Source organism: Pogona vitticeps, chromosome 4 (genome assembly GCF_051106095.1).
Source record: "Pogona vitticeps strain Pit_001003342236 chromosome 4, PviZW2.1, whole genome shotgun sequence".
NCBI classification, from domain to species: domain Eukaryota; kingdom Metazoa; phylum Chordata; class Lepidosauria; order Squamata; family Agamidae; genus Pogona; species Pogona vitticeps.
The window spans coordinates 209,124,169-209,412,526 of NC_135786.1; the positions used below are offsets into that span (position 1 = coordinate 209,124,169).

Here is a 288,358-nt window from a genome sequence, read left to right on the forward strand (position 1 = left end):
TTCTCAGCCTTGGGTAATCTAGGTTTTCTTGGACTACAGTTCCAAGAAGCCTTCACTACCAGCTGTATGGGCCAGGATTTCTGGGAGTTACAGTCCAAGAACACCTGATTATCCAAGGTTGGGGAGCACTATTGTAGTTGAAACATATCATGCTGATAGAACCATTACAAAAAAGAATATTTTCCAACGTCTTCTGTTCCTTCTTGTGATCTTGTCTCATCAATCCCAGAACAAGGTGGGGGGTGGGAGGTTGGGGGAAGGATCTCTTTATCAATTTATAGTTGCAGTATTACATGTTAAAGAGGACGCTAGACTATTTTGCGATGAACATTAACATTCTACTACTGATAACATATTGACTGCTTCTATTTGTCTTGGCAGGCCAGTTTGAATGATACTTTAAGCAATCCAACCTGTCCCATTTCTGCCTCTGCTCTCCTCATTCATCATCATAGAGATAACCATCTGAAATGACCTATGTCTAAAGTCCTATGTTGTAGAAGCAACCCCAATTCCATGTATGATTTTCAAATTTTATCTTGAAATTTCATGTATAGTTTCTGTCACTTTATCTTGGAATCTTATGCCTATAGGATTTTGCTCACATAGGCTATATATATATGGATGCATCTGGGAAGAGTGCAGATTCTGCATGGTAGACTGGATCTGCTTTTGAAATCAGTAATAGCTGTTTTGTGTTTCAGTAAGCTTGAGAATAATTATCATTGACAACTTTCTGAGAAGGAAATAGAAATCTCCAGCAGAATTCTCAGCGCCTTCCAACCTACAATTCTCAAGACTTTTGCAGATATGCAACTGGTAGAAACTTAGGTTGAATCCACATTTTGGTTCATTCTATATGACTGGATCATGCACATTACGTTTTGCTTCCTATGGCAGCCATTCCAACTCCATCTGAAATGTGACAGGGTTGGGGCGGAGTGTAGCGTAGGGAGAAGGTATCCCTGAAAACTGAGCAGAACTGACCCTTATTAAGTTAAGTCTTTCTATCTACTGAAGGAATGAGTTTGAATACCTAGCTTGTGCAAGTCTTGAACACAGAATAGTGAGGATCCAGAGATTTCCATTCAGAGCAGCCCATGTTCTCATAGGTTGCCTCCAGATCAGCAAGCAGTTCCACCCACATGTTCCTTTCCATGCACATGTACTGATTCCTTCCATTTCAATAAATGAAAAAGTCATTGTTCACTGGCAACAACAACAACAAAACAGCTTTTATAAAGCAACTTCAGCCCCTAATCTTTCTGGTGGCTCATTTGTGCATTAAAATAAAAATAAAAATCAATTATCTCAATTTTGGGATGGGGCGACTAGAATTGTCTACAGTTTTCTGAACATAACTGTGCTATAAATCTATATGGCTTCGTATACATTATAAAAGGATTATACTGGCAAATTTCTATCATTTTTCCAAAAAAATCATAACAGAGGCATTGCTTGTTATCATTCTCATTCTTCCTTGCGGCCATACAGTACTCATTAAGAGATTTTAAACCATCCATCACAACCCCGAGATGTCTCCCTTAATGACTTTGGATCCAATCAGTCATATGTATCTCATTACCAGGTGGATGTGCAACCCCCAAACTTGGGCTGAGCCTCCACCCCAATGCATGAGTTCCCCCCTCACAATCAATATATATGATGATTACTTGGGGTGTTGCTGTTATTTTCCTGGCATGCCTCGCATTATGCAGTATATTTTCTTTTTGTGATTTACTATTTTATTCTCATTTACTTAGCTTGGACAGAACTAGGGTAAGAATATAAGCTCCACCATCCACTGAGCATTTACCTCACGAAATAATTCACTATCACTGGCAAAATTTGAATTTTTCACTAATTCCAAGATAACTCACAAACGTTCAATAGCACTTGTCAGGTAAGATGCTGATACTTGCTCCATTATGGAAACAACTTTTAAAAAACAAACTGTAACTCCTTGTATCTTATTTTGAAGCCATTGCTGATCCAAGAGAAAGTCAGTTCACTTATTCCAAGGTTTCTCACATTGCTCAGAAGTCTTCCTTGCAAACTTGTAAGCTTGCTCGAGAGTATTCCTTGTCAATTGGTTCTAAGAAGTTCAAATGTAGAGTATTAATCAGCACACGCTTATCTATATACTGTTGACACTCCTCCAAACTGATGAAGAACTTCTCTTTGTAGGTTCTAATTTTCCCTTACAGGACATATCTTCCAAATGTTAAACAACAATTTTAGCATTTGTACTATTTTCCATCAATCCATCTTTATATGATTATAATACTTTGTGGAGTTTCTAATGTTTGTGTCAAAAGCATAGGAAAAGAAAAGAACAGACATTAACAAGAAATGCTTTTGGGAACTTGTTAATAACAACTGACATCCAAGGCTAGTGAATGTTATATTGGTTCAGGCTGTGATTAACGAAATAAATGTTTTGGAAATCCATCTAAGTTACCATTTCACAAACAGTAATCAAGTCATGTTGAACCTGATCGACTCATACAAATGGAAGTATTTGTCCCATCAACTCCTCTTTCATTCTTTCCAATCCTTGTATCTGTAGAGGTGATTAATCTGCCTCACTATTTGGTTGTCTTTTACATACAATAACTGTTCAGTTATACTGCCCATTGAGCAAACAGACTAAAACAATTCAGTTAATGGAACATCATGACCTACTGTTAAATAAGAAGATTAATGTTCCAAGAGGCATGGTGGATAGTCGGTATCCAATTAGGTTCTTTGCAATTCTGGCTCTGACCAATATTTGCTGTTGTTGTTTAGTCGTTAAGTTGTGTCTGACTTTTCATGACTCCATGGACCAGAGCACGCCAGGTCCTCCTGTCTTCCACTGCCTCCTGGAGTTGGGTCAAATTCATGTTGGTAGCTTCATTGACACTGTTCAACCATCTCGTCCTCTGTCGTCCCCTTCTCCTCTTGCCTTCACTCTTTCCCAACATCAGGGTCTTTTCCAGGGAGTCTTCTCTTCTCATCAGATGGCCAAAGTAATGGAGCCTCAGCTTCAGGATCTGTCCTTCCAGTGAGCACTCAGGGTTAATTTCATTCAGAATGGATAGATTTGATCTCCTTGCAGTCCCAGAGACTCTCAAGAGTCTCTCCAGCACCACAATTCAAAAGCATCAATTCTTTGGTGGTCAGCCTTCTTTATGGTCCAGCTCTCACTTCCATATATCGCTACTGGAAAAATCATAGCTTTGACTATGCAGACCTTTGTTGGTAAGGTGATGTCTCTGCTTTTAAAGATGCTATCTGGGTTTGTCATCGCTTTCCTCCCAAGCAGCAGACTTTTTTAACTTCGTGGCTGCTGTCACCATTTGCAGTGATCGTAGAGCCCAAGGAAGTAAAATCTGTCACTACCTCCATATCTTCCCCTTCTATTTGCCAGGAGGTCATGGGGCCAGTGGCCATGAACTTTTTAAATGCTGAGCTTCAGACCATTTTTTGCACTCTCCTCTTTCACCCGCATTAAGAGGTTTTTTAATTCTCCTCACTTTTTGCCATCAGAGTGGTATAATCTGCATATCTGAGGTTGTTGATATTTCTTTCGGCAATCTTAATTCCAGTTTGGGATTCATCCAGTCCTCCCTGTTGCATGATATATTCTGCATATAAGTTGAATAAGCAGGGAGACAATATACAGCCTTGTTGAACTCCTTTCCCACTTTTGAACCAATCAGTTGTTCCATATCCAGTTCTAACTGTTGCTTCCTGTCCCACGTATAGATTTCTCAGGCGATAGATAAGGTGGTGAGGCACTCCCATTTCTTTAAGAACTTGCCATAGTTTGCTGTGGTCCACACAGTCAAAGGCCTTTGCATAGTCAATGAAGCAGAAGTAGATTTTTTCTGGAACTCTCTGGCTTTCTCTATAATCCAGTGCATGTTAGCAATTTGGTCTCTAGTTCCTCTGCCTCTTCGGAATCCAGCTTGTACTTCTGGGAGATCTTGGTCCACATACTGCTGAAGCCTACCTTGTAGGATTTTGAGCATAACCTTGCTAGCAAGTGAAGCTGAAACTTTAACACTTTAACACTGATTTCTTAGTATCATTTAATTTATTCTTTATGGGCTTGTGTTGCAGTTTAAGTTGATTTCTTCAATTCCCACCTCCTGACTTTGTTTCTTATACAGTATTGTAAAACTATTTGTAGCATCTGAATTCTAAGAGTTTTAGAATTTGTGAACTAGTCTCCTGTACATGTAATGTACAGAAAGCTGTAGCTCACATGTTAATCTTTGAAGAAATAGAAAAGATACATTTGGAAAATAGAAAATATACATTTGAAAACACACCCATAGCATCTTCTTATGTCATATATGTGACCATCATAAGGAGAGTCCTTTCTCTAAGTACCACTGAATCACAGGTGCATTTGATGGGGACATGGGAGAGGGCCTTCTCTGTTGCTCCCCTTCGACTTTGGAACTCCCTCCCACAGGAGGACAAGCTGGCCTCATCTTCATTGTCCTTCCACAAGCACACCAAGATGTTTATCTTCAGGAAAGATTTCCCTCAGTGACTGACTGCTTGAGAGGTGTAAAGGGACTGTTACACCTTACTGCTCTGAATGTATTTGTGTTGCTTTTGTTTACCATTTTTTCATATGGTATTTGTCTGATTCTTTTTAGTTTTTGTATACCTTGCTTTTTAAAATTTTAAATATTGTCTTTTAATAATGCAAGTTGCTTTGGGTCCTTTTTAAGGAGAAAGGTGGGGTAAAAATATTTTAAATAAAAGTAAATAAACAAAGAAATCCATAAAAGCATAGACCATAATCAATGCCAACACAATGTTAACATGTGTCTAATATGATGTAAGTTTTTTCCTGCTTTTGCAGAAAAGAATCATGTGGTTGTCTTGATGTTATAGGCCTAGTTATGTTTAAGGAACTGAATCAATGCCAACTAAGACATCCATGGAGGAAAGGAAATGTGTTGACTTCATTGACAGCTAGGTCTGTTCTCATCATCTATACATGTTGCTTTTTTTCCCCACCACAGATTTTTTTTTTTTTTTGAATCTTCTGAATGCTTTGTTGTATCCCAGCAAGGTTTACTCTCTTGCTGACTGAAAACATACATATCTTTCTTGAATCTTCTGTATTAGGGAGGCCTGTAAAGGCCATACTTGTTCCTTGACTTTTGATTTTCCTGGCTGATGTTTGATGGCATCTTTTTATTTTTGCAGTGCCTTTCTTGATTCTTATTTGGCTTGATTACAGATTTCTGTGGTACAGTATTTGATTAAATGACTGTTTTAATGTTCTGATTTGTAAGCTGCCTTGGAGAATTTAGAGTAAGAAGGTGTGGGATATGGTTATTTTAAATAAAATCAATATGTTCCAAATGGGATTTAAATGGATCCATATATCTCTGAATTTTGCTGGGGTGGCTCCAGTTGAAAGCTCTGCGCTGAGCCAGTATTGACGTGATTATTGCTGAACTCATTTTGAGTGGCTTTTTCAGTGATGCAGAAAATTTCATTGGATGAGGAAATGGGGTACCTTTTGAAAAAGACATATAAACCCATCAGCATGCAAGGATGGTTAGATGGATCCTTTAGATGCTGTGCAGATTCACTCAATCCTGTTCACAGCATGCCACATGAGTTGTGCAAATTTGATTTCAGTTTAGAGGGGAAAAATCAATCCAGTCTTACACTAGTAGCTGTTCACTAGTATTCCCCCTACCCACAAAAAAAACACGACTGTGTCATCATCAGCCCTCCACATGATCTCATATCATGCTTCAGACAATGTCAAAAGTTCTTAAAGGGAGTTCCACATGCAGATTGTTAGATAATAATGTATTAATGCAGCATAACTTAATAATGCACGGCACCAACCAAAACAACCCCCCAAGATTCCCATGCCGCTAAGCTGTAGACTTTTAACTTCACAGACTAGATCTCACCTTTCCAGGCAGAAATATGGGGCTAATATTTCCAATAGGTTGTCTCATTTTGTGGAAATATTAAAAGCAGCAAAGCTTTAAAACTCATAAAGGAATAAAACTCTTTTAGTATATTGCAAATGAATGGTGGTAGGAATCAATCATGCATTCTACATAGAGCTTGTTTTTGATGTTCTGCAGACTCTTTAAATAATGAGCTCCCTAAAAAGTTGAGTGAGGAGAGCAGATGTACAAACTCTCAAACTGCATTATGAGCTTCCACTTTCAACTGGTTTTTAATACATACGTAGCAGTCAAAAGTTTTATTAAAACAAAATGGACAAATTTGAAGCCCCTTTGAACAATTTGTGCACACAATAAGGCTGAGTAATAGGCAGGGATACATTGACAGTAATGAACCGAATGCATGGGGCAGTTGTCTTTTCTTTTTATTGCATAATGCATTATCTGAAACAGCAGCACTGGAGAGATAAGGTGGCCTTTTCTCTGGTCAGAGCTGCTTGAATATCTTTCCCTCCTTTAAAAACAAGCTCACGCTGTGGAATTTCTCCAAAATATCCTGTCCTCAACAATCTTGCTCAGTTCCTGTAAACTCAAGGCTATGGTTTCCTTTAGGGAGTCAATCCATCTTGTATTTGGTCTTCCTCTTCTCCTGCTGCCTGCAACCTTTGAAGTGTGATTGACTTTTCCAGAGAATCTTGCCTTCTAATGATGTGCCCAAAGTAGGATAATCTCAGGTTCCTCATTTTTGCATCCAGAACAAGTTTAGGCTTAATTTGTTATAAAGGTAAAGGTTCCCCTTGACATTTAGTCCAGTCATGTCCAACTCTAGGGTGTGGTGCTCATCCCCGTTTCCAAGCCATAGAGCCAGTGTTTGTCTGAAGACAGTTTCCGTGGTCACGTGGCCATCGCGACTAGACACGGAACGCTGTTACCTTCCCGCCGAGGTGGTGCCTATTTATCTACTTGCATTTACATGCTTTCAAACTGCTAGGTTGGCAGGAGCTGGGACAAGCGATGGGAGCTCACTCTGTCACGTGGATTTGAGCTTATGACTGCTGGTCTTCTGACCCTGCAGCACAGAGGCTTCTGTGGTTTAACCCACAGCCCCACCACGTCCCCTAATATAGGAACCACTTATTTGTCTTTCTGGCAGTCCACAGTATCCACAAAGCAATCCTTCAGCAGGATATTTTAAACAAATCAGTTTTCTTCCTTTCAGTTTTCTTTAATCTCCAGTTTTCACACCTGTAAATAATAATTGGGAATATAAGAGTGCGGATGATCTTGGTCTTGATCTTAAGTGGCAAATCCTTACACTTTATGATCTTTTCTAATTTCTTCATTGTTACCCTTCAGAGTCTCAATCTTCTTCTGATTTTTTCAGCTACAGTCTCCATTTGGATTGATGATTGACATCCTATGTAAGAGCCATGTTTGTTACTCATCTCCTGTATGGAGAATTAGTGCAGGAAAATTGCCCCAGAGGGAGACCACCGCTGCGATACAAGGATATCTGCAAGCAGGATCTGAAGGCTTTAGGAATGGACATCAACAGATGGGAAACTTTGACATCTGAGCGTTCAGCCTGGAGGCAGGCGGTGCGGCATGGCCTCTCCCATTTTGAAGATACTCTTGTCCAGCAGGCTGAGGCAAAGAGTCAGTCCTGGAAGCAGCCAAATCAGGGAGCTAGACAGGGGACAAATTGTATTTGTCTTCAGTGTAGAAGGGATTGTCACTCTCGAATTGGCCTTCTCAGCCATACTAGATGCTGTTCCAAGTCCTCCACACAGAGCTCGCTACCATAGTCTCTCGAGACTGAAGGATTCCTAATCTGAATATTTGTTACTCTTACACATAGCACCAATCTTGCATGTTGGTTGTAGCTATGTTTTTCACTCTATGTAGATTGATTTGCAATCATGGAATGTAAGTGCTTTATAAAAGCTCATAGGATAACCAATAATCAATAAATCTTGTTATTATCATAGCCTTCACTTTGTAAGAGTGTTTTCATTGCACTTGTGGAACTGCTTAGCTTAGATTCTTTGACATACCAGACAGGTTAGAAAAGATTCCAGAAAATAAAATAAAATATCTGCCTCTGATGGAGGTAGAGGCCCTGCTTTCTGACCTTCAGACTGAGGAACATCTACAAATATGCTGCTGATACTGGTCGATAGATTGTTTATAGTTTTTTTTTAATTTCGCTTGTTATGTATCATCAAGTCAGAGTTGACTTATAATGACCCCAATAGGTAAGTAAGATACGTAAGTCATTTTGTCAGTTCCACTCCACTTCTCCCATGAGTTTCCATGGTCAAGTGAGTATCTGAAATCCATTCTCCTGAGTCCCAGTCTGTCACTCCATGCTCGCTATCCCTACGGTGTGTAGAATCACTTTATTCAGAATGAGTAACATAGATATATCTGAACATTTGGCTTCTGTTTGAAACTTTAGAGGACTTAATGCATTTTATAAAAGGTCACTCCATTTTTCGATTGGTCAAAAAAGGCTACTGATGATCATGCCGTTCCATAGTCAACATAATTCTCACGTCTGTAGCACAATTACAGCTTCTGTTCACCATTTATAAAGCTTTCAGGAATGAGACCCGACCATGAACTTCACCCATTGTTTTCCTGCATCACTCAAATTTTGATTATCTAGCTATATGCTGTGCATTTAAAAGAGATGGATGTTGGAAAACAAACCTATGCTTCTACAGGAATTGGTAAAGAGGCTACGTTTGAGCTGGAGACCTTGTATGCCATTAATCTGAATATTTTCAGTGGCATTGATTTATGCTGTTAAGTGTTTTAACAGCATTTGGTCTGAATGAGTTCTTTCACATAGGAGCAACAGCAAGCTGTTTCAAAAACATGGCCGTACTGTTGTACACCTGTAACCTTGCAGGCAATTATGTTCTCCCCTGTCCCATAGGAGAGATGTGTAAAAATGCCCCTTGATTTCTGTGAAAGTAAAATGGACACAGTGGTATACACAGCTTGGGTGCGACACTGGGATGAAACACATGTGTTTTTTTTTAAATAATCAGCCAATTTAATGGAGCATTCTGGCATGAAATGATGTGTTACAGACAGCCAATCATCAGCTGCTGAAATCCATCCGTTCACAACATATGTAATTCAGGTACACCTTCTTGTCTGAACAATCTTGCAAACAAAGTGTGTGCTCACTTCTTAGTGACCAGTCACAAAATGAAAGAAGGGAATTTGCAAAGTATGGGAAGTATGGCAAGTTCTTATTTTGGTGTTCTTCAATTAAGAAATCCCCTCTTCTAATGACCCGTTACCTGTAATGTTTAGTTTGGCCCTGTCTGTGGCTAGCCAAGATGTTAGGTAGGGGTCTTCCCTACTCTATAACTGAGATCTTCTTCCCTCGCATCCTCCTTCTATGTGATGGCAAGTGCTCTGCCAGCTATTAGGCTTGGGTATCTGTATAGGGATGGAGCAACTTAAGTACATCACATTATATTTTCTGGCACATATAAGTGAATGGCAGAAGTGGTTACTTGTAGATTCAAGAGTTAAGAGTGCATTAGCAGCTGCAGCATAGTTATGATGCTGACAGGTGCCCCTATTTCTCTGACTCTGGCACTATGTAACAAGAATAGTAAGCAAAGGGCAGAAGTGGCAAATCTTTGGAGGGGGGTTGTGTTGGAATAAAGGCAACCTTGTATGTTGCTTTTATTAGTTGCAGATGGGAGGGACCTTTCTGAGCTGGAATGACTGTCAATATGTCCATCACTACCCAATCCTTCCTTTCCTGTCTCTGAATTCAAAGAGAACCCCGCCTCTCTGCTCTGCAGCTTCTTCCCCTCTCTTTTGTCTGTTGAATGCAGTTAGTATGAGGTCTTTTGCTGAAAGCAGCATGTTTCTACCTTGCTGTTATCTGGTCACTGTAGGTAAGTGAAAGTGTTTATTCATTCAAGTATTTATGCCTCAGAGTGAGTTATTGCCAGTTAATGAGAAAAAGAGTGGATTCATCTGAGGATCTTGAAAATATTCTCCTCTGTGACTCTATGCCTTCTGCTGCACAGCTAAAGGAATTTAACAAAATTGCAAAACTCTGCAGTAGGTTGGACTAGAGCAGCCATTCTCAATGTGGGGCCACATGACCCTTTTGGGGCTCCTGGCACATTTGAATGACTGGAAACAATTCCCCACATACCACTTTATAAGGTTCATTATACGAATTCTACAATACTAATCTGGTCTATATTTCTTTCATACTGTGTTTATGGCCATGGCCAAATAAATAAATAAATTTAACATTAAAATTAAAAAAGTTGAGAAAGGGTGGACTAGAGCTCCCGTAATCCCACAGCCTGAACAGTTAGTGGCCATACTGGCCTGGGTTCTGAGAGCTGTAATAAAAACAAACAAACAAACAAACAAACAAACAACCGTATCCCATCTCTGGCAAAGGCTACGTAAACACCAGGCTTCCAGTGACAAAAGCTCCTTCAGACATTGGTTTGGAGAGAACTTGGATTAATGTTCATAATTAGAGATGGGGATATTCTTATCCAAATACGAATATTCCCGCACAGCTGGACTTAATGAGGGTCTGGCCCCTGGGACCAGACCATCCACACAGATGTCCTGCTGCAGCAGTGGCCTCACTCATCCTTCCAATCACTTGCAAAATGAGACTCTCTTCCCACTCAGCTGGGCAAGTCCAGGCAGGTGGAGGGAGGCCGAGTCTCCCTGCAAGGCTACTGAGTGGCCAGCCAAACGAGCGGGAAGACAGCGGCGCTCTGAGAGCGATTGGAAGGATGAGAGAGGCCGCCGCTGCAGCAGGATGTGAGAGTGGATGGTCCGGCCCCAGGGGCTGGACCCTCGTTAAGTCCAGCTGCATGGTGATATTTGTATTCATATATGAATATGAATAACCCCATCTTTATTCATAATACCTGCACAGCTAGACATTTTTAATAGGCAGGATACTACAAGCGTACCATGAATTTTACAGTCACTTCATCCCTGCCTTTCAAAGGTAACTGAACGTGTACAACTATCCTGAACACCCCATGGTTGGAGAAGATGGCCTGCAAAACAATAACAGCATGGCATGTATCCTTGTACAACAATTGACTGGAAGCATCACACTGCCCTATTTTGTACAGAGAAGGAAAGCTGAATAACATCTGATCCTCCTAGATAAAACGATTTTCTTCTGGAATACATTTTTCTCAACAATCCTCCAGGCATCAAGCTGCTTCTGTTACAAAGTGAGTTTCATCAATGTACAGGAAAAGATTTATTTAGTATATAAAATATATCAGCAAAGCCTGTGAAAGCTGGAAATATGTCTTTGCCTTCTGGTGCAAGCTAGACTTGGCAGAAGCTCTAAGTGCTACATCATTGCTTTTGCTGCTTGTGATTAAAAATCTTGATTTAAAAAAAAATAAACTCATTAATCAGGAACATTACCAAATTCCTGATTAAGCAGTTCACAAACAAAATCAAGTCTTATCATATAAGAGGGAAGCTGTGCATGCATAGTATTTAACACAATATTTTTCAAAGCTGCAAAAAGATGCGCATAAACCATTTCTTTCTCATAAAATCCTGAAGAATCTGTTTTGAGTTGCAGATGATCCTACACCTTTTTAGATGTATAATTTATAACACAAGACTCCGCCGTCTGATCTGTTTTGTGCTGAAGAGTTAGAATGCGACAGACATGTTGCCGTTTAATCCTTTAGGATTATTTGGTCTTTACCCTCGCTGAGCAAAGCGGCTTTGTTCTGAGTGTGTGACAATTGAAGAGGAATAAGTGCAATGGAAAATTGATATTATTAAGCAAAAGAGAAAATGTACTGCTTATTGTTAAAGAAATTCATTCATGGACAGTGCAGGAGGAAAATAAAATTGCTGCATTTATTTAAAGAAACCTCTAACACTGGCTTTCATGCTTGTAAGTCTGATCAGACAGCCATCATGCAGAACCCATGTGTTGGTGTCTGTCTCTAACAAGTTGAAGAAAAAGCAGGAAGTGATCTTAGAGGAAAAAAGAAAAGGAAGCAAGGCTAAGAATATCAATCTGCATGCAGGCTTCATAATTACATAGTGGTAAATACTCAGTTAATTATCCATTGTATTCTCCTACTGGTTGAGGTTACTTGCTATACACTCTGGCATTCAGTTGCTAATACAGGTATGATTTTAGAAAGGGATTTCTTTTGCTTGCCAAAAACAGTCTATCAGCAATGGTTTAGAAGGAAACCACTGACTAAATATGGATGCACATTATAAAAGGTAGCCCAGTCCTCAAAGAGCTAAACAGGATTTTTTAAAAAGTACATGCAATTTTTTTAGCAGTTCCAATCTCCGGTACTGTAAGCGATAATGAGCACAAACTGATTACTGCATCCTAAAAATTGCTGCAAATACTGCTGCAAATATGGAACCCTGCATGTCACTGTGTACCTTAAAGTTATGCAGGCATAATTTTCCCATGAGTTACATCCTTTCACACTTGTTGAAAAACAGCCATGACAATTGTTTTGTGTTTGGGTGAGAAATGATGTGTTGCAAAAAGAAGTCAGTTTCTGAGATTTTTCCTTTCTTGGTATCACTTTGTGAATGGCAGTGAGCACAAGTGGGTATCCTGTGGACCATCTTGACTCCTGCCATTGGTGATATCTTTCCTGCTGGCAATGCAGATACGATATTGCTCAGCAAGACTGGGCCATTTCCTGGTTTTTTGAATCACGGATACAGAAGCACAAAAATCCACATTTTTGTTTTTTGAATTGAATTATAAACTAAGTCGTAATCTCTGTTGCATCCCCCAGCCCAGATTTTTTTAAATGCTTGGATCAGTAGAGGTGTTGCCTGAGATATCTAGATCTTTGAGCATTGAAATCATTATTGATACCTTCTCCTAAAACTGGAGTCAGATGGATTCTGCCTGCAGTTATGCTGGAACATATTGCACATTGCCTTTAACAGCAGTTATTAACAATTGCTTCATTCATTTCCCCAATAACCACCTTTCATTATTATTGTAGTTTAATGAGGGATGACTCTTTTTTTGTTGTGGTGTACCAATAATTTCTGAGGTACTTCAATAGTTGCCGGGTGCAGCTTCACTAAAGGAGAGAGAAGGAATACCACTTGTTCAAATGCTGTTTTAGTGCTATGCATCATGCTTTGTTGTGGGTACTGAGGCAAGTGTGAGTTGGACTGGTAAGAGTATGTTTTGTACTACAGGCTAGTAATTTGCAGCATTCAGATTATTTCAAAAAGTAACTAAAAGGGAACCCTTCAGTTACTTTTAAGAAATGGGAAAGTGGAGAGTTACTTATAGTATATTGCAAATACTACAACCAACAACTGCTCTGGGGGCATAGAATTATAACTATACCAATTTACTTTTAAAACAACTTTATAAGCTTGAGAAACGCTTTAAGAAGTCCTTGCTGTTGTGTCTAGTGATGCCTTAGACTGAGAAAGCCCACATTACCAACTAGTGAAGTGATGAGACATATAAGAATGTTTTATTTGCCATTTCCATTTAGTATTCTTTTTGAATTTTACAATTTACAGGTCTGTTTCTAGTTCTGTAATAACAGCATTGTTCTACAAGCAATATTGGATTGGAAAAACATGGAATGAATGATAGAAAGCAAAGCTGTTTTATTTTTCAATAAAGAAACTCATTGTGCTGTGATATTTTCTCACCTGAACTCATTATCTGTTGCTTTTTGACTATACCATTTTGATTGCACATTGCATGAAGATGAATCATGTCGCTGTAGGCAAGTAAATAGTGAAGCAGGAAAAAGGTAGAAGTAGGAAAAAAAACCCACAACTTTTTTATTTACATTGCCTTCAAAATAATTTAAAAGAACTAGAAATAATAGAGAAAAAATAACTTTGGATAACAATGAGAATAATATTTAAAACTGGAAGAGATATTACTTTATTATCATGTTCCAGAGCCTTACACAATGGGATTTTACTTCTTGTGGCTTATGTACTGCATGCAATGAAAGATAGGCTTGCTGAATCTTGGGTGACCATTTAACAGGAAATCTCTTGAAACATAGCATAGAATTGAGTTCTTTCAAAAATTTTTGTCTAATCTCCAACGCTATTCTTTTCTAGCTTTCAACTTTCTGCTCCTCCCCTCTTCTGAGATCCCTTACAAAAGGTGTTAGGGATGATAACACTTCAGAAGTACAGCTTGGCAGCCATTAAAAATGGACCACCAGTGCTTTCAAAAGCCAGTAGTCTTGGATGCTTGCTGTTGAGATGAGAAGGTTGCCAAGCCCCTGCCAGGTTAGTGGGATGTGACACAGTTCAATGGTAGCACCAAGAGACCCAGCTGAACATCCACTGGGATGAGGAAGTTAGTTCTGTAGAAACCCCTTATTTCTTGCCAATCAAGGCTCAACCTGACCACCAGAAAACATATCAAAAACAACAGCGACAGCAACAACAAGCCCACAGAAAATATGAATTGGGGGACAATGGATTAGTTTTCATCTTCTGTTATCTTGAATTTTTTTTACTGATTTGTTCAAAAGTGGGAAAGGAGTTCGACACGGCTGTATATTGTCTCCCTGCTTATTCAACTTGTATGCAGAATACATCCTGCGAAAGGCTGGACTGGAGGAATCCCAAGCTGGAATCAAGATTGCCGGAACAAATATCAACAACCTCTGATACGCAGATGATACCACTCTGATGGCAGAAAGTGAGGAGGAATTAAGGAACCTTGTAATGAGGGTGAAAGAGGAGAGTGCAAAAAAAAGGTCTGAAACTCAACATCAAAAAAAACTAAGATCATGGCCACTGGTCCCATCACCTCCTGGCAAATAGAAGGGGAAGATATGGAGGCAGTGACAGATTTTACTTTCTTGGGCTCCATGATCACTGCAGATGGAGACAGCAGCCCTGAAATTAAAAGACACCTGCTTCTTGGGAGGAAAGTGATGACGAACCTAGACAGCATCTTAAAAAGCAGAGACATCAACTTGCCAACAAAAGTCTGCATAGTCAAAACTATGGTTTTTCCTGTAGTGATGTATGGAAGTGAGAGCTGGACCATAAAGAAAGCTGACCGCCAAAGAATTGATGCTTTTGAATTGTGGTGTTGGAAGAGGCTCTTGAGAGTCCCCTGGGCTGCAAGGAGAACAAACCTATCAATTCTAAAGGAAATCAATCCTGAGTGCTCCCTGGAAGGACAGATCCTGAAGATGAGGATCCAATACTTTGGCCATCTCATGAGAAGAGGAAACTCCTTGGAAAAGACCCTGATGTTAGGAAAGTGTGAAGGCAAGAGGAGAAGAGGGCGACAGAGGATGAGATGAATGGACAGTGTCATCGAAGCTACCAGAATGAATTTGAAACAACTCCAGGAGGCAGTGGAAGATAGGAGAGCCTGGCGTGCTCTGGTCCATACGGTCACGAAGAGTTGGGCACAACTAAACAACTAAATGAACGAACGATGAAATGTGATCCTGAGAATGTACATTGTGAATAGCAGTTTATTAAAAGTCATTGCAAAACAATCAGCCAGCTCTCCAGACAAATCTGGAAGCAAGGTCACTTCAATAACTGCTTTGCAAAAGAATCTCTTTAATGCCTGACATTTGTACATGTTTACGAATAATAAAAAGCCCAAACAAATGAAAGAATTGAAAGGATGCTGTAATTGGTTTGTATTATATAAACTGTTGCAATGTGTTAACATGACTAGCAGATGGTGTTTGCAGATCCTGTAACTTGCTCTACCCCTATTTTTCCCCTTCTAGTAATGTAGTCCTTGAGCAACCTGCTAACTTAGCAAATGTTATGTAGTTAAAATAATGACACTTAGTGTCATTGTTGCCGCTTGCCAAATTCTGATTTACAGAAGTTGTATTTTGCAATCTCAGTAAAAGCAAAAGAAATTTCATTATACCTCTTTTGACTGTGTAACTTACCGGCATAGTAAAATTCAGTTGTTTACAGTTGAAAGGAAATGCAAACATCTGAGACAAAGATAAATATAGGAAGGGAAAAGACACATACTGTACATGCAACTCCACATACAGTGCCACACACACTGGCTTCCGACATTACTGAAACTGGTCAGCGTCAGGCATCATGCAATGGCAACAGATAAGGACAACATGGATTTTCCTCTGTAGATTCAAGCTGGTTTGGCTGAGTGACTGTTTTGATTAATTTTCTCTCTGTGTTCTTATTATATGCTTAAAGGCTAAGGAAATTATTTTCTTTAATATATTCTTACTTTTAAGAATGTTGACATTTACGAGAGTATTCTCTGCCTCTCTGCATTTTAATTGTGCCTTTTAAGGGTATAAGCTCCTGCATTTTTAGAATGTAATTAAAACATTCATGTTGATATTGCACCTTTTATGCTCCTGTATCTTGGATTGAATTCTGACATAAGTATTTACCTGCAACTTGTTTAGTTTCCATATATTTTTAGGTATTTGTACTTACAGTTTTCCAGAGCTGTTTGGATGTTTTCATCAACTTTGAAATATTTTTATGTATATGGAAGAACATATGTAGATAAATAAAACTTGTAGAATTAGGCAAGCTGATATCGCCTAGAATCATTGCAACAATGACAAGACTTATGCCTTGATACCTGGATGAATTTTGATATGATTGGAAATTGTTGTCTGATTTCATTATTAAATTAACCTTTTTTCTAAGATAAATGTCAACTCTGAAGAACAAAGGTTTCTGATTCCCCCCCACCCCCAGAGGTCTATAAGCCTTTTAAGAAGTTGTTAAGGTATCAGACTTTCTGATCTGGCCTGCTACCCACAGACAGAACTTGTGCGATTTATAAATTCAATCTTTCTGGTGGATGGTTTGCGACATTTTGAATTACTCTGCTATTTTAATTATTATTAAATGAAATTAACACAAAGGATAGTGTTATGAAGGCTATTATGAAGGCTGTCTAGGAAAGTAATATATTTGGATTTTGTTTACATTGGATTGTTGCGTGTATGATGTTCTGTAATCTATTGGATAAGGAGGATTTTAGGAATACTGCACTGCACTACACTACATTATTATAGAAAAATATATAGGGTCTTATATGAACCTGGATAATCCTGCAAGCTTTGCTGATAAGCAGTCACACAAGTAGGGTGAATGGTACATTGCTTTCTTTGTTGATAAGGGAAAGCTAACTCTCCATGTAGTAGCCACTGGCTGTGAGTATTAATATTTCATATACCTACAGCTTCTTGTCATTATCCCAGTGAACTCTCAGAGCTTTCCAATTTCCTGGCTAGTCTGGCACTGTGCTGCTGTATGAGTATCAGTGCTTCCTGGTCCCATCAACTTCTCAGAAGTCAGTTTGACATAGACAGGTCAAGCTTAGCTAGTTTTGCACACAATAGATGTCTCTGCACCAGTGATTATCAACAGTGTTTGAGTCTAGCAGAGCCTGACATATCTGTACCTCAGTGAGTTTGAAAAGGATCCCTTTCTAGTTTTCCTCCTCTGGTGATGCTTTAGGAGGTGTATGCTTGAGCAAATGAAAATTAAGCCTGCAATCCTAAGCATATAAAAATCAATTAGGCTTAATTCTGAACAAACCAACATGCTTAAGGAGTAGTCTCCAAAAACTTGAAAAAACTTTGTGCTTGGGCAGCCACTTTGGCAAGCGCGGTTCACAATCCCTAATGTGTAGATTGCCAGAACAATTGCTCACATGCTCATTTAACTATTCTCTACAGAAAGCTGAGCTCTGAAATAGGTTGCAGGTTTGTTTTCTCAAGTTTAGGGAGATCTTTAGATAGCCATGACATTTGCAGAACTTGGAAAGCTACTTTTAGAAAATAATTATTACAGTTCTAAGGGACAAAATTGGCTAACGAAAGGTACTTCTCATTATAGTTATATTTTAAAAAATAACTCCTCATTGTTAAAAGTAACTAAAAGGCATCACCTGCTTTTGCATGTTTACATGCTGTTGATTCAGATCATTAGACTGTTGCAAGCTGCTGGTCTTTGTTACAAAACATACCTAAGATAAGGAACTCAGTCCTACCCCATAATACTAAAGGTAACTGCAACAGTTACAATTATATATATAAAAATGTAATTGCTACTTATTAAATTTCAATTGTAACAGCATGATGCCTTAGTTCTCTTCCGTAGCTTAGGCAAAACTATGACAGCTCTCTCATGGATTATTCTAAGACTCTCACCAAACTACAGGTGATGCTTCTCTCAGGACTTAGAGAATGCTGAAGATGTTTTCCTGTCGTGTTAAACTGAAATCTGGTCAATTATGAGGCTTTTGCCACATCCTATTACCTGTTGATGATTTTAAGAGAGGTTTGATTGTCTTATAATTGTTAAATGAATGCTGGAAGAGACAAATCTTGATCTGATTCTGTTATTACAATCTTGCAGTCAGTCAAGTGGTCTTCAGTAGACTCTTTAAGCAAGAGGTACAGGAGCACTCCTGAATCTTTGTTTCTGTTCAGGAGAGAACCTTCTGGTCAATGGGGCAGAGCCACGTAAAGCAGTGGTCCCCAACCTTGGGCCTCCAGATGTTCTTTGACTACAACTCCCAGAAGCCTTCACCGCCACCTCTGCTGGCCAGGATTTCTGAGAGTTGAAGTCCAAGAACATCTGGAGGCCCAAGGTTGGAGACCACTGACGTAAAGGATAGCAATTCAGAGTGTTAATATTTAAGGAAAGTCTTTGTGTCATCAAAGCTATAGCCAGTCTACACCATTCGCATTCTTCATATACGTATGCAAGTGTCATCTTTGTTAGAGATATTTATTTAATGTGTAGGTATTGGCAGCAGACTTTAATTGTCTTGAAAGGACTGAAAATTGTTAGCTCTGTATTTTCATATTTGATTTTTTTACTGCCAGGCAGGAGAGGAGCTGCTTATGGGATTTTTTGCCTCTGTTGCCAAAATAATTTGGCTGGCTTTCAACACTATTCATGAAGCTTCCTTACTTGAATGGATGGGGGAAGTGAGTGCCATTTACTGCTTCACCTCAGGGCGCAAAATGGCAGTCTCTGTCAGAATGCTTCTTTTTAAAAGCTGGCATGGCCTCAGAACTCAGGGTGGGTGGGTGCAAGCACTAGTTTCTCCTTTTCAACCTGGTGATAGCTGTTGTTTACAATTGCACACTTTAAATTTTATGGTGTTAAATTAGATAGGAACCTCTGTGTGAGATTTAGAACCCTTGAGAAAACTGTCAGAAGAAACATGGTATTAAAATATGCAGGTCGCTGACTTACTTGGATATGGATGTCACTATGATATACCCCTTTCTCTGCATCTATTTACTAGGGATCAAATGCACTGCATTTACGTAGAGTGGGATGATAGCACTCATCTGCCAAAACCTTCATTCAAAAAGATTCACATTTATATTCAAATAGTAGTTTCCTAGTAGGAAGAAAAATGTTCCAGCCCTTCATACAGGAAGTTTGCTATTTTGAAATGCAGATTTTTTCCTTCATTCTACTTTCACATGAATCATAGCTCTGAGTTAACCACTGCTTCCATCTCAGTCCTCTCTGTATTTATGGAAATGGGTGTGTTATTATTTTTAAAAACCTCCTAGAAGCTGTGCAGATGTCCTTAGCATTGGTAGAGAACAATAAAGAAGGCACATATACTGTAGCAGAATTTTGAATTTACAGTAAAATTCTTTTTGCTCTGCATTAGAAGTACAGAGATCCACACAGTAGAATAGTTACAAGTTCCCCAGATAGCCCACCCCCTTCTCATTAACTGACACTTAAAGTCTCAATAATTCATTTAAAACAAAATTTTAAAGCCTCTATACCCACAGTTGTTGAAATTACAGGCTTGTGTGTGCTGCTTTCTTTAATGCGCTCATACTGAAAACCAATCAAACAAATCAACAGCAAACAAACAATTGCCACCAATAAAATAAAGTGAGGGAAAAGAAAAACACTCAGCAGAGAGTGTTGCAGTTGTGGCCAGGTATATATTGGAACCACAAAACACAGCATCCACAACAGAATCAAAGAACATGAGAGACACCGCAGACTAAAACAACCGGAAATATCGGCAGTAGCTGAACATGCCCTAAAACAAGCTGGACATAAAATTCTATTTAAAAACACAGAAGTACTGGACAACACCAGCAATCATTATGTTAGACTGCACAGGGAAGCCATTGAAATCCACAAACACCAGCAGAGCTTCAACAAAAAAAGAAGAAAGTCTAAAACTCAACAAAGCCTGGCTCCTAGCACTGAAAAATACAGCCTGCAAAAGGTCAGTGAACTCTACCTGGCCACAAGGACCGGTGATCACTGCACACAAAAGACCAGCTAACGTCACCCATCAATCACAGTGACAGATCATCTCTCCCCCTTATTACAACAATATACCCACAACAAAAAACACGCTGATCACCATAATCACCAAATCTCCTGAAAAGGACAAAAGCTGAGCCCACAGCTATAAATACTCAATTATCCCACAAACTGCACCAGAGCACAGAGTTTTGACTCCTGTCCTCTGAAGATTTGCCGGCCACAGAGACTGGCAAATGTTAGGAAGAAAAGCCTTAAGAACACAGCCAAACAGCCTGAAAAACCTACAACAACCATCGGATCCCGGCTGTGAAAGCCTTCGAGAATACACTCAGCAGAGAGACGGCGTTCTCTTTGAATTCAAGGGCTGGAAAGAATGATTGAATAGTTCTGGATACACAGTCACTCCAGCGGAAAAAGTCCTTCTCAGTCACACAACAGATAGCATGCAAGATCGCCAACCCCCCCCCCAATGTTTACATTATTTTCTTTCATTAGTAAAGCAATTTTCATTCTCTATGTGCTTGTTGGACGTATATCTCATTGACTGGAATTCAGATGGTGTAACTTACACTGCATAAACTGGATGACATCACCACCCAGCAAGCGAGATATTTAATTTAAATCAATTAAAAACTTCCCCCCTTCGCATTTCAAGTTCTAAGGGTCCCTGGGGCTCCTTTTTGCATTGGGGAAGTCTTTGGGAGCTTCAGGATGGGGGAGAACCCCTTGGCAGTAAAATGATTTTACCACTGGAAATATTATGTTAAGAAACTTTATAAAATTGGTATGTTATTTAGTTTATTAAGTCATTAATCATAAATTTAAAATAATTTACAATTATTAAAAATGGCCAGTTATTGCCTAAAGCAAGGAACAATAACTGTGGTTAAAAAATATTTTTGCTGGAACTTAACTGTTACAATGATGTTGTTCTGTGTGCCCAAGTAATTTTTGACTGATTGCAACTCTATGAATTAATGACTTCTAGCCTTTGTCAGGTCTTGCAAGCCAAGGTCTATTCTTTTCTTTATTGAATCAGCCACCTCATGTTAGGCATTCCTCTTCTCCTACCGCCTTCTACTTTTTCTACCACTGAGAACTGAGGCTAGCCTTGACCTCATGATATGGCCAGAGTTTAATAGCCTTTGTTGTTTTAGCTTTTCAGGTCTGCAGTATTAACATTACTGCTGAATGTTTTTTAGGCAAGCTTCAGTCTCGAGAGACTATGATAATGTGCTCTGTATGGAGGACTTGGAACAGCGTCTAGTGTGGCTGAGAAGGCCAATTCGAGAGTGATAATCCCTTCCACACTGAAGACAAATACAATCTGTCCCCTGTCCAGCTCCCTGATTTGGCTGCTTCCAGGACTGACTCTTTGCCTCAGCCTGCTGGACAAGAGTATCTTCAAATTGGGAGAGGCCGTGATGCACCGCCTGTCTCCAGGCTGAACGCTCAGATGTCAGGGTTTCCCATCTGTTGAGGTCCATTTCTAAGGCCTTCAGATCCCACTTGCAGATATCCTTGTATTGCAGCTGTAGTCTCCCTCTGGGGCGCTTTCCCTGCACTAATTATCCAGGAGATCTTTTGAAATCCAACCATCAGCCATTCTCATGACGTGCCCAAGCCAACGTAGACATTGCTGTTTCAGTAATGTATACATGCTAAAAATTCCAGCTCATTCTAGGACTACCCTGTTTGGAACGTTGTCCTGCCAGATGATACCAAAAATGCATCAGAGACAACGCATATGGAAGGTGTTCAGCTTCCTCTCGTGCCGTGCACAAAGGGTCCAGGACTCACTGCAGTACAGGAGTGTACTCACTGCTGTATGTAGGTGCACACAAACAAAAATGTCTTGTGTTTGGGGGTTTCTTGGAGTTCTTCTCTGTGTCTTTGTGTGGGGTGTCACACATCCCTAGTAAGTACAGTAATTACATATCATAGTTATATCATCAACGAAGGAAGGAACTGAAGTATTGTTTTAAATTCTTTTAAGTGAAGGCTATGCCAGGGATGCTTGCTTTGGTTCAGAGACCAGTTTAATGTTTTGGGATGGGTCACAATTTAAATTAATTAATCTGTGACCTTAATCTGAATTGATGTGTAAATTTGAATTGCCAACCTCCCATTGAACTTCAGTGGAAAATGCTTATTACGCCTCCAATTTTGAACTGATGTACATGCAGTCAGTATTTCCTCCAAGATAGATCATAAAAGCAGCAACAAGCCTGCTGCATTTCAGACAGATAGCTGCAGGATTTTGTTTACTATGTACAGTATTTTTACATTTTGCATTTTTCCAGAAAGCAGAATACCATTCTTTAAAAACACATACACATGTACATACACACAAGCAAAGATGTTTTATGTTTAGGGTTGTTTTTTCCTTGCTCAGAATGTTTCTTTGAGCCCTCAAAAGGTTATGAGAATTTTTTTTGTCGAACCTCCCGTGCCCCAGGGCAACCTTATACCCACCCCTTATTTTAAGCTTCTTTTTGTTTTGGTCCACTAAAGGCCAAAAGGGGGCTTTTTCAGTTAACAATTTTTAAAAGCTAAACCCATTTACTCATTGTACTGCCCTTTGAAAATAATAAAACATGCAATTTAACCTCTTTGTTTATGCTTCTCTTTCTTGGAAGCGCAGCCTTTGGGCTGCTGAAAAAGTCCTTTGAGCTCCCTAGGTTGACAATTCCTGCTGTGTAGGAAGCAGTTCACAAAGACCTAATTCCCCCAACATCCATTCCTGATATCTGGAAGTTGAATCATGGCAACTAGGCTTCTTTCTTATTAGGTTGAAATGTTCTGCTACTCATCGAAGTAGCTTCTTCAGTCTTGGATAAGTAGCAAAATGTTTCAACCTAATAAGAAAGAAGTCCAGTTGCCTTGACTCAGCTTCCGCATAACCTCACCTGGATGTCTGAGAATCTTCACAGATTGGTTCTTGATATTTCATCCTTCTGGATGAAGCTTTTGGGGACCATCTGTGGACCAAGCGTCCATATCTGTTATTCAGCTTTATATAAGAAACTGGAGCAGACCGGCCTAAGAGGCCTTCTAAGGAGTAACAGTCTCTCTCTCGGGATTTCCATATGTATTACCAGGTCCCACCTTTTATTTTGACAATCTGTAAATAACTAGAATATAAGCCTAGGTAGGGAGCGAGGCATACACATCAAGTGTGTAACCAGGCATACAAAACAAATTACTTTAAAGACTCTCCTTGTTTTGTAGAACAGATTCATTATTACAGCCCCATGTAAATCTGAGGTTGTTTTCTCATTTCATTAGTACACCATTTCTTTCCCTTCCTGAAGCACCTTCACTTCTTTTCAGGTCACAATAGTTACAGAAGCTAAGCAAGATATAATCTTAAAGCAATTAAAGTCAACTTTTTTAGATCTGAACCACTGAAAGTCTACTCTCATTTATTTCAGAATAGGTTGTAGAAGAAAATTTATAAAACTCTCAGTAGCACCAACTGTTCGTGCTGTGGTCCTTTATTACCTACATTCTGTTCTTCCTTCAGATTTTTCCGTCTATCTCACATCTGTATACTGACTGGGCTGAGACAGCTTAATAATGTTACAACATCATGGACCTTGAGAGTCTTGAGATTAAGTTTGCTAATTACTTCCTATAGCAGTGCTTCCCAGCCTTGGGGCCCCAGATGTTCTTGGACTAAAACTCCCCAAAGTCTTCACCACCAGCTATGTTGGCCAGGATTTCTGGGAGATGTAGTCCAAGAACATCTGGGGACCCAAGATTGGGGGGCACTATCCTATAGGGAATATTCTGGAAAATGCAGAAGGTATTCTAGTGATGTAATTCATATTCCAGTTCTTCATTGGTGGGACTGTAGCATTAATGGTGAAAGGAAAGGTTGCTTTGAACCGGGGCTTGTGCAAAACTAGCTATATTTGGGGTATTTATAGGATTGCCACAGTGAGCATCCTCTTTGCAGTTGTACTTTATGCCCCACTCCTCTTTTCATTTCTGTCACTCACTCTTTGTCATTGCTCAGTACCACTGCATCAGTGATTTGAAAGACAAATGGACATTCTGCACATAGTGAGTCAATCCTAGGCATTTCCTGGAGGAATTGCTTAACTGAATTTACCCAGTTAAAGAATCAAGCACTCTGACTTTCCTTCAGTTTCTGATGTTCCCTTCCTCAACCAGTGCAAACAAACACATCCATGTATAGACGGCCTTTGAGACTTTGTTCTGCCGTTGCTAGGCAACTTCTGAAATGCCTAGACCTAGTACTGGAGAGTGGCTCAGGGCATCTGTTCCTATTTTATCCCCACCCCCACCCCAACTGGGTGAATGTGAAAGATACCAAATGAGATATGGGCTGAAAGGAGGGAAGAAGGCACCAATGCTGCTCAAGAAGCCCAAATAATTTGGGAAAGCTTCCTATAATAAGAAGATACAATTTGGTATCCTCTTCAAAATGGCTGCTGTGAAATATTTTGCTCTTATAAGGCCTTTCTGGCCTTATCCCCTTTCCTTAATGGGCGCCTTCTTCATCCTGTCTATATTTTGTTTTCCAGCTGATCTCAATCTTTGGATTTATCTTCTCCTTCTCTCTCTCCCCCTCTTTCCTGAGTTCTCCTCAGGTGCCATCATCCTTCCTTCACTAAGAATTCCTTGAGCTTTCCTCCCATGTACTGTTAGTTATCAATTTTTCTCTTTTTTCTCATATCAAGGTTTTGTGCCTCCATCTTTATGCCACAACTTTTTTCTTTGGTTTCTTCTCTTCCTTGTTTCCCTCTCTATTAATATTACACTTGTTCTCTAATCTCCATCTTTTTCTTTCCTTTCATTCTCTGGGCCAGGAAGGTGCAGCTAAGTGCATCCTTTTTCGAAGGCTGGGAAAGTGGGAGGTGAGCCAAAGAAGAACAGGTGGTTGCCTTGCCTTGTAATTTCAGGAAGCCTCCAAATGGAGAGGAATAGTAGCAAGCTACCTTCAACCCATCCACTCTACCAAAATGTTGTAATAGTAGAGGGAGATGATAGGGTTTTAACTGGAAGTGCTCTGTTTCAGGAAAATGCAGGCTGTGAAAGATGCTACATCGTTTTAGATGTATTTTTAAACTGCCTTGAGTCCTACAAGGGGAAAGGTGGGATAAAAATGAAATAAATAAATGGTACTAAAATGCCACACTTCCTCTTAGATTCTCTCCCCCTGTGTGCTGCAGCCAAATGAGGCAGGAGATTTTTGTGTGTATCATAAAAGGGCAGCATGCTGTTAATTATTCAACTTGCCATTGTTGTTCTAGAATTTTTTTTCAGTGACAGAAAAGAGGAAAGGATGAATGATACCTTTTTTAGACCACTAAAAATACTGCAAACACAAACTAGCTTTCCACAAGTCTTCATCAGGCAGAGTATTACAGAGCTGGTGACAGTGCACAGAACCATAGAATCAAAGAATAACGGAATTGGAAAGGGCCTATAAGGCCATCAAGTCCAACCCCCTGCTCAAGGCAGGAATGCACATCAAAGCAGATCTGACAGATGCTTGTCCAATTATATCCTGAATGCCTCCAGCATTGGAGTGCTCACCACTTCCCAGGGTAATTGGTTCAAAGGAAACTGGCAAAAAAGAAATCTAAGTTGCAAAATCCATGGCCCGATGTGTGGGCTAGGTTCCCTTGTTTAAAAGAAATTCCAGCATGGGAGTTGCAGAAGCAGCTCAGAGATGGTAGGTTTCGAATATCATCTTGGTGGTGTAGATTAGAATGTCCCTCCCACTATTGTTAGACAAAAGAGAGATTGGCTTTCAGTACTATGCTGCAGGAAAAAAGTGGGAAAAGTGCTGGAAGGGTGAAGATATCTAGATATCATCATCATCATCATCATCATCATCATCATCATCATCATCATCATCATCATCATCATCATCATCATCAAACTGCAGAGCTGGAAGGGACCCTCTGGAAGGAGCCACAATAGGAAACTGAACTCCCAAACTCTGGCTCTGCCGTCAGATACTTAAATCACTGAGCTATCTATCCAGCAGGATATATTTTGGACTGAGTATTCCCCATTAAACAGAAGCCTTCTTCTAAGGAAATAAACATCTGCTTATTTTGTTCTTGCAAATGAGAATGGGAAATTTCAAATCTTTTCTCCCTGTTGGGTGAGATTTGTTGTTTTGTTGATAGTTTGTATTTTTGCAAAAACAAACAAACGAAAAACCCTCATGAAGTGTTATTTGTGCAAAATCCTTGCATTTTGAGCAAAGTTACCTTTTTTTTTTGCTCATTTGTTGTGAATGCTGCTAACTGGCAAAAACTAAATGCTGCTCTTTCCACTCTTGTGCAGGAATGGGAATCTTTCAGCTGTTGGCCGTATTTTAATGGGGTTATTTCAAAAGTGTTGAGACTGAGAAAATGTGTGAGTCTTCATTTGGTCTTTGCTTTTTTCATTACTTTTTCAACTCAGCTTGGTTATGAGAGTCAGGTATACATGCTATGAGCCGGAGCTGCCCTGCCATTAATTTTTAGTTTATGCCACGTACCTTGGGTTCTGTAGGGCAGTGATCCCCAACCTTGGGCCTCCAGATGTTCTTGGGCTACAACTCCCAGGAGCCTTCACCACCACCTCTGCTGGCCAGGATTTCTGGGAGTTGAAGTCCAAGAACATCTGGAGGCCCAAGGTTGGGGACCAATGCTGTAGGGGATAAAGAAAGATCATCAGTTCAAAACGCATCAGCACATCAAATGATACATTTCATTCCTCCTGAAAAAGTTGCAGTTCTGCCCTTTTATTTTCTCTCTCTCTCTTTTTAAATCTTGTTTTTATCTGCTGTGCTGCTGCTACAGTTTCCCTTTGTAGCAATTTAGGTATGTACTACACATTTTGATTTGCAAGGGGGCTCTATGTGCTGCTTTGCTGCAAGAAGCAAAATGCATTGGGTCTTACACATGAGAAAGAATCCAAAGCTAGAAGGCACAGTGCATTTGCCCTCACAATCTCTGGCTCGCAATTATACAAGCCAGAGATTGCCCCATTGAAAACAAAAAAGGATTGCCACTGGTACGAGCAGTTGCTGGATTTTCCCTTTGCATAAGCGGCAAAGAAAGAGTAACCACAGGCAGAATGAACTGTGCTACACATAGTGCAGAAGCAACCGGAGGCTTCAATAAATAGATGAAATAAATCTGTTTGTCTGTAAGGTGTCGTGATCCTCTTGTTCTGATTTTTGTTTAGCTTTCATTGTACAAAAGCCTTACTCTTTGCAATCAGGTCCCCAATCAGCAGGTTCTGAGGACTTCGCCTATAAATGCTGCTTTTATGCTGATAGCTTAATGTTGGCAGCAAAGAATTTTTGAGTGCAAGTTGAGAAACACCCAATCATTTCCAGAACCATGAGAGGTGGAAGTTGCAGCTAGATGAAGAGAGGCTGCACTTGGAGGCATTTAATCATAAGTGAGTGTCCTCTGGCACCCAAGTCCTTGCCCTCACAAGGAGTTATTGCACCATTGTCATTGAAAAGGCTACAGACAGAGGACACTGCACAATTTGGGTACACACATGAATGAAGAAGTAAATACAGAGAAATACAGGAATAATGTCATTTTTGATCCAGTCCTTTGAAACTTGGAATGATTCCTGAGCACACTTCACCCTTTGTAAAGGGATCACATCCACACTTCTTTCTTAAAAAAAAAGCTTGTGCTTATGACGGAAATACATTTGTGACAGAAATATGAGACAGGTCTCAGTTTTAGCTAGCTATGTTGGAGATGCTCAGGAACAATGGCTGCCTCTTTCATCTGTTAAGAATAAATGCAAGATATCTCCTCTTTGGAGGGGCAAGAGAGAGATCTGAGAAGGAAGGAAGTGACACCAGAAACCTCAATAATAGCAATTAAAGATTGAAAGGAGGTCAGCACAGGTTAGAACAAATGAAGGGTAGTCTAGGAAACCTGTGGAAGTCTTCCCCATGACATGCCTCTTCTTGAGTGCAAGCAAAGAGAATTGTTTCAAGAAAGTTCGATGTGAGAGGCTTTTATCACATCATCACCCTACCCCATTTGCCAGTTTTTAGGCAGTCAGTGGATATCATCCTTTTTCCATTGCATCTCTCCCTTGTTTTCTACTGCATCCTCCATCTTGTTCTTTCCTGAGGAAAATTCTTTTGAGAGAGAGAGAGAGAGAGAGAGAGAGAGAGAGAGAGAGAGAGAGAGAGAGAAGTCAGAGCGATGGCCTAGTGCTTTCTACTTGCGAGTATGAGGAATCTTCTCTTTGCAAACATGTCAGTCTCTATGCACTGTATAAATTTGAATGTAATTCACCAAAGTCAGCATTCTTATCAGTTTTGGGATGCACTTTTGGATTCATCTCCAAGCGCACATTCCATTGAAAGTTGTTGTTTAGTCGTTTAGTCATGTCTGACTCTTCATGACCCCATGGACCAGAGCACGCCAGGCCCTGCTGTGAAAGTTAAGCAACTGCAGATTGAAAGCACCCACACTTGGATGTATTTGGAAACAGTGCAACAGATAATTCATCAAATGGATATCCTTAGATGGATCAGATGAAGACATAAGGATAAAGCTACACAGAAAGGGAGAACCATTTATAATCCTCTCTAATGACCTTCCATAGGCAAACAAAGACATTTCCATGTGTACAAGTCCTTGTAGCAATGTTATTTTCTATTTCCCTTTCCTCATTTTTCCTTATGTTTCATCTTTTCTTTTAAAAAGGTCGGGAGCTGTTACTGGAATTATCTTCTTTGCATCCTCATCAAATGAACCTATGAAGATAGAGGGAGCAAGAGAAGAGCCTTCCCAGAAGATCTTAAAAGTTGTGGAGGTTTGTGTGGGGTGTTACAAACCCCATATACTATCATTAAAATTAGCATAGGCTCAAACCACATAGAATTTACAAAAGGAAGAGGGAGAGTTCAATTTTCTCAATCATTCCAATAATATTTGGGAGTGTTATGCCTGAACTGATTTTTGGTAAAGTGTAACTTCATGATCCTTACGATCTACTTCTATTTTAAATCTGTCTTGCATATATATATATGCATGCCCCAATCTTGCCAGAATCCTACTGGTTTAAGTGTAATATTTCCATAATTTTCATCTAAATACAGCTAACTGACAAATACCAGGGCCTGTCTTAGCACATGGTCACATATCCTACTGCACAACTGAGATGCCATCCAGAAGTTCATCAGTTAGCTGAGGCAAATTATCTAAACCTAACACAAACACTGACACGATTCCAGCCACTGTGTCTAAACAGTTATCCTTTAGTATCATGCTTACTGTAGATTTGGGCTCCCTCCTTTAAACAAAAGATTAATGTGAGTAGTTGTACTCTGATGGAAATCTAAGATAGTTCCAAGTCACACTGAGAAGCAAACAGTTAAAATTGCCACAGAGCATATATTAGAGAAAGAAAACAAAATGAATGTGAACCTTGAGGTAGAGAATGTAGTTCTTTCTTCAGTGACATTACTAATTAACTTTAACCCCTCAGCAGGAGGAAGTGTGGCAGATGCTGGGTGCTATGCATGAGAAAGATCTGAGAGGATTTAATGTTCCCTGTCTCTAAATGTTCTCCAAAGTTTGCAGGGAGGCAAGGATGTGTTTTCAGGAAAATGTATGCAAACTAGAGCAATGATGATATTTATGAGCCTAGCAAGTAATTAGTTATGCACAATTCTCCGGAAGAGGTAGGGCAGCAATCTCAGCGGCTTTTTTTATCAGAGACATGGGGTGAAGGATTATGTGGCAATTATTTTCCATGAATATTGACTTTGGAATCTTCTCAGCAGCAACAGGAGATTGTTCACAGGCAAAAAAAAAATGATCTGAGAGAAAACTGGAATAGATTTGAGGGGATTGCTGCCATGTACAAGGTTATCTAGATCATCTGGCCAACCAATAGGTAAAATGTTCCCCTCATTGTTTGACAGCACAGTACAAAGGACCAGCTTCCCAGCTGGCTACTCCACCTTTTGGGAAACATGCACAGTATTGGTTAGACTGATGATCAGGATGAAGCATGAGGAGGACAGGATAGAACAATACGAGGTAGAGCTGGGTCAGCTCCCTGGTTCAACAGGAAGCAGAGAGCAATGAAACAGAAGTAGTGAAGGCTAGAGTATCACTGGAGGACAACTTGGGAGGAATAAGATTGTAAACTTACTGAGATCCATCTGATTCATTCCAAGATTGCCAAGAAGGCTGGTATCTCTGCTACTATTGCATCCGCATGTAGGAGAGCAGCTATGCATTTCCAGACTGTGCAAGGGCCTCTTTCACCAAGTTTATGTGGAGGAAATGCAAGAACAGTCAATTGCTTGCTGTGCGCAGGTTGCTATGTGTTTTGCAGATGAAATTCATCTGATTCACCTTGATGTAGGCTCTGATATTAGTTGAGGTCATCTTGAAATTACTTTGGCAACCACTTGTCCTTTCAGCTTGTAGATCTCAGAAATGCAGATAGAGTGGTAAGGGCCACCACCTGCTCACTCAATCCTTGCTAACTAATCCCGGCTAATTAAATCTGCCAGGGTGGGACTGATGCCATGGTTAAGGGATGGATAAATGCTTCCTGAATGGAAGTGTCCATTCCTTCTTGTCCAACGGAAGCTGTTATAATTTAAAAAAATAAATAAAAAACTACACTTGCCCCAAATGTTTTGATTAACTACAGACCAGTCCCACATCTACAATTTTTGGTTAAGGTGGTTGAGAAGATGGTGGTTCTACAATTCTGGGCACCCTTGGATAATATTGATCATCTAGACCTACAGAATTTCAATTGTGCATTGGCTGGGATATGGGACTGAGACTGCTTTGGTCACTTTGATAGGTGACCTACGTCAGAGACTGGATAAGGAGAGCACTGCCTTATTACTTCTGCTGAATCTTCCGGTGGCATTTGATCTCATTGAGGGATTGCCTGACTAGGTTGTGTATCAAGGGCATGGTGTTGCGGTAGTTCCAGTTCTTCTGTTCTTTAGAATTATCATACAACTTATTGTTTATTTCTTCTTCCCAGTTCACTCCTGTTGTTATGTAAAATTTGTGCAATATAAAACTTCTGATGGCCTCAGTTGTAATCTGTCAAGGTACTGCAGAATACTGCCTGAGATCAGAAAACAGATCCATCATAAATTGTTTGTCATGTGACAAATCTTAAGACCCCTTCCTTCCTATCCACATCCTACATTATGGCATTTTCACAAGCAAACTTTTATTCAGGGTGTAAGAGTCACCTCAGGGAAAGCCCCTTTACCTGTGACAAAAGACTGAATTGGCTCTCTCTGTCTTTTTTTGGGGGGGGGGAAGTAAACTTAGAAATCGTTTTCTATTAGAAGCAGCAGCATGGGTTGACATGAACTGGGTCTTTCCTCTATCAATGCCAAACATTTTAGAGGATTTTCTTTCACACTCCATAATTCCACAGTAGGCTCATCATTAAAACTTCAAGACTGTTTGTGACAAAATGTTGAAAAGACCAGATTCTTGAATTCATATCAGAGCTAAACCTGTTGAAATGAACCAAGCTGATCTACTAATTAAAGGGCAGTCTCCAGTAATTTAAAAAATGTGCCTGAGAGAGATAGAAAAGACAAATCATTTGTATTTTTGCAGTAATGTAACAAAATTACTGATAGGAAACCAAAGATAGCTACTGTATATGCAAGTCCCATTGGCTTGTCCTGTATTTCTGAAAAACGTGGTTTTCCAAGATAATGGTACAATGTCCTGCACACAGGAGGAAATTCTCTTTGTACTGTCAGAAGCATTCTATTGTTTTCTTCTTTAAAAATAAACATGAAAGACTCCTTTCTTTGGATGAAGAAGCCACAGATCCAATGTACATCAATTTTTCAAAAGCAAAACAATTCTTCAGAATGTGTCTACACTTCGCATCTGCCCATATAATTCCTAGAATTAAGGAGGGTTTTACATTTGCATGGTCAGAAATGGGTGGCTTTTTCAATTTTTCTTCCTCTCCTGGATATCTTTGGTATTTCACTCTGGATTCTTTGCAACTTGATATGCAGTATTCCCCTTTTGGAAGACCTCCTAAAAGTGCCTATGGACAGATTCTTGAAAAGGGAGCAGTAGTAATAAACTAATGTTTTCTATCATGATCAATTACTTGTTTAGAATGATATGCATGTTAGCAGAATGAGCATAGAACCATAGACTAACTGAGCTGGAAGGGGCATATGAGGCCTTCGATTCCAACCTCCTGCTAAGAGCAGGAATCCAAATCAACATAGAACTGACAGATGGCTGCCCAATTTTCTCTTGAATGTCTGCAGTGTTGAAGCACTCACGAGCTCCTTGGGTAATCATCTTTTATACCTATTAGTAGACTCACCTTTCAGATTATTTGTATATCTGGAGGACTGCATTTCTACCTTTGGAAAACAAACATACTCACATGTTTCACTTCAGAAGACAAGAAAACTTCTACTATTTATTCTAGAAAGTACGCTGTACTAGGAGATATAAAAGGAATCTTAGTTGTATTGATGAATAGTGAAGATGCTGTAGGTCATGCTGGTCCCCAGCCTCTAAGAACAAAGCCAAGACACCTTATCTCCTAGAGATAAATTTGAAAGTCTTGAAGAGGAGGAGGAAATAAAGACAGCAGCTCTGGTGAAAGACTTGAGCTGAATAGAATAGGTCAGCATAGGCAAAGGAAACGTGGGAATCAAACTATCCTTTATAGGTGGCCTGTCACCTGAAGCACCCACCATGGTGTTCCAGAGAAATGATTCTTGCAGACTTTTGTCAATGAGCAATCGTTCATGCAACAGAACCCCCTTTTGCCTCTAAAGAGAGGTAAAGCAAGCTAGTCTGCAAAAACTGCAGGTGGGGTAGTTGCGCTGTGAGAATCAAACATCTTTCAGCATGGAAGGAATTATTTTTTTCTAATGACATGGTAACTGTAACATACAGTTTGATATTAGGAAGCATAGCAAGGTCTCTATCTAACTCCTACCACTCCCCAGGCAAACACATGGCTCTTCACTACAAGCCTCACCCATTGCAAGTGGCACCCTTGACACCCAACACGATGAAACAATGAGAGGCAATTATATGAGAAATGTATCATGTTGAAAGGAGAAGTTGGTGTTTGAAAGACTTACTCCCTTCAAGGAAGCATATATTATACCAAGGAAAATTATCTCAACCTAGGCTGTGTCTAGGTCTTACAATGCCCCCCTCCCATGTCTAGGTAGGTACCTCAGTATAGTTGGCTAGCTCTTGAGACAATTCATCCATCTGTCATGGAACAGTGTCTTAGCTCAAACAATTGGCAGGAATAAATCTTACTTTGTACTGTTACCTATTAGGTGAAAAGGAAAATTGGCTGATTCTGCAGAGAGATTAGTGCTACACCAGCTCCATATAGGTTTCAGCTAATGAAACGAGAAATTTGGAAGTTTTATGAGAATAATGTGATTTTATCATCTGCATTACAATGAATATTTATAGCCTTTGAAATCCTTTGACCATTTTCTAAACTACTCTGCTTGTCACTGTTACTGGGTCATTTCAAATGGTGTTATAATATCAATCATTGTATATGCCCAAGATGAAACAGAAAGAAGCCCAGTATATAATGATGGTGCATGAATCTCATCTATCTTGTCACATAACTGAGGCATGGCATATGATTTTATAATAGCTTCAGGTTGAGCAGGTATTCCTAGACGCCAATACAAATAGTGGAGGAACTGCCTGTTTTGTGTTCAGAACAAAGGACAAGCATTTTGCCTACCAAAATCTTTCAGCAAAATATAAATAGTGAATTATCACCAACCACAACTCTATCTTCAGGGAAATTTCCTTGCTAGTTCTAAACAAGTTGCTACATATAATGATCCATGTGGTAGAATTCTAAAAGTGAAGATTAAACAAATATAAACCCTTGCAGTTACAGCAGTAGCTCCCAAAGTTGAGCTCCCAGATGTTGTTGTTCACCTTCCAGAAGACCCAGACAGTGTAGCCAATGGTCAGGAATCCTGGGAGTTGTAGTTCAGGTATAGCTAGGTGTAGTGTTCAACCCTTGTTATGCAAAACAAGTCATGCATTATTCATGTACTAGGCAAATGTGATGGAGGGGCGGAGCTGAGAGAGAGGTTAAAAGGTGGAGCCTGAGAGGAGGAGTCAGTCAGTCAAGAGTCAGACAGGAGTGAGTTAGTCAGAGAGTCAGAGAGTCAGAGAGAGAAGGGACAGATATTAATAGAGCTAAGCTGGTTAAGATAAATAGAGAATGTGGTAATTAATTATATGGCAAGAAGAAAGTATATATAGAGAGACCTGTGAATGATTCGCTTGTGTACAATGAACATCTAAAGAACACCTGTGATTATTATTAACTTTGCTACACTTCAATAAATAAGTTCTGTTTGCATTTACCAGACAAGTATTTGGACAAACGTCTTTTATATTGTGGATAGAGGTAATCCACTGGTGGCAGTGAGGGAAACAAAGATTGGAAGCTTTGTGAGGGCACAAAAAGTAGGTGCTTCATAGAGGTGAATGTCACACTAGGTACCCTGGATCAGGAACCCCATGTATTACAAATACAGGAAAGACTTCTGCTACTGAGAATCTTTTCTGTACAAGTTTCCCACTCAGAAAAAAATATTGGTGGGCTAAGACCAGAGAGGATGAATCTCTTGTGGTACTCTGGTTTGACACACCACTTGAAAATTATTGTGTTCTCCATTGCCAAAATCCTTCTCTTCATTTCAGCTATGGGAGAAAAATGGAATAACACAAAATTATACTGTTTTGTTGGAAAGTAGACATTAACAGATCCCTGTGGGAATTGCACCCCTTCACGGATTGCTGCCTTGTTGTGGCGAAGGGGCTTGAGTAATTCAGAGAAGCTATGGGCTATGCCGTGCAGGGACACCCAAGAGGGACAGGTCATAGTGGAGAGTTCTGACTAAACGTGATCCACCTGGAGCAGGAACTGGCAAGCCACTCCAGTATCTTTGCCAAGAAAACCCCATGAACAGAAACAAACTTATCTGTTCTGAAGGAAATCAATCCTGAGTGCTCCCTGGAAGGACAGATCCTGAAGATGAGGCTCCAATTCTTTCCCATTTCATGAGAAGAGAAGACTCCCTGGAAAAATTTCTGATTTTAGGAGTGTGAAGGCAAGAGGAGAAGGAGGTGACAGAAGATGAGATTTTTGGACAGTGTCACCAAAGTTACCAACATTAATTTGACCAAACTCCAGTAGGCAGTGGACGACAGGAGGGTCTGGCGTGCTCTGGTCACAAAGAGTCAAACACAACTTAATGACTAAACAAGATGTGAATTGTAAGAATTTTGCAAAATATATTCCTTCAACTAAGTTTAAGAAGAAACATCTTTCAAAAAACAGTGCCAAATGTCCACAGATAAAGCAAAGTTTACTTGAAGAAAGAAAAAAGGGAGATGAAGTGGAAGAAAAAAAATGCAACAATCACACACATAGATTTCTACAACTTAATGATACCAGTCAAAGGTGCATAGTTATGGATTGCCTACTTAAACCAACTTCGGTTTTAGAGCATAGATCAGTGAGATCAATAACAATCGGTCCTTTAATGGGGGCTGTTGTCTTGCCCAGTAATGCAGTAATTTTTTTTCCTGAAATATCAGTGGTCTAGTTTGCAGATCAGAAGATGACTTAGTGGCTGAACCCATCTTCCTTAGCATTTCTACACTGGCATTTCAGAAGAGCCAGCCAGTTTGAACGACACATCCCACTGTTCAAACAAGGTTAAGTTTTGGATGCACTCCGAAGATAAAAGGTGATATAAACCTGCTCAAGCAGTTCAGCATCATGCCAATTTACCAATTCATTTAATGGGATTCTAGATTCCTTTCTGTGCTGCACGATCCTGTGACACACCTACAGATACGTCTAAGATTTCTTGACATTTTAGCATCACTTCACTGAAACACCTTTTCCATTTTCACTATCTGAATGTATACAATCATCGGATGAAATGGAATGTGATCCACAAAAGCCTATATTTCAATAAATGTGTTAATAAATGTGCTTGAGGTACCATAAGGTGATTGCATTTGGGGAAACTGAACTGATCTTCAAACCTGATAAAAATGAAAAGCATTAATTTCTCTATTGAAAGGACAAGTTATGGTGACAGCAAACAATGGTCTTCTAAACTTCAAATGGCTGTTCTGTTTTTTTTCTTTTTTGTGACTTCATCAGAATTTATTTCAGCATTCTTAGAATGTTAGCTTGCATTCTACTGGGTCTTCTCCTACACCTTCTTCAGAGGAAAAAACAGTTATTGCCGGTTTCCATGGCTAAAGGATCAAAAGGAATGCTAACTGGTGAGTGTGCACTGCTTCTTACAGTTTTTGTTAGCTAATCCTGAGATTTGGCTATATGTGTAGAAACATGTCAAATATTATGATTTAAGCTCTGTCTTCTTGTACTTTTCACCTTCTGAAAGTCAGACCATCCAAACGGAGACCATTTGGAGCAAAGTAACCCAACTCTGCGAGGCAGTTGAAGACAGGGGGGCCTGTCGTGCTCTGGTCCATGGGGTCACGAAGAGTCGGACACAACAACAACAACAAAGAATCACAGCCAAACTTGGAGTGCTGGTAGTCAGAGATGGGAAATACCCTGGGAGAAAAGGCCAACATAGTTTTCCCCCTTAGGTAAAGGTAAAGGTTCCCCTTGACATTTAGTCCAATCGTGTCTGACTCTAGGGAGCGATGCTGATCCCCGTCTCCAAGCAGTAGAGCCAGTGTTTGTCCATAGACAGTTTCCGTGGTCACATGGCCAGCGTGAGTAGATATGGAATACCGTGGTGGTACCTATTTATCTACTCGCATTTACATGCTTTTGAACTGCTAGGTTGGCAGGAGCTGGGACAAGCTCACTCTGTCGCATGGCTTCTGACCTTGCAGCACAGAGACTTCTGGGGTTTAACCCGCACCGACACCACATCCCCCCATTTTCCCCTTAGGAAGAACTAAATAAAGAAAAACAAGTCTTTAAACTGCTAGTGTATACCTGCACAAGTAGTGGCCACCATCATGAATGCAACCAGAGCTGAATTCAGATTTTTCTCTGCCTCAAGACAGGGTGGCAAAAACGCTACATGTTCAAAAACTAACTGGACTAGCTATTAAATACTGCTTCTACCCTGGCCACTTTCATTTCTCCTGAGGGCAGTGGGCTAAACTATAAGGTACAAGGCAGGCTGGGTATCACATACAGCCCTGCCATTCAACAACTTAATGCCTTTCCCTGTTTCTCACCACCATCTGAGCCAGACACCCTACTCCCTAAGAAGCCTCTTCACCTAAGCAGTCTTCCCCTGCAGCTGAATGCTTTTCCTAAGAGCTTCAAATTGGCGAAGGCTTTCACGGCCAGGATCTAATGGTCGTTGTGGGTTTTTCAGGCTCTTTGGCTGTGTTCTGAAGGTTGTTTCACCAGTCTCTGTGGTTGGCATCTTCAGAGGACAGCACTCTGTGCTCTGGTGTAGTTGGCTTGGGAGTGCAGTATTTATGGCTGTGAGATGGGCTTTTGTCTTTTTTTGTAGATGGGTGATGAGTGATCACTACACACAAAAGACCAGCTAATGACACCCATCAACCACAGTGATAGATAATCTCTCCTTCTTATCACAATACACCCACAACAAGACACACTAATCACCCATCTACAGAAAAAGACAAAAGCCCATCTCACAGCCATAAATACTCCACTCCCAAGCCAACTACACCAGAGCACAGAGTGCTGTCCTCTGAAGATGCCGGCCACAGAGACTGGCGAAATGTTAGGAAGAACAACCCTCAGAACATGGCCAAAGAGCCTGAAAAACCCACAACAACCAGCTTCTAATTGGGTCTGTTTCTTCATTATTCAAAATTGTCATGGGCTCAGAAGGGTTCTCCTGTGATAGTTGTAGAGAGCTATCTTCATGTGAGAGATCAGACTCTGGGATATCTATGGGGGCCTGTATTCCTTACCCATGTCAGGTTTGGAAGGTTCCAGCACAGTGTTGCTGGAAGACTTCTACAGTGAACCTATGAAAATAGTTTTTTAAGAAACAGATTCATATTCATTAACTCAAATGTGAGCAGAGATCAGAAAAGTTACTTTTTAAATTACAGCCATATCCCGCCCCCAACTAGAATGGCCGCTATCTAGAAAACATACAGATCTGAGACTGCTGGAGATGAACATATGGTGCTAAAAATTCTGCAGTTTCCATTCAGTCTTTTGTGTTGAGATTATTCTTTCTGTTTGGAAACCATCCATTTGCTCACAAGTTGGCCTTCGTGGAGAAACACAGAGTGCAAGGATAATTTATGTGCCCTATGGACCACTCAGGATTTAGCTCTAATGGTGTCTGTTGGCAAACATCATGAGGACTAATATTGCTTTTGTAATCTTAAGTAGACCCAGTAGGCTCAGAAAAGGACCAAAATTTTGTGAAGAGTGAGTTGAACAGTTATCAAATACATTCACGTTCAAATGCCCTATGAAAACATTAACAACCAAGCTCAGATGATGATCACTTTCCATCTGTCACATAGAGCTGCTGAAAAGGATTAGAAAATAAAACTAATTTACTGGAATTAATATGAATTGAATTTGTGTCGTGCAATTAATTGAGAATGTGATCAGGAAACATTGCTTCACAGTCCGTAGGGCTGAGATTACAGATAGGGAAGAAAAAAGAATCTTTAAAGTGCAGGTATGGGGGAAGAAGGAGGTTCACCCCCTTCTTCCCTTCACTAAAACATTCAGTCCATTTGCCATTTGAATGACAGACTTCTCTGACAATCCTTTCTGTGTCCTTTATGGTGTCACTTTCAATGGCAATTTGGAGGAACCAAAACATGTTGCAAAAATCCAAAAGCTATGCTTGTGTCGCTTCATTAGAGGCATGCCACATGCCCAGAGCACCTGAGGCAATTACGTATCTGCGCCAAATTATTCTTCCGTGCGTTTCAAAACTTTTCTTTCAGCATGTTGCATTTCCCTCACCTCCCTGTTCTAGTCTCTGAAGCACTCTGTCATCAGCCCTCAAGTCCCACAGTATAGGATAATGTTGTTCTGTTCACAGTGTGAAAATTTCCAAATAGATCTTTGCAAATTGAGTGTAACACTGAAGGACAGTGTTTCCAAAATACTTTTGTTTTGTTTTGTTCATCCATGTGCAAAGCCTTTGTTTGTAAACAGAACATTTTATCAGCAGTGGAAACATCCATGGCTCATAATTTCAGAGCTCCTAGAATGTGCATGCACATCCTAAGAGGAAAATATTCCAAACACAATCCACGTGTTTCTTAATGCATTGTAATATCACACTGTTGTTGTCATTATGCACTTCAAGTTGTTTTCATGGCTGCCCACTCAAAGGCAGTGCTGTGGGCTTCCCTGCCCCACCACCTCATTGAAGTGGGCAGCTGTCAGAAGAGGCAGAGGAAGGAAATGTGCATTGCAATAGGTGAATGGGCAGTCGCATTGAGGAAGCAGGGAAGGGAAGTGTGTTTTGGCTGAGGAATGGGTGAACATACAAAGGTGGAAGAGGGGAATGTGTGATGCCTGCTGAACACCTGTATGGGTGCTGTGCTGAACTGGGCTGAACTGCTAAAGTGGCAAACTGTGGTTCTTACCCATTTCCACAGCCAATATATTTCAGGGGCCAATATTTCGTGCTGATACCCATTGATACACTATCCTAAATTCAACTAGAGTAGATCAGTGAATCAATCAAGTTTAGATAAGGTTTGTATTTGGAAGACTCCATTCATTTAATGGGTCTAATGCATTCAAGATTAACAGTTGAATTTAGGCCCATATCTATTACATAAAGGTGAATAATTGAAAATTAGCTGTGATAGCTGTGTTAGTGTGTTATAGCAAAAACAACAGAGAAACTGGTCAATCTATAATGGCTAACAAGTTTTATTTGGCATAAGCTTGTATCTATTATGTCACTTGCTTTTAAGAAAATGGGCTGGAGTCCATGAAAGCTTTGGTTTTAAAACTCCACCAGATTTTGTGTGTGTTTTTTAATTGAAAATTACTTTTTCCTAGAAGAAATAATTATATTTAGTATATTTCTACAGCATAGAGCCTCCACATACATTGTCTCAGTGATCCTCATAATAAGTAGGATAAGTCAGTAATGTTAGATTTATATTATAGATTGCAAGAAGGCAGAGGGAGGATGATTTATGTGAGCCATTTAGGAAGTTTGCAGCAACTGTGAGATTTGAAACATGGATTTCCAGTTCACATCTTAACCGACGCAGCTATGGTATAGCAGCTGCAATGAGCCACATAAAATTGATGTCTGACTTTAGCACGTGAAAAATCACAAGTGCAAACTTCAAACGTTGTAGTTAGTCCATTTGTATGGATGCTTTTCATTAGTCTATCTTTATGAATGTTGCCTGCTTAAATAGCATGACCTGCTTGATCCGAAATTCAGAGTACATGAATGATGAAGTAAGCAGTACCTATAAAAGTTACTTTGGGGGCTATAGCTCCCAGAATTCTTCATTCAGAGGACTGGAGATACAGCATGTCCCATGAAGTATATGGCATAGAATGACACCCAAAAGATTCTGAGGCTTTCAAGAAACTGGCAGATGGACCTCTACAAAACAAGATGAAAATAATAGCTGAAATCTTGTTGTTTAGTGCAGTGAGTTGCAATACAGTAGGGTAATTGAATTAGTGGGGGTTTGGTGATTCAATTTCTTTGTAAGTTTCATTCATTCAAATGGGCCAACTCTAACTATGGCTTAGTATACTACAATAAACTGCAGTTAAAGTAGGCCCATTGGAAGGAAGGGAATTTAGGGAGAAGTTGATGCACCAAATCCCTACTGATTCAATTAACCTGCTCTAGTGCTATGCGAAGCAACAGAATTTTAGCCAGTGACTGGTCCTTTTACAGGACATATGTAAATATGGCTGGCTGAGACATAATCAGGTGTATCATGATGATGTAATTTACCAGAGAAAGGTGTGGCATACTAATCTGAACATCTTACAGTAGGACCTGACCATTTCCAGGGCTACTAGACCAGCACAAGTGCACTATTATAAACTCTGGACTCCTCTTGTCCCTTACGATATTAGGAAATCTGCGTCCTTATTAGGCATTCAAAAAAGACAGATATACATTCTTTTTTTTTTTTTTAAAGAAAAGTATTTGGCCAATCTATTTTAGTCTCCACCAAATAATTTGCAATTTGATCATGTTGTCATTACGTTTCTTTTACTTAATTTGTTTGTGACTGTATTTTGTTGCAAGTAATCGGAAATATTTATATATATTTAAAGCCCACATAAGCATTCCCCCTGCTTTTGCCCTGACTCTGCAGGTTTTCGGAATATAAACTACAACCAGTTGGATGCATTGCTGAACATCAATGGTCTTCAAAGCAGGTTAGTTTTGCAGACTAGTTTTATGCGGTGGGAAATAAGAGAAGCCTCGTGATAAGTCTATTCTGGTAGAAAAATGTTCATGTAAAAATCAGTCAACTTTTTTGGAGAAATATTTCTTTAGAATGTTCAACTAGACATGAATTTCTGTATCTTCCCAGCTGAATTATGAGAAACACAGAGAGAGATTTGGTTGCAGCTAGAAATGGATTTTGGGATCTTCTGGACTTCAAATACCATAATTCTTCATTATGGCAGTTCTTAGCTAGGCCAAGCTTCCTTCTCAGAAAGAAGACTGTCAGCTAGCAATAGGGCAGGAACAGGAAGCGTGGCCTAGCCAAGCCTCAAAGTTTTGGAACTTAGACCTTTCTGCCAGGGGCATCATATTGTTCATAAGGTTCCTGCAAAGTAGGCAGAACTGCCATAATAGAGAAGTGTGGTATCTGAAAATCCAAAAAATCCAATCCCTAGTTACAGCAGACTTTCCCAACCTGATGCTCTCCAGAGGTTTTGCTCTTCAACTCCTTTCTGTGCCAAGCCCCATGCAGCATGATCAATGGTCAGGAATACTGGGAGTTGTAGTCCAAAAACTCTGGAATAATCAGGTTGGGGAAACAGCTTGAAACATATACAGTGTACAATCCAGCAAATGAACACTGTAACGGCCTCCCTCTACCTCACAAAGGGGGGTCACTACGTCACTCCAAATCACTCTTCTTTTCCACTGCCACCAACCATTCCCTCAAATAAGTAGCTTCAAGCCTAAATATGATTCAAAATAAAACTCAGGTTTATTGGGTATAAATAAAAAGAATGGTAAATCACTTATAATAAATAATAATTCAATCACTGTAATAAAGACACTAGCACACACAGACTCTCACACTATAACACAGATCTCCTAACTCCTATCCAAGCCGTCAGTCCCTATCAGTCCCTATCCAAGCTCTATCTAAACTCTCTCACACACATTCACTCACATTTATACCACAGCTCCACCCCTTATGTCCCACCCTCCGTCAGCCCATTGGTAGATGACTCACAGCTTTAGCAGTGACGGACAGGTGAGGTCATAGCTGTATGTAACAAACACTGCCTAGAAACTTCATATTTGTGATTTGCCAGCTGCTAGATAGTGACCTTTCTATACATACAAAGTCTTGAGCAGGAGGAAATAAAAACCTATAGACCTCTAGGTAGCCACACATGTGACTCACAGGTGGTATTTACCTGTATTACAGATTTTCAATGAAATTGCCATCTCTGGATGAGTTGTCCAGGTTTTATCCCAGGGGCTTAATAGAAAATACTGTACTCCATATTTGGATCTCCTTTCACTGTAGATTTTAGCAGACAGATGCCACAGGGGAAGAACTCACTCACATAACAGGGTGGAAGAAGTTTTCTTAATACCATTCCATTCAAATGCTATCATAATGAAACTCACAATTGAAACTGCTATTTGACTCACTAAAGGACATTGTTTGACTCATCATTTGTACAGCATGTAAAAAGGGCACATTGAGTGAAACATGAGCCATGTAAGTAGAATTTAAAAACAGAGGGGATTAAAAACAGATTTTAAAGGGGATTCCTTGTGATTAACGTGTTTTGTCTCTCACTATAGGATTTCCTGAGTGAAATGTGCCTCAGTATTTAACTTGCAAATTAAGCTTGTGTTTACTTTTTACTGACCAATCATAAAACAAAACACATGAAATTCAAGAAATGTGGATGAAGAAGAAGCACATACTATGACAAACTGACGTATTTCCCCACTGGAGGGAGCACCTATTCTAAAAGTGTGCTAACCATGTTGTCTGGCTTAACCCTCGGTTTTACCAGCATCAGAATCCACATAAAGACTAGCTCAAGTGTTTGGGACTGATCAAAGGCTGACAAGTGACACAATTCAGTTGAAATGGCTTGAAAGAAGAAGAAAAATGTTTCAATAAGCTGCTTTAAGCAATAAGCAATCTCTAAGACAGAAACTAGGGTTTTAAAGCACTTTATGATTAGTTGTCTGAATAGATCATGGAAGAATACAGCCAGGTGTAGGAAGGCTTGAATATTTTCAGGCAGATCAATCAAGACGGGCAGAACAAGACTGAAATCATGTATCTCTTTTAAAAAGACACAGCCTGTTGCTTTGTTCTAACATGAGTTTTCCCTCAGGCTGCAAGCAAGAGCTTGACAGTTCCCTTGAAATCCTTAAAGCTCAAAACACTAGTTCTTCCTGAATGCTTTAGCAGGAGGGATGCAGATAAATAACAACAAGGGATTCTGATTAACAGAAGTCTTCATCCTGTTCATGTTTTCATGCCAAAGAGGCTTGTTTTTGAATTGATTATCACATTTTATGAATAATGTTCCTATCTCTATATAGATGAATAGAAACTTTTGGGGGTAGCTGTTAATGCATCATTTTTGGCCAGGTTGCATAGATGATACAGTTGTATATTTCTGCATATGAAAAATAAGAAACCATTCCCCCCCTCGTCTGCAAGAGGGGGAACGTATTTTCTGTTATATTTCACTTTTTTGAGGGTAATTTCTGGGCAAACTGCACAGATGATCTAGTTAAACTACAAGAAGTTGCTTTGTTGTATGGACAACAGGCATCAGACATATTGCTGGTGTGCTTTTGATCGGCCAGTTCTTCCATGCTAGCTGCGTGCATATGCTTTGCCTTCGAAAGGGCATAGAGACCAGTTTTGTTACAGAGGCATTTTGAATGATTTTTGTGGAAACTCTGAAGGAAAAGGACTTATTTCTTTATCACACCGGAGACAAGAAATCTAACAGGGGCTAACAAACTTAACTAAATATGTCAAAACAGCCTGTGTCTTTGAACAAACAATTCAGAAAAATTAGCACTCATCCCTAGTAAACAATAGCCGAAATCTTCTTGGCAGTGGCATGATTTGGTTTCGAGGGGGGGGGGTTGTTAACTTTTCTTTTACATTCTGAAGGCTAAGAGACAGACAACGTCTCTCTGTGAATGTGAATATATGTATTTATGTGTATTGTGTTTCCTGTATCCACAATTCAAAAGGCCAGGCAACGGCCTGATATTGCTGCTCAATATTGCACCACATTGCCAGCAGGAAAAAGGATGCCAGTCTTTATATAGCAAAGGGCAGCCTGAATGTTGACGACATCAATGGGAGCAGTCTAGAGCAGAGATTCCCAAGCTTGGGTATTTGAGATGTTCTTGGACTGCAAATCCCATAGAGGCTTGTATCTGCATGCCTTAATTAAGTTAGCCTTGTTCAGTTATTAAGGAAGTGTGTGGATTCCACACATCTTCAAGATATCTTCCCCAGTCATTGTGTTGTACATGGATGCACTTGAAGAGAGGGAGGCTGCTGTACCAGCATAGCCCCTCCATGTTAGCCAACCCCACCATAAATTGTGGTTCATGCAGAAGTTATACGGCTACAGCAGCTTCTCCTTCTACAGAGGGTCACATTTCCAACAGTGGATGGGTGAGACTAGAACACATCCCTTAACATGCATGGCATCCACATGCTTCCTCAATGACTGAATAGGGTAACACAGGTTTTCACATGTTGATTTGAAGGCCTAAAATGGCTTTATGTTGTTGTTGTTTAGTCGTTTAGTCATGTCCGACTCTTTGTGACCCCATGGACCAGAACACACCAGGCCCTCCTGTCTTCCACTGCCTCCCAGAGTTGGGTCAAATTCATGTTGGTCGCTTCAGTGACACTGTCCAAAAATGGCTTTATAACCATGTCCAATTGCATGCAGATAGAGCTCATATGACTCAATCATCGTTCCTGGTCATGGTTGATCGATCGGTCGGTCGGTCGGTCGGTCGGTCGGTCGGTCGGTCGGTCGGTCGGTCGGTCGGTCGGTCGGTCGGTCTGTCTGTCTGTCTGTCTGTCTGTCTGTCTGTCTGTCTGTCTGTCTATCTATCTATCACAAAGCTGAACAGCTTTAAATTCCCCAGATTAGTCCACTCCTTTCCCCCACTGAGTAGCACTTACAGTCTCCATATCTAACTCAGAGACATTAGTAGGAGAAAGAATAAAAACCATTTTTTCCTTACAGTAGTGAAGAGAACAAACAACAAACTGACAAATAGAACTCCTTTCAGCAAATAGAGTTCAAAAGACTCATTGTTCCTAATAGACTAAAGAGAAGAAAAGAGCACTGAGCAGAGAGGCGGGTCTCCCTTTGTATACAGAGGTAGGGAAGGAATTATTTGTTAGGGCTGGATAGATGGACAGCCACCTAAGCCCAGAAACATCCCTCCCTGCTAAAGGCAGCATGCAAGGTTGCAAAAACTCCAACAAGGCATGCGTGAAGATCAGTTCTGACTGTGGTGTTTGTACAAAGATGTCTCCACAGAACTCAGTCCTGCTATCTGCCTCGAATTGGCCCTTTAATGAATAATTGTCTCAACTGAGCTATAGAGAGTTACCAGTTGAGTACACGTCTGTCCAAGCATCCATGGAATTTTGAGAGGAAAAAGTTTTAAAAGCCACAGTGATGAAGGAGAAATAAAACTTTGAGCTGAAGGATGTGAGTCTGAATAATTTATTGGTGGCATAACCTTTAAATTCAGGACATTTCAAAAATGCATTTCTGCATAATTAAGGGCAATTTTCTTCAAGATAGCACATAATTAAAAAGGAAAATTCAGTTGGGGTATATTTAGATGGTGATGAAATTAGTTAAATGCATATCAGACTGCACCTGCTGCCTTTTCTAATATGAAAAGTAGGGATTTACATTCCTTTCAGGCCCTGAAAAAAAATTAAAATATTAACTGTGATGGAAGATATGGCCATGCCTAATGAACCCAAGAACTTGTACAAATCAAAGAAGTGAACAAAAGAAAGACCTCTTGCTTTAATTCATAGCATCTGGCATATTTCTGAAGCTATTGAATTTGGACATGTACGTAATAAAGTCAAAATTTCCTTCTGTTTTGTACATTAGCAGCCATGAAAGCCACAATTCCCTATGTGCCCTTCAACTAGCTATTTTCCTTTCCCATTTAGCATCTTTCCTCCATATCCGTTCACACCCTTTCACTCCATCAGAGTTTCTCTTTAGAAATGTTTCACCACAGTAAACACACAAAATCACTAAAATACGCTCCTAATTGGTAATGGATTCTAATTAACATCCTGTACATGGGCAGGTATTTAAAGATGGTCTCCAACTTGGGATCTCTTCTGACACTACAATTCTGTTTATTTGTGAAGATTCTCAGTCGCCAAGTGAGGTTATCTGGAAGATGAGTCACAGCGACTGGACTTCTTTCTTACTAGGTTAAAACGTTAATTGAAGAAGGTACTTGGATGAGTAGCATTTCAACCTAATAAGAAAGAAGTCCAGTTGCCATGACTCAACTTCCAGATAAAATTTGCCCTTGTTGCCCCCTCCAACTTCCAGGAGGAATTTTCCCGTTTGGCATTTTTTAAAAAAGCGATACAGTGCATATGTGCTGTCCTAATACACTTTTTAAAAACAAAAATCACTTCCTCAGCTTTTCCAAGGAGCCAAGGAAAACCTCTTCTAACTACAGATATTCCCTTCTCCTGGCAGAATTGCTTTTCTTCTGATAGAATCCCTACATGCCTACATAATTTCAGAGACATGCCTACATATCAGGGAGTGGTAGTCCAAAAAAGTAACTTTTCCATGCTCTCTGTTTTGACACGTATGTTCTAGCTGAAGTAGAAGTCTGTGACAAGTAATAATGTTTCCTAGAACATCATTATTGTATGTCTTTATCTCTCTTTTTCCTCCTCCAGAGATAATCCATACACCACTGAAGAAGCGCATCAACAGTTTATGGCAATTTATCACACTATATTCATTAAAGAAAAAGCAATCTTCTCAGGTATTCCTGAAAAAAGAACAAACGGGTAATTCATACTTTCATTTTCATTTTGTATGCAAGCTTCCAGGAAGGATAAGCAGACAATGATAACTGAAGGTTGTTCATTGGCACCACATGCCATTGAACGGTTCCAAAGAACATCTTGGAACACAAAGGTTGGTAGCTAGTGGCAAATCCATTTTCTGCTTGAGCAAAATATCTGTTTGTTGTTTCAAAGAGGTGTGCCCAAAATGTATTTTCCCCCTCATTCCTGGTTAGAACTGAATCCAAATGTACTGAAGGTCTCATAGTCTTTCACTGGATGCGGCTAAAATTAATCAATTCTATGTAACTAGCTTTCAGATTAGGGCAAACGAAGATCCAAGCAGCAAAATGAGAATGCAGTGCAACACCTGAGAGCTATCTGCAGCTTATCAAGACTGTCCTTCCATTAACAGGTTATGGAATGCTCTCCGTTAGGAAGACAGGTTGGCCCACTCCCTTTAACCCTTCCACTTACAGCTGAAGACCCACCTTTTCAGGCAGACTTTTAAGAATCATGGCTGAGTCCCTGAATGCCATTTTTTTTGGTTAATATAGTTTTTAATGTTTTATCTGTTTTAATTATTCAACGTATTTTAATGAGTTTCATAGTTTAATAGTTTTTTAAAGTATAGCTCACTATTTTTTTAATTCTTTTTTTCTTAATACAATGAGCCACCTTGAGTCTCCTGATCAGGAAAACAAACATACAAACAAACAAACAAATTAATTAATTAATAAGAAAGCCACAGCCATATAAGACAGAAAATTAACAATATGTTCATAAATGAAGAAGATCTGGAACAATTACATACCAAGTAAAGTATTAGCTGGCTAGACAGCTCAATGAGTTAGGTACCTGGTTGTGGATGTTGGGAGTTTGATTCCCCACTGTATCTCCCAGGAGACAAGCCAACCCGACTAGCCGTGGGCAAGATACACAGTCCTAGAAGTGCCCTTAGAAGAAGGGAATGGCAAACTACTTTTGACTACTCCACATCTAGTAAACCCTGATAAGGGCTGCCCTAAGTTGGAATTGACTTGATGGCGCACAATTGCTAAACCATTGTTAACAAAACATCAAGATAATGACAAATATCAACAACGTAATATATAAATAGAATGAATATTAGTGCAACAGAACAGTTAATAAATAATTTCCATCTTTAAAAAAATAGAAATAAGACACAGCTATTAGCTTTGCAACTGAACAGCAGCAGCAGCAGCACCAGCAAAAGAGTATAGAGGAGAAAGTAGAAAAGTTTTAGAGAAACCAGTAGCCAATTCTAAATGTTGCTAGGAAGAAAATATCCTCTGGTTCAGGTGAAAAGGATCAGAGTTTGTTCCTTTTGTGATGGTGGGCAAAGCAGCAGTACAACAAGCTGTTTTGAGGCAGGGCTTATCCCAGGTGTTGCTACAAATAGGCGATGATGATCAGAATAGAAGATGCTCAAACCATCCAGAAATCATTATCTACAACCTTTTATGTGGTTTAGACAGTGCTTCCCAACCTTGGGTCCCCAGATGTTCTGCGACTGAATCTGTAAGAATTCCAGAAGCTGGAGATGAAGGATTCTAGGAGTTTTAGTCCAAGAACATCTGGGGACCCAAGGTTACGAATTGTTGGTTTAACTTTAGAACATAGCACCAGACTATTCCAGACTATTGGAGCAAGGGTGCTTCCTTCTGTGTTGCACTCTCCAGCGTCCATCTTTAGGAAGCGCTGCACAGTGAAGCTATAGGGCAGCACCAGAAAAGACATGGGGACAAATTTAAAAATGAATTTGGATATTCGTTAAATATCCCTGATCCATCAGATATTTGTTGCTTTATATGCTTGGGTTCCAGAGACCCCAACGAATATGAAGCAATGAATATAACCCTTTTATATTCATCCTGTCATTCCCTATTTGCTTACACCCCCGCGGATCACCTGTTCCTCGGGGGCATAAGCAGAGAGGGTTTTTCCCTTCAGGTGGCTTGAGAAAGCCTGCCTGAAGGGAATCCCACCACCGGGGCTGGGGGATGGCTTGGTTTCCCTTTCCTCCTCTTCCTATCCCCACATGGCATAAGAAGAAGATAGAAGGAATCAAAGAGGGATCAAAGGGATCCCCCAACCACTGCAGGATTGCTTTGATCCCTGCATTCCCTCCTCTTGCTATGCCCCAGGGCATAGCAAGGGGAGGGAAAGGGGGAAAAAAAGACCCCACGAATGACAAATTGATTTGTTGTTCATTGGGTTACTGGGGGGCAATTTGTGGGTCATGAACCATCTCTACATCAGAACCAAATACTAATGTTGGGATAGCATTGGTGTGAAATGCATTGGGATCAATACACAATTTTTTCCCCTCAAAATTCCTGAAATAGAAGTGGGAGGTTGGGGAGGATGAGAATTTGTAGATCTCAGACGTTTGGAAAAGGAATTGTTTTACCTTCCAGCTTGGTTTTCCACCTGCTTTTGTCACAAAATATGGTAATAAGTCCAGGAAAACTGCTCCTTATGTATACAATATATAGATAGATTATAACAGAGAAAACATGCTGAGTCCCTGAAAAGTATCTTTCCTTCAGGTGACCTCAGTTGTCCAGCACTATAGGAAGGGTGTGTATGAAGTATCTGTTGAGGAATTTCTGCTCTCTTCACCCACCCACCCCATACTGTCTATGGAGCACAGACTGACACTTATATTTTTATTCATTTATCTATCTATTCAAACATGACATTTTCCAGGGAATCAGCTCAAGTTCTTCTGCAGCTGAGTCCTGACAGCAGGATGTGAACAAGATCAGAAGTAGAACAGCCACGTTCATTAGTGAGGCCTTTCATGTGTAGGATTAAATAAATCCTTTGTTTTGCTTGCCTGAGAAAATAGTTCAATTTTTCTGTTATCCCAGCACCCTTTTAAATATGTGTCCTCTTGATTTTGTACCATTTCTGATTCCTTTTACTTATAGCTGCCACTGACATTTCTGAGGAATTTTGAGAGTCCCCAAGTGATTCAATAACACATTTTTTTTCTTGAGGCTGTCACCAAAAAGTGAGCAGTAGAAGAAAGCTGAGAGGCTTCTCTTCAAGTTAAAAAACCTGATCCGTCTCGCAAAGCAAAATTGTTTCTGTAAGCCTACCTGGTATTTCTCACAAGAATATCATCCATCCTTTCCCACCAGATGTTGCAGCTCAAAATAAACCATGAGGAAATGTGGACCACTGATAGGTTTACTTCTCTTTGCTTTGGGGAATTAAGATTATCCTCATACTCCATAACTGCATGAATAGTTATGCGATATTTAAGTGATATTTAAGCATATGATGCTAATTTTAATAATGGTGAGCATGCTGCCCTCCAGATGTTACTGGTTAACAAATTTTATAAGCACCAGTTGGTATAGCCAGTGGTAAGGGAGGACAGGAGTTATAATCAAGCAACATCTTAAGGGCCATGCACACAGCAGCCAGGAATTATGCAAACAGATATTGTAGTTAAACTTTCCTAATTATGACAGGCTGGAAATTACCCGGCACTGAAATAGTGTAGTTAAAATTCACCTTTCCTCCATTTTCCTTCTGCCACTTCAATGTATTCTTCCCCACTTTTCACTCATACAGTTCCCTATATAATCCAGTAATGCCTATTGAAAGAACAATAACAAATAATTATTTTGCAAAAAGAAATTTATCTCAAATATTCTGTAACCCCAGTAGTTCCATTTTATTGTGAAGGCATACACTCAGTTTCCTGTATTCTTAAATTTATATTCCGAACTGGTCTTGTGACAGAATGTTCTTCATTACTACCATATTATAAAAACAGCCCATATCAGCACTCAGCAAGAACAAGATGTCTGACTTTACATGTTAAATGGCCTTTGCCAGGAAAAAACAAGAGGCTTAAAGTTGGCTTCTCATCTGCACATTACCCTTTGGTTCTGCTACCACAAAAAGATTCCCACTGTGGTGTGGTGGATAAAGTGATGGACTCTGGAGAACAAGGTTTGAATCTCCACTTGGCCATGGAAACTCACTGAAGGACAGAATTGGCAAAACCATCTCTTAAATATCTCTCTTACTCTGAAAGCGCTATTAGGGACACTCTAAGTCAGTTCTGACTTGACAGCACAGAACACAGACATGCCACAAAAAGTGTAGAAACCTGACTGGGGTAGAGGGGAGGGGAGGTGCCCACTCATGTCCTGCACGATTTTAATGTGACAAGACTTGGCACAACAGAAATTGAAAAGAAGAGCGATAAAGTTGCCCATCCTCAGGATACTGGTTGAAGTGTTGGGAAATTGCTCGATTTTCCCGAGTCTGCAGACAAGGAGACAAATCTCATCGTGAGCAGCATTGGAATAAGTGAAAGTCCGATTTTTGTGACTGAGGTATGTAAAGATGAGGCTTTCCCACTGATTCCCAGCTGAAGCCAAAGACTGTGGGCTCAGTACAAAGTTTGTACGTGTGTCAGGCTCCCTCTACTTTTCCTTGGCCCATTTCTAATATCGTAAGAACCCATTTTGTGACATCAGAAGAATCAATCCATATCTTTTCATGTCACAAAGACCCAACTTCAGAGACTGGCTGAAATCCTTTTGCCTAACCTAGTAAGCTGCAACTAGAGTAGGCCCCATTTGAATCAGTGGAACGTAGGAAAGAGTTGATTCTCCAAATCCCCACTGATTCAATAAGGCTATTCTACTTGCTACTCTAAGCAACAGGATTTCAGCCAATGAGATGCTGCTCACTTGGCAAGCCTCTAGAAGGGAGAGCTGGAAAAAGGATGTGAGAGCTGTACTTTGCATATCTGTTTAGTTGAAAGTGCTGGACGCAGACTGCAAACCTCCATTTAATCATTAAACCGCAATAAATGAGGACTGCTGACTGCCTTCTTTTCTTGATTACTTGGCAACTGCTGGGCTGATCTGGCAGAAGAACTTTCACAAACCAAGGTGCCGATCTTAAGAAAATATCACTGAAGACTCAGAATCCAACTGTGATGGGGTTTTGATAATTATTTAAATTATTATTTGAAAAAGGGAACGTGTTGCAAAAACAACCCTGTATTTATCAACCATTGCCTACATGTCTCGTATTCTTTGCGAATGAAATCCTCTGCATCGGGGAATTTTATAGGCTTCTGCCTTATCGCACATGATGAAAAGGACCCCGAGGATAGTAAATGACTGGTACCAACAACAACAACAACAAAAAAAGAATTCAGGTGCAGCATTGGTGAGGCTGTAGCTCAGATCTAATAGTAGGGCTGATAGATTGGACAACTGCATTGTAGATTGTTTTCCTTTTCAGGTTCTTGGGAGAAAACGTACACATTTGTGACCATTCACATCAGTCAGTATTATCTGGCAAACAGAAATATCTTGAAAGAAGATGAGTGTGACCTTTCTTTCTTGGGAATTTATCATTTAAACTTTAATCAAGCTCCATGTTTACAGAAACAGGACGTCTAGGGTATTGTAGACAGAAAGTCAATCTTTTTGCTTTTAGGAAGGAATCCAGTAAATTGCAGCACTTCAGGTTCCTTCCTCCCCCCCCTTCTTCTTTTGAATAGAAAAGTAAGTTTTACAGATCAGCAAATGGGAGAAATATTTTAGTAGCTTAGGCTTTCTTCCTTGCTGATGCACCAAAAATCCCTCATTTTAATAGATATTTTGAATTACTTTTAAGTGCCACTATGCACTCAAGAGTAATTTTGCTTACAAGTGAAGTGAGGATCAATGCAATTAGCTAATAAGATTATGCACATGAACTGCTAAAGCAATATGGTGTATGGGAACAAGAGAGAGACATACCGGGTTGAATTTATTGTCTGATTCAACATCTCAGTTATGTTGTGGGGAGGTTTATTTGTTGTTTGTTGCAGTTCTACTTTTCCTTCCTGTCCCTCGCAAAGATTAGATGCTTCTGATGAAACGAGTACGGGATTATTTATCCAAAATGAGTGTGTTTAATAAAACAAAACTTTACTCTTCTATCATCAGAGCCACAACTCAACACAGCTTTATGGAGAAAAACATAAATTTACTGGGCTTCTACCCTGGGGGACCTGGGGTGCCCCCAATGCATTTTCCAGCCATGTCAGAATTCTTTTGGCCTCCCTGAAGTTCTTTAGATGGTTTGTTCAAGAGTGTACACAACTCCTTGAAAAGTCTTTTCTGCCTCTTAACAAAATTCATTGGGCTTACCACAGAATTCCTCAGGTGCATTTCCTCAGGATGAACTCCCAATTTGCTTCAAATTATAAGTGAAGTGTCTGTGGCCAGCCTAGCTTCCTCAAAATACTCATTAATGAAATTATATCTTAGTTCCTGAAAGTTGTAAGATTAGTTTCCTCTAAGGGTAGCATTCTGTTTCTCTCCCTGGTCTATAGGGTACATGCCTGTGATTTCAGCAATGACATCATGACCAGTGAAGATTCTCACAACATAGGATTCTACTTGAATCGGATGAAAACCCCTCGTAAATTGCATTTTGGCTCTCCAGAATTCATAGGAAAGTTGCAAGGGCTTATAAAGACACTCACAAAAATGTAAGTATTAAATACAATAATAGCCTTCTGCCCTTTCCTCTTCTGTATGCACACTTTCAAAATACAACATGAACTAGTACAAGAGGCTAGTAGATATATTGTGACGGATCCATGCTCCATATTGCTTTGGGTTACTTTCCATGTCATCTCTCCCTGATTGCTAGTCCTTCAATTTCCATTTGTAATTTGAAACAGGAATATTGAGTTAATCTCAATTAATGAAGTTAATAAATGTGCTGCCATTTCATTATAAATAACTGAATTTTGACGTTTGGATTGAATATTTTACACTTGTGTGTAATCCTATGGCATAATGTGAACTTACACCTGGAGAGGTTTGCAGAAAGTTACACCTATGTAGTCCAAATGTCTAATTGGGTAACTGCTTTGGACGTACAATAGGACCCCCCCCCAACCACTGGATGAACATCTACTGATTCACTTATCCAAAGTCTGAGAGTATTAAAAATATACAAGAGCAATCCTAGAAATATGTACTTCTAAAGACAGGGCTACCAGAGCTGACTCCTAGAGGGAGCCAGAGACCCATGTTATGTATAACATTCACTATTAAAATAGTGTTTGCTATAATCCATGGTTTTCAGAATCTGCAGTAGGGTTTGGAACCAATCCCCCGTGGTTATGGGGATCGTACTGTACACATATTTCCATGGTGTATTTACCAGAACTAGCCACTAGGACAATTCTATATGAAGCGTTTGCAACCTCCATGTTTTTCAGCTTCTGTGGTGGGGCTTGGCACCGATCTCCTGTGGATACCATGGCCCTACTGTATTATGTCCATACACTTTTATTTTGATTTGTTATTTTTTCTTTTTATTATTTCCAGAGACAATTCCGTCACACTCTGCTATTATCTCTCTCTCCCTTCCCCCCGCCCCAAAGCTGTCTCTCTGTTTGTTTGAGGCAAATGTGACCATGGGACCTATATGGCTGCTATCACCACTTTAAAAAGAAGTATTATGTCCAGGGAAGGTTCTGATCAAGGTTGCAATAGTGGGCTGTGTCCTTAGCCATTTGTCAATAAAGCAGGTACTTGCATATTTTTCTCCTGACATGCAAATAGTGGTTGCATCGGAGTAGCTTATATTAGGAAAATAAAATGGTCGTACGTTGCCATCTTTGTAGCTGTCGTTTTAACCTTTCAGCGCTAAAAAACAGCAGGAGATCCCATTCCAGGTTTCATGCAGATAACCTGCAGTTTTTCCCTCACAGGAACAATTTTAAGTCTGAAAAACCTTGATGAGGTTGCACAGTTATTGGTACAAAGTTTCTGTGTGATCTTTTGCTCAGGCTTTTGGGGAATTGATTGCATATTTTAATGAAACCATTTTCATGGTACTAATTGCGTGTTTTAGTTGACTAGTTTGGGCAGGTTGCTTGTGTTTTATTGTCTTACCTAAACCACCTTGTGCATATTTCTGGGTCACAAATGGAGAAGACAGTAAATAAATCAGTAATTAAGTATGACTGTGCATCAGAGATTCAACAATATATCACACAGCCTTGCTCATCAAGGAACAATTTAGCACTGAAAGTTGTGATGTCAGAGATATAACAGTGCCATAATTATTCTACTGCTCTGTTCACCTCCTGCAGGTCACTCTTCTAACACCTGCATTGCACTGCAGGTTATTTAGCAACCTGTAATTTTTGCACAGTTCTCTCTCCTTTTTCTCCCTTGCTTTAACTGACAGAATGATCCCTATTTTTATGCATGCTAGTTATGTTGCACGGTTTAATTTCCAAATGTTAATTAACCTGCCCTCCAGTAATGTCAGCGGCTTTTGCTTCCACCACTGCTCTAGCCAGCATGCCTGTGTGCTCCAGTGCCAATGGAGGGGGATGTGCCATCATCAGCCTGTCAGCACTTGGGCACATATGTTGCATCCATGCTGTGAATCAGTTTTATATGGCAGAAAAAGGTGTTTGTTAGGAGTGATTAGGTCTGAGTTTGAGATTGAGGCTTGGGAGGGTGGATTTTCATGCATGGTAACTGTGGCTACAGGCACAAAGCAAGCCAGGTTATGTAGAGACTCTGATTCATTTCAGAATTGCACTGCAGCTGTCAAAACCCAAACCAATCTGGGATTACAATGACGTAATCAAGTGTGTGGAGATATTGGTGGCAATTTACCCATTCTGCTATATTTGCCAGAAGTAAAAAAATATCATATTCTTGATGAGACAAGATCTGTTTTAGAACGATGAATAATTGCTTCCTCATCTCTTTCCTTCCTTTGCATGCTTCACACCCTCCTCCGTCAAAATATGCATTTCAAAAAGAACATCAGCTAATCACGTTCTGAAGTGATCAGAGGTACAGAATGCCCAGAACTTAAACATTGTTTTTATTTTTTATTTTTATTTATTTACGTATTTATTTATTTTGGAAAATAATCAGAATAATCTAGCAGTTGTGGGCAACTGTACCATGTTTTCCCGAAAATAAGACAGGGTCTTATATTCATTTCTGCTGAAAAAAACAAGCATTAGGGCTTATTTTCAGGGGATGTTTTATTTTTATGTACAACAATCTACATTTATTCAAATACAGTCATGTCATCTTCTTCTGGTTGTTGCACAATGGTGGAGGGCGGGGTTTCACTTAACTAGGGCTTACTTTTGGGGTAGGGCTTATATTACAAGCATCCTGAAAAATCATACTAGGACTTACTTTCAGGTTAGGTCTTATTTTGGGGAAAATTGATCCATAGCTGATTTTTGGTTTTCATTACGCAGTAGCCTGATCCTACATCACCATTGATGATAGATTATGGGAGTGGCATACCAGAAACATCAAGAGGGCTGATGAAGTTTGAAATTTTGTATAAAAGTTGAAAAGATGGTGGAGGCAGTTCAAATGAATTGTAACCTGCACTATGTGAGATGCAATTAGAGATGGGCACAAATCACTGAATGGGCAATTTTTACTGGTTCGTCCTTCAGCCGAACAAGTGTTCAGTGCAAGGAAGCAGCGAACACATCTTTGGCCAAAGGACGAATGGCACTAACTGCCAGTTCAGTGGTCCATGCCCATCATAAAATGGAGGTTTGAACAACAGTAAATTGCCTGTCAGAGGTTACTTCAGGGCAAACATCTATTCTTGCCATATGTAGAAAAGTGATTGGCTCTGCAAAGCTTGGAAAACACATTGGAATTCAATAGGGTTTGCAACTTTAATGGATCACATAGAAAATTAATATAGCTTTTCTACTATAGTGTTGTTGTTGTTGTTGTTGTTGTTGTTGTTGTTGTTGTTGTTGTTGTTGTTGTTGTTGTTGTTGTGTGCCATCAAATCACCCTTGACTTATACTGACCTAATGAATGAGCAATCTCCAAAATGTCCTGTCCCCAACTGCCCTGCTCAGCTCTTGTAAACTCAAGCCGGTGGCTTCTTTTAGGGAATCAACCCATCTTGTATTTGGCATTTTCCCCCTGTTGCCTCCAATCTTGCCCAGTATTTTTGTCTTTTCCAGAGAATCCTATCACTTCATGGTGCGCTCAAAGTAGGACAACCTCAATTTCCACCTCAGAAGTTACTAGAGTGAGGCCTCTAGAAGAACCACTGTTTCTCCACTTTAATAGCAAAACCAGACTTCATGTTCTCAAAACAAACTTATCGACATTTTATTTCGCAACACTAGCCAGCTCCATTGGAATTTCCATGTTTTCCTCACAAGTAGCCAATAAATGAGTTGGTATCTGTATTTGTTTACCTAAGTAAGTCAAAATATTCAGATTGTTGAAAGTACACATGTAGGATTGCCCTAAGCCAAGAAGAACAAAGCAGGCAGGAAACACGGCAGAAGCTGGAAACACAAGAGACAAGAGAATTACAGATTTTCCTCCTTAGAGTCAAACTAGCAAATGGCAATGGTTTGGATGAGAAAACCTCATACAGGTGCAGTCATTTAAAACTGGATTTATTGCTTGTCTTCTGTGTGGCAGTTTTTTCATATTAGTTGCTTTGGAATATATTCATTGTTTGGAGATGGATGTGCTATATTGTTTCTTTATACAATATTGTATTGTTAGTATTCTACATTGTTGTGGAATCTGTCAAGATACAGAGTGGGTTAAAACACTGAAACAAACAAACAATAGTGACGCATAATGTGTCACCATGACATGGATTAAACAAGGTCATGTACCTCACTGTGTGCTTGTTAAAATTAGGTGCTTGTTTTATCAAGATTTTTTTTTTAAAGTAAGCATAGAAGGTTTTCTTTTTATTTTTTCCAAAGTATTTTAGAATGATATCAAAATGTTGTATCCCAGGCACAATGTACATTGTGTATCATATAAATAGGAAAAGGAGGTTTGGCTGCGTAAGAATTTCCTGAAACAATTTCAGATTTTCTCCCCCACATTTCTAAATAGAGATGGACTCATAGCTAGCTGCATTCACACGTGCGTGCGTGCGCGCGCACACACACACACAAACACATGGACAGCCTGAGCTTCTGGCACATCATGTGCTATGAATTCCCTTGCCTCATGAATCTGCCAGAAAGTTTCAGGCCCTCAGAGAATGATGCCTGCAACATGATTCCCTTCCTGCTTCCTCTTACCAATTACAACTTTGCCTCTGAGACTGTGGTGGAACTGAAGATTATTAGGCTTCTACTGAATGAAGATGCAAAGCCTTTTCACCAAAATGACTTTCAAGAGTTACTCCTCAGAAGGGCATTGTTTAAATATGAGCCTATAGTTTATCCTCGGTCTTAGGATCAAAAGAACAAAGACGTCAACTGAAGAATCTCATCTTCCTATATGACTGCTTTTGAATATCAGGAATTCTGAAATAACAGCCACATGAATTGTATTTCATGAGCTCATTTGCAGGCCTAGTAAACAGTAAATGTGGAGAGCCATGTTGTGTGAGATTTTAATTAATTAATTAATATGCCGCCCACACTACCCAAAGGTCTCTGGGAAAATTTTAGGATAGCATCCCATTGTCTGAGATTTTAGGACAAAGGCCTGAGACCTAGGTGCCAGGTTTTGTGATGTTGTGGGAGCAGGCCTTTTTTTTTTAATGGCATGAGGCAGGCCCATGAGCAACCATTACATAAAGTTTTTCTGACACACACACGGTAGAGATGGTACGATGAATGTGAAGGCTAACTTTTCTAGTCCAGCCTTAGCATGCAAAATGACAAAAAAAGGTACTGCTGAGCTGGTCTCAATGACGTTCTGAAATTACACAAATGGACCCAAAAATGTCAATTGCCAACTTGGCAGCATCCCGATCCCTAGTAACTGGAGAGGGAGCTGGGAACGTACACTGTAGCCCTGCTCTCTCCACTCATTATTTCCCTTGAGAAGTTGCTTGGGAGGGTCTGAAGAGGCTTTCCAATTGTGCTCAGTTTAATACAATTACCCAGCTCCATGCAGTTGAGAGCCTTGCCTTACAAGGGCTTCCACAGTAGTGATTTTCATCTTGTGATGCTGACTATTGCCATTGCCCAGGAAAAGCCCAAATACATTCATATTCTTCAAGGGGGCTCATTCCATATCCCTCAGCAAGCTAATATGGAGAGCTTAAAGCTATGGATCTGTATAATAGCATCCTTCCTCTCTTAATCTTCAGCAACTGATATTCAAAGCTTTCTGATACTGGTGGCACTATATAGCTACTAGGACTGGAACAGAAGTAACATATTTTTATGCATGCATAATTTGATATGGAAAGCTATCATGGTATCACCATAGCTTTCCAAATTGCCCTTTACTCATCAAAACAGAAGAGACCAAAGAACATTGTCACCACCAGGCAACAGGCTTTTGTGGTGCCGCAGGGCTATAGTCGGTGCTGGATTTTGACTCAGGCAACAGTAGACGAAGGAAACACTGGAGGCTGGTTACTCAGATTTCACAGAAGCAGCAAATCCACTCTGGGTTTTAGTCTGAATTTTACAGGAACTTCTCATGGTGCTGAATCATATCACAAAATAAGTTCACAATTTTGGATAGTTCTTTTAAAGTTTGTTCAGAAATCCAAAACAGATTAATCATGCCCATAAACTTAAGAGTAATCAGCCTCCACTGGGAGGAAATGCTCTCTCCTTCTCCCCACAGCATCCCTTAGCACTCAACAAGAATGGCTTCAGAATATGGGGAAGGAGTTGCTAAGCTATCTCAGCCATTAACACTTCTAAGAGTGCCGGCACCTACCTGTTGTGGGTGGTGCTTATGACTGTCCTAGTGTTCTGCTACCTGAGGTGAGCATTTAACTCTGCGTACAAGAAGGCCTTATGTGTTCTTCATCTTGTAATCCTAGAACTCACATTTCATTCCCATAGTTAAAATGAAAGTGGTCCTTGCACGAAGAACGCAAACCATTCTTTTTATTTCGTGACATTCCAATGATATTTGTTGTAGTCTCTGTATGAAAAGAATTCATTTCTAAGGGAGCCTGTAATTATTGCATGGTGTGTCTTTAATCTACTGTATGAAAAAAAAATACCACCATAAAATGCTTGTTAGGGGCAACATTATTTTTTAATTCCTAAGAATGCATTCTGTAATCAAAAGGAGAGAGGTTTAAGAATAGCGTAAGAAAGAGCCTTTCATATTTTATCCCGCAACACTAACATTTTGTAGTTCATTATTCTGTAATGATAACAAGACCCTTTTGAATTGTTCTAAATGTAATTGGCCAAGCTATTAGGCTGTGAAAATCATTCTCTTCATAGTGTGGGACAAGTGAGAGCTGTAAATCTGGATTCAGCCAGCTGGAGAAGGAGATGAATGCCATTACAATAATCACTTCCTCACATTAAAAAACTTTTGTGGACCCTGTGTGTGCCGCATGGTTTCTGTTAATATTTCCCTGGCCAAAATCCAGCACAGAGTTGTGTACCTCTCATTGTTTTAACTTAGAACATTACTGGAGAAAATCTCTGCTGATTTGCACGAAATGCCTATTTAACCCAGCATCCTAAAGCAGGGATAAAGAACTCGTCACCCTTAAGATGCTGATGAACTCACATCATTGCACATGCTGATGGGAACTGGGGAGGAGGTATAGTATTTGAAGGGCTATATGTTTTTTTCAGCCCTGTTTTAGGGAATGTCTGGTCAGATATCTTCAGAAATGCTCAATAAATTGTGTTTAAGCTGGTCCAGCCAATGGCAGTAGATTGTCTATGAGAAAGATCAAGACCCCTTTCTTATGTTTCATCTAAATAAGCCAGAGGAGTTGATAGATGGCTCTTATTTCAAATCTAGTGACAACATCTTCCATTGTGCTTGAGGACAGCAGACAGATGGGTGCAAAGCAAGCCTCATGGAGCCTCCACCAATCTTTCTTCACTAGAGATGGGCACGAACTGCTGTTTGTGCTGGTTCATTTATCAGCTAAACAAGTGTTTGACGCTTCACAGCCTCACCTCCTCTGGCAGTCGCCTTCTCAGAGGCAGCAGCCTGGCTTCCATGCCTTGCCTCCTCTGGGCCTGCCTCTAAGTGGGTGGCCACCAGAGGAGGCAGGGCTTTGAACCGCCGAACACCTGTTCAGCTGCTAAACAAACTGGCCCAAACTGCAGAGTTGGAGGTTTGTACCCATATTTTGAGGTTTGTACCCATATAATCTGTTTCCACACCTGTGCCCACCCATCAGAAGCATCTGCTGCCAGAAGCAGCTACCTCACTCTGCCTAATGTTACAGCTCACTCAGGCACAAGTAATAGTGCCCTGAAATGCATATAGAATTATTGACACGTGGCAAGATGTGGTAATGTTCCCAGCAAACATATCCTATGGAGATGCAGAAAACCTTATCTTCTTTGTGAATGAGAATGAGGGAATGCTGCTTTTAAATAGTAGTAGGCATCCTTCAGTCTCGAGAGACTATGGTAGCGTGCTCTGTATGGAGGTCATGGAACAGTGTCTAGTGTGGCTGAGAAGGCCAATTCGAGAGTGACAATCTCTTCCACATTGAAGACAAATACAATCTGTCCCCTGTCCAGCTCCCTGGTTTTGCTTGTTTCGGGACTGCCTCTTTGCCTCAGCCTGCTGTACAAGAGTCTCTTCAAACCGGGAGAGGCCATGATGCACCACCTGCCTCCAGGCTCTGCGCTCAGATTTCAAGGTTTCCATCTGTCGAGGTCCATTCCTAAGGCCTTCAGATCCCACTTGCAGATATCCTTGTATCGCAGCTGTGATCTCCTTCTGGGGCGGTTTCCCTGCACTAATTCTCCATACAGGAGATATTCTGGAATCCAACCATCAGCCATTCTCACGACATGCCCAAGCCAATGTAGACAGTGTTGTTTCAGTAATGTATCCATGCTAAAAATTCCAGCTCATTGTAGGACTACTCTGTTTGGAACTTTGTCCTGCCAGGTGATACCAAAAATGCGTTGGAGACAACGCATATGGAAGGTGTTCAGCTTCCTCTCCTGCTGTGCACAAAGGGCCCAGGACTCGCTGCAGTACAGGAGTGTGCTCAGGACACAGGCTCTATAGACCTTGATTCTGGTGTATGCCATCAGCTTCTTATTAAGCCGTACTCACTTTGTGAGTCTAGAGAACATGGTAGCTGTTTTACAAATGCGTTTATCCAGCTCAACATCTAGAGAGAGAGTGTCAGAGATTGTTGAGCCAAGGTACACAAATTTATGAACAACCTCAAATTCTTGCAAGGAGATAGTAATAGAGGGAGATGAGTCAACACCCTGGCCCATGACTTGTGTTTTCTTCAGGCTGATTGTTAGTCCAAAGTCTTGGCAGGCCTTGCTAAAATGATTCATGTGTTGTTGGAGGTCTTCAGCAGAGTGGGCAACAATGGCTGCATCATCAGCGAAGAGGAAGTCCTGCATGCATTTCAGTTGGACTTTGGTCTTTGTACCCATGCTTTTAAATGAGGCCTAAATATAGGCATCATCTAAAATATGAGGAAATATACTCCCCCCCCCCCAAATACTTATTTACAACTAATATGGAGAAACAACATAAAGACCGGGCATCACTGAGCAGCATCTGAAACTATACTCCAGCAGGGGCCTCCTGGCCCATTCTTAGCCAATCCACCCAATACTGCACTGCAGGCAGAACATTTTCCTTATCCTCTCTTTTTCCTTCTGGATAGTTTGTAAGGAACAGGAGCCTGGAGAAAGAGTGCAGATGAATGTAGAGTAGTGACCACTGCAAGAAGGCAGTGAGTCCGTTCAGGATCTCTTGATCACCGACCCTTGAAAATCTGGAGTTAGCACTGGTCATATCCAAATATATGCAGTTCAATCAATCAGACAACTGAATAGTAGTCATATAATGAATTGACTAAATTCTCTTGAACTGTTTTAATTTTAATCATAGTATTGTAATCGAGCTAGGTCTAAGGTTGTGATCCTAAGACTCAATTTTTGGGTCCATGCTCTAGATCTCTACCTTTCAGCTAAGGCTTTGACCTTGAAATCACAAGGAATGGGATACAGTTGACCTGATAATGCTTCTATAGGAATACAACTGTGAAAAGGGGTAACATTTTCAGCTGCCAAATAGGAATACAAAATACCCAAAGGAGTGTTCTGGTTGATCTTAGGTGTATGCACAGTATTCTGGGCTGTAGAAGTGTGTTGCTTCAGGGTAGAGAATCTTTAAAAGAATGAAAATATTATCTGTTAATCCTAAACACACATATAGCACAATGCTGGATCTCAGTGGAGATCAGACAGACATGTCTTTAGTTCCCCATCCTCAGATCTAAATGGCTAGCCATAAATTACTTTGTACATATTTGTCACAATTATACCAAATGGTCTATCATTTTTATTTCTTTTCTTCCTCTTCTCTAAGCAGCAAAGGAAGCCCAACCTAATTTTATATCTGTAGACTGCAGTGTGGGTCTTTATAAGATGGGTTTTTGAATAGACATGGCCACAAAATGAACCATGAAGCAACCCCCCCAATGAATTGAGCCATTTTGTGGTTCGTTTCAGGGTGTTTCAGAGAAATGTGCCTGTCCAGAGTGAAACAAAATGCTGAACTATTATCATCATTGGCAGTTTGTACATGGGCTATAACTCAGATGTCTCAAACCCAATCTTTACCAAACTTGGATTGATTCTTGGGCTGGACATCCTCCTCTTCTCCTTCATGTTTGACAAAGATTAGATTTGGGGCATCTGAGATATAGTCCCCAAAGCTGGTCCTCTGAGGAAAGTGCTCTGTAGCCAACTGCTCAAGAGTACTTTCCTAGGGGACCTGCTTGGGTGTGTGTCATAACTTGGACATCCCAAATCCAACTTTTGCCAAATTTGTAAGAGTTAGAAAGGAGAGTTATCAGAAGACCTGATGCAATTTTGGCATCTCCAACTCATGCGGAGGAAGTCTTGTATTGCATGAATCGTGAAACGTTTTGTTTCATCAGAAAGTTTGTGAAAGCTCATGAATTGAGGTTTGTGAATAGTGACAAACCATGAACAAACCACCATTTTCTTCAGTCATGCCCATCTCTGCTCTTGATTCATGGTGCCGTTCTCTGCTTTGAATTATTCAGTGTTGCCTTGCTAAATAGACAGATGCTATCTCTCATGGCATAACTGCTCTGTTACCTTTGTTATTTGCAAATCTCCATATGTCTATGTTCTGACCCTTTAAAATGAGTTAGTTGTATATGCACCATGTAAGTAAATCTTTCTGGGTTTTTTGTAGCTTGCTTTGGACATCAATGTGTCATTGTCAGGGCACATGAGATTTGTTTTTGCTTTTCCTTTTTGTTCAATATTAGTTGGTACATTTTTTAGATTCCACTTGATTTTTCATCACATATTCTCCTACAGATAAGTTGTGAACTTTGCTCTATACTTAGATGGTATCTGTTCATTTTCCCTCTATTGATCTGTCCTATCTTTTCCAAATTGCTTTTGAACTCAGCGACATTTCATTATGGTTAAAGAAACCATTTTCATCTTCATATTCATATGGTTTACAGAAGAGAGATTTTCATTATTCAGTTGATATAATCAGCTTGTCCTATGCTTCTGTTGATAAGTCTGCAATTTTATAAAGGTAAACCATGTTGATAGTGCTGAAATAACAAGATACTTTATAATGGGAATGTTTTGTCCTGCGTTTTTTCTCTGTTTTTATAGTGGAAAAGATAGCTGCAGAAAGGGCTTTTATCAATTTGAAGATAAAAGGAACTCCTTAAGAGAAACACTGGCAAAAATCTTGTTGTTGAGGATTTTGTGAGTCAAGTCCCCCAAATGTTTAATTGATTCAAATAGGCCTACTCTAACTGCAACTTATTTTAGCAGTTAGCAAGTAGACATTTCCACAAAAGCTCACATTGAAACATAACAGTAAGTCTTTAAAGAGCCACAATTTTCCCTTTTATTTTGGCCTTACAGTGGGGTCTTGACTTGAGAACTTAATCCGTATTGGAAGGCGGTTCTCAAGTCAAAAAGTTCTCAAGTCAAATCTGCATCTCCCATAGGAATGCATTGAAAACCATTTGATCCGTATCTGCTCTTTTCCGTCCATAGAAACTAATGGGAAGCTGCTATTCCGCCTTTGACCACTAGAGGGGGATATTTTGTTTCTTTTTTTTTCCTTAGGTCAAGAAAGGTTCAGGGAAGGCAGGGAAAATACAGTCCAGGCAGTACAGTACCAGGCATTTCGAAGACTGTGTCCCAATCCACTCTCTAAACGCTGGGAGGAGTGAGGAAGCAGACAGGCACCCTTTTCACTGGCCAACAGTTAACTGAAAGTTCAAATTTTGCACTTTCCCTGCCTCCCACGAAGTTTTTTTTCAGTTCTTAACTCAAATCTAAGTACTTAAGTCAAGTCAATATTTTCCTATGAGAGCGATTCTTAAGTCAAAATGTTCTTAACTCGAGCCGTTCTTAAGTCAAGACCCCACTGTATTTTGATGTATCTTAATGTTGTTGTATGCTACCTTGGGTCTTTTCTAAGGAGGAAAGCATGGTAAAAATACTTTAAATAAATAAATAAATAATAATAAAAAGACATTTTAGCATAGTAAGTTACTGTTAGGGTAGGCCCACTTGCAACATACACCCACCCACAATTTTGCAATTATAGCTCTGTGATCTTAGAAGAGCATGTTACCTGGTCAAAGGTTTTGATTTAAAAGGAAGTCTGGTACACATATTTTAAAACAATAATTTAAATATCTGAGCAATGTTTACATGTTATAGGACTGTGCTTCGATGTATACTGTTGTTGCAAAAATAATCAAGCATTGGTGAAAGCATGCTTCCGTTTACACTTTCAGGCTGCAATATATATCTTGAACTCACGGGGCATATGTAGACAGCCATGGAGAAGGGTTTGCACTGGAACTGGCCTGGACAAGAGCACCTCACACCATCTGTGAAACAACCTGCTTCAGGCCTCCCCCCAGGTCCACTTGGGGGGAAACAGGGAAAGTAGTAGCAGGCTGAAGAGGTGGCAGGATTGTGTCATGTGAAGGTAGAAAGGATGTTGAGATCAGGTGAAGGGAAACAGAGTATTGGGGTGGATAAGAGGAGAATGCAGGTCAACAGGAAGGAGAGTCCTTATGGTAGTGGTGGAGAGGAGAGAAAGATGCTTTGGGCACAGGCAAGGTTGTCATGATTCTGTACAGTCAAAGGGAGTCTGAGCAGTGGGTGGATTGAGTGGTAAAGGTTTTTTCTTGTTGGCAGTTCTTGGCTGTCCAGCAATAACCAAGGCCATCAGAGTGTGCCATGGAGATAAATGCTCCTCTATCTATATGTCATGTCTGAAAAATATATGAAATCTGGGAGGTTTGAGATGCCCCTCCTTCATAGGTCACACACAAAAGCATTTCCATGCTTCTGATTGTTGCCCAATCTATGCAATCAGACTGTACTAATACTATACAGAGAAATGTTGCTTGTCAACAAGCACCTTGTGTTACGCTAGTTTAGTTTATGAATTTGCTGATCTGCTATCACTGTTGTGCAGATCTGGGAACTCACATGATAAACCAGCACAAGCACTTTAAAAAAGCAGTTGTATTCTATCTATTTCTGTTACATCATATTTATAGATATTGGCCAAGCTAGTTGGGTAATATTGAGAGTTGCAGTTCAGAAACGTTTTCTACCCTGTGGTTATATATTGTAGGCCAGTGCTTCCCAACCTTGGGTACGCAGAAGTTCTTGGACTACAACTCAAAAAAAAAAAAATTAAAAAAATCTGGCTATCAGAGCTAGTGGTAAAGGCTTTGGGGAGTTTTAGTCCAAGAATATCTGGGGACCCAAGTTTGGGAACCACTGTTAAGCTATGGTGAACATGAAATCCTTGCAGAGATGTTCAGAGACGCTGTAGTTAAAAAAGTATTATTGAATAGAACAGAGCAGGTAGGTGCATCCGCATCCCTTACCATGAGATGGGCTAAGTCAGAGGGAGGAGAGAGACTCAGCCTGACCTGGAGTTATGTGTTTCAGGCTGAAGAAGATGTTTGCTCTCCCAAATGCCACATTTTAGGATTATGTTGGAGCTCCATGTTACAAAATACTGTTCTTTAGCTTACTTCTGCAACACAGAACATCCAATAATTTCCAGCATTTCCAAAAAGGGTGCTCTGTTTTAGTAATATAAATAAGGGAAACCTTCACTTTCTTTTTCATTTATAATTACACGGAGCTCTCTCCAAAACATTTTGATTGCCACCTGTCAATATAAATTCTTGGCACTTTTACATCATTTGTGCATTATTTGTCAGTAGGATCTCTTGTCATTAGTTACTTATGGAAACATATACTACTAAAAAAAATTAAAATAAAATTTGTTAGTCAAATCATAGTTCCAGAATCAAATTAACATTTTAACTATCTTTTCATAGGCTTATGAATAACAAATAGTTTTAATCATGCAGCAAGTTGAAATTCATAATGACTGTTCTAATTAGTGAACATGTTTTGTTAATGTGGTGTGTTATATTAGGCGTCTCTGAGAAATCAAAGCAAATCTGTTTGATCGCGTTCTTTTTTCTTGTTTGCTTTTTTCCATAGGCTGTAAACTCTAGTCAGTTGTCAAGTCAGAGTCATCTCTGTAAAACTTTACATTGCAACCTTACTCTCAAAATCACATTTCTGGTGAATAGTTCCCATTTGCCTTGGAAATAAAAAGAACAAGAGAGGCCCAAAACAAAATATAGCTTATGTGTTTTTTTTCCTATGGATATGGGCTTTTAAAAAGATTGTTTAAATTTTCAAATTAACTGAGCAAATTTGCATTTCATGGCGTAATAAGCAGATCAGAACTCAGCTGCTGTTTGGATTGTGCATGTCTCCAAATTTTATCATGTAGTCATTGGGCCAGAAATTACATGCAAAAAATGCACATATTAAAGAAAGTTGAATGAAGGTGAGAAAGAGAGGAAAAATGGTGTACAAATATGCAAATATTGAGGAAACCTAAATACAGAATATATGTAGAGTATTAGGTAAAACTATTCAGAAAAAGAACTTTGATTTTTCTGCATCAACAAATTTGCTGTGAATGTTGGATAGAATCATTTTACATGGGGAATAACCAGAACTATTAACAAGAATGGGGCAACTAGGGCTTTGGTGTGGGGTATTTAATTTTAGAGGGTGCAGAAAGGCGTGAAACTACCAGTTGGTCTTTGTTGCTGTAAAGGTGCAGACCTGCCACGTTGAGCACAGAGCCCTACCCTGGGCAGAAGGAAACACAAGACAAATGGATTTGGCACAGAACCAATATGACTATAGTGCATGTAGACGTAGGTCTCTTCCCTGTTCCTCTACCGCCCTCTGCACCTGCTCATCTCATATGACCCAAGTCTTGGACACAACAGTGGTATTCCCTTCCTGCCACAGGAGGGGATTCTCATTGTTACCTTAGAACCTTGGTTGGAAATAACAGTGCAATTCTATCCCTGTCTGATTTAGCCTTTTAATGGTGAAAATGAGCAAGGTGGGAAAACTGAACAAAGGGACTTTCTCCATGAAAAGAGAGGCATGGAACTCCTTCTCTTGATCTGCAGGAAGAAAGTTGGGGAAGGGACTGGTTAGGTGACATAAAGGGCATTGGAGTAAGGCCTCATCCCTATTATAATCTGACCCACCCAATTGTTCCTGAAGGATAATCTGGCATTGGAACCAAAATGATTTTTGAATCCCCATGGCTGAGTGAGGTTTGAAACCCAGCTCTCTTAAGTCTTGGGCCATCACTCTGTTCACTACAACATACTGTGTATTTGCAAATATTTATACTGGAATAGTAATATTCTGTGTCATGTGAACAGAAAGGGTTGGGATCTCACTCACAGATCTTTTATGAAAACCTGTGCAGGTTCTGTACGCCAAATAATGCATAATTAGCCTTCTTGCCGTGTATTTCTACTGTGGAGGGAAAAATCTCAATATTAAAATGCTGCCTTAAGCTGAAAATGGAATTATTCCTTAGATTCATACAGAACAAATATGCAGCATGGCATATAAGTCAATAGGGTATTTCTTTTAATTTTTAAAACAATTTATTCAGGGATACAATCAAATCAATAACTCTCTGATTAGTTGAAATACTCAGTAGCTTTATAGTCAACATCCCAGAATTTTTGCCAGTGCTCTAAGGGAGAACTAATCACAGATATATTACAGAGCAGTTACTACAGTTTAATGTGATTCTTGAGACAGGCCACAAGGAGCACACTGACAGAATGTGCAGTAATTTTAATGAAGCAATACATGCTAACAGCCCCTTTGAGGGGTGGTTAAAGAAATGCTTCCTTCCTGAAAAACTGTATAATTCTCCTTGTTATAACTACTTGAGAGATGCAGCAGACAGTCTGCTCTTTCTCTGTGCCGAATTTGGGAAGTTTGAACAAAGGATTTTCAAGTTATGAGTTATGCTTTTTCCAAAGTAAAACTGTTTTACCTCTTTTTTTATTAGAAATAGGTGACCCCAAGCAAAATAAAATAGATCACATAAACCGAAAATACAAACCCTGCTTATACTGAAAGAAAATTAATGGCCCCACCCACTTTTTTATTTGGAAAAAAATCCAGGCTGCACTGGCTGAAATATTGATCCTCAAAAAAGGTCTTTCTGAGGGGAAAACAGACCATAGCAACACTGAGCATGTGTGGTATAGGCTTGCCACCTAGATGATATAATATATTGTATGGGCAAGGGGTAATTACAGGTCAACCAAAGTTCCCAGCTATTCTGGAAAGAATATAAAAAAACAGGTTTGCTTTTAAAGAAAGTGATGGAGTAACAGCCCTGGTTTGATAGGATCTCAAGGCTAGGAAAAAGGTGCTGAGCAAACTGGCACAACAGTTGAAATGTACCTGTACTGATGAAGCCACTTCTTTCAGGAACACCATCAAAGATAAATATAAATCAATATAAAGCCTTTCTCAGGGAGAAAAAGAAGTCCTCCTTTATGAATAACTGAAAATCCATGCCCTTTACTGAGCACAATGAACCAAAATTCTGGAAGCTGATAGAGACTTCTCTCAGAAAGCTTTTGGAATCGCTAATCCTGAAATATGGGTTTCCCATTTTTAGTTGTATTTTTGGGAGTGATCTGCATATACAGAACACAAATGAGATTCCACCTAATCTTTCTGAATGGCCTCCTGTGTTTCATGTGGAAATTAGAGTCCTGATCTAGATCCTTCATAAGGGTAAAGCCCCCAGAGAAGACATGATTCCTTCTCAGATGTTTGTTACTGACATCAACTGGTGGTCCCCTATTTCAAACAATTTACTTACCTACCTTCCTCCAGGTTGGCAAATGAATATCACTGTGCCACTCTTCAAGAAGGGCATTCCCATGAGATCTCCATAGCTATAGGCCTATTAACCTTCTTGATGTGGCCTCCATGGTATCTTTTGAACAAGCTGTTTGAATGGGATAGTAACCAATCTACCATTTTTGAAGAGTAAGCAGGATATAGAAAGGATAGAAGTGTGACAGACCAGGCCTTCTTTCTACATCATTTAATTCGTATGTTCGCTAACAGCCGAAATATGTTCATCTTTGCAGCTTTTGTAGACTTTACACCAGCTTTTGATCTGATAGATGAAGAGTGCTTATGGCACAAATTGGCCAAAATTGAGGGAGGGGCAGCTCCCTAAGGTTGCTAAACTGTTGTCTGTTCTACAGTGTAGAGCATACTCTCCTGGATATGTTGCAGCTGCTCCTGGAGAGGAGTGGCTACCCATTCTTCCTCTTTCTCATAGAGATAGAGAGCTAACTTCAAAGCCTTTCTTTGGCCAATCCTCATTGGCATTATGTAACCATTATCCTATCTGTATACTGTCAACTCTCTGTAAGCTTATTAAAAGAGCATTGGCCCAGTAAGGTGGATGGGCAGGAGGACTCCACTGGCGACATCTCTGTGTGTGACTGACTTCTTTAACTTCTCTCTCTAAGACTAATTGCTTTCTTAATTACTTGTGATTACCTAAACCATCAGCCTTCTCATTTCGTGACCACTACACAAAATAAATATTAATAAAAGACTCCTGTGACTTATACAGCAGCCACATTCAAATAATCCTCTCCAGCTGAGAATTCACTTATAAGGGACTCTATCACAACAAAATTGTATCAACTGAGGGGTGAAATAGGGCAGCATTCCAGTGCCTTTTCCATGCAATGTTTATATTAATGACCTGATTCCTGGAATGGCTTCCTTGGTTTCTTCAGCTATTGGCAGTTGCAAGTTCTTGGTTTTGCTTTGTGTGATGTCAGGAGGTCACCTTGAACTCCCCCAGCAGTCCATCTGTCTCACTCCACAAGCCCAGGGAATCTCAAGAGAGAGAGAGAGAGCAAGTCTCCTGGGTCTCTGGCTAGTAGGGATGTGCTGCCTCAGGTGGAGGAAAGGCCACCACTTGATGTGGGATACCTGGAGGAGGGTGCTGTGGTGGAAATGAGAAGACAAGAGTTGAAGGGGTGGTCATGGGATGAGGCAATCAAGCAGCGACCCCACTTTCTGCACTTCTGGAGGAGTGTGAAGAGGGATAGAGAACAAGGGGAGCCAACTCCTCCCACCCAGCCTGTTCAACCATGAAAGGGGTTGGAGACCTGAGGCTCTGGCAATGTAGCCAACAGTTGACCCAGCATCACCCCAGCCTTGGTGTCCTTGTCGCCCACTTGAGCTGCAGAGCCTACTCTAGCTTTGGTGCTGGACACACAAGTGGGAACAGGTGTGGAAAAAAAAGGTGCTCCAGGAGGATCAGTACTATGGAGCCTGGTTCCCATCACCAGCATTAGCATCCACCCCCATAAAAGGACTGCACCTGGATCAGAACTCATTCTTCCTGCTCAGTTCTCCAGACCAGGACTTCCAAGGACCTCAGTGAAGTCCAAAATTGTGCAGTTTTTGTTTTGTTTTGCCTAGCTTGTTTCTATTTTCTGTTTCATGGACTTTCTTTTGTAAACTGTTTGGCTTTGCTGTTCCTTTCAACTGTTAGTTCTTAACTTTTGATGAAATTTGCCTCAGGCATCTTCAGTCTAAAGTGAAAAAGGGAGAGTATAAAATGTTAATGACAACAATACTCTGGGTAATATTTACCTTGCTATGGCATCATATTTCTTGTGGCTTCTTTGGTATGCAATTGTTGTGGACATAATGAAAGTTCTTTAGAAAAAATATATATGAATGTAATGCTGAATTCTGATCCCGATGGTTCTATATTCATACAATGGGATTCGTTAGCACACACAGATTGGAAGAGGATGTATATACCATTTTCAGTTATCCTTTCTACCTGTTGCGTTTGAAGCAAAAAGTCATTGAGAAGCTGCACAGAGAGCAATCCTGCATATCTATACATGTATGTATCACATGTCAACTATGAATTGATCACTTTAACCTCTATAAACCAGAAGACTCTAGTACAATTATGCTAGGATGAAAACAGGGCCAAATCATCAACAGCTGGCTGGGGAAGCTGATTATAGGCCAATGAGGAGCTGGAGAATTAGTGGGTTGCAAAGCATATGTGTGTAGCATCCAACTCTCTGCTCAGGGAGATGCAAGTTCCATTTGGGAGTTGGCATGAAATGCATGATATCAAAAGCTAGTTATTTCACAGTCCTCACATACACATTTCACCTTCTGAAGCCATTTAACTGGCCTAGAGATCCCAAGTCCTGCCACCATTTTTTCTTTCTTTCCAAGAAACGAAGATAATATTTTAAAAAAAGTGATCTTCCTCACTTCTTGCAGTGAATATTCCTAATCAGATTTGTTAGGAATGCTGGTTACTGCTTTTTTTGGAAGACAACTGCATCCAGCCATTGTCGCATGTCAGGACATTGTTGAGAAAAGATCAGCTAGGCTGGAAGGAACTCAGCAGTCCTATTCTAAAACTCATTACAATTTTGTGATTCCAAGCCTAAACTTTGGATATGATTTCCCCATTTGCTACCCAATATATATATATCGCAGAGAGGGACTCCTATTTATTAGTTCACAAACAATAAAATAAACCATACATAATGTTATCTGAAAGCAGTGGGACTCCAAGAAGCTCACATTAACATCTGCTGATCAATCTTATTGCTCCATTAAGCAGGTTTAGCTTTGCCGCTGGCTACTTAGAGTATAACTGCATTGCTTTTTCATTTGAATGATGGAAGTGCCTGATTTTATGAATTTTAGTTCTTGTACAAACAAGAATAATGGAAGTTTTGTTATTTAAAAACATCCTCTTCCTCAGTAGCATCTCAGAAATAACAAACACTGTGAAGTACATATTATTATACATCAAAACATGCATTCATAGACAGTTTTATTTACATAAGTGAAATGAATATTAAGCATGGTGTCATGAAATATATTGCATAGTACCAAATCCTTTGGGCCTTGAGATGTACAGCAGAAGTGACCAATCTTATTAAAAACAAATGGCTCAGGCTGTAATCCAAAAAGTACTTACTAGGTAACGAGCCATATTGAACTGGTTTAGATGTGACATGGAATTTTGGTTTGTTGTTGTTTAGTCGTTAAGTCGTGTCTGACTCTTTGTGACCCCATGGACCAGATCATACCAGGAGTAGGCAACTTTCATCCCTCCAGGTATTGTGGGATTTTCTAGAAGTCCTAGCTGTAGTAACCAATGGTGAGGGAAGATCCATATACCTGCCTATACCTGCTTTACAAGAATGAACCATAGTGAACACTGGGCTTACATGCTCCTTCTTTGAAGCCATAAGAAGCAGTCCAGAAACTTTACTTTCTATTTTATATTAACCATGGCCTGCTTTTTCATCTAAACCTGTACAAACTATGGCCATGGGAAGATGAAAGAGTAGACCTTTGGTCTAGATGGGCGGGATAGAAATCCAATAAATAAATAAATGAAACAAACTAGCCTCAAACCATCAGTGATGAAGCTGGTTGGTTTTAACAAATCATACATCAGATTGAGCCCAGTTTAGGCTTTGGATGCTAAGATAAACTAAGGTTAATTTTAAGCAGAAGCAGAAGCTTCCAATCTCCTCAGAGCCACACTGGTAGGTGGAGGGAAGTTGGGAGTACAATAATTCAAAGCTTGTTCTAGGGAGCAGTTACCAGCAATTACATTTCTGTTTTCTTGGTTGATTTTCTTGAGGTGGGATAGGTTAAAGAAAATTATAATCAGGGAGTACATGAACAAGAGAGATGCAAAGTTGTGGGGTGGTAGAAACCACCTAAAAGGAACCACCACTGACACATAAATAGGTCTGCTGGTTGCAACCTGGATTCCATATAACTGTGGAAGACAATACAACAGAATCTGTTTTCTAACACATACCTAGATATTAAAATCATATTATGTATTATTTGGACATTTTTAGAGCCTTAATATTTAACATGGCTTATTCATTTTATACCATGTCACCTATAGTCAGAGAATTTACCACCTGCTGGCCATAAACAGTTCACGACTAGAGCAAAGAGATGCCCCATGTTCCTGGCTGGGATACATTTCTCCCTTTATATTGGGCACAGATTGAAGAAAATACATGTGCAGCCAGTGGCATTTCCATGGTGACTTTGGATAACCAAACATCTACTTGTACTGCAGGTGGATGCCTATCAACAATAGCACATTTTTTCCAGAGCTTGTTGTGCACTATTTGTAGTGCTGCTTTGCCTATCCATCTACGCTGTTTCCCCGAAAATAAGACCTAACCTGGAAATAAGCCCTAGTATGATTTTTCGGGATGCTCATAAGATCTACCCCTCCAAATAAGCCTCAGTTAAACGAAACCCCACCCTCAATCATTGTGCAGCAACCAGAAGAAGATGATATGCCTGTATTTGAATTAATGTAGATTGTTGTACATGAAAAAAAAATCATCCCCTGAAAATAAGCCCTAATGTGCTGCCTGGAGTAAAAATTAATATAAGACCTTGTCTTCTTTTTGGGGAAACATGATACAGTGGTGCCTCAACTTACAACCATAGTCCATTCTAGAAGACGGACATAACTCAAAATGGTCATACATCGAAGCACTATTTCCCATAGGAATGCACTGAAATGCAATTAATCCGTTCCGGCCGAATAAGAAAATCACCAAAATAAATAAATACATAAATAAAAATAAAAAAATCACTGCAAGGCTCACTAGAAATGCAATTAATCCCTTCTGGCTGAAGGGGGGGGAAGGAGAAAAGCAATCAAGCGTGCAAGGCCCATTGAAAATGCACAGAAAACATATGGAGCAGATTGGAAATGCACAGAGAACAAAGGGGGCAGGTCGGAAAGGCAAAGAAAACAAAGGAAGCATTCAGGACCCATCAGAAATGGGGGGGAAACCCTAAAAGCAACCAAACCCCCCAAGACCCATCAGAAATGGGGGAGAAAGCAAAAAACAAACAACAACCCTCCCAAGACCCATCGGAAATGGGGGGAAAATCCCAAAAGCAACCAAACCCCCAAGACCCATCAGAAATGGGGGGAAGCCAACACAAACAAACAAGCCCCCAAGACCCATCACAGCACAGAAACATAACCCCCCAGACCAAAACCACACTGCAAAAACACCCAGAACAGTTTTAAAAAAAGCAGAAAACAGCACTTTACCTTACCAGGCAGCCCGAAGCCTACCTGCAAACACACATCCACGCCCTCAGAAGCAGAAGGAGGCAGTCTCAAGCCTCCTCCAACGACACACTCTCTAACTGCTGGTGTGAAAGAGCTACAAAGAAGCAGCCTTGTCACCACCTACAGTTAGCTGTTTGAATTTCCTGCCTTTTTCCCCTGCCTTTTTCTGTTTGTAAGTGGAAGCTCCGGTTGTGTGGCCAGAGCTGGTTGTAACGCAAAAGGGTTGTAAGTAGGGACGTTCACAAGTCGAGGCACCACTGTATTATTATTATTAAAAAGAAACCACCTCTCAGGCAGCATGTGGTACGCAAGTAAAACAATTTTGAAATCAACATATAAAATAGTTAGAGTCTAATCCAAGTTTAAAAACCAGTAGGCAAAATGTTTGCTCCAGCAACAACAGTCGGTTCTAGAACATTCCTTAAGTCTGTCCCAAGACATTTTTCAGCTAAGGCAGAACAGCAAATGCTCTCCTCATCCCAAGTTACTGTGCAGTTACGCAGTGGGGGAAACCTGGTTTTTGCTCACTCACATGCTTGTAGCTTAGCCATTTCTTTGTTGTTTGCACTGAAAAGTGGAAACTATAATCCTAAACTGCCTCATGGAGATGAGGGAGAATCTGCCCTCAAACATTAAAACACAAATTTGCTGAGAGGATCATGAAAGGGAGCCTGGTGGGTGCTGCATCTTTATTCTGCCCCCTCCTTTTTTTCTGTTTCAGTCTTTGAATCAAAAGTTCAATTGCCATGTGCATTGCATGGTTGCACACATAAAAACACACATTTAGAAGCAGAAAGCTAGAACAGGAAAATACTGTGAGGCCAAGTGGCCATCTTTTATAAGATTTCCACCAGAAGGACCCCTCTCCCTTCATCCTGTTTTTCCCCCCAAAATAATATTTTTCTGAAGTGACATAGCAGTTAACCAATACAATGCAAGTGTAGCATTTTTAAAGTTGTTTGGGAGAGAATACACAACAGGCACTCAGTTGTGATGACCTGCTGTATTAGTCTACTCCACCCCACCGCCCATGATAATACCTTTGTATCAAGATAAGCAGCCGCACATGCCAGAAAGCAGAGAAAAGTGATGCCAGTCAAATTTATTTATTTATTTATTTATTTATTTATTTATTTATTTATTTATTTATTTATTTATTTATTTATTTATTTATTTAATTTATATGCCGCCCACTCTACCCAGAGGTCTCTGGGCGGTTTACAATAATTAAAATTCAATACAATAAAATGATTAAAATACAATTAAAATACAATTAAAATTGCCATCATCAGGACCCACAGTTGTTATTTCAATTAAAAGCCTTCTGGAACAGGAAGGTTTTGACCTGGCACCGAAATGTCATCAACGTCGGCACCAGATGGAGCAAACTGGAGCAAAAGAAATCACCCCCTGCTGGCTGAACAAAAAGAGACAGCACCCCCTGTGCAAAAGAGTTGGTTTCCCCACACCTAGCTTGATGTAGCATATTTGTTGGTTTTTGCTGCCATTTTAAGGCAAACAGCAGGGTAAACCCAACATAGCTGGCTAAATGCTCATGTAGTCATGCCTTTAGATGTTGGTACCAGTGGCAGAACAACCTATCAACAGTTACTTCTTCCTGAGATTAAAACTATAAAGCAATAATACATTGAACTAATAATTTGTTTCCCTTTCATAATAGTGGCTGCCTGAGGCATCTGCTTTACTTTTGCACAACAGAAGGGCCAGTCGACCATTAGTATCTTTTATCTCATTCATAGTTCTTCCTTCCCAAAACATCTTCTAGACTATTCTATGCCTCTCCACATTTAGAAGCATGATTGTTACAGCATATCATGAATTCAGGGCTAAATCTAATTGTTCATCCCAACGAAAGCAGACCTACTGAATAAATGAGACTTGTTTGGTCAACATGTATATATTTCCATTGATTCAATGGGTCTCCTTTAGTTGAGACTAACAATTGGATTTAGTCTAGAGTGTCTTCAGATTGTCATTGCTTGACTCTGAATAATACTGTCTGCAACAGGATACAGTATATGATAACTTCCCACTTACAAGCCTTTCATATACTTAAGGGAAATGAGGAGCACAGACATTCAACATCATTTCCATAACCAACTCTGGAGTAAATTCTGTCTCAGTCTTGCTCTGGAAAGTTTTGCTATTCTTTCTTCTAACATCCGGTCACCTAATAGAGTTTTTAAAATTAGGTCTTAAATGAAAAGCACAGCCATTTTTACATGCTCACTCCCACCAGAGAGCCAGATTTAAATTCCTTAAGAATTTAGTCCTAAATTTTTGTTCACTTCTTCACTAGATGTCACTACAGCACATACACATGAGGTGAGGCACAACTCATATGGCAGTTCAAGTCAGAGTGCTACTTACCGAGCTGAAGTGCTCAAAATGAAAAAAAGACTGTCTTATTTAGTATAGTCTGCAAAAATAGAATGTCTCCCACCCCCCCCACCCCTAATAAGTACATCCAAATGTGATGGCTTTCTGCCACATAGACTGCCATGCAACATGGCTAAGGATTGAGCCTTAGGCTGGGGAAGAAAATGGCCTAAAATATTATCATTTTATTAATGAAGAATGAAATAAATTGAGATGATGAAGCTGGAATCCTATTGTGAAAATCCGTGCTTACTATTCACTCGCTCAATCAATCATTCAATCACTCAGGCAATCACTTAAGCAGTTTTCACTTCCCCTTTCTGTCCACTGCACATCTTGCTGCACAATTTATGGCACATGAACAGGGCATAATCCAGCAGGAAACAGAGAGGAAAACAGCTAGCACCAGAGTGGTAGAATATACCAGATGGGCGGGATATAAACAAACAAACAAACAAACAAACAAACAAACAAACAAACAAACAAACAAACAAATAAATAACATGGCTGTCCTTCTGTAATCACTTATCCCAACAGGATTCTGGCATTAATACTCAAGACAGTGATATATTTACTCTCTTTACTTGCATATGGTTTAGATAAAGGTTGGACAACAGGTGATCCTGGGGTTACATGAGCTCACCCAAATCTGTTTTGGCAGGCCCCTGTGTCATCTGAGTTCCTTAGGCTCCATCACGCCCCCCCCCCTCAGCCCAAAAGTGAATTAAGTCTACAGGAGCAGCGAATCATCTTTTAAAGGAGTCACACTGCCCCCTGTAGTATATAATTATTTGTGCAATTATGATTCTACATACTTTTTGCCCTTCATTGCCCTTTGACCTCACACTAATTAGAATCCCACCCTACTTGACCCCCCCAGCATGTCTGAACAATCTGCCAACTGAGGCCGCACCCCATGCATCTAATAAAGTCCGATGCAGTCTATGAAATTGTATAGCAAATAAATTCTACTGTCTTAAATTGCTACAGGATTGTCTTTTGTTGTGTATGCCTCAGAATGATGCAGTTATTTTTAAACTAAGTTTCAGAATGTGTTGTGTTTACATAAGAAGCATTCTTCTTTTTTAAAAAAGTTCTCTTGTTGGAAGTTGCTGTATTGTGTGGTGTGGTTGTAGGAAAGAAGATGTTGGTTTTCTGCAGCTGTGAGCTTGTCAGTTCTTAGAAGCTGTGTTATCTTGGTAGGCACAGTAACTTACGTAGCTCTGTGGTAACTGTGGGTTGTTATTGATCAAGATGTCCTGCAGTTGAATAGGAAGGATATTTTTCAACTGCACAACTCTCAGTTTTGTTTTTTATTCTGTTTTGTATAGATCTGCGGGATCGTGATAGTGTTTTGTTAAATGTTTGGCACTGATGCCTAACCACACAAAAGTCAATGAATTGCATTTGAATTGTTCATGGCATACTGTAATGTATTATGATGATGATTATTGCACTTGTTTGCTTTGTGCATCATTTTTAGCGTAATTTATTGTGAGAAATGCCACATGCAAATGCATTTGTAGAAAGGATTTCTCAAAGGTGTCTCACAGTTATGAAATTCCTGTCCAAACTCAAAACATGTAGGGCTCGTTAGGCTTCTCCAGCCAGCTCTTAGGATCCCCCCCGTCAAACTTCTGTTCCACCTCACCAGGGCTGAAAATGCTGTCTTTCCCGTCAAATTTATTTAGAGTTAAGAAGTAGTTAGCAAGAACATTTATGATGTTTACTCTTTAATCATCAATGAATGCTTTGCTCTGTTCCCCCTTCCTGTCACTCTATTCCATTCAGGGTCCACTGCATTGAATAGATGGACATTTTTAACAAGTGAGGGAAGGGCTACTGCTCAGTGTTGCCATGTCCTTGAAAAGTGACCTCTCACTTGCTGAACAGAACTCTTTAAAAACCTCTACCAGTGCCAAGGGAAGCTTGTAAAAACCCCGGGACATGGAGGCAGGGAGAGGGGTAGCACTGGCTAACATCCATCCCCTCAATACTGCAGCATTGACATTGTGATCAGGCTCTTTAAAAGGCATAATTGTTCCCAGGCTGTGTGTTTAAGTGTCTTTCTGCCTGTGTGTCAGATATTGGGAGGGAGGGAGAGAGATAGGAGGGCAGAGAATGAGCCTGTTTTGTTTATTTTATTTTATTTATTCTATTTATATCCCGCCTATCTGGTTGTTGTGACCACTCTAGACGGCTTTTATTTACCTTTGATTGTCCTTGTGCTTGCTGGCCTGGAAACCCTATTATACCATATTTACCAATATTTCGAAGATCATTCTAGCACATAGGAACTCTTTTTCTACAGTTTCTGGAATGTTGTCAGTGCTGCGATAAAGGTGACAATGACAACACACATGCACGTGCACATGTGTGTGTGTGCATGTGCGTGTGCGTGCGCGCACACACACACACACACACACACACACATGAAGACACAACCAAGTAGATTCTTAAGCACTATATTTGTTCATCAACTCACCCCCTCCTGCTTCTTCACTCCCCATAATGTTTGCTGGAGTGCACCATGCCTTTTGTGTTCTAGACCAGTATTCTCAAATTCCATGTTCTGATTACTTTCCTCCCACTATTTGTAGATTTTTCAATGTCACTGAAGCAAAATATGTCTGTACATGTGAACACACCAGTAAAATGCTATGTAAGTGCATTCTAATCATAAACCACTGTCTTTCTTTGCTCGCATCCCATGCTTGGCAGTTCTTCTGGTCACCTTACCCTGTTCTTCTGAAAATAAGACCTAATCTGAAAATAAGCCCTAGTATGATTTTTCAGTATGCTCATAATATAAGCCCTACTCCCAAAATAAGCCCCAATTAAGTGAAACTCCGCCCTCCACCATGGTACAGCAACCAGAAGAAGATGACATGACTGTATTTGAATAAATGTAGATGGTTGTACATGAAAAAAAATCCCCTGAAAATAAGTCCTAATGTGTTTTTTGGAGCAAAAATTAATATAAGACCCTGTCTTATTTTCGCGAAAACACGGTACTCTGTCTCAACACGTCTCCTGAGAAACTCTGTGGATGATAACAGTTTCTGATCTAGAGACTGTAGGATCTATCTGATGCCAAGGTAGATTTATTTTATTTATTTATTTATTTGATTTGTATCCCGCCCATCTGGTAAGTCGGTACCACTCTGAGCGGCTAACATAATGGGTGTATACGAAGTGAATTGGCGGGTGCTGGGATCAAGCCCTATAGAGGATTAGTCTTTGAATGTGTCTTTCTGTTTAGTTTTTTTTTCTGCCGGCTGCAGGTCTGCTTCTCCCTCTCCACCCACTTTCTGAATGGCCTTGGAATGAATGTCCACACCATGATTTGGCCAGGATCCCCAGAATATAGGCCCAGACCTCCCTCTTCCACTTTTGCACTGATTCCATCAGTTTACCCAGTAATGATATGCAGCAAATGATGGCTTGCTGTGTTTTGGAAAGTATAAAAAGCAAATGGAGTGTGCAACATAGGCAGGCGCAAGTTTGGAGGCATGGCTGGAAAACTAAGTCATACTTTGGCTTTAACATTCCTTTCCATTCTCCATCAACCTCTGTTCTAAGAGAGGTTGCCTTGAAGCACCAGGCCTGTTGCTGTCTCATCATTGTCAACAGTTATGGAATATATAGAGTATCAGGAAACCAAAACCCGATATTAGAGCACGTGCTTTGTCAAAATCGACTCTTTGGTTTAAAAGGCTGTTTAGCTCATGACACAGCAGTTCCACAAATATTTGTTAGTGTGACATTTCTTTATTCTTTTGAGGGGATAGGGTAGAGATCTAATTTTGGTTGTGCCTTGAAGAGAACATCGGCCCTTTGAGTATCTGCCAAATTGCTACTGGTTGAAAAAGGTGAGTCTAAGTTAGATTTTGGGGCAAAGTGTTACAGAAAGCATTTCCTTTGCAAGAACATGTTTCACAAGATTACAATGTTCTAACATGCACCTCTGGCCTATGAGATGATTAATGAATAGGATTATAGAAGGGCAAAGGATATTCTTTGTTGGTGTTTACAGTGTTTCTTCATAGGAGATTTATATGGCATTCTAACAGGAAGGCACCAAAAGTGAGCTTACATTGATTTAAGAGAGGAAATGCTGAGTAGGATTAATTGAGTTGCTTGTCGGCATTCCTTAATGGCCCTGAAAACAATTTCCTTTGGCTACTCCATTTGCCTGTTTTCCCTGATAAGTGACACTGTAACCTCTACTTACAAATGAAATCCCAATCATGTGTTCAGGAGTAGAGCCTCGTATTGACTCATATGAAGTTCAATTAAAAAAGAAGTCAAAACCTTATATAGCAGTGTTATAGGCAAAGTAATCACCCTAACATATATTCTGTTCTCAAAAACGGAAAGACAGACGGTGTTATTTGCATACCACTTGATCTTTTAATTGATGGATCTGAACAGTATATTCATTTGTAACATGTTTTCTGAAGACTTCAAGCACATTTTGAAAACATTGCTGCTATCTTTGCTCAATAAAGTGGGAGGGGAAGGGGGAATTAAGATTTTAAGAAGAGAAATGGCAGAAGAAGGTCATATATCCAGATGGCCTGTGCAATATAGGAAAGAAATTGAGACGTTTGATTAAGCAAACAATTTTAATAGGATGCTCTTAGGAGTTTACATGAAATGAGCTCATGTGAGAAGCATAATCCAGCAGAAAATGAAAAGTTAAAGGGATCTTAGGCCCAGCTCATATTAACTTGATGATTACCTTATTGATCTTACAATGTTGGGACAAGCAGCCCATGGCCCATCCGGTTTTACCCTTCCAGGATGACTATCAGCAAAAGGTGTTGTTCTTGAAGGCTTTCACGGCCAGGATCTGATGGTTGTTGTGGATTTTTCGGGCACTTTGGCCGTGTTCTGAAGGTATTCAGAACATGGCCAAAGAGCCCGAAAAACCCACAACAATGATCAAAATGTGTTGTTGTTGTCCCAGGCACTGGGGACTATGTTCCTGGCAAAGTTCTTCATCAGAGATATAACAAATATGTATGTAAGGGTGGAGGCTACCACCTCTGGACACATGTTTGCTGTTCCTGAATTAATTTTTCTAAAGGGATTACATTGCAGCTGATAATTACCAGCTGTGTGTTGTGAATGTCCCTGTTGAAAAGCATTGGGCTGGATCTAAGTGTAGTCATACTTGGCAGAGAGCTGCTGAAATCAGTGGAGAGATGGGGAAGTTTTATTTGCATTTGATTTTGGTATATGTGATGAATAAGGACAAAAGACATGTTCATCATAGTGTGTGTACATGTATTCCCTTATTTTGACAATGTGAATTTTTTTTTAGAATGCAATTTTACTTTTACTTTATAGCTCATGACATGCATCTCCCTCCCCCTCTTTTTAAGACTTAATGCTGTTATTCGTCTTAACAACATTCTACTAATGAACATTGAGCAAATATATTTTTCTCTGCTCATTGCCCTCCCCACCCCGGAATAAAGACGCAAGATGAGTGTCATGGGTTAAAACACAGGCCACACTTTATTGATCATAATTCAATGTTGCCATCCTTTGGCAAAGGGGGACCTGCCGCGGTGCGGAATCAGGTCAAATCACAGGGTCTCAAAATACCCCTTAATCAACAAATGGGGGAGTCCCTGGCCCCAAGTTCTTGTCTTAAAGATAGCAAGAACCCAGCCAGCCGCAATTTGACCACCTACAGATTTTCAGCTAATTGTTATCCAGTCTTTTTAAGGAGGGAAACTAAGTTGGATCAATCTATATGCTGTTGCATTTTGAGACACATTTGAAATATTCCTGTTCCCACCAAATTTGCATTTTGAAACCACTTTTTTTGTAAGATGCATTTTACTGATAATAGTGAGATATACTTCTGCAGTTTATTGATCTGTTCTGTAAAGGCAGGAAACTCTGAAGTGGCATAAACTTTTCATATTAATGTCCATATTGATTTTTTTATTAATATTCTCTTCCCTTCTCCTCCTCTTCCTTCCTTGCCATTTCTACCAATTTCCTTACTTGTTGGAAAGTTTAACTGTGCTTGTAGAATATTAATGGAGCATAACTATCTGATTTCCATTTGCTTAGCTTTCTTTGGACAGGACTGTAAATGGTGGTGGGGAGAACCTTAAATTATTTTCTCATATTTCTTCAGCACAATATATATTTTCTCTCTTAGTGCATTATTTTCTGAACAGACTAATAATGATTTGTACAGACCTGTACACTGTGCAGGGAATCCACCCTCAATTCTGCTACCTAATTTATCATCCACAGACATTTATAGCACTTCGGTGACAGTCTGTAGGGGACACTATTAAGACAAAGTATAGGGACAAAAAACAAAATCAGCCGTCTATGTCTTGGTTCTCCCTCAGCTGAACTATATGGGGTTTTGTTTCGTTCTTTTGGTTCTTGACTTATGCTATTGTTTATACTCTAAGTTAGGAAAAATATTTACTTTGAAAAATAACTTTCCACGTTGACTAAGGAATTCTGGTTCTTGTGGTCTATTTAAATGAAGTAACTTTCACAATCTCTACATAAAGTACTGTCTTCCTGAACCAATTATGGTTGTGAAGAGAACTTCTTCCTTTATATATGTGTCTCAGAAGCAGGCACCTATACCATAAATATCATGGGAGCATATGTGGAGTTAACACAGAACTGCTATGCTACTTTTTCAGCTATGGACCTACAGAGCTCAGACAATTAGCATGACAAGACAGGAGGGCTAGTAGAACATCGGGAGATTCCTTTCTAATCTACTACCAAATGCCTTCTCTTCTCTTCTCTTCTCTTCTTTTCTCTTCTCTTCTCTTCTCTTCTCTTCTCTTCTCTTCTCTTCTCTTCTCTTCTCTTCTCTTCTCTCCTCTCCTCTCCTCTCCTCTCCTCTCCTCTCCTCTCCTCTCCTCTCCTCTCCTCTCCTCTCCTCTCCTCTTCTCTTGAATCCCATAGGTGGCAGTAGGCCAGCCAGCCAATCAGCAAAAATAATCCAAGAGAAGAAAGGACCAAAGTGAGTGATGAAATCCTCAAAGAAATCAGGGTGGTGTGGGGATTATTCAAACAATAATCCTCTGTCAGCAGAAGAAAAAGAAAATCATAAATATCAAGGGGGGAAAGGCAATAAATGATTGGATCTAAGCTGGAGGCACAGAGGCAGTTCAATCCAAGATAAAGGGCCCCAGGAGTTCGCACAACTGAAAGAGCACTCCTCATTGAGATCCAACCAATCAAGACGATTCAAAATTCCTGCTTCCATCTCCTGGAAGTTCTGATTGGCTGCTGCCAGTGCCAGTAAAGTGTGTTTGGAATGCTATTGGATGAAAAATTTCTCAGGAAATTGACAGACAAAGGGTGAAAGAAAGGTTAAACTGCACAGAGAAACACAAAACCCCCAAAACCCTTGTGTACCTCTCTTTCATTAATAGGAATTATTTGAGTTTTAGAGACTTTCTGTAATTGATAAAAGAGCACTAAAATGAGTGCCTCTTTTCATGTTTTTAATTCATTTTATGTAAACACAAAAGGTCCATCCCTATTATGAGACATCAAGATTCTAATCCAAAGAATTAACAAAATTCAGTAATCTTCAATTTCTAGTCCTTTGACTACCACTCGCTTTCGGGAATCACTACCAAACTGAAGATACCTGGTCACCATGGAAACTGTAGGACTGAACAGAATTTGGAACACCATAAAATCACACCTCCTGAGGCGACAGTTTGAAACCATGTGTGATGTTCACATGCTGTTAAAATGTAGGTCTGCAAATTAGATTAATCTGTATATGCCTCAGTCGTCACCATTTTCTCAAGAGAATGTTGCTTTGTTTCTCCTGCATGATTATTTTATAGGTATTCATTTAAATTCCCCAAAGCACAATACCTTGACTGATGGTAGTGACATTTTCATCTCTAACCTGTGAAGCTTTTGAGTGGATGCCAATCAAGCTGAAAAGATTTTTTTAAAATAATTTAAAATTCACAATAAAGGGGAAGGTTTCCTTGATAACTCTTTTACAGTTGGATGCAGTTGGATGCAAACCATCCACAAAAGGGAAACTAATTCTACTTATCATTAGAGCTAACTTGATCAGACAACTTCTCTGCACAGTTGAAGCCTTCTTAATTTGTCTCTGTAAAAGCTGCAATGAAATCTACAGTACTTGCTTAATGAATGATGCACATTCTTAATTTTCTTTCCAAAAGTTTCTTTATTATATCACAAACTTTCTGTCTATTGCTGCTAAAATTTTCGTTGATTCTGAATGTCTCAGGTTGGATCCTGATGTGTTATTTTGCAAGTGGATGGTCTCCTTCCATTCCAGGAGAAGAGATCTCCAAGGATAAGCATATGAATCTCTTCCATTTAAAGATTAAACAAAGCTCCAACAACAGTTTTCCACTGGAAGAAGAAGGCTGTGTAATAATGGATTGCACCTTTCTCTGGTAGCTACCGGTCCACCTTCCATGGTGTTCCAGATAAGCTTGCCTGGTCAGCAACATCCTACTCCCTGAGATTTGGGGCCCAAACCCTGAGATCAGAAAGTGGGAAATAGCAATACCAAAGAAATGGAGCAGGGAAGAGAGTTGGGATGTATCCTGGGCCAGCCAATTGTGGAAAGATGAATCTAGGTAAAACCCAACTAACCAGGTAACCCAAAGCCAGAAAAAAACATCCTCCCCACTTTTTGGGGCCTGGGTAAGCACCAAAATGGTGTCAACTGGAGAATGGAGGTGGACACCTGGAGTTAAACTCACCTCACATATATAAATCAAGCATTCTTGTTCATGCTGCTTGCCCTAAGATACAGGGAAGCATTACAGATCCCTAGGACTCTTGCTGGCACACTGAGAGCTTCCAAATATTCCAAGCTTTTGGAACAATGTGGTGTTCCAAGCTGAGGGAAAATCTTAGAATCTAACTAATTGGCCCCTTTCCTTGAAAGCCAGGAAACTTTGCTGAGTGCAGGGCTGGGTCCAATCTGTGGCATCAAAAGCCAGTAGAATGCCATATGATGCTAAATACTATGAATGAAACTAGTTTTCTTTCTATATTTAGAAGTCAAAGGTTTGAAGATAGTTCTTTTAATATTCACAGGGGAGCAAATGACTTGAAATGGTGCCATCTTTTCAAAGGTAAAATAATCAGGAAGGTCCCAAGAAGCCCAGTCTTTCGCAAGTAATCTAAGCCCTGCTTCTTCTTCTCTGTTTTGCTTTTGAGTAAACAGCCTAACTTAAATAATTGTAATCTAAATGGTGATTTAATTTATGGCTGTAATCACCATTGAAAAATGCCTGACAAAGTCCTGTTGCCACTATAATGAAAAATGTTGACAGAAAATTGCTGCAACGTATTCATAGGATCATAGAATTACAGAATAATAGACATGGAAGGGGCCTATAAGGCTATTAGTCCAGCCCCCCTGCTCAACGCAGGAATCAAAATCAAAGTAGATCTGACAGATGCTTGTCTAATTTTTCTCTTGAATGTCAACTGCTTGGTTGAACTGCTCTAACAATTAGGACATTTTTCCTGATATTCAACTGAAATCTGGCTTCCTGTAACTTCAGCCTATTATTACATCTTCTGCACTCTGGGATGATTGAGAACAGATCCTGCCCCTCCTCTGTCATCAAATCTCACCCTAGTCTTATTTTCTCAAGGCTAAATATGGTCAGCTCTTTCAGTCTTTCCTCATAGGGCTTGGTTTCCAGTCCCCTGATCATCTTTGTTGCCCTCCTTTGAACTTGTTCCAGTTTGTCAACATTCTTCTTAATGACCAGAACTAGTGCTCAAGATGAGGCCTAACTAGTGCTGAATGGAGAGGAACTAGTACTTCACAGGATTTGGAGACTATACTTCCATTAATACAGCCTAAATTTTTTGGCCTTTTTTTGTAGCCACATCTAGTGTTGGCTCATATTCAGCTTGTCATCTACAACAATTCCAAGATCCTTCTCACTTGTAGTATTACTGAGCCAAGTATCCCACATCTTGTAACTGTGTGTTTATTTTTTCTCCGAGCTGTAGAATTTTGCATTTATCTCTGTTAAATTTCATTCTGTTGTTTTTAGCCCAGTGCTTGAGCCTATCAAGATCTTTTTGAATTTTCTTTCTGTTTTCTAGGATAAAAGCTATTCCACCCAATTTTGTGTCATCCACAAATCTGATAAGCATTCTCTGCTTATTAAGTCAGAGGAAGTGTTATTTGCTATGTGCTGTGTTCCTGTGGCTCTCAAGGCACAACAGATTCTGGCTGTAATCCTTTGCCCTAACTACATGTAGAAGTTGATGATGTCATTAGGAGGAGACAATTTTTGGAAATTAAATACTTCCTACATCTGTCCCATGGCTTCCATATACCGTAATCTTTTTCATCATGTTGAAGCCATGAGAGCCACAGAGCAGGAAGAGGAAGTCTGTAACTAGCAAAAATCAGTACCACTGTATCCAAAATCCTACTGGCCTATCAGTTAATGGGAGAGACTGATGGATTTTCATCCATTTACCTATTAGCATTTTAAAATAGTTTCCTTGGATTGTTATTAATATAGGAGAATTAACTATTCTGGTTCCAGAGCTGACATAGTTTGGAGCTTAGTTCAGAGTCACGTTGGGGAAACAAGTAGTTTATGATCCCTGGGGACCACAGCTTGTCCTGCTATGTCCCTTTAACAACATGTTCTGGCCCACACTGACCACAAAGCGCTAGCTAAAAATCTAGTGCACCATATTTATTGTGCCTGGCGTGAAAAATCAAATACATTTCATATAGGCAAGCAGGCTTTGAAATAATTTAGATCACAGAAGTGAGTTTAGTTTCAATAGATAAATGCAAAATTTAATTTTGAGCCCACCTTTTCTAAAAGTGGCATTTAAAAATGAATATAAGTTTTAAAAATTGGATTTAGATTATAATCTATCATTAAAATCATATTTTTATTAATAAAAATGGATTCTTTTTTCATCTTAGTGAACACATTCATTCTGTTTATGATCTTTCTTGAAACATGCTGCACAGACAAGCAATCCATCTACAACTGACATCCTGCCTGCCTGAGTATGGTGTGTGTGTGTGTGTGTGTGTGTGTGTGTGTGTGTGTGTGTGAGAGAGAGAGAGAGAGAGAGAGAGAGAGAGAGAGATTGAGAGAGAGAGAGAGAGAGAGAGAGAGAGAGAGAGAGAGAGAGAATGTTAGTCAGATGAAGTTTCATTCATGGTTGGACAGATGAATCAGCTGGCCACTTAAGTGAGAAGGTACATATATGTTGAGCACAAAAAGGATGAGGAAAAATAATTAGTATCAAAGACAGCAGTTCATATGTCACATGTGCCGAACACATCAGTATAGTATCCAGTTGAATAAGAGGAGGTCCAATCAGTTGGGTTGTAACTGCTAACAATGCACAAACACAACAAGATCAATGTTGTGATGTGAATCACAGAGCAACCCAACACAGTGCAGAGATCAGCTCTGCAGAAAATGAACCACCATTATAACTAGAACCTTGCTGAAATCATGCAGCTGAGAGGGGGCTGTGACAAGCAGAGAGACAGACATACTCACATTATACCTGCCAGCTCTAGGACTGTTATAACATTTCATCTGTGTGGAAAGTGGAGAAGGCTTCGTATAAATCTCTACTGAACTGTCCATGTCATGCCAAGCTTTGCCTTAAAAACAACAACACAACCCTCTCATGATATCAGAGCCCTGGCACTTTAGAGCTAAATGATGCAGAAGGCAATGGAGGACATTTTGAGTGATGTGGGAGCAGGGGTCCAAGGCTGACCTATCCTCTTCCATGGTGCATGTCTCTCAACCCTTGAAAATAGAAGTCGGATCTATGTGATGGCTCCTGGCATTCCCTTTTTAATATGGTAACTTCATAAGCTTTTGAGTTAGGGCATACAAGTTAGGAGGTTAGAGGCCTTTAACAATAAGCAACTGATGGCAAACCTAGTAGAGTTTTTGAGGTATGTGATATATTCAGGGATTGGTTTACCATTCACACACACACACACACACACACACACACACACACACACACACACACACACACACACACACACACGAGTTTTCACAAGTTAGTGAAGTTTTGAACTCAGGTGACACTTCCTCCCATTACACCACACTTTCATTGACAATTCCTGCTTGTTGCACCATAATAAAAAGTTGCTACATTTTAATATTTCAAATATTACCTCATGGTGCTTTTTTAAAAAAGCCTTCTTGGAATTAAATATCCATAATCCATTGTTTTCTGTGTCCACGTAATACCTTCCTGGGTCAGAAGGTGCTTCAGAAGACCACTCTACCTTTTCCTATCATGCATCTTCATTAAACTTCCTGTCATGAGACAGAACATTGTTTAATGAGGTATATGCATCTCACTCTTTTTTTTTCATCGTTTATAAGGAATATTTTAGTCATTGGATATTTGTCTGTATTTCATATGCTGGTAGCAGTCCTCTGCAGGGTATTTTAATTATGTTTCATCAGCTGCATATTGTTCTTTCAATGCACTTCTTGCTATTAAAAGCATATAGTTGTTTTGTTGTTGTTTCAGTCTCTATTTTGTGTTCTCTGTTTAGGAAGTACTTTGTCAGCTTTCTGCATTTTTAAAAATGGAATAGAAAAAACTATTATGAGGGGGTAATTAATCTTAGCATAATCCATTTATTGCACCTCCCAGGCTGTTTCTTACAATCCTGTATTAGAGACAAAAAATGCAAGAAAAAAAAGGAATTGTTTTTAAACACAAATTAAAATGAAAAACAAGAAAATCTCTTAGCTGTCTACCGATTTTTAGTTGCTTAAACATGGCTAAATGCCATCTCCAGATTAATGATACTCTTCCCAATTGAATCATGTGTGTGGAACTTTAATATGGATGGGGGCAGGACCAGTCAACAGTAGTTGTATTAAGTAAACAAATGGCCCATTTTTGGAGGTCAAGACAGTGCATGCTACTGTGTTTAGACTGAATAGTCTCTTTCATATGTTATGATGACTCTAGTTTCGTGGACAGGAGTATTCTGTAGGCTTATGTGCTTTTCCTTTTTGTGAGTCTGCCCTGGCCATGTCTGGCTGGCGTATTGGGCAGACCACCTTATCAGGTGCTGTGGATCCACTTCCACGAAGTGGGCTGACAGTAACACCTGAATAAGTTGCCAGGGTAAGATAGGAAGAAGTGAAACTCCAAGAGTCAAGGCACCTGGAAAACTAGAGAGATACTGGGCACTGCTGGAGACAAAACAGGCACGTGGCTGGTCCCCTCCCTGCCGCTTTGAGCCCTGGTTCTCCAGCTAACACACTGAGCATTATCTCTGCCTCCACGCCCTGTGTCTGACTGTCTCATGAAGTAGTTTCTGCCTGGCCCCCCAGAAGGGAGTGTGAATGAGCATTTCTCTTGTCAGGGACCAAAGTCTAGGGGGTGTGGCCATAGAAGGGCAGGGGGCTTTCTGCCTGCAAAGCCTTTGGTGGTTTTCCTTAAGAGACATTCTGAACAAGATGGACTTATGAACTTTGGAAGTGAAGTAAATTTCTGGTGCCCATAACACTGTGTTGATCCATTAGACCATGGTCTGTGGCTCATTGCAGCAGCTGGACTTAGTTGTGGACTTGTTTCCTACCTCCTCAGAGGGGGGCCTGAGTCCACAAAGACTTCTTCTATCCCCAGCTTGGAAAAGCCTGGGTCTGACAAGAGGGGCCTGGTCTTCCTAAGGACTTTCCAGTTAGCATTCCAGGAGGTCCTGGTTCTTCAAAGGGCTATGTACCCACTGCCTGTGGGGCCTGGGTCTACCAAAGTCTATTTCTGTTCAAGGTCAAGCTGGCCTTGATTCTGTAAAAATTTTTTTTGGCTCATGTTGTTTTCTCCCTTTCCCCATGATAATAAAGCTCCTTATTCTGCAAAAGCTCACCCTCCCATCATGGAAGGGGTGCTGGAGGCAGCCCACAGTCTTCTTTCTGAAACTCTGAAGATCTGCTGCTAATCAGAATCGACAATATAGACAACAAATATGTCCAACCTGACATAAAACAAAAAAGGTGCAAAAGCCTTTGTGTTTCACATTAAAAAAGATCTCCAAAACTCTGGACTCAGGTCTCTGGCTGTGGAGTGAGAGACTGGGAGTCCAATTCTCCACTGTGCCTCCATGGCAAGGGCTGGACTTGATGATCCATAGGGTCCCTTCCAGCTCTACAGTTCCAAGATGATGATGATGATGATTTTCTTACACATCTTTCTTTCCCACCACTTGTCACTTAATTCTGTCCACTGGAAGTTCCAGAAAAAAATGCAGAGGTATTCTGCATGTCCTGCTACAGTCTCCTGTCTTTTTACAGCATTCTTAAATTATTTAATCAACCGTTTTTTCTGACATGCTAATCCTAAGTGGACACTTAATTGTTGTACATTATTTTCATACTAAAATATAATCCATCAGTCACATTTCTAGTTTTCGAAAGGATGTTTTCTTTCTTTCTTTCTTTCTTTCTTTCTTTCTTTCTTTCTTTCTTTCTTTCTTTCTTTCTTTCTTTCTTTCTTTCTTTCTTTCTTTCTTTCTTTCTTTCTTTCTTTCAGTCTTCAAAAGAAATACTTGTTCCAAAATAGGCATAGCATGAGCTAATCCAAAGGTATTCAAGACCCCTGTGCCTTAATGGGTAAATCAATAATTATATAGTGAGTGCGACAACTCCTGTAAATTTTTACACAAACAGTGGGAAAACTTTCTCCAGTGTTTCCCATTAAAGTCTCTTAAAGGGATCATTATCAAAGATCAATCCACATGACTCATTTTCTGCAAAGTAGTTCTCATGCTGGGTAAAAATGTTTCAAAAAATTTAGCCTGTTGAAAACTACTTTCAAAGCAATATTCATCTGCACATTCTTAACTTCCTCCCCAAAGTGCACTAATTTTTAGAACAATCAATCCTCAGAACATGAGAGTTTTTTTAAAAAAAAACCAGTTATGATAAATTCAATTTTTTTGGCTTCACTTAATAATTCCTAGATACAGTATGCATTTACATAGTTTATCTTCAGATCTGTATGTAGTCACATAACACTAAAACATGAAATGTTCTTAACAGGTATCAGAAAGTTAAAATTAGTACCTCTCACTGCAGAAACATGTTTCTTGAAACACTCACAGCTAAAAAGTAGGAGGTTTAATTACTTTATAGATATGGGAAAGGAAAGAGTTACTTGTAAAAATGCAACTACAAAATTATTTTGGAGGCTCTAGAACTATAACATCATAAGCATTTCTGAAAGTTTGTTTGTTCACCCCCAAAAATATCCAAAATGGTAAGACATAATAGAATGATATTTTGTTTGATTGCTCTCCTTAAATAAGTGGATATGTTACATTTCAAATTTGTTTCCTTCAGTGAATAGCTGGTTATTGGCTGGAGAGAGAGAGAGAGAGAGAGAGAGAGAAGGCATTTGAAAGAAAAGAGAGGCACTACGTGAGGTTTGAATGGAATGAGTATTGAGGTGGGTGAATTCTGAGGTGAATGAGGAAAGGCCACAATGAAGTAGGCGTTAGGGTGATGTGAGGGACAGCAAAACCACAAGGGTTGGAGGGAGAACTAATGGGCATCTAACTCAAGCAGAACTGTCTGAAAATGTCTGTGTAGTGGTCAGTTTAACAACAGAAAAACTGGGAATGGGGGACATTCATTTGAACTGTGGGTTAGGTTGCCTTTGACCCACAATGATCTGCTTTGTGTGTATTTCAGTTGGTGTATAAATTTCACTTGTGGGCTGAGTGAATACTGAGGCGATGGAGAAAAAAAGACCATGGTGAGGATAGAAAAGAAGAGAAAGAGGGCACTGAGGTGATGGTAGAACTCATGCCAGACAGACCACTAAATTGTGCTTGCCTTGAAGAGGGCTGGTCTGGAAGGCGCCATGGTCTGGAATAGCTTGGATCTAGTTTCCACCAGAAAAAAAGGAAACTGCACTCAGTGTTTGCTGGGGCCTCCCCTCCCCCCTGCCCCAAAGCACTCCCATGAAAGAACCTGAAGCGAAACGAATACACAGGTTTTCACCATGAACATACCTAATAGCAGTTGGGGAATTACATACTAAAAATGTGTTGGGTATTTTTGTAAAAGGGCTTGCTGGTGTTTGTAAAGCCTGCTTAGCAGCCATTTCCCAGGCTACAGAACCCTATCCCAATGCAGGTTGGATTGGCACATTTTTGTTTTTCTTCCATCAGCAGGCAAAAATGTTTTTATGTAGGCAGACCTTTGGCATTTAAGCTGCTTTGGGGCCAAAGAGATTTTAATGGATTGTGTTTATTTCTTTTCATTGCTGCATTTTTAATTAGCTTGTTTTTGCAATTGAATTGACATATTTTTATCAAGGTTGGGAAATATTTCTTTTTCTTTCTTTCTTTTTTTCATTTTCATTTTTTCTTTTCTTTCTTTTTTCCCCTTTGGGCTACAAGTCTCAGAATCTGCAAAGCCATGAGATTCTGAGTTATAGTATCCAAGAAATAAATGTCTCTCATCTGTTTTTTTATCTGTAGCATATTTTCTCTTCCAGCTTATAAAGTTAGTTTCTATATAAACAGACAATGGAATACAATGAGGAAGAGAAAAAGTATAGAAACAAAAATAACAACTTCAAGAATATAGTATTTGCATTTGGATTATACAGTACTCTTGTTAGCCTTCTTGATCATCACACATGCCAGAACAAAACATCCTAGGATCGATGCTATAACCTTAGTGTGGATCTTGCAATTAATGTAACAGTGAAGACATGCTGGAAAATAACAATAATAATAATGTACCATCCAGTCAGTTCTGATTTATGGAGACTCTTTTCAAAGTTTTTCAGGTAGTGAATACTCAGAAGTGATTTACCATTCCCTTCTTCTGGGGGTGCCCTGGGAATGTGCAGCTTGCCCAAGGCTACACAGGCTGGCTCTACTTACAGAAGACATGTGGCGAATCGAATCCAACCTCTACCTCTGCAGTCAGATACCTAAACCACTGAGCTACCCAGATTATAGGAGAATAAATTCAACATGATGCTTGTGCACATCATAGGACTTGCTTTCCTTCCCTCTACAGACTTAAAAATTGGCTGGATAGTTCAGTGAGTTTGGCATCTAGTTACAAAGCCAGAGATGGGGATTTCGAATCCCAACTGTGTGTCCCTGGAGAAGATCCAGCCTGTGTGGTCTGAAGCAAGCTGCACGGTCCAATGGCATGCTCCAGAAGAAGGGAATGGTAAGCCAGTTCTGTGTACTATCTACCTAGAAAACCCTGAAAAGAGGCACCATAAGTCAGAATTGAATTGATGGCATACAACAACAACAACAACAACAACAACAACAACAACAACAACAACAACAACAACAACAACAATAATAATAATAATAATAATAATAATAATAATAATAATAATAATAATAATAATAATAATAATAATAATAATAATAATAATAAATTACAGCCTTGGGAGTTGTTAAAAAAACCAGTCCCAGAGGAGAGAATACTTGGAAAAAGCAAGATTGCTTCCCCTTATGCAGGCTTCTGCTATTGCATTTGCCCAGCACTGGGTGGACATCTAGGGACTCTATGATACAGCTGATAAGACATACCTCAACGCCACCAATTGCTTATAGTATTTCTCACTAGATGATGCAGCTATTCAAGAAAATCCACCAAAACAGGGGGAACGTAACATATATAGGATTCAGCAGCTCATTCCAGGAAGGTTGGTGGGAGAAATCTTCCCCACCTGAGTGACTTTTCATCAGATTCACTAACAATATTTTTTTTAAAAGGCACAGTATAGCCCAGCTTTCCTTGAGGTGATAAAACTATGTCTGGACAGTACCACTTGAAGCCTGATTGTGGGAATCGTTCTCCACCTCACCGTGAAACTAAAAATATCCTTTCACACAGAAAAATGTAAGAAAGGTTCAAACCTTAGTTCTCCTTTACGTGCTAGTTTCTATTTCTATGAATACTGTCAGGTAAGGCAAAATTCTGTAGAAACTCCTTACTGATCAATGTTCCCTCTAATTCCCACTCCCCATACATGAGTCTGCCCCGCCATGTCCACGAGTCCACACACACACCCATGCAAGTGTGTCTGCCTCCACCCCCCAGCAGGAGTTCCATTGTGACCAGAACGAAAGGGGCTGGAAACTCTTGCTGTGGGTACATGAGGGAGGAGAAAAGGTGTCTGGAGAGGGCAGAGTCACGTGTGTTCACATAGTTGTGTACCTTAGAGGAATCCTTGTTTCTAATCTATCGATAAATATAATATAATTATAAATCAGGGGGCTAAATTACTCCTTAAAGCAAGAGAGAAAATAAACTGGTACTGTGGTGTAGCCAGCCATAGCAATTCTAATAGGAGGAAATAAATCGGTACCACTAAAAGTTCTTGTTTCGTTGTTTCTGTGGCAACTAAACTTTCACGCATACTGTTTCTGGAAGCCAGGCTGCTGTTGAAGGTATAGCAATGGGGCAATCAGAAATAATGGCAACCTTAGATACACCAGAGTGAACAAACAGAACGTTGTCAGGTATTTAGTACTTTAGAGTACTTTAGAGTGAGAAAACACCTTCAGTTGTACCTGAAGGTGCACATGGAATTTGCGCAGAGATTTTCTTTTATCTATTGAAAATAGGTATTTGTTACTGCCAAAATTTTTGCTCTAGGGAGCTTCCTGTACCTCTGATTCCTGCCCTTGAGAAACTCCATTCAGAATCCCAGCACTATTCTCTTTTCCAACAATAATGGTAACAAAGAAGAACAAATAACTTCCTGGCTTCCTTTCATTTGATTTTGTACTATAGAGAGAATTAACAGGCTAAAATAGGCCAATCTATTTTCTTTCCCCACTTTAACTTAAGATATCTATTTGATGAGTCTCTTAACAAGAGGACTTATCACAGTTTTCAGTGGCATCTTAGTCATACAAATGAGATGTAGCCTTTTGATATAAAGAATTCAAGGGTTGCAGTTGTGCTTTCTGCTAGCCTTGACTGCATATGGTAAATTACACTACCTTAGCCTATGTTCCCTACTTGCAGAGAAGGTGACTCACCAAATTCCCAATGATTCAATGGACTTTCCGTAATTGTGACTTATTTCTGGATCTCAGCCAATTGTTTGCCATTTTCTTTATTTACACTATATGGAACAGTGTAAAATCTCTTAACGTTTTGAAAAAACTATGTGTGCTTGTGAGCCATTGAGAGGGAGGAAGGCAGTGAGAGAGTGGCAGGGATGTACTTGACCAAGGGAATTGAGTTAAATAATATGAAATAAATGATTTACTATGATTTATTTACTTTGTCTGATGATTCTTCCTAAAAAAAATAAGAAGCTTTAATCGTTTTCAGTTTTCATAAATACAAATTATATCAGAGCTTAGAAAAGTTGTCTTTTTCTTATGACAATCCTAACCTGTTCTGAACCTGATAGTCAATCATTTCTCAAATACTTTGTATGTGCTAACCACGTCTGTTCTCTTTGTTGAATCCTGGATATAACGCCTTATTTGCAAATAACAGGGGAGGGTGAAATGGAGATTCACAGCCCTCTACTAAATAGGTTTCTGATGTATAATCAACTGCCTGAGTTATTACATTGTTGAATTTCATCAGTGCTGCGTTGTAGACAAAACTGAGTAATTCTCCCATTTTCTTCCTTTCTGCAACCAAAAGTAGTAAGTATTGAGCTTGAAGGGAAGTATCAGGTGTCAAAATATGTGTATCTTTTCCCGAATTTTGAGAATTGTATCTCTAATTCTTTGTGACAGCATTTGCCCTTTCTCCTGATGTGAAGACCAAATCCCATTTTCAAAAGTGTGGCTCCTCTACTTATTCTTCTAGATGGGTGAAATGACCGTGAGCATCTGAAGTCATTGTATTCCATCATGTCTATCAATATGGCTATTTGATAGAAGAATAGCAAGATACTAAGTTATTGTGAAATCAATTTATCAAATTATTTGGTCTCCAAAGTCAGTCCCCCTCCCCAACTGCCTGACAGGGGCTTTTTAGAATAACTACCTTGTAAATTGATTTAAATCAGTTCAGTTAAGAGACTGTGGATGGTGCTATCAATTTAATTCTTGCCCCTCTTTATTGTCAGCAGCATTTTCACTGTGGCTTCTACACTCATTTTTTAATAAAAATGTTATAATACTATTTAGCAATACATTGGTTGCTACTCAATCACTGCACCCATTCCCCCCCCCCCCCCGCACTGGAGTGCTTTTAGCTGTATCACTTAATCAATAGAGTCTGTTAGAACCGCCTTTTGATATTCTCAGCTGAATAGAGCCATTAATTTATTGCTGTATCACCTTTAAAGAAAATAATTAAAAAGGCAAAATGGTAACAAAAGTTTATTTTGTTTATTTCAGCAATATAGATGCCAAAAATGTTTTAAATCACCAGAAATAAACTAATTTCCATTCAGTAAATGTGAATGTAGCCACCAATTTAAATACCTGATTTTTTAAAAAGTCTGAACAAAAATCAATTCATATTGCAGTGGAACTGTATCCTGAGTCAGGTCTCTGGCTAGCAGTTCAGTTCCCACCAGGCATCCTAGGATAGCCAGCTTGTGTGACCTTGGGCAAAATCCACAGTCCCAGGGTGCCCTCAGAAGAAGGTAAACCCCTTCTGACTACCCTGTATCTATAAAACCTTGAAAAGAGCCGCCATAAATCCAAATGGACTTGATGGCCCAATTTTAATTTAACTTCTGTATTTTAATAATTCTATATCTGTTGTGGATTAAATCCATTAAAATGTCTTTTTTTAACATCTTAACTGATAATTTTTTTTAAAAAAATGGAAGTAAGATTGTGTAGGTAGGTACCGTTGTGTTTTCCAGAGGTTTGGAAAGTTACTACTTAGATTACCAGCATTCTCAAATCAGCATGTCTTCTTGGAATTAAATTTTAAACATAACTTTTCTCTCCTCTCACACAACTTTGTTAGCCTGCATGAAGACAAAGGGGCTTCAGACTGTCCTCATACTTTGTGCTAGTCTGCCATGTCTTCTATTACCTATTCATCAAGAGATACTTGCTTCTATACTCTGGGATTAGGATTATGACCATCAAAGACTATCTAATACTATCTCCCACAATGCTGTGAAGTAGAGGATAAATGTGTGGAAGCCTTCTGCCCATTTTCCAGGTCAGAACATGATTTTCTGTATTGTTTCTTCTATGATGGTGTATCAAAAAGTCTTTGTGGTTTTGTTGTCGTTGTCACAGGCAACTGCAAGGTATTTTCATCATTTCTTTGATACAGTGTTTGCATTTTGGAGAATAAAAATAGATGAAAAGACTTTTCGATAAATCTGTACACTTTTACTTTTGCTATTACTTGTCTTCTTTTCTTGTTTATTATTTCCTCCTCCTCCTATTTTGCCATCTCTCTGCTTAGATGATTTGAGTTGTTCTTTACTTACTCACTGAATTTAATGTAAGAATATATTATACCACACAGTGCAGCAGGGAAGTGCTGAGCCTATGGCTTTTAAATAGGAGTAAGCACTCTGGCAACCCATGTGTAAAATAAATAATTAGTTCATTGTTTTGGGAATTCCATGTAAACATAGTGTAAAAGAAAGAACCCTAAACTTGGTTACAGAAGCTGATAATTCTACTCATGAATGTTCTGATACTATGAAAGAGAATCTGGAAGCTACTTCTCTCTAATACTGTAGAAGAAAGCCTGGAAAATGAGACGACTCCTACTTATCTGAGAAGTAATCCCATTGAGCTCAATGGGGCTTCCTTCCGAGTAGGGTTGCACAGAATCACATTGTTAGTTTTCTTGCTGTTCTTTTTGTGAGGCAAAAGAAAGTTTGCTTTTATTTCATTTACATGAATATTCGTAATAGGTAGTTTCACTTAAAATTGGAATGCATCCTTTGAAATCAGTTGGCCTCTCTCCCGCCCCTCCGCAACACCCCCCCCTCCCAGCCCAAGCTGACTGTTCTACTCTGTAACTGTCAAAGTGCAGCCTTTAGGCAAATGAATCACAGCAAGACCTGGAATATTGCTGACAGTCACTTTCTGTCTTAATTCCAAAACGGTTCTGGATACAGTCTGATATTATCCAGGACAATTTGTGAGATTGATTTGCTGGGCCGAGAGGCCAGAGCATCCCACAGCAGTCATGAACAGCAGCTTAATCTTGGAGAGATTCAATTGACCATATAAGGTAGGATTAACCCCCCCTTTTTTGCACTTTTTAAAAAATAACAAAATAATTATTGCTTACAATAATTCCAAGTAGGAAGATGATATGGTCCTAAGCAGGAAAAAGATATATGGTTCTTTCGCCTTTCTTTGGCTTTATATGTCAGCCTATGTATCAATGATTCTGTTATTCAAACTGATTTGTTTTCTTATTTATATGCGTGCAAAGGTATACTGTATATAAACACACCCTAATTTAATACAATTGATTGCGTGCTACGCGGTGACATACATAAAGCATGTGCACTGCATATAAACTACGAATACCAGGAAAAGGTTCGATGTTTTTAAGACTGTTTTGCTAGTTTCACTGTGGAACAGGTTTCCTTCCCCAATTCATTGACTTTAATTTAATGTATATAAAATATGTTTACCTCGCCTTTCTCCTTAAAAGTACCTCTAGGTATTTTTCTGGTGGAAATGCATGTAGTGCTTACATGAAGAGGGACTCGCAGTGCATTGTTTACCTTGCCTACTCAGAAATGTCACTTAAGGAATTTATTGGACCTGCCCCTTGGTAAGTGGACAGAGGACTGCACTTGGACAGCAAGGAGATATTTCTATGCCATTCTCTATGTCAGAGTGATCCAGTGATCACTTTGAGCCAAGTGACCTCAAAGTGGCCCCGTCCAGAACTCCATGCACTACACAACACTGGCATTACCACTTATCTAATGATACCCTGTGGCTCTAACCAGAGAAGTAGTCCCATGGGACTCCCCCATTAGGCATCCTTAAGTCTAGAAAGACTGTGGTAACGTGCTCTGTATGGAGGACTTGGAACAGCGTCTAGTGTGGCTGAGGAGGCCAATTCGAGAGTGACAATCCCTTCCACACTGAAAAGAAATACAATCTGTCCCCTGTCCAGCTCCCTGATTTTGCTGCTTTCAGGACGTCCTCTTTGCCTTGGTCTGCTGGACAAGGGTCTCTTCAAATTGGGAGAGGCTGTGATGCACCGCCTACCTCCAGGCTGAATGCTCAGATGTCAAGGTTTCCCATCTGTTGAGATCCATTCCTAAGGCCTTCAGATCCCACTTGCAAATATCCTTGTATCGCAGCTGTGGTCTCCTTCTGGGGCGATTTCCCGGCACTAATTCTCCATACAGGAGATCCTTTGGAATCCGACCATCAGCCATTCTCACAACATAATTTTTGGGGTTGTTAGGGTACAATTCTTTGTTTATGTTTCAGGCACAATCCTTTCATCACATGGTGGCGGTGTATGTGATCAGGAACTTGCCTGTTTCATGGCTGAAAGTTGCATGGAGAACCATCACATCTGGAGGATGTTCTCCTTTTCACTCTTGTCATTCTCTATGTCAGGAGAGCAATGATGTGTGTTTACCTAATTTTATTGATTATGTAAGGGATGTGGTGGCGCTGCGGGTTAAACCGCAAAAGCGTCTGTGCTGCAAGGTCTATAGATCTGCAGCTGTAAGATCGAATCCATGTGACGGAGTGAGTGTCTGTTGCTTGTCCCAGCTCCCGCTAACCTAGCAGTTCAAAAGCATGCAAATGCGAGTAGATAAATAGGGACCACCTCGGTGGAAAGGTAATAGCGTTCCATGTCTAAGTCACACTGGCCACGTGACCATGGAAGATTGTCTTCAGATAAACGCTGGCTCTGTGGCTTGGAAACGGGGATGAGCACCACCCCCTAGAGTCGAACACAACTGGACAAAAATTGTCAAGGGGAACCTTTACCTTTACCTTTTTATTGATTATGTATTTATAATCCTATTTATAATTTAATTGTGGTGGTATTGCTCAGTGGTTTGGAGTATCTGGCTGCAGAGCCAAGGGTTAGGAGTTTGAATCCCCATTGTGACCCATGGCAGAAGGTCCAACCAAGATCACCCAAAATACATGTGACTGATGCAGTGCAGTCCTCTATCACCTGTATGATGTTGGGCAAGCTGCATAGTTCATGAGAACAACTCAAAGGAGGGACTGGTAAGCCACATCTGAGTACTTGATACCTCGAAGGCCCTGGGCAGTTTGCTGTAAGTCAGAATCAGTTTGATGACACCTAATAATTATTTCCATTTCATTTGTATCATATATATTTATCGTTATTTACCACCATAATCTAGACATGATTCAGAATCTGACACTTTCACCTTTTTGAGGAAAAGTCTCAGGCAGAAGTATGCAAAGGAGGAAAATAAGCTTATTCTGGTTGCCATTTTGATGATGGTTCAGCATTATTTAACATGATAGCAATTCTCTCATAACATCAGCCATGTGACTAGAGAAGCTCATCCTGTGGACCATTTATCACAAAGCCATTGGCAAGACATATGTTTATTTTGAAACCAGCTTCTACTCTTTGATTCTCATATCACCATATGGTGAGCTGCAAATATTCAAAAGGCAGGTGGGGTGACATCATCTGAACCTACAAATGTTGAGCTGTTGTGCACAAGCATCTTGTCGCTTGGAGTGGCAACTTCAAGCAGCCTTTACTTACCAGGTGTGCTGTTTCACACAGTGTCTAACTTTTGGGAGTACTCTGGACATCTTTAACTGCTGGAAGGAAAGCAGAAGAAAATAATAACAGTCTGTCTAGCATTGTTTAGAAGTTAAATTCTAGGTCTGAAACTTGGGACACCTAGCTTCAAGTTCTCATTAAGCCATAAAACGTTTAGGATGATTTTGAGCCACTCACTCTTTCTCAACCTGCCCTATTTTAGATGCCTGACTTGAGGGTAGGTGAGGGTAAGGAGTGCCGTGTAAGGCATGTTTAGATAATTGAAGGAAAAGAGGTGTATAACCAATAAATGAAAATGAAAATAAATAAATGTAATGATTTGCAGGAGAGCTCTTTAAAGCAAGACAAAGTTATATACCACCCCATAGCACTTGAAGCACTCTCTGGGTGGTTCATAATTTAATTGTGCAGGTTACACATTACCACACTCCCCAGTAAGCTGGGTATTCAATTTACCAACCTTGGAAATCTGGAAGGCTGAGTGAACCTTGAGCTGGCTACCTGGGAATGAACCTAGGTTGTGAGCAGAGTTTTGGTTGCAATACTGCAGTTTAACCACTGCGTCACAAGGCTCCTTCTATGTCAGGTGGTCTGTGCACCATCATTTGAAAGCACTGTTCTAGACTATAGCTCCAGCTAAAACATGAAATTACTCTTTTTTGCATAAACATGATTTACTCCACAGCTTTAAAAAAAATACTCATTAGGGCTACAACTCCCAGATTTCCTCTGGCAGCATATCCAGCATCTCAGAATTGTAGTCCTTTCCACCCAAATACTGTTTCCAACCTCTGGTTTACCCAAACATGCATGTAGAAGATGAAAGGGAAAACACCCATGCAGTATAGCGGGATTTGATATATCCAAATTAAGAACATGACAAAGCAGTACAACAAAGACCAAGAATCAGAGTTGACACAGGCTTTCAGTTGGAAAAGCAATTTTGCCCTGGTGTGTTTTCCAGGCTTTCAGACATCTAGATAATGAATCCACGGTTTACATATCAAATTTAGACAGACTGTGCTGAACCTCTGTTAGTGATACAAACATCCAGTTATTCATTATTGGTAAAAAGAGCTACTCCAGATGTTAATTGGCATCTGTAAATCAAGATGAGCTATCTTTATGGGTTAAGAGCAGCCTTCCTGGATTAAGCATCTGCCTAACTCAGCATCCCTTCATAGGCCATGATCGATGCCAGATGCAACAGAGAGAGCACACAAGAGTGCAGTGCAATAATGGAATAATAATAATCTGTTCTGTTTCATTGCTCTAAGAATCTCGCAGCCTTAGATTTACGAGCATGTGTGAGGAATACCTTAGCTTGTCCATGCAGTCAGTCAGGTGAAGTGATTGCAGTCAGCCTCTTTGGGAGGACTGGAAAGTATGAAACATTTCGCAAAGTGCATTTGCAAAAAAAAAAAAGAGAGGGGAAAACCCGTTAAAATTAGTGTGGCCTATGTTTTATTGACTGCATACCATATGGTCTCCTCACATTGTAAAAACTTTGGCTGTCAGTACATAGAGGGGCCTAAAACGTCTCCCCTGCCCTCCTTCTCTGGACATGCTTTATCTCCCAATGCATCCATGGTCTTAATTTAAGTTCTCTTGCTTTGGCTCATTTATACTCTTCTTTGGAAAGCCAAATGATCTCATTCTAGTTTTCATCTACTTTCTGAAGTCTAGTTGGCTTGATGCAACTTAGCAGCACTTTATTATTAAAGTTCCCCACCCCCACCCTCTATTAAATGATATACATGTATAACTTGAAATGCAATTTCTTTCCAGAACCAGACACAAGCATATTTTAATAATGACTATAGACCATTCTCATGTTCCAGAATGTGAGTGAATTAAAATCCCTTCATACTGCACTGACAGTTTACCTTAACAAAGTCATCCATTTTACAGTGTAATGTGCTTTTTATGTCATTGTCGCACACACATTCTGCTTTTCATTTCCCAAATTGTATTATGTGATGTGAATTCCCAGACTGTCAGTACATGTTTGGCAGAGACACAGAGCGCAAGGTGGAATAAAATCAAGCGAGAAATAGATTTGGGTAAACTTATCTAGGTGTACCATGTATGGGGCCAAGTATATGACATTTACCAGCCCATCTGATACCAGGAAACTTCACTGAGGATCAAAGTAGATGTTAAAGGAAATGCATCATACTGTACCTGTAATTAACACACTTTCTCCTACAGCAATAGGATTTCCTCAGAAATATAGGCTACACTATTCTACTTGCAAATTAAGCCCATGTTTATTTTCCACTGAGCAATTATAAAATAAAACATGGCTAAATGCAGCATTCATATGTATCAAGAAAAAATCCTAGCTGTCAGAGCAGTACGGCAATGGAACCAATTACCTCACAACGTACCCAGTGCTCCAGCGCTGGAGGCATTCAAGAGAAAATCTATCAGGTATACTTTGGTTAGGATTCCTGCACTGAGCAGGGGGTTGATGGCCTTATAAGCGCACCCCAACTCAGTTATTTAATGATTCTATGAGTCTTAGTTTGACTATGAGCCAGCAAAAACAGGAAGGCAGACATAAGAAAGAAGTAAACAGGCAGGAAATTTAGTAAACGGGAAGAAGAAGCAATATGTGGGAACAAGGCAAAGAAACCTTGATTTTTTTTTTAAATTCTTTATAGTGACCATTGCATGCAATATGAAATGTAGCCACAGTAGTTTTATTTTAAGTGCAGAGGGCTGGGATGGGTAATACAAACTAACTTCTTGGAAGAAGACTACAGGAGTAGATATATGCAGACATTTATTTAGGAATTTCCCCCTCAGTGTCAAAGAACAAAGTCTTACCACAGTTCCCTCTTTGTAACCTAGTTATTACTACAGGCCACTACTCATTCTCTGTTTCTCTTTTCCTCCAATTTCTCTCTTATTTGACAATGTATTTTTGGATATGTGGCTTGGAAATGAAGCATGCCTTCAGGGTTTTTGTACATTGAAGCATATAGTATGTAGTGAGTATTTCATTCTTGGGCTGTTGTGTGGCCTTTGCTGAGGATTTTCTTCTTCTTTTTGGAACAAATTGGCCTAGTTTCCTTATATGTTCACATTTAAATTTGTGACCAGGGCTGATCCCAGTTGTCTTGTTGTATCAGAAATTTCATGCTAGAAGAGAAAGAGGGAGTCATATACCGCCCTGTTTTTAGCTGTTGTTGGAGAAAAACAGGAGTGGAAAGAAAAGGGAACAGCTCTCAAGGCTGAGCATGGGAATACATGCTCTTTTCATTCCCTTGTCATTCCACTATTTGTTATAGCTGTATGGTTGTGCAGATATGTTCTTGTGCAGCAGAGCACATCCACATTCTAAAAGGCAATTCTAAAAATGAGGGAAGCCTAAACAAACAAAAATCTAAATTTGAAACTGGACTTCAGATTAGCATCACATTTAGCATAGATATATCAGGCAGTCTGCTCTTGCTCTGTGCCAGATTTGGGGATGTTTAGAAAAAGATTGTTGCAGTATGATTTTTTTAAAAGTAAAACTGTTTTACTCTCCCCCAGCAGAAACAAGCTACTCTAAATGTCCCCAGATTTAAAATAGCCCATAGAAACTGAAAAGACCAACCTTGCGCATCTTGAAAGAGAATGGTTGGTCCGATCTGCCTCCCCTCCCTTCTAATTTGGAAGGAATCCAGGCTGCAGAGGCTGAAATATTGATCCTCAAAAAAGGCCTTTCAAAGGGGAAGAACAACCACTTTGTTACAACACTAAGCATGTGTGGAACAGGCTTACCAGCAAAAAACATTCCAAAGTAGATACATTATTGCAGTTTCATGGAAAGGAAGGGATATGTTTAGAGGGGAAATGAAAGGTCACAGAAACAGTCAAAAGACAAGTTTACTTTGAAGAGTGGGGAAAGAAACACAGGCTTGCTCCAAAGAAACTAATGGAGTGACAGTTCACCAAAAAGGGACATTTTGCCATGCATTTTGCCAGAGAATTAACATAGTTTTGTAAGGCATATATTAAGTGTTTCTGCATTATAAAAGCACAGATCAGTTCTGTTTGTCCCTTTCCTGAGTGCTTTCTATAAACATTCTCTCAGATTTTCCAAAAGGAGGGTCCTCACACCAACCTTCAAAGGAAAAATCAGCTCCGGGCCTGGAGCAATCTGAACTTTTGATCTTGTCTGTAAGGACCTAATTAGCTGACTCTCGGGAGGATAATTTTTAAACTCTTTCCTGGCCAAAAAGATATTGGTGCTGGGAAAGGGATTCTGTGTCTCAGTGTAAAAATATTTGACAATATATTAAAAAAAAGAATAGCTCACTCTTCTGTGCTGTGAAATTACTGGGGTCTTTTTTCTTTGTGGTTGGGGATGATCTTCCCTAATGTTAGCAGAACTTTGGTGCTAATATCCTGTCAGAATATGAACCATTCCACCTATCTTATACAATTGTTTAGTAATGAAGAAAAAACCCTGCAAAGATGTCATGTGACATCAAGTCATTCATGTCATGTGATGATTATATGAGTTAATGACTTTGTGGCATGATGGTTAAACTGCAGTACTGCAGTCAAGCCTCTGCTTACAACCTGAGTTCAATCCCAAACAGGCTCAGGTAGCTAACTGAATATTGACTCAGACTTCCATCCTCCTGAAGTTGGTAAATTTGAGTACTCAGCTTCCGGTGGGGGTCAGGAATGCGTAGCCTGCAAAAAATTGTGAATTCGGTGTCCCTAGGTGCTTGGGGGCTGTTTTATAGGGTTAAAGTAAAAAAAAAATTAATTGATGAATCGATTTGTTGATTTGTCAGAAAAAAGTGTATATTCATAATTCATGATTTGCTGACCTTGACAAATCATGAATCAAAAATGAATCACTGTTTTTCTGAATCACACCCATCTCTAATGCTAATTGATTTCTCTCTGTGTCTTTAAAAAAGAAAAAAGTAAGCATTTGTCTTTTGAAGTGAACTATTTTTTAGATTAAGGATATTTTCCCAAAATGTTTTGTAAGTTATATCAAAGGCATGCCCAGACAGATGCCCAGTATTCCTCAAACTAGTACTGTAACTTCTAAGTGTGTTAGATCACTAAGGAGCATGTTAGCTGGAAAGGATGGGTAGTGTAGTCTTCACAAGGTGCTGAGGGTATGTATATTTTTGTCTCAACTCAACATCACCAAGCATGACATAGCACTAGCAGTGCAGACACTTTATGCCTTGCAAAGCCAAATGATACAGAATTGTAGATCATTCCTCCTGCCCCTCTTGGTAGCTTATACTGCCTTACAAAGCAGCCAATAAGAAAGTGGTCATGTGAGGGAAATTCCCAAGAAAACTAACTTGATAGCATCTGCATTCTTTCGCAAAGTGATGGTCTCTTGGAAATGGAAACTCCATGGAAGTGGAGTAATCTTTTCATATTTAAATTCCACCCACAAAAAGCTTGTATGGAAAGGAGCAAAGGTGAACCAGCGGGGGAAAGTTTACAGCCAGATAGGTTTCCCAGGTTTCATGAAACCATTCTCTAAATTATACACAAGACTGATGTTAAAAACATATGAAAAGAGAAGTTTGAGCTGGGAGGCTTATAAAACTTTAAAGAGGAATATTTCTAATAAGCTAAAAACATTAAAGTTAACCTAGAATCTCCTGTGCATAAAGTCAGATGAAAATCTAGTCATGAATTGACAGCGCAATATGAGCTGGACTGGAGCACATTTGTAAATTAGTGCTAGAGCCTCAATTTACACTCATAATAATTGTACTTTTGCTGCTCTCACTGATGGGAAGTCTTGGTAAGCATTTTAAAGTAGAGGGGAGGCAGTTCTAGCTCATTACGAAGGTATGCAGTAGGAATAATTTAGATCATAGAACTACAGATTAATAGACCATATTTTTCCTCCTAGTTAGATTTCTCTCATTAAAATTCTCTCATTACTATCTCTCTCTCTCTCTCTCTCTCTCTCTCTCTCTCCCTCCCCCCCCCGCCACTAAATGTAGCTTAGTAGCAATTGGAACATGATTTACTTAACCTCTTGGTTTCAGACTGGTTACTAAAAGCTGTAGATTTAAGAGGCATCCAAAATCAGTGCAAAGCACAAATCTCTCTATACAGGGGCCACACAGACTCAGGGCTTGATCAGACAGGCATCTGTCCTGCTGTTTGGCGCACTGTGAGGTCAGGTTGGTTTGCTTCCCCACCCTCAGCAACCTGACTGTTAGAGTGAACCAGTCCATCCCCTACCTACACTTTTTTGAGCTCCTGTCAGGGGCTTCTACTTTTTTTGTGCAGCTAGATGTACCTTAGGTTGGTGTGATTGATGGGAACAGATCAAAATTGAGCCTTGAAGCTGTCAAAGTTGCCAAGGCTCTTTCTGCTGTCTGTTTCTAGTATTGTGAAGTGGCTTAAAAAAGGAGCCACTTCAGGATAGTAGCATATTGGACATTTTCCCTGCTCTTCTGCAGAGAGACAGAGGAAGTGAAATTACTATTATTATTTGCCTCTGCTAGGCGATCGCTGATGCACTGAATTACTTAGATTAAATTCTGATAAATTCTTTTCTTTGCGTGTAGTGTCAATCGAGAAACTGTCTGCAGCCATGGTTTTCATTGGTGCTTCACACAAAGGCAAATATTTTTTTTCAGCATCAGCTAGCAAAGGCAACATTTTAATAATTTCACTTCCCCTGCCCCTCAGTAGAGGAGCAGGGGAAGTGTTCAGTTTCCAAAATCTTGAAGTGGCTCATTTATTAAGCTGCTTCATAATATTCGGAACTGACAGTAGAGAGGGCTGGAATAAATATTTTATTTACTGTATTTATTTAAACATTTATAGCCTGCCCTACATCACAGAATCTCAGAGCAGGTTGTAAAGCAATACAATTTTTTTTTTTTTTAAAAAAAAGATATTTAAAGCAATTTAAAATCAAACAGGTCAAAATAATTAAATCATTAAAAGCATTAAAAGCATTTCATTAAAATCTTCATAGGCTATGATCCTGAGCCTCCAAAGGCTCTAATAAATATGTGTTTTGTACCAAAAGTTATTTATTTATTTACATTTATAATGTGAATGTCAACGCCAATCAGACATCCAAGGAGAGACCATTCCACAGTTGGGATGCTTTGGCTGAAAATGCCCTCTCCTATGTCTCCACATAATCGTTGTCATCATTTAGTCACGTCCGACTCTTCGTGACCCCATGGACCAGAGCACGCCAGGCCCTCCTATCTTCCACTGCCTCCCAGAGTTGTGTCAAATTCATGTTGGTTGCTTTGATGACATTGTCCAACATAATAGACTGTTCTTAATGGTGGGACACAGAGAAGGGCCTGCTCAGTAGATCACAATGATCAGGTAGATTTATACAGGGAGAGATGCTCTTCCAGTTATCCAGGTCCCAAGCTGTTTAGGGCCTTGTAAGTCATTTTCAACTCCTTAAACTCAGACTGGGAGCATACTGGCAAATCCTTCAGAACTAGAGATGGGCACGAACCCATGACAAGGCACTCTGTTCCTAAGGCAATAGGCTACAATTAGTTTTATACTTGCATTTTAAGGCAATTTATATTTTCAATAGATCTTACATTACCAAGAGAACTCCAGTGCGTGGGTGATTTAAAAGTGCATTGCCTTAATCAATCAGTTTGCACATAATTGTTCTCAAGACTCAGGATTAAAGCTACAGTATTTTAGACATCAGCCTGCTGGCTGATCTGGTGATGAAAACAAAATAACTTAATACTATACCATTTAGGACTCAAAAGGTTAACACCAGCACTTTGATTTGAGCCCAATACATCCTGCCAACCAGTGTTATATAGAGGTGATAGGACATCAGCAGCATCCCATTTCCTGAGATGTCAGGGGCAAAACCTGAGACCCGGTGTTTGGTCTTTCTGATGTTGCAGAAGGAGTACTTAGAGGGGCAGTCAAAATGAATTCTGGCCTAGGCAACTGTGGAACCGTGCAAGGAATCAAGGTGAAAACTAGCTAACCAGATAATAAGGCAGTGCAGAGTCAGAGGAGGCCATTTTTTCCATCATTGCTTTCCTCACTGACTGGGTCTTATATCCTATGTGACCTTACTTCATAGGATACACGGCATGTGCAGAGTTTGCCAACCTATATACTGCTGCTGCTGAGGTTTGTGAAAGGTTAACCATCAATTCATGGGAGTTTTCTCTCCAGATGACAATATCCCACTCACCCACAAAAACCAGAATTTCTCCTCTCTGGTGCCACTCACCCTGAGATTTGCCTCCCCTCCAGGAGATATGGGGAAAAATTATTTTCCTGAGAGTGACAACCCTAATTAATTTGTACAAAAATGGAAGCCCAAATGACTAGATGTGGGCATTGTCTTTGGACAAACATGCAAGAATGGACCCCACTGGAAGTATTTGTGCAATTCCACGGCAGTGACAGGGTAGAACAAGGAGGGACGGATTACCCACAGGGCAGAGCAACAGCTCAATGGATGCTTTGTGTTCCATCTCATATTCCTGGTGTTAAAACTGAAGATGCCCAGTGACCTGATCTGAGGATGTAGTGACTGAAATTATTGAACTGATGGCGCTAAAGAACATGAGTGGCTTGTGAACCTCCAATGAAGCCCAATGTCTTACAAACACTGCTGCACTAGTAATGGCTCTGGCTGAGGTCATCACACACTATATATCCCCTTGCAGCTGTTCTGGCAGCTGTTTTGGAGTAGGCCAAAAAAAGAGGAAGGCTTGCATTGTTTTCGGTAACTAGCTCAAATTTTAGATGGTTTTTCCCTTCCTTCTCCAGCTTAAGCAGTTTACTGAACAGTAAACTGAACAGTGTTCAATAAAACTAAACTGCTTAAGCAGTTTACTGAACAGTGCGCTACTAGGACTGAACAGCTGTATGACAATATATGAATGCCTGCATCCCTCTTATATGGGCTTTGTTTGAAGGTCGCGACTTGTGTGCTAGCATTTTTCTTTCCTCTTTCTGGCTCTGTTTCTCTTCCCCCCCCTTCCCCTTCTTTATGAAATCTTACTGTTTTTGCATAATTGCCAGAAGGGTAGTATGGGCAGATGTAAAATTCTTGTCCCATGAAATGATGCTGCTGCATAGCCCTCCTTGTCATGGTTTCCACCATCCACTAGAATAGGTTTCCCCATTCACTGGAATAGAGTTTTTCCATGCAGATGCAGATCTGCACAAATAGTGTCAGAGCCAGAAAAGGATTAGGTTGCATTGTTGCCAAAAGGGAACAAGGTGAGTTGGGCACCTATCTGAGTGCCTTTATTTAGGCACAGAGCAGAGCAGGGAGACACTGCACATTCCTAATTCAGACATTTGGGTCCACATTGCTATTCTTTCGGTTGACTTCTCTGGTACGTGCACATTGCTTTGTGAGAGCTCAACTCCCTGATCACAAACAATATTTGGAATTAAACAACCTTCTTGTATGTATTTTTGTATCATGCAAGGCTAACATTGATATTTGGGAATAAACCCCCTGAACATCCAAGTATGCATACATAGAGTTGGGTTGCATGATTTTCTTCCTGCAGCTGGCAGAAATCTGAAATGTCATCTCTACATATTTATGAGTCAAGCCTAATACTATTAGAAGTGCCATGAATGTGTGAATAATGGTTGAGAGTTTCCAAAGTACACTAGTCAAACACAATTTAGATCGGATGTTTAACATGGTTTTATGGCTCACCTCATATCCTATCATTGCAAAATTAAGGAGTCGCTTATATTTTTAATACATCTTCAACCAGCATAAAAGAACGTATTTTACCACTTGCAGTCAAATAAAATTACAAGCTATTGCATAGGTAACACACACTGGCATTTATAAACCTTGTTCATGGATACTGTGCTGTAGAAGCTCTCTTAAAAGAAAAGGGCTCAGTAACCATTCATATTTTATAGATTTGTAGGTTAAATTGTTTATTTTAAAAATACATCATTGCATTTTGGCATTTTACGATTTGCTCTTACGTCTCCCAAATGTTTCCACATTCCTTCCTGACATTCAATTACTTCCCTCTTGCTGGCACAAGGTATGAGTAACCCTGTGCCTTTTCCTACATATGCATTAGGGCTATGCAATGGATTCACTGTGGAATTCTCAGCTTTGTTTCCTGGACCCAGCAAAGGGAACCTGTAAACATATTTAGCTCTGAAGGTCAAATTGAAACAGGTGTGCCACAAATCTCCTTTGCCATTTTTGAAAGTAAAATTTAGCGGTGCCTAGTTTTCAAAACCTTGAATCTAGCTCTTAGGAACTGGGCAGTTTTTCTCCCTTCATTATCATCTATAATGCCTTTGAAATTCATAGAGGTCAGTGCCAAGGCACAAAGCTTTATCAGTTTTGGTTTTCCAGTACAAGTCAAAAGGAGCAGTGGTACAAATTAACTCAGATCAGGGGCATACAGTAAATGGGGCTCAGATTACTCTGGACCAAATTGGGATACATTTCAATCCTTCCCAATTTGCTTCCAAATTGGATCAGATAGGCAGTCCTTATATATATTTGTACCTGAACTGAGTTTTGTTCTTTCTTCTCTCTCTCTCTCTCTCTCTCTCTTTCTCTCGACTACTACTTATATAATTTCTAGGAATATGCACTCGTTTTGGGGAAATGTGTAAAAAATAAACCAAATGAGGGGTTTCCAGCACTGCCATTTAAAGAAGGGATCAAAGAGGATCATGCCCATTGCCCTTTTGAAATTCCTCATCCAGCCGCTTCCTGGTGGCTGCCTTAAGAACCTGCCAGGTGTTTACACTTGGAGTAAGGGGTAAAAAGGGGAGAAAATAAGGCAGAACACTGTGCTCTGCAGACAGCCACAGTCTGGTAAGAAGCCCTTCTTCCTGCCTGTCAGATTCCATGTATCACCTCATTTTCCATTTTCATATCCTCATTGATGGGGAGTTGCCAGTGAGAGAGAACTGGAAATACTGCCGTGGACCTGGGCTACCATTTTTTCAAATGAGCACAGGACACGTAGGTACCTATCAATGTGCCCTGTTTCTGGTGCGGAGTACAGTGGGGGCCAGTCCACACCCCTAATTGTAGGATGTGCTTTTCAAGGGCCTTCAGTGTTTTAATCCAATAATAGTTTTGTCCTGAATTTCAGCAAACAAGGAAGATTGCAGGTTTCCACATGTAACTCGAGAACATGCATGTTCAGGATACAGCATAATATTACACACCATTGAATTGATTCTGACTTCTGGCAGCCATTTCTAGAGTTTTCTAGGTACAAAGTACTCAGAAGTGATTTAACTTTTTTTCTGGGGGTGCCCTGAGACTGTGCAGCTTGTCCAAGGTTATCCAAGCTGGCTCTTTTTCCTAGGAGAAACTGAGGAATCAAACTCCCAATCTTTGGTTCTGAAGCCAGGTACCTGATTCACTGAACAAGCTACCCAAACAGCCTGAAAATCTTGAATTCCTTATTCTGTGTTTAGGGAACAAACCCTAAAATAAGGTTTATTTTTTAATATACTTTATTTTATGAAGTATAAAAGGGGGGATTTGAAATGTCCAAGTGCTAGTGGAGTTTCTCCCCCTTGCAGCTCTTGCACCATTCTGCTGGAAGACAGGCTGCTATCAGTGTGGTACAGCTTGCTAAGAAATTAGTACACTCCCAAAGATAAATGGGAAGAGTAAGGGGGTGGGGTGGCGGGTGGGCATGTCTGTTTGACAGCTGGCATATTCCTGCTTGTGCAATGGTTTCAACAGGCTTTTGCCTGGAAGCTGGTCTGATAAGCTGGTTTGCTTCAAGTAATTTAATTTTTAAAAAATTCATGAAAATGTTTCACTGATTTTTTAGCTAGTTGTTTGCCCACCCCCATTTTTTTTTTTTTTTTTTTATTCAATTTATATGCCGCCCAAACTACCCAGAGGTCTCTGGGCGGCTTACAATAATTAAAATTCAATATAGCAAAAGATAAAATAATTAAAATACAATTAAAATACAATTAAAATTGCCATCAGACCCACAGCTAATATAATTTCAATTAAAAGCCTTCTGGAACAGGAAGGTTTTGACCTGGCGCCGAAATGTCATCAGCGTCGGCGCCAGACGAATCTCAGTCGGGAGGGCATTCCATAGTCTGGGGGCAGCTGCCGAAAAGGCCCTTTGTCTACAAGCCGTCCCTCTTACCTCCTTAAGGGACGGCTCTTTCAAAAGGGCCCCCTGGCTAGATCTTAACTGCCGGGTAGGTTCATATGGAAGGAGGCGGTCCTTCAGGTATCCAGGACCCAAGCCGTTTAGGGCTTTATATGTCAAAACAAGCACTTTGAATTGGGCCCGGGCAGCAACTGGTAGCCAATGTAACTTATACAGAATCGGCTTGATATGTTCCGTGGCAGCTGCACCACTCACCAGCCGCGCAGCTCGATTCTGGACCAGTTGCAATCGCCGGACCGTCTTCAAAGGCAGCCCCACGTAAAGCGCATTGCAGTAATCTATGCGGGATGTTACCAGTGCATGTGTGACTGTCATGAGACTCCGCTCGTCCAGGTAGGGCCGTAGCTGGTATAATTTCCGCAGCTGAAGGAAGGCGCCCCTGGCCACCGAGTCCACCTGGGCTTCCAGTGTTAGACTGGGGTCCAGGAGCACCCCCAAGCTGCGGACCCGGTCCCTTAGGGGGAGTGTAACCCCATTCAGGGCGGGGAAATGGCCCTCCAGCCTGTCCGGCGAAGCACCCACTAACAGCACTAACATTTCAACCTGCAGCCTTCCCACCCATGTGTTATCTGTGTGTGTTTAGCTGTTTTACTCTCAATGACATTTGGTATTTTTGTAAGCTACTTTGAGAATAATGGAAGCAAATGCTGCAATTGTATTTTGCTTCAGGGTCCTGTTGAAGGTGTTTTTTCTTCTTTTGCCTTTCGAGACTTAAACAGATTGAGGCAAAGTTATCTCGAGAAACATGTTCCCCGGGGTCTTGACCCTCCATCAAGATAACATGCTGTCCAAGTCATTTTGCTGTCCAAATTGTTTTAACGTATGAAACAGAAAAGCTCGTGACCACCTTCTGCCTGTCTTCACCCTAAATATACAAACATTCTAAGCTGAATCACTAACCATTTGCTATCTTTTCATAAAAACACAGATATTTATTGTGATGGCAATGCACAAAATTATATTTCAGCGAAGAGTATAATCACTGCTGATAGATTGACTTGCCTACTGTACTTGGGCGAGGCTTTGAATTCCCGGACTAAGTTTGCAAAAGCTGAAATCTCATTTCATCTTGACTGTTTTTGCTTTTGTCCATGTGTCACTCAAATGGAAAGAATGTGCTTAGGGGAAGTACGCTGGTGCAACAGAGCTAACTGTGAGGGCCAGCAGAAGGATTAGTAACTTTTGGTTGCTATCAGTGCCCCTGTACTCTGGCAGGGTCCACCAAAGACTAGTGCCCTGATAAGCCCATGATGAACCCATGAAGTCTAGCAGTTAGAGTACTGGGCCTGGATTTAGAAGACTCATGTTCTAGTTTCTATTCTGCTGTGGAGTTCACTGGGTGAACTGCAGACAGTCATGATCTCTCAGTCTAATCCACTTACTCTGAATAGAGATAGGTATGAACCACTGGTTTGGCTTGTGCTGTTTCATTTCTTGGCTCGGCAAGTGTTCAGTGCTTTGGTAGCCCAGCTTCTCAGGCAGGCGCCCATTCAGAGGCAGTGCCTAGAGATGGTGGGTCAGGATAGCCAGCCTTCTGCCTCTGAATGGGTGCCCGCTGGAGGAGGCGGGGCTTTGAAACACCAGACACCTGTTCAGTTGAGAAACGAACTGGCAAGAAGTCCCAAATCAGTGGTTCATGCGCATCTCTAATTGTTTGTGTGTGTGTGTGTGTGTGTGTGTGTGTGTGTGTGTGTGTGTGTGTGTGTGTGTAGTGTTTTTTCTACTTCTCTACATGTTGTTGCAATCAGAGGTTTCTTACAGAATACAGTGGTGCCCAAAATAACATGTGCCCTGTTTAACGAAGAATCCACATAGCGATGGCTTTTTTGTGATCGCAAAAGTGATCGCATTGCGATGTTTCAAATGGTAAAACATCGCTTTGCGACGATTGGTAAGCTGTTTCGCTTACCGATTTTCGCATAGCGATGTTTTTTCTAACAGCTGATCGGCGGTTCCAAAATGGCCGCCAGGTAAAAAACTGGCTACCTGCAGTGTTTTCGCGCCCTTTCCTTGCTTACCGGGCAGCGAAAATGGCAGCCGTATGGAGGATTTTTGCATAACGGTGAGGTTTTTGCCCATAGGAACACATTAAACGTGTTTTAATGCATTCCTATGGGCTTTTTTGTTCCACATAGCGACGAATCCGTATAGCGACGATTTTTCCGGAACGGATTATTGTCGCTATGTGGGGCACCACTGTATACAATTCATTTCATCTCATTCTTTTCTAACCAATATAGTACTGATCTAATCTGTTCTACTTAAGTCAATGTAGATTCAATCCAGGTGTAAAGCAGTTCCCATTTGTTTTTCTCCATTCCTGTTATTCTGTCATTTAGTGTTTCTGTCAAGATGTCCATTCCTGCCAGTTCTAGAATCTTCTCAAGAAATTCCTCTTTTGTTGGTAACTTCATGGTCTTCCAATTGCTAGCGTACAAAATTCTTGCTGCAGTTATCAGATGTAAAATCAAATAAACCTTTGTTGTTGTTTTTTCAATAGTGGGTGGTGTCATGTTAAATAGAAAAAACCACTGGAGTTAAAGCCATTTTAACCTGTAAATCTTTCTCTGCAATTTCATGTATCATTTTCCAGAAGTCCTTAGCCCTACTACACATCCACCAAATATGAAAACAAAATCTCCCTACTTTCTCTTCACATTTCCAGCACTCATTGGATACATTTGTATACATTTTGGTTAGTTTTTCTGGTGTTATGTACCATCTATAAAACATTTTATAAACATTTTCTTTTAAGCTTATATATTTAGTCATTTCGATGTTTTGTTCCCATATTTGTGACAAGGCACTTATATCAATATTATAACCGGTATCTTGAGCCCATTTTACCATACAATCCTTCACAATTTCATCTTCCATTTTTTGTTCCATCAAAACATTATATAAACATTTAATCAGTTTTTCCTCTGAATGTAGCAGCCCTTTATCCAAAACTGTTTTTTCTTTATAAAAACCTATAGCTTTATCTTTTGCATACCGTGATTTTAGCTGGATCACTTTGCAAAATGGGAGACTTTTGAAAATTGAAGGGCATGACTTAAGGCTTGGCTGGAATGCTTTCCTGTGGTATCAAGATGATAAACAAAACAAAATGTTTAATCAGAAGATTAAACAGAAGAGCCTTGTTGCGGGTTTGGAAAGCAATCAAGGTACAACACTATAGAAAGATTCCTGTATGGGTGGCCCCACTAGAAGTGTTTTTGAGCCGGTAAGAGCAATACAAAATATAAGTGTGAGATATGCCGAACTGTTAGATAGTAACTCTAATCTAACTAGATGGATTGGCAGACCAGGATAATGTTCTTGATTGGTGGTCGATAACCCAGCCACCATATAATTCTGAGTATAAAAGAGGGAACACCACATGCAGCATTGAGCAGTTTAGAGAAAAAATGGTAAATAACTAATGACTACTGTCTTGCTCAGCTTGTGCTGAACAGAAAGATCTGCGAGCACAGAAATGTAGTATCACTTATAGGAACTGTTGGTGTTGCATGAACAGCTACAGATGGGAGTTTTAGATTTGTTTGGACTACAAATGCCATAATTCTCCATTCTTGGAGTTCTATCTGACAGACAGACATTTTACACAGACTTAAATGTGGTTCCCCTGGGAGAAAGCTCTAAACTGGAAGACTTTGGAGTCTTCTCAGACCTAGCGCCACCTAGCTTCCTCTTCAGAAAGAAAGTTTCCTCCTAGCACTGGAACAGTAATAGGAAGCTTGTGAAGGAAGTCATACAGCTTTAATGGTGGGGTTCCCAAAATGGTCCTAGTGTCCGAATGAGAAGAGTGTGTACATTATTGCATAACTGTCATTGAAACTCACTTCATGCCAGTCAGATGTCCAAGCTTCTCTTCATTCAGTCATCTGCTCTGCAGCCTTCTTGTTGCCAGAACAACTGGATCAGGAAACTTGGGCAGAGCTAGGAATCAAGCCTTTTCCTTAGGTGAGTCACATTTAGCTGTATGTAAGATGTCTGTTTGTCATGTAAAACTCCCAGAATAGATAATGTTAGGACTTGCTGTAAAAAAAAGGAATATCAAAGAAAATCATTTCTTTGCAATACTGTAGACACATTCTAGATGGGTGGTATATAAATAAACAAGCAAACACCTCTGCAAGCAATTTGATTGCGCATTATTTGTTATGGTGGGACCTTCCACTCAGAGAAAGCTTGGGAAGATACAGGTTCTAAAGCAGATGACCAAGTATATGATTGCTACCCTTGCACACCACCTTCTTTTCAGGTACGAATTTTTTCAGATTGCCTGTGATGGGTGGGATCATTGAGAGTGACAGTAAAACATCTGGAGACCATCATCTTGTCACTGTAACACACTGAACCCATCTAATTTCATCTCATTTTGAAGGCTGAACAGAGTTGATGCACATTAGTACTTAGGTGAGAAACCATCAGCTCATATTAGGGATTTTCAGAAACGACTAGGAAAGAAATCCTGTAAAGCTACAGGTGGTCAGTGTTGAAAATAGTGGCCTAAATGGCTGACTTAGTGTAAATCAGCTCCCTATATTCCCACGTTCCACTGATTTGGTGTTCTGGTTCCAATAGATTATAGCTCCATGTACGTAGGTCTCTGTGTGTCTACTTATCTATGTAAATATGTTGGTCAGTGTGCCTTACTTTTCAGTTCTAAGGGAGCTCCAAGACAAGCATTAATTTATAAACAGTACATTTTTAAATCCATGAAAAACAACAGCCATAATGAATGTTAATTTTATTTCATAATATTTCAATGGTATCTTGCAACCAGAAGTATATTTCCATCATGTGGTGAAGTGTTGGATTTGCATACATTTATTCTGCTTTTCATCTCCCATGGTGCACTGATCTGATCCTTCTGGAAATGCCACAGTAGATCTTCCATTGTGAGAACACCATATAATTTAAACTTGTTTCACTTTGGTGGTTGTTTGCTTCATGCTGGATTCCATAAAGCTACAATCTGTGTTTTGAAGCACCACATATTTGAACTCTGTGTTTGCCAGTTCCATTTCTCAGCATTTCACAGCCTTTTAGTCTGTAGCCTGTGAGGACAAGTTTAGCCTTTAGCCTCAAGAAGGTCGGGGGAATAAGAAGAGCACATCCAGGGTGCACATCCTATAATTGAAAAGCACTGTGGTATTTCAAGGACTTATCATTAAGGATGGCAAATGTTGCTTTCTTGGCTGCTGGGAATGGTACAAGCTGGATTCCTTGGAAAATGTCCAGTTTAAAGCCCTAAATACTATCATTGGGAGCATTAAATTGGTCATTTTTCCTCCTCCTCATTTTGATATTATTGCAGTTATTCTGCCTTCAGTGGCCTCTTTCAGCTGAGCTGGCAGAATTCTACTGGCAAGGTGGCTTTTTGCCCTTCCAAAAGCTCTATTGCAAAAATGTTCAGGGAAATCTTGATAAGAATGAGGCAGTTGGTGGGCAGAGGGTCCTAGTGATCATTCAAACTGAAAGACTTATCATGTTTTCATGCAGACCCACCATGTCTGTGAGATCTCTGGTAAAGAAAAGCTATTTAGCTTTCTGAGGCACCTCCACCAACCCAATATGATGTTCATTTTAACAAAGCCAGCTAAACTATTTTGCCACATCTGCCAGAAAATCCAGCATATGCCTTTTGCTATCTCTGGTAGCAAACATAAAATAATTGGTAAGTAATAATTTGCTGCTCTTTTGTGGCACCAGAAGACTGTTGTGCTCATTGCAGGGCTGGTTCTATGCTGCCAACCTGCTACCTCCATTACAAATACTGTACTTCATATATTTCTGTATCCCTTAAATAGAATTTCTTATGTCTTTTGCAAGCTACTTTTGTGTAACTTTTTGCCAGGTAATGCCAGCTTTGGCTGATTCTTTTTTTTTTTCAATGAAAAGTAATTTTCTTTTTTTGGGGGGGGGGTTCAATTTAAAGATGAGGTGGGGGGTGTCATCTCCTTCCCATTCAGAATCTGCCCCTCTTCCCAGGTTCCAGATATATGTTTAGCACCACAAATAACACTTATGTCTCACGGGTGTAGCATGTATTGTTGGGATCAAGAAAATGGCTGCCATGGAAGGTTCACTCTTTGTTACCACATGCCCCCTCCTCACGATAAGTATTGCTTCTAAGCACTACGTGGTTAGGCTCTCAGTCACAATCACAGTATAATTAGTATGGTTCATATCCATTGTTAATAGATTGCCTGTATGTGTAATGAAATTGTTGTTAGTTAATTAATCATCGTTATTGTTGCCATGATAGCAGCCTGCCTAGGGGTGAACCTGTGTTTTCCTTAGGAGAGGATAATTCTCTGTTTGAACGGCACACTTCTCAGTTTGAAGGCTTCCTTTATTTGAGAGGCTGTTCAATTTAAGCCTTGTTAAAGACAAAGAGTGAACTGGCTAGATAGCCAATGGAGTTCGAATACCAGGATTATGAATTCCATTCTCCACTTTGTCTCCCAGGAGAACAGCCACTCCGTGTAGCCTTAAGCAAACTGCATGAAACAACCCCAGACTAAGGGAGTGGGAAGCTACTTCTGAGTACTTCCTACCTAGAAAACCCTGAAACAGATCAAGATAAGTTGAAATAAACTTGGCAGCATGTTAATCATCCTAGGCCTGAGATAAGCAGAGATAAGGCTCAGCCTAGGCTGCACCTCACCTTTGCTTATCTCTTTGGCAGCAACTGTGCTCCAAAAAAGTGGAACTGCAGCCATAGCAGAGAAGTACGTGAAATAAAACAAGCTGTCCCTGATATCTCCAGCCACGCCAGTCCTTTGAGCATCCTAACATCTAAGCTAGGATTTGCCTAAACTCCTTTTGTGGCATGTATCCACCTATTTCCAACCAATCTGTGAAACTCACCTTCCCCATCCACAATTTCTTCTTGTGGTTCTCATTCTTCTCTTACATTTTCCAGATTCAGGCTTTTGTACCTGTTATGATTCCCTTCAGGACAACTATCAGATGACAAGTGACTGCATTCTCCCTTCCGTATACACTCTTTTTCTGCAGACCCATTCTAAGAACTGAGGATGAACATGAGGCAGTGTATAAGACAATGAAAATTATACCCGACATCAGTGCGCAACTTTCTGAGGCAGAGATGAGGGAGCTCAGTAAAACTGTAATAAGGGAATACTGGGTGAAAGGAAGTACAGGTAGGCTTCATATTGTCATGTATTACAATGTTGGTTAAAAACCTGCTTGTTTTTCAAGCAGCCTTTCTTGATCAGGTGCTCTTGAACACATCTGAGGTTGGAGAAGGTGCCTTGACTCACTAAACTAGGTGTGTGTCTTACATGTGTTAATAAATTTGATCTAGTGTTAACATATTTCTTTTTTTGTGGTCAACAAGTACTGAAAAGACCTCCCAATTTTCACATCAGGCTTATAAATAGACCACTTTCCTGATCCACCCCCCGTCTTTTACTTTTCTGTTTTCTTCTTCCAATGTTGACTTACATGACATGGAGACTAGTTTGTCTTTGCCTGTCCTAGCTTCCAGGCTCAAGAAAATTGTCATTACTGTGTTAGAAAAATGCATGAAAAAAAAACTGTTTATCAGGCTTTGTGGTGTGGCATTGACCAATGATTAGATTCTTAGTTTCTTTTTATCTATAAAAAGGAATTTTTAAATGATTAAATTGCCTGTTTTTCACATGCTACCTGTTTCCTATCCATCAAATCTTTTCTCAAAATGTTACGTTTATGCTCTTAATCTTTATTCCCAACTGGAATCAAGAGCATATCCACATTACACAGGGACAACACTTAGATATCAGTTCAATTGCTGTGTCTCCGTGCTACAGAATTTGAGGGGGAGGGGTTTCATTGGGAAGCTACTTAGAGATCTTCTTCTGAGGGATCTCATGCTCCCTCAATTCACAAGCAGCGAATTCTTAGAATTTGCATAGAATGGAAACATTTAATTTACAAACACACGTGTGTCCTATATGTGTGTGTGCATGTATATCTATATGTGTTTATGTAGAGGATACATATGTTTATAGAAAATGTTTACAGAATTAAAACAGGTGTGGCAGTTAAAATGGTGTCAAGCTGTTAGAAATGTGCCACATGTAGAGATGGGCATGAATTGCTGGTGATTCATAATGGTTCATTCTTTGAATGCACAGGTTTTCCATGGATGTGCCGGATTGCCTCCCCCGCCTTCTCCAGTAGGCACCCATTCAGATGAGTAGGCAGGGCAGGGAAGCCAAGGATGCTATCTCTGAGTGGGCATCGGCTAGGGGAGGCAGGGGAGGAAAGATGAGATACCCGTGGAACACCTGTGCACCCAAAGAACAAATCATTATGACCTGGCGAACCAGCAGTCTGTGCCCATCTCTGGTCTGATGCACACTCCAGACATCAATTTGTGTTCACATTAACTCACATGCTTCCTTCTCTCTCTTTGTCTATCTCTCCCTCTCCTTATTGGTTCCCCATTATTTCTTTTATGCTGTAAACTATTTGCAGGCAGTAACCTGCCTGTATGTCTCATGTACTTCCATGAGGTTCCATGTGCATTGATGGCATACAAAATAACATTTCTTTTGTTTTGTGCAGCCTCAAGTTGCCATTACATATATTTATTTACATTTATCATCCATTATAAAATATGAGCTTACCTCCCTGAATGTGTTATTAAGGAAGGATAAGCAACCTGATGCCATGTATGTTTTGCATTTCAATTCCCATCAAGTCTGGCCAACATGGCACAATGCCTGAGATTACAAGAATTGTCATCTCAGACATCTGGAAGGCACCAGGTTGTCTGTTCTGCATTAAAAGAGAAAGGAGACCATGTAGGGAGAAGTGAAGAGAGTTAACTTAAGAATCAAACTATATATGCTGGCACCAGGGGACCTAGAACTATCAGGCACCTTGCTGGTTTCCCCTTCAAATCCTAAAGATTGGAAAGTTTAATTTATTGTTGTTTTTTAAAAACCCTAACCAGTTACATTTATATCTGTGAGACACCAAAAGTAGTTAGAATTATAATTACAGCTTTGGAAAGTAAGTCTTCAGTTTCCTATTTCTTGAAAATCATGAAAATGAATTCTTTATGCTTCCTTAAGAATACATAGAAATGATACAAGCTGCTGGCTGAAGGTACAAAGCATATTCACTTCCCGTCCACCCACAACAGACTGTAATGATTGAATCATGTGATATTCTTTACCTATCATTTTGAGAAGCTGCAGAATTATAAAAGTAAGCAACAGTTGCACTGCAAAGGAATTAAAATTATTCCTTGTGAAATTACAAGTGTATACCTCCTACTGTAGGCACCCAGGAGACTATGGTAACATGCTCTGAATAGAGGTCTTGGAACAGCATCTAGTGTGGCTGAGAAAGCCAATTTGAGAGTGACAATCCCTTCCACACTGAAGACAAATACAATCTGTCCCCTGTCCAGCTCCCTGATTTTGCTGCTTTCAGGACTGCCTCTTTGCCTCGGCATGTTGAACAAGTGTTTCTTCAAATTGGAGAGGCCATGTATGAATGCTCAGATGTCAGGGTTTCCCATCTGTTGAGGTCCATTCCTAAGGCCTTCAGATCCTGCTTGCAGATATCCTTGTATCACAGCTGTGGTTTCCCTCTGGGGTGTTTTCCTTGCACTAATTCTCCATACAGGAGATCTTTTGGAATCCAACCATCAGCCATTCTCACGACATGCCCAAGCCAACATAGACATCGCTGTTTCAGTAATGTATACATACTAAAAATTCCAGCTTGTTCCAGGACTACTCTATTTGTAACTTTGTCCTGCCAGGTGATACCAAAAATGCATTGGAGACAATACATATGGAAGTTGTTCAGCTTCCTCTCCTGCCGTGCACAAAGTATCCAGGACTCACTGCAGTACAGGAATGTACTCAGGATACAGGCTCTATAGACTTGTATCTTGGTATATGCCGTCAGCTTCTTATTAAATCATACTCTCTTTGTGAGTCGAGAAAACATAATAGCTGCTTTGCCAATGTGTTTATTATATCTCCATTCCTGAGGAAAATAACTAATCATATGTAAATAGTTACATAGTTTTCACCAATTTGGGGGCCATTTCTTCTAGGGAAGAAAACAGAAGGAATAATAATTTGTGATATTTTTTTTGCTCTCTCTTGAAAGTGGTGCCGAACTAGTCCCCAGGGAGAAGAGTGTGAATGGATGGCAAAGTGGGTGAGAAGGAGGTGAGCCCATTCAGAGTCTTGCCCATGCAAAGGGAATTCAGCTTGTTATTTCTGTTTTTATGTATCCAACCTTTCTTCATATCACCAACTTATCAAACTTAATTTCCACCTCTTGACCCACTTCCCCAGCCTGCCAAGGTCATTCAGAATGCTCAGCCCATCTTCTATTGAGTCTGTAGTGTCACCTGGGATTTGTATATCATCCTTGTTAAATCCAGATTTCTACCAATTAGCAATGACTGCATAGCAACAGTTTAGATAGCATCCCCCCCCCGTGTTAAATTACACAGTACATTAAATACATACAGTAGGAAGCAGCTGAGCTCTCATTTTCTTTTTTATGGACAAGTGGGGGGCCCCTCTATTTTGGACTGAGATATATGCATGGAGGTATGAAAAGTTTTAACCTTACCCATCTTGTACATTTTCCTAAATTCACCTGCTACCTGTATGCAGGAGCTAAGCAAAGCAAAAAACAAAGTCTTCTGCTTTTATATTGCCCCACAGTACTCAAAGCATTCTCTGAGCAGTTTACAATTTAATTATGCAGGCTACACATTGCCCCCACTCCAGCGAGCTGGGTACTCAGTTTGCCAACCTCAGAAGAATGGAAGGCTGAATCAACCTTGAGCTGGCTACCTGAGGCCATCGGGATCAAATACAGGTCATTTTTTTATTTTTTATTTTTAACAAGAGGATGACAAAAAGGAAAAGGGGAATTGAGGTTAATAGGGAAGAGGAGAAACAATAACATGCTAACGTCCATTCTATACCTATTGCCATATCAAAATTCCAAATTATTCTTTTTACTATTTTCTGCCTTCCAAGTTTAAGTTCTCGTTTCAATATATGCTCTTCATACGCTGCCTGTTGTTTCAGTCCATTTGTAGAGTAAGTCCCATCTTTCTGTTGCCTTTTGTAAAGGACAGTCCTTCGTCATTTCTGATAAAATGTCCATTTCTGCTGTTTCCCGTATCTTCTCTATAAGGTCTTCTTGTTTTGGTACCGTCAGACTTTTCCAATTGTAGGCATAGAGAATTCTGGCTGCAGTAACTATGTATATAACTATATATTCCTTTGTCTTATCTATGTTATCAGGTATCATACTCAATAAAAACAGTTCTGGGGTTAATGGCACCTTACAGAGCAATATTTGTTGCAACACAGCATGTACTCTTTTCCAATACTGTTTCGCTACTCTACATGATCACCACATGTGATAATAGCTTCCCACTTGTGCTTCACATTTCCAACACACATTTGATACATCTGTATACATCTTCGACAGTTTTTCTGGAGTCATATGCCACCTATAAAACATCTTGTATATATTCTCCTTAAAATTAAATGATCTTGTGAGCTTTATATTATTTTGCCATATTTTCAACCTTTGATCAATATCAATATTATGCCCTATGTTTTGTGCCCACTTAATCATACATTCTTTAACCATTTCATCTTGCATTTTAATTTCTAACAGATAGTTATACATTTTCTTAACAAATTTATCTTTTGAACCTAATAAAAGCTTATCAAACATCGTTTGTTCTGAGTAGAAACCTTCTATTTTGTCTTTTGAATATGTAGATTCCAGCTGTGCTCTGGACCCCCAGTCTATATAGATATTCTTTGTCTCTAGCTCTTCTTTAGACCTGAGTTCACCATTCTTTTTTAATAAATCTTCGTATCTTAAAAGTTTTGCTTTTGTCATGAGATTAGGCTGTGTAAAGGCCTCTATAGGTGAGACCCATACAGGTGTTTTGTGATAAATTTGTTGTACAATCTTTCTCCACATTCACAATAAAGCTCTTCTTATCATATGTAAATTAAAATGGTTTTGCTCTTTATCCTTTTTATACCATAGATAAGTGTGCCAGCCTAATTGTAAATCATGTCCTTCCAAGTTAAGTAATCTATCATTTTCCAAAGTTATCCATTCTTTTATCCAATCTAAAATACAGGATCTATAATACAGAACCCAATCTAGAAGACCAAAGCCAGCCCTCTGTTTAGCATCTTGCATTGCCTTAATTTTAATTCTTGGTTTTTTACATTGCCATATAAATCTCATGATTATCTTATTAAGTTCTTGGGAAAAGGACTGTTTTAATATGATAGGAATTGTCTGAAACAAGAATAGGATTTTTGGCAAGACACTAATTTTAATCGTCACAATACTTCCCAATTTATCCCATTTCTCCAAATTGTTCTGTATCTCCTTCATCAATTTCATGTAATTATCTTTAAATAGTGTACTCGTCTTCTTTGTAATTTGGATCCCTAAATATCAAATTCTCTTTTCCTCTTGGAAGTTCATCTTCTCTATCAACTTCTGCTGTTCTTGTTCTCTTATGTTTTTAGTAAGTATTTTTGTTTTCTTTTGGTTTATTCTCATTCCTGCCATATCACCAAAGTTTGTTAACATTGCCATCAGGTCTTCTATTGAATGCACTGGATCTTCCAGTATAATGACTAAGTTGTCTGCAAAAGCTTGAAGTTTATAGATTTGGCCTTTTACTTTCAATCCTTTCAATTCCTTTTTAATCTCTAATTTGTTCAGTTTATATTTCTATAGTCAAGATAAATAGTAGTGGAGAGAGTGGACACCCCTGTCTAGTGCCTTTCTGTATCTGAATTTCTTTCAACAACTCACCGTTAATTCTCACTTTTGCCTTTTGTTGGGTATATAGTGCTTTAATTAGCTTCAAATTTTTTTCTCCAACTTGCAGTGTTTCCAGCAAATATATCATAAAATTCCAATCGAGATTATCGAAGGCTTTCTCCACATCCAAGAATATCATGGCCATCTGTTTCGCCAGGTGTGCTTCATAATATTCCAGGGAATTTAGGACTATCCTTATATTATTTTTCATCTGCCTTTTTGGAAGAAACCCAGACTGAATTAAAATTCTTTTCATTCTGGTTGCCAGGATGGTCGCATATATTGTATAATCCACATTCAACAATGAAATCAGTCTATAATTTTGAATTTCTTTACCTTCCGTATTTTCCTTATGGATGAGAGAGATTGTTGCTTCAGTCCATGTTGTTGGTATTTTCCCCTCTTCTTCAACGCATTCTAAATAGCTGAAGTCACACCTCTTCCAATTCTTTATAATATTCCGCTGGTAGCCCATCTGGACCTGGTACTTTCCAATTTTTTTGTTTTTTGAGAGCTTCTATAATTTCTGCATATGTTATAGGCTCATTTAGGGACTGAATTTGTTCTTTAGTCAATTTCATTTTGTTGTGCTTCGATATATATTCTTTCTGGACTTCTTTATCAGCTTCTTTTTTCTTGTATAGCTTCCGATAGAAGTCCTCGGCAATCTTTTTTATTTCTTCCTGTTCAAATTTGTCCTCTCCTTTTTCATCTTTTCAAGTTCGTATTATTGTCTTCTCCTTCTCTTTCCTTAATTTATATGCTAGCCATCTTCCCGGTTTATTTGCGTTCTCAAAAAAAAAAAAAATTTGCTTTGCAAATTTAAACTTCCTTGCAGTGTCTTCAGTGAGTAATATATTTATCTGGTGTTGTACAAATTTTATCCTCTCTGTCAATTTTTTATTTGTTGGGTTTTGTTTCAACTGCCTCTCATCTGAAGCTAGTCTATTTTCCAAAGTCTCATATTTTTTTCCGTCTTTCTCTTTTTTGTTTTGCTGCAAATCTTATGGCTATTCCTCTAAAGAAAACCTTACTTGCCTCCCAGACCATAAACACTGAGGTATCTGGTCTCATATTCTGTTTAAAAAAGAAATCCATTTCTTCTTTTGCTTGTTTCTTGAATTCTTCACTTTTTAAGTGAAGTGTATTAAGCTTCCAATTAAATTCTCTTGGTCTACTGCCTACTTGTAAGAAAATTGGATTATGGTCTGCAAATGTATTAGGTAGAATATCTATTTGTTCCAATTCTTTCATTAAGTTTGTTGGGATCAAATACAGGTTATGAGCAGAGGCTTGACTGCAGTACTGGAGTTTAACCTGTGCCATGAGACTCTTTAAGGAGAAGGGAGGTGTTGTCATTGACTTTTAAGGTATCATGTAATTTAGCTTTACAATCTACTAAAAAAATTATTCTTAAGGTTTAATATTGTGCTGATACTTCTACATGATAGAAACAAGCTTCTGAAAATGAATATACAGTAGCAACTGAAGGGCATGTTATTAATAGACAGACAGAACTGTAATCTAAGCAGGCAGGAACTATATTAGCATAAATTATGTTGAGATGATAAAAAGGACAATTCTAAGGTCAAAGCTTGTGACTGAAATGAAGGTGATGAAAAGTGGCACTTTGCTTATATGGGTGTAAATTTCAGAAAAACAGAACAACTCTATCCAAATCTCCTTACACATCATGGCCACTGGGACTGACATGTTGTGTTGGATAAGGTGTTCTGTTGATTTAATATAAATTTAGTTAAAACTGCACTACAGTGGCATGAAAAGCAGCCCAAAATTGCTGAGCGCCACTGTGTGCATGAGATAAAAGCTAATCTTAATGACTCAGATTGTCACATCATGCCTTTAAAGAAAAAGCTGCTTTGCATCAACTTGCAATCTTTTCCAGTTCTTTGAACCTGCTTAAGCAATACTTTCAGTCTCATCTGATTCAGCAAGCTAAAAATAAACACTAAATTGATTTTTTTTTGCAAAGTAAAAATGACTTGATATAAAATAATACAGGCCCAATGAGTCTCTAATCTCCCCAAATCATTTTACAGACAGAACATTGAGAAAACCAAGCACGTGAACAATTTTCACTTTTCAGTGTGGGGAATGTCATCCTAATTACTTTTTGGATTTCTTTTTGAAATACTGACAGTAATTCCCCCCCACACCTCCAATGTTTTTGAAAATCAAAGCAAAGGTCTTGCATATATTAAATCAAAAGCACCTTGATATCACAGAAGGGATTTGAAGATTGCACAAGATCAGGCCTTCGCCCGTTCACAACTGGGAGGCAGAAGATGCTTTTATCACCTCTTACGTTCTTATAGCCTGTATTTCTCCAATTAGACATTTATCCATAGTGTGTCTGTGCTCTACTCCTTTACTCTGTAATTCTCCATTGACTTAAAAAAGGAAGTTTAAAGACAGCAATCCGGATCAGCAACTCAAAATGAATCTCACAAGCATATGAAATGGCACGCTATTCTTGACACTCTAGTAAGGCAAGCTGCATAAGCCAAGCCATTTAAGCTTGTCCAGAGCAAGCCAGCTGATGGGCCAACTGATATATACTGCAGATGCAAACTTAGAAGTCTTTAATTTAAATTAATGCATCTTACCATTGTGGGAAAGACTTTGAATAGGTAATTCGTCCACTGTTGAGATGCTCTCTGCATATTGTTGTTATGTGCTATCAAATTGCTTCTGACACATGGAGACACTATGAATGAGCAGTCTCCAAAATGTGCCATTTTCAACAGCTCTGCTAAGCTCTTGAAGATTCAAGCCAATGTCTTCCTTTAGGGAATCAATTTGTCTCACATTTGTTCTTTCTCTTTCCTTGCTGCCTTCTACCTTTCCCAGCATTATTTCCGTTCCAGAGAATTGTGCCTCGTCATGATGTGCCAAAAGCTGGACGGCCTCATTTTCAACATTTTTGCCTCCAGAGATGTTTCAGGCTTGATTTGATCTAGGACCCACTTGTGCATCTTTCTGGCAGTCCATAGTATCTGCAAAGCTTTCCTCCAGCACCACATTTCAAATGAATGGTGTTCTTTTTCCTTAAAATCTGGATGGGCAACTTCAAAGCTTCTGCTCTCTCTTTTCATGTTTCTTTATCTTTTAAGCTGGACTTTGAATGGACAGGCGTTCCGTTCAGAACAGACTTCAACTAGAGCATCCCCAGACAGCCATTTCCAGTAGAGTATTATTCTTTCTGAAGCAGAGCACACAACCATCCTGCGCGTTTGCTTTGAAAATGAATGTGTATTGGAGACAAACCACATCTGCCCTCCAGCCATAGATTTCACTTCTGCCAACCTTGGAAAGACTGATACCTCCAGGAACACAATGATGACAGACATTTCATAAAGGGAAAAATAGTGGCAGTGACTTAGAGCTTTTGGTAAATAGGGACACGGAGACCATGTGTTGAACAGCTGCACAACAATCTACTTACCTTCTATTTCATTGATGACTCCAGTTTTTTTCCAAATTCTTGAAATGACTCCACAATACAAATATAAAATTTACCTGTATTTACCTGTATTTTAATGCACAATTTTGAAGAAACAGTTGTAATTGATAATTAATATATTTGATTCTAGATTCTAGATAATTTGTAAAAGTGCATGCATTCTTTTCTGCATATTTTGCTAAGGGATGGGGAAAAGGGGAAGGAAGATTAACTTGGTTACAGCTCAGGGATTTAGCTCAGCCAGCCGAGTGGGGAGGAGCAAAACATTTTGAGGAGAGATGGAATGGTCGAGGTGTGTGGATCAGAATAATAATGATGAGTGGGGTCTTACCTTTTTTTAGTTTTTGCTACAATGAGCTTTTTCCTTGTCCCCTTTAAAACCCTATGGTTTGAGTAGCATGGTGGCAATCATTCTGCTCCTGCTGTACCACTTCTGAATGCTGGCTTGGACAGCCCAGGTTCTGTTGTTGCCACCACTACTGTGCTGCTGCCTCCCCTGTTTTTAAAACCATCTAGGAAAAATAAGGTAACATTTAAATGTGATGGCCAACCTCCGGGGGCCATACACATCTGCCTAGGAACATGGGGGGCATACACTTGTTCCTGTGATTCCGCTTTCTCCCTTACAAAATTGGAGAGGTGTGTGTGAAAAAGCCCCCTTGCATTCTCTAGTCGCCAAAATAGTTTTTTAAAAAATCTCTAGGGGGCCTTGGGGAGATGCTGAGGCTTTTCAAAAATCTTTTCCTCTAAAGGGCACAAGGAAGATTTCTTTTTAAAACTTCTGAGAAGTGGGTAATATGTGGGATGTATCCCTTTACTAGGGGACGTGGTGGTGCTACGGGCTAAACCGCAGAAGCCTTTGTGTGCTGCAGGGTTGGAAAACCAGCAGTCGTAAGATCGAATCCACGCAACGGAGTGAGCTCCCATCGCTAGTCCCAGCTCCTCACCAACCTAGCAGTTCGAAAGCATGTAAATGCGAGTAGATAAATAGGTATCACCTCGGTGGGAAGGTAAAATGGTGTTCCCTAGTCACGCTGGCCACGTGATAATGGAAACTGTCTTCGGACAAGCACTGGCTCTACGGCTTGAAAAACAAGATGAGCACCACCCCCTAGAGTTGGACACGACTGGACTGAAAATGTCAAGGGGAACCTTTACCTTTTACCTATCCCTTTGCTGGAACAGCAATCCAGAAGCCCATGTTTGGGCACAGATACAGCTGGACAAATCATTTTGCCACCCAGTATTTTCCCACCCTGCTCTATGCTCTCATTTTGCATCTGCGGCAACTGCTTCACTCTGCTAATGGCAGGGCTGGTCCTAGAAATGCAAACAAACTTATGTCTCGAATCCCCCATCTCTATATAATGCATAAGACCACAGGGTGTTTCATTCACACAATAATTGCAAAATATTACTGGTGTCAGTGACTGATAATTCTACACCCCCCTCCATCAACCACGTATTGATAAATATAGATCATAGTAGTAACACCTCTGTTTTCACAGTGGGGCTGATTTCTTGAGCTGCATTTCCTATTACACATTGCTTAAGGCTCTCCTCCACCTACTGTATACTATGTTCATATTCTCTGCTCTAGCATTGCTTTCATACTTTGTTTTAGAAATTGAGAAATGCATTGCTTTATTTGATTGATTGGTTGTTTCTGTCTAACAATCACATTAGGAAAACAGAATTGGTCTGTAGTCTGCATTGTTACCCATAATCACCACTGCACTGCTATTTGACCATGCATTGCATGGTTCCTTTGTGCTCATATGAATATCTTTATATGTATCCACATTAGGACAAGATTCATCACCTTGCACTGGGAGATGTGGAGAGATAGGCATGCTGAAAAGTGATTATCTGTAATGACTCATCATAATAAGATAATAACAAGCCTTGGTTAAAAGTCTAAAATGGGGAAGGGGAGAGAGAATAATAATTGAACTGCTGGATAGTTCGGTGGTTCAGTGGTCTCTGGTTGCAGACCCAGAAGCTGGGGGTTCTATTCCCCATTGTGTCTCCTTAACAGGAACTGGACTTGATGACCCATAGGGTCCCTTCTAGCTATGCTGTTCTAAGATGATGATGATGGTAAGCAATTTTGAAAAGGACTATATTCCTGGTAAATAGGCAGAAATTGAGTTTTCTATTCTAGGAACTTGAAAAAAGAAACAAAGCAAAACAGCTGTGACAGATAGCTGTGCATAAATGATACTCCTACACAGTTTTCAGAGTTATTCTGTTTTCATCACTGATCCCTGCCAAACTATGTAAATCCATCTTCCCCAATGTGGCTTCCTCCCAGATGTTTTGGCTTATAAATCTCACCACTTCTGGCCATCGCTTGTGCAGATGGCTTAGACAGCTGAAGCTGATGGGAATTTTGGTCCGAAACATCTTGGGGATGAGGTATGATCACCAGGTTGCCAGGAGCCTCTTCCTTGAGATTTCAAGACTAGACCAGAGGTTGATGGAGGGTATTTGTGATGTCAGGTAAGTGAGGCAGGCTGAGGTTGGGAGAAAGTCTAGAATTGCTTCTGGCCCAGCTGACTGTGGAAATAAGCATGAAGGGAATCTAAGTAAATGAGCACAAATCCAAATAAAGCTGTAGTAAAGGGTGAATGGGGTGCTCAGGCTTTAAAGCCCCTACACACACACACACTCACACACACACACACACAGAGAGAGAGAGAGAGAGAGAGAGAGAGAGAGCTTTCGTCCTCTAATGCTACTCACCCTAAGATTTTTCTCTACATTTGGGAAATACAGAGAAGCACAGCAATTCCCTGAAACATCTCTTGATACCTTGTGACCTGGCAATCCTAGACTGAGAATCCATGTTGGGAAAAAACTACGTATTTTTAAGTACATATTTTATTGTATGTCTTAGAAAACTGGAAAGAACATAAAACACCTGGAGAAAGGGCATACAAAGCCTGGGTACCTTATATGAACCAAAGTCTCTTTTTTTTCCTTTTAAGTGTTTACCCTTCATATGCATGGATACAGCATTTTAGGATCCAGGCAACTTATGGCTTTCCTGGCCAATGACAGTGTTTCAGTCATGTCTGGGAGCTTACCAGGACCTTTATAATCCTTAGTTGGCACTATAAGCCCAGGTTGTTCTGAGTATTTGACAGGCCGTAACATATGACTAGTGCCTACAGTTAGTTTGATGGTTGCACATTATGTCAGCCTGTACTAGACCTTATCCTCTTAAGAAAGCATATATCCTTTGCTTACATCACTGAGGAATGTGTAGCCTCCAAATGTTGTTGGACTACGGGTTTGATGGGAATTGTAGCCCTACAACATTTTGGAGGACCATATATTCTCCATCTCTGATTTAGTGTATTGGGGTAATCAGATCAAGCGTGTGGAAGGTCTTATCTCAGAAGCAACAGCAGGAAGACTATTGCAATATATTATATGTATTCCTAGAATTGCAGTCTTTGAACTGTCAGGAAGGCACACTGAAGAATTGAACTCCCAACCTCTGGTTTTGCATCCATATCTAAATCACTGAGCTACAGTATATACTCATATTTCTCTGTGAAATAATACCTGTGGTTTTATTGGGATAAGTTATATTATGCCGCTGAATACATGCTATTTTTTTTTCTCTTTTGGATTTTGAAATTGCCATCTCTTGTTAATTAATTTTAATTTTAATTCCAGTGGATGGAAGCAACGGATTCTATGCGATACTCAAAGGCTCCGTAAAACCCCAGGCAAAACAATACAAAAAAATGATTGGAGATGATTTGATTTCAGCATCAATTCTAAATTTTGCCATCACTGAAACTAAGATATCCTGGTCATTGCCACCAGAAGAATCGGTGAGTTGTAACACAGATATCAAGCAAGTAATGGTACAGTGGGGTCTTGACTTGAGAACTTAATCCGTATTGGAAGGTGGTTCTCAAGTCAAAAAGTTCTCAGGTCAAATCTGCATTTCCCATAGGAATGCATTGAAAACCATTTGATCCGTATCTGCTCTTTTCCGTCCATAGAAACTAATGGGAAGCTGCTATTCCGCCTTCGACCACTAGAGGGGGGATATTTTGTTTCTTTTTTTCTTAGGTCAAGAAAGGTTCAGGGAAGGCAGGGAAAAGACAGTCCAGGCAGTACAGTACCAGGCAGTCCGAAGACTGTCTCCCAATCCACTCTCTAAACGCTGGGAGGAGTGAGGAAGCAGACAGGCACCCTTTTCACTGGCCAACAGTTAACTGAAAGTTCAAATTTTGCACTTTCCCTGCCTCCCACGTGGGTTTTTTTCAGTTCTTAACTCAAATCTGAGTACTTAAGTCAAGTCAATATTTTCCTATGAGAGCGGTTCTTAAGTCAAAATGTTCTTAACTCGAGCCGTTCTTAAGTCAAGACCCCACTGTAGTAGTAACTAAAAAGGCTAAAGTGGAATCCTCTCATAGAATCACAGAATGTTAGATTTGGAAGTATTTTCTATTCCAACCACCTGCACATGCAGGAAATTCATAGGTGAAATGTCCTTGATGGATGACCATCCAGCTTGTTTGAGAACCTCAAACCACCTTCCAAGTTGTTCCATTTCATCCTGAACAGTTTTCACCATCAGGAATGTTTTCCTTCATTGTGATTTGAATCCATTGGTTTGAGTCCTACTCCATTTTCTACACAACATCCATAGCATTGCAAGTCTGAAGAGAGAAGAGAAGAGAAAATGAGCATCGCATAGCTTGTTTTTGAGAAACCTATGCTGGCTTTTAGTGACCAAGAATTCTTTTCTAAGTGCTCACAGAACAGCTTTTTGATTATAATGGTCAGTCTCGCTGGCTGGTCTGCCTTTTCCCTTTTTGAAGCTTCCTGCAGTTTTCTGGGCCCTCACTTGTTTTCCAAGACTTCTCAATTATTTTAGACAGAGACTCCTTTAGCAAGTTCGTTTATCATTCTTGGGTGCAGTTCATGGCTCGGGGGACTTGAATTCCTTTAAAGTGGCTCAGTGTGGCATTAACCACCTTGTCACTTATCTTGGGCTACAAGTTGCAACCTTCTCCCTGCAGCATTTACTCTTTTTTTCTTCAGGTTTTCTGGAAGCAAGGTAGCTGTCAAGCAGTTCCATCCTCTCTTTGTCACCTATTCGCCTTTCTCCCTCTTTTCTGGATGCCCAGATCTTCATACATGTAATTTAAATAGTCCTTTTTCTTCCTCTTACTGAAAAAAAAAATAGAAAAACAACCAACCAATTTTTAAAAAAATCTTTAACCTCTCTCACAAGAAGGATTTCCCCCCATTTTAGCAGCAAATGACACCAGCCATTCACTTAGGTTGCGTGTAAAATACACAGCATTTAGTCAAGTTATTTTAGCACATGGGGCAGAAAATTGGACAAAAAAACATTCCCAATCCATTTAAATAAAAGAGCATAGCAAAGTAAATTTTGTATTTGTTGACCTTTCACAAGACCCAGGATCTGTTCCCTGATACATCTATTTCACTGAATCTTTTGCATCAGCTGGGCCTGATTACACAGCTGTTGTCCAGAACATATTGAATGGCCTCATGTAATAATTGTCCTCTCTTCAGTTTAGTGACTTTCAAAGTAGTTCAGTTCAGGTCTTGAAGACTAAGGTGTAAGCTGCTGACTTCAATACAGCTTTAACCTTACAAGACTTCTTTGATACTTGATAGTTACACCTAAGAACATGGAAGCAATATGGCCAATTGTGCTTTCTGTACTTGTTTTGTGAGTCTGGTGTGTTATGTAGAGGCTGGGATCTCTTTCTTGCCTTTCCTGGCAAGCTAAATCGTGAGTGGCATGAAGAGTTTGCAGGAAGCAGTTTGATTTTTGCCTGGTTGGCATTGTCACTTACAATCACTAACAAGAAGCTTACATCAACCAGCTGGAATTGATGACACTGGGCTTACCTTCCAAGCATTTAAAAACCTATTGTGCCCTCTCCAGAGATGTCATCCAAACAAAGCACAAATAAATTCCAAAAGCTTCCAAAATGCAGCTGCCCACAAATACAGGATCTTTAAGAATCTTTCCTGCTAACTCACCAGAATAAAATACAGTAAACCTGACCTTGGGCACAATTGGCAGGAAGAAAAGATTAATGCTCTTTATTCTTTCTGTCTAAATGGGATCTTTCTTACAGATTGCCACAAATGTGTCAGAGCAGGTTCTTAAGGAAAGAAAACCCATTTTAATGTGTTATGTGGTGACAACTTTAGCTGTCACTGCAGCTAAACAATATAATTTGCCAAATGCAGCCACCAAATCTTGCATTTTATTGTCTAAATTAAAATAAGCATCGTTCTGGGCAACTGTTCTATACAGGCACAATCAGGATTGACAGAAATTTTTGAGAGAAAATTTTCTTTGATAATGGCTAACCAGAGGGAACAATACACACAGAGACAAGCACACACAGAAACAGGGTTTTGTTTTTGTTGTTTGGTAGGGATATGATTTTGTTGCATATTTCCTGCCTTCATTTTCTCCTGGTCCATATTTCTTATTGGGTTGCAAGACTTCCTGCATTTTTTCCACATAAAAGTGCATGTACATTTTATTTATGCATTTTTTTTACCTGATGGGCACATTTCTTTCTATTTTACCCAGCATACACATTCCCAATGACTGAGTTTGTTTGTGCGTATTTTAAAAACCTGTGTGCATTTTTCACCATATAAGTTTCACACATCCTTTATTTCTCAGTATGCCCCACTGGCCTTGTAAAGGCGTGAATTTTCAAGGCACGGTGCATTTCTTCTTGCAACAAGTCTTGAGAGGTGCAAAAAGACTGCTTTCATCAACGTGTCAAAACCAATGAAATTCTTTTCCACCCTGTTCTGTGGTAGTTGACTTGCGTTTGAACATCGACAGGGCCTTTCCCAACTAGCAGCTTCTGTAAGAAAGAAGAGAAGGCAAAGATAGACCCTTTATTTTTTACAAACAAACAAACATATAAAAATACATCATTGTAGTAGTGGGGACTATATAGACGGAATATCTTGTAGGACGATCTTAAGAACCTGAAATGATCCCTGATAGATCAGACCAAGAATCTGTCTTAATGGTGGGAATATTTATTCTTCAGATGCTTTGGACTTCATGTACTGTATCAAAGGTCATGGTAAGGCTGAAGCATTTTGAGTGTCACTTATTCCTTGCCCCGATCCATAGAGCTGAACATTCTGTTCTTGCAATGAAGGCAAGTTTTTATGACTAGCAATCCTTGATAACCTTACTATCCATCAGTTTGTTTAATCCATGTTTAAAGCACCCAAGTTGTTGGCCATGATTACATCTAAGTGTGACAATAAACTTGTGGCTCGACGGTTGGCTTTGTGGCCTCTGCAGTCACATGCTGCTAATGAAACAAGTTGCAAGGATGCAAGGCTTAATGCTACCTTGGATGAAATTAAGAAAGAATAGTGATCTATTGTTATCATGCTTGTTCTTTTAAAAAATAATAATATATAAAGGCAATTTTATATATATCCAGTTTGGGGATCCTGTCTTTCCGAAGCAAAATGAAGCAGTGACTTTTTTCCACCCTCAGTGTTTCATTTTGCTTTGGCAAAATGGACGACCACCTCCCCCCTTCCCACTGTCCCTATCGCCTCCCTACCTGATCCTACCACTGCTGCCTCTGTCGCTGCTGCCATTGTCAGAGATATTAGGACAGTTTCCTTTCTAGGCAGTGGTGCAATCACAGTGGAGGCGACAGAGTGACAGGAGCAGATAGTCCTCCCACTGGGCGCCAACAGAAAACTGAACTGTGAACCGGTTGGTTTTCTGGTTGGTTTGTGGTTTGTGCTTAACCACAAACCATGAACTGTCATTTTTCCGGTTTCTGTTCATCTCTAGAATCCATTATTGATAAGCATGCTTCTTAAACTAATTAAATGGGTAGTAGACTAGAATCTCCAAATAGGTAGAGAAAGCAGGCAAAGTAAAAGTTAAAAAATTATGTGCTTATTGAGAGACAACAGAGGAATTTATTTATTTATTTATTTATTTATTTATTTATTTATTTATTTATTTATTTATTTATTTATTTATTTATTTATTTATTTATTTATTTATTTAATATCCCTCCTATCTAGTCACTTAAGACCACTCTAGGCGGCTTACGAGAAAACATACAGCAATATACAGTGGTGCCTCACACAACAAGTGCACCGTAGAACGATGAATCCGCACAACGAGGTCGTTCTAGCGATCGCAAATGCGATCGCACACCGACGGCCCCTATGGCTCAAAATCGCAGAGTGAAGGTCGGTAAGCGGTTCGCTTACCGACCTTCGCTTTGCAATCCGTCGATCAGCTGTTCGGAAGCTTCAAAATGGCCGCCAGAAGCCCCAAAATGGCCACGCGCAGCGTTTTTGTGCCCTCGTTAAGCGAGGGGAGGGCGCGAAAACGGCTGCCGGCCATCGGAGAAACATCGCTGTACAGTGAGTAAAGCTGCTATTGGAACGCATTAAATTAAGTTTAATGCGTTCCAATGGCTTTTTTTTGATCCGTACAGCGATGTTTTCACACAGCGAGGGTTAATCCGGAATGGATTAACCTCGCTGTGCGAGGCACCACTGTATATAAAAACAATACTACATAAAGAAAAAACTTTCAACAAGGTAGGACAAAGAGTAGGGAGAGGAGAGGGAGGGGAGGTCAGGAATTGATTGAGGGGAAAGCTTGCTGGAACATCAATGTTTTTAGTTGCTTTTTAAAAATCATTTTCTTCATTCTAGCGATGAATAGGGCTCTTGCTGTCATTGAGAAAGTGGCCTGATACATTGAGACACCTTATCAAAAAAGAGTGGGAACCACTGTGAGATTTTTTTATTCCTACATGAATGCAAAATGACCACTGCCTTTTTCATCAGCAACTGCATTAACAAAAAACAAAACAAAGACCCTGAGTTTTGCACACAAATCAACTTGTATTTTGTGTTTAAAACATTAAACTCTGTATAAAATTCAATATTTTTTCTGTGCAGAAGGTATGCTGTGCAAAATGTAAAGGGTTTTGTGTGACAAAACAAAGCTAGTTCTGCAAAATGAAAACATTAGAAATACTCTTGTAATCTACCCTGATGGGAAGAAACTGTTTGAATTTTTTTGTTCTTACCTCTGATATTGTAGATTTATATCCTTTTTTATAGGACTGAGGTGTGAGACACAATATATTGGAAAGCAGCATTCTCTTAAGACCAAATTTCTATTCATAGCATTTTAAAAATCTATTATGTACATTAATTAAATGACAGGGATAGCTCAGTAGCTGCATGTTGCCTCAATGTGCATCCTATAAGATAATAAAGCTGAATTAGAAAGAAAAAAGAGGAAAATAGTTCCTGGGAAATATTGTAAATCAGTTAGGCACAGAAAGCACTATAATGAAACCTGAAAATAAGCCCATGCCTGGAAGGGAACACATCTGAAAACATTAGATATGTAAATAATCCATCCTTTGAACAAACCTGACATTTAATATGACAACAGCAAAATGTATGCACTACTCTAACTGTTCTGAAGGTTTTGAAGTATAGAAATTGGAGTGTGTAGAAAATGCTTTTAGAAGCCTGTTCAATATTATTGTCTGAGGAATTTTTTGATGGCTGCTTTGTTGGTCCTGGCTGTGGAAACTCTCTGATCTCTTTAGGGAAGAACACAGGGTTAATGAACTCATAGATGAGCTTCATCCTTTTATTCATTGGCACCATGTTTTCAGTTGGTATGGAAGAACTGAGAATGGAATGAGCTCAGAATAGTGGCCTTGGTTCCAGAAGGCATCTTCTGTGTTTTCTGCTTCTACTGGTAACTTTAGGCACTTCATTTTAAAAAAAGCTGTACATATCATACATGCTGCATGACAGATATATAGATTCAACTTAAATCTTTTATTTAAAAATTGATTCAATATCCAAATATTGCCTTTGGAAATAATGGGCAAGATCCAGTGTTGGATTTCCACATGACAGAGCAAGCACCTGTGGCATCCACATAGGGCATTCTTCTCACTACAGCCCTTGTGCACCCAAAAACCTGCTTCAGAAGGTTGGTCAACTCCCAGATCTGGGTTTCTGACAACTCTAAGGGAATATGGGGAGAGAGATGGGCGTTCTGTAAGACTGGCACTGTAATGTCAGCACCATGTTAGACTTAGGCCATTAAAATAGGAGAAAAGACTATTAGATCACTGGGGTAGAAGCATATTATGACATGCAGCTGTAAGTTTATCATCATATTTTACTGCATGGTTGTTATTTGTTATGTAGCTTTGTTATGTAGCCTTTAGAGTGGAACAAATGCCTAGGTTCCAGATGGAGAGTTACATTTTGCAAGGGTCATTTAGTCTTTACACACTTCAAAATGTATCTGTTGCACTCTGTATTTCTCAAACTGAAGTCTCTTAAACCTCGCTCAAGCATTCAGGATAGATTTAACCTGAATATGTGAGGAAAGGGATCAGGCTAATCCTATCTCTTCCATAATCACCTTCTCTACATAGAGATAATGTGTAAAGCATGACATGCTCTCTGTGTGTGGCTTCTCCACCTAATTTGGGAACCCCTGATTTTTTAGGGTTCCAGATCATGTGAAAAACCACCACATGTAAAGGAAGCTCATCTTTTATCATGCATTCACTTTAGTCCTGTCCACAATGTCTAATTGGAACTATGCTTGAAACTAGATGTAAGTGAAAGAGAACAGAGTAAGATTTTAAAAGGTGTCCAATACTCAATGTGGTGTAATGGATAGATTAGCACTCTGGAAGACAGGGTTTAAATCCCCACTCAGCTATGGAAACTGATTGGGGGAATGAAAATGGTAAAAGAATTAAGAACATGATCATTAGGGAGGGGTCTTAACATGGTTAACATGGTCTTGATGAAAATTTTCTCCCAAAGCTATGTAAGTCTCAGGAGAGAAGCCTCTACTATCATTAATTGAAATTTTCCTTCTGATGTGTATAGAAGTGGAATGCTTGCAAGAGTGCAACCAAAGGGTTAGAGGCTTTCCCCTTGCTTAATGTAGTCATAATCTTGCTAACTCCCTCCACAGCAGCTATTTGCATGAGGTTTTTTAACATTGACTTCTTGTTACTTTAAAAAAATGCAACCATTGAAGAGAAATATTCTCATGGTGGCTGATTTCAAGGGAGGACAAAGCAAATATTGTATAATGCTCACAACATGGGTCTGGTAGAAGCACAGGTCCAGGGTTCCCTGGGTCCCCCATTTGCAGATTCTAGGATATGAATTTGAGTGAAATAGATTTCCACATTCCTTGTTGCCATTAAGCAGTCTCATCGGCAGCCTGTGAAGTTTGTGTATGTCACTGGTATGACCATTTCCCCAAGCTCAGCCAATCAGAGCTTTGGGGACAAACATGGGAGGGGACGTTCTCTCTGTGGTCTGCCTGGACAGCATGTTCTTCTTCAGGAATCTTGAAGTGAAGCGTTTCAGAACGGCTCCCAACTTTGGGACCTGTTGGAGCTGCTTCATGGTCTGGGGCAACCACACCATGCAGAGGAACCAGTGTTTCTAATGTTGGTGTGGTCTCCCACCTCCTGTTTCACCATAGGTGTTCCAAAGCTGACCTACTGTAGATGGTGGTTTGTCAGGGAGATCATTTGATGTGTCAGTGGTCCTTACCTACATCAAGGTACTCTGGATGTAACCAACAGAACTGTGACCATTTTTATTTCAACTGTGTTTGTATATCTGCTTTCCATCTTCTTCCTCATAACTTGTTTTGCTCCTGAAATGTGTAAAGAAAATGTACTGATCATTCTTACACCATGCCATTTTTGTAAGTGTACAATAACATAGGAAGACATAACTATTTTTAATTCTTCTTCTTCTTCTTCTTGTTTTGTTTTGTTCTTGGCAGCTCGTTGTAGGATGTTGTTTTGGGACTTTGGTACCACTTCCTGGAAAGCGGCAACATGGTATGCTAACAGTAGTTACAGAAGATAACTGTGACTTTCTCAAAATCCCCTCTGTGGATTATTTAAGAATAAAAGAGGTAAGCAGTTTTTACGTTCCTGAGGTGCATCTCGCAAGAACCAGAAATTATAGTACCTCTTAAAAGGTATCATGCATTTATTTAAAATATACCATGTAACCCTGTACAGCTCGGTTTCAGATACTTGCTGTAAAATCCTGTTTCATGTTCTTAATTATATCTTGACCATAACTTACCAAGGTGAACATAGTCCGGCAATACCTGCTGGCCTGCCAAGGAATTGACAAACTCCCTCAATGTTTTGTATCCCAGTCAGATGGCAAAATGTTTGTCTTTCACAAACAACATTTATAGCTGGTGGGCTTAATTGGATTGGTGATTCATATGTTTGTGGGCCTCCAATAAATATTTTGTGAACATTAGTATGTTGAAAATTCTGATTTGAGCTCAATGCTGATATTTTATGAAGTGCATTTTGTAATTGATGCACATAATTTTTTTTTAAATGATTCCTAGGCATAGGACTTTTCTATTCATTCATGGAGCTACAGGCAAGAAATCAAAGTCCATAGAAGTGGTTTCAGTCACTAATAAGTGTAGGCCTTGGAGACCTTCCTTGGCAACCCCTCCATTTTGACTGTGAAGAAGTAGTTGGCAGAGGGAGAGTTAGAGTTGTGGGGGCGGCGCTGCAGGGGGTTATGGAGCTGATAACCTCTTTGCTGATTTGGTTGCATACAAGGTGCTCCTAAAAATATACTATCAGCAGTAGCAATGACAATTATGAAGCCTCGTAATAAGGGTCTCAATGCTTCTACATAATTGCCCAGAATGTCTGCTGATGCTAGGATGGATTCATGAGATGTTCCCAAGCATGCTTACAGGGACTTTACTTCCTCAAGGTTCCCTCTGCCACTTGAGCCCATTTCAAATCAAGGTCATGAGATCTCGCTCTTTCTTAATCTGATATCTCTTAGGTTGAGGAGACATAGTTATTTAGGAGAGAATAGGCTGTGCAGGAGGCTTTTAGAGATTGTTAGTGCTGAACTCAGACTCTTCCAGATGATCACCTACCACTATTCCAGCCAAAATTGGTATTTTCTCCCATTTATAATTTTATAAATCCAAGATTTAGTCCAGTTGCACCATTCAGCCAAACTTACCTGGAAAGACTATAAAGATGTGTTTGTGTACTCAAGAATGCAATTCAGTACTGGGCAACTGTTTTCAGTTTAGTAAATGCTTTTGCATCATTGTTGCATTATTTTTTAAAAAGTTTTGGTTATTTATTTAAAACATTTATATGCCATCTTTCTCCTAAAGGATCTAAGATGGCTTACAGTATTAAAAGAAGCAACAGTAAAAGCTAAATAATAAATTATTGCAATATTTAAAAATAGAGATGGGCACGAATCAGAAAAATGGTGATTCATTTTGATTCGTGATTCGTCAAGATTCAATGATGAATTTGATGACAAAATAACAACTACCTATTTTGGTGAATCAACAAATTGATTTGTCAATTCATTTTTACTTCAAAACTCTATAAAATCCCACCCACCCCCCCAGCACTTAGAGACACCAAAATCATCTGCTTGAGGAATGACAGCAGATTTGAACACACAGATGTAGCTAACATTGCAAATGGCTTATATAAATTTTGTAGATTTTCTATACAAAGGTGTGCATGCAGACTCAGGCTGTTTTTAGAAGGACCCTCCACCCTGTGCTCATGATTTCAATATAAGTTTAACAATGGAATAAACACTTATTTTTTGAAGGCATTTTCTGTTATCTAGCTAAACATGCTCTTTTTCAGACACAGCTTTTGCAGATGTCTGTGTGTAAATTGTATATGCTATAGATCTCTTTTTTTAAAAAAAATTACAGAAGAGGTGTTAAGTTCCTTATAATGCCTAAAACTGAATGCTCTTTACAGAATGTATAAGTGTATTGTTGAGAAGGAGTCAAATCTTGTTAATCTTAGCCTGGGACCACATGTTGCTTCACAACGCAGATGCTTTTGATTTGCTAAGCAGCAGCTTACACAAAAAAAGATCAGTGACCTTTTATGTTGAGAATGATAGGAGTTTGTGCTGCAACTGTAGTGTATTAAAATCAGTAGGTATGCTTGTTAAAGACTGTGATAATTTGCTTTAAAAATAGCAGTAGTATAGAAGCTATCAATATCTTGGAGGCTAGAAATATGAATCCCTGAAATGAAAACTCCTCAATCAATCAATCAATCAATCAATCAATCAATCAATCAATCAATCAATCAATCAATCAATCAATCAATCAATCAATCAATCAATCAATCAATCAATCAATCAGATAACAAGAGCAAACTCACCATATTCTTAATAGTGACAAAATTATGTATATAGCCATTTTAATCATTAGACTTAAATGCACTGATTCTCACCAATTCATATCTTAGATCCAATGAATCAAAGAATGTGGGTCTAATATCAAACAACCTGGGTCCTACCATGACAAAACAAAGACCCCACTTTTCCCAAGAGTCACATTTTTATATTTACATATTTTATATTTGTATCTTCTGTTATTACACTAAGCATCAAGCTAGGTTTTCATGAAGAACAATATCATTAGGAGCAAACACAAGTAAATACATGTAATAATATTTTTTGTTGTTGTTAAGTCATGTCCGACTCTTCATGACCCCATGGACCAGAGCACACCAAGTCCTCCTGTCTTCCACTGCCTCCCGGAGTGGGGTCAAATTCATGTTGGTCACTTCGATGACACTGTCCATCCATCTCGTCCCCTTCTCCTCTTGCCCTCACACTTTCCCAGCATCAGGGTCTTTTCCAGGGAGTCTTCTCTTCCCATGAGATGGCCAAAGTATTGGAGCCCCAGCCTCAGGATCTGTCCTTCCAGTGAGCACTCAGGGTTGATTTCCTTCAAAATGGATAGATTTGCTCTCTTTGCATTCCAGAGGACTCTCAAGAATCTCCTCCAGCACCACAATTCAAAAGCATCCATTCTTCAGTGGTCAGCCTTCTTTATGTTCCAGCTCTCACTTCCATGCATTGCTACTGGAAAAACCATAGCTTTGACTGTGCAGACCTTTGTCTGCAAGTGATATCTCTGCTTTTTAAGATGCTGTCTAGGTTTGTCATCACTTTCCTCCCAAAGGGAAACTACAGTGGTGCCTCACAAGATAATGTTAATTCGTTCCACGAAAATTGCTGTCTTGCGAAAACATCATCTTGCGGAACGCGGTTCCCCATAGGAATGCATTAAAATCTATTTAATGTGTTCCAATGGGGAAAAATCATCATCTTGCGAAAATCGTCCATAGAAAACATCATCTTGTGAAGCGCAACAGAGATCACAAAAACTAATTGTCTTGCGGATTAATCGTCCCGAGAAGCAATCGTCTTGCAAGGCACCACTGTACTGGTAATAATCTTAATAATAATAACTTAATAATCTTAACAACAACAACAACAACAACTGGTAATAATCTTACCAGTAGTTATAGTTGTAATAATAGTGTAATAGTGTTATTAATTCCCTGCGTCTAATCTAGGCTACCCCTGTGTCCCGCTGGTACTGTGCTTCCCCGAAAACAAGACAGGGTCTTATATTAATTTTTGCTCCAAAAATGCAGTAGAGCTTATTTTCAGGGGATGTTTTATTTATTTTTTTCATGTACAAGCATACTGAAAAATCATACTATGTCTTATTTTCAGCTTAGGTCTTATTTTCAGGAAACCAGGGAAGTATGTGTTGGTAACTATTGCTTTGATGCATAAATGGGACACTGCCAGGTTCACAGACACCTTAATGCATGATTATGCTTGTTTTAGGACTTTGGAATACATACAACCTGAGAAAAACATGAAATCTTGGTCAATGTATTCAAAATATGTATGCACAATTCACCTAGTGCTTCTTTTATTTCCATCCAAAGCTGAGAAAACATTGTCCCCTGTGGATTCCTGTGTGGCACATCACACTGTAGAACTGTGCATTAATCCAAGATCCAGTACAGCCATCCATTGGGCAAAAGATATTTCTGGACTTGCCAACAGAAGAATCACACTTCAGGGATGCAGTGACAGCTGCTGTGTGTGGCAAATGAGCATAGTTACTTGTAGAAGATAATGGAACTTCTGAAGGGTGAAATCAATTATGCATATAAATGATAGAATTTGTGCAAAAGGAGATAATCAGGATACAGTAGCTTGGTTTCTAGAAGCTTAGTACATTGTTCAATATCGAAGGTATATTTAGGCACAGACTGAAGGCCATAAATCAACATATGTAAGTTAATTTAAAACTGAATTTTGAAGCGCTGTCCTTAGATGGAAACCTGTCAGCTGACATGGTTAAGCTCTTACACTCTGAAGTGTGTCACGAGTTATGACATTTTAAATCAGAACTTTGAATGGATTGACCACAAGACTTCCCACTAAAAGTAATCACCAAATAACAAAATGGCTGCACAAATTCTTCTGAATACCAGGTATAGGTATGTAAATCCTTGATTGTCTTATATTTGGACATGAGGATGAGGAACTGCTACATTCTTGTACTTAATCATAAGGATTGCAAGGAATTTGCAGGTGTGCTTGATTCTGTTCTTGCAGTGGCAAGAACAACAATGAAGCACAAATTGCTCCTTTTTGTGTGTTGAAAATTACATCATATATGTAAAATCAAGTCAACTGCAGTTTTGTTTTATGGACATTTAAACATTTGAAGCATTGGATGAATTGCCTCTTAACCATCAGCCAGTCCTTTGCTTTCTTTCTCTCTGTGTTTTTCTTCCTAAGAAGTAAAGCACAAAGTGTTTGCACTGATGTATTTTGTGCAAATTATGGGGATATTGATACCAACAAAATGCTACTTGTCCCACTCTTGGCTCGAGGCAACGAATCACTTTTTCATGTGCTAACTAGAGATTTAACTTGGCATTTTTAATGTGATTTGGTACCAAACAGGGACATGAATAATACTTACTAAACTTAGATACCCTATCAAGCTACCTAATTCAAAAAGGAATTTAGAAATTATTCTTCACATCTGTAGGAGATGTTCCTTACATTAAGGATGTAAAGTGATATCTCCAATTGGCATTTGGGTGATATCAGAAGAGAGTCTTCACATCAAATTGTAGTGCTGTTTTCTTACACTTGCACATTAAATTATTGAGCATCCGAATTAAATGAAAGCTAGTCATTATGTGAATGCATTCATCAGGAGTTCAGGGATGCAGTGACAGGTTTCCATCTAAGGATAGCGCTTCAAAATTCAGTTTTAAATTAACTTACATATGTTGATTTATGGCCTTCAGCAAGATCCTTGCTGTCATATATACAACTAACATTTCAGAATACAATGTTGCAACCATCCATTATTCATAATTCATATTTTATCCATTCTAAATTCATTGTTATATCAGGTTCCGAGTACACCAAAAATGGGCTGTATTGCGGTTAAAAAGAACACCATATGAACTTTAGACTTTTCAGTAGCTGATTCCCCCTATGGAACAAGTGTTTCATTTATATCCTCTTTATTTATTTTAAAATGTATATCCTTTATTGCTGCTCCTGAGCATGAAACTTTCTTTCAGGAAACAGCAAAGCATGAACAGCTTGCCAAAGAAGAATTAATTCGTGTCTCTCCATATTATCAAACCTGGCCCATGGTATTTATATTTCAGCTGACTGCTCAGTTAAAATGGAAAAAGTTTCCAGTAGATCATGGTGAGTTGTCATTTAATGTCAAATGCTATCACCAGCTTCATGACCTGGGATTTCATATAGCACTTGGGCCGTTTCAGAGCTAGAGTACAACAAAATATATGGTATATTCAGATTTGGCAATAACTATGTACTCACCACCCAATATGTAACAATGTACATAATTTCCCCTCTTGTTCCTGTCAAGCTTAGTTTTCAAAATATGTAACATGATATTGTTGAGTAACACATTTTCCAGGAGCAGTCAATAAGGGCTTGGAACTGGGAAGCATGCAATATAATGACCTCTGGGCACTCATTTTAAGAACCGTACCTTTGGGCAAATGAGGGGCAAGGGCAAAATAATTTGCAGTCTTTGAACTACAGCACCCAGAAATCCCCAGCTGTTATATCAGTAGTCATGGTGGCTGAGGAATTCTGGGAACTGTAGTCTAGGAAAGTAACTTTTCCTATCTCTGAAGAGGAGAAATCAGTCAGGAGATATTTATTGGCAGCCCCTTCCCTTGGGACCACACTTGGCTTTGCTCATTTGCATATGGGCTTCTTCACTTAAATGAAACAGTGAATATTTATTTCTGTACACTATATTTTACTCATATATTTAGTTCTTATAAAAACTAGGTTATAAAACCTTTCAATTAACCAGTTGATACTAGAATAAATTAGATGGCTAATCTGCCTTCAAAATGAGAAGAAATGGCTTGATCAATCTGTTATGATTAATTAGTTGTTTAAACGTGCTTATTATCCCATTCTTTCTATGAGTGGTGCACAGTTTGATTATCTGATTGTGCCACAGCATGTGTCTCTCAGTGCTTAGCGGCATTAGCTGATAAAAACAGTTGCTTTTTGGGTTTTTTGTGTGTGTGAAAAAGCCCAGCTAGCTCAATTCCTAGTATTATCTGCTATACAATCTCATTAGAAATCTCTCATGGTTTATATAATATGTCTTTGGCTGATTCTATCGAGACCATAGTTTTCAACTGGTTCCATTAACTGATGGAACACAGACATCTGAAAATAAGCAAACTCTTGTTCAAGTTCATGTTTCTTGACTATGAACTCAAGTTTGTATTTCTTGACTGTGCAAAATATTCTAGTAGTTTACTTTCTATTATTTACAAAGGATAGTTGGGGAGCCTGTGGGTCGACTCTCGTGGTGTATTTCTGAAAATGAAATTCACAACAAAAGCATTGTGAAACAAAAGGAAGGTGTATTTTGATCCTCCTGGGACTGGATTTGAAAGCAGGTCTAAATTATACTTCTGTGTTCGAGGGGTGGCTTTTCCCCCCACAGACAAATTAAAATCTCAGTATGATTAAAATAAATGTTTGAAAGGAGAGAAGGCATTGACACTGGGAGCGGGTAGGGCAGCAAAGAGAGCTGGAATCTCAGAGATACACAAAATGAACAAAGTCAAATATTTATTTTTGTGCACCTGTGAGGGTCAAACTAGGTGTGAAGGTAAATTTATATTCCCTATGATCAACATGTTTTCCATCCAGCAAAGATACATTCTGAGAGATGAGCGTCTCAGCACTTGTCAGCAGACAGATTTAGAGAGTAAACTCATGTTTATTTTCCAGTCCTCAAAACACAGCTTACTACAGGATGCAGAGATTGGGGGGGGGGGGAATGAATCATACTATGACAAACAGGACCACTGCCTCTAAAATGTGTTAAAAGATAATGGCTGAAATTCTGTTGTGTAGCTACACCTGTGTAACTTAAGCTGTGCAAGCCATGAAATTTGCACCAGTTATGCAAGTTAGTTATGTGGTCTGTTGCGCAGTCTGTTCCACAAGACATGCAGACTGCTGGGATGTAGCTTCCTGCAACTTTCCCAGTCTTAACTTTACCCTTCCCTACATGCAATACCATTTCAGCCAGTATTTCGTTTGACTCTGAGCAATCATATCTCCTTGCTTCTTTAAACTTAATCTAATAATCGCACCATTATATCAGTTTTCATACAAAAAATATGTATAGCAAATAGAGATGGGCATGAATCTAAAAAATGAATCACCAAATTAGTTCAAAAATTGCTAATTCATCCATTCATATTGGTACAAATCAATGTTCCCTAGGAAGGCAAATCACTGATTTGTTTGGCTATAAAATGCCCCCTGAGGCACCTAGAGACACCAAGATTTCAGGGAAGATTTCTCTGCCTCTCCTCTGCAATCTATCCATGTTTGGTGAAGATTGGGTTTCGGATATCTGGGTTATACACCCACAAAGAAGCCCCCCCAAGGAAAATTCCCCCCAGACATCTAGCAACACCAAAATCACAGACTTTAATCATGTTGGCTGAGGCATTGCACCTCCCAAAATCCCCCAGCCAACATAGTTGGTCATGATTTAACCACCTTGTTATGTAACTGGGACCTCAGAAACATTCATGCAAAAGTTTGTGTTTCTATGTCTTACCATTTCAGAGATCTTTCAGGACAAATGCACAAACATGGGAAACATATTTCAGTTTTATTTATAAGATGAACTAGCCACAACTAGTAGCATAGTGAAGAAATCTTGTAACATACCCAGTTCAGATGGTTTACATTTTTTACTAAGCGGGTCTGAAGGGGGAATAATGCATTATTTGCCACATAGCTCTTTCAGACAGCTTCTTAAACATTTGTTCCAGTGACTTCACCAAGGGCAGGAATTCATTGTTCCAAACCTCCATTTGCCTTGGAAATTTACAAGCCCCATCTTGTGATATTTAAGAGCAGGTGTTTGCCACATTGTCATGTTTTAAATTTTCCCCTCCTTTTGCCTGTTGTGTGAGAGCACTTCCACAGAGGCATCCATTCTAAAGCATCATTTACCTTTAATTGGCAAAAATGCTTTGGGATGAAAGGTGCAGTATAGCTATAAAATATTTCTGTACCTCACTATACTTAACTGGGACATTTGCTTTATTGTAAATATCCGAGGAAGCTTGCTTAGTATCTAATGATAGCTGCCTTTTTTTAATGGGTGATTCTTAAGGGGCTGATATTCAAGTAATTTGTGAATCATACAGATTGACTTAACAGATCCAGTTTTTAAACATTGCTCCGGCAGGTTGATTTCTAAGATACAGTCTTTCAGGACAGAAACCAAAAACAAATGAAAATAAGGAATGTATATCATAGTAGTGTGTCCTTTGGCTGGGGCTAGGCGACGGAGTGAAAAATCAAGAGGAGAGGAAGAGTCAGTCTATTTTGGAAGAGCAAGTTGAAAACAATCTGCCAATTAACATACATCGTACTAAACACACAGCTGAAAATTTTCAAAGACTAGGCAGTCCAGTTTCTTTTCTTTTCATCTGCTACTTTATCAACTCATTGTAAGATTTATTCTGTATCATAACATACCATGAGGAGAGAAAGTACATGCAAAGTAAATACAAATCTCCAAATATTCAAGCATATATAGTGTGGAGGAACTCAACCTCCACATACTGCCTGGTGTAGACAAATATTTACTGAAGAGGGGGAAATTATTCTTCTCTTATTTATATATCTACTTAGTTTCAATCCCTATTTTGTACTCTTCTACATGAATTCTGAGATGTGCTTTGTTGTCCCTCTTCCTGACACATTTTCCAATGGGATTAAACCATAGATAGTCACAGGAAGTGCCCCCTTGAAATTTTGTGGATCCTAGTTCATGAACTGCCCATGGGCCCTATATTTCCCACAGTTCCATACAGAAATGAAGCCTATGGTCATGTTCATAGGTAACAATAGGCAAAAATTTCAGATTGTTCATTTTTTATTAGAACTTTCCCAAATTCATATTTTCCCCACATAAATGTGACAAAAGTGAGGGTTGTCTCCTCTTTGATAGCTGCATGACAGACAACTACAATATATACCTCTCTGTGGGAAAGAATACCTATGCCGATGGTTGTTGTGGGTTTTCCGGGCTGTTTGGCCGTGTACTTAAAGTTTCTCTTCCTAACGTTTCACCAGGCTCGGTGGCCAGCATCTTCAGAGGATAGGAGTCAGAACTGTGCTCTGTGTTCTGACTCCTGTCCTCTGAAGATGTCGGCCACAGAGACTGGCGAAATGTCTGGAAGAAAAACCTTAAGAACATGGCCTACAGCCCGAAAAACCCACAACAACCATCGGATCCCGGCCGTGAAAGCATCCGAGAATACAATACCTATGCCGATAGAAATTGGGCAGTAGAGATAACTGGGAATTTTATTCTGTTCATTTGTGCTAAAAAGTTACCAAAACTGGCAAACTTTAGCATCAGTTTGAGGAAAAGAACTTTTTCATGTATTGCATTATTTGCATACATCTTTCTCCTACATATGCTTTCCTTTTTTAAAATTAAAGCATATGTAGGAGAAAGATGTATGCAAATGCATGCAATACATTTTTAAAGAAGAATTCATTGCAGAGGTTGAATGAAAACTTATAAACCATACTTAGTCTGTGTTGGATGCCCCTCTTTTTCCATTACACATGGTCAGGTGGTCAGAAAATGAAGAAGGGAGGTTGAAAACAGAATCAGTGTTGTTGGCAGAGAATCCTCTCAGGTTGGGGTCTCTCTTGCCTATATAGAACCTGAAGGAAACATCTGGGTTTGTATGGTGGTGATAACGGTGATGTAAAAAATATGGGAAATATCCAGTGCATTCCAGAATGTGATGTGATTTTACTCCTTGTTCAACACAGTGAATTATATTGGACCTGTCCACAAAACGCCTGTTACAGGGGGCACCCCCACTGCCACCCACATGTACAGACACTTTTCTGTAGCATCTTCTAATAAATTGTAGGTGTCTTATGGGTGCACAAAGTCTTGGTCAGAATTTTAAGAATATTTTAATAATTATGAATTTTTATCTTGCTCTCTTTTTATTGTCCTTTTCTTTTCAGAGCCTGTCTTTCTTTGATATTCTGCTAGGCTATTGTGTTCCATTAATGACTCCAATCCATAATTCCCCATTTCTGTGTAAAAGAAAATTACTAGAAAATACTGTCTGTGACACACAAACAATATCTTTTGTGTGCCTCATAAAAACTGAATAATTTCTCTTGGAAACTTTCAATGTTGCTTTCTTCAAAATATAATATTTTTCTTATTTTTTATTACTTAATTGCTAAATGCCTTTCGAAAATGACAATATACAACAATGTGTGTAATAAGAACTCAATGTAAATCTGCATATATTCAGGCAAACTGCTTTAAAAAAACAAACACCATTAATTTTTGTTTTAAACTTCCAGTGCTGAAATAATAGCAAAATGAGCTCCAATAAAATACAGTATTATAGTTGTCTGGTTAAATTAATCAAATTATTAAATAGAGAGTGATCAACATCTGTTTTTAATACTTCCATGATTCAATATGTTTTAATTGAACAAAATTTGGTCAAGCTGCATTGTGCAGTATACAGGATGAATAAGCATCATATCCTTCTTTCTCTTCCTTCTGTTATACAGGTGGTCAGTCGGTCTTTCTATTTTCATAGAAATGTTAAATCATCTGTTGAGGTCTTGTATTTTGCTAGGGATTAGGGACGTGGTGGCGCTGTGGGCTAAACCTCAGAAGCCTGTGCTGCAGGGTCAGAAGACCAGCAGTCGTAAGATTGAGTACGGAGTGAGCTCCCATCACTTTGTCCCAGCTCCTCGCCAACCTAGTGGTTCGAAAGCATGCAAATGCAAGTAGATAAATAGGTACCACCTCGGTGGGAAGGTAAAACGGCGTTCCCTAGCCTTGCTGGCCATGTGGCAATGGAAACTGTCTTCGGACAAACGCTGGCTGTTCGGCTTGAAAACGGGATGAACACCGCCCCTTAAAGTCGGACACGACTGGACTAAAAATGTCAAGGGGAACCTTTACCTTTTTAGGGGACGTTTACAGGACACATTCTGAGTACAGAGATGACACCGACCAAGCCTGCCTGTTCTCCTTATCGTTCTGCATGAAAAACAAGTACTGAGTGTAACTTACCACTGCCACTGGTGGAAATAGGGTGCCCCTAGCTGCATTGCCAATAGGGCAGGCAGACATTGCCCTGAAAGACCACATGGAAGACCAGGGTCATCAAAAAGGGGGAATTTAATTTTTTTTTACTTGAAAAGTTGGATGCATTTGCATTAAAATTTCATGTGCTAATTTAAGCTTCTATATGCAGATATCATCATTTAAATTAAATTATATGCCATGAAGTCAGTGCTCCAAAATGTACCCTTCAATTCCAGTTTTTGTTAATCCAGTTTAATCCAGTTTAATCTCCAGCTAACACTGCTGCTTCTGCCATCACCTGGTTGGTTTAAAAAAAAAACCCAGTCATACTGAGAAGAAAGATGTAAGGAATTAGTATTTTCTATTATTTTGCAATGCAAGTTCAAACTAAGGGGCAGGAGACAGTGAACATAAATAGAATCCATAAACTACTTCAAAAGCATTGTTGGTCTTTGGCTGCGGCAGAGGGCAGATAAAGAGGAAAGTGTGGCTCAGCTGGTTATCACAAAAGCAAGGAAGTTGGCCAGTCTTTTGCTATCTCATTGTTGTAAGATTCAGAATCTGCCATCAGAAATGATATAATATGTTGCTGTTTTTTTTTAAAGGCCTTATAAATCAAATCAATGATAGCTTCTACATAAAAACAAAAAGAACCTCAGCTAAGTGGAACAAATTATGCTTATATCATGTTTTTATTGTTATCCTGCAGTTCAGGATTACACAGATGCAATAGTAAGGTGATACTTTTATTGAACCACTAAAAAAAATTCAAACAAATTGCAAACTTTTGTGGGTAAAATCCGACTTTGTCCATCCCTTGAGGGACAGTGCAGAAAAATTGTAGGTAAGTGTCCCAAAAATTTGTGGCAGATATCCCTGCTGAGTATGCTTGTACAAAGTGAGTCCAGATTTAGGTTGTAAAGTCAGCTGTGCAGGGGTGTGGTTTGGAGTTTCAGATGGAAAATTCTAACCAGGCTGCAAGGGATAGTGCTTGAAACTGCACATCCCAGCTGAATTTACAACCTAAGTCTGAAATCACCTCATAAAAGCATACTCAGCACAGACATCTGTCATGATTTTTGGGACTCTTACTTTTTCTGCACTGTCCATGAAGGGGTGGTGCCCAGCCTGAGAAAGTGGGATTTTACCCACAGAAGCTTGCAGTTTGATTCAGTTTTTAGTGGTTCAATATAGGTATCACCTTACTCTTGCATTTATCATTATAGTAACCTTTGGCTATTGGTCCAGGGTGGGGGAGGGGAAACTGCCATACAAGTGCCAAGATTTCTTCCTTGTATGTTGGAGCAGTTGTAATCTCCAGATTAGACCACTGTAATGCGCTCTACGTGGGGCTACCTTTGGGGTTGCTGCGGAAACTACAGGTGGTGCAGAATGCGGCGGCCAGATTAATTAGTGGTGTGAAAAAATACCAACATATTTCACCCACTCTGGCCGCCTTGCATTGGCTGCCCATCCGTTTCCGCATCGACTTCAAAGTGTTGATGCTCACGTATAAAGCCCTAAACGGTTTAGGGCCTCGATACTTGGCGGAACGCCTTCTCCCGCCAAGATCTACCCGTGTCACCCGCGCGAGCCAGGAGGTGAGGTTGAGGAGCCTAACGCCGAGGGAGGCCCGGAAGGAGAAGACAAGAAATCGGGCCTTCTCGGCGGTGGCTCCTCGCCTCTGGAACAACTTACCTCCTGTGATCCGCAGGTCTCCCTCGCTGGGTGTCTTCAAGAAGCAATTGAAGACTTGGTTGTTCCGGCAGGCCTTTCCATCATACTCCTTTTGACCCCCCTCTTTTTTGCTTTGTTTTTTGTTTTGTGTATTATATGATTTAATGTAGTGCCTTCTTTTTTAGAATTGTCTGTCTCCGTTGTTTATATTATCTTTATGGTTGTTAGCCGCCTAGAGTGGTCCGTTTGGACCAGATAGGCGGGGTATAAATCAAATAAATAAATAAATAAATAAATTGTATCCAAGTATTTATTTCAAATTAGGCAGTGTTCTTCTAAGAAAATAACAACACACAAGTATTTTTATTATCAGCATTTTTATTCTCCTTGTAGAATAAAACATTACCTTATTCTAGTTTACACTTTTTTCATCATTTTTTCCCTTTTATGATTAACACACTGTGCATTCTGTTTCTACTAACTAGGTGTGACTAAGGCAAGATACAGACAGTAAGTTCATTAATGATACAAGACAGGTTTCAGATGAGCGATTGCGTTGACAGAAGAATCCCTGACCACTGTTCATTTTATTTTTATTATTATTATTATTTATTTAATTTATATCCCGCCTATCTAGTCGTGGTGGACTACTCTAGGCGGCCTCATTAATTTTTATTATTTGTACCCCACCTTTTTCCCCAAGAGAACCTAAGGCAGCTTATAATATTAAAACAGACAATATTAAAAGCTAAAAATTAGAATAAATTATCACAATATTAAAAAGCAATTCAGCCAGTATCCTATTATGACTAGTACATTAAAACAGTTTTAAACAGTTAAAAAACCTTGTTAAAATTTGAAAAGATATAACAGTTCCATTTTTACACACACATACTCTTAGGCATCTAGTTATTACATTTTTAAAAAACTGCTTGGAGGGAAAGGACATTGCCTGTTTGCAGGTGCAGAGCAAAGAGGGGGCCAGCCTGGCCTTCTGTGGGAAGGGGTTCCCCAGCTTGGGAGCAGTGACCAAGAAGATTCTCTTTTGTGTCCTCACCAGACATACCTATGAGGGTGACAAGACCAAGAGAAGGACTCCCCTGAAACTCTCAGCCAGTCTAGGACAAGGTTACTGCCTCTGTACCACAAGATGTACTCCTTTTCTTCCCCCATCTCCAGCCTGCCCCACTACATCAGACTCTACCCTGGCGGGTATATCATCCCTCTGGAACGGATACTGAGGATGCATTGGGGCTGTTCAGAAGGGGGAATCGCCTCTCCCTTTATCTACTTGCCACCAGCTCAAGCACCTAGTTGGATCTTAGCCGCAAATAGCAATTCCAGTAATGACAACTAGAAAGCCCAGAATGACATAACATGTATGTCAAATAATTCTCCACACCGTCCATGTTTCATTTTTAAGACTGGTTTTTGTCATCCTACAGGAAACATACACATGAGTACTTTTCCCAGACTTTATACCTTGAATATTGGAGTCTTCCTGGCCTACCTCACCAGGTTCTGTGGCTTTCCCACACCAGTAGTCTCTTCAACAATCTTACTGTTACAGAGTGTGATAGCCAGTGCTGCTCTATATGTCTTGTCTAGCATATCCTTATGACATAAGCACTGCTGAAGTATATGAATATCCTGATCACCAGAAGGTCACCTATATATATTTGACCAGGTGATGAGATGATCAAGACACTTTGTTGGAATGGGGGTGGGGAGGAGTTGGACAGCACGTCTCAATACTGTCATATATCATGATGATCCCTAGGCTTGTAGCTGCCCATTAAAAATCTTGGTCAGCTAGAACACAATGAACTAAGTGGAAATAATTTGTTGAGAATAATAGATGTTTTTGTAGAAATCATTACCATACTGCCATCTAAGATGGGTGAAAGTATGAAAACACCATGGGCCTCAGCCTTAACAATATGTCAGTATACCTCTGTTGCATTTTCCTCAGCACAACCTTAGAATTAGCAGTTTTCAGAGTATGTGCTTTGAAGGTGAAGTATTAAATTTAAATGTAGCTGTATTGGTAAAACTCGCTTCATTTTTTTGTGATGCAATTAAATTCCCTTTATAGGAATATAATAAAAAGAGCAGAAAATAGAACTTTGTGGCAAGGACAGTAGCCATGATATGTTAGGCTCATATACTGATTAAATAGTCTCTTGGATGATATTTGAATTTTACATACTCGTATTTGCTGTCCACTAGTTTAACGTGTGAGGGGGGGAAAGCATTTAAACAAGTTTTAATCCGGACACTTATTTACATGATAAGCCATAATGATTCCTCTTAAGAAGCATGAATTCTTCACTTTGAAGTCGCTGGCCTTCTTAATTCTATGAAATTATGGCAGCACTGCCTCATCCCATTTAGTATTCATGAAGGGCATTCATCTGCCCATCGACGTCTTTGATGCCTCTCATATATATGCATGAACCTGTGGTTTGAAGATACCAAAATGCACTCCTGTGCGTGAGGCTGGCATAATGTTCCACATTCATCACTTAAAATATTTGAAGTGAGATTAAATGATTTATAGCATGCCTCCTTGTTCTAGACCAGGGCTGTCAGAGGGGCACAGTTCAACAAGCGTTTCCCCTCTTTTCTGTAACCTTCACATTTTCCTCAGTGCAGACCTTGAAATAATTCTCTATTTCCAACTACAAGTCCCAGAATCCCCCAGCCAGCTTTGCCTCTGCATATCTAAATCCTGAAGAAATCAACCAGAAACCTAAACATATACATAAGATAGAGATGTAAGTGGATTTTTCTCTAGTGTAACACCAAGAAAGGGCCTGAAGTAACCCCTAGGAATTGCCCAGACAGAAGCACCATGCACTCTATGTAAAGAGCTGTGTGCTCTGTAGAACAGGAAGGGGTGTGTCCTTAATAGGAAGAGCTGTGTGATTGGCCTAACAGAAATAGGAGTGTCCTGATTACTGCTGAAGGCTATAAGTAGCAGCTGTAAGTTCTGGGAGGGCCTTTTGATTCCTGACTCCAGGCAGAGGACAGCTGACAAATAAAGCTACAGGCAGACCCAGGGCTTGTGAACAGAGCTCGTGAGCAGGAGAGCAAACAGGGAGTTTGCCGTGGGAGAGATAGGAAGGAGACGGGGGGGGGGGGGCTAACAATTTTTTTTGTTCCTTGGGCATATATACAACTACGTTTAAACTAACAAAACAAGAGGATCAGGTATCCTAAATGAACAGTTGAAAGTTAAAAAAGCTAGAAGGGATTAAGGAAATACATATCAGTTGTGGTTGCCTGTAAAGTCTGTGCTATGTTTGTCTTTTTTCCTGAGTGCAAAACGCTATATACATGTGACAAGTGTAAACTGGTGGCACTGTTAGAAAGGAAAGTCAGAGACCTGGAGCAGCGAGTAGCCATACTCAAGGCTATAAGGGAAGATGAAGCCTACATTGATAGAACTCTTGAGCAGCAGCAGCAGCTGTCAGAGGGGGCACTGCTGGTGGAAGAAAACCAATAAGAATAAAATAAAATAATACAAACGTTCAACTGATACAATAACTAGTAGGATAAATTAAAACAGAATGTTCCAATTTGTTAGCATCTTTCTTGAACTGTGGTGTCCAGAACTGGACACAATAATCAAGATGAGGCCTAACCAGTGCTGAATAGGGTGGGACTAGCACCTTGCAGGATTTGGAAACTATACTTCTATTAATGCAGCCTAAAGTAGCATTTGCCTTTTTGTAGCCACATTGCACTGTTGGCTCATATTTAGCTTGTGATATATGACAATTCCAAGATCCTTCTTGTTTGTAGTTTTGCTGAGCCAGGTATCCCCCATCTTATAACTGTGCAATTGGTTTCTTTTTCTCAGATGCAAGACTTTGCACTTATTCCTGTTGAATTTCATTCTGTTGCTTTCAGTTCCGTGTTCCATACTATCAAGGTAATTTCGAATTTTGTTTCTGTCTTCCCGGGTATTAGCTATTCCACCCAATTTGGTATCATCTGAAAATCTGAGAAGCATTCTTTGCACTTCCTCATCCAGGTTATTAATAAAAATATTGAAGAGCACTGGGCCCAGGACTGAGCTTTGGGGTATATCACTAGTTATCGCCTCCCAGTTAAAGAAGGACCCATTAATCATCACCTTCTGAGTATGATTCAGTAGCCAATTGTGTATCCACCTGACACTTGATCTATCCAGCCCACACCTAATTAGCTTGCTAATCAGGATATCATGGGACACTTTGTCAAAAGCTTTGCTGAAGTCAAGATATACTATGTCTATTGTGTTGTTTGTCTTATTGTTAGCTGCCCAGAGTGGCCTGGTTGCCAGATGGTGCGGGGTATAAATCTAATAATTAAATCAATCAATCAATAAATAACAAGTTCAGAGGAGGGCAACAAAGATGATCAGGGGGCTGGAAACCAAGCCTTATGAGGAAAGGCTGAAAGAAGTAGACATGTTTAGCCTTGAGAAAAGAAGACTGAGGGGTGATAGAATAGCACTTTTCAAATATTTGAAAGGCTGTCATACAGAAGAGGGGGCAAGATCTGTTTTCACTCATCCCAGAGTGCAGGACATGCAACGATGGACTCAAATTAAAGGAAGCCAGATTTCAATTGAATATCAGGGAAAATGTCCCAACTGTTAGAGCAGTACGACAGTGGAACTAGTTACCTTGGGAGTTGGTGAGTGCTCCAACACTGGAGGCATTCAAGCAAAACTTAGATAATCACCTGGCAGATATGCTTTGATTATATTCCTCCATTGAGCAGGGGGTTGGACTTGATGGCCTTGTAGGCCCCTTCCAATTTCACTTTTCTATCATTCTATGATTCTTCTGATAAGACCAAATTATGTGTGCTCACAGGGCCATAGGGCTTGTGGTGTTCACTTGAAATTGCTACACATTATTGCTATGTGTTGCCACTTCTGAATGCCAGCTTTTTAGACACAACCATAGGTGATGGAAATGATATGTGACCAATAACTAGTAGCAAGAAGAAGAAGAAGTCATTGGTGGCACATCACCAGTGTGAGCCATGGCTTCCTGCCGAGACCACAATCCTCTCCTTAACAAGCTGAGGTAATTTAGTCTTGCTGGGAAGAGTCTTCTGCTGGTAATTCCCTCCTCTGACTTGCTCAGTAGCAATGAACAATAGTTCTGACTATAAAACTGCCTCACTGATTGCCACTAGTGTAGAATAGATTGGCCTTTTAAAAAAAAGACAGATATATTGGGCCCTAAATGCAGCCAATTTATCCTTCCTGGTCCGTCCTCTCCCTGATCCTAATTCTGGCTTAGAGATTCCCCTCCTTAGAAAAATGGACAAACTTTGTCATGCTGACAACAACGCCACCTCAATCATTCCTAGGTTGGAGAAGTTTTTCCCAGTCCAGAACACATCCCTTGAGAAAACTGGGGGTCCATGCTCTTAGAAGATGTCAGTTCGTTTAGAAAAAATTACAGATGAAATTGTGGCCTTGCTACTGTAATTGAAAGCAGATCGTGGAACACTGATAGGAAACTGTGGGAACATTGCAACCCATAATGTATTTGTGTGGCTGTGTGCCTGATACGGCACATTCTCTTACTATCACTTCATTTTAGAGATACTGCGATGGCGCAAGTCCTATGGAATCAGAACGCTAGCTCTGCCTGCATGCTAGTGGCTTACAACACTGCTTTCACACACTGTTTGTTTCCTTAGAAACATGTTTGTGTGCCCTTGTTTTGAGCCTTTCAGTAGACATTGAGATTACATTGAGTTCTCAGTTAAATCCAGCAGGATGTTGGACGCTCCAGCGAAAGAAGAGAAATAAAGATGATTCTTCAGTTTATTTCGTATGCAGCCCTTTGTTCCAAATGCTAAGAGAGAACAACTGGCAATTTGGCTGCAGGAAGAAACCCTTTGTTCCAAATATCTGGACTGCATTTTCAGTCACACCCAGCTGCCAGCATGAGAACTAATCTGACTTTGCTGGGAGGGTCAGTGGTAGAGGAGTGGAAAGGGTGGCTATGGTTTATGGAAGATTTTCCCCTGTCTGAGGACAGAGAAAGGTGTTCAAGGCAGTCTGCCACTAGAAAAAGGAATTCCTTAAAGGGTGAAGCATCTGGGTGAACAGTAGAGGCTTTTCTCTTCTCACATAATTTGCAGCTTATCTCGCTTTATTTTGAGTTTGATTTCTAACCATGGGATTCTTTTGAAGTTTGATGTCTCAAATATGAAAAAAAAACCTGCCTGAATCACATCTCTCCAACATTAATGTGTCTTCAGCTCTAATCAGGGACACTCTGTAATGTCTGCTTCTGCCCTAAGGCTATCTCCAAGTATAACTTCAAAATCTACACATTGCTAATTCTGTAAGGGTCACTTTTTTGGGTTGCAACTCCCAGATTACCCCACCCAACAAAATCAGAGATCAGGTTGGCTGAGGAATTCTGGGAGTTGTAGGAAAAACAAAACAAAACCTTTCCTAAGCTCTGATGTCTATAGTGTGTCAAGTGGTAAAACAGCTTTTGCAAGTGCAAGAACAGTGCAGGGAGTGAAAATATACACTTCCTGTGCCAGGCTTTGTTCCTATTCCAGATTGGAAGTCTTCATTAGTACTTTGGGTTAGAAAGAAAGATATGGGGAATACTATGTACAGGAGGCAAAAGCATGTAACCTGTTGTGAAGCTCCAGCCACACAACACAAATTATGTCAACAGCAGCAGGAGGTTGCCTGGAATCAAAGACGTCTCTCTTTTTGTTTCTGGAGGCAATTGAGCTTGTCTCTTTGCCTGCAAGCCAATCACAGCAGTGCATTGCCACTAACTTATTATGAGTTGTCGTTTGCAGTCCTGGCCATGTGCCGTCTAACAACTCACACAAGGCCATAAATGAGACTGGCCGCATGTTAATTAACGGCAATTCACCACAGAGGTTTATGCTATTACACTTATGCCAGTGTAAATTCCCAATAGGATTCTGTTTTCTTACTGTGAAATCAGTACCATCAAATGGAAGACTACTTCCTACTAAGTTTATTTGAAATGGCAGCCTTAAATTGTGCATTAGAGAAGTGCTGGGTTGTTGTGGTCTACATGGACAGTTTGTAGAATTACACTCTTCTATCCGTACCCTTCAAGACAGAAAGGTACTATTTCTCTTCATTTTCCCCCTTAGAAAAAAAATTTTATACCAAACCTAAGTGCTTTGCCACGGTGGTTTGGCAACCAGCCCTAGAAATGTGCAGTAGATTATTGGCAGTAAAACAAGACTCTTTAGCAGAATAGAATGCTTACATAGGTACACTGAGGAAAAACGTTCCAGCCAATTTCATGGCAAAGAAATATGTGCTCTCTGTTTCTCCATCACATTTTAGAACCTCTGGCACAACTGTTTTTTGAAGGAGCTTTAAAACACTAGAGCAAATGTCCTTCTTGATTTAATGTGCACAGAACGGCAGTCATGCAAATGGTTTTCTCTATTTTCTGGTGTGTCTACAGTACATCCAGTTATGCACGCAATGTGTGGCCGGCCCATGACAGCCATTTCTGGAAATGTAGAAGCCTGCTTGCCCATTCCTATTCTGTACAGATGTTCTTGGACTGCAATTCCCAGAAGCCTTCACCACTTGCTGTGCTGGCCAGGATTTCTGGGAGTTGCCATCCAAGAACATCTGGGGACTTCCAGTTTAAGAACCACTGCTCTAGAGCATTCCCCCCGAGGCCCTTCTCTCCACTGTCTCCTTTTCTTCCTACTGCCCATCCCTTCCAGGGCTTCCCTTATATGGTCCCAGAGCCTGCACCCTCCTTTCCCTTCCAGGAGTCACTTCACTGGGCTGGGGCATGTGAACTTGCTTCACCTTCAGGGCCTCCATTTATGTTCCTTCCTCCTGCTGTCTGGGTTTGTCCTGTCCAGATTACCTCAGTGCGTGGTCATCAGGTTCTACCTCTCCCAGGTTCACTGGGGAAACCGCCATCCAGAGTCCTGTGAGCCCAGGTTGAAGGTGAGATGGCCCACTGATCAGGGTGCATAGGCTACTGCCCCCTGCCTCAAACATATACATTGTCTTGAGTTCCTTAAGAGAAAGTTGGGATAACAGAATAATAATAATAAAGTCCAGTAATAAAAAGATGGGAAGGGAGATCTGGAAAAAAAACCCTCTTATTTTCACTACAGCTTGTGCAAGAAAATTGCCTAGCAGATTTAATGTATTTTCTCAACGTTTGGGGGATTTCTTTGTTTATTTATGATTTCAAACTTTTACCTGTACCATTTCCCATGGGGGACAAAGCAGGTAGCTTTGTTTCTTAGCCAGAATTGTCATTCTGGCGTTAAAGATTTGACCATACCAGTCAAATGTGCATGATTACTTTAGGAATGGTTCTGTTTTCCAGTTTGGGTCCCCTTGTGTAAGGGCTTAACTCCCAAACAGAAAATGGGACACCTACTGTAAACCAATTATGCTGACAAGAGACATCAGAGAATGAATCTCACGGGTGGGAGGACTACTAAGGATTTTAACAGAAAGTGCCACAAGCACCCGCTAAATTAAAGCCTACAGGAATTCACTTTCTTGCCCTTTCCCGCCCTTTCCCTTGCTGATTGTGTTAATTAACACAGCTGTAAAAGTAGTTGTTATTATTAATGAAAATGCTCTGTGTATTTGGCTGTTCACAGCTAGGTTTTCCTGCTAGACAGCATGACATTTCAGAATAGTGTGACAAAAAGCTATTGAGTCTATAGAGAGAAAAATAGATTTTATGACAGACTATTTTAAGGCTGCAGGTAAGCATAAAGTATTGTTTGTTGGAATTCTATTCACCAGCCGTCGAGGTGCAACTCATTAGTTCTTTTGTTTTGTTGTATGCAAAAACAAGGTAGAGAAATGTTTGTCTTCCTCTCTCATGCTACTGGAACCTGTTTTCACAAATTGTTATCATTTATATACATGTAGAACCATCAAGGTATACGGCACTGTACAAAAGGATTAGAAACTATACCCCATGATATGAACAGTTTTGAAACACAAAACAGCAAATGGAACAGAGGAAAACAGAATAGAATAAATAGTAAGTCACAATTAAAGGAGGCCCACTGAATCAGTGTATAATGTTTAGATTGATCATAAGTATCAGAGTGCTCAGCAGAATCAGGTATTCATCTTAATATATCTTTTATATTTAAGTTCCCTCAGTGGGGTGCTGGAATCTCACAGAGGAGCTGATGGAACAATGATAGCAAGTTTGGGGTCTAAGGCCTCAGTTAGCCATACCATTAGGCCCATAATTACAGCACCTTTGAAGCTATGGGATTAATAAAATACTGGGGTTTTTTAATTAAGGAGAAATTTAATCTCTTTCCCCACAAGTTTTATTCTTCAGCCTTCCACAAGCCCAATGTAGAACATAAATCCAGTCCCAGTTCTCTCTCTCCCCCTCTTTCCCCTCCCCCCTCTCTCACACCATCTTCTTCCTCATGGCATTTTATCATCATAATACAGACAGGATATGGCCCCAAAATGTGCTTTAGAAAAAATTAACATTTATTTCTGGCCATATTATATTCTTTTATTGTATTTATGGTGGTAATTTGTGCACTGACTCCAAAGCATAATTGGGAGGTCTTATATAAAAAGCGTAATTGAGAGGAGTTATATAAAAATAGTTTGCTACTTTAAAATAATGTAATTCTTTAAGAAAAGTATATCTGAGTCTGAGAGTCACCTTGGCCTTTACGGTAGTGCTGGTACTCTTTTATAAGTTGTCCATAAATCTGGGTTAAATGATGAGCAGTGCTTAGTTCACTGTCGTTTTTGCACCAATGAACTATCACAAAGCACCACATAATGGAAGCATTACGCTTTGAAAGCATCTGCGTTTATTATTGCTATTTTTTCCAGCCATGGAAAAATGTTAGGTGCCAACTCAAGCTGAGAAATCCAGCTGGTATGGAGCAGGCAGATTCATAGCTTCGTTGACTTCAATAGAGTTTTGCTCTTGTCTGGCCGCCATCAAATAAAAATCTGCAGTGACTTTATCTTATTTCAATTCCACGGAGTCTGTCTTCTTCCCAGCTGTTCCTTCAGCTAACTGTTCATAGTTTCTTTCTCTTAGTTTCCATTTGTAGTGTCCTAATGAATAGCATAGTGTTTGTGCTGCTGTTTTCACTGTAGCAAGACGTCAGGCTTCTTGCATGATAGCCTACATATTTAATTTGTTCTATGCTTGAAAGTCTAATATACTTCATTTTTCATTGAAAAATCCTGTCTGTTTTTCCCCAGTCCTACTGTGCTTCTTGTCAAGCCAAACAGAGAGAGAGAGAGAGAGAGAGAGAGGAGGAGGAGGAGGAGGAGGAGGAGGAGGAGGAGGAGGAGGAGGAGAAAAACAAAATGCCATCTTGAACACGAGTTATACAATACAGTGGGAAAGCTAAGCCACTATTTCAGCTTGAAATTTTCCATCTCTTTAGATACATATATTGGTGTATTTCTCTGTGCTAGTGGATAAGTCAGGCAAAAGTAATCTTCTGCATAGAAAATAATACAACTAGATTCAGTAAAAAAGGGGGATCAATGCAAAATCAGATCTCGGGGCCAATTAGGCTGTTACACAATGCACACTGGGAATAAGTGACATTCAACAAACAGGTAAACCTGAATAGCACTACACTTTAGCCCTAACTCAGTATTCACCAACATAGATGTGGAATATAATCATGGATGCACAAAATATAGAAAACCGTTCCTTTGGTTTGTCTTTTGTTTGTTTTGTATATGCAAGAAGCCCCTTAAACCTGACTGATATTATTTAATCTTGAATATTTTATCCTACATTGAAACTGGTTGATTATTTTTAAAAGAAAACAATATTTATGTAATCTGTGGCATGAATATCAGTGAAACAAAGCAGAGTGGGGCTTGTGAACACAGGGTGTCACTTTCCTGAGCTTCATCATGCATTCTGTATCATTGCGTATTTCGAAATTGGATGCCTGATGATAGAATATTATGGTAGGTTTGTACAGCTGCTTTAAATGCACATATATGCTTCACCCACTTATTTGGGGCATAATAGCAATTAAGATTTCTTCCCAGAATTGCATCATGTGACATCATCCACAATATAATTTGGTGAAAATAATTATAAAGGAAGATAACCCATATATATTTAGCCATTCTTGTTCTTGTTGTTGCAGTTTTTATGAAAGGAGGAGAAATCAGCCAATACGTAGGATTTATTAAATCTGGTTGTTGCAGTGCTTACCGAATAATCCCAGCCCTTGTGAAGAGACCTTTGGGGAAAATGGTGAGGAATTACATTTTCCTTTTGAATATCAGTTCTAGAAAAAAAATTCTGCTTAGGTACTCAGTGGAACTGCTTTCATGAGTAAGAAAGGGCGAGGATGAAATTGTAAGAATATGATTTATGCCATACAGTCATGAAAGAGGAAAGAAAAAGAAACAAAATATTTCAAAATGGGTTATTTAGAGTCATGTATTCTACTGTGGGACGTGGGTGGCGCTGCAGGTTAAACCGCAGAAGCCTCTGTGCTGTAAGGTCTGTAGATCTTCAGCTGTAAGATCGAATCCACGTGATGGAGTGAGCACCTGTCACTTGTCCCAGCTCCCACCAACCTAGCGGCTCGAAAGCATGCAAATGCGAGTAGATAAATAGGGACCACCTCGATGGGAAGGTAACAGCGTTCCGTGTCTAAGTCACACTGGCCAAGTGACCACGGAAGATTGTCTTTGGACAAATGCTGGCTCTATGGCTTGGAAGTGGGGATGAGCACCGCCACCTAGAGTTGAACACGACTGGACAAAAATTGTCAAGGGGAGCCTTTAGCTTTACCTAGTCTATTGTGGCCCCTAGTTATTCAGTCAGGCAGATCTCTCTCTCTCTCTCAATGTGTGTGTCTTCTCAAAGTGGTAGGTCATTGGTTTCCCTACTTTTCAGAGAAGAGACTGGAGGCTGCCAAAAATTCCATCCATTTAATGATTTTAGGACAAAATCATATAGGTTGGCCATGTATTTTGTATAGGGAAACATCCTCTGTTTGATGTCATATTCGACCTGGATAGGTGTCTGCTCTGAGAAGAAACAGCAGGAGTCTCAAAGTTGCCTATCAAAAGATAACATGAGAAAAGAAAAGGCACTTGACACAATCTTTCCCACTGTGACTAGGTTTGATTTTGTTCAAATTACAGTTATTGCTTATACATCTGCATATTAAATTAGTATATGCAACTCTTATGGAAACCTGTGTCCTTTTGGATGATGCATTGCTCTTTTTCTGATATGTAGAACTGGACACCTTATGGTCATGTGAACATCTATAAATGGAAATGTTATAAGAAAAAAATTATTAAGTATGAGTTTCAACCCTTCTTTGTATTCATTCACCACATCAGGCCATAAATGATGGCTTCTGTGAGTGTATCCCATAACTCCATCTAATCCACTTCTTGCACTGGAATAAAGGTGGTAGAGGCAGTCTTTCTATTCTCTGATGCAGTGCCTGCATATCTTTACACAAGAAGGAAAAAGCGTGGAATGCAGGGCCTATTTATGCCTTATGATATTGGTTCCCAACCTTGGGTCCTCAGATGTTCTTGGACTAAAACTTACAGAAGCTGATTAAAGGATGTTGGAGTGTATAATTGAGTGTTTTTCATGCCTGTACTTTGCATGTATTTTATACGAATTATCTTATGAATTGTACACTGTACACCCCCAATTTTACATATGAACTGAAGCAACACGAAAGAAATAATTTGGATTTGTGTCTCTAAACAGATCAAACAGATGAGACAAGTCCTCATTGGCCAGCTGAATCCAAAAGAGTCTTTTGGAGAAATGAGCATTCTTCTTCACATCCCAGCTACGTATACACTGAAAGCAGCAACACCTGTTGAACTGGGACTGATCAATGCTTCAGACATACTCAGTAAATACAGTACAGTACTTGTTTTACTTTCCACTTAATGTTGCTTTTCAAATGGGTTCAGATACAAAGTGGGACGTCAGAAATTCTTGAAGTTTATTCCCAAATGGTTTTGCAATCTTCTCCTAAACCAAGGTGGTGGGCAATATATACCCCCTCGGCCCCCAATGCATCCCAATTTGTACCTCTGAGTAACCTGAGCATCCTGCCACTGGCCAAAAAATTTAGTTCAACAATTCCCTTATGCCCTCCAGAGGGCAGGAGGGGCAGTTTTGCCAACCTTTGAGGGTCTCCCAGAAACCTTCCACAATCCTAAAGTTGGTTTAATTTTTTAAATAATTGGTGGAGGTGGCCTTCTAAGACTCACAGATTCCCACAGACTTCTTTCTTTCTTTCTTTCTTTCTTTCTTTCTTTCTTTCTTTCTTTCTTTCTTTCTTTCTTTCTTTCTTTCTTTCTTTCTTTCTTTCTTTCTTTCTTTCTTTCTTTCTTTCTTTCTTTGTCTATTCAATTTCTATACCGCCCATATGACTGATGGTTGCTCTGAGCAGTTTACAACAGTGGCAATAATATAAAATAATACAAACATAAAGTGAAAATTAAAATTAATATTACATTTAAAAACAATTAAATTAAAAACAATAGGCCAATACTCTCAGTGCCTATTCAAATGCCATGTTTTGAAAAGTCTGCTAAAATGAAAAGGGTTTTAGAGTTTTCTCAAAAGGTCCCCAGAGAGATGGCCAGGAGGCTTTCAAGTGGCAACTCATTCCGAAGTCAAGGAGCAACCACCAAGAAGACTCAGCCCCTACACGTCCCCCTCAGGGTTAACACCCTCAGCCATCTAGCCTGGGGTGTGCTGGTAAAATGGGCAGTCTGTGTTCAGCCAAGGTGTGGAAGTTCCATTTCTGCTCTAAATCACTTCAACTGATTTCCTCATTTCATACAGGTCTCTGTTTCTTGCATTTCACATATGCAGGAAATTGCACTTTGCACGTTTCTTTTTTGCAATATTTAATGACACTGGCTGGATACCTCAATAGTTAGATATATAGCTACAGAGTTAGAGGCTGAGCATCCATTTTCCCATTATGCCTCTTGCCAGCTTCTGTAGCCTTGGGAAAGCTTCAGGGTCTCAGGGTGCCCCCAGAAGAAGGGAATGCTAAACCACTTCTGAGTATTCTCTATCCTGAGTATCCTGAAAAGGGTTGCTATAAGTCAGAATTGATTTAATGCATATGATTTATTTTACAGTAATGACAGGATTATGATAGGGATTTATGTAACACTAACTACCTTTGATTAACTAGAATATAATCTGTTCAATTCCTTACTGACTACCCTTGATTAACCATACAGCATCCTTGGTGGTAATTAAAAAGTGATGTAGTTGACCTCATGTTTTCCTTCACAAGCTCTTTCTGCTGTCCAGATTTGTCCAGAGGCTGAGCCCTCTTAATATAAGGCACCTTTTCTACTGTTCTCTTAAGGACTTCAACCTTTTGTTCCTGTCAATGTGTTAATTTCAGATGTTGATACAAGACACAAAGAAGGAAGCTCCCTAATTGTGCCACTTCTTTCTCCAATTTGTTGCCCTCCTGTCATGGATTCCAATACCTGAACATCTCCCTAAGAGCCCTACAGAACTTTGTAGATCTCTAGGGAAAAATCAGAAGCTTGTGTTTGTCACAGCTGGCATTTATCCCCACAAGAGTTAGTTCCAGAATGAAATCAGACTATCATTTTCAACCATATCAAAATTCATCTGTGTATCAAGGTGTAATTTTTTTCATTGTAGCAATAATTTCAGGCAACACCAGCCTATCTAATTCTACAATTTTTATTTATCCATATTGCTTCTGTGTTCCATAGATACAGTGGTGCCTCGACTTACAAACACCTCTACTTACGACCATTTCGACTTACGAACAGCTCCGGTTGCAAAATTTTGCTTGTACTTGTGACCAGAGCTTCCACTTACGAACAGAAAAGGGCAGGGGGAAAAGGCAGGAAATTCAAATTTCTAACTGTACATGGCAACGAGGCTGCTTCTTTGTAGCTCTTTCGCCCTGGCAGTTAGACAGTGTGTGTCGTTGTCGGAGGCTTGGGACTGCCTCCTTCTGCTTCAGTGTGTGTGTGTGTGTGTGTTTGTAGGGAGGTAAGGTGCTGTTTTTTAAAAACTGTTCTGGATGGTTTTGAGCTGGGTAGTGGGATTATGTTTCTATGCTGTGATGGGTCTTGGGGGGATTGTGGTTTTTTTCTCCTCCCATTTCCAATGGGTCTTGGGGGGGGTTGGTTGCTTTTTGGATTTTTTACTTTCTTTTTTAAAACAGAGAGACTGCCTGTTCTGGGTGAGTACACTGTATTTACTGTATAGGGTTTTTGAAGCTTGGGTTTGGGCTAGATGGGGGGTTATGTTTCTGTGCTCCGATGGGTCTTGCAATGTGGATTTAAAATGTGAAAAGTAGATTGTGATATGAAATTCAAATTAAATGTGAAAATTAGACTGTAATTTTAAAATGTAAAATTTATTTATTTTTTGCATTCTGTGGCTCCTAGGGTTTGTGTACTGTGACCTCTCTTTTGTTTTAAAATGTGACTCCAAAGTTTTTTTGTTTTAAAATCAGAACATTTTCTGTGAGGGTCTGCTGTGTTGGCTGGTTTTCATGCTGAAAAATAGAATTTAGACTCAAGTCTCCCCCCCCCCATTGTCTTCTCTATCTCTCTATGCCAGTGATGGTCAACCTTTTTTAGCCCAAAGCGCAACACAAAATCAACTTACTTATTTCAAAGTGCCAACACTGCAATTAAAACCCGAATACTGAGGTTTTAGTTTAGAAAAAAACAACTGCTCCTGCACTGCAAGGGTTAAATGCTTGCACTTTTTTTTCAATGGTTGGTATTAACAAAGAAATACTTACTGGTCCTCCAATCCCCCATTGGGCTAGACCAGTAATGGTCGCCATTGCACCCCTCCGCTGGGCCACTGCACCAGCAGAAGGGAGTACCGAAATCTGGGATCAGAGGACAGGTAAGTATTTTGCAATGGTGACTTATGGCTCGGGTGCCCACAGAGAAGGCTTTGTGTGCCAGCTGTGGCACGCATGCCATAGGTTCACCATCACTGCTTTATGCTATCTTTTTGTGCTGAGGGGGTCTGTTTGCTGGAATAATGGTTGCTGGGTTCTGTGGCTCCTAGGGTTTATGTACTGTGGTGTTCTGAACAGTACTCATGGCAAACTTTCTCTCCGCCCATTGTCTTCTCTCTCTTTCTCTCGCTTCTCTCTTTTTGTGCTTAACAGCACAAACCTTTATCTGAGGGGTCTGTGTGCCCCAGTGATGACCTTTCTTTCCTCTTTTCCCCATTATTCCTTCCCTCCGTTCCTGACCTTTTTTTAAACCTAAGTCATCTTAGGTTAAAAGAAGAAAAATTCTCCCCTTAGTGGTAGAGGACAGATTAACCGCTTTTGCATTAGTTCCTATGGGAACAAATGCTTTGACTTACAACCGGCGCCTTTACATACAACCAAAATACAGCTGGAATGAATTAAATGGGTTTCCCATTGAAATGCTGATTCCACTTACAAACATTTCGATTTACTACCATTTTCCGGAACGGATTATGGTCAGAAGTCAAGGCACCACTGTACAAAGTTGTTGTAAAAAGTCTTACAGCTGTGGAAAAACTGAAGGCCCAAATACTTTAAAAATATATGAAAACTAAACTTAAATTGTAGGTAAGTCAGAATTTGATCTAAAATATAGTCAAATATATATTTTAAGATTCAAAAAAGAAAAATGGTAATGCTTCAGTTACATTCTAAAAATGCAAGAGCTTACAGTCTAAAAAAGGCAAAGTTTTTAAAAAAGAAATACAACTCTAAAAATATCAGTTCTTAAAATTTAAAATCTGTTGAAGTAAAATATATTCCTTAACTGTTAGCATTTCTAGACACACATGAACTATCATTAACAATGTTCTTTTTGCCAAGTGAGTCTTGTGCCTATTTGAATCTATGGGGGGGGGAGTTATGTTGATTCTTGCTAGTATCTGGTTTGTGTGGCATAGCATGTCATTGCCTTGTGATGAGCCAAAAGATTCAGTTGAATTTATTACAATCAGTGGATCAGACAAAGAGTTGAATGATGAATTTCTCTGTGTGTGTCTTATCTCCCTTTACTTATAATTATTTCAGTAGTTTTTTCCTTCAAACCAGAAACAATTTTTTCCAGGGCCCCCGAGCACCAAATAATTTTTTTTCCATAGGAAAAACTAATGTCCCTGCAGTTTTTGTAACTCTAGAGCAGCCATTCTCAACATGGGTTAAATCGCCCCCTGGCGGACCCTGGCACATTTGAAGGGTGGGCACAGACTGGAAACAATTTTTCACACACCACTTTGTAAGGTTTGTTACATGATTTATACAATCCTAACTCAGCCTGTATTTCTTTCACATTGTGTTTATGGCTGTGACAGAAACAGTTGCTCTAGCGGTTTGTTACTCAGTATCTGGGAAGCTGCCCTATGATAACATAATTGATTTGACTAAAATTCTGCAAAGCCTGGAGCAATAAGACTGTGAAAAACCAAGGTGGTGTAAAACCAGAATTTTGTAAGACCGAGGTATTAGAATGACATAGAATGCAAATTATACGTGCCACCTCCATATTTATACATTGCAACATGAACAAATTCACCTGTTAATATTGTTATCTGGTGACCTTGCTCCACTGAAGTCCCGGCTAATTGTTTTGCAATGACTATAGTAAACTATTGTTCAAGCTTCATTTTAAAAATCACTTTCAATTTCAGTGCTACTTTTTCTATTTCCTTCCTTAATTATTTTAACACTCTATAAACAAAAGTTCACATCCTGACACCCCTACACTAGAAGAGGGAGAAGTCTGAATGGGAAAACTACTACTATCCATGGGGGCTCTCCATGTAAGTAGGAACTATGGGAAATTGGTATTCTGACTCATGTAAAGACCCCCTTGAATAGGGGAGACTCATTAAGCTCATTATCCTCTACATCTAAGATGGTGAGAAATGCAGAGAATAAACAGCACGAACAAAAAAAGTCTCCCTACCCATAGGGGATCTTCACATGAGTCCAGGAAGGATCAGGGCATTCTTCCCTCAAACATGGAATCAACACCCAGAATTAATGCTTGAACAGAGATATGTTGCTTGACAGCATGGTAACCAGCCATACTGGGAACTGAACCCAGGACAGTCTACAAGCAAAAAGGCTACTGTGCTTTATTGGACCCGGAGTCTTCTTGGTTGTTTGGATAGGAAAAGGAATAACCTGCCAGGCCCTCTTTTGGTTAAAAATCTGGATATCTGCTTCATCAAGATTAATTGGTGTGTCAGAAGGTGTGCCTTGTGATGTAACTTAAGCTAGGACCAAATGAGTATTAAAAGAGGCAGCAGCTGTAGTGACATTTCTTTCAGGTAGTTGTTTCATAAAGATCTTAGCCACAAGTGCCTTGGGTCTTGCGCTAATAACATTTTATAACATTTGAGTTGTTAACCTTTAGTGCCCTGTCTAAAATCCAGTACAGATTACATTCTTCTTCTTCTCTCTCATTTCCACTTGCAGATTGAATTGGCAGCAGGTTTTTTTGGGGGGGTTATTTTCTTAAACTATTGTTGTTAACTGCTTTAGTCCCAAGGCTGCTATAGAGGGAAAGTGGTGTCCCCAAATCCTTGACTTGTCCTGCACGGCAAACTGAAAGGAAATTTCTGTAGCATAGAAGACTATGTGAAAATCTTCATTCAAAGTGAAAGAAATCAAAGAAAACCAAGCTTTTGTTGGAGGGTAAACACCCATTCTTATTTTGTGTGTTTTCCTTCCTTCCTTCCTGTCTTTAAACAAAACACCGAGCTTTTGATTACAGAATCCTGTAAATTTAAACAAATGTGCTGGGAAGTTTATCAGTATTTCACAGAAGAAGGAATGCCCCCAAGAGATGCCTGGCTCTTGGTATTCATTGAAGCAATGTCAAATAAAAAAGGTTGTTATAAAGAGTGTTATTTAAACACCGTCAAAGTCAAACAGAGTTTGCTTAAGACTTGGGGAAAGCTGTGGATATCCTCTTACCTTTACCTGAAGCAAGTGCCCTCTTTTGATTTTTCTTTTCTTTCCACTAAAGATTAATAGCACAATGCCTTCCTAATGTAACTTAAAAGAAAAGGCAGAATAAAGAGGGACCAAAGGTTAGGAGCCATCAGTTCTTGTACTGAATAAAAATAATAAAAAAGAAATTCACTCAAATTTCTTTTCCCAACTACACAGGATCTGAAAAATGCCACACATTTCAAAAGCATAAAAGGAGTGATATGACTTTCAAAGGCCTCTCTCTTTTTTTTAGACAAAGAAATGCAAAATAAGGAATATTACTAGTTTTAATAGAGGACATGGCTCCAGTAAGCTTTCATACTTGTGTGGAATTTCAGCAGCTTTTCTGACTCTTACAAAAGTTCAGTATGATAAATTGGACATCCTTCTTTTCTACACATGCAAAAATGCTTGCCATCTTCTGTGTAGAGAATATCAAAACTTTGCCGCAGATATTTAAAAACATGGGCTATGGTAGTTGCTAAAGTAGTTCAGGACAAAACTGGTAGGTATTAAATTAACTCACCCTTCACTTGTGACAGTCTCCTGTTTTGAGTGACAGTAAGTACATATTGCAACAGGAATTAAATTTTCCAAACTATGGGCCTGTCCAGAGGAATATATGGACTGGTGTTTGGATCACTGTTTGGTACAGTTTGGTTTGAACCAAACTGTGTTGTCCACACATGTTTCTACTTAGATCAATCTATCCTGCCTCTTCAAGAGCTGTCCCACTCCTTTCCGGCATAGTGTTAGGGGTATCTGTTATTTTTGCAAGATTCTGTGTGCTCCTCATTACCCCAATGTATACCCTGTGTGGATGACTAGTTCACACTCAAATGGAGCTGTGGGTGGTTTCAACTGAGGTGACAATCTTGTGACATATTAGGTGGGTTATGACATTGAAAGGGGGATGGAGAAACACCCTTCTCAATTTTTGGTCTTTTTCTTTTAAAACTCCTTAATGCGCACAATGTAATTCTAATACCATGCTAGTTAATGCATTGTTGAGTTTGAGTTTGATGCATTGCTCTTTCAATACCCCACTTACTTTATTTATCAACAACCAAAAAAGGAAAGTCACCATGGCCAGCTAAATGATGGCTGTTAAAGGTGGGAAAGGGAGATATGTTGACTCCATGTGTGACTGGAAGGTGAGATCCCACTGAAGATAAGACTCTTTAACTGCAAACCAGACTATTCAATTTCTCCTGTCTGGATGGTTCCTAACTGTGATGTAGGAAATCCATGGGTAGGATTATATCATTAAAAGACTATATTTAAAAGCCAAAAACAGTAAGTATATTAATATTTTAAAAGAATCAGACAAATGCCATGCTAAAAACAAAATCAACCCCCAAAGCACATTCAAATACAAGGCACAACAATCCATTAAAAACCGCTCTTAGACAGCCAGTTACTAAGGTATAGCCTGCCTGAAGAGAAAGGCCTTCATCTGCCTATGGAAGGACACTAAAGATAGAGCCAGCCTGGCTTTCCATGGGAGGGAGTTCTAAAGTTGGGACCAGCAACAGAAAAGGCCATCCCTTGTATTCCCACCAAATGCACCTGGGAAGATGTGGGATAAGGGAAAGGCTTTCCTTAATGATCTTTACACTCAGACAGGCTCATTAAACAAAAAAGGCACAGTCCTTAAGATAGCTTGGACTCAAGCCATCTCAGGCTATAGAAGTTAAAACCAGCACTTTGAAATGTGCCTGGGACTGGATCAGTAGCCAGTGGAGCTGCTGTAACAGAGAGGATATATGATCCCTGTAACCAGCCCTATTTAACAATATGGCTGCAGCATTTTTAATTTGCACAGCTCCATTCTGTGGTGTTGTAGGATTTGTTGTTTGGCAAGGTACTTGGAATTTTCTACTACAGTGCAGGATAATATGCAAAGTGATTACTGTGTAGTCTTCTTCCACTCCGGGTGGCAAATGTCAACAGGATAGAAGCACTGGGGAAAGAATTATTTAATCTTGTTCTTCCATGCAGTCTCTTCAACACACTCACACATACAGTGGTGCCTCGCAAGACGAATTTAATTCGTTCCGTGGTTAATGTCATCTTACGAAAAATTCATCTTGTTCCTATGCGTCTTACGAAGCACGGCCATAGGAACATTTGTCTTGCGAGTCATCAACCCCATTGCCAAAACCATTTGTCTTGCGAGTTTTACTTCCCGCGAGGCATTCGTCTTGCAAGGCACCGCTATACACACAATCTCTCTCTCTCTCTCTCTCTCTTTGTCACTCATGCACGCATGCATGCACATGCACACACAATTCAATTTGCTTTTAAGAGACAGAGGAAAGAGGCAAAGAGTTTGCAACAAAGCACAAACTCTCTAGTAGAGATATATCCTAAGAGAAATCTCTATAAAGAGATTGGAAAATATAGAAAAGTGACAGTGCCTGTGAGGCTTAAGAGATTTGTTGGGGAATCTGATAATTAGAGCCTCGCAATCTTAGAAGACTGATTCTCTCAACAGCATGAGGTTGGAGAGCAGTTTACAAAACTCTTCTATGGCCAAATGCATACTCAAAATTGCATCATGGCAATCTAATGAGATACAACTGAATTCTGAATTTATCTTAATGTAGGAAATGCTAGATTATGTTAAAGCTGTTAGTACCTTAAAACAAGCTCACCAGTATCTACCCTTCCCATAAGTAGGAAGCATCATGCCAAAACAGGAGTTATAATGAGTGGTATAAAGTGGGACATGGGTCTTGCTTGCCATCAATCTAGACAAAAGCTGGGGAAGCTGACTAATATACTGACAGGAATCAATTGTTAACCGACCAAAATTGGACTACTACAGAACTGGTAGCGAAATTTTGGGCGGCATGCTATAGCAGACAGACTAGACAGCTAAACCCTTAGACCTTGGCCTTACATTGCTATATTTGCTGTTTCAGATATTTTACCTTTTGTATGACTTTGTAGTGCATGCCAGTCTTTGAAGTTTTGTACTCAATTTTGTATGGCTTGATGCCGTAACAATAAAGTATATATATATATACTGACAGGAAACAGTTCCCACATACTAATCTGCCTGCCCCAGAGCTGACTGAATCTGTTCCACTGATTTTGACTCTGTCATTTCCTGTTGAATCCTTGGGTGTTATAGCCCACCCAGCCCAGAAATAATGAGACAAGTCATAGGTGTTGGATTTAAAACTTGGGCCACAACGTTATAAACTATTTAAAGTCATATCCCCCCAAATGCAAGGGGGCCTACCACTGTGCAGTATTCTTCAATGTCTGGATAATCCTAGATCTCCGGACATTTCCTATAGCAGGGTGAGCTCCAATTTCTGAATCGTCCTGTCCACTGTACAGCATGACTTCAGGTGCTCTGTGAACTGGTACCACCCACCCAACTCCTCCCGCCAAGCTTTGTGACCCTAAGTGGGCAGCTGGCAGGGAAATCGTACCATGTAAAACCACCTCTCATCTGATAGCCAATTGTCACATCCTGACAGAGAGATAGCCAAATTTTTGGCACCACGTGTCAATCCTGAACTCACCCAAGGTATTTTATCGCACTATCCAAAGCTGTGACTGAAAGTAATTTTAACTAACCATTACTTCCATGGCATTTATAACCACACCCTGTAGATAAGAATAGAGTGGGCAAAAAGGCACCCACAACCAACTGCCAATTAAGATGCAGGCCAAAAATTCCCATCCGGCTCCAAAGGCAACCAGTGAATCTCACTCTTAATCCAAGGGTGGGTGGGAGGGATTGCAGAGAAGGCAGCAAACAGGCTGCTGTAGAGGGACCTAGCCTTCTTAAAGGCACAGCCCCTCCTCTCATCAAAAGACTGTGTCACCTGTGACACTTGCCTCTGGACGAATGGGCGGGCAAGACCTCCCTACAATGGCAACCCACCACTATCTCGGAGAGGTCATTGCCCACCCAGCCCAGAAATAACGAGACAAGACACAGGTATTGGGTTTAAAACTTGGGCCATAATTTTATTAACTATTTAAAGTCATATCCCCTCCCAAATGCAAGGGGGCCTACCGTAGTGCGATATTCTTCAATGTCTGGATAATCCTAGATCTCAGGACATTTCCCATAGCAGGGCGAGCTCCTATTTCAGAATCGTGCTGTCTGCTGTACAGCATGCCTAATTTAGCACCTAATTTAACCTCTTGTCTCCTGTTCCTCTAACTGTTCTCTCTATTTGTGGCTAAATCTGCCATATCATTTCTCCCCCACAACTTCATATCATTTCTGGGTTTTTCGTGTATTCTTCAGAGGGATGCATTAGAGTTTGCTTGCTTAGCGAAAACAGGGTTGTTGTCATGAGTGCAGCTGAAGACCTGGAACCAGAAGGGTTAACTGAGGCTGAGGAGAATGCTGAGCAATCAGAAACACCTGAATCGCCTGCAAATTCTCCTTCCCCAGCAGACAAGCTTTGGGTCAGGCTTCAGGGAAGACTTACAGCAAAGAGGTCAGAGGATCGCTCAAAGGCTGTCCACAGAAAGGTCCGTTCAACTAGCCCTGAGTACTGACAAGATGGAAAGGTTTCCAGCAGCTCGAGGGGCTGTTTTACTATAAAAGCAGCTCCTAGTCAGCTAGAATTCCATGGAAGCAACAAGTCAAAACCTCTGGCTTGCATCCACGCTCCTACAACCTTGGACCGTGTTTCCTGAACTCCTGACTCTGGACTCGTACTCTGGACTACGTAGTGTGTTTCACCTTGGACACTGACCTTGGATTACGTTCTGTGAGTTGGTTTGGTAATTGGATATCGGCTTTGCATTCCTTGTATTCCTGACTTTGGACTGGCTTATCTAACCTCGGCTGTTGTAACCCCCAGGAATGTGACAGTTGTGCACATTTTGCAAAGGTTCACAATATGTGTTTTTGTTTTCTTTTAAAAGACACTTATTTTGCCAAATGGTTTACCTGTTTGTTTGTTTGTTTGTTTGTTTGTTTGGCACACATTGTCTGGAAGAATGTGCATATTTCCTGCCAAATGTCCATGTTTGGTCCAGAAGATGTGGATTAAAAAGCAAAGCAAACAAAGAAAAAAAAAGCCCATACAGAGCAAATTTCTTTCAAATCCCTAGCAGATATTAGTTAATACCCCCTTAGGTTCTATTAGCTGAATTTTGTAAATATTTTTTTTTTACTTCAGACTAGTTTTATTCTGAAAACCTGGCCTACCAGAACAAGGTAGGTTTACCTATGTAAGCCACCCCGAGTAGGCATTGTCTAGAGGGGCGGGGTAAAAATCTAAAAAATCTAATAAATAATAAGGTAGAGAAGTATATCTTCTTGGATTGTGGGCATTATGGACCAGAGCATGCCAGGCCGTCCTGTCTTCCATTGCCTCCCAGAGTTTGGTCAAGTTTATGTTGGTAGTTTCAATAACATTGTCTAGACATCTCGTCTACTGTTATCCCCTTTTCCTCTAGCCTTCATACTTTCCCAACATCAGGGTCTTTTCCAGGGAGCCTTCTCTTCTCATGAGATGGCCAAAGTCTTGGAACCTCAGCTTCAGGATCTGTCCTTCCAGTGAACACTCAGGGTTTATTTCCTTCAGAACTGATAGATTTGTTTTTCTTGCAGTCCAGGGAACTCTCAAGAGCCTCCTCCAGCACCACAATTCAAAAGCATCAATTCTTTGGCAGTCAGCCTTCTTTATGGTCCAGCTCTCACTTCCATACATCGCTACAGGAAAAACCATAGCTTTGACTATGCAGACCTTTGTTGGCAAGGTGATGTCTCTGCTTTTAAGGATGCTGTCTAGGTTTGTCATCGCTTCCCTCCCAAGAAGCAGGCGTCTTTTAATTTCGTGGCTGCTGTCACCATCTGCAGTGATCATGGAGCCCAAGAAAGTAAAATCTGTCACTGCATTTGACAAGAGGTGATGGGACCAGTGGCCATGATACCAGTTTTTTTGATGTTGAGCTTCAGACCATTTTTGGCACTCTCCTCTTTCACCCTCATTACGAGATTCTTTAATTCTTCCTCACTTTCTGCCATCAGAGTGGTATCATCTGCATATCGGAGGTTGTTGATATTTCTTCTGGCAATACTAATTCCAGTTTGGGATTCCTCCAGTCCAGCCTTTCCCATTATGTATTCTGCATATAAGTTAAATAAGCAGAAGGACAATATAGAGCCTTGTTGTATTCCTTTCCCAATTTTGAACCAATCAGTTGTTCCATATCCAGTTCTCATTGTTGCTTCCTGTCCCATGTATAGATTTCTCAGGAGACAGATAAGGTGGTCAGGCACTCCCATTTCTTTAAGGACTTGCCATAGTTTTCTGTGGTCCACACAGTCAAAGGCTTTTGCATAGTCAATGAAGCAGAAGTCAATGTTTTTCTGGCTTTCTCTATAATCCAGTGCATTTTAGCAATTTGGTCTCTAGTTTCTCTGCCCCTTCAAAATCCTACCTGTACTTCTGGGAGTTCTTGGTCCACAAACTGCTGAAGCCTACCTTGTAGGATTTTGAGCATAACCTTGCTACAGTAACGTGTGAAATGAGTGCAATTGTATGGTAGTTGGAGCATTCTTTGGCACTGCCCTTCTCTGGATTGGGATGTAGACTGATCTTTTCCAAGTGCAATAACAGCAGCAAAAACAAGAACACTACAGGCTGAGTGTAGTATATTAAAAATCATATCTATGCAGATTTGGTGACAACCTTGTCTTGATTATTGGAGGAAATACTGAAATGATCTGTGAAGACCACAGGACAAACAGATCTTTTGATTGCACTCTTGGTGGAACTAACAAGCTCTGACTTTGCAAGTCTTCTGAAACTTGTCTCTGGTCTTCCAAAGAGCCCAGATGTCACTCAGACATTCCGAAGTAGCCACTTAACAGCCGTATTCAATATTTAACAACCCCCTTTGTATTATCTCTGGTCAGATGCTAAGCCTTCTGCATAAATGGAAGCTTAAGTAATTAGCAGCATGGACCCTGAAGCCCATACTTATTATTATTTTGCTGACTTGTTAAACTGGCAGCAGCTGTGTCCTTGGACCATTACTCTTTAGGCCTTTGGCTGTAATTACCGCTTACTCTCTCTTTCTTTCCCCCTTTGTTTCATTGCATATGTAAATGTTAATTGTTCCTTTTTCATTAGCTTAGGCTGGGATACTCAATAGTCATTACTGTCTTCCCCCTCCCCCCTTTAACTATAGTAACACTATATGTGATATAAATTCATGTCTGCCATGACATTGAGACACCGGTATTGAAGGACAGCATGCATGGGTGGGGTGGGTGGAGTGGAGAAAGACTGACAAGTTAAGTAACCATAAGAATTCAAGAAGAACCATGGTGGATCCAATCACAAGATCTGTCCAGTCTAACATTCTCTTCTAGCTGGCCAAGCAGCTGCCAATGTAGGAACTACAAGCAAGCCATGTACAACAGTGCACTCCCACATGTGCTCCCAGTATACTGCCTTTGAGATATAGATGTTAATAACATCCTCCATTGATTTATCCATCCTCTTTTCAATGCTGTTCATGTTGGTGGAAATTAGTTAATTCTGGTGGTAACAAATGGCACAGGTTAACTATTCACTGTGTGAAGAATGACTTCCCTTTCTCTGTCTTGCTGTACATATATAATATCAAGATCTTGTGGGATTTCAGGATCCAAACAGATAGACACCTTGAAGATAACACACCAGGCATAATAGTAATAGAAAGATGGCCAGATCGTTGACATTGCAGTTCCAGGGGATGCCAGAGTTGAAAATAAAGAATGAGGAAAAACTAACAAAGTACAGAGACCTGGCAATCGAAACATCTGGCCTCTGGAAGAAACACACTTCAGTGGTCCCTCTAATCATTGGGGCTTTGGGAACAATATCAAGAAATTTCACACAGTTCTATAAGCAGTTGCAGATCTCAGAAATCACAGCACCATCAGAGCTACCAAAAATGGTAACATTAGGAACAGCATACATACTGCATTGATATTAAACAGATACTTAGGTTTTTGGTTAAAACTTGCATCTGTTATGTAATACCAGTCCATGCTTTTTTAATTTTGACTGTGCCTGGAGTTAATAATAATAATAATAATAATAATAATAATAATAATAATAATAATAATAATAATAATAATAATAATAATAATAATAATAATAATAATAATAATAATAATAATAATAATAATAATAATGATGATGATGATGATGAGTTTATGGCTCCCTTCAGTCAAATGCTACCTTCGCTTTTACACTCAAATTTATGACAGAACATATTCCAGTTTCTATTAATCATGTATGGTTGCTTCTGAAGTAAAAAGTGGGTGTAAAGTTAGGGAGATGTCTTTTGCTGGAAATCGTAATTGTCCTTCTGCTGTATTAAAAAAAGAATAAAAATTCTGAATTAATAAAACTATATAAAAAGTCACCATATGTCACAATTCCTTCTTTTTTAAAAAGCTGCATGTATATATGTATGCATAAGAGAAAACACACAATGTTTTATGAGAATAATAATAGTGGCCTGTCTTGCCAGTCTGTTGTATAGACTACGGAGGAGTTGAAGAAGGCAGGCCACTATTATTATTCTCGTAAAACACTGTGTGTTTTCTCTTTCTCTTTCAAGAGAAAGAGACAGAGGTTTAAAGCTAGCTGGGAATGTGTTAATGTTTATCTTGTGTCATCATTCATTTTTATAATTTATTTATTTATTTATTTTATTTCTATCCCGCCTATCTGGACATAACATAGGTGTTACATACCAGAACAGCGGAATTAAAAACGAATAACCCCTTTGTGATATGATTGTGAAGGTTTAATGGAATTCATTCCTGATTACATATGCAGTTTATTTAACCATTCTTTTCAGAGAATCTAATGTAACACTAAAACACATTTATTATAAGAAACCAATTGGAATATACCCTGTTTACAAGCTATCAGCCAACAAAATAATGGGAAACCCCACCCTAACAAGTATAACAATAGCCCCATTGTTCTAACATATATTTACTTTAGCAATTATTGTATTTGTGCAACATAAAGTTTTGTTTCTTCCCTCAGCTTTGTTATAAAATGAAACACAATTTGTTTCCCATCTTTCTATTTTGCAGATTTAGATCCAGTGATTCAGATGCTACTTCTACAAACAGTAAAGCCATCATTTGAAAATTTCACATATGTAAGTAAAAGGTTTCTGAAATTTGTGAATGAAGATTCCACTTCTCCAGGTGTGGCAATCTTGGAAAAGCCTCATGACATACCAAATGCTGTAAAGTATATGCTTTCAGCATAATAATAATAATAATAATAATAATAATAATAATAATAATAATAATAATAATAATAATAATAATAATAATAATAATAATAATAATAATAATAATAATAATAATAATAATAATAATAATAATAATAATAAACAACTATAGTGTGACTAAGGCCCATTGAGTTTGACATTTCAGACTTAGATCACATGGGGAAATAGATCACAATTTGGATCACTGGTGGAGTGATCTGGTGCAATCTATTTGTTGGGTCTATTTAGCAATTTGGTTGATTCTTTTGTCAGCAGAGCATAATGTACAAAAATAAACCAGGTACAGCACAGGGAAACATGACAGAGTATAGCTAAAAACCCAGCTTCCAATCCATCTCTCTTTGTTTGTAATAAATCACACTGTAAATATTATAAATGCATCTTTACCCACAGTTAATTCTTCAACTACAATCAGGAAAGTAAGGGAGAATAAAAGAAACAAAGTCCAGTCCCAACTATTTGAGGTTTAGTTTTTCCATTGCAGCTCTGTGGCAAAAGATAGGAGCAGAGATAAATCATGTCTGTTCTCCTCAAAAGTCAAAAAAGGAGTTAAACACACAGTGGACACAAATAAAGGAGAGGAGTTAAACACACAGTGGACACACAGTGTCTCAAGCCTGAGGAAATAAACTTTCCCAATAGGTTAGTAAGAAAGGTAAGCAGTCACCCTAGCCCTGAAAATCCCTCTGAGTCCTAAAACACATCTTCCACTGAAAGTTCCTGATAAAGCCGCTCTTTCTGATGCAATCACACATGTGCCTTGAGTTTTTGTTTTGTTTATGGTTTTTTTTGGGTTTTTTTAACCATGGATGTGTTTTTCCCTATGCTTTCTCATATTGCGATATGGCATTTTTCTTCTGGAATTGAAATTCATACACATTTTTCATATTTTTTCCCAAATGTGCATGTTTATTCATGCATTTTACCTAATGTACATGTTTATTTACATACTTTATCTAATTTACACCTTTCCTACATTAACTAAAGCATGTTTTACATTCATTTTTCCAATATTTTAGCTGTTTCCATTTTAAAATGGGTTCATAATTCTGTGGTAATTTTATTTCTCAAAAATGATCCATTATCCTCACATATTCTGTAGGAAAGGCGTGCTTCATCTTGAAATGACATGGGGAGGTGCAGAAATGTTGCTTTCTAAAGACTGTCAGGTCTAAAGAAATTATTTTCTGTACCTTGGCCCAGTTCCGTTGCTTTTTAATCTCTTACATAACTTACTTATCCACAAGACAAAGAAATGTGTTATTCAGATGAAAAACAACCACTGTCTCTACTGAAGAGTGGTTGAAATGCTCTAGGCAAGAACTTGGGAATTCTTCTGTAAATTATCAGACATTTTTCTTAGTACCTTTTGAAGACTATCTTCCCTTTTTTTTCATTAAAACTCTGGCACTGCCAATCTTATTCTGTTCCTTAATGCCATTATCCATTCAGTGGGCTGGATGAGAAAAAGCATTACAGTCCTGTTTCCATTTATTATTTTGTATAAAGACTGGCCCATCTGTCTTATATGAAGTGCTATGAGACATTTTTGGCAAAAGATGGTAATACATCACATTGGACATTATGTAGCTGTATAAACTTCTAATACTGCAGAGTACACTACATTACATTTTTAGGCCCTTTAATTATGTTTTCAGTGTAAGCTTAGGGACAGAGCCGGCATCCAGCTGTACTACAGGATCTGGTTTCAGGATCAGTGTCTCTCTCATGAGGTCTGTTGCTGTGGCTTATGTCAAACAGCATCTGAGTCTATAAAGTGCTACAAGATTCCATGGTGTTTTTGCTGGAACAAACTAACAAGGCTACTGCTCCCTGGAAATCTTTTGATATTGTTTGCTAGGGACCAATAGCAGGTGAGTTCTACTGACCTCATTCCTTGCTTGCGGGCTTCCCATAAGCATTGTTGACGGCCTCTATTAGAGCACAGTCCTGGACTACCTATGATATGATCCAGCAGGTCTCTTACACATTAGGAAAGCAAGGGGAGCATCTGAAAAATTAGCAGTAATATAAGACGAAGTCATCATAATTTTGCCACAGAGACTGCAAATGTTTAAATTCCATCTTTATGAAGTTCCCACAACTTCCATACCATTAAATATTCATATTCCACTTAACTATTGTATAATTCAGTATGGTTAAAATTTAATGTTTTATTAATTAGGAGCCTCGTGGCACAGTGGTTAAAACGCTGTACTGCAGCTAAAACTGTGCTCACAACCTGGGGTTCAAATCCCAGGTAGCCGGCTCAAGGTTGACTCAGCCTTCCATCCTTCCGAGGTCGGTAAAATGAGTACCCAGCTTGCTGGGGGGGCAATGTGTAGCCTGTATAATTTAAAAATTGTAAACCGCCCGGAGAGTGCTTGTAGCGCTATGCGGCGGTATATAAGTCCAATAAATAAATAAAATAAATAATTAAGCAGGCAGTATTCATTTTTCTCTAATAAATACTGCTCAACTTCATCTTGCTTTTTTTAGAAAACCCTTGTAATTATGGTCTATATTTCACATTTTGCCTTCCTCTATCTTGATTACCTAGAAGAGTCTGTCAAGAATATTTTTAGGCTAGTGAACTAATTTTTAAAAAAGAAACTGAAGACTTGTAATCGATCCAGTATACATTCAGCTGCTCTGTGTAGGATGTGTTTTTGGTCTTGTCAATCTATGAAGCAGGGTGGAGAATATTTTATTTGGCTTTATATAAATCCTAATATATTCCAGAATGTCAGGGTGATACAGTTTTTAAATTATGTAGATATTTAAAACAACATGCAGAATAAGTGTAATCATTCTCAAGAGGCTGAATGCCTATCAGCGAAGTTTGGAACATTATTTTAAAAATATAATTGCTTTTTCAAAAAAATAAAAATGAAACTGATTTGTTCACATTACTTTTATTTGTTATTTAAAGATTAGTGAGATGGTAATATGCTGCTCTCTTAGATTTTCGTCATTTTATTACTGTTTATTCTCTTAAATATTAGGAAAAAGTTAAAAAATTCTCCTGAAAGTAACATTTTAGGAGTAACAAGTAAATATTATATGTTACACTAAACTATAATGACATTACAGTTGATAATATTGCTTACTATTCCCTAAATGGCCCCAAATAACACAGTGCTTTCTACATATTTAGAGGATCATGAAGCAGAAGAATAGAATAGAATAGAATAGAATAGAATAGAATAGAATAGAACCATAAAGCTGAAAGTTACCGTATGGATCATTGAATCCAGGGCCTCTCAAGGAGGCACAGTGGGGAATTGAACTCCCAACCTCTGGCTCTACAGGTAGATGCCTAAACCACTGAGCTATCCAGCAGTTAAAAGAAAAAATGTTGTTATTTCACACCCACCCCCCACCCACAAAAAGGAACCTTGTCAGTTCCCAGGACATATGAGTCTTTATGATGTTCAGTACATAGAGATACAAAGAAATATGACAAATAACCACAATTTATGGATAGGGATACTTCTGGGTTAATTCTGAATGACTTTATCAAAAATCTTCTAAGGAGTGGCTGTGAGAGCAATCCGTGTTTAAGTTTTCTCTTCACTTGAGGCTCTGTAATTTTTTGTTCACTATAGGCATTTGAGAAACTCAGATGTCCATTTCTTTCAGACTAATGAGCAAAGAGGAACGTTACACTATTAGTACTGAGTTGGTACCTGGCTGTGGAGCCAAAGGTTTGGAGGCTGAGTCTCCACTGCCCCTCCCAGGAGAAGATGCAGCCTCTGCAGGCTTGGTCGAGCTGCACAGTGCCAGGGTGCCCGCAGAAGAAAGGAATGGAAAAAACCACTTCTGCGTATTTTATGCCTTTAAAAAACCTAGAAACGATCACCATAAGTGAGAATGGACTCGATGGCACGCAAATAAAATAAAATTAAAATTAAACAATTTAAATCTTATTTTTTGTGTGTAAATTTAAGAACATTGTAAATTTGATGCATGGGGCAAGCATTAAAAATGGCAAGGACTTGCTGATCCCCAGGACCAGCAATGCTTAGAAATCTTAGGACTCTTAGACTTAAGGAATGGACTGTGGTCTTCACTGGCTGTGTTTCACTCCATCAGCTCACATCTGTGTAGATTTCAGACGAGAGCAGAAGCCAATGTTAGCCTTATCAAGCTGTTTTGCGGAGCCTTGGATAGAAATCCAGTAGTTGACATATTTTCCCTTAAAATTCTTGGTAGTGAATATGATGTAAATTCACTGGGGCAATATAATATTACACTTTATCCTGGAAACTTGATTGCAGTCGTTTAAGAATGCTATGTCCATACTGTGTAGTCAGTGTTGGACAATGTATTTAGTCTTATCTCATATATTTTCTTCTGTCTTTAGTCTAGCAGCTATAGAAATACTGTGGAGTGTTTTATATTTATATATATATAACCATTCAAGAGCTGCAGCTGCAGCCTCCTCCTTAATGGTCAAGTATCGCTAGGGATGTAAAAAGATCTCAGTGTTTATTTCAGAGTGTTGCCAAATAACTTCCACATTCCCATCTCATCTTTTGTTCATAACAGGTTGCAAGGCTTTGTTTATTTTTTTCTCACAATGGAATTCGTGTGTTTTGCATTTAGAAATTGTATGCATGCTGTATTTCCTCTCTGATCAAGGCGGTTTGCCAATATTTGTCAGTTGTAGTCTGTGATGGTTCTTGGGTTCAGGGAGTCCCTCTCTCAGGGACTCAGTCACACTCCACTGCTTACCTTGGTGCAGGTGAACCTAGGAGAGTCAAATGTGGTAATGACTAAGAAACCTGCCTGGCCCCAGTGCCTTTCAACACCTTTAGTCTAATTAGAGTTGACAGTGCTTCCAGGAAATCCAAAAATACACAAGATTCAGCACTGAAAACCAGTACACCTACTTTGCAAGGTAGGGCTGCCACCACACCTGCTAGAACATTAAAAGTCCTAGTGGCTGGTCAGGCAAGACCTGGTTTCAGTACCACAAACTCTCTGAGCCAAAAACCCATTTGGTTGGTTGATTGGAGAATTTTTATATATTTTATTAAAGATAGTGAGAAGGCAAAAAGGCAAAAGTTTCAAAACAGTTTCAACAAGTTTTCAAAAAGCACTTGGAGCAAAAAAAGAGAAAAGAAAAAAAGTGAAAGCTACGATAAATAAGAGAACACACCGGAAAATAACAAAGCTAAGGCAATCTACCTAATACCTTCACATTAGTATAGAGTCCGCACAGTTCTTCCAGGCATGACATAGTAGGACAGCAGTTGAGCATAGCATCTCTGAGAGCTGAAGTAAGCCAACTAAAGTAACATCTGAACCTCTTTTTAGACATTAAACATCCCAGTCTAGGCCTTCCAGATGGTCTGTCAACAGGGTTTGAGTTCTCTCAAATGTTTACAAAGATAAAAGCACTTTTTGCCCCCCTCTTCACACCACTTCCAATTAGTGCAGTATCGGGGAACAAGCTGATTTGGCCTTGAAGGCCTCTTACAAAAGATAAGTGGTTGTCACCACTTTTGAGCCCTGCGTGCTTTCAGCTTTAAATTCTGAATAGGATTACAATAAAAATTACATAGATTCTTAGCACCCAATTCCTCCTCACAGAAAACCATATCCTTTAGAGTATGAACAGAAAAGTAAAAATATGTCAGTTTTGTTTTTTTCTAGGATTTCTCAGATCCCCACCAAGATTCTGAAATTGTTCAAGTTTCATATTCCTTTGGGAGACTTTTATTTCCTTCTTACAGAGAGATTTATAATTCTGATGTGCCCTTTTTCCTAATATACGACCATCCAATTGACTTCTTTCTTTGTTAATATTGGAGCTTTGCACAATTCAAAGCCATGGACACACCTGGAATATAGGCAAAATAAAAAACCAATAAAAATGTCAAGACAATCAGACTAATTTTGACTAGAAGTGATCAGAGCTTGAGATGTGTACAGAAACTTTTCCTTGACTTCAGATGTCATCCAGGGGGTTGGCATTCATGAATGGGTGCGTTTGCTGCTGTTCTAGTGCAATGCTTCTGAAAGTGAAGATTTTGCCACTGCACGCTGTTGCCCAGAGGATGCCCAAGTCTACTCACAATGGTTGTTGTGGGTTTTTCGGGCTCTTTGGCCGTGTTCTGAAGGTTGTTCTTCCTAACATTTCACCAGTCTCTGTGGCTGGCATCTTCAGAGGACAGCATCTTCAGAGCACAGAATGCTGTCCTCTGAAGATGCCGGCCACAGAGACTGGTGAAATGTTAGGAAGAACAACCTTCAGAACACGGCCATAGAGCCCGAAAAACCCACCACAACCATTAGATCCTGGCCGTGAAAGCCTTCGCGAATACATTTTACTCACAATGTTTTTCCACTCTCAGAAGGGTCTTTCTAAGTCTCTCTCCCATTGGCTGAAGGATAGTTATGTTTATTTTTAAGATGTGTTCACCATGCACATTTACTTATGTCTAACGATATAGGCTGCAGTTCACGAATGCTTACAATAAATAAAACTAGGCAGTACATGACATACAGTTTTTGGTTGATTTTTCTGGTAAAGGATTAATATGGATATCTGCTCAAAAATCTATTTGCACATTATTCAAAAAAGAAATAAAAGTGTCTAGGACAAAAATTGTTCCAATGAGTCTATTGCATTTGTACACTGGAATGCTTTTTTTTTTTGTCACAGTCAGTGTAATATTTTGGGATCAAAATGTCCCATATTGTTTTGTGGCAAACCATGATGCCAAGGAACAGGAATGGTCTGATGTGGCCGGTCGGTGGGCATCATTCGGTTGGAGGATAGAAATTCTCAATAGGTTCAGGATGTGCAATCCATGTAAATGTAACACAAAACCAAATCCTCACTCTGCTGCTAAGTGTCAAAACATTGGAACTCTCATGGGGTCAGGGAAGAACCCAAGACACATTCTATGCAACTTTTATTCTAAGATAACTTTCTTACCTGACTCACTTTTCTTTCTAGATGAGAATTAATTGGCTCATCAGCAACCATCTGAATACACTTTAAAAACAACTGTATTTTGGTTCCTAATGCAATTCTCTTTCAATTCCATAATTACACTGACAACCCAAAATTCCAAATCCTAAATAAGGAAAATAGCTACAATACTTCAGCATCTTCTGTCCTAAATGGGACAGAATTTGATGCATTCAAGCTGTTGAGATTTGTGACCAAAGTTTTCCTACTTTCAGGTCAGATTTTGGTCATTGTGTTTTAATAGAACTGACTTCTAAAGGAGTGTTTTCTCATGTGAGCTCCAGAGGCAGACCTAATACAGCTGAGCAACCAAAAGATTAGGTTCTTTACCAAAAAGCCATGACAAATAAAAACAGAGTTTAGAAAGAAAAAATGAACTGAAGCTCTCCTTCTGTAGCCCCACACTGTTGCAAAGTATGTTACCATGGTGACGGGGGAAAAAATTAATAGTCCAGACCTGAAGTGTCTATCTTCTTTCCTTCCCGTTATCAAGATAGGAGGCACATTTAAAATGAGCAGGGAACCATGAAAGCACAGTTAAATTTTCCCCCACTCCCATGAGCATTTATTCCCTTAAATATACACATCCACATCCACACCGATCCGTCAATTGGTGTGAAAGTGGTGTAACATGGACAGTCAGCCTGTGGCTTCCCGTGCATTATAGAGATGATTGTAACCACATGTTTGCTTTGACTCCAATTTGAAACAATATTTTGATGTTCTTGTTTGCCACATTCAATGACAAAAAAAATATAGAAATGACAGCTTGAGTCCACAAGTCTGTAAGCTAATATTCGTTAAAAATACCCTGGCTTTCCCCAAGAAGCCCAAAGTAATGTCAATACACCACCCTCATTTATTGTCCCAAGACCTGTGTGTGCGTGTGCGTGTGCGTGTGCGTGTGCGTGTGCGTGCGTGTGCTATGCTATTTCCATTACTACTGTACAGTTTTGAAAATGCTGCTATTTTACTGTTTTGTTTCTTATATTAACTTGGTTTAATCTTATGTTATATTATGTTTCAACCAAGCTTGGGAAATGGCTTCACTTATACACAGTCAATTACTCTAAGCAAAATCAGGTCTCATTGTGTCCTTAATGTTGTAAGAAATGTAACTGTTGAAAGTATCCCACAACCATCCTGTGAGCCTCCATAGCCCATTCCTTGAGAAAACTATCCTGCACCACTAAGACCCACCTCACAACTGTAGCAGAATGCCAAGAGCTGGAGTGTGCTTGTGCGAAAGAGATTTATCCCATCCACACTCCCACCAGTAGACAAGTGAAGTACTGTAGGATGAAGATGCTGGCTAGCAGAGGATGTGGTTTGGGTTGATGTGATCTTCCTGGCTCGGATTAAAATGCAAATTGAAGGATAATTTTCAGAGCCACAAAGCTCACTTCTTATTCAAGGGGAGCATTACAAACCATTGAGATTTGTGTATCTGCACAAGGGAAAATATAGCAATATCACCAGCTATCTGTGGAATATTAGCCTTCTAGCTGTTAACATCTGCTGAACTAACATGCCCTCAACTTAATACTGTGCTAAAAGTATCGTGTTTTGATTAGAATGCCAGTGATCTCATAATATATGTTTCAATCTTTTGGAAACTGTCCCTAATAAAAGCAAGATTTTCTCTTGTAATGAAAATGTCCCTGGCTATAAATCCAGATGTTACTGAAGAGGAAAGGAGTGGCAGGATCTGGAAAAACACAGCATTTCCCCTTGGATGCAGCTCTATACATACTATAGAGTCTGCATCTCTGCTGCTAGATGTTTTGACATCTAACTTGAAATGAGTGGGAAGGAAATTGATTATCAGTAATGAGCCAATAAAATGATGTCATTAAATGTAAATGCGGGTTGGGTTGTATTTGCTTGGGTGGGGAAGATCATACAATTAGAATATGGAACATTATAACACTTTCCTGAAATCCTTGTGGGAAAGTATATATCACTGTTTACATTGCTAGTTGGTAGTTTAATTTATGGCAAAGATAAGAGATATTGAGTCATGTACAGAGCAGACTTAGAGAGATGTATGGGAGGTGGGGTAGAATACTATGATGGAGTCACTGTCTAATCTTACTGGTCCTGCTAACTTACAGGCTGGCATCCTATTGCTTGGCATAGAGTAGCGCTAGAGTAGGTGTAACACTCCCTGATTCTATGGGGCTGTATATTGGTATGAGTATTGCAAACACAGACTTACAAAAATGCTTCTACAGTTTATAGACAACATGCTGTGTTTGGGAGGCCACTATCGCCACGGTATTGTGACAGCTTTTCCCCCACTTACGCTATGTGGAAACCTTTGATATATATGTTGTTTGTTTTGATATATATATGTTGTTTGTTTTGATATATATAAAACAAACAACACATATAAACACAGCCCAAAACTGGATGTACGCCCCAAGTTCTTTTCAGCAGCACTAGAGCCAGAGCTGCTTGACAAAACATGGAAGAATACAAATGTCTCTTTGAAGCCATATTATTATTATTATTATTATTATTATTATTATTATTATTATTATTATTATTATTATTATTATTATTATTATTATTATTATTATTATTATTATTATTATTATTACTACTACTACTACTACTACTACTACTTACTACTACTACTTACTACTACTACTACTACATGGGAACAGCAGCTCCTGCCTGATGTACCGTCTTGAGCTGCATGGAAATTTGCAAACAAAGCAAACAAAAACATCCACAGGTGCCAGCAGTTATTCAAGGGACCTGTTTTGTCTTCTTCACTCTAGTACTTGCCACTTGTGCCCCTCCTGAAATGTGAGCAAATTGTGCCACTGAAATCCTGTGGCAACCAGGGAGGGGAGGACTAGAAATACACTGCAGTGCATTACTGCCGAAATGTAGCAACAAGCTCCTACAATTTATTTATTTATTTTATTTTATTTATCGCATTTATATGCTGCCCATCTAGACATAGTTTACTCTGGGCGGTTCACAACATACAAGATAAAAACAATTTAAAATATACACAGTTTTACATAGATAAAAACAAAACAATATAAAATATAATATCGTAGATTTACGATTTTAACGAATTAATTTAAGGCAAACAGTCCCAAGATGGCAAAAATCAAAAGAAGAGAAATAAGAAATAAGAATGACCTAATTGACTGAAGGGAAGGCCTGCTTGAATAGCCAAGTTTTCAGCTGGCTTTTGAAAATGCCCAGCGAGGGTGCCATCCGAATTTCGGTAGGGAGGGTGTTCCACAGCCGAGGGGCCACAGCCAAGAAGGCCCGATTTCTTGTTTTTTCCTTCTGGGCCTCCCTCGGCATCAGACCTCTCAGCCGTCCCTGCTGGCTATGACGGGTGATCCGGGTAGATCTGGGTGGGAGAAGACAATCTGCCGAATATTGAGATTAAAGGAATCATTTGCTTGCTTTAAATGGCATTAAACCTGTCTATGCCAAATTTCTGTAATAACCTGACAGAAGACATTTAAAGCATGTGAAATATTTGCAATAAATGTTTTTGTTTCCACCAGCTGCTGCGGAAATTCAGCAACATGGTTTCTATAGGTGCAGAGAAGGGAAGACAAAAGTCTTGGGAGCCACATAACTCAGTACTTAAGCTGCAGAGCTGCAGAGGTTGGGGGTTCAATTGCCCACTGTGTTTCCTTGACAGAGACTGGACTCGATAATCCATAGGGTCCCTTCCAGCCCTGCCATTCTAAGATGCTTATTAGAAATTATTTTTATCCCATTCCATGTCACTGATCTGGAGAAAAACTTCCAGTCATCATAGACTCTATTATCTCAAAAACATAATACATGGACAAAAATTAACTAATCTTTTCTGAAATATTGGCCAAAATTCTGTTGCTTAATATAGTAAATCACACCACAGTAGGCCCATTGAATCAGTGGGGATTTGGTGAGTCAATTCTTCCATAAATTCCATTGATTCAGAATTGCCCCATTTGAATCAATGAAACTTATGGAAGAATTGGCTCACCAAATCCCCACTGATTCAATGAGCCTACTGTGGTGTGATTTACTATGCTAAGCAACAGGATTTGGACCATTGTTGTGGATTGAAGGAGCCTTGTGGGCATCTTCAAGTCATATAAGCAGGCTTCAAATCATAAGCCGCACACTTCATTCCTGCCCAGCTCTTAGACTGCAGTCCAACTACCGAGCAAATCACTACTATGATTCCAGAGTTCTTTGGCATGCTTTCTGCTCCATCATGAAAAGAGAGTGTTGGGAAAATGAAACAGGAAAACAAACCACACAGATAGATTTACTTGAATATTTTTTTCATTGTGGTTGTTGTGATGTTGCTTATGTCACATTTATTACATAGTAATTTGCCACACTTTTAACTATCAAATGTTGAGTTGCACCTTAGCTAGGTTTGTACTACTCTCGAATTGCATTCGCATTGAGTTATGTCCGTTTACCTCTTTCAGTATTCTGCAGTTGACTTGAAATTGTCTTCCTCTGTGACAGTGTCTAGAAAGGCATTGTTAAACTGCTAGAAATGCCTGCTAGTGTTCTTTTAATTTTCATTGACTGGTGGCATTTAAATTTTCTCATTGGGATTTTGAAATATATTTTCACCAGCATTGTTTCAATGCTCTACACACACACACACACACACACACACACACACACACACACACACACACACACACACACACACACACACACACACACACACACACACACACACACACACACAAATGTAATCATGTTCTTCTGTTAATGCAGTTCCAAACCAACCAGTTCCACAGATCCTTGAGGCGGACTTAGCTAGTTCCTTGAGATTAGGTAAAGGTAAAGGTTCCCCTTGACATTTAGTCCAGTCATGTCCAACTCTAGGGGGCGGTGCTCATCCCCATTTTGAAGCCATACAGCCAGCATTTGACTGAAGACAGTTTCCATGGTCACGTGGCCAGCGCAACTAGACACGGCACGCTGTTACCTTCCCAACGAGGTGGTACCTATTTGTCTACTCACATTTTTACATGCTTTCAAACTGCTAGGTTGGCAGGAGCTGGGACAAGCGACGGGAGCTCACTCCGTCACATGAATTCGATCTTACGACTGCTGGTCTTCTGACCTTGCAGCACTGAGGCTTCTGCGGTTTAACCTGCAGTGCCACCATGTCCCTTTCCTTGAGATTACTTGAGCACAATTTTTAACCATTGTTCAGCAGTGCTCCTGCATATTAATCTGGCTTGAAATGTTCTGTGACATACTTGGGGGATGGCTATTTTTGCTTCATAGCAGAAGGTCAAGTTTCCCTAGCCAGTTCTTAACAATTCTATAATTTCATGATTCATTTTCCTTTTCTGATTTGTTGGTGCAAACTGTAGAGAATGAGTTACATAATTTCAAATACATGACACCTTTCTTGATGCATCAAGATAAACTCTTGCAGCCATTATGTTGTCACGATGATGCCTGTGGCTAGTGTAAGATAGCTTGTCAGTTGGTAGCTATGACATAATGGATTGGCATATTCTGTCGCTTTAAGAAGCTCACCCCCAAGGCAGTCTGCGGTGCCACCAGGGGTGTTAGTTTTCCTTTTGAAGGAAAACCAACATGAGCAGTGTTGCTAGGAAACTATTGGGGGCAGTTTGGGGTAGAAGCTAATACGAACTTTCTACTCAGAGACTGTAATGATCCTTACCTATATTGCTATACTAAGGAAGACTTATTCAGCTTACTTGTCATGTCTCTAAAAAGTCAGAGAGGTTCCAAAAGTTTATAGGAAATTACTGTTAATTGAAGATCTGTTCATCCAGTACTGTTCTGCATAATTAAAAGTTCTCCCCTACCTAGCTGTGTCATTTTAAATGCCCATTTTAAAAGTTTGCTTTCCTTTCTATGTTTTCTTTTCACTTGAGCATTCATCATCTCTAGTACTTGATTGCCTGCCATTTATCTTTAAATATATATGTGCCTAATACTGCACTGAGTTCTCTGTGCTCCAGTCAGATTGGCTCAAAACAGGATGATTACATTTTATTCCCCCACTTCAATCACAAGAAGAGCCCAGTTCCTTCTTGAGTCTATATGGCATTGATATGCTGTTTGTCCTCAGTTGCACCCAAGGTGGAAAGCTTTATGATCCCAAGGGGGTTTATGTTTCTGCACACAATTGCCTTTTGTTAGAGCAGGACAACCAGCTGTTACAGCTTGGCATATAAGTAATGACAAAGAATGAAGTTCCAACAGGTCAAGGTTAACCTGAGCTTCGAATCCCTCCCTGCCTACAGAGGCTGGAAATTACCTACAGACTTTCTTCACCTCGGCCAAACGTTGTGCTCTTCCGATGACTCAGTCCTTGGATTGGGAAGACATGCAGATGTTGTATAATGTGTAATGTGGCTCCTCCAACACTCTACCCTGCCTCATCCATTTTTTTCAGCTCTTCTGCCAGAAGATCTTGGTTAGCAGTTCTAACAGACTGTAGTTCAGGAAGGCCCCTGAGATCAGATGGCCAGGGGCTTTCTCCTGCCGGGAGCAACTTGTATATAGCACTCCCAAGTCAACTACACCAGAGTACAGGTTGCTGTCCTCTGAAGATGCCGGCCACAGAGACTAGTGAAACCTCAGGAAGAACAACCTTCAGAACACGGCCAAAGAGCCCAAAAAAACCACAACAACCATTATATCCCGGCCGTGAAAGCCTTCGCGAATATATTGAACTTGTATATAATCCAGACTTCTACAGTCAGCACATATTTGTGCACTGCCTACTGACAATTGTATAGTTTCCCTATTAACAGTTTTGGAATGAATTGCCTGTGCATTTCTTCATCCTCCTTTAAATGATGATACTTCTTGGGACATAATTTTCACTGAATTTGGATCAATAATATTATTTGTGGGTTGGATTGTTTATGGAATAACTGCAGTCAGGAGCTGGTTTTGCATGTGAGAACAAGGTTTGAAAGCACTGCACAAATGTCCTTATTTGTGCAATTCCTGTTCCAAAGGAACTCGTAGGACCTTGCTTTGTTCTCTCTGCAACTCTTTCTTCCCCCTTAAATAGCTGGGGCTATTGTCTCTGAATCGGTTGACCTTGCAGGTTTCTGCTTTCCTTCTGCTTCCATCTTTTTTCACTTGTCAGTTTCTGACTCCCAGTCACTACTAGTTCCCTAGCAACACTGATCACCTCTAACATTGTATGGCAGTTTGCAAGCCCTGCACTCTTCTCTTGTTTTCAGACCAGGGACTCTCTGCACGTTTCCAAAGAACTAAACAGAACACCAGGGGTATAATAAACAGTGTGTGTGACTTTACATAGGCTTCCTCCTTAAAAAAAATATTATGGAAAAAAATTATATTCCTTTTGGTTTCTGGAAATATAAAAAATGCCGTACCTTAGAGAAATCTATGAATTTATGATCTAACTGGGCACTAGTATTTGCCCAGGTGTTTCCTCCTAACAGTGATATACAGTACATGGATATTCCTTGCCTTCTTCTCCTATAATCAGATATAACTAATTTGGATTGCATTCTTGACCATTGTAATCAAAATTTGGGATGACCTGATTCTTTGAAATTATCAAATTCTTCTAAAATCACAATCGGCTTTCCAGCATAGCTTTGATTAATTTAGGTCTATAATTAATGTGCTCATTAACTTCATACTGTATTCATTTGTATTATTTCAGTACAGTGTTCTTTTCTTCTATAAATTAAGATCAACTTGGATATACTGTACATATGCATGTGTATTTCTGTGGTGGAGTGACTGAGGGAGGCAGTTGTTCCAAAAAGCTGGGTGGTTTAGAGAGTAATATATGTCTGTGTTTTGATAGTAAACTTCTTATGAGGGAAACATTATTCTTCTTATTAGAGAACAGTTATTCAACTCCAATGTGTCCTGCAGTGATAATATTCCATGACAAGTTGTTTTGAAATGAGGTATTTTATGTAAAAGCATATAAATTAAATCATGAAGTCTTGGAGGGATTATAAAATTAGATATTTCTTGAAGTTAAGCCACCAAAGGCTAAATAATGGAAAAAACATTGGGTTTAAACTGTTCACCATTGTTCTGTTTTTGTTTTGTTTTTTTGTAGGATGATCTCAAACTTGCATATATAAAAAAGCAGATGGAAAAAGAATGGAAGCACAAAAAGGTAATAAGACAAGGGGGAACCATTGTAAAAGACCTTGGCTGGGACAATATTTAGCACAATGCTGGTATGCAGGGAAGCTGTTATACTGCAACTTGCCATATAGCCAGAAGCTTCCTCTCCTAGTATAGAACATGAATGTTCAAGGAAGTTTCAGTAGATAATCAAATAAAAATATTTCATTACCTTAAAAACATTTCAAATGCATCTGTAATTTGTTTATTAAATGCACACATGTTTTGTTTAGCTAATAGCAACTAGATATCTTTTTGGTGTTTTTCATGTGTGCCATTGAAAAGTGAACTACTTGTAGCATTACTCTGCCGAAATAAATGCACATAAACACTGTATTACCATTCAGCAATCAATGAAAATGTGAAATCACATTTTCATTGACTGATGAAAAGGTGATGAAAATGAGTGTGTACCTGACATGGAAATGTTAGGTTTCAGGCGGGTGCCAAATATTTCTGTCTGTTTGTAAGTGGTATTTTTTCCTATCATTTCAAGTCCTGCAAGTGTCTGGAGAAATCTGGGGGTCAAACTAGACATTATGAGGGAAAGTGCAATCTTACAATTAATCCATTTTTCTTCCTACCGTGGGCTTATCTTAGAGGTAGATACCTCAGCAATCACTCTTGCAAATAATCTGAGGTTTATCTTCCAATTACAGTGAAAGAACAATGCACACTAAATGCCAAATACATAGGTGAGGAAAGTCACATGGGATTGGACATGTTCGCTAGAGGACATGTTGGCTAGAGGATTCTGGAAGTTATAATTCTAAAATGAAATTTTAAAAACATTCTGTGGGATAAACACAAAACCCCTTATTACCACACTAATAAGCCTTTGTGCTAGTTCATTTGCTTGATTTGCTACAAACTCAAATTCATTTTTTCTGGTATGTCTCTGCAACCATTATTCTGAAATGTAGTTTATTAATGCATTGATTACTTCAAACAGAAAACTGGTTTTGGTTTTAGTTTTTGTGATTTGGAGGGTAAATAAATTTCCATCAGCTGCTGATTAAAACAGCATGAATCAGTAGTGGAGAAAGTGAGCTTCTAGCTTTTGCATACTTATGCAAGTAGAATTGCTGGGGTCCAACTGAGAGTAGTCTAAATTCTGAGCTTTTACTAGATATTTTCTATACTAAGGCTTTAATATTTAACTCCTTTCTTCCTACTACCAGGATATGATACTGAAAGATATATTATTCTACAACGGAATTCAGCCTGGCATTGGAAAATGGCTCCACAAGAAGCGTAATTTCGATAAGAATGAGAAAAAGCATCAAGAACACTCCAATGTTGTTAAAAGACCTATGTAAAATGACATAAAATTCAGTGAAAGACAAACAATGTTTACTTCTTTCTTCTGTTATCTGGAAAATGTTTCCAATTGATTCTGTTTACATATTTCAGTTGCATTGTGTGCTACTATTGTTCATTTCTTCTTAATATTTTTTCTTTGTAGAATTCCTCTGTTTAGTGTTTATAAATTGAAGATTAAATGACATATATAATATAAACAATAAGAATACTATATATCCTGTTTCCCCAAAAATAAGACCTAACTTGAAAATAAGCCCTAGTATGATTTTTCAGGATGCACGTAATATTAGCCCTACCCCCAAAATATGCCCCAGTTAAGTGAAACCCCGCCCTCCATCATTGTGCAGCAACCAGAAGAAGATGACAAGACTGTATTTGAATCAATGTAGATTGTTGTACATAAAAAAAAATCCCCTGAAAATAAGCCCTAATGCGTTTTGGGAGCAAAAATTAATATAAGACCCTGTCTTATTTTTGGGTCAACACAGTACTTAGAAAAATTTTGATACCCTGATGCAAGTTGTGGAAAACATCAGGAACAAGCACCTTTCTCTACCCCCGCTTCTCTCAAGCATATGTGTTTAAAGCAAAAAGTAGAACAGCAAAGCAAACAAGTGAAACAAATCTTTAAATATAGAAATATTTTGGTAAATAGCAATTTACCAAAGGGCTACAAGGTCGATCGCCACAGGTACCATGTAAATTTTGGTGCTCAGAGCAAAGTCCCAGTGCCCTATGCTAGTCACAGCCCTAACACAACATGTGGAGAGCCACTGCCCTTCCTAGTCAACAAGATGGTTCTGAAAATGGCTGCTTCCTCTATTCCCCACCCCTCTAGAATGATATGACCCTGAGGGTCCATTTTCAGGTTACAACTTGTAGTTTGATATATATATATATATATATATATATATATATATATATATATATATATATATATATATATATATATATATATACACACACACACACACACACACACACACACACACACACACACACACACACACACACACACACACACACACACACACACACACACACACAAATGGATGCATGAGTACAAAATATGCCCCTTCTCCTCAAGTCTGAAAAACACATGCTTGTAAAATTCAATGCTTGCTCTTTTTACTCAGTCGTTGTTTATTCAGTTTCCCCAATTAACTTTAACATAAAATCAATACAACAAGCATAGATAAAACTGCTAGCAATACGGGGGGGGGGGAGAGAAATCAGGCCACAAACTGCACCCAATAGAATTAATATGATTTTTATTAATTGAGTCCTCTACTCGATTCTGAGGGACAAAGACATTTGGTTTTGATGGACCCATGAATTCAATTTATACAGTAGTTCACATGGTGTGCCTTCATTTTGATCCTGAAGAAGATGGCCCTTCACGTTGAACAAAAGGCTTGGCTCCGATAGCATTCTGATACAACAGACATCCTCCTTTGCATAAATGCAAAGAATGGGAATATCTGGAGACATTATGCAAGACCAACCCTGTACTGCAATGGTAATATTTCCCCAACTTGTTGAATTCTGAGCTGTGTGGACTTCCGTGATTTCCCTTTAAACCAATTGATTGAATGCATATCACTGTGCTTTACTCTGAGCCACAGAAAGGTTGGGGGATTAGTCTGTTCTTTGAGGCACAGTTATGAAAGTAAATCAATTTTAGAGATACCACATCTTGTTTGACATTACTTGATGGCGTGCTCTTCTAGTTTTATTTTCCTTTTATTTCTCAGTTGAAGCTCCTCCTGCCTCTCTCAGAAACAACTCCTGACAAGACTTAGGGCTGTCCTAGGAAACTTTTGAAGTCACTGTACACTTGTATAGCGTTTCCTCAACTTCTAATCCTGGGTTGGAGAAATGGAGGCTTTTCAAATATTGCTGGAATCCAGTCCTGATAAGTTCTGGCCAACCTGAAGTGGTGAGAAATTGGGATGTGTGTGTTCCATCATTCCATGGAGGGTTACAGCTTTCAGAGCTTGAGTCTAATATTTAAAAAGTGTATCAAGGTCTTCTACCTTGTGGAAGAACATCTCCAGTTCAATCCTAGGTTTTGAGAAAGTGTAAGAAATTTATAAACCCCCAAGAGATTCCTTGCTTCTAGGTGAGGAAGACAAGGTCTCTACAGCTTGTGCAGACTGCCTCTCTAGTATGGAAATGCTAGTGTCATTTCCCATTAAAGAGCAAAGCACACATATGGACAAGCACAGAATTACTGATTATTTAAAAAGATGCCAGCACCCTCTCCGATGCTTCCTAAGCTTCCTAAAGTCCATGCAACAGAGCAACAGGCACCCTCATTTTGCCCATTTTGCATTATCCGTGCAGTTTTGCTCAACTTGGGCAACCCCGCTACTTCTCCTACCACCTCTTGATATCTAGCAGTATCATCATAATCTTAGAACTGCAAAGGTAGAAAGGGCACTGTGGATCATCCAGTCTAGCCCTTGTTAAGGATGCACAGTGGGGAATTGAACTCTCAACCTCCAGCTCAGCAGCCAAATACCTAAACCATTGAGCTATCCAATAGTTTTATAGTTCCTTATAAGCAAAGGGGAGCCAAGTGAAGTTTGACATCCCTAGTGCAGACTGAAATGCAGAGAAGCTGAACACCATGGGATCCAGACCAGGCAGAAGCACTTGGCATCAAAAATGCAATTGGGATGCTGGAGATAAGAAAAAAAATGAAGCAACGTGTAGATTTTAGTCTTATCTCTAATGAAGGATTTTTATAGCTTCAAAATGTCACTTTTTGAAGAACAATGCCAACAATCCATCAGTCAGCAGGACCATTGGCTTCTGTAACTTTTACATCATAAACAATTACAAGTCATGTCTAGAAGTAGTCCTGTTTTCTACTTTTCCACCCACTGCTTTACTCACTTGCTTTTTCTTTTCACTCTGTCCTCCTCTTTTTCTGCTTATAACTTCAGCTCTTTCCTCCCTGCCTCTTTTTCCCTTCCCTTGCTTCTGTTCTTCTCCTTGGTTTTACAGTTCGTCAGTGGCTTGCCAGGCATAATAAGTACATGCTGTCCCAGCATCATTTCTTATTTCAAAAAATACAATAATCAAGTAAGCTATCAGTTGCGCATATGCATAGTTACAATGCTCATTTTATTATTGGTTTTTTATTTGTACTTTTGAAATATATATTATTTCCTTGCTACAGCAAAATTATGCATCTTGCCAGGTAAGTATATCATCAGAACAGCAGAAGCAAACCAAATTTTATTTGTATAGTCATAATGGTACAGTGATTTTTAAAAATAAAGCTATGCATACTCATAGTACTTCAATTTTATCAGGGTATGCAAAGGTTTCGTTTGTTGGTTGTTTGCTCTAACGTAGCAGGAGTGTAGAAGCAGCTATAAAGCATGGTGTGATGGATGAAGAGAAATATAGTGTCCTTCACGACTGAAATAATACACAGAGCCTATAAAGGTAAGCTTTCTAAGACAATTTATTCCAGGGTTTAAATTATCCAGGTACACCACCACCTCCAAGTAACACATTTGTAGCGTCTAGAGCTTACCTAGCAAATGGTTTTCAGCTTCAGAACACAGGAGGTTTATGGCATTTCATTCTTATAAAGTTTATTTTAATAATTATTGTGTTTTCTCAAGTCATTATTGAAAACCTTTTCAAGGTTTTCTAGGTAGAGAATATACAGAAGTGGTTTATCATTTCCTTCTTCTGGGGGCATCCTGAGACTGTATAGCTTGCCCAAGGCCCCACACAGGCTCACTGTTCTGGGATGCACAGTGGGGAACCAAATTTCTAACTTCTGGCATTGCAGCCAGATACCCAAGCCCATGAGCTATCTAGGCAGCTGAGGCTTATTTACGCACATATAAAGACTGAAGGATTAGAGATGGGGATATTCATGTATGAACATGCCCATGAAGCTGGAGGATCCGGCCCTTGGGGCTCGACTGTCCTCTCACACATCTGCTTCCACCACTGGCCACGCTCATCCTTCCAATCGCTCCCAAGCACCGTTCTCTTCCCAGTCATCTAGCCACTCCTGGCAGAGGGAGGGAGGACGAGTCTCCCTGCAAGGCTGCTGAGTGGCTAGCCGAGTGGCGCTCTGGAGTGATTGGAAGGAAGAGAGGGGCCACTGCTGGACATGTAAGTGGATGGTCTGGCCCCAGGGGCTGGACCCTTGTTAACTTCAGCTGCATTGGAGTTGTATGAATGCACCCATCTCTAGTAAGGATTGACAGCATTAACATTCCTGCTCACTAAAAGATGTCTAAAGCTGTCCATAGCCCCAGATGGTTTCCTGCAGAAAGTAAAATTAGATGTCTGCTTCCTTTTCTGATCTAATCTCAGCACAAACAAGGTTCGACTTGCAGCCAGAGAATCGACCTACAGACCAGAAAAAAAGCCAAAATGGAACAAAAATGGAATAAAAACCGTCGGTTATGGGATTAATCAGTTTTCAATGCATTGTAGGTCAATGAAGACTCGGCCTACAGACTTTTCAACCTGTAGCCACCGTTCCAATACAGATTAATTCCGTAAGTAGAGGGTCCACTGTATCTTTGTGCCATTGGACTCATCCCACATTCAAGTCGCACATTCCTTAGCATGAGGGGAAGGAGGAGTAAAAAGAGAGTGTGGAAACTTCGTCTGTCATCTATATTTATTTTCTAGTGATCTTTCTTCATTCATGTCAGAGCATTGCACCATTTAAAATAATAGAATATATGAAATATAGGTAAAATGTTGTTGTTGTTTAGTCATTAAGTTGTGTCCAACTCTTCGTGACCCCATGGACCAGAGCACACCAGATCCTCCTGTCTTCCACTGCCTCCTGGAGTTTGGTCAAATTCATGTTGGTCGCTTCGATGACACTGTCCAGCCATCTTGTCCTCTGTAGTCCCCTTCTCCTATTGCTTTCACATTTTCCCAACATCAGCATCTTTTCCAGGGAGTCTTCTCTACAATTGTAATTAAAATAAGATGGTTAGACTTGTTGTTGTTGTTGTTTAGTCGTGTAATCATGTCTGACTCTTCATGACACTATGGACCAGAGCACACCAGGCCCTCCTGTCTTCCACTGCCTCCTGGAGTTGGGTCAAATTCATGTTGGTAGCTTCGATCTCGTCCTCTGTCGTCCCCTTCTCCTCTTGCCTTCATATTTTTCCAACATCACGGTCTTTTCCAGGGAGTCTTCTCTTCTCATGAGATGGTCAAATGATTAGACTAATTTTGACAAAAAAAACGGCCACTTTAATTGTGATATCTCAGCCATTTGCTAGATCTTGTTTTGTACATATGGTGTAGCATAAATTGCATGCACATAAGTGTTGTGTTGATTGAATTCATCCACAGTCACAGAAGATTCATCTTGTCCTGGTGGAAGACACTCTTCAGCATTCTAAAAGTGTTGTCTTTTAGACCAGATGGGCGGGGTATAAATCAAATAAATAAATTAATTAAATAAATTCCTCCATTTGGCAAGGTGTCTTGTTTTGTTCTCCATAGGTTTAGTCTAGTCTCTTCTCTTTTAATATTTAGAGATTGAGATTTGTGCAGAAAACTTTTCTTCAGTTTAAGCTATCATATAGAGGATTGGTTTCCATGAAGTGAATTGGTTTAGTGTTCTGTTACCTTATTTTGTTCATTATTTGCTAGCACGTCTTGACATACCTCTGCAGGGGAATGCCAGGCACATAATGAACTTTTTCAATGGTGGTTGGTTTAAGACACCTAGTGATAAAAATCCTATTGTGTTTTTACCTCTGCATAATGCAATAGATGCAAATATTGGCAACAAATTGCTACAAGTCAAGAAGATAATGTAGTTGGTTGGATAACCCAATGAGTTATGCATCTCACTGTGGAGTCAGAGGTTGTGAATTCAGTTCCCTGCTGTGCCTTTCCAGAGAAGAACCAGCCTGTGTGGCCTTGGGCAAGCTGCACAGTCCTAGGGTGTCCTAGGTGAACCACTTCTAAGCACTTTCTATCGAGGAAGCCCTGAACAGCATTGCTGTATGTCAGAAATGACTTGATGAAACATTATTATTATTATTATTATTATTATTATTATTATTATTATTATTATTATTATTATTATTATTATTATTATTATTATTATTATTATTAGTGTAGTCCTTTGCTATTCCTTACCAAGTTGTACAACTTGACATGTAACAACAAATGCCTACACTAATTTTTCAATTTATGACAGATTCTGAAGACCAGAATACATGAGATATTTCTCTGAAATCTCGTGAACAGAAGCTAGATGTTGACTTTCATAGGAGTCTTCATCAGGCCAGACATTACAGATCAGAGAAGAAACATAGAAAGTTCCAAAATTCATGAACATATATACAAGCCAAATTCCTTTGTTTAAAGCAAGTTTCAAAACGGGGAATGCAGAATGAGTTCAGAGGTGTTAGCTGCATGTGATAAAGGGGACTGTAGTCCATTAAATCTTATATCACAATCAATTTCTTACTCGTTAAGGTGCCATGAGATGCTTTGTTGCTTCAGGCACAGTGGACCAACAGAGCTGCACCTATGGAAATGGTTTACATAACACATACTCTTATGAAAATTTGTTTTTCTTTTTGCATCAGCTTACAATCCTTATAGTCTTGGGACTACTGGAAATCATATACTTCTTGTTGTTGATCATTTGTTTAAGACCACATTATGTGTATATTTATACCACCAGAAAATCAAGAAGTACATTTTTATTCATAGTGTGATATAAAACATTCAGAATTCATCTCTTTCTGGTGGCATAGAACGGGATATTGTAAATTAATTTATACTGTGAGACAATGCAGCTAAGAAATGGCATAGACATGACTCATGTTAGCATAGAAAAAAGTATAATAATGACGTAAATAAAATGCCTGGCACCAAGGCTATGTATTTCAGTTAAATTAATAGACATCTAATCCCATTAATTCTATCAGCTGAAAGGAAGAGACAATAGAGTATTGTTTAGTTACATAGCAGACAACGTCTCAGGGTGTAGAATGTCAAATATGACAACGATGTGAAGAGATCCAAAATCAGCTATAAATATATAAAAGCCAGGTCTTAAGTTCTCTTTCTCTTTCACATTCTAATGCAGGGCTGGGCAACTAAAAAAGAGGTGGAAGCACTGCCGAATCCTGCTGTCACTGAAGGGCTGCATGAAGCAAATCCATCCTCTTTGCCCTCAACAGCGGCCATAAGAATGCTTGCTGAGCAGGCAATGGAGGGCTTTCCCATCCCCATGGGAGGAAAAAACCCATATAGTCAGTCTTTTCTCACTAGTACATTTGGCCACAGAAGGCCTCCTACAGCTAGCACTTAGGCCTGGATGGCAAGATTACTGCATTTGCCCCTTTTCCACGTGCAGTAGGAGCAAGGAGTGATCTGCTTTCTAATGATGTTCTGAGAAATGTCTTCTAAAGATGTCTGCCATCGCTGGGTCACCCCCATCTCCTTCTCTTTCTGGGAGAAGAAAGAGCTTTGCTCTCCACCAGCATTCCTGGGAACTCCTGCAAGGTGGCTGATTGTTTTTCCTGCTCTTTTCCTGTGTGGGGAACAAACATGAGGTTCAGGTGACTTTTCTGGCAGTGACGGAAGAGAGCAGAGGAGCGGATCTCTGATATTATGTTTGATTGGAGAAAGAGGGGACCCCAGAGTTTTCAGGTCTAATATTACGTTTTAATAATGTAAGCCGCTTTGAGTCCTTTCTTAGGAGAACAGGGTAGGTAAAAATATTTTAAATAAACATACCTCTGTTCATTTAAAAAGTCTTTTTCTTGAGATCTTTGCCCAAGGAGCAAATTCGTTACTGTCAGCACCTGGGGAGGTATCACAGGACAAGCTTTGATTTTCTCAGAGCTTGAGGGAAAAGATGTTCCAAAGCTGGTTATCAGACATCAAGAAGATCTCTCTGCACTTCTAATTTCCCCCTTGAAGTTTTAACTTGCAGCACAGAGCACCACTAGGAAGCTACTTTAGCAAATAGATGGCATTATGATTATGCATGTTCAACCAGAAACTCACTGTTTCTGACTGTAAAGACACTGAGAACAGATTTATTGTCTTGGCTGCTGATTGCTGATTTCTCTGTTCCTCCTTTGCCACTTCGATGGAAATGCATACAACAGACTGAACAAAGTTTATACACATGCCCAGGGAAGCAAAACAATTGCCTTCTAACGAATTTGGCTGCATGCAATGCTGACAACTGCAAGTTTCAGTATAACTGAAAACTTCACATCAGAAAAAGTGTATATGACTGGATTATGCTCCATCAGATAACTCAAATCCTTCATAGTCACCATGACGCCAGCACAATATATCTGGTCTAAGCTTCATTATAAACAACTGATATGATGTGAAATCCATCCTGCAAAACATATTATATTGCATTCCCTTTAGATAAGCACAGTGTAACATCAGAGGTAATGAGACACAGCAGGAGTTCCATTCTGTAATCGGTATGTCAATGGCTAGACCTGCTGTCCAATTTCAACAAACGCCTTTGTCCCATGAGGAGATTTATTACAGATTTCTAGAAATACCAGCCAATTCCAAACTGTTAAATGAGAGAAGAGTCCAAGGAATATTATTCTCGCTTTGTGCAAATGTAAGTCTGCCCAAAGGTGCTGTGAATGGCATCTGTGTTTATATGTAAGCCAAGAAAAGCAGAAACAAGTTTTAAAGACTGATCACTTAATACGAGCAAATATGGGCTTACTGTTAATCTCCACTATGGTTCAGAAACTAATCTGCAAAAGAAGTGTGGTAGTAGTGCTCTAACATATTATGAAAAGCAGTTGGCTTTAGAGAGGGTATTTGAGGAGGTGTGCAGTTCCTTCAGCATTTCCAAAATCTTATCTTTCTTTGCATATTTGGGTGCTTGAGAAATACAAACAAATATCATGAACAATCTATGGCCTACATATGGCTTTTCACTTCTACTGGTGTCCCCCTTGAAGCCCATGCACCATGTCCCTACTACCTTCAGAGCATGACACTGGTAGGAGGGGATGGTGAACAGTATAATGGTCGCATGTCCAGACACAGAAAATGGCTTCCTGGACTGGTGGCAGAAACAGAAAAGTATGGCGAATGTAGGAAAACCTTAGGAAATGCACTCTGTCCCAGGGATTCCACCCGAGAATTCTGTGTGCAAGGAATTATATGCACATAGTCATTCTCTACTGAGTAATGTGTGCCTCAAGTAACTGCAAATTTGGTCCAAATTGCAAATAATTCAATTTTCATTTATTGTCTCCTAAACAGTGGCAGTAATATAACACTCTGGCGTAATTTGACACTTTCACCATTTTCACCATTCAGGTGTCCTGTTGTTAAATGATGTTAAATAATCACTAGGCCTTTGTCCTTAGTAGACATAAGTTGGGCAGGTTCCTTTTCCTTATTAAAGAATATTTGACATAAGGATGCAATGAATAATAGCAATTTTTCTTGCCGTTGACAAAGAAAGGTGTTTCAGTGTGTGTCAGAAATTTTGTCAACTGCTGTAGTATTTGTCAGTTCTGTATAGGAGCAAAAATACTTATTAATACTTATTTTTATTTTGGTCAGCACCAGCACAAGCAAAAAAAAATCCCAAATTTTTGCACAAAACTCTTGCAATTGTTTTTCCAAATGTCCCGAAATGCAAAAAATTCAAAAGCTGGCTGGTTAGTTCAGTGGTTTAGGCACCTGACTGCAGAGCCAGAGACTGGGAATTCAATTCCCCACTGTGTCTCATGTGAGTACAGCCAATCTGTGTGGCCTTGGGCAAGCTGCACAGTCTCAGGACAATCCCGGAAGATGGAAATGGTAAACCACTCTTGAGTATTCTGTACCTGGCAAAAAACATGAGATTTTTATTCTGACCTGTGAGAATGAACAAAGTGAAGATATACCTCTTCTCCCCACCCCTCTGGTGTCTAATTGAAAAAGTATGTGTGACTGACTTGTTCCAATTCAAGACTGAAGCCTGAAAAACACAAGGCTTAAAAAAACTAGTATTGTTGGGTGGTCAAGCAATCTAGATGTAAATTTCTAAGGGAAAGGGCCTCAGCACAGACTAACTTGTTTATCTGTTTGTTTGCATGCTGTCCAATTAGTGGGAGTTTGTTGTTCCTGGGCTAGGGAAGCTCCACCCCTGTTTCCGGCCCTTCTCGCCATGAGGTGTTTGAACCTCCATTGTTGTTCACCACTCTTGCACACGCTTTTCACCTGGAAAGATGTAACACCTTCACGCTTGGCTCTCTGAGCCTGGAGACCTTCTCCAGCCACGTGAGCCAAGGAGAAGGACATTGTCTTTTGCTATTTTTTTCTTTCTGTATTGACCTGAAACCTTCTGAATGCTTATCCATGGGAGTAGAATATAGAATTCTTTCTTTAATACAAATATCGCCTCCTGAGTGTTGTTATTTTTAAGTGCTAGTGTTTGGTGAGGAGTGGGTAGTAAAAGGGGAACTTCTAGTTAATTCTGCCTAACAGGCTGGCCTTCTGCTGTGCATTTTACTGGAACTTAAACAAGTTTTCCAGAAAAATTCTCCAATAGTTATAGCGTATAGCTCAAGTGCTTCCTAAAGAACAGCATTCTTTTACATACAGTTTCCAGTGGAAAAGGATATAGTACATGCTATAACCACTCAGTTAAAAATGCCTCACATATATCTGTCTTCTCAGAAGTGATTGCCAGTATAGCTCAGTTCTTGGTAAGTGAATATAGGATTCCACACTACTTGTTCAGAAGATCTGCTAAAGAAATATTTAGGTATCTAAACATATCCTTTACACACCCAGGCAGTCTTGTTTTAAGAAGTGGGAGATGTACGGACCTTAGCAAAATACATTAAGATGTAATAATAAGGATAACACTGTGTCAAGGGACCTGCAGTGGGCACATCCATTTTACAACATGATTAACTGTCTTATTTTTCCACAGGGTCATTGTTTCAGTGGAGACATCTATAAGAGCCTTTATTCATTTTTGTTTACGAGTTGTTCATGAATTAAAATTTAAATATTGGTTTTAAAGAAAATGTTGGAACAATGTGGCATGTTCTACCTTTGCACATCTGGCCAACATACTGAGTTTGGAAAATGATATCAAGGTGTGGGATAAGAAAGGCTCAGTTCTGTGCTGAATAAGAAAAAAAATTAAAATACAAATATAGAAGATTCATTTATTTTATTAGGCTTACAGTAAAATATTAATAGATTCAATGCAAATCCTAAGCATAATGAGGCATAATAACCTCAGCTAACAACCATTTTATGGAATTTGCAAGCCATCTGAAAAAAAAATCCTGATTAGGAAAGACAATTGAAAAATGAGGGGGGAAAGGGTTTTAAATGTGGTACTAGAGCTGAACAACTCACGTGCCATTCTCTGAATCCTGTGGCTTATTTCAAAGCTATTTAATTTTTAAAAAAATAATGAACAGCAATTCAACAAACTAAATAATTTCACTCCCAACAAGAACAGAAATGATTTAACCTCCAAGTTTCTAACCTTTAATGTTAACAAATTAATTTTCACATCTAATGTTCTGCACTTTGAATCTGGTGGACTTCAACTTATGGGGCTGGAGTACTTGACAGGTAGGCAGACAGGTGGCTGGAGGGCATAAGGACCCAGCATTGAGAAAAAGACAAATAGACAGGGTGATGAGTGGTGGATACTGGCAAATAGTTGAACTAATTCAGATTCAGAAACTGAAAGAGAGGTGGGTTAGATAGCAGATAGCAACAGACAAGATGAGCTTTTAACAACTGGTTTGGGCACTGAAGTCTTTGATCCTGGATGCTGGACATTTTAATTATTGTATTTGTGTGTGGGGGGTGTATTTTTAACTATTTTTAACAAATTGTCTTACTTTTATTATGTGTTTAAATGGTCTTTCAATGTAATAATTGATTGTGCTTTTGGGAGCTTCCTTGGATCGCACCATTGGGAGAAATGAAATGAAAACAGACAGACAGATGTTTTTACTTGAGCACACTTAGGTAAAGCTTCCCTTTGACATTTAGTCCAGTCATGTCTGACTCTAGGGCATGGTGCTCATCCCCATCTCCAAGCCATAGAGCCAGCGTTTGTCTGAAGACAGTTTCCGTTGTCACGTGGTCAGTGCGACTAGACACAGAACGCTGTTATCTTCCCACCGTGGTGGTACCTATTTATCTACTCACATTTACATGCTTTCAAACTGCTAGGTTGGCAGGAGCTGGGACAAGTGACGGGAGCTCACTCTGTCATGTGGATCTTACGACTGCTGATCTTCTGACCTTGCAGCACAGAGGCGTCTGCGCTTTAACCTGCAGCGGCACCACATCCCTCATGTATGTACTTCGAGCACACTTACCTGTGTACAATTTGGAAAAGGGGGGAAAAAACCCTGTCCATTGTTTCCACTTGATGACAAGAAAAAAAAAGAGAGATGCAAATGCTTTATGTGAGCAGTCCTGAAAACCAAGAAATGGATATTTTTTTAAAAAAAATCGGTAATGCAAATTTCTTTTCCATCTTCATGCCTGATCTTTTCACCAGGAAGTACCACACATTGGTTTCTCCAAATTGCCAACCTCTCTTTGGGCCTTTGTTGCTGTGACAGCCACCACAGCAAAAACCCAGAGAAGAATGGGAACAAAGGAAGCAGTGGCTCTGAGGCACTGTAAGCTACTTGTAGCTGCCCCTACTGTTTTAAGTACATTCACTCTAATGCTAAATGTGCTTTGAAAGTCTCTTCCGCAGTGAAATAGACACCGCTCTCCATAAGCATGAGTGATCATCTGGCATTCTTGTAAGGCATGAAATTTCTTGGAAAGCTGCTGAGCCAGAAATTTGTGCTTTTTTTTTTTTAAAAAAAGGCTCACATTACTATCTGTGTATTTCCACAAGTGCCCAGATGACAATAAAAATGAGTTCCAGAGAAAAGAAGCAGAAAGGGGAAATGTTGTTTCAAACAGATATGAATTTCTTAAACTATACAGGCATAAAAAAAAATCTTAGAGATAAAATTCTGTGAGTTCAAGCCTTATCATAAAAAATACCTTCACTTTACAGTCTCAGTATGGTTAGAGCATAAACAGCATCTATTTTCTACTGTTCTGTCGCAAACAAGCATATCCATAATAATAATGTAAAGTAATAGTTTGAAAAGTATTTTGACACTTCCACTCTCTCCCACAGTGCTTCAGGGGCTTAAGAATGTTGCTTTTTTCCCTGACTCTCCTCATGCCTTGAAGGTCAATTGTGCCTTAGTACATAATACATCAACCTGAAGAAAACACTGTGTCTTCTAATTGCTTATTTTTAAAGCCTACTGTGAAAAAAACCACACAGGTTAAATATATTGTCACAGAAGAGGAAATTGATGTGTTGCTTGGCAAACAGGGACAGCGCCAACTAAGGTGAAAAATCTCCTGTGGGGTTTAGTCCTCTCATAGGTCTGGTATCTTTCAACTGCCAACAAATGTCTGTGTGGGATGTAATGGAATATCGAAGGTTCAAAAGTTAATTTCAACAAACGGCTACGTGTGAAGGAAAGTTTCACGATGAAACTGGTGAGGATAAAGGTTCAGAAGTTATAATCGCATTTCACCGATGTATCCCAAACGGTTTTGTTTCTCTCTCAGAATACAACTATATATATATATATATATATATATATATATATATATATATATATATATATATATATATATATATATATATATATATGCATGAAGAAATGTACAGTACACCAATCTCCATGTAGTCCTGCCCATTTGAGTCTCACAATCTGATGGATTTCTAGGTGGGATCTGGAGAAACACAACAAAACCAACAGAATACAAAATGTTCACATCTCTCTCCATCTGGGTAGTGGGGATCTAGTTGTTTCACACAGGAGTTTTCAGAGACTGGATCCCTTTAATATCTGTAGCTTGTGCACCATCCACAGAAATGTGTTAGTTCTTACCTATCCTAAATGCGTACAGAATACAACTAGATGCATAATTTAAATACTTATTCATTTTTCCATTATGTTTTGAGCCAAATCTAATAAATAAGAACCCAAACCTTCATGGATAAATATACATTTACATTGTATTCATCCATGAATTCTGAAAAGAACTTTTGAAAACATAGTTTAATGAAGGAACAGAACAGATTTATAGGCAAAACACATACAAACGTAACATGGATCAGTAATATACACAAACTTGTCCATGTGAGGTTTTGGAGGAAAGCTACATAATGAGAAGAATTTTGTACTAGACACTTCCTAAGGAATCATTCAAAATACTAGTAGGTGAGCTCAAGATTAGGTGTCCCAAGGCTGTCAACAAAGGAGATGAAAAACTTGAAATAAAAAGAATCAAAGATGCAGAAAGGAAAACAGAAAAGAAAAAGCAAATATGAAACACCTCAACAGGACAACAAGTCCAGGATCAGCTGACCTGCCCCCACAGTTCCCATAACATCCAGATTCATGTTGGACTACCTAATCATCTGTGCATCCATCAGCATGCTAATGTTCAGCTTTAACCACTCAGCCTCCCCCCCCAATGATAAATATGATAAATTGGATGGAAATAATCTTCTTAGAAAATGAAGGATGAACTATATATACTTTTTTCCTCAGAGAAAATTAACATGAAGTAATGGACTTTCATGGTAAAGAACAGAATCACAGAATGGAACAGGATTAAATGGATGTCCACAAGTCTCATCAAAGATGGCATATGCATGCCATTAGCAGTCCAAATATCAATTTACCCAGTGCCAGCTATGCTTTGCCATGAACAGAAATCAACAGTACAGCATGATATATTTTTAGAATACTGACTCCTGGTCAAGAGAGAGAACTCCAGTTGTAGAACTACAGAAGATCTTTCAAGAATTCTTAAGAAGATTTAACAGCTTTACATATCCTAAAATCATATTTATTAGAAAATTTTTCTTGTTCTCATTTATTATATTTAAACAACATTATTTCAGATTTTTGCCAATTTACATATAATCCAGTTATTTTCCCAATTTTTTCTAAATGATTTTTAATTCTATCCATAATTTCTAATGGATTTTTAACTGTCAAAAGGGAATCATCAGCAAATAAGTTAATCTTTATTTTGTTATATTCACTCATACTACTAATTAAATCATCATTCCTTATTGCATTTGCTAACATTTCAATAATCAAACAAAACAGAACTAGGGAAATAGGGCAACCTTGTCTAGTGCCTCTGCCTAGAGCTATCTGTTCTGCCATCCCGTTATTAACTATTACTGCAGAAGTGTTCTTCAAATATAGTTGATCTATTACCACCATAAATTTCTTTGCAAAACCCCAACCCTTTAAAAGAATATTTAATGTTGGCCATTTTACACAATCAAATACCTTAAAAATATCTAATGATAAAATACCTGCCTTTATCTTATCTTTTTCTCTATTATATATAATATTCAAAACCCTCCTAGTTAAATTTGCCATTTGTCATCCCTTTAGAAAACCATTCTGATCCCCTTTAATATATTTTGCAATGAATTTATTCATTCTATTTGCTAAAATTGCTTTAAATATCTTTGCATCTTGATTTAATAATGAGATAGGCCTATACGAGCTTGGATATGTCAGATCTTTATTGGGTTTTGGAATAAGAGTTGTTAATTATTATTTCCAAGATACTGGTATTTTCTCTCCTTCCAATATTCCATTATATAGTATTTTCATCTTGGGAATCAATATTGATTTAAAAGATTTATAATATTCTGCTCCCATTCCATCAAAGCCTGGAGTTTTACCATTTTTTAGTTTGTTGATAACCTTCTTTTCTTCTAATTCTTTTTTATCATTCTCTAATAGTTTACTCTTTACATTTTCTTTAATATAAATTTCTATATCTTCTTTCAGTATATTATATCCTTTGTATAAATTTTGATAAAATTCTTGCATTATTACTATTTTTTCTTTCATTAAGCTGCAATTCTTTCCTGTTTTATCTCTAATCACTCCAATTGTTTTTTTTTTTTAATATTTCAGTTTGAGATACTCAGGCTAAAAGCTTTGAATTTTTATTACTATACTCAAAAAAAATTCCTCTTCAAGTATATCAAATCCTTCTGAACCTTTTCTAACTCTATGCTTTCTAGCTCTTTCCTTTTAGGTATAGATTTAGTAAAGGATCTTCAGAAAATAAAAGAGCATAATTCTAATAAAAAGGGATATTAAAATGAAACTACAGGAATATTCCAGTTTGAAACTTTCTTGGTTTGGAAGGATTGCATTGATGAAAATGAAGATTTTTACCAAATATTTTTTTTATTTAGGATGTTGCCAGTACAATTAAAAGAATATGATTTTAAATTTTGGCAAGGATTGATTAATAGATATTGTAATGAAGAGAAGAAAGCCAGATTAATTACATTGGTATAAGACAATTTAAAAAATGAGGTATAGGTATACCAAATATAAAAAATTATTATATAGCTAATCAATTGAGGTTAATTGTGGAAATTATATATAACCCAGAAAGGTGGGAAATGGAATTATCAGAAATACAGGCTGATATTTTAAAATATCTGTTCAGAATAATTTAAAAAAGAATTCTCAAGAATTCCTTCCAACTGTGACTGTCAAGTAATTTATTTTTCCACTAATAAATCATCTACTCATCAATTTATTATTTGGTTTATGACCTATAGGTACTTGCATGTTACCAGTACTTCAATAGAAATACCTTTTTAAGAACATTGGAAAAGTTATGCAATCACTTCCAATTCAAATATATACCAAATATATATCAATTTCTCGTGCTATCCAGCGTCTGTCTGAGGATTTGTAAACCACCTTGGAATCACAGAGTATTCCTCTCTCACACACTGTTACCAAATGCGTGGATAATGGAACTGTGCCCAGAATCTCCCCTGATGATTTTGGAGGCTGGGCAATGTTTTATGTCTGAATACCTTGACCCAAGCCATTTATAGGGTTTTATAGGGTATACTCAGTAGTTTGAATTATGTCTTTCATTCTTTTTACATACATATCAGAGTCTAGTTGTAAAAATAAAAAAAATACATTACACTTAACTCTTATTCTCAAGAATTAGAATCGAAACTTCAGTACACACAACCAAGGTTTTAGTGAATTGAGCTACCAATGAATTTTACTAGAGCTTGGAGTCCAAATTGCAATAATTGCATGTAACTGTTGAACGGGCACACCAATTCAGAAAGCACATGAAAGAGGTAAGAACATTTTCATCAGATATTTAGACAATTGGGTGGACAACCTCTTCACTACCAAGGTCCGATGCTGACAAGAAGTAAAGGCTGACAAGAGATTCTTTCAACAATGAACACGTTGTTGTTTAGTCATTTAGTCGTGTCCGACTCTTCATGACTCCATGGACCAGAGCACGCCAGGCCCTCTTATCTTCCACTGCCTCCTGGAGTTGGGTCAAATTCATGTTGGTAGCTTCGATGACACTGCCCAACCATCTCATCCTCTGTCGTCCCCTTCTTCTCTTGCCCTCACACTTTCCCAACATCAAGGTCTTTTCCAAGGAGTCTTCTCTTCTCATGAGATGGCCAAAGTATTGAAGCCTCTGCTTCAGGATCTGTCCTTCCAGTGAGCACTCAGGTTTGATTTCCTTTAGAATTGATAGGTTTGTTCTCCTTGAACACAGTGGTGGAGAAAAACACGAAACACTTTATTAGAGAGAGAGTGGAACAGAAAGCATAAGCAACAGAGTAGAAGAGGAGAGAGAAAGATCAACCTTATTCCCCATCAACTTGATAGGAGCCCCCAAACAATGGTGAACAGGTGGCCTTTGGAGTATGTGCCATACTGCTTAGAATCAGGTCTCTACTGAGGTTCTACAGTGGCCAAGATACCTGGCTTTTCCACACTTTCACAATGCATGCAGCTGTTTGTGAACAGCTGTTTGTTAATTTCTCTGTACATCTAGCTTCTCATAATTTATATATCATTAACTGGCAAAGTGACTACAGAGCATCTCACTAATGAGCAAACTGATAACTAAGTCAGAAAACCAAAGATAGCAGAACTGGAATCAAAGTGTAACATCTGTATAACCTGAGTACTCCTCATAATCAAACACCTGGAGTAAATTTTCCCATGTGACCTCATTATTTGACCAAATGAGACTGATTTCTACCAGTTTCTAGCAGTTGAAGCTTTCTCAAGGTAACCTCCGATGCCTGTCACTCTCCAAAGACAACTTAAGTATCTTAAACACTGGGCACGAAAAGGAATATTGATCTATATGACATTAAACCTGCTTGCCGTTATAAATGTCTCCCACATGGACACTACAGATGAACTCATCAGAAATCTGTTAGGAGCAGATGTCAGTGGAGGGTGTAGCTAAAACCAACAGTTGGGCTCATGATTTCCACCCCTTGCTCTGAACCCCTTCTGCCTCTGGGGTCATAATCCTGGCTTTTGAAATCAAGCTGAGGGACTGCAGTCCATCTATCCTGGAACTTCTGAGTATATACATGTTTTTTGTAAAGACTTGTCATAGGTATACTAGCAAATAAAAGCACTCCACTCAGAACTGTTAAAGTCAAATTGTGACATAAATGGTCTATTTGTTGAAATAAATGCCAAAATAAATGTCAAAAGGCCAGGCTGGCCCCTCTTGCACTTCCATTGTCAGGCAAAGACCTTCCTCTTCAGACAGGCTTTAGGGAGTAAGTTATCTCAGGAGTGTGGGTTTTCAGTTTACAGGTCTTCAAATGTTTCTGAATTGTTTTTCATTCTGATTTTTTAAATCTGAATCATTTTTAAATAAGATATTTATATTATTATTATTTTTTTAAAAAAATCATTGTTTAATATGTGGTAGCTGTCTTGTGTCCCCTGTGGGAAGAAAGATGTCACATAAACAAACAAACAAATAACCCACAAAATAAGCTTCTTGGCCTCCTCCAAAATTGCACAATACTAATACAAGCACAAAATGATGGGATCACTTCATTTCTGCTGCTTTGGTGTGCACTAAAATATCATGGAGATAAATAGTACTGAAAAGCTACACAGAGAGGGGAAAAAAATCTATGCTCAATTGCTGAACCACACTCTGATCAAATGGGTTACTTTAAAACCTTTGTTGGTCATGAATCAACATAACAAGCTGTTCTTTTCTTTTCTTATATAAAAAAGTACATTTACCTGGAGGATTTCTCCCTTTCTCCTCCCTCCATCCCTGGTAGCATTGAATTGCTCTATTTCAATTTCCTTTTTTAAACAACCCAAATGGCATGGATTGCCATACAATGCAGATGGGTTCTTTGAAAGGAAAATAGTTTTCTGTTGCCAGGTCACAAACCCCTGTTCAAAAATCTACACACTGCTCATTCAAAAAGCCTTGTTTACCGGGGTGGCTTTTCTTCAATGGCTGGCTGCTGGAACTTCCAACCGCAGTTTGGATAAGGAAGGGTTCTTTTTGTTGTTACATCCTGTCAGTTCACCTCAGACTTGTGGCAACCCTATTAATGAGTGATCTGCAAAATGTCTTGTGATTAACAGCCCTGCTCAGCTCTTGCAAACCCAAGCCTGTGGATTTCTTTAGGGAGTCAATCCATCTTATATTGAGTGTTCTGCCTCTTTTTAAGCAAAAAGCAAAGCAAATTGTGTGGCTTATGTACTGCCCCATAGCACTTAAAGCATTTTCTGAGTAGTTTACAATTTAGTTATGCAGGCTACATATTGCCACCCCACCCCACCCCATAAGCCAGGTACTTTTTCTGCTACCTTTAACCTTTCCTGGCAAGAGTGATGGTGATCTTGGTCTTGGTCTCCAGTGACACATCAAGCTAACTTCTGTCAGTACTCCCTAGAATGTAGCAATGATAAATCTCTGCTGAACTTTCATTATCAGGAAAACTCTATGATGAGTCAGTCCAAAATGATGCAAGGGGGATTCTACATGTGTGTTAATGACGTCCTGTTTGTAAGTGTCTTCCCCCCACAAATCCTTTTTAAAAAAATGATTTATGTGTTGTTAAAATCCTTGCGTTCTCATTACAGCTTGAGTCACATGTTTTCGCACTGTGTCTGAGCAACTCTAGCTTACATCTGATTTAGCGTGCTTTTGGTGAGGTATTTGCTTATAGAAAAACTATGCTATTGCCTTACATGTGGAGCACATTTGTATGATCTTTAGAAGCCAAGCAGTCCTTTCTGTTTCAATGAAAGTACACAAGACTAAGTTCCCATGATTTCACCCCCAGTGCAGCATAGCATCTAAGTGGATGAGTTGTGGCTTAGAAAGATACCACTTCAGTACTGCCTTCCCAATTCTGGACAGCTTTGAACACCCACTGTCCGCTGCTCACCCTTAGTTTTTCATGGGACTTAATAGAAAAGATAATATCAAAACCTGCACTACAGGGGTTTTGATACTGTAAGGTAAAGGTAAAGGTTCCCCTTGACAAATGTCCAGTCGTGTCTGACTCTAGGGGGCGGTACTCATCCCCATTTCCAAGCCATAGAGCCAGCATTTGTCCAAAGACAGTTTCCATGGTCATGTGGCCAGCGCGACTAGACAAGGAACGCTGTTACCTTCTCACCGAAGTGGTACCTATTTATATATTTGCATTTGAATGCTTTCAAACTGCTAGGTTGGCAGGAGCTGGGACAAGCGACTGGAGCTCACTCCATCGTGTGGATTTGATCTTACGACTGCTGGTCTTCTGACCTTGCAGCACAGAGATTTCTGCAGTTTAACCCGCAGCGCCACCATGTCCCTCTCTTGATACTGTACTGTATGTTAAGTAGTGACATGTATAAAGTTTTCTTGAGCCAGCTTTGAAGAGAACTGTAGTGGTTTTGAAACAGCCACTACAAAAGAAAGACAAGATTTTAAACCCCTCTCTTTTTTTCAGGGTTGGACTGCAACCTGAACAAGAGAACAGCCATAACATGTGAGCCCATTTTAACATATTGTCTCCCTTCCTGTCCACTTCACTTGTTCTTACAAACTTTGCATTTGTTGCATGTTGCTGCAAGTGCTGAGGCCAAAGACGGTGGCTGGAATTCTGTTCCGCTTGACATAGTATAAAGTTACTCCTGTGGATACTTGCAGGGAGTTTCACCCACACAATCTGTGTTGTGTGCTTGATTGTGCAACCAATTACACAACTGATTGTGCAACTACATCTGCAGAATTGCTTGTTGGATATGACTTCTGGTGAATATCCCAACCTCTTGAGCAACTTCAAGTTATGAGGTCATAACTACACAACAGGACTGTACTATCCAACTTGGCCTTTTGATATGCTAGCATTTTCTTAGTAATCATGTTAGTCTGTGTTAGCATTTCAGGCAAGAGAAAAAGAAAAAATAAAGATGACAAAAACACTGTAAAGACTGTGATATTTTAATGTAAACTTTTGAGGACAAGTCCACTTCCTCAGACATAAGAGTAGTGTTTCCCACAATGTTCTGTTCTCCTGCCCACCAATTTACTCTATATGACAAATATGGAAATACAATGTCCTCCTTAGAAAAAAATCAGAAATTTGTTTGTATCATGGTGACTTTCAAATTTTTCAAGAAAGTGATTGGTGGAATGTAAGGTATCAAAGGCTAAGAACCACTGATTTAAGCATTTGTTGCTTTAGTCATGATGCAGTTCTGACTGAGGGCTTGTATACAAGAAGGAGATTCTGTAATTCATACTTCTCATCCAGGATCAGATCTGAACAGAAGGCTGCATGAAATTCCATGTCCTTTTGAGGAGACTAGTTTTGGTTAGCCAGGCACAATGGCAATGGTCCAGCACCCTACTCTTGCAGTCCTGGTGGTTATGGATGGGATTGTCTCAGAGTCAGTCAGGCACATCAGTGACTGGCATGAAACCTCCTGCCTTATGATGGTCATACTTGGATTTAAGGTCTGTGGGGCTATTGGAGTCTGGGAAGAGGTCCTTCTCTCTCTTCATGATTATACCCAAAATGAGATCTCAGATCACAAGGGCCAGATCCTGTTTGTACACACACTTGATCTTAGCCAAAAGGCTGAGAAGCCTTTTGTAGTTCCAACGAATAGGCCTACAGAATCAATGGTGAGAAATTATGCAGATCCAACTGATTCTATGGTCAGAAAATTATGCAACTCTCAATGACTCAGTGGAAATTGGCTCTAGTTGTAACTAACCATTACATTTAGGCCAATGGGTTAAGCAATGTATCTAATAAGGCTCAAACAACACACTGATATTTCTTATGTCTATGCATGTTTTAAATAAGACAATGTCAGCTTGGGAAGGGTTTGACCTGGGCAGAAAGATGGCAGGTGGAGAAAAGTTGCTTAATTCCTTTACTTCCAGTTGTTTCTTCAGTTCAAAGTCACTCTCTCTTTACCGTCTTGTTTTCCTTTCCTTTTTCTAAGTTTAGCTTAGTGATAAGAAACAATAACACACTTAGGATCATGACAACACAGAATGATTCAGGAAATGAAGAAGGAAACTGAGCTAATGAATAAGCACTTTTAATTAAATCCAAATACCACGAGGAAATGGAGGAAAGAACAGAACGTACCATTTGAAACTGATTTGGCTTTTTGAATGTCCTGAATTGCTACCAAACTTTTCAGTTAAATGGTTTCTCAGTGGAGAGTATGCTTCACTGCCACTGAGATAAAGACTGTCATTTCTGGATCTGCCTTTAATATCAACCTGTCGTCTTATATATTACAGTACGAACTGCCCTTTTACTGTCATGACCACATGTTGACACAATCTGCATCTGACTTTAGAGCAGTGAAAAACAGTGCCTTGGTAGGAATCTAGAAATAAGGAATAATGATGGGCTGTCTGAAGCATAGTTGTCAGGCATTATTGTCACAGACTGGTGCTGTGCTTTAAAAACAAACAAACTTGTGAATGGAAAAAACCTCAACATGAACTGAGAGCTGAATAAGTAGAGGTGGAGATTTTGTTTCTGTTGTTTTTTTAAATAGAGCTTTAAAATGGTTGTTGTGAGTTTTTCGGGCTCTTTGGCCGTGTTCTGAAGGTTGTTCTTCCTAATGTTTTGCCAGTCTCTGTGGCCGGCATCTTCAGAGGACAGGAGTCAGAACTCTGTCTGTACTCTGGTGCAGTTTGTTTGGATAGTTGAGTATTTATAGCTGTGGGATCAGCTTTTGTCCTTTTCAGGAGATGGGTGATTGTGGTGTTTTTTGTTGTGGGTGTATTGTTGTGATAAGGGGGAGAGATTATCTGTCACTGTGATTGATGGGTTTCATTAGCTGGTCTTTTGAAATAGAATTTCATGCCTATCTTGTTTTAGGGCATGTTCAGCTACTGCCAATTTTTCCTTCTGAAATCGGCTATTTCCATTATTACCTCTGGCCACAATTCCATGCACTGTTATGCACACTTGAGAGAAATGAACATGCCCTAAGACAAGCTGGATATGAAATCCTATTTCAAAACACAGAAGTACTGGACAACACCAGCAATCATTATGTTAGACTGCACAGGGAAGCCATTGAAATCCACAAACACCAGCGGAGCTTCAACAAAAAAGAAGAAAGTTTAAAACTCAACAAAGTCTGGCTCCCGGCACTGAAAAATACAGCCTGCAAAAGGTCAACAAACTCTACCCAGCCACAAGACTGCCTGGTGCTGCTTTCTGCTTCTGAGTGAGTATGTACAGGGTTTTGCAGGGTGGGTTTGGGCTGGGGGGGTATCTTTCTGTGCTGTGATTTTTTTTGTGTGTGTTTTGCTGAGTTTGTTTTTTTTTCAGCCCCAGCATGTTCCAATGGGGCTTGCTCTGTTTGTTTGGGTTTTGGTAATTTTTCCCCCCGGCCTCAGCGCATTCTGATGGAACTTGCTGTGTTGTGGGTTTTTTGTGATTTTTCCCCGCAGTCCCAGCCCATTCCGATGGGGCTTGCAGTGTTTTTTGCTTAGGTTTTTGTTATTTTTTCCCTACCAGAACAGATTAATAAGGTTTCAGTGCATTCCTATGGGAAATGGTGCTTCGACTTATGACCATTTTGAGTTGCAACCATCATTCCGGAATGGATTAAGTTCATAAGTCAAGGCACCACTGTAGTTGAAAACATCTCACTACCAATATCTGTTTCTCTAAATTATTTCAGACCCACACAACAAGTTACACTCAACAGCTTGTCCCAAATATATTCTTTTATATTTAGGTAAGCAGAAGAGGGGAGAAGCAACTGGATGCAGGAGAGACAGCTGGGAAAAATTGCACATTCGGAAGCAGAACATTTGGGTATGCAGTCTGGTGACACATTGATAATTATAATCACTAAATGAAACATTCCTGAGCTCTGGAAGAAGTGGAGTCTTAACTCTACCTCGAGTTATATTTACATTCACAATTACCCTTCCACAAACTGCTGAGCAGGTGTAAGATTTGTGGGAAGGTCCTTTTAGTGAAAAAACATCATAAGAGAGAAAGTTAGGAAAGAACCTCACCTTTCCTGTCCTTTGACTATCATGTGTAATTTGGAATTCATAAGGGTGGGGTAGGTGTAAATTAGGCAGTTTACGGGAGCTAGAATAAGCTCTCCTTTCTTGCAAAGCTGATTACCAAGATCTTAAAAATCATTGTGGTTGTATGCAGCTAACAACCAGCCACATTTGGGTTAATTGGGCAACTAAGCCATCATGCTGACATCTGGGGAATGTGATTGTGGAATGGCTAAGATAGCCATGCAAGAAAGGATTCTGAATGAACCCATGTGTGAACTCTGAAACTATTTCATCTCTTGTCTTCCCTCTTGTCTCTTCTTGGAAGGTGGACAAATTGGCAGAGTTTCCTTTGCGGCAACTTTATGATGTCTACAAGCTTCTGAAATTGGCTAGTTCCATTATTACCTCTGGCCACAATCCCATGCACTGTTATGCACACTTGAGAGCAATGAAAATCAATGGGGCTTAAATGCTTGCAACTTTCTCCCAGGTTGTGGTCTCTCTGTATTCATTTCAGAACATGTAGACTGCTTCTCAAACAACCCAGCATTTAATGGTCAATTCTTGATTTGCTTATCAGAACTCAGTTAGGAAACTTGACTATACAACTATCAGAACTCTGAACCTAACTAACTTACAATCCAACTTCCTGGACTACCTTAGCCTAAACTGACTATCTGGTACCTCGGAAAGAGGTTTTCTTTATAACAGGATTGCACATCATAGGGCTGCCAGGTCAGTAGCATCTCCTAACATTTTCAGGGTCAAAACCTGAGACCAAGGAGCAGGCTTTTGTAATGTCAGTTCAGGCAAGGGTTGATAACAAGGAGCAACTGCTACTGAGCCAGTACAGTGGGGTCTCTACTTAAGAACGTCCCTACTTAAGAACAATCCAATTTAAGAACAGCCCCATTTGCTAAATTTTGCTTCTACTTGAGAACAGAAATCCAAGATAACAGGAAAAAAAACCTTTCCTGCTCTTTTTTTAACCTTAGGTCATCTTAGGTTAAAAAAAAATTCTCCCCCTAGTGGTAGAGTATGTATTAACCAGCTTTGCATTAGTTCCTATGGGAACTAATGCTTCAATGTACGAACGCACCTCTACATAACAAAAAACAGCCAGAACGGATTAATTGGTTTTCAGTCCATTCCTATGGGAAATTTTGCTTCAACTTAAGAACGTTTCAACTTAAGAACACCATTCCAAAACGGATTAAGTTCTTAAGTAGAGGTTCCACTGTAGTTTCTATGGACGGAAAAGAGCAGATACGGATTAAATGGTTTTCAATGCATTCCTATGGGAAATACAGATTCAACATAAGAACTTTTCAACTTGAGAACCACCTTCCAATACGGATTAAGTTCTTAAGTAGAGACCCCACTGTAGATCCTGGAAACAAGCATATGGCACTCCCTACCTTGCTCCACATGGTACAACTGTGCCTATCAATTCTCCTTCTAGTTCCCTCTCATGGCTCATGGCTCTTCAGTGTACTGATACTGTACAGACAAAGCACATATCCATCACCTTCAATGCAGAGCCAGTGAATAAGGTTTCCAGGAGACAGCTTCCCATATTCTGAGATTTACAGGCTAAAAGGTAAGGTGAACAGGTGACTCATTTTAATGTTACAGGAGATGTTCCCTGGTGATTTTCATAGTGTGTAGCCCATGGGTAATAATTGCAAAATACAGTGTGTGTGTGAGAGAGATAAAGAGAAAGAGAGTGAGAGTGAGTGAGTGAGAGAGATTAGATGTCCTGTAATACCTGCTAAACAAATATGTGCACAATACATATATAAATATCACACTAAGCCAGTGAACCTGATGCCTGCTCAGCGTGGAGAGGAGATGGCCACCCACTGAGTAAAGACACCACACACACAGTGAAACCAAACTTTCTCCTCCTCTAATGAGACCTATAGCAGCGACCTGAGACTTCACTTGGTGGTACCCTGAGACCTGACAACTCAGTCACCAATCAAGATAAGAAAAGAGAAGCTTGTCTTTGTATTACAATTTTGCAGTCAAGCTTGGTGCAGACAGAGGCTTGAAAACATCTCAACTTTTCTTATTCCTAAAACAGGCCAATCAGCAAATGCAGGAAGCCAATTGGGGGCCTTGGGGATCACAGTGTATGGTTCCTAGATTATATTCGGCTTGGTGCGACAAGAATTGTTCAGATATTTCAGAGTATGCCTACCAGACATTCTACCTCTCGAGCTAGCCCATTCCAGTTTTCTCCCTTTCTACAAAGTCCTACAAGCATACCTACAAGCATGGACTAGACAGCTCTTGTTATTTGCCATCAGGTCACCCTATGAATGAATGATCTTCAAACCGCCCGATCATCAAGTGCCCTGCTCAAGTCTGTGGTTTCCTTTAGAGAGTCAATCCATTTCATATCTGGTCTTCCTCTTTTCCTGCTTTCTACCTTTCCCAACATTATTGTCTTTTCCAGAAAGTCATGCCTTCTCGTGATGTGCACAAAGTAGGAAAACCTCAGTTTCAACATCTTTGCCTCCCAAGATAGTTTTGGTTTGCTCTAGGACCAAGAGCAGGACCTCTAGGACATGCTCTTGTTCATCGTTCTGACAACCCAGGGTATCTGACAGTTCTTCTCCAGCACTACAATTCAAATGATTTTTTCTCTCCTTTCAGTTCCCATACATTGTGATCAGAAATGCAAAACTAGCCTGCTCTTGTGAACCTTATTTTTTTCCCCTTACCTGCAAGTTGGCAGGAGAAGAGTCGGTCTTTTCCTAGGCATGCCCTGGTGGAGCATTACATTAGATCATAAGTGCATCTCTGCCCAGTAGCTATCTAAGAGAAATGCTGAACAAGATACATTTTCCATTTGTAATTGTATCAAACCTCTTCTTCCACATCCTATAAAATGTTTTAGTCATTGCAAAGAGATCTGATGCAGTGCTTAAATCAAAACAAAATTTCAGCAAATATTAACATTGGAGGGAATCAGTAAGACACATCCATTCCAAATTACTTTTCCTTTGGGAGAAATAAAACCACCCTGAAATCATTCCCTCTACAACTATTGGACTACAGTGGTGCCTCGCATAACGAGCACACCGTTTAACGATGAATCCACATAGCAATGCGGATTTTGCAATTGCTATTGCGATCGCATACCAATGTTTAGATAGGGCAAAAATCGCTTTGCGACGATGGGTAAGCGTTTCGCTTACTGATCTTCGCATAGCAATTTTTTTAAACAGCTGTTCGGCGGTTCCAAAATGGCCACCAGACACCCAAAATGGCCACGCGCAGCATTTTTGCGCCCTGCCCTCGCTTACCGAGGGCGTGAAAATGGCGGCCAGATGGGGAAACTTCGCTGAGTTTCCCCAGATGGGGAAACTTCGGTGAGTTTTGGGCCCCATTGGAATTTTGTTTAATGCGTTCCAATGGGTTTTTCCGTTCCGTATAGCGATGTTTCCCCATAGCGATGGTTAATCTGGAATGGATTAACCTCGCTATGCAGGGCACCACTGTATTTATAGATCCATACAATCAGTAAGTGCCACAACTAGAGATGGATACAAACTGCCAGTTTGTTGCTTCATGACAGTTCATCAACTGAACGGGTGTTTGGTGCTTCAAAGCCCTGCCTCCTCCAGTGGGCGCCCACTCAGAGGGAGGACCCAGAAGAGGCGGGACAAGGAAACAAGGCTGTTGCCTTTGAGTGGGCACCTGCCAAAGGAGGCGGGGCTTTGAAGTGCCAAACATCTGTTCGGCCAATAAATGAACTGGCATGAGCTGCCAAACTGGTGGTTCGTGCTCATCTCTAGTCACAACTCAAATTCCTTATCCGTGTGGAACCTTTACTAGACCAACTTAAATAGACTTTGTTTCCTGGTCCACATAAATACCTCTGCATTGTACATTGTTCAAGAAGGAAACCAAATATAACCAGCCATCACTGAGTCAGAGAGGAAAACTCTGAATTTCCAAAAGCTGAGGGTTTTTAAAATAGATAATACACCTAATTTCGCCTACTGACTTTTTTCTATCAAGTGCAACATCTCAAAAGTATATCTCCAGACTTGTTAATATGGAGTCTGATGTTCATACAAATATATCCTTGTAAACCATAAAAGTATGTGATCCTAATGAATACATTGGCAATGTGGAATCTAGCTACAGGGAAGTTGTAACCACAATATTCCAGTAAAGTATGTCTTAGGTCTAAAACAAAAGGTGAGCACAACAATTTAGAGGCAATGCATTTGGCAACAATGGACAAGAAAATTATAACACATAGATATGGGTTAGTGTAGAGTGTAGTAGACCAAAGTGTCAGCCGTGGCTCTCCAGATGTTTTAACTGCAAAATCACTAGTGGCGATGCTCGTTCTGATTGATGTGAATCATAGGCTGAGCTATCTGGAGGGACATAACTCCTGACTCCTTGATCCAGACTAATTGTTCCCAAAGGTATTGCCCTCTTTATGGAGATTAAATAAACAGAGAATATTCTGAGCAGGATGACTAGGATTTTCTCACCAAGATCTATGATGCAAGCGTTCTTAGCTTTTTTGTTTCCCTTCAGAAATGCTGTTCAAACACATGCAGCACAGATGTTCCATCTTGTGACATGTCCAGGCTAACTTCACTGTTACCATAACCTTTTTGTGATTGTGTGTTTTCTGACATCAAATTGCCAGCAAAGCTCTAGCTGAGGCATAGAAAATGGCATTAAATGATACATTTTCATTTCCTCTTGATAAGTACTTTCACATGTGCTAGCTAAAAGCATTTCACTGTCTGTGGTGTTTATTTCTCTGTTGCTCTGGAAGTGGCAGCAGTGTTTTTACTAGTTTTCATGGGAAAATCTTTTACTATTTAATTAATAGGCTCACAGCAGCCTGGAGGAGTCCCAATCCATCTCTGTCGAGGCCTCTTTGCCAAGTCCATCCACATATGCTCTTTTCCAACCTGGATGAACTATTTCAGAAAATCCTTTTTTTCTATTGTCAACAGAAATAAGAGGAGAACCTCAACTTCTGGATGGCTCCACAGGGCCATCAACAACTGCTGGCATATATTAATATATAGGAAAGACCGCCTCAGTTATAAAGATGGCTAAGTAGGAAATTTCAGCCTTAAAGAGAGATTCCTGTTACAAAATATGGTTAAATGTAAAGGGTGGGGCTGCATTTTGATATGGCCACTGTGATATCTAACAAGGTATTAAAATAGTGATAAAAGTATATCATACCAGAAATGGTACACCTAAAGGTTAAATCTTGAAGCTATATATTTGTTTATTGGTCTGTTTGCCTAAAGCAGTGGTTCCCAGCCACTAGTTCTCAGGTGTTCTTGGACTAAAACCCCCAGAAGATTTAACACTATCTATGCTGGCCAGAATTATGGGTCTTGTAGTCCAATAAAATCTGGTGACCCAAGATTGGAAATCACTGATCTAAAGTATTTATTTTCCACTTACCTAAGCTCTGAAAGGAATTTACATGAGACAGTCAAATAGTTAAAACCAGTTCAAGAACTTTTTTAAAATAAAGATATTAAAATAGTATTTAAAAGTAAAAAAGTGTGCTGCTTATATACCGCCCCATAGTGCTTCAAGCACTCTCTGGGCGGTTTACAAGTTAATTATGCAGGCTATACATTGCCCCCCCAGCAAGCTGGGTACTCATTTTACTGACCTCGGAAGGATAGAAGGCTGATTCAACCTTGAGCCGGCTACCTGGGATTTGAACCCCAGGTCGTGAGCACAGTTTTGGCTGCAGTACAGCGGTTTGACCACTGCGCCACGAGGCTCTTTCTAAAAGTAGGCCCAAAAATTCTCTAAAAGCCCATTTTAAACCCATCTTGAAGATCAAAGAGCTTTCAGAACAATACAGTTTTGGCTGCTCACTGAAAGCTTCATGTGGAGGGAACTAGCAATATAAGGTGTTGCTGCAAAAAAAAAAGCCCATTAGTGTACCCACCAGCCTAGCCTTTTTGAGGAGGCAAAATCTTCATTAAATATCCCAAATTCCAAGCATGTTTACACAAGATTAGGGTTGCCAGATGTCAGGCAAAAGGAGGACATGTTCTCCTTTTAAGCCTAATGTCCTCTGTCAGGCTGGCAAAGATAAAAACCCTTAAATGTCAGGCTTTTGTATATTTTATGTTATAATTTTGGATGGGAGGGGGAGAGGTGGAAGGACCCTCCTCTTCCTGTCTTTACCTGCCCCCCCCCCGGTTACCTGCTGCTGGCGAAAGGAGCGCAGCCCTTGACCCCTTCTGCTGTGGCAGCAGCTGCTCGGTGAACTGTCATGCCCACCCAGCCCACATGGAGCCCAGAAAGGCAGTGCAAGCAGAGCACTGCCTGCTGATCCCATAGCTACAAATACTCAACTCTCCCACAAAACTACACCAGAACACAGACAGAGTTCTAACTCCTGTCCTCTGAAGATGCCGGCCACAGAGACTGGTGAAACATTAAGAAGAGAAACCTCCAGAACATGGCAAAACAGCCCGAAAAACCTACAATAACCATATTCTTTCAACAACTGAAAATGTTAAGATTGGAAAAAATATAATTTGTGTTGTATTATAGTAGATGTAGTTTAGTAAACATGGGCACAGGAAATCAGAAGGGCCTAGTGTGTCTGTGAAAGTACAAAACACCATTTCTGTTTTATGGGGAGATTCGTGGGTGTCTTTATCACTTGACAGCAATTACCCTTTCCTTGAACTCGATCAAAAAAAAAAGGGAAGAAAATGCAGTATCATCTTTTTGAACAACCCTGAGATACTTCATCCATCAAGTACTCTCAAAACTGAATGGGGTCAGTTGTTTTATGTGGGTTTCACCTTCCTCCTGACTCAAGCTTTTTTTCCATGTAAAATTTCAGCAGAAAAGTGTTTGAATGGAAGTGCTGTACTTCCAAGGGTTTTGTGCTGCCTAAATGTTCCTAGAAATACCCAGGGAAAAAATGTTGAAATTAAAATCTGTTATTTCTATCTGCATTATTTGCTTTACACTCATTCTCCTAAGAGCCCAGTCCTAAAGCATTTATTTTGGGATCATACCTGATATGGTCTGTGCCTAGAGGATCTTAAAACTTCTTTATTTGATTTGTAACCTGTTTTTCTCTCCTAGCAGAAGTCCAAGGCAATGATAAGAGGACAACGTATCATCAGTTGCATTGAACATCCTGAACCTATGTATGCAGATACATTAGTTATGACAGGTGTCTATAAAGTTTGAGCCAAGAAAACAGAAACAGTATATTGTGGTCTAAAAGATAACATATCCATTCTTTGCATTTATTGCCTATTTCGGACTGTAAAATGAGGATTGTTATACACTAGGCAAGTGGCAATTGGTTTGATATAGGTGTGAGCTGCAATGTGGTTGTATGTTTCTTTCAGTACTGATTTATGACTAGAGATGTGTATTTTGGGATTGTTTTGGACTACTAAGTCGCACTGGCCATGTGACCACAGAAGTTTGTCTTCAGACAAAACGCTGGCTCTATGGCTTGGAAACGGGGATGAGCAGCGTCCCCTAGAGTCGAACACGACTGGACAAAAATTGTCAAGGGGAACCTTTACCTTTACCTTTACAAATCCTATAGTTCTCCTTTCTTGGAGTCCCACTTGCACAACCCAGACCTTATAGACACTAGGAAATTTACCAGCAACCAGCAGAGTAACTTCTTTTTTCAAGTACGGAATTAGGCCTACCCAAGGTTGGAAGACTGCCAGTTGGGCCTTCTCTCCAGGTGAGCACAATTTAGGTATCTATAAGGTCTTGTTTTGACAGATGGAACTCCCAGAAAGGAGAACTATAGGATTTGTAGTCTTAAAAATACCAAAATGCACATCCTTATGTATGACATCATTTATTAATTTTTTCAAAATTACAATTACTTTAAAATACCATATTTTTCACTCCATAAGACACACTTCCCCCCCCAAAAAAAAACGTGGTGGGGGAAGTGTGTGTGTCTTATGGAGCGAATACTGTAAAAAAGGGTGCAATTTAAATTCTAACTGTAGGTGGTAAAAGAGGCTGCTTCTTGGTAGCTCTTTCACCCCAACAGTTAGGAAAAAGCTGCAGAAGAAGGCCAGGTAAGCTCCTGGAGGTCTACGTGGTGGGTGGTGATTTTGGCCCGCTGGGCCCTCGGGGGTGATGGAGGATACCTGGGAATGGTCTGGGAAGGTGGCAATTTCAGCCTCAGGTGGGCCCACGTGGGGGTGGAGGAAGGCCCAAACTGATGCCTGCAGTACCCGTCCAAGACTCTACCTGGCCTTTATGGACCCCCTGCAGGCCCAGTGGGCCGAAATCACCACCTTCTCTTCCCAGACCCTTCCTGGACATTCTCCACCCCCCATGGGCCCAGTGTGCCAAAATCACCACCTTCCCTTCCCACACCCTTCCCAGCCGTCCTTCACCCCTCCACGGTCCCAGCAGGCCAAAATCACCACCTTCCCTTCCCTTCCCAGACCCTTCCCAGCCATCCTCCACCACCACTCCCACAGGCCCAGCAGGCCGAAATCACCAGAATATTTTTTGTGTGTTTTGCTCCCCTAAAAATTAGGTGCGTCTTATGGTGAGGTGTGTCTTATGGAGCAAAAAATACAGTAACTGATGTGTCACCAAATTACCCTGAAAGCAAATAGGATATCATTGTGTTCAGGAGCAGAAGTCTGAGTTATATCCATCCTGTAAAAAATGTTCACCTTGTGATGAGGACCTCTTGATGGACCTCTTGATATTGCTGAAATGCAGCTCCCATTATTTTGAAATGGCCAGATCTGATTTTGAATCCAACAATACCTGGAAGGCTATGGCTTCCCCACTCCAATTTTACTATCTTTCATCCTCAAGTATAGTGCCAAAGGTTGCTTGCTGGGAGTGAAGAAAATACATGCTATGGGGTAGAACGTAGGAAACAGGTAGGAATGTTTCCAATTTTGTGGCAGACATGGAGTGAAGGAATAGGATGGGTATGAGGGAGAATCTGAGTAAATACCTTCCTGCCTGTCTCTCTCTCTCTCTCTGTGAATGCAGCCATTTTGACCTGGTTCTGTCTGCCGTCCCTCGATCTGCTTTCCACTCCTCCAGCCACTGCTGCTATATAAAGAATAGACAGGAACCTCTTATCCTATAAGCTGACTTATTTCTCCTATAACTAGTGTTACAATTGTGTTTGTCTGCTAACATGTATCAAACTTAAGGAAACTTGCATTTATTTTTATATATAAGGATGAGTTTCATACCTAGTGCAGCAATGGGGTGGACCTTGCAGATACTGCCTGCATCCAGAAATTATCAGGCAGTACAGTGAGTGATCACAGATTGTTATTTGCTCGGTATTTCAAGGCTGGTTTTCTAAGTTCATTATGAATTTGGTTTTGATAGATTGCAGTGTCAAAAGCTGAAGCAAAAAAAAGTGTAAATGGATGTTTTCTTCCTGCAACCCTAACAATTATTACAATCTGCATAGCTGACATTAGTAATCACAGACAGGATGTGGGCACAGCAGTAGAGAATGTATTAAAAGAATGTCAAATTGACACCTATTAATTAGAAGCTGAAATTTTCATTTGATTCCACTTTAAACATTATTTCCCATGCCTTCAATTCAAAGCTTCTCAAATGAATGTAAAACTAAAACAAATTCATGAATAGAAATGAACAACAAAAAGTGTAAGAAACACTAAAGGTTACAACCAACATAAGCAGAGTTAAAATCAAAACAGGTTTTAAAAGGTCCTGGGGAAAATAGAACATGGTTTGCAAAGCATTAAAAAATAGAGAATAGCTACTGCCACTTAGAACTCTTTGGGATGAGATATCCAACATCAGGATATATGACAAAGAATGTTCTCTATGATGCCTGATGGCAAGGACGTCTGGAGAAAGTCCTCTCAGAGGGTTTTTACTGCACATGATTATGCAAGCAATTATGGTCTCTTAAGTATCCTGGTTAGAGATGGAGGTATTCGTATACGAATATGGATATCCCGCCACAGGTGCAGATAACAAGTGTCTGGCCCCCGGGCTAGATTTACCACTCACAATTTTGCTGCTGCTGCAAGCTCCACAGAGCCTTCCTATCTCTCTGTTGCTCATGATGAATTCGCCACTGCAACCTGGCAGAGAGGCTCGTCATCCCGCCTTCTGCCAGGAGTGGCTAATCCATCATGAGCAATGGAGAGATAGGAAGGCACCGCGGAGCTTACAGCAGTGGCAGAATCGTGAGTGGCCGGTCTGGCCCCAGGGATGGCTAATCCATCACGAGCAATGGAGAGATAGGAAGGCACTGGGGAGTTTACAGCAGCGGCAGAATCGTGAGTGGTCGGTCTGGCCCCAGGGGGCTGGACCCTTGTCATTTGCACCTGTGGGGATATTTGTATTCACATACAACTACAAATACGCCATCTCTAATCCTGATTCCGAGAAATTTAAGCCTTCAGTGTAGGGAGAGAAGTATTTGTCAACTCTGAGCCTAATTCAGGCAACACAGTGTTAGAATCTAGCTTGCCACAGGCTCCTAACTGGCTCTTTCCTCTGTCTAAAGCTCTATTTATTATTTCTTACAGGAAATAGTGCACTCGTAGGGTAGTATCTTGCCGTCATCTCCAGTCAGAGATCAGACATAGCAGGAAATCACTTCTCTAAACATAACTGATGCATGCAAATGTATTATCTAAACATAAGCAATATAAAATTTTGTTAAAGGGTATCTAGATCAGGAATGAGGTACCAGTAGGCCCTCTAAAGCTGTGGAACCACATCTCCTATAATCCTTCACCTGACCATTCTGTCTGGGATTATGGGAGTGATGAAACCAACAATATACGCAAGGCTACAACATTGCCTACTCAATCTATATCCTAAAATGTAAGTGTGCTTTCAAGTGATATGCTAATCAAAATCCTAATCAAAATCCATGATAGCAGCATCATTAGAGCATCATTAGATGTCAGGAAAAGTGTACACAACTGCATGTTTATATGTAGTGTTCTACTTTATATTGCTTCTATCTTTTTGGAAATAACCTATGCACTGTAATGTCTATTTGCAAAAAGATAGAAGCAATATAAAGTAAGGTAAAGGTAAAGGTTCCCCTTGACAATTTTTGTCCAGTCGTGTTCGACTCTAGGGGACGGTGCTCATCCCCATTTCCAAGCCATAGAGCCAGCGTTTTGTCCGAAGACAATCTTCTGTGGTCACATGGCAAGTGCGACTTAGACACGGAACGCTGTTACCTTCCCACAGAGGTGGCCCCTACTGATCTACTTGCATTTGCATGCTTTAGAACCGCTAGGTTGGCGGGAGCTGGGACAAGCGACGGGAGCTCACTCCGTAGCATGGATTTGATCTTACAACTGCTTGGTCTTCTGACCCTGCAGCACAGGCTTCTGCGGTTTAGCCCACAGCGCCACCACATCCCTATAAATATAAAGTAGAACACTACATGTGTACTTTTATGTGGTCCCTCCAGTTGTGTACTTTTCCTGACAGTAGTGTACTTTTCCTGACAGTAGTCCATGTAAAGTCAAAACAGTGTTCTAAGATCCGCAAATAACACAGAGAATGTAGATTGGGTGTGGTGGAAAAAAATATGTTTTATGCTTTTATGTTCTCTCTCACACACACTTTCTCTCTCTCTCAAAAATCCATCATATCAGAATTTCCCAGGACACACCCCAAAGGGTAGTTTTCACACACACATTCACTGACAGAGCATGGATTCCTCATGGACACTGCGACTGGTTTCTCATGACACCAGAAATTAAATCCTTCTTGCTTCTCATAAACCAGAGCAAAACACTCCAATATTGTTTATTCAACAGAAGACGTGGTGGAGTTAATGACAGAAGTGATCCAATGATTCATCTGGGATATTGTTCTGCCAGAGGAAGATTAAGACTGTTTATTTTTCCGAACTCCAGAGTGATGGAGCTTCCAGACTGCTCCCTGTCAGTTGTAGTTATGAGTGTTTTTAAAACCTATTCTCTGTTCTTTTCTCTCTGTCTTTCAGATTCTTCCTCTTTCCCCTCTTACCCAGTATCCACAGTATCCACAGCAAATGAATACAGACAGAGTCAAAATAGAGAAACAAGTCAGGCGCGTTTCCTAACTTTTGGGGAATCTTGTCCTCAAAGAGCAGCCAAACCTTTTCCCTCCCATTATCACTGATGGTGCAATTGGTTAATCTATTTTTTTAATGCAGCATATGTTTCTATGTGCATGTAAATGAACACCTGCACATGTTTATGCATACATGCATATATCTCTCTCCGGCACATATACCGCTAATACTCATGTGGCATTTATGTATTCTATGCAGCTTTCCAGAAGACAAAACAGTGTTCAGTCCAGGCAAATTTCAATGTATGTACTTATTATTTATTTATATAAAATATATCTATCCCTCCTCTCTCCCTAAAAGGGACACAAGGCAGCTTATATCATTAAAAAGAACAATATTTAAAAGCTAAAAACAGTAAATATACAAATAGTTTAAAAGAGTTACACAAGTTGTATGGTAAATAAAATCAATATTAAAACACATTTAAAACAACAGAGCACAACAATTCATTTAAAAAAATGACAACAGGAGGGTAACACCTTTATCAGTTAACCCCTGGAGATCACACCCATTCCTTCTGATGAAACCCAAACAGACTGGTATTCTCTTGTTAAATGCTATTCTCCTGTGCTATGTTTGGACCCCATTGTGTCCCCTCAAGGCCTCTGGACATGCAATTTTCTCCTTTGGAGGGACCACATAAAAGGTCCTAAAGGAGTCCACAAGTCACACAATTCCTCCTAAGGATATATTTGGCCATTGTATAAGAATGAAATAGATATGGGGTGTCAGTGCATTTCAGAGGTGACCATGGGGTAGAGCAAAGAGCCTAGAGGCCCTAATGGGGCAGAGTGGCACACTGTTGAGTTAAATCGGATATGCCTGTATCGTGGCTGGAAGCAGAGGGAAGAGAAAGAGGAACTCAGGGAGATGAAGGAGAGTATTTTTTTTATGTTAGAAATTAACATTGCTTTTCCTCCTGCAAATCCTTGATTAAATCATCAAGGGCTTGTTGTTGTGGAACTATTAATTCCAGATCCAGGGTACAGGGAAGGAAGAGGGAGAGGGAAAGGGTGGAGAGTGTAGAACAGCGATGGCGAACCTATGGCACATGTGCCACAGCTGGCATGCAGAGCCCTTTCTGCTGGCACGCAATCCATAAATCGCCGGATCGCTACCCCCCGCAGCCAAACCTGAGCAGGTGGCTGCAACTGTGGTGCTGGTGCCCGGGCAGGCAGTGGGTCAGGAACAGCTGGTGCTGGCGGCGGATCTGGAGTGGGGTCTTGAGGCACCTCCGTGCCTGGGATTCCCCCTTCCACCACCACTTCCAGTTCCGCCATCGCCACATTCAGTTCTGCCGCCACGGCACACCACCCCGTTGTTCTTGTTTTTTTCCCCAGTTTGGGCACGCAAGCCCAAAAAGGTTCGCCACCACTGGTGTAGAAGAACAGGCTCCTTGCATTTAAAAAAGAATCGCAGACTACTGTATACCAATTGTCCTTGTAAAGTTCCTCCTTTTCTTAGGATGCTAATGTTGGCTTTTTCTGGCAGCTGAGGACAAGGAAGGAAATAAGAAGAAAGCAAAAAAAATTCCGCTTTGCAGACAACTCTTGGTGCCCTTCTCTTCTGCCTGCACCATTCACTGTATGTCCTGGCCTTGATATTAATGTTTCCCCTTTCACAGGAATGTGGTCTTCACAAAGAACTAAACATGCACATATACTATAATAGACCTGGACAAGGATAGGGCTAGAGTGGGCCCAGTCTGTATGCTCTTTATTATGGACCATGTTTTATAGATCATGTCGGGCGGCTTCTGCGCATCCCTAATTCCCATATTTGGAAAAATGAAAGACATCAGTCTCTGATTAAAGTGAAAGGCCATGAGCAATACTCAGCATAATCCTAAAGTGGCTTATTCTCTCAACTCACCATTCAGAGAAAAGGTTTATTCAATTTAAAAAAAATGAGTGACTCATTGGCATTTCATTGCATTTCAAATGATATACTGACTGGAGATACAATAATTTAGAACATTACTTTGGTTTATTAAATCTGTGACTTTTAAATAATATACAAATGGTTTGCCATGCATTAGGTACTAAGAGGAAATGGCTTCATTTCTTTCAAACAGGTTTAATTAGCTTTGTCATAAGGTGCAGCTTATAGAATTTAGACACCGGTGAGTATAATTCATCTCATATTTTTCAAAAAAAAAACCTTATTTGTTTGTTTATTTTCTTAACTTCCCTTTATAATTTCTTGATTGTTAGAATATTAAGGTAGAAGATATTTTTAAAAACCTGATTCATTTTCTTTTTTCTTTTTTTCAACAATGTGTAATATATAGGGTATAAAGGGTCCTGCATGGAGTTGCCCCATTGAAATGAAAAGGATTTATAGTTAACTTTAACAGCACTGATTTCAATGAGTCTAATCTAGGTATGACTGACATTGGGTTTCACCCATAGCATAAATGTATGATTTTCTTTTATTTATATCTTGGAATTCTCACAATTCTTTGATACTAAACTGTTTTTCCTTTGTTTGGCTCCTAGAAATTTCTATATGTAAAAAATTAATTATCTTTCTGTTACTGCTTTCTTTTTGAGTTTAAATGTTACTACATTCCAAATCCAAAGAAAGGAGATGTCAAGGAGGTTCTAGGACAACAGGACCATAGCCACAAAGACTTTTACCTTATCTGGAGCAAGTAATAATTGATGTTCAAGCTGGATTCAAAAAAGGAAGAGGCTCTTGAGATCATATTGCAGGTATCTGTTGGCTACTGGAATGCACCAAAGACTTTCAGGAGAAAATCAAGCTATATGTTATAGATGACAGCAAACATTTGAGTGTTTGGATCTTGTGAAGCTATAGATTGTTCTAAAAGAAATGGATTTGCCTCAGCACTTGATTGTCCTAATGTGTAACTTGTACTATGGACATGCAACTACTGTTCAGGCAGAATAAGGATAAATCAAATGATTTCCTATAAGCAAAGGTGTCAGACAAGGGTGCATTTTATATCCCTATCTGGTTGATCTGTATACAGAACATATCATATGGAGAACCTAATCAGATTCAAATGAAGGAGGAGTGAAAACTGGTGGGGAAACCATCAAAAATATAAGATATGCAGATAAGACTATTTTACAGGCAGAAAAAAACCAATAACTTGAAACAACTTCTGGTGTAAGTGAAAGAAGAAAGTGCCAAAGCAGGACTGCAGTTGAACATTAAGAAAACAAAATACGACTACAGAAGAACTACACAACTTCAGTGTTGGCAATGAAGAAAATGAGCTAGTTAAAGACTCTGTTTACTTTGGTTCAGTCATCAGTCCAAATGGAGACTGCGGCCAAGAAATCAAAAGAAAATGGAGAGTTGAAAAGGCAGCCATGAAGGAATTAGAAGAGATTTTCAAGTCTGAGAATGCATCATAAAATAAGTAAATATCTAGACTGGATCTCCAGTTCATCTCAGATTTGGTATTTCTCTTTCCCTTTTCCCTGCATTTTCTCCCAGCATTATTGAAATTTATAGTGAATCTTCTCATGTTGTGCCCAAAGTCTGTTTACTTCATTTTAATTATATTTTTTTACAGCTGTCTTTTGTTACAGCTGTCTAATGAGAAGTTTTAGCAGTGGTGAAGGCACTTCTTTAACAACTTTGATGACTTCACATATATTTTTTTGGAATGTGTGCAAGATCTCAATCCATTTAGGACTGAATGCACATGTGTTCGTACATTCCTAGATCAGATATTTAGTTGGATACAAGTGCAGACTGGCCTTTTAACCCTTATGCACCAGGATTAAAAAAAACATGCATTGAGTGAGTTTTGCAATATCTTCTCATTCCTGGGTCACTTCCAGTGCACTGGAAATTATGGTTAAAGTTGTGATTAGGTTCAGGGTTTTATGTAAATTTCTTATGTTCCGTGACCACAGTGAGAACTGCAGGTGCTCACACTGAATGGAGCCAACTTTCTGACACCCAAATAATCTCACTTCTGCTTTGCCGAATCATGGTTCACAGAATGGAATTGAGCATTTTTTTTGTCCCAATTTGCTAACTTTTGGAAGCAAAAAATGATGCCAGTGGCAAAAGAAAGTTTTTCTGGGACACTTCTTGTTCTGGCTCAGCTTTGTTTTTTCGGTTTTCTTTGTTTTAAAAATGTTCCTTATGGAAAATAGCTGAAACTTGGAATTCAGTCTTTGCAATTCCATAGATGATAATGCTGTAGAATGCCTGCGTTTCAGATCTTGTTCTGTTTGAATTTTGAAACCAAAGTGACTGGAGGACAGCTGTGTGGTGCAATGTGCCAAAAACTCGAATGAGCAAACTTTGATTTTTTAGTTGTTCTGACTGAGGATGTGCCATTCAGTGTGTGTTTGTGTGTGGGGTGGGGTGGGGGTTGGACTGCAATTCCTGGAATTTTCCAAGAATTACTAATGCAGACTCCCAAGAATTCCAACCCACAGACCTGCATTTAAAGACACCTACAGACTATTTTGCTCACCTAGAGCAGGGCCTACCTTTGACACTGTATGGCTATCTCAAGTCTTGCTTCTTTTCACTAATGTACCAAAAAAGTTATAGTCCCAGGATTCTTGCCAGGGCACTCTTGCTAAATTCTGGGAGTTTGTGGTTGTCACTAAGCAATAATATAGGGGGTTATGTGACCTGGCTATTCTCATCCATAGACGTTCTGGGCCACGTGAAACAAGAAGCCCTACGTTACCAGTCCCTGAGTTAGCTGATACGTTGCTTGGACCATCTGTGGATGAAGCTCTCCCGAGTGAGATGATTCATATGTCTCTGCACTAACCACTTCTATGATAACAACCATACATTTGTCTTCATCTTTTTGGTTGGTTGGTTGCTACCTACCAAGGGGGATCTTCTCATTTAATGAAAGATTGCCAGTAACAACAGATGCTACCTAGGAAAAATGGCTGCAAATTATATCTTCTTTTCATATGTTCATTGTCTTTAAACTAGCATGATAGTGGAACGAACTAATTTAAAACACAGCCTCATCACTCTTCTTCCACCAAGTCATGTGATATTGATGGATTTAGGAAAAGTTACATTTTGGACTACAGCTCTCAAAAGCCCTCTCTAACATTGCCAACTAGTTACAATTCCATAAAAGTAATCTTTCCAAGCTCTAAATATTGGTGTTAATCAAGACCTCCTCAAATCTCTTATCAGTAGATAGTGTTTTGGTATGAGTACAGCTAGCATGTCATGATAGCTTAGAGATTCTCATGAACCAGATTTTTTACTGGTGGTCTAGGGAGAGAGAAGAGAGGTCAAATGGGGGTGCATGCAGGCGTATAGTTTATTCTTTTCATATTGAGAAATGTCTCTCCTGACATAAAAGCTGTCCAGTACAACCAGCTGTTGGCTATAAACATGTGCAGTAAAGGGGAGTATATTGTATTACTTCTCTACCTTTATGAACTTTGGCATATTTCCTTTTCTTACTTTCCACTGCTAAAATCTGGCCTTCAGTACATCTCGATCCCAGATTCCATCAGAACACAAATTAAGTGTAAATCCTTTGGTCATCTTTTGGAATAAATCTTTATTTCAGCCTTGACCATGTCTGGATAATGTTTTCTCTTTCTTTCTTTCTTCTTTGCTTTTGTTTCTTTTTCTTCTGTTTGTTTTATGCACGTTTGTGCCTGAGCAAAGAAACCCTGAGAGAGGCCATTCTCATTGTATTCCTGGTTCCGATCCAAACCACAAGCTGATGGAAACCTCACAGGAAAGCCTAGTCTAGAGAAAAGTAAAAGACATTTCAGGCCCAGCTGCCTGCACTGCTTTCTTGACTTTGTCATTTCAAGGAAGAAGTGGGAGTGGAGGTTGTTCTCTGGACAACGTGTGGGTTTTTCTGCAGTGCTGCTGTGTTAACATCTGGCTACTGCAATAAACTAAAATTAAAGGTCAGCCAACCCTGAGCAGATGAAGGAATTTTCCTAGAGAAAATTCCTGCTGCAATGGATGAGTGAAAAGTTATATTTTTCTGAGAGGTTGTGTGCTGGTTACATATGTAATTCCATGCTATCCTGAACACATTCAGTTCATCTGATTTCAAAAGCTAAGCAGGATCAGGTATGGACATGGATGGGAAACCACCTAGGAACAAGGATATAGTGAATATTTTCAGCTTCTCGTATCCCCAATTAAAGTGTGTCTCAGCACAATGAAACACCCTATCACATTTTTTTTCACAAAAAGACTCGGAATGCTATAAACAAATGTGCAAACATTCCCATATTATTGCTCAGGGTGGTGAAAGGGTTAACAAGAATGGGGTCAAGAGTTTGCAAGAATGAAATACCGTATTTTTCCATGTGTAAGGCGATACTTTTGTCTAAAATCTTTAGACTAAAAATTGAGGATTGTCTTATATAAGCTGAGAAGATAACAAAATGGCCCATACCTTGCCTCTGCAAACAGGCTTCCTTCAGTCACAAGGCTTAGTTTCCTCCAGTCAGAAGACTTAGTTTCCCCCAATCATGAGCCTTATGTAACTGATGTCAGCTGATGCTGTACAAACCAATTGGAACACAACTCGTTGGAGATGGAGCCTGTAGGCAGTGCTCAGATTCATGTCCGAGTGTTCTGAGCCCAGAGGCTAAATACTCACAGCTAAGTTAAGGTTTCTTAATTTTGGGTTAGAGAAAAAGGGGGGGCATCTGATACAGTGGGGCGTCTTATACACAGAAACATATGGTAAGTGGAGGTTTACAACCCTGCCAAGAAATACAAGGGACGGTCAGGAAAGAATCATGCCTGAAAATTTTGAGAGTTCCTCCTAATCAGAACTGACAGTAAAGACCTTGATGGATCACTGTTCTAATTCAGACAATTCCTGAATTTTTCCTGGTCATTTGTTATTGGTGGTTGTGATTGTACGAAGCAGTTTTTCAACTTCTTTTTTCAACTTCTTTTCTTTGAAGCTGAAACCAGCTGGAAAACTTACTTTTTGGGTGGGGAGATGCAGAGAATTACTGTATGTAAGATTTCTCCCCCTGAATTGATTTTCCGTTTGTTTGTCAATGGGAATGGGTAGTAATATGGTCCTATAACGTTGTAAAATAATTATCTGGTATAGAGAAGGGATGTGTCTGTATGTAATTGTGTAAAACTAACATCTTGGAGTCGTTTAGGCATCCAGGATGTGAAATCCATTTTCATTGAGTTTACCCTGGTACACTGGAGCTTAAAATGTAGAGTTTACTCTTTCCCTGTTCTGCTCTACTGGAATTTTAAATGGAAAACTGATAAAGGTATAATTAAAATCTTGCAAGTTAAATACCTCTCATGAATTATTAAAATGAAGCACTGCCAACAAACCTTGCAAGGAACATTTTGCCAGCCTCCTCCTTACTGCTGCTTTTTGTTTTGTTTTGTTTTTTACTAAAACATCCTTCCCAAGGTCACCCTGGTACTTTAAGTGTATGTCTGGATGTCACCAGTGATATCCTGCAACTTCCTTGAACAGCTTTAAAGTTCATTCCAGGACATAAGAGGGAAAATAGTCATCTTGGGGTTCCATAAAGATCTGCCAGTGCATTTCTGGAAAGGATTTTTCTTTTCTTTTGAATTTATTGGGTTGGGAGGAGAACATACATGCTTCCCTTATGTGGCTTTAATATAAGATGCTATGTTTTGATTAAATGCACCATAGAATCAAGAAGCCAGTGCGTTGACATCTGACCATCTTCATTAACCTTTTTTTGATTGCCTTCAAATCACCCTCCTGCAACGATCACTTGTTTGCTCCTCATTATTGGAAGCGTGTTCTGCAAGAATGTGTCTTATTAAAGTTCCACTGGGCCTAATTCTTCATGCTATATTTATCTCTTCCAAAGGTGGCTCACTGGGAGATTTTTCTAGGAAGGAAGAAGGCTAGAAGATGTGCAGTCCTAACCTTTAAGAGCATGCTTATTTTAAGCAGGATGATTCATTAAGAACAGCAGGATGACTAGCAAATGTATATAAGGCAGTGGTCCCAAACTGTATCATCAACAACTAGAGGCCATTGTTTTATTTGCATGTATGCAAACATTATTTGGAATGTGGAAAGCAAAATGAGACATGAGAAGAGTCATTATTTTAATATAACAGAAAGATGTCAATGGGGCATAGGATTCAGGAAAGCCTCTTGCAGCGCCACCACTGTCTTTTCAGATCTGTTGGCCTACAACCCCCATTTTCCCCCAGAAGTAGGATTATGGACTGTGCAGGCTGAGGTGTTAGGAGCTATTCCAACACTTTATAAGGTTACCAGGACAGAGACTTCTTTTTAAAATCACAAATGTGTAGAATATTAGAAGACAACAGAGTTGAGCTAATGGGACACTTTTAGTCCATTCTTTTGTACACATGTGCAGGCCTATTGTTTTCCCTCAGAGAGCTGAGGATGTCAAAATTTTCAGTCAGTGTCATTGTGTTATTAAAAATCTCACCTGAAGTTTCATCCCATCCTTTGTTTGGATCAGGTTACAAGTCTTTGTTTTTAACTCCCATTTTTTTAAAAATGCATTTGCCCTTTGCACTTTCCATAAAATATATGGATTTTAGAAGTCTTCCTTATAATGACACAAAGTAGGGATGTGAGGGATTATCTCAAAATGACTCCTTCTCAAGAAGACAAGTTGTCTTGGTATCATGAGATACACTATTGAGAAATCACTGATCCTCCATAAGGTTTCTCGCCTCCAGTATGAGAGTCAGACCAGAAGCACTTTCAGTGTTCTTTCTGTTGTGTGCCGTCAAGGTGCTTTAACTCATGGAAACACTATAGAGGGTTTTTTTGAGATACATGAGCAGTTCAAAGAGTAGTTTTCCTCACTACCCCTCTGAGAGTTTCCATGGCTGAGTGAGGATATAGAAGCCGGGTCTCCTAAATCCTGGTGTAATAATCAATGGATTACACCACATTGGCTCTCATTTTTTGTTGAGGTTTGTACAATTTGCACTAAATGAGCAAAACTCTGTTTCAGTGTTTTTGTTTTGATTGATTTACTTGTCAAGCAAAGCAGATCCATACAGCAAACACACAAGAACTGACCAGTTGACCAAAAAGCTGAACAACTCACCTTCCAGTATGGAAAACTTCTCACTACAAGCCTGTGGTTGTCCAGGGTTTTTTTTTTTTAACAGCTTTTGCCGTTAGCGTAAAACTCATTCTCAGAAATGCTAGTATACTTGTTGATATTGGCAGAAAATATATTTTCATCCTGCAGGTGAGGAGAAAAGGCTGTGTTTTCTTATTCCCACCCAAGAGAAAGAGACTAGTGAAGATTTACATTCCTAATGTGGAACTCACCTGGTGCTGTTAAAGCCTGTGGTATGTATGCCCTTTAAGTACAAGCTTTAGTGAGTTATCAATGTGACAAACCCAGACCTACTGGGATCTGCCACACGTTAACTAAGCTGCCACCAACCATTCCCTATAAGAAGTCACACAGACCAGGGATGGATTTTCAAACAAATAAAAGAATAAGGTTTATTTAAATACAACACACAGGGAAAATAAAATGATCAGGTGAATAAGATAAAGTAACGTGGCTTATTCTCATTCATACATGCATACAGTTTGGTTCACACAGAACCCTTAACTTGAAGCACAGACCCTGAACCTATCAGTTCTGGCTAACCAACAGACACCTGAACCTATCAGGTTGGTACTCTGACACACAGTAGTACCCTGTCTGACACACAGACTCCCACACCAGCTTCTTCTTCCCAGCTGCTGCTTCGTCACATCCCAGCGTCTTCACTTCTCCACACAGGCTTCACCTATATATACAGTACAGCCCCTCCTCCTGATGTCCCGCCTTCCACTCCCCATAGGATGGAACTTTCCCTCCAAACCCATGACAGACAGGTAACATCAGTGCTGTATGTAACACTACCAAGCTGCAAAGTCTATATGTAGATTTTGATATTCTCTTAGTTTATGGTTATCAGATATGTCCCTGGCAAGGTGGTGCACCTGCCATCTTGATTTTCCCCTGAACACCTCTGGACCTTGTGGCTTGGGACCTTGTAGCACAGTGGGGAAGGGGGCACCGCCCTACTGAGGGTAATGTAGCACCAACAATGGCAGCGGATGCTTGTTGCCTCATTAGAGAGAAATTGCCTCTGTAGAGAAAATGCAATTAAAATAAATAAAAGTATTCCGACAGTGGCTGTACTAGAGCTCAGCATTTGTCCAGCTGTGCCATGTGCTGATGCAGGACATGAGACACATCATATCGTAAAAGAATTCCATTGGCAAGCATGAGATGGTAATAGATTGAGATAGTAAATTTTAGACCCACTTCTGAGGATGAAATGGTCATGGACTGTAGGACATAAATGAGACAGAGAACTGAACATGTGGCCCCAACTGATTTTTAAATACCATCTTTTTAGAGTGGATGCACATTTTTGATACAACAAAATATGAGCAAGCAGGAGCAAATAGCTTGGTGCATCTTCTTGAGCTTCTGCAATCACACAGTGCTAATATTTGGTTATAGTGGCAAGTTTCTCCTTCAACTTCCCCCTCATATACAGTCTCTTTGCACTCTAGAATGATGGCTAACTCAATCCTGGACAGTGTGGGTGTGTTGTGAAATGCTGCTGGATCAAAGAGGTGGGTGGAGAGGAACTGTGATTCATATCTACCTTAGTCACCTTATTTCGCCCATGAGGGATCCTTTTGTCCTTAAGAACCCAATCACTGGTTGTTCTTAGAACTCTTGTCTTTTATCTAGGCACCAGCAGCACAATCTTATGCAGCATTTAGAAAAGTTATTTTAGGTGATTATAAATTCTGGAATTCTCCCGGCAACATGGCCTAGGCAGAAACCCTGCTCAGGTTTTGGAAATGAAATTATTTTGTCAATCCAGTTTATATTTGCTCTTGCCTCTTTTCCCGCTGCCTTCAGGTTTTCCCAGCATTATTGTCTGTATGTACGCACAGAGGGAGAGAATAACATGGAGAAAGAGAGAATGACAAGGAGGAGAAAGGAAAAAGAAGATTCCATCATATGAGCACCTCTCTACTGTAATGGTTGCTCATAGTCTGAGTCAATTACAAGCTGCCTGTGAGCAAAGAACAAAGCTCTATCCAGTCAAAATAAAACCTTATTAAAGCAACATGACAGCTGCCAGTGAGAGTTGTAACAAGTAGGTCCACTCCTGAGGTTTCATGAAGGATGTTGAGCCCTCCTCTACCATTTGAGTACCCTGCCAGTATCTATTATCAGAATTCTAGATCACACAGAAGCCCCCACTTTTACAGGAGTACATGAGAAGACACACTCTGCATAGATATCTTTGTTCCTAGTTTAAGTAGTTTTTTTACAGTTCTCTAAGTCCCAACCCTTACAGAGTGTTGTTGCCATACACCCATTGCAGAAGAAATCAAAACCTATAATACACAAATGGTAGGTAATACATAGATTTCACCCCAAAAAGTAATTATAACCTCTTCTGGAAACAACCAAGTGGTGAAAAAGAACATGCCAGACATAAGATTGTTGGGTAGCTAGAACTATAATGGCCAGCATCCAGAACAGGTTTGCCCCACTGAACTCAATTGACTATGAACCAGAAGAGTGAAACCAGAATATTATCAGAGAAGAAAGCAAAAAGACAATTCCTGTAGTAAAGAAGAAAAGAAAAACCTAGCTGGATGATAGAAGAAACACTTAAAATTGCAAAAGACAGAAGAGAAGCAAAAGTAAAAGGTGATGGAAGTAGCCTCAGAATCTTGAATGCAGTTTTTCAGTGACTGTCAGATGGAGACGAAAAGAAATACTACAACATCCAGTGAAAAAAAAGCATTGTAATTAATTATGCAAATACTCTAATTAACCAGGATAAGTAGAAGAGGCAGGGCTTATCATGACAACAATAATAGCAGAAGGGGAATGTAGGAGGATTTACAGTATATGTCCTAGTGATCAAGTGTGCATGAATGAGAGAGAAAAAAGGAGCACTTTTAATCAGCTCATGAAGTTCAGTCTGACAGGTTCATGGGGAACCAATGGGACAAGACGTAATGGAGCAGATTATGTACAGCACAGAGGTTTCTGATTCTTTAAACTGGAAATGCCTGGGATTACATTTGGGATCTAAGGCCCTTGTGGTCAAAACATGAGCCTTCTCAGTGACCTTCCTAGACCATGTTTCTTGATTCTAATTGTGTAGAAAAGCAGAGAATATTGTTGTTCAGTACTGGGAAAAATGTTCTGCACATGCTCAAAGGCAATCAAAATATTTCTGTTTAAGAACTCTCTACTCTTAATGTACTGACTATTTTTATAGCCACTCACTGTTGTACTTCAGTATTGCACTGGCCCAGTGGAATAAAGCCACAGTTTTCTTAACCTTAACCACACAGTATTACGGTAATTGAAGGGTTACTCAACAATGTAGGTGTTGCTGGGGATGGTAGTAGGAAAAAAAGAAAAAAGAAAGGAGCAGCATCAATCAATGTCAAAGCCTGAACAGGTTCTTAGATCAATGCTTTAAGGCAGCAGCCTCAAGTCTAGCACTTTCCATATGCGTGGACAACAAATTGTACCAGTCCCAGACAGCAACTGAAATGCGGGCTTTGTAGCCCATAGAAAGTACTGGCTTGGAGAAGCCAGCTAAAACTACAAAAGGATTCAACTCAAAAAAGTAAACAACAAAATGCCATTGACAGAATGGTGTCATCCTGAAAAACATATCCTATTTCTCAAGATGGGTAGGAGGGCTTTAACGTCCACAAATTGCCACCACTGAGACCTTGCAACATGGAGAAAATAGGAAGCTTTTAATGAAGGATAAAAGGCTGCACCTGATGATGTCTCAGCCACGCAAACCCAGAGCTGTGCCAACAGGATTCCAGCCATTATTTAATATAATATTCCAATACTTTAAATTGAATAAGGTTTTTGCATTTTCTAGCTGAAATCTTAATCAACTAGGCCTTTTGTACTAATTGTCCAAGCTATGATCCCAGCTCAAGTAGTATATCCATTGAAATCAATTGTTGATTTGTTATCAATACTTTATGAACATCTCAGTAATTCAGTCAGTGTACAGTGGTGCCTCGCTTAATGATGATAATCCATTCCAGGAAAATCGTCGTTAAGCGAAAATATCATAAAGCAAAAAAAAAAAAACCAGTTGAAACACATTGAAACCCCTTCAATGCGTTCCAATGGGGTGAAAATTCACCGTCCAGCAAAGATCCTCCATAGGACAGCTGTTTTCACTGCCTGTCTTGCGAGGAATCTGTCCCAGAAAACAGCGGGGAGCCATTTTGTTTACCCGGTGGCCATTTTGAAACCGCCGATCAGCTGTTTTAAAATCGAAGCAGGGAACCGATCATCGCAAAGCAAAAAAAAAAACCCATTTAGACCATCGTTTTGCGATTGCAAAATGATCGTCGTAATGCAGGGCAATCGTAAAGCGAGGCACCACTGTATTCTAGTTAGCACTATCAATGGAATTTAGACCAATGGCAAGATTTTTGCTATTCTTGTCCTTAAAATATTTTCAAGGAATACAGGAAGATATCTGTTTCATCCAGGTAAAAGTCTCCTCATTTTCAGCAGTGATATATGTTTCAGAGTTTTGAATTTTTAGTTAAAAACCTCTAGCTGCACAGTAGAAGTACAGGAATGTATAGAGCAGAAGTAACTTCAAGACCATCCAGAACAGATCATCCTTTATTGTCTCATCAATTGGCATTTACAATCTCAATAACTCACTCTGAGACATTGGGAAAATAAAGAATAAAAAGGTTTCATTTACTCACAGCTGAATAGATAAAAAAAACAGCAAACTGTACATAAATGATTACTTACAATAGGCCTCAACAGGCCTTGCTGACTGCTTACAGCAGACTCCTGTAGACTTCATTCTCATAACTGCATACAGTAACTGCACTTTAACTGCATAACTGCTAACAGACTGAAAACAGAGGGGAAAAGACACTTAAGCTATCTTTGAAATCAATGGCAGGGAAGGAGAAATTGGTTATTAATGTGTTGATAGACAGTCACCCCAGCCCAGAAAGGTCCCTCCTAAAGGAGGTATGCAAGACTGAAATAATTCCAACATAAAAAGTGGCTACAACAACAGTCACAGCCATTGATACCTACTGAATTTGGCAGGTGGCGTTAACTGAGAATTTTGAACAGTTTTTTTTAATATCCAAAATTGTCAAAATCTGCAAAATTTTGCATAAATGCACTAGGAAGAGCTTGTGATCTAAAAATAAATAAACAAATCAAAAGTCGAAGTGGAATTTACTGCTTGGACGTCACTACAGTTTATGCCCCTAAATTTCAGCTGTTGTTATCAGCTTGTTCGCCTATTTCTATATGCATTAAAGACACTCACATGCCTCATGTTTGTCTCATCTTCATATCTCACTGAAATGCTGCCTCTTTCCATTTCCTAACTTTATTTATTCACTGTTTGATGTGTCCTGTGAACTATCAAACATCTGGATCACATCACGTCAAGCCATTCTGGGAAAATATTTGCATATCAGCGTTTGCTAACCTTTGACTAAGATGTAACACTTTCTCCACTTCTTCTTTCTGTATACAGATCTCCCCATCTGCTTGGCATGTACCTCACACATCTAAAACAAGAATACTCATCATACTGTATTCTCAAATGATTGTAATGTGCAGACATCCATTATTCCTTTATACATTTAGCAGATGTAGGTGCTAAGGGCAATATAATCTAAGTTTATGCAGAGATAAGTCCTTTGATTTGGATCTTGCTTTAGATGCATACAATTGAACCGAGAGTCACTGCCCCTTCTTTCCCACAAAAGTCCCTTCCAGTCCCCCGTAATGGATCCCGAGAGGAAGGGAACTCACCAGAATGGATTGAGCTCTGCAGAGAAAGGGAGAACCCCTATGTACTTTGTGGAGGGACCTTCTACAAATGGAGACAATGCTTGCAGACAGAGCCTCACTACCAAACCACTATTTTCATCAGGATTTGCTCCCTAGGGAGATTTTTTTTTTCATCACATGGTTAAAGAGAGGAAGAGGAGGAGAAAACTAATGGAACAAAGTAGTTTCCATTCAGAGCTTGGCAATCTCACAGTTTTGGACCATGACATACAGAATCCCCTAGCCAGTGTGGCCAGTTGCTTCAGATAAAGGGCCAGAGTAAAGATATGCAACCAGTGCTTCACTCGTGGCGCAGTGGTTAAAATGCTGTACTGCAGCTAAAACTGTGCTCACGACCTGGGGTTCAAATCCCAGGTAGCCGGCTCAAGGTTGACTCAGCCTTCCATCCTTCCAAGGTCGGTAAAATGAGTACCCAGCTTGCTGGGGGGGCAATGTGTAGCCTGTATAATTAAAAATTGTAAACCGCCCGGAGAGTGCTTGTAGCGCTATGGGGCGGTATATAAGTCCAATAAATAAATAAATAAATAAATAAATAAATAAATAAATAAATAAATTTGCATACAAGTTTTTTTTTCTGTAAAAATGAACTGCACCTACCCACTCACCCTCATTTTGGGTAAGCAGATACATGCTGTCCTGTCCCAATAGAATTGGGAGTTAGACTGCAGGAGTTCTAGGGACATAATTTTGGCATATTTGTGTAAATGATGGGTGGGAATTATGTAGTAGACTTTTGGAGGCAGTAGAACAGACTGTTTTCTCATTTTGTGAGGGTCATAATAATTTTAATGTTTCTGTATTCAAGCAACTCCCTGCATTTAGAAAGCTAGCATCTCATGGAGCAATTAGAGCTGAAACCTTTTTCCTTGATGTCTGCGCCTTTCACTCTTGCAGAGTATTTCCCCCTAACTTCACGGGGAAGTATTGAAAAAGGTGGTTGTGTAGTTTGGATCTGCAGAGAGATGATGCCAGCAGAGTCAGTGATGGTGAGGGCATTCCAAGAAGGTAGACTGCTAATGGCATTTCCCCCATATTTCTGCTCGCTCATCTTGTCCTTCCTTACCCTGATCTGCAGCCAAAATTCTTGTTCGGTAATTGTGACCCCGGTATTAAGAAACCTTCTAGACAAAACTGAAATATTTAATTGAGTACTTGTGAGGGACGGACAGTGCTTTAAAAATTTGTGATAGACTGCCTGGTTGTAATATCTAATGCTACACAATGGTGCTTTAGAGCAGTTTAAACATCTATGAACCAGGGGCTTTAGACACAATGTTGTGAAGCAGGTTTCCTGCTTTCCATTGCACACACATTTTTCCAGCATATTTTACCGTCTTTTCAGAAGCTCCATGCGTGGTTACCACAGCAACAAGTAAATGGTTAGCAATTACCCATTTGTTTACGTTCAGTAAACACAAAGTCTTGAACACAATTTGTATCTGTGCAATTTCCTCTGATTATTTTTTTATAAATGGCATGAACATGCAAACAAAACTGCCTTTTCCTGAGGACTCATATTGTTATCTTCTACCTTGGCTCAACCTGAGACGGAGCTTGGAAAATGGAATGCTATAACGCCATATCCTTCATGTTAAAGAACAGAAACAAATGACACTTGACGTGAAGCTACAGCACTTTTACTTAGCAAGACCAACACTGCTCATCATAAGAAATCAAGTGTCTGTGAACAATGGCAAAGAGCCCAAAAACCCTAGCTTCAATCCATACATCTTGTAGCAGGTGTATCTCTCGCTTTCTATAGAAGTTCCAGACTCAGTATGAAAGACTCCATGCTATTTTATTTGTCTGCATTAACATGGCCAGATAGGCTTCAGCATGCCAAGACTTTGGAGAAGAGACAAGTTGAAATTGAGACAGTTTAAATATTTAACCATTGTTGTTAATAACAAAGTATATTACATTTCTTATTTTGGTCTGTCTAGTCATTGTGTGTGAGAGAGGGAGTATCGTAAAAGAGACCACTATAATGTATTCTCGAAGGCTTTCACAGGATCTGATGGTTGTTGTAGGTTTTTCATACTGTTTGGCCATGTTCTGAAGGTTTTTGTTCCTAATGTTTTGCCAGTCTCTGTGGCTGGCAACTTCAGAGGACAGGGAGTAAAAACTCTGTCTGTGTTCTGGTGTAGTGTGGTTAAGTATTTGTAGCTGTGGGATCAACTTTTTGTTCAGTACTTTTGTGGACAACGCCAGCAATCATTATATCAGACTACACAGTGAAGCCATTGAAAACATCAGCAGAGTTTTAACAAAAAAGAAGGAAGTCTAAAACTCAACAAAGGCTCAAACCTGGAGCGTGCCCCACAACAGGAACCCTGTAAAGCAAGAAGTACATATATTTATCATAATCATCATTATCACCATCAGCCATCAGGTCAATTCTGGTTTATGGCAACTGGGCCATGTAAAGCAGTGCCCCCCAACCATTTCCAAACGGCAGACCAGTGGGGGGGGGCAGGGTCCATGCATGGGGGACACCCCCTGCACTCATGGGTGGGCAGGGTGCACTAATGTTCATGTGTGGATGGATGGGGCATGCTTGTGCACATGCACAGATGGGTGGGGTGTGCTTGTGAGTGGGGTACACTTGTGCCTGGGTGGGGGTGCTCATGTGCATGGGTGGGGCACTCTCGTGGGTGGGTGGGGCACACTCATGCACATGCATGGATGGGAGGGGTATGCATGCGGGTGAGTGTGCAGGGGGAGTGTGTGCAGGGGGGAGATGTATCTTTGCGGCTCAGTCCTGCCAAGGCCATGGACTGGCCCTGGGCCAGGGTCCAGCGGTTGGGGACCCCTGATGTAAATGATTCATAAGTACTGTATTTACTAGTCCCAACTTCTGTTGGCACTGGGTGGACCACGAAATTTTCCCATGGCTACACAGGTGGCAGGACACTAATCTCATCAGTCATGCTCATTTCAGGTCAGCTTATCTGGTCCTTCTCTTATGAGGGAGAGAAAAGTTTCAAGATCCAAGCCCCTAGCTCCACACTCCAGCACAGCAACCCACTGATTGACCAACATATACCACTCAGTTACACCATATAACATTCACTGAATGACTGAATGTGCATCAGTTCAAGCCAAGTCTTTAAAACATTAAGCACTTAAAGCCTTGAGATCTGATAAATGAATCTCTCACTTTTATTCCCCGACCCAATAATTCAACTTCCTAAACTCTCAAGTCATTTAAGTCATTTTCATCTCAGATACAAAGAAGTTTTCAGTATTTGGATAAATCCTATTTTAAAAAACAACTAAAACTGAAATTTTTACCCACCCCTTGATTAGACTATGCTAGAAGCAATCTAAACAACAGTCTAGATAATGGGAACATTTTAATAGACCATGAAAGATGCACATGGCAACCGGCCACTAAGAAATTGCAACTTCTGGCAAGATTCCAAGTGCTAGGAGTGTCCATAGTGCTCTCCTTTCCATAAGAGGTGGCCTATTATTCCAGTCAAGGAAACAACTCTTTATATGAGTTCTTTGTACACATGAACCTCCACTGAGTGTAAAGGACAGCACATGCAATTACCCAATGTGAGAAAAACATAGAGCTTTGGATGTAACTAACTTATTCCAATCCAAAGCCTCACATAGTCAGTGTTTTCCTTTTCTTTTCCCCTGATGCTTACATTCTCTTTTGTCTCATCAGCCAGCCTCAATTTTCTACTGTTTACCCAAACCAGATCTTGGAATACGATCTTTCCCAAGCTTTGATCAAAATATTTTTTGACATTGTTGCAGATACTGTAGCATTGTACAGAATGGTTATTAAAAAAAACCCAATCAAGATACAGTATAATAAAATACAAAAGGAAATGATCCTAATCAAGCAAAAAGGGAGACAGCAGAGACCACAGAATGCATGCATTATCTTCCATTCTTAGTTAAGAAAAGTAAAACTGTATTTCCTCCCGTAGAAGTCCTGCTAGGCAAAGGTCCCCATCTTCCTCTCAGTTCTGGAATCTGGAAGGTTTCTCAGGGTCCCTTGGGAATTGTAGTTCAGAAGACAACACTAGAACAGTTATTCTCAATAGGGAGCATATGGCCCCTTTGGGGTCCCTGACACATTTGAAGTGGTGCACAGGCTTAAAAATGTGAACAGTTTATGATAGATATCTGTTTGTGTTGCATCTTTGTTTGACAGGACCCCAGGAACCTAAGAAGAGCTTTTAAAAAGGTCATGGTCATGGCTCCATTAGAACTCTCTGGCTGAGTCATGTAGGATCAAATTGATGTAACTGGATAGTGCAAAAATACCTATAGTGAGAAGAAATCCCCCTGAGTTAAAAGTTTAGTCACCACTTTCCTCACAGTCTGGAAGTACACATTTAAAAAAATTCACAAGTTTCAAAATCTATGTTGGTCGCGCAGTTAATGCCAAGAGCCAACTTCAAATTTATAGGTAGCTTTCTAAGAAGTTGGCACCTTTCTCCTGCAGATCTATGAATGTGCTGCCTTGCAAAACGCAAGTGAAGCATTAGGAAGATTAGCATCCAGAGAGAATTGATTTAGCAGAGTCATTTAATAATTGCTCAAGTGAATGGATAAAACTAGCTGACTGTCTCACTGCTAGTTCACTTCATAATCGGCCAAGCCAACAGCAGCTCTTGGTACAGGGCTCACAATGTACTCAGAGTGGAAATATTGATCAAAGCAATATCTGTAAAGCAATATGAATCCCCCAGAAGTTTTGTCTGTCACTCTCCTCCCCTAAGATAGCTCTGCTGTACAGTAAAATTGGGTGGGCAGAAGATTTATTGGTATCTAATGACAGTTTTCTGGATGAATTTCAACAGAATGTGAAGGAGTACTGCTACCTGTTATGCAATGACAGCAACAATTAAGAGCCGCCTCCATCCCAATCAAATGAACACTTGGGGAAAACTAAGAATGGATTTTGAGTTAAATGAATTGTAGGCCAACATTCTCTTGTGTAAAGTTCTGGTCATGCAACCTGATGGTGACTTCTGCCACTTATTAAAAGCTTCCTATTCCATACACACATGCCCAGACTCGAAGGCTCCCTTGGGATCCCCTTTGGCCAAAGAAATGCTTGGGAGCCTTGGGACAGAGGGGGAGTGAAGTCTTTAATGCCTCAAATCACCACTGATGGTCCTGTCATCAGGATCAGAACTGTCAGCAATTTTCAGGCATTAAAGGCTTCCTCTTCCCACCTCCTCAAGGCTCCCAAAACTTCCCCAGGTGAAAAGGGACCAGTGCCCATGATCTTAGTTTTTTTTTTATGTTGAGCTTCAGACCATTTTTGGCGCTCTCCTCTTTCACCCTCATTAAGAGGTTCCTTACTTCCTCCTCACTTTCTGCCATCAGAGTGGTATCATCTGCATATCTGAGGTTGTTGATATTTCTTCCGGCAATCTTAATTTTGGTTTGGGATTCCTCCAGTCCAGCCTTTCGCATGATGTATTCTGCATATGTTAAATAAGCTGGGGGATAATATACAGCCTTGTTGTACTCCTTTCCCAATTTTGAACCAATCAGTTGTTCCATATCCAGTTCTAACCGTTGCTTCCTGTCCCACATATAGAGTTCTCAGGAGATAGATAAGGTGGTCAGGCACTCCCATTTCTTTAAGAACTTGCCATAGTTTGCTCTGGTCCACACAGTCAAAGGCTTTTGCATAGTCAATGAAGCTGAAGTAGATGTTTTTCTGGAGCTCTCTGGCTTTCTCCATAATCCAGGGCATGTTAGCAATTTGGTCTTTAGTTCCTCTGCCCCTTTGAAATCCAGCTTGTACTTCTGGGAGTTTTTGGTCCACATACTTTCAGTCCACATACCTGGGAGGATTTTGAGCATAACCTTGCTAATGTGTGAAATGAGTGCAATTGTACGGTAGTTCGAGCATTTTTTGGTGCTGCTCTTCTTTGGGATTGGGATGTAGACTGATCTTTTCCAATCCTCTGGCCTTTACTGAGTTTTCCAAACTTGCTGGCATATTGAGTGTAGCACCTTAACAGCGTCATCTTTTAAGATTTTAAATAGTTCAACTGGAATGCCATCACCTCCACTGGCCTTGTTGTTAGCCATACTTTCTAAGGCCCACTTGACTTCACTCTCCAGGATGTCTGGCTCAAGGTCAGCAACCACACTATCTGGGTTGTCCGGGATATCCAAATCTTTCTGGTATAGTTCCTCTGTGTATTCTTGCCACTTCTTCTTGATATCTTCTGCTTCTTTGAGGTCCCTACCATTTTTGTCCTTTATCATGTCCATCTTTGCACAAAATGTTCCTTTAATAACTCCAATTTTCTTGAACAGATCTCTGGTTTTTCTCTTTCTATTATTTTCCACTATTTCTTTGCACTGTTCATTTAAGAAGGCCCTCTTGTTTCTCCTCGCTATTCTTTGGAAATCTGCATTCCATTTTCTGGTGCTTTCCCTATCTCCCTTGCATTTTGTTTCCCTTCTCTGCTATTTGCAAGGCCTCATTGGACAGCCACTTCGCTTTCTTGCATTTCCTTTTCTTTGGGATAGTTTTTGTTGCTGCCTCCTGTACAGTGTTACAAGCCTCCGTCCATAGTTCTTCAGGCACTCTGTCCACCAAATCTAGTTCCATAAATCTATCATTTTTGAGATTGTATCCCAGTACAGTTTTTCCCAATACAGCTTTTCCTTTGTTGGTTATGAGGGCTACTCCATTTCTTCTACAGGTTCTTGCCCACAATAGTAGATATGATAATCATGTGAATTGAATTCACCCATTCCCATCCATTTTAATTCACTAACGCCCAGGATGTCAATATTAATTCTTGCCATCTCCTGTTTGACCACATCCAGCTTACCAAAGTTCATAGATCTTACACTCCAGGTTCCTATGTGGTATTTTTCTTTGCAGCATCGGACTTTCCTTTCACATCCAGGTGCGTCCACAGCTGAGCGTCCTTTCGGCTTTGGCTCAACCACTTCATTAGCTCTGGAGCTACTTGTACTTGTCCTCCACTCTTCCTCAATAGTATGTTGGACACCTTCTGACCTGAGGGGCTCATCTTCCAGCATCATATCTTTTAGCCTTTTGTTTCTGTCCATGGAGTTTTCTTGGCAAAGATACTGGTGTGGCTTGCCAGTTCCTGCTCCAGATGGATCGTGTTTAGTCAGAACTCTCCACTATGACCTGTCCATCATGGGTGTCCCTGCATGGCATACCCCATACCTTCTCTGAATTATTCAACTCCCTTCACCACGACAAGGCAGCAATCCATGAAGGGGCTCCTTTCTCATACTTTGAATCAATTACTTCCGGTCCTACCCGGACAGAAAACATCAAAACCAAAAGTATTTTTTCTTCATTATTACAACACTGAGGCACATTTTTTCATGGAAGATCAAGACTAGATGTTTGGATAGGAAGTGTGAACACAGCAATGGAATACATTGTTCACTGCAGACAGAGGAAGAATATCCTTTTAAAGAACGGCTACAAAGCATCTCCAGTGTGATGGAGTGAAAAACAAAAAGCATTGTAAGATTGAGGGAGAAGGTGACTGGTAAACAATACCTCAGCTGACAGCCTATTCTCCCAGTCCCTGGATGAGATAGTATCTCCTGTTTAGCTATATGCCATCACCTGGAAATACTGGCCTGTAGTGTGAACATGCCATTCTTATCTGACAGCTCAGAGAAATTCAGCAGCCAAAATCTGTGCTAAGTGTTGAGCTGCAGAATAAGGTGAGGATAACTGAAATAGCCGGAATAAGGAAATGGAAAATCCAGTGCATAGTTTCAATAGAGAGTATATGGCCTTGGCACTCTGTTGCAAGTTGTAGTAGTTGTTAAAGGGAGCAGTTTGGAATGGCCAGAAATGACAAAGTCACAAAATTGTGTCACCAGTAGTATGCGGAGAGGATAGGCGGGGGAGGGTCTGAACAGTAGTTTTTAAAATGTGGTGCACACATATATGCTGGCTAAAAAAAGGGGGGGAGGAGATTTAGAAATCAAGCATATGACTATAATCTATATAATGAGAACTGGAATGAAATCAAGCTTGACAGAATTGGCTGTTCCTTACAGATTGGCCAGGCAGGTTTGTATTAAGAAAAACTGTGGAGGAATAAAATACAGAGTTGTAATGGGGGGTGGGATGCACAAGTACCAATCTCAGAAAGCAAGCACAGCATCCTTCATGCATTTCCTTCTTGACTCTTCCTTGAGTGACAGCTTGGGGGATCTTGCATGAGCCACTGTTCTTCAATCATAATTCACCTTTTATTTATTTATTTAATTTATTTATTTTATTTATAACCTGCCTATCTGGTCGGTTAAGACCACTCTAGGCGGCTAACAGCATAGAAATAAACAATAAATATATAAAAAACAATTTTACATAAAATAGACATTTCAAAAAACTGAGAGCAAACAATGGGGAAGGGAAAAAGGGGGCATCAGGGATTGACTGGAGGGAAGGCCTGCCAAAACATCCATGTTTTAAGTTGATTTTTAAAGATACCCAGTGAGGGAGCCACATGAATCTCAGGAGGTAGGTTGTTCCAGAGGCGAGGAGCCACCGCCGAGAAGGCCCGATTTCTTGTCTTTTCTTTCCGGGCCTCCCTCGGCGTTAGGCTCCTCATCCTCACCTCCTGACTCGCACGAGTGACACAGGTAGATCTTGGTGGTAGAAGGCCTTCCGCCAAGTATCGAGGCTCTAAACCGTTTAGGGTTTTGTACGTAAGCATCAACACTTTGAAGTCGATGCCGAAACGGATGGGCAGCCAATGCAATGCGGCCAGAGTGGGAGAGATATGCTGGTATTTTTTCACTCCACTAAGTAGTCTGGCCACCGCATTCTGCACCACTTGAAGTTTCCGCAGCAGCCTCAAAATCAGCCTCTTATTCCACAAACATTTTTAAAAAGCAAATTAATAAATGAGTTGTGGAAATAAAAAGGATTGTTTCACCTCATCCAGCCAATTATCCATTTTGCACAGTCTTGTCTACTCAAACTCTGAGGTTTTAAGAAAGTGATGTCCAGATCTGCTGAAGAACACTCCAACAGAGGGATCAAAGATTCAAGCTGAGATTTCATACATGACCAGCATGTCCTTTTCCACTCAGCTATAGCCTCCACCCTTCTCATTACTGTCATATAATGATTCACTCAGTGAATTAGGTATCAGGGTGAGAAAAGCCAGCCTGTGTAGCCTTGGGCAACTTAATGCCAGAGTGCCCCTCATAGAAGAACCAATTATGAGTACTATCTACTCAGAAAACCCTGAAATCTTCTTCCTCTTCCTTCTCCTTCTCCTCTTCTTCTTCTTAAAAAAAAAGGAACAAGTAGGCAGCAGTCCCAGAATCCAGCTCTTGCGCTCATTAAAGCAACACTAGACAGCCTATTTACAGCAGCAGGTTGAATGCAATAATTACTGTAAAAGAGTTCAACCACTGAAGTACTGTGGATATAATAATAAAAAATGTTTGTGGAATAAGAGACATTGTCTTCCCCCTTATTACTCTTGAGCATGCAGGAGAAGTCACAGTCTAGTATGTAATTTAGTATATTTCACTTGGCTTGCAGAGGTTTTAATGGTTATTATTATTATTATTAACGATATTCCCACTGTACTCAGTGTTTCCTTTTGGTAAGTTTTAGAGCATTATTAAATTGCCTGTTACTGAAGCATAGGTAGGAGCTGATTGGCTTTCTGGTTTAGGAAATGAAAAAAAAAGGTCTTGTTATATCTCCCTAGGAAACATACCTGGAACTTGCATGATTTTGAAGATGATTATGTTGCATCAGAAATTCAGCAAGAGGGGAAAAATGTACTCCAAAAAGAATTATTTCAGAACAAAGGATGGGCAAAATTACTAATTCTGATTTCACTGGATTTCTCATTTCCTTAAGTGCAAGCTCATTTCAGGTTGTGTTCACCACATTTTGTGAACGTGACATAATTTATGTTACAAAATTCTACATGAATATTTGTATATATTTCTGGGTGTACTTTCCATATACTGTAAACATGCAAGCATGCCTCTGACAATTTTCAATATAATTTTCTCTAATATAGTCATTTCTCTTAATATACACATATTTTGTGCTTATTTCCAAGTTGTAAGCCAGTTTGCAAAATTTTGAGAAATACAAATCTGGCATGTTGGTTTGTTACGCTTTTATTTTTTTATAATAAGTTTGACAGGTCCAAATCTGCTATGTTCATACTCAAATTCAAAGCTGGTGAAATGAATGGTGAGAACTGGATTAGATACTTCTCTGTATCCAGGTGCTCTGTTCATGGGCATTAAATCAGAGACATCACCACTAGATAATCTTAGAACTGCAGAGTTGGAAGGGACTCTGCGGATCATTGAATCTAGCGCCTGCTAAGGAGGCACAGTGGGGAATCAAACTGTTAACTTCTGGCTCTGCAGTCAGATACCTAAACCACCGAGTTTTCCAGAAGTTCAATCTGAATGCTCATCTTTATGCCTATGAACAGTGGCATTTTCAAGTTCAAGAAGGAGTGGTGAAGAATCAAAAGGTGAATCGCTATCCAAGTAAGATCTATCGTCATGGTAACTTTTTTACATGGAGAGGAAAATAGAACTGACTATGATCAAAATAAATTTGACTCTATCTTGATTTCCAGTCAGTCCTGAAAATCTAAGCAGTGATCTTAATAAATCTGTGCTCTGAATTTTTACTGCCAATCCTAATGATAATTCCATTCTAATAAAATTTTACCAAAATTCACAATATTCTTCATATGCAGGACAAAAAGAATTTGAGAGTAAAGATAACCACATGTTATCACACAAGGGACCAACATATGGTCACGGCATTTCTCTATGAAATGCTTCATAGGATTGACTCAAAATCAAGATTTGTGATTTAACAAACGTGTTGATCTTTTCCACCTTAAGATTTACTGTTATCAGAGAAATGTTAGCAACGCACAAATTTTCCTGTAGAATTCAGCAAAATCATAGCAGTTCAGATATATCTGTATACCACACGTGTGAAGTCATACAAAGTAATGTTTTCAACACATTGACTGAACATAGAGGAAGATACTGGAGTTGCTATAAGAAGTGCTGTGATTTGAAAGCCTGAAATGGCTCAGGTTTATGCAAAAAGGTGATGACAATGAATGAAATATTATGAGGAACCTGCATTTATATCACGTCTTTGTAATCTGCTAATATAATGAGCAGGTGAGATGGAGAAGACGCCTTCTCCCACCTAGATCTACCCGTGTCACTCGCGCGAGCCAGGAGATAAGGCTGAGGAGCCTAACGCCGAGAGAGGCCCGAAAGGAAAAGACCAAAAACCGGGCCTTCTCGGCGGTGGCTCCTCGCCTTTGGAACAACTTGCCCCCTGAGATTCGCGCGGCTCCCTCGCTGGGCATTTTTAAGAAACAACTAAAAACATTGATGTATAGGCGGGCCTTCCCAACAGAAAACCCTTGACGATCTTTTTTCTTATTCTGTTCTTTATTCTTTTTTATTATTTACGTTTCTGCTGTAAAGTCTTAAAATTACATTGTTGTTTTTACTGTAAGCCGCCTAGAGTGGTCTAATATGATCAGATAGGCGGGATAGAAATAAAATAAATAAATAAATAAATAAGAAGAATGACTTCTTTTCTCAGCAAGGTTCCAGCATGCCTTGTCAACCTTTCTTGGCTCAATCGGTAAGGGTAAGCAACACATATTTGTTAATCCTGTTGGTCCCTCATGACAAATCAAGCTCTTCAGACTTCTTTTAATGGTTTGGAGGATGTATTTTTTATGCCCCTGCATGTGATCCTTGTGGAAGAGGAGTTGAATTTGCACATCTGAGAAGCAGAAAGAGTACCAAGAATTTTAAAAGAGAAAGGTCCTAAGATAGCAGAATATTTTTGCTAAGTGAGGAGGAAGGTCACAATATAAAACAACACAGCTTTGCATGATCTTTACTGCCAGATAGCACCTGCTCACTTCCATTTTCTTTCCACACCATTACTTAGGGTTATAATTCTTTATATGTTCTTTAATGTGAGATGGCAAGGGCCTGTGATCCAGTACAGAAGGTACTTGTGGGATAGTACACCGATGGTTTTGAGACAGCTATTGCTTGGGCTAAGAAGCTCTTGTTGGAAATTTAAGACACCAGAAGTTTCTCATATCCTAAAGCAGTCAAAACCACACTGACACTGGCTGTTGTGGTGAGGCACAGCCTGCTTTTAGCATTCCTGAAGGAACCAGAGTGAAACATCCCCATTCCATTCTGCTCAGATATGTCCTGTTCCCTGGCTAGGTAATGATTGGCTGGGGTGAGGGCACTTGCCATATGGGCCTCAGTGCACAAGATGGCAGACACCACTCCACCCAGGGTAAGTCCTGGCTCCCTGCTTATTGGAGTTCTGTTTAAACTGAAGGAAGGAATGGAGAAGCAAGCATCATCATTCCTCCTCCACCCCAGCACTACTTCTGCTATCTCAGTATCACTTTGGAAGACTGGTGGATGCTTTTGAGAGGGTTATATAAGAAGGTTATTGAGGGGGGGCAGGGAGGAATTGGCAAACATTGTATATACAATCCCTTTGTCCTGTTGGAAATTTCCACTGGATCCTGGGCCTTCCATAGATGAATCCTTTTCTACAGAGTGGCCCATCTTGATCCAGTCCATAGATTCTATGTACTTTTGTTTTCCTTTCGTGTGTCTTTTTGTGTGCGTGTATCTCCATTAGCTGTGTGCAATTTAGCCACCTGAACACATCCATCTTGTTTTATTTTGAAAGCTGATTAGTGCTTAGATGGATAGCCTAGTTAGTGTTTAGATGGGAAACTATCAGGGGATATTACTGATCTCTTAGTATGGGGTGAGAAAAACGTCTTCCTGAAATTCTGCATAGCCATTGCCAATCAGAGGTAACAATATTGGGGAAGACAGGTAAGTGGTCAGTGTAAGGTAACTCCCTCTGTTCCTGTGTCTGTCTGTCTGTCTGTTTATACGCTGTCTCTGTCTGTATGAGTGTGCAGGTGTGTGAGTTTCTCTAGTATGTTAGGTATGGTTGATTATATATAAAATCAGCAAATAAATTGTTAGGGGGGAAATGGTTCTTACAGATTGGAGCTATTATGTTTAATTTGATTAGCTACTGAAGTTTATAGATCCAGAAGGTCAAGGGCATTGTTTAATTGCTAGTCAATACCAAGAAGTAGGAAAGGGTTGCCTTAGTTGTGTCTATCTGTGTAGCTCTCTGAGCCTTGTAAAAATAATGGTTTCGAAGTTCAGTCTTTCAAATGTCACATTAATCCATTGCAAGTAACAATCTTATTAGTTTCCTATTGTATTAATAATTAGCTGTTTGTCTTCCCAAGTTGCTTTAATGAAAAACTGCCGTTTGATTGCCTGAAGCATCTCATTTATCTGCTCCCTAAGCCAATCAGAGGAAAGCCAGTCAATAGCACTACAATGAAATGCTTTCATTCCCTCTACCACCATCCATCAGATGAAATAATTACAATGATGCCAATCATTTGGTACAAGTAAAAAAATAGTTACTGAAATGAAACATTGTCACGGGGCCAGTGTCATTGCTTCACACCAATGCTTTTTGCTGTGCCATAGCTGCTTTAAAGTTGGGAGACCATTCCTCTACTTTGACGATGCATCTAATGACACATTCTTCCTTAGTATTTTCCTATACATATTCCTTAGGTAGTAGAGTTATGGCTAGTGCCAGCTGTGAGCCAAGAAGTCCCCAACCCAATTTGGGCACCCAAGCAAAATGTGGCATTCAACAAGTCAGTGGGCTCTTAGGATGTAAATTTATGCATGTTTACTCTGAAAGTAAGTCTGGTTTGCGTTCAACAGAACATACGTCTAGATAAATCTGGAGTCTCAGCCCATGAGCTGACCAGATTTACACAGCTACTGTGAAGATCATTCAGTTAAAATAAACAACAAAGAATCCTGTAGCACCTTAATGACTAAGAAGTTTTATTTGGCTCAAATGTTTGTGGACTGCATCCCACATGTACCTGAAGAAACGGGCTGCAGTCCACAGCACCTGAGGCTGGATAAAACATGCTAATCTTTAAGGCACCACAAGTCTTGTTTTTGCTACAATAAAGTAACACATGGTCAGTCCCCTGCAAATTTCTGATGAAACATGAGAAGTATTGAGATCTCCTGAAAGGCATTCCATAAGTCTTACATTTTTTGCAGGAAACTCCTGCCTAAAGGTTGTAGCTGTGATTCTGTTTCAATGATGTGCATACACTCCTGGCAGGATATGGCAGCGGCCGGAGGGCAGGGTAGCCCCTTCTTCTGCCCTTTCGCTTAGAGTTAGAGCATAAGATCAAAGGGCTATTTTAGCCAATCCTAGTTAACAATTAGGTAACCACTATCCTATCTGTTTCTCTCATAACATACTATGTAATCATGCTAAGTCAATAAAAAGTGCCTTCAGGGCATTGCTGGAAGGCTCCGCTGGCTCGGACAACTGCTGTCGACTCCTTTGTTCTCTCTCTCCAAGGCAATTAGCCTTTCCTTTGTTCCGTGATCACCACAATTTTTCACAACAATGACCAATAAAATAAAATAACAGATTATTAGGGAAAGATGTACAGTGTGTTTTCCCCCTGAAGTAAATCAGATAAAAGCAGAATGAATTGCTAAAGTAATGGACCTTTCAGGCAAATTTAGAAATACCTTCTTTTTCAGTGTCTGAATACCAGGTGGCTCGGATATATCTGTCGGAAAGCTTGGAAAGCATACTCTCTTTTTTGCTGCTATTAGTCTCTTGGGGTTGTAGTCCAGAAAAATAACTTTTCTGAGCTCCGACTGATCATATATTACAATGCTGAACTCAGTCCTACGGCGCTAACAGTGAGCTAATCCAACATTAGAGTACACCTCCTGAGATAAATGAGACTTATAAGTCATAAAACATCAGTCTTGTTTATTTAAATGTGTCTACTCACATTGGGACTTACAAGGAATTTCATTCAGAACAGAGGACTGGAAGCCAAGTAGATCCTGTGAGAAATAAGAAGATATTTGCATATGGGTGAATCCTGTGAGATGCAGAATTTCATAAAACTATCTGCTAATGAACTGTATTTTCCTTAAAAGGCTTAGAACCCAAATGTGTATGTATACAGCCCACAACTGAGCTCAGGAACCAGGGTTGCACAACAAACTCTCTAAAGCACCCCCTGGTATGTACCAGAAAAATAAACTGCAAACCGGTTCATTTTTCAGGGGGTTTGCGATAGTTCATGGTTTGTGGTTGGCCACAAACCATCACCAACCACTGGTTTTCCAGTTCATGACCATCTCTAGTCATCAGCCTTACACAACATAATGTACATAACAGGATTTCAGCCCTTTAATTTAATTTTACATGTTTCTTGGTGCATTTACTAACATTCCTTCCATTCTGGTTTTCCCCCATTTTAATTGTTTAATAATACTTGGGTTCTAAAGTTCAAGCGCTTGGATGCATTTATAAATATGTTTCTTGCTAAAAACACATAAACTCTATAAGCAATGTTATACTCTACAACTCAGCATCAACACATACTTGCCAATTTGAGACAGACATGTAAGAATTATTCAGCAATCTGTACACATTTTTGCTTCTTCTCACAAGTCCACCATACGTTTCTTTCCCCCAAATAGAATCGCTTGAGCAAAGTATTTCACTACAGTGAAACATGCTAGAAGCAATTACTTCTATAATAAAAGAAGCAATTTTCCCCCAAAAAGAATTGCAAAAATTGCTCCAGCAATCAAGATATCTTAAGACCAAGGTAATATTTTGTAATCTCACTATTTTTCATCAATCACTGACTTCCAAAGTTAATTATGATTTTTAGGGGGTCATTATTAAAATTGTGGAATAGAAATGAACATAAAAATGTAAAAGAAAAGCCAATGGAGGCTGCAGATACTGATTTTTGTGAGGGGTGATGAATCTGGTTAGGATATCAAGTCTGAACTTTATGGGAGCTGTCTAAAATGCTGTGCCCTTGCTGTCAAATATGTTCAGTATCTCAGATAATTTTTACAAAATCATTGCCTCTTTGAACTCACAGTCACTGTGGCTGATTGGTGGTTGACCACTATGGTTCAAAAGAGTCTCCTCTAAACTGCTTTAGCACCATCAAAGTCATTGGGAACTGTGCATGCTAAATGCATGAGGAAAAGAAGCATGCTAAAATAATCCCCATCCTCAACCTTCCCATCATCTACACATGGCTTTCTGAAGGAAAGAACCTTCAGTATTTGTAGAGGCTCACCACATGATTTGGAACACTGGAAAATCAGCATTCAAAATTACATAGAAAGCCTCCACAGATATGGAGTCTGTAAAGAAAATGACCAAACACCATTAGTTGTCTTGAATTGGCCTTTCCAGCCACACTGGATGCTGTTCCAATTCCTCCATACAGAGCACGTTACCATAGTCTTTCGAGACTGAAGGATGCCTGTAACAGCCACCCTGATACCTCAAAGAGTGGTTGCTACTTCACTTTAAACTCTGCTGCCACCAACTTATCCTTGAAAATCAAGCGAAGGACAAGTGTAACTTTGAAAAACAAAAAACTGGTTTATTGATTACAGGAAATAAAAATTGTAAATCACTGGTAAAGAATCAATAAGTCAATCACTGTAAATAAATCACTGGCTCTCACACACTATTTCTCTCTGACAGGCTCTCTCACTCACTATAACTAACAAATTCTTTTTACTCTCATCTCAGTCTCTATCTATCCCTCAAAAACTGGTCTCTCAAACACCATACAACCCTTTATATCCCAGCTCCTCCCCCTTTAGCACCACCTTCCGTCCCCTCATTGGCTGCTGTTCCACTGCCCAGCTGTGACGGACAGGTGAGGGCAGGGCTGAACGTTACAATGCCTAACTAATTAGTTGTCTTCAGCCCATAGCTGAGACCACTCATGTCCATCACAATCAATCTGTTTGACAAGAAAATTTCACTCTTCCAAGCCCTTGGTAGCAGGCTTGTATTAGCTTACTGACAACCCCTTAGTCCCAAGCAACAATTGATATACATCAGTTTACACAACACTGACATAGAGGTGGGAATGAAACCCTGCTGCCAACCCAGATACCAGCTTTGTCCCCAATATGTAGTCTGGCAACACAATTACAGCTCCAACAGTGTCACCCACTACATCAGGATCTCATTTACTTGTTCCTCTGCTAATGTGATCAGTGCCATCCTTTGCCCCTCTGCATTCTGCATAGGACAAACAGGACAATCTCTGTGCAAAAGAAAATAAATCTGACAGTTTTTGACTGAAGAAATGGCAACATACAAAAGATCTATTTCAGATTTCAGTCTCCATGGACATTCTTCAAATGACCTGAAAGTGACTGTCAGAAGAAAACAAAAACATGCCACTGCCAAATCAGCTGTCAAGCAAAGGATATGGGACATAGAACCTCAAGAACATTTAGGTTCACTGGACAAATCCAGTGTTATAAAAAACAACTCCTTTCTACTTCCCACCTTTATGACCAGTATAACACCACCTAAATCTAGAAGAGCATTTACCTTAGCCAGATATAATGTGTTGCCTTCTAATCTCCTGGAAGGGAGATTTCAAGGCATAGCCTATTCTGATTATCTTCTTGAGATGGTGGTGAAGTAGAAACAGTGGGGCATGTCCTCTTATACTGTCATTTCTATCGAAATCTCTGCAAGGATCTTCTGTCTCCTATTTTTCAAAAATTTCTGGGGAGATCCAATGAATTTCATATTCATTGGCTGCTCTCTGATAAGGTTTCTTACATTATTAGTAAAGTGGCCAAATATTGCAGTGATGTAATAGCTTGCCGCAGTCTCCTGACCACATAAGGTCTTTGAGTGCCCTGCCCTTGCTAGATATTCCTTGTTTAACTTGCATTCTAGGAGAGTTGAGGTGGCATACTTATGGTTATATGTGCTCCCTAATCTCATCCTATATTATGTTATTGCTGTGATGTTTTAAAAGCTTTTATATCCTTCAATGCTGCTGGCCAACTCAGAACTTCTTTTTAACTTTCATGTCATAAAAGAGCCAGAGGGTGCATTGATGGTGTCATGCCTTGACGAATGTGTCTGATATTATGTGATTTTATCAAAATAATGTATTCTTATCTTCCTGGTCACAGACCATAATAAATTATTATTATTATAAACAAAGTCAAAAACAATACAGAATTAGACTTGAAGGAGAAATGGCTGAGATAAGGTATATACAAATGTTGAACACCCTCTCAACGGGCTTATGTATCAATCAAGGGTTCCTAGTATACTAGTAAGTGTGCGATATTTTTGTTTTCATCTGATCTCCTTAAAGAGGAATGTAAGAGGAATTATGATGGGAGAGAGGACTAGCATGTTGGCTGTTCTCATGCATTTTTTGTGAACCATACCTGCCCCTATGAAGAATGCTATATTTAAAACACTCTAAATGCTACAGTGCATTTTGTACTGTAATTCACACATTTTTCTATACCCATTTATCATATAGTTAATACATTTGATTGAGGATTTAATAATAGCTATACATGGGCAATTCGTGTTCTTCCAAATGGGCACCACACCACAAAATGTTAAGGTGAATTGTTCCTCTCACTGCTCTTGTGCTATGGATTGCCTGTATATTTATATGTAACAAAAGTTGATCTGAAACGTTGAATGTCTTCAGGTTTGTTGAATGAATAACAGCAGTGAGAAGACTGTGTGTGAATAGAATACACATTCATGTCTGAATTATGGTTTTTAGAGAAATAAAGAAGGGCTTCGAAACAGCTAGGATTTTCCATAATGTAGTTTCACTGTGGGTAATCTTGCCACCATTTGATAATGTCTTTTCAGTGAGACAAACTAGTAGTATAAAAAGCCAGGAGAAAAAGCCATGCACTGTTATCTTTGCTTTTTTGCAGCAGGACCAAGAAGATATTTTGAGTGCTTTGAGGTGCAATCCATTCCACAAATGATCTAAGGGGGAAAAGTAGCTTATTGCTTCCAAGCAATTATGCTATTAGTTGTAATTTCAGTGGGAAAAAGTCATATTGTCAGACCTGAGTTGTTTCTCCAGTACCAGATGTATGATGGATAGAGATGGGGGTATTCGTATACAAATACCTCTGCACAGGTGGACATAACGAGGGTCCAAGCCCCATGGGGTCGAACCGTCCACTTACCTGTTCACTGCTGCCACTGGATTCGCACTCCCTTCTAATAGCTCTGGAACTTGTAGTTGACTAGCCACTCCTGGCAGAAGGAGGAAAGATGAGCCTCCCTGCCAGGCTGACTAGTGGCTAGTCGACCGCAAGCTCATTATGAGGCATACCTATGTTCACCTGTACTGGGGGTATTCGTATACGAATGCCCCCATCTCTAATGATAGATCATTGTGCTAATTTAACGGCAGAGGAACAATGTTGTTGATGTCTTCAAGGCCGTTTCATTTGTCATATTTCAGGTCTTTGCAACACACTAACAGTAGGAAGACATGAGGTCAAGTCCTGCAAATTTGTACATGCAAGTGATCTCACAATGACATGTTATATTGTACAGCTCACACACTGAGGTAAGATTCCTCTGTTCATGCAAATCTGTGAAGCAATTTGAAAACAGAACAGACATATCTACAAACAATGGCACTATACTTACTTACCTACGTACTTGCTTACTTACTTATATTGATTGATTGATTGATTGATTGATTGATTGATTGATTGATTGATTGATTGATTGATTGATTGATTGGTCTGCTGCTGTATGAGTACAGTTTCCTCCACCATTTGCTTCTTGAACAGGGCAGGTATTTGCCTCTGACTCCAACGTGGCCTCTTTCACTTCTCCTTGCCCTGCTTCGGTTAGCTTGCTTGCCTTTTCCTTTTTCCAAGCACTTCATATATTTGTCCAGTTCAGTCTTGTTTAGTGTATCCTCTTCTCCAATATTTTAAAAGGTCAAATATTTTCAATAATTGAGCTATCTTCTTTGGGGAACAAAGCATGCGTAATGGTGGTAGCTTTGTGATTGTAACAAGAGCCAGTCAATCAATAATATCTCAGAGAGAGTAATGAAACTGGTAGCTAGAACAAGGGGTGGTGCTGATGGGGCAGCATCACGTTAGGAGATTTTTCAAGATCGGTAGAGTCCTCTTCCAAAAATATGGTCCTCAGACGTAATGTCAATCTTGAATGCAATTCCTGCTTCGGACCAAAGCCAGATAAATATGGTTAAACTGTGAGTTCGCTGTTCAGATTACACCTTTTGGATCCACCTTCCAAGACAAGCAAAATCTTACTGAACAACAGAGGTGTTAGCAAGTCTGAATCTTTGCTACCAAGTCCTGAGTCCCAAGCTGGAGGTCTGAATCTCTATTGAAAATGAAGTTTTTCCCCCCGCTCAGGAAAAAAGGAAGGGTGGGCAGTTCCGAGCTGTGAGTCAATTTTGAGACACTGAAAAAAAATATCCCAAGTCCAAGACAAGTCACTGGTGTACCTTAACTCCAATTTGCCAGCAAGTCCTTTGACTTGTTCACATCCCTGCAGAACAGCTTGCTAGCTATGTTTTGCTTGTATTCCTAAATTCAGGGAGAAAATGTTCCCAATATGTTGCACGTGCTAGCATTATGGGCTTCTGGATGTAATATAAAATTTAGACTTTATGTTTCGTACAGCATCACCGAAGGAGTAACTAAAAGGAAACCAAAGCAAGAACATTAAGCACTTTTATTGTTTTAAAGGATTTGGGACTGAAACATTTTGCAGCACCAATAAAAGAAAAAGGCATTGTAAATCCCATTGGAAATTCCTTCCAACAAAATTACCTTTAAACTAATCTACTAGTCTACAATTGATCTCTTCTGTTGACAAGGCCTCAAGGGCTTTCCTTGATGGGATTTTACTTCAAAGCAAGCAGTCTGAGTTGCAGACAAAAAGAACTCACTCTTTTTTAGCTTGTGATGCAGGCTAGGTTTAAATTGCTCTACTTTGTATTGAGCTTAGCAAATTTCTGCTCTACTTATTTCTAGCACAACAGTCATACACATCATAGCCCCAGAAAGCACCAACCCAGGTGCTGCATAAACAACGTTGCAAGCCATCACTGCAAAAAACTGTTTAATTAGGCCCTGTGCCAATCAAAATTGTCTAAATGTCATATCAAATGGCTACATGAATATTCTGTAGTAAATATTCCTCGAACCCCTAAAAAGTTGTAGTAGGTCAATGATATCTGTGTTCCCTGTGTCGCACTGGAGTTTTAAATCCAAGAGAGCTGTTCATACCTAGTTTAAACCTCTCTCCCTTAAGGAATTCTTCCCAGATTCTACAGGTCTTTGTTGAGTTTGCAAATAAACCATAGGGAAAAAACCCAACTGAATGCTAATTTGGCATCAGTCCACATTCCTTGTGCCATGTGTCTAGATTAATTTACAGGTGGCCAAAGTGAGCTAAATTTAATCTTCAGTTTTATTCAGCAATTTAGATAGCAACAGATAGACAAAGAAGAGAATGGAAGGTTGAAGAGATACTGGGATAAATGAATGCCAGGTTAAGACTGAAAGGCAAGAAAAAAGACCAGGGTCTCCAGATTTATTTAGTTATTTATTTAAAGACATCCAGTCCAAAGTGAGAAGTTAGAACTGAGATTAAATCAGAGCAAGGCATTTACCTTTCAAACTTGATCTCTCTCGAAAAACATACATCACTTCTCAAAGGTCTTTAGGGTAACCTTTTCCACTTCACCATGTTCTATGAACCATGTGAAGGGAGCAAGGGGTTTCCCGTCATATTTAGCCCCTGGACATTAACAATACATGGACCAGACACACAAGTAGTCTGATGACACTCTTTCTACTACCATGGATTCTGTTTCAGTTTAGATGACTGGATTTTTCATCTATATTTGAGTATGCATGCCTAGGTTGACATTTTTAGTCCAGCCGTGTCCGACTCTAGGGGGCGGTGCTCATCCCGTTTTTCAAGCCGTAGAGCCAGCGCTTGTCCAAAGACAGTTTCCATTGTCATGTGGCCAGTGTGACTAGGGAGTGCCATTTTGCCTTCCCACTGAGGTGGTACCTATTTATCTACTTGCGTTTACATGCTTTCGAACTGCTAGGTTGACGAGGAGCTGAGACAAAGCTACGGGAGCTCACTCCATCGTGTGGATTCGATTTTATGACTGCTGGTCTTCTGACCCTGCAGCACAGGCTTCTGAGGTTTAGCCCACAGCGCCACCACGTCTTATCCCTACAAATTAATATATTCACATTTGAATGAAACCTTTATTGTCTTTTGTCCTCGGCTTTAGTGATGGTTTTTCTCTTCTGGGCAATGTGCGGCATCCCTAAACGGAAGAGCTTTTGCATGGTAATTGACTCCAAGGCACTTATGCAAGATATTCTGTAGCAAAACGTGTTTACAGCAGGACTCAGTCAGACTTTAGTTCCTCTGGATGTCCTTGTCCCCAACATCACTCATTCAGGTCACTCTGTGTGGAACAATTTACACAAATATGAACAAACCTTAAGGCGATGCTTGTCACATCATTATGATCAATAATGAACTCTCTGGTTATATAACCACTAGAAAAACAAGAGCCCTGTCACTTATTACTTTACATAGCATGAATACTGGTATCCATTTAACATACTGAGAATAGCTGAGGTTATACATCTTTAGCAAAGCTTTCTGTCTGAATCTTTTTCTTCCACCCAGCAAGTTTAGGAGACCATGAAGGAGATCTTTAGAGTTTACGGACACACTCCTACTGTTACTATTGTACATATTATAGAGGCAGAGGTTGGTAAAGTTTTTTTTTAACTGCAGCCCCCAAAATTCTCCATTGGAAATTGTAACGCAAAAAGTTATTTTTCTAAGCTGTACATAGTGAGCATAGGTGGGCTATCAGCGTTCTTAAACTTAATACTCTGCTTTTAAAGCACTGACAGCACTCTCCCATCTGTGGAAGGAACAAGATATCACTGTATATCTCTATTTTAGTTGGAATTGATGGTTTCTCCTTAGATGGAGGATCATTAAAAGGCTCTGCAAAGACCTATTCAGTCTCCAGATTTTTCTACACCAGAGAAGTGCTTTACCGCCTGAGATGCTCAAATCTTTTTACTTTGTTTAAGATAGGTTTTATTTAGGGGCAATTATTTTTTATTCTATTTTATTTTATTTATTGCTAAGTAACTGGTTTTATTTATTATAATGTGGTTTTAAGGTGTTTTAATGCAGTGTTCCCCAACCTTGAGCCTCCAGATGTTTTTAGACTGTAAATCCCAGTAGCCTTCATCACCACTCAGGACTCTCATTGTAACTGCTAACTATCTAGATCCAAACTGTTTTAGTGCCCCACCAACTTAGCACTTGGTAATATCCAGCAAACTTCCACTGTTAAGTACAGTTGGTGTGTGCTTTTTTATGCCACTAGCTGTTGCTGTAATGCTAATGCTTGGGAAGCACTGTAATGCTAAACTCTGCCTTGGTACAAAGCAATGCAAAAACACTACAGCAAGCATGAAAGGTTGAAAAGGTGTTCCAGAGGCATTCAGCTGAATGGGATTAGAAACCTTCCTGGTATCAGGAACCCTACCAGTTTTTACAAAATCTCCCAGTTTACATGTCCACTGGCCTGTAGCCCACAGAAGTAACTTTTCCAGTTTCTATCTTTCTCATCCTAAGCCCACACCTGATTCACTTGAACAAAATTATTACACTTTAGTACCTTACATGACAGATAAAGTTAAAGGTAAAGGTTCCCTTTGATATTTTTAGTCCAGTCTTGTCCGACTCAAGGGTGCTCATCCCGTTTTCCAAGCCGTAGAACCAGCGCTTGTTCAAAGACAGTTTCTGTTGTCACGTGGCCAGCATGACTAGGGAACACCGTTTACCTTCCCACCGAGATGGTACCTACTTATCTACTTGCATGTACATGCTCTCAAACTGTTAGGTTGATGAGGAGTTGGGACAGAGCTCACTCCGTCGCGTGGATTCGATCTTACGACTGCTGGTCTTCTGACCCTACAGCACAGGCTTCTACGGTTTAGCCTGCAGAGCCACTATGTCCCCAACTCCATGACAGAGGTACCTTTAAATATTGCAGATACCTCCATGACAGAGGTATCTGCAATATTGCAGATATGTTTTAGGAACCACTTTTCTTTTGATTCATCTTACAGCATGATTATGATGTCCAAGGATCTACATCCACATGATGGACAGAGTCGACTGCATGTAACTTTAAGATAAAACTAGGATTCTTGAGTCTCATAATACTGGCTGAGGTCTCAGAGAATTGCTACAACGCAGAGACGAATATCAGGGCAAGCAATGACAGAAAAGGGAAAGAAATCATTTCCATGTGTTGGGTGGCTTTAAAACTTACATATGATTCTCCCGCCCATTCCCAGCTGGCATTAAAGCTCACTGGCTCAGCATGAAAGTGTCTATGTGTGTGTTGTGTCAAATGGCAGAATGGATCCAAGTGCACTAACTGGGTCACTCTCCAGTCCCTTCCCCCCTTTTTATGTGCCCATATTGAGCCTGCCGTGCTCCTCAGAGGAAGGCAGGGAATAGAGATCCAGCAGCGTGACTCAAAAGCTGGCTTATTGCAGAAAGACTAGATGCAATGGCATAAAACTTGGAAAAAATCTCTCTCCTGCTGACCCTTGTCTGCTTCGTCTCTGACATCGCAAAGGTCCACCCCCTGGTCTCATGTTTTGACTATGCCATCTCAAAGAATGGGATGAAGCTGACTGGCCAGTCGTACGCAAAAATGCAATTAGAGTCTGCTGAGAAACCATGTGGTGTAGACTTCCAATATCCCTTACAGATATTACAGCAATGTTGTGGAACTAGTCTCTGGAAAAGCAGTGGGCACAGCAAGCCCATCATTATTGAAGAGGCAACACAAGTTTGTGCTGGTGCTCAACTTAAAAAGACAAGGTAAACCTTCTTTCTCTTGTCCTGCTGTCTTCTGGCCACATAAGTGCAATTTTTTAAAAAAAATTATTTAAATCTTACCACTAGGTAATGGAAAAATCTAGGTTTAAAATAGCAAAAGATCAAAATCAGCAACAGCTGGTGAATTCTTCCCCTCCCTTGTCCCCCCAATTTGGCTGCCATGCATGCATGCATGCACGCACGCGCACACACACACATGCATGCATGCACGCACGCGCGCGCGCATACACACACACACACACGCGCACACACATGTTAACCTTGGAACCCAAGATTCATGACGATGTAAAGACGATAGTCCCGTATTTGAAAATGTATCCTCCATTTGAAAAGTTGTCTGGTCCAAGGTTACCTTAAACATAAAGAGCTATAAGAAAGAAAAACAACAGCTGAATACAGAGAGCTAAACTGATCATTCAGTGCAAAATGAATTGGAAAAGAAAAGAATAGGTAGAAAAAATAAATTTGTTTGTTTGTTTGACTTTTATACAGACCATCTGGCGCCCAAGGCCACTCTGGGCAGTTTACACATTAAACAAATATATCATCAAACCAGAATTTAAAATAATAAACATAATGATTATAAAATCAGAATGAAACACAAATATACCAATAAATTTAATGGGAAATAATTAAAATTATATGGGAGCAAGGCAGCAGGACTGATAGTATAAATGTTAAATCAACCACGGTATTAAGATGTTATAAAGTCTGGCAAGGCCTGTCCAAAACACCATGTTTTTAGCTATCATCTAAAAGTTCCCAGTGCAGGGGCCAGACAGATATTGGATGTGAGGTTGTTCTGGAATTGGAGCGCGACCGCCAAGAAGGCCTGGCTTCTAGTCTCCTCTTTCTGGGCCTCTTTCGGGGTCAACATTCTCAACCGCTCAGCCTTGTATCAGATGGGCAGATCTTGTTGGGAGGATCTTGTTCTGTCAGGTATCAGCATCCCAAATGATTTTGAGCTCTGTAAGTTATCACCCTCTACTTGAACCCAGCAGGGAAACAAACAGGTAACCAGTGCAGGGCATCCAGAATAGGGGAAATATGTTGCCATTTCGTTACACCACTCAATAGTCTGCCCACCATATTTTGGACCTCCTGAAGTTTCCATAGCAGCCTCATGGATAGCCCCAAACAGAGAGTGTTACAGTAGTCTAATCTCAAGACTACATATGCATGGACCAGTGTGATGAGAGAGTGTCAAGGTAGGAAAGCAGCTGGGCAATCCACCATAGATGGACGTAGGTGAAGTGAGCCACAGATGCTATCTGGGACTCCATTGATAGTGCTGGATCCAAAAGTATGCCCAAGCTGTGAACCTCATTTTTAGCAGAGAGAGTGCCCCCGAAGGAAAGGGAAGCCCCCAATCTACAAATGCTAGGGACACCCACCTGGAGGACTTCCATCTTGTCCAGGTTGAGCCTCAGTCTATTATCCCTCATCCACTCCTGCACGGTGTCCAGGCAGCGCTCAAGGGATGGAACAGCATCCTCTGCAGAGGGATGGAAGGCGAGATAGAGCTGGATATTGGTGACATGAAGCTCCAAAACTCCTGATGACCTCCCACAGCAGCCTCATATAGATATTAAACAGCATAATTAGAGAAATATAATATTGTTTTGGCTAAAAAAATTTAGAGGCTGGTTTGATCAGAAAACAATCTTATCGTCTGGAGCTGTGGCATCCCAAGCAGAGAATAGCCATGATGTTATCTTACTTCTGGCAGAAGAGGAATGAGAATTTTAAAAAGTGAGATTGTCTAAATTTAAGCAGATATATGACATTAAATCTAATTTTCTCAATTAAGTAGACTCATTGAATCATTGGGAAATGCATAAGTAGCTTAACAAGTCTCATTCGTTCAGTGTGTGTACTTTGGCTGAGACTGATAGTTGGATTTAGTTCACTGCGGTTCTGTTACTTAATGCTTATAATTACCTATGCTAGCTACTTCTTCCATTGTCTCATTTCCTTTGTCTTCAAGTGCTTTGGCTTGCCAGTTTTCTTTGTTTCTTATCTCCTTGGAAACCCCATTCTCAACCTGAGCTCACCCATCTCCTTCATCACATACTTCACTTTTTCACATACTCCACTTTTCTGGATTGGGCATGTAAGGGAGCCCTACAGGAAGATGTGAAGTTCATGGCAGGACAGCTTAATAACTGAACATTAAGGCCTGCAATTGATTATTAATGGGAGGCCCTGCTAAATATTCCAGACAAAAAGTGGAAAGAACAAGGAAGTATCTATTCGAGTCCAATGGAGTTTTCCATTTTAAATTGTTCTGTTTCAGGACAGCTTGGAATCAACACCAAAAGTCTGTAGGCCAATAGAGTTCGCATAGCATATTTGCTTGACACAGACCCAGCTGAAAGAGCTTTTCAGTTTCTGCTGGCAATAAAACAAAATTGCATCCCACAAATAACAATATGCATGTAATAGGATCTGCAGATGTGTGAACTGTTTGGAAAAAAATACTTTATTGGCTTAGAACTAAGATTTTGAGACTTTTTTATGGCATTGCTCTGGAACTATTTCTGAGTTGTGAAATTATTAGGCAATGCTTTGTGTTGCTCTTGTCCTTTCAACAAGTTGTCAGTCTTGTGACTGATTTTTTTTTTTTTGCTTTTGTTTTATAATGCTGATATTACCAGCAAACAGTACAACGTAAGTGTGCTGCTTATATACCACCCCATGGCAATTAAAGCAATCTCTGGTTGTTTTACAAATTAATTATGCAGGCTACACATTGCCCCCCCTCCCGCCCATGAGCTGGGTACTTTAATGACCTCAGAAGGATACAAGGCTGAGCCAGCTACCTGAGATTGAACCCTGGGTCACAAGCTCAGTTTTGGCTGCAGTGCAGCAGGTTAGCCACTGTGCCATCAAACTCCTACACCATTATAATGAACTTTATGGGATCATTTGAAAAGGCTAGTCTCCCATTATTCTGAGGTTATGGCTAATGCAGATAATAAATTTATCTGCCTTACATTATTCTTTCAATAAGACAGAATTTTAAAAAAGATAATCAAATTTCGACTCCAAACTAGGGTCAAATCATCTGCTAACATTTTTACCGCACTTTTGTATTGAATTGCATACTGTTCCCTTTTTTACTGCACACACTCTAATGTGTGGTACAGGTTAAGGCTCTACCGAACAGCAAGGTTCCCTTGCATTTATGACTTTGCAGAGGCAGCTAAAGGGAGCCCACAATGAAAACTAATTTGGGAGTGGAACCCTCCACCTGAGCTTGCCATATGTATTGATTCAATGAAAGAAAAAAGTAGGTTTTATGGCAGAATATACTGTTGGAGTTTTTGCAACCTTGCATGCTTTCTTTAGTAGGTTTGGCTTGGAGGGACCATCCTGGGTTGGGGTGATTGTCAATCTACCTGGCACTAACCAATCGCTCCTTCCCTGTCTCTGCATTCAAAGAGAGCCCACCTCTCTGCTGAATGTTCCTTTCCCTCTTCTTAGTATGTTGAAGTCTGTTGGAAGTCAGCTGGTTGTTAGTTTGCTATTGATCTGTTCACAGCTGTAAATAATGAAATCTTTTTATTTTTCTACTACTAATGTCTCAAAGTGAGTTACAGTGGGGTCTTGACTTAAGAACGACTTGAGTTAAGAACATTTTGACTTAAGAACCGCTCTCATAGGAAAATATTGACTTGACTTAAGTACTTAGATTTGAGTTAAGAACTGAAAAAAACCCACCTGGGAGGCAGGGAAAGTGCAAAATTTGAACTTTCGGTTAACTGTTGGCCAGTGAAAAGGGTGCCTGTCTGCTTCCTCACTCCTCCCAGCGTTTAGAGAGTGGATTGGAAGTCTTCAGACTGCCTGGTACTGCCTGGACTGTATTTTCCCTGCCTTCCCTGAACCTTTCTTGACCTAAGAAAAAAAGAAACAAAATATCCCCCTCTAGTGGTCGAAGGCGGAATAGCAGCTTCCCATTAGTTTCTATGGACGGAAAAGAGCAGATACGGATCAAATGGTTCTCAATGCATTCCTATGGGAAATGCAGATTTGACTTGAGAACTTTTTGACTTGAGAACCACCTTCCAATACGGATTAAGTTCTCAAGTCAAGACCCCACTGTACTGAGACTTTAAGTGCCAGTTCATGAGAAAGGCCTGGACTCTGGGGAACTTGAATCTATTATCTTCTGTCAATTTCTGTACTTCTATTGTGCAGAGAAAAGAATTTAACAAAAAAAAAATTCAGAACCCTCAACATATACTTGGACTGATACTCTCAGGTACTAAAGGGTGTAGATATTTGAACATAAAACAGTTTTAAGGTGCTGTATTGATGTACCAAGATGACAACATGACAGTGTATGCATATTAAAGTATACACAAAATAGACTGTTGAAATTCTGCAGTTCCTAACAGTCTCTATCAGAAATACTGGAAGTAAAAGAGCCAGGAAGTAAACAACAAAAGCAATGTCTTTAGAGATGCAGATTTTGTAGGACTTTTCCTGAAATAAATAAGTCAATTCAACTTTAGCTGCACTGGCTCCCATTCTTAGATCCCATGAGATTGTTGGTCTAAAATTCCTCAAATAACTGACTGTTGGCCATGCAGGCTGGAGCTTCTGGGAAATGAAGCTGAAAAACATCAGACAGCTCAAGTTCAGGACCTTAAGGGATTTATAGGTGGACAATCATTTAAAACACAAGAGTATGCTTCTGTCTTCATTGCATACCTACTGACCATCAGGTCACCAACATTTTAAGATACAACAGGGCACACCAGTTATCCATAGAGACTAATTTGAGGGGTGTGGAAATGCTACAGGGTCATTATTGATCTTCAGCAACGTGAAAATACCTCCATGCTATTGCTGTGCTATCTGTAATACTTAATCCTATTGAATGGAGTACTGTTTGGGTTGAATCATATCTGGTGTTTGCTAAGGATGTAAAGGTTCTCATAACATTTTTGTCTGCTGCTTTCTCCTCTGTCTCACCATAACAAGAACCGCAGCAAGATCTCCTGCTGCATCAGTAAGATTTCCAGGCTATGGAAATAAGACAACATTCACATTTTTCTTTTTGCAATTTTTTATTTTTCATCCATTGCTCTTTATAGAAAACTGCCAAATTCTATACAGCTTAATGTCCTTTCTAGTGACCACTGTGTAGGAAAGATATCATTCTGTGCAGGATTTGTAACAGTCCGATGCCCTTTATAGGTGAATCCTATACAGGAAATCTACAATTCAGATTGACATCCCCCCCCCCAAAAAAAAAACAGTCTGTGAAACTTTGAGAAATCCCATGGGGATGACTTCTTGGAGAGGGGATCTTGAACAGGGAATACTCCCCTGAGGAGGAAAGAGCTGTTTTATTCCCTCCCATTTGTTCTAGGCATGAGATGCTGTGAGATTCACACCTCTGTCATAACAATTGTATAAATATGAAAATGAAATCGAAGGTGTGTTCTCACAGTGGGCTACCACACAAGGCCCTTCTGAAGCTCTATTATCTCTTGGCTGCTCACTTGGTACTGTTTCTTGCTCATCACATGAATGGATCCGTACTGTGTGTTCCTTTTTGGATACTACCATAAGTTGGTTTCAGACATGTTTGTTAAGGATGGAATTTTTCTTGGGGGGGGGAAGAATCCTCAGTCCCATAATTCAGCAGAACCACTCCCTAGGTGAAATTATAAAGAGTGAATAGAGGCAGCCTCTGCTGGGACCTGTTAATCCATGCACACTTGAGGGTGACAGGGAATCATTATGACTCACAAAGCTTGCTGGTGCCAATTCAAAGCTCTGGCCAATCAGGACAGAGATCCTGGATTGGCATGTCCAGCAGCCAGTAGCACTGCTGAAAGGTGTATCTACTTTTACAGACACTTCATATAAGCTTCTCTCATCTGGCTGTTCCCCACTTCTGTTCATGCTCTCCAGAGTGGAACAGTTGCTGCTCGCTGGTTTGCTGGTGCTCTTGCAGTTTTACTTTTGCAGCAGCAAAGCAAAGACTTATATTTCTCTTTTTCATCATCATTCATCAATCATCATCAACTTTACAGGGAATTTGGGGAGGGATTTCAAGTAGCTTAGGATACTTCTTCGGAAGGGCTTAATTTCATTTCAAATTCAAATCAGTCAAACCTTTTTTTTCCTGGAAGCTTGTGTGTGTATCGTCTGGGGGGGGGGCGTCATTGTGTGGCTATGGAATCTCTTTTCCTTTATATTCAGTTTTCAATAGTTCATTTTAGAGAGGCTTGTGTCTCTCAGGGAATTAGGTGGGTGGCTGGATCCATCATTCCTTTTTCTTCCAAAACTTAATTTGGGTGTGTTTGTGTGTGTGTCTAGGTGGGAGGATTATTCAGTTTTCAAAAGTTCATTTTGAACTTCCACCAGTTGCTGCATTCCCCCTCCCCGGTACAACCTCGCCTCACAGAGAACTCTCAGTTCTAGAATGCTGCACTCACTCTATGACTCTGTGAGGGAGGTGGTCTGTGACCATTTTTCACAGCTACAGGGGTGCAAGGTGCAGTTCACAATGGACCTGTGGAGTGGAGGTCAGCATGGCTACTGGCAACTCCATCCTGTCTACAGCGACAGAGCTTACCACATAGCCTGCCTGTGTGATCCTCAAATCAAGGGAGGCTTGGCAGCATGCAGCACAGACCTTGAGAAATGGAGAATGGAGCTCTCCAATGAGGTCTGCAGGGTGTTGGGGGCACAACACTTGCATGGGCCGATGGGAACATCAGGCAACGAGGGGCAGGGTGGTTTTCCCAAACCACAGGGAAGGACTTCACCTGGTGAAGGCTCCATTCACCACCAACGTTACTGGAGCTCTGTGGTGACTTGCCTCAGAAGAAAGACAGCTGGCTGAGGAGGATTTGGCAGAGATAATGGTGCGGGAATATCTGCCTGAGCCCCCTCAGCCCCACCAGTATGATCTGCTTCATTAATGGGCTAGGAAACTAGTCATATGACCAGTGTTGTCCAATGTGGCCATGGAACTCCTTTCCATGCCCCCCCCAGCTTCCAGAGTGAGTGCGTGTTTCCCATCTCGGAGACATACTCCGACCATGCCACTCTCATTTGGATCCCGTTATCGTGGAGAGACTGTCATTCATCAGGGTGAACCTTCATTTGTTGGGCTTCCCCTCATTGAGCCCAAAGAGGTAGGGTTCCAATGACAGTCTCTCCCTTAACACACCATCTGCCTGCCTCTGCCCACCTGCCTACCCACCTGCCCACCCTCCAGTCCTCCTAAAAAAGACCTGCCTACTTGCCTGCCAGCCTGTAAACCTGCCCCTCAGTCAGACGTCCAGCTGCCAATTCCAGTTGCCTCCTCAGGCCAAGTTCCAACCAAGTCGTACCTGCCTGCCTGCCTGCTGGATCAAGTCAGACCAGCAGGCCAAGAACTGTTGAACTCCTGCCTGCTGGGTCACGTAGTCCTGCTGGGTTAAGTTTGTTCCACCTTCTGCCTCCCTGCCTGCCTGCTGGGTTATGTAGACCCAGCGGGCTAGGTTTGTTCTACCTTCTGCCTCTCTGACTGGGAGGAGAGAACTCCTGCCTGGCATGGATTAAACCAGATCAGCTCTGCAATCTGAAGCCAGGCGATATGGTGATGGGGTGACACGCAGACAGCTTTTGGTTGGGGAAGACCTAGGCTGGCCCTCTTGGTATCCAAAACTAAACCCTCTCTTGGCACACTCAGAGCCTGTCCCGGCACCCCCGGATGTGACTAGAGTCCCAGCCAACCCTCTCTTGGGACACGCAAAGCCTCTCCCCATCCCCAAACATGGCAAGAGGGCCAGCCAGGTCTCTTAGCAGTTGGCCCACTCAAAGCCAGTCCTGGCATCCCGAACGTGCCAAGAGGCCAGCCTATCTCAGCCTCCCAAAACCTTCGAGGGGTATCTTTATCATATCCGGGCAATCTCAGCAGCCAAGTTGCAATCACCCCCAGCTTTCTAGTTCTAAGCAAGCATCTTTGTTTGTTTGGAGGTTGTCAACAAATCTAGTTAGATGTTGGTCTGTCTCAGACCCACCCAAAGCCTGTCCAGTCATCGCCCCATCACCCTGCTTCTGATTGCAGAGCATCTGACAGCCCCATGGCCCGCAGATTAACCGCCGTTAGTAGCACCTTGGATCCTTTTCTCCTGTTGGTGTTACTGATTCCCCGAGAGCCAGGCTCTGCCCCCCCAAACCTGTCTGGACGTCCCCCGTACTAAGATGGACAATAACAACACCAACACCTATAACAAGCCCAGTGGCTCAGCAGCACTGCAGTTTAACCCGCAGCGCCACTGTCTACCTTGCTGCCAACTTCCTCAGTGCCCGATGGGTCCAATCCAAAACTCTACGTTGCTGGCTACATGACAACTTTCCAAGTCCTGCAGCTCCTTCCACTTCCAAAAGGCCTGCATGCTCATTCCAACTTCTTCAGGCTTGATTCTCAAATGCTGCCTGCTGACTTCAGTGTCCTACCCTCTTCAGGCATCCCTGTGCCAAGATGGCCAGGTTCAGCCCCACCCAAACCTGACCAATGTGCTCTCTCCTCCTGAGATGTGCTATGTGTGACATGTCCCTCCCTATCTCCAGGATCAGAATCCGCTGATTCATTTATTCTGAAAAGTCTTGGAAATGCATATTTATACTTATTTCATGATTCCAGCCTCCTTGGGCTTCATTCCAATTATTCATGCCTGTTCATTCTGACCTCCAAGCCTTCTCTAGTGCCCCAGAAGCTGGTGGGAGTTGGGTGAAAAGCAACAGGACATAGCTCACCCTGTCACACGGATTCAAACTGCAGTGCTGATCTTTTGATGGACAAACCCAGTGGCTCAGTGGTTTAACCCACAGCGCCACAGTCTATGTTGCTGCTATGTCCAACCTGTGAGGGTGTCCCCCCCCACCTCACTGGGCATCAATTCCAGCCTCCTTGGTCCATGTTGGTCCCAACTCCTGCATCCCTCTCCAGCTGCCTTGGGCTTGCCTGCTGCTGTTTATGTGCCAAGAATCAGGCCAAGGGCCTTCAAAATCTTGACTGCTGGGTGAAGTTGCATCATTGGGCCAAGTTCTTTCCAGCTGGCTGGCCTGCCTGCTTATTCAAAGGGCTACAAACTATGGGAGCTCAGCTCACCAGTGGCCCCATGGATTAACCGCCGTTACGTTAGTAGCACCTTGGACCCTATTCATCTGCTGTTCTTGCTGCAGTTGTGCAACCTCAGTTGCCTCCTGGGGGCAAACTGAACTACCTTTGCACTGAATAAGACAAGAGTCTTCTTTCCTTTTGCTTCCTTCCTTTTCCCTCCATCTCTTCCTTTCCTCTGCCCCCTCCAAGCCTGTCTGGGCATCCCCATGCCAAGAGGGCCGAGCTCTGCCCCACCCAATGCCTGTCCGGCCATCCCATGCCAACACGGTGCTCCAAAGTCCACTCAGGCTACTGCCTGAGTAGGTTGGCAGACCTTCCAATCAACAAGCCTAGTGGCTCAGCAGCAGTTTAACTCAGTAGGCAGGCAGAAGCAGGAACAAGGGACAAGAGCTCAGGTCACCCCATTGCATGGATTCAAACTGCTTATCTTCCACTCAAGAAGCCCAATGGCCATCCTGATTAACCACCGTTGGTAACACCTTGCAGTCAGATCCTGTTCTCCTGCTGTTGCTGCTGCTTTGACATCCTCAGTTGCCTCCTGGGGACAAACTTAAGTAACTTTGCAGGCAAATGTGATGTTGAAGAAGACCAGAGTTTCCTGTGGCTGCCTTTTGCCTCA

General features: G+C 39.9%; 1 protein-coding gene across 1 annotated transcript; it reads left to right on the forward strand.

Moving 5' to 3' along the window:
* The first annotated feature begins 40,779 nt into the window (after positions 1-40,779).
* On the forward strand, positions 40,780-202,572 carry CNBD1 (cyclic nucleotide binding domain containing 1). The gene is made up of 13 exons (XM_078393088.1): positions 40,780-40,784; positions 41,628-41,732; positions 47,519-47,632; positions 54,015-54,173; positions 122,621-122,766; positions 135,639-135,799; positions 143,848-143,982; positions 149,531-149,663; positions 168,496-168,605; positions 170,097-170,247; positions 185,462-185,529; positions 200,751-200,810; positions 202,003-202,572. Exons 1-13 carry the CDS (start codon positions 40,780-40,782, stop codon positions 202,138-202,140), a joined length of 1,485 nt encoding a protein of 494 aa, XP_078249214.1. The 3' UTR covers positions 202,141-202,572.
* Positions 202,573-288,358: the final 85,786 nt, after the last annotated feature.

Coding starts and splice junctions, on each gene's coding strand:
- CNBD1 (XM_078393088.1), top strand. Junction 135,800..143,847: donor CATTGCCACCAGAAGAATCG/GTGAGTTGTAAC, acceptor TGTTCTTGGCAG/CTCGTTGTAGGATGTTGTTT. Junction 168,606..170,096: donor AGAGACCTTTGGGGAAAATG/GTGAGGAATTAC, acceptor GTCTCTAAACAG/ATCAAACAGATGAGACAAGT.